At 38.5% G+C, this 288,358-nt stretch overlaps 3 protein-coding genes and 4 long non-coding RNA genes across 8 annotated transcripts in view; 4 read left to right on the top strand and 3 right to left on the bottom strand.

Annotated features, from left to right (window-relative positions):
* Positions 1 to 206: 206 nt before the first annotated feature.
* STOML3 (stomatin like 3) lies at positions 207 to 9,409 on the top strand. Its single transcript, XM_031615720.2, has 7 exons — positions 207 to 473; positions 3,423 to 3,526; positions 4,352 to 4,424; positions 5,640 to 5,722; positions 7,125 to 7,328; positions 8,104 to 8,238; positions 8,371 to 9,409. The coding sequence occupies exons 1-7, from the start codon at positions 422 to 424 to the stop codon at positions 8,569 to 8,571; spliced, it is 852 nt and encodes a 283-aa protein (XP_031471580.2). The 5' UTR covers positions 207 to 421; the 3' UTR covers positions 8,572 to 9,409.
* Positions 9,410 to 10,214: 805 nt separating this feature from the next.
* Positions 10,215 to 62,719, bottom strand: LOC116244169 (complement C4-like). Its single transcript, XM_090132714.1, has 42 exons — positions 62,391 to 62,719; positions 52,412 to 52,492; positions 51,623 to 51,815; positions 48,971 to 49,154; positions 47,907 to 47,977; positions 47,538 to 47,623; positions 46,432 to 46,514; positions 45,606 to 45,693; positions 42,579 to 42,684; positions 42,256 to 42,379; positions 40,148 to 40,263; positions 39,257 to 39,424; positions 38,337 to 38,534; positions 35,978 to 36,169; positions 34,765 to 34,914; positions 34,244 to 34,370; positions 33,824 to 33,895; positions 33,219 to 33,425; positions 32,545 to 32,656; positions 32,251 to 32,321; positions 31,517 to 31,656; positions 30,474 to 30,686; positions 29,368 to 29,419; positions 28,807 to 28,887; positions 27,579 to 27,782; positions 26,656 to 26,731; positions 26,079 to 26,235; positions 25,008 to 25,106; positions 24,515 to 24,683; positions 23,393 to 23,559; positions 22,795 to 22,953; positions 22,162 to 22,221; positions 21,609 to 21,702; positions 20,717 to 20,885; positions 18,413 to 18,500; positions 17,728 to 17,802; positions 16,999 to 17,107; positions 16,214 to 16,303; positions 15,741 to 15,833; positions 14,916 to 14,999; positions 12,119 to 12,251; positions 10,215 to 11,128 (listed from the first exon to the last, which is right to left on the bottom strand). Exons 2-42 carry the CDS (start codon positions 52,474 to 52,476, stop codon positions 10,990 to 10,992), a joined length of 5,064 nt encoding a protein of 1,687 aa, XP_089988840.1. The 5' UTR covers positions 52,477 to 52,492; positions 62,391 to 62,719; the 3' UTR covers positions 10,215 to 10,989.
* A 5,025-nt stretch (positions 62,720 to 67,744) lies between these two features.
* Positions 67,745 to 192,702, bottom strand: FREM2 (FRAS1 related extracellular matrix 2). The gene is made up of 24 exons (XM_031615675.2): positions 187,469 to 192,702; positions 181,767 to 181,856; positions 122,932 to 123,078; positions 118,885 to 119,115; positions 117,657 to 117,782; positions 116,411 to 116,662; positions 102,285 to 102,434; positions 100,352 to 100,561; positions 99,891 to 100,088; positions 99,065 to 99,229; positions 98,805 to 98,987; positions 95,829 to 95,959; positions 94,944 to 95,102; positions 93,840 to 94,143; positions 91,978 to 92,109; positions 91,052 to 91,383; positions 81,952 to 82,144; positions 79,610 to 79,714; positions 78,358 to 78,485; positions 78,129 to 78,263; positions 74,584 to 74,710; positions 73,802 to 73,989; positions 73,516 to 73,662; positions 67,745 to 71,495 (listed from the first exon to the last, which is right to left on the bottom strand). The coding sequence occupies exons 1-24, from the start codon at positions 192,627 to 192,629 to the stop codon at positions 70,983 to 70,985; spliced, it is 9,507 nt and encodes a 3,168-aa protein (XP_031471535.2). The 5' UTR covers positions 192,630 to 192,702; the 3' UTR covers positions 67,745 to 70,982.
* Positions 95,035 to 102,260, top strand: LOC149920242 (uncharacterized). The gene is made up of 3 exons (XR_016462373.1): positions 95,035 to 95,116; positions 99,116 to 99,246; positions 101,868 to 102,260. It is a non-coding gene; the product is annotated as an uncharacterized LOC149920242 (long non-coding RNA).
* LOC149920243 (uncharacterized) lies at positions 119,555 to 123,591 on the top strand. The gene is made up of 3 exons (XR_016462377.1): positions 119,555 to 119,681; positions 120,708 to 120,809; positions 123,345 to 123,591. It is a non-coding gene; the product is annotated as an uncharacterized LOC149920243 (long non-coding RNA).
* An 18,164-nt stretch (positions 192,703 to 210,866) lies between the features above and the next one.
* On the top strand, positions 210,867 to 221,803 carry LOC116244086 (uncharacterized). Its single transcript, XR_004170109.2, has 5 exons — positions 210,867 to 211,803; positions 212,126 to 212,231; positions 216,949 to 217,063; positions 218,516 to 218,663; positions 221,001 to 221,803. It is a non-coding gene; the product is annotated as an uncharacterized LOC116244086 (long non-coding RNA).
* Positions 221,804 to 282,709: 60,906 nt separating this feature from the next.
* The window catches only part of LOC149920244 (uncharacterized), an 8,110-nt gene continuing 2,461 nt past the window's right edge, over positions 282,710 to 288,358 (bottom strand). The window contains exons 3-5 of one of the 2 annotated variants that reach the window (XR_016470721.1): positions 287,589 to 287,652; positions 285,891 to 285,991; positions 282,710 to 282,881 (exon numbers count right to left, since the gene is read on the bottom strand). This is a non-coding gene — a long non-coding RNA (uncharacterized LOC149920244). The remainder of the gene's footprint in view (positions 282,882 to 285,890; positions 285,992 to 287,588; positions 287,653 to 288,358) is intronic. The other variant, XR_016470716.1, reaches the window with a different exon arrangement.

Below are 288,358 nucleotides of genomic sequence, written 5' to 3' on the forward strand. Positions count from 1 at the left end.
CAGATGAACAGTACTCAATCCATACACATTAGATTTCTTTCAGTTTTGTCTTTTTATTTGTTTGGTTTGTTGTTTTTTGTTTTTTGTTTTTAAATCTGCGCTGATAAATATTTCTGTGATTCACTAATTTCTAGTTTGGATACTGCATGGTTTAAAATCAGCTGAGCCATTTATTTCCCCAGCCAAAAGGCTGCCACAGAAGAGCATGGAATTACATCAGAGGCAACGGTGATCCACAAGTCTTTGTTTTTGTAAACATGCCCTCCTCACCAGGGTAACTAACTCCCAGAGGACTCCGATACAGGTGGGGATTTCTCCTTCTCTCCCTGTGCTTCCCTCTTTGGTGCATCATGGGCGCTGTGCTGTGTTGAGGTATGTTGCTGCCCTCTCTGTGAGAGGATCAGAACTTCCCTGGAATGAGATGGATCCCACAGAAGAGACACCCAAGAAAAACAACATAGAACATCTAATTGGTAAGCATCATCCTTTTGTGCATGGTTATGTTTTTCTCAATGAAAATCAAACAAGAAGAATACATTTGTAATCAAGCATTCGTTGTAAATCTCCCATATGGGCTAGAGATGAAAATCCATTATCTGCCACCGTAAGTGGTGGGGCAAAATACCTCCTACTGCACTGCCACCATGCTTCAGCATTTACCTTCCAGGAAAATGACCCCAGGGACTGAAACATCCAGCTTTTGGTAAATGCAGGGATGAGGTGGAAAAGGAAAGATGTGAATAAATGAAGAATGGTAGGGATTTTCAGCCCCAAAAGGGAACTTAATGTGGTTGGGCTTGTGTGAGGAGCACCTAGTGCTCTCGTCAAGCAAAGGAACTGTTACCAAACCAAAGTTGTTTGGGGCAATGTTTGCTGTTTCCATCACTGTGGGCATAAGAATGGGTGGTGCAGTGGGACAAGTGTGGGGACAGCAGGGTTGGTTTGGGTGCTTGTGGAAAGAAAAAGCGTTCGTAATGGTTACAGAAGTCAGAGGCACCTTTTAGTTTGCTGTGGACTGCAGATACAAGGAACGTTTCTGCTGGTCATGGCTATTGTAATCAATTCACAGGTGCAGCAAAACTAAGTCACTGGCATGTTGGGTTACTGGGTTTATTCTTCACTATTGTGTTTTAGTAGAAACTCCCATTAGTCGTGTGGGTAAATGGTTGGAAATTTTGGAATTATCAGAGTACATCTGCGATGGTCTTTGGAGACTAGATCGCTATTGTATAGTGAACAGGTGTATCTTTATATCCTGCTTTTCTCATTGGAATCAATGCTTTTAGCTGGCATCAGGATCCCCAGGACAGGTCTCATGGACGAGTCAGTCATACTTTGTCAAGTTTTGGATGGGTGGGTGCTTTTTAGCTGTAGTTATGATGAGTGATATTATGACCTCTCTGTTTGAATACTGACCTGCAAAGGCATTTGTTCCCAGATAGTCCCACCTCTCTGGATTGTGTCAGTCCTATCAGATGTGTATCATTCCTATCCATCCTCACAGTGGTCTCATGTGGGTGATGGCAGATGATGCTACCATCCAAAATCAGCTTTTGAGGGGGCTTCATGGCAAAGGCTGGCACTGGAGAAAAAGATTTTCAGGCACCTTTCGCCATGCTAGTCATTTAAGTGAAATAGGGACAGGGCAGAATGTTGTCTGCTGGTGAACAGAATGCTCCTTCGTGATAAATTTCTCCAAGCTTTTGATTAAGAATTATGAATGATGCCCAATCCACAATTTTCATAGATCAGTTTCCACTGATCAGAAGACAGTCAACTGCTGGCACTTCATGTACCTGCTATAGCCTGACACACTCTTGGTGTAATGTGAGGAACAGCGGCAGTGAAAGGGTTAAAGGTTTTCATGTGAAATCTCAACAGTCCTGTTTTCAAGCACATGACCTTAGAGTCTGCATGGTAATTTACACAGGGGAGCTCCTCAAATCATTCCTACCAGTGACTATGGAATGACTGATGATATCTCATTAAGCAACCAGGGAATATACATTATTAACAGTTGGGAAGGGTCAAGAGGGATGCCAGGATCCCAGGGCAGCAGGTCCGTATCCCAAAGCTTGGCCCTATTGGACACATACTTCAGTGTGAGTGGTTAAATCTCCAGCGAGGATCTCAGAAGGGAAAACAGCAAGGAGCAAAGTTGTAACACCCAGGTGTGTAGTTAAGGTGGGTTCCTCGCTGCAGCCTCCGAGGAGCTCTGCAAAGAGTTTCCTCCAAGAGGAAAGCACTGTGGGAGGACTTCGTGTTTCCTGCAGGATCGTGGGGGTTTTCCAACAAACCTGTCCTCCCAGTGTGCTGGTCTGTTGCCTCGTGCCTCACTGATCAGGTAACCTCACACTGTCCAATGTGGTGGCAAGTTTTTTTCACAAAGTATATATATGTTTTTCTTCCTATTTATCAGTTTCTGTCTGTACATTAAGTTTATTTAATGTGAGAAATTTCCAGCATTGCCTTACACCCCTGAGGTAACATCAAAAAACACATTGCATATTTGCATCAGCATGGGAGTGGATTTGTTTTTAAGAACAGCACAAGTCAGAAAGGAAACAGACTCATGTGGACCTCAAACCTGGCAACCCTTCGGACAAGCCCCACTGGTATCCTTGCATCTTTTGCTTTCTTTGCAGCTCTCCTGGTCCAAGACATTTTTGCATTCAGCAGGATTTGGTTGACACTGCAGTGCTCTGCCCTCATGGCAGGTTTCATGACATCCATTTCTCACGCTCTGCCTCTGCTGTGAGGGTTTCTGCAGCTCCAGTTTCTGATCTCATCGAAGAGCAGCAGCTTCTTGGTCCACTTTCCCCTACAAAGATCCTCCCAGACTTCTAGTACATGAACAGCAACTCACTACCACCTTCCCTTCAGGCACTAAAATAATTAAATTTTGATGAGAAGAGCTAAGTGCAATGAGAAACCTACCCACAGTTCCTGGGTGTGCACTTAGACAACCACTGGCAGCTTGTCTTCCAGTGGATGGACTGGTCTGTCAGTATCCTTCAAAACCTCTATCTAAAGATGGAGGAGTTCCCCTTATTTTTCTTATCTGTTTTGTACAAACTAGATCTCCTACCCAGGTGTAACACACTTTCTCAGTGATTCATATCCATGCGGATATTCTACCTGATCTTTTATTTCTCCAAGTCCCCAGCTTTGGCAATGCCTTTCACTCTTCCTGTTTCTCCTCTGCTACAAAATCTTTTAACCTTTCATGCAGGAGAAATATATATATGGCTGGATCTTTGGTTATGTATTTGGCTTTCAGTGAGTGCTGAGAGGGAGGAGAGAGGGACTGACTCTGTGGACTTTGCATTCCATAGTGATTGCAGTTGGCTAGGTCTGCATTCCTCTGACAACTCTTTTCAGGATTTACATTCATTTTGCTCCTCTTTCATATTGTTTTATAGCCGACAGGCGGGAAGGAATTGGTGTCTGTGGATGGATCCTGGTTTCCATATCTTTCCTGTTGGTGCTCATAACCTTTCCTATTTCCATCTGGGCGTGTATCAAGGTAAGCTAGTGGGATCTGGGGCACCAAAAGGATCTCCATTGTTATTGTTGCCGCTCTTTTCTATTTGTTCAAACATTCCCCATTCACTTTCTGGAAATAAGAAGGCTTTGCAGTGCAGATGTGTTCAGAAACCGAGATATTCCTGTATTTCCACTGACTTTCTGTATCAACAAAACCTCATTTGACTTCTTAGCATATCAACTTCCATAGTCAATGAAGCTTCCCTGCTCTAAAACAACCCTGAGAGAATAAATCTACAAACTTTTTTGAAGAACTCACATTCGATGCTGCCAGCAACAGCAAATAACAGGTACTAATGGAAAAACGAGTAAGCCCCCACACAGAGGGACTATACAACCTAAGCCCACCGTCCCTTCAAGACATGGGCATGATATGACTAATTTAAAGAAGTTTTTAGGGCTGAATTACCAGAGTGATTGCCCTTAGCACCATACCATGGGTAGTCTTACTATCTGAAATAGTTCTGTAGACGTTCTGTTGGTATACTCTGCCTACAACTCCTCTGCTTGTAGCACTGGTGTTGAAAAAGCCGTGGTCAGCCTTATTAAATCAGCAGCATTTCTTGAATATTTGATCTGTTTTATGACTTATTCACGGGGCCAAAGTCTCAGTTTTTCCAGCAATGATGTGAGAAAACATAAAATGCTTGGTAACTTGCAGCTTTGTTGACCCTATGTTGACTGTATTTTTTCACATTTAATATGGATGTTATAGATTAAAAAAAAAAAAAAAAAAAAAAAAAGTCATGCCAGAGAGCATGAATAGGATTAGTTGTAAAATTCTAACTTTGAAATGTTTTCCTAGGTTGTCAGAGAATATGAACGTGCTGTTGTATTTCGGCTGGGACGTATACTGTCTAAGAAAGCCAAGGGACCAGGTGAATGCATGCAGTTTTACTCTATTAGGATGCACTGTAATCCCAAGGAGAAATGCAGAAGTCCATGAAATCCTTCTTCAAAGCATACAGGGAATGAGGAGGTTCTCTGCTGCAGGTTTTTGCCTGCAGAACTTTTGCTTTTCTAAATAGAAGGTAATGTCATTCCACAGAGAACAGCACAGAAGGTCAAAAAGGCTTCTAGTTGAAGGCCTTCTGATTGAAGAGCTGTTGTGGCTTTGCTGTTCAGTAGATTGGATGACTGAAGGTTGAACGTAAGCTGCAGATTCTAGAGAGAGTTCTGGGAGGTTTAAATGCAATCTTCAGCTCAGCGACTGTGATGATTCTCTTTGTACTTCACTTCCAACACTACATGTTCTTGCCAGCACTTTATCTGTGTTCAATTCTGTAAAACTATAAACATACAGTACAGGGGCCTTCCCAGACTTCATCTACCCAGAGTTCATTACGTTTGCATGGGATCAGGCTGCAAATTGCAAATAAAGAAACCCAGCAATGCCAGCAATTTGCATTGGTGCAGCAACCACATCTGTGCAATAAACTGGTCAGATTGGAAGTCGAAATAATAAGAAAAAAAACTTTTCAGATGGTGTCTTTCATCTTGAATAACAGCCAGCCATTGGGCAAGCACAGAGCTTCTCTGCATGGCTCTGGGCAGCCAAATATGGTGCAGAAATAGGAAGAACTTTGTCAAGGCTCCTGCTTTCATGATGGGAGAGTGGGGACTGCTTCACACGACTGTTCAGATCTAAGGACAGTGTTTCTCCTAACCTGAGGGCCTAAAGGTGGTGGAAGACTCTGGATGAAGGTGCCTTTCCTGGATGGGCACACATGCTGCAAATGTGTTATGGCTGAGAGAATGGAGTTAGCAAAAGCAAGGATGGAATTTTCGCCACAAGTCTCACGGCAGATTTGAAACCAGAATGATGTCTATCCATTCCCAGACCACAGCTCTAACCCATTAAGGTCTAATAAGTTCACATCATTTGCAGATGTCTGCATTTCCCTATATTATTTGAAAATGCAAAACTTCACTGCTGTCACCTTTTGCAGTAGAAGGACAGCTGTAGTAATAAAGTGCTGCACAGCTTGTTGGTTCTTTCCCCACCCTATTTCCATCTGCTTGCTTTGTACAGGCACCAGGCTCAAGACAGCTCTCAGATGCAAGTGTTTCATCTAATTATTTCTTTATTTCAGGTTTGATTCTCATACTTCCATGTACAGATACGTTTATCAAGGTTGACCTTAGAACTGTTACGTGTAACATTCCTCCACAAGAGGTAACTATTTTCCAGCAGCCATCTAGATAAGAAACAAAACAAAGCTGATTCATGGCAAGATCAAAAATGATGTGGGTGCTTTCTAGTCTTGCAGCTGTGAGCTACCCTATAGATTTTGGCTTATTTGCTTTGCCTCCGCACTTCCAGAGACCTTACAAAACACCTACTTATGAAGACCTGCAGATGCATCATTATAGACCAAGCAAACTCCCCTTACTGATGTGCTAGTTAAAGAATAAAGATGGGATTTGGGCTCTGAATAGAAGACAGCTGAGACAAGAGAAGCAAGGTTGCAGGGGTGCGTGTGGTGGCTCCCCAAAAACAGAAAGCAGGAAGGATGATGGTTACATACTTGTACTGTATGAGATTTAGCAGCTTTTGGCAAGGCTTCTGCAAATGTTGGCAGAGCTTCCATGAAGCACTTAATTGCAGGCAAGAGACTCTGAGAAGGGGAGCAGTCATGGAGAGTCATTAGTGCTCTGCTGTAACTAGCTGCTTGCTGAGGTACAGAATCATAGAATCATATAATGGCCTGGGTTGGAAGGGACCTTAAGGATCATCAAGATTCAAGCCCCTGCTGCAGGTAGGGCCACCAACCTCCCCATTTGATAATAGACCAGGCTGCCCAGGGCCCCATCCAACCTGGCCTTGAACGCCTCCAGGGATGGGGCATCCACAATCTCTCTGGGCAGCCTGTTCCAGCGCCTCACCACTCTCATAATAAAGAACTTCCCCTCCCTCAACTTAAAACCATTTTACCTTGTCCTGCTGTTATCTACCCTTTCAAAGGGTTGACTCCCCTCCAGTTTATAGAAACTGAAAGGCTGCAATGAGGTCACCCCACAGCCTTCTCTTCTCCAAGCTGAAGTGCAGGCACTTACATCTCCTTTCACTGGAAGAATATGAGACAATTCCTTTAGGAATACTGAAATATCTTTCAGAATTTCTTTTCACTATTTTTGCGCTTTGCTTTTCTCTTTTGCTTTAATTTTTGGTGATTCTCACAAATACATTGTTTAGAGAAAGTAGCACTGCTTTAACAAACTCCATGCAATGTATGAAATCAGTTCTGGCCCTTTCTACAGGGAAGGAACAGGATAACTATAATTTATCATTGCAGATGAAATTCGTGCAGGTGATGAGATTTACTTACTAATGAAACAGTTGTTTAAAAGCTATGTAGAACATTTTGCCCTAATTTAAATTGTTGGTGATGCAGGATGACTTCTTTGAAGTCACCTCTTGCGGGGGGGTAATGCCAAAGAAACCAGAAGGTATTAGTTTCCATGAATTATCAGGGTCTGTTCTTCACTAAAGGAAAAAGAATGATTATGACTCCCCTTCCTCGTCCAATTGTGCCCTACTGGATACTGTTCTAATCCTGTATGTTTCTCCAACACAGATTCTCACAAAAGATGCTGTTACTACTCAGGTGGACGGGGTGGTGTACTACAGGATCCACAGTGCAGTCTGTGCTGTTGCCAATGTCAACAACGTACATTCAGCCACCTTCCTATTGGCACAGACAACCCTGAGAAATGTGCTGGGTACACAGACCTTGGCTCAGCTCCTGGCTGGTCGAGAAGAGATTGCACACAGTATCCAGGTAGATCTTGGGTTTACTGTCAAGCGTGGAAGTTAGTTCTGGGCAGCAGAGAATCAGAAATAATCTCATTCATTTTCTTTAACAATAGAAAAAAAATCCTATATGGTTCTTTCAGTTATACTTCTCATTACTCGAAGTAAGAAAGAATTACTGGAAAGGTATTTCCCTAGATTGTTGTAGAAGAGTTATTTCCTACCAAATAGCAATGAAGATGCTGAAATTATCTGATGAGTTGAATAAATCAGCGTATGCAGTCTTTGCCCAAAGTTGGCTGCAAGCAATAGGAAGGAAGACTGCTTTTTGTGAGAAACTCCACCCTAAGCAGACCCTCAACGGAGTTCTTGTACCTTCTATCATGATGGCCAGCGCAGATCCTGAGTGCTGTGGGACTGTGATATATTATTTGCCAATAACGTGCTTGTGCATTGACAACATAATAACATTCTGAAAGACCCTTAAAGTATTAGTTTGTAAATAAGAAAAGTGCCTACCTAAAAAGAGGGTAGCTTTGGGAAGGGTAGGGATGATCCCCTACAAAAGTCTTACATAGGGAAAACCTTCAAGTATCAACCAGTATCTCACATCAGAGATTAGCAAGAATTTCATAAGGCTGGGGTACCTGCTGTGCTCACACCACTATGTGTGCCAACACCTTGGTAGGGTTCCATCTTCCCATAGTCTGCCTTTCCTTCTGTTGATGTTGGCACAGTAAACCCCACAGAGTTCTTCCTGCTCCCCCTGTGCTCTTTTGCTGGGTATTGTGTTTGTCTCCAAGGCCATACTTGACAGTGCCACGGAGCAGTGGGGAATCAAAGTGGCTCGTGTGGAGATCAAAGATGTCAGGATTCCTGTGGCCATGCAGAGGGTGATGGCAGCCGAAGCAGAGGCCACACGAGAAGCAAGAGCTAAGGTGAGACCCACGGCTATGCCTCCAATCTACAATGTCCTGTATCTTTCTTCTGGGCACACAAGTGCTTCTGTCTCCTCCTCATTGTAATGTTGCCAGTGTTGCAATGCCATTTCTATTTCTTTTACATCACAGGTTGTGGCAGCAGAGGGAGAGATGAATGCCTCTAAAGCCCTCAAGCAGGCCTCCATGGTGCTGGCTGAGTCTCCAGCAGGTCTTCAGCTGCGCTACCTGCAAACGTTGACAACTGTCGCAGCAGAGAATAATTCCACTATTGTCTTCCCTCTGCCTATTAATTTGCTTGATGGTTTGGGGCAGAAAAATAGAGGGGGATAGAGATTGATCTACACTAGCTGCTTGGGTTGAAAGATCAAAAGGGTTTCTCAGGAAGCAAAGAGTTCCAGATTACCAAAGTAGAGGAAAATAAAAATAAAAAAATAGTTTAATAACCACACATAGCTCTCCCAAGGGGAGACTGCATTTGAGAAAAGAGAGTTGCAAGTTCAGGCACTGAGCTGTTTTATCTTAGACTCATCTTGAGATGAAAAGGAGGAAATTATGTAAAATACGTGTTAGACCTAATAGGAAAATTTATTGATGCTTTCACTGCATACTGCACGTGCTTGAGTGTAGCAATTATTTGGCGATTTGTCTGCTAAGCAAGAACCTTGAGCTCCTGATGAGCTTACAAATCTACTCCACGCAGCAGAAGGGTCAGATGCTGGTGCATAATTCAAGTCCCAGGGAGCAGAAGAAAGGATTTGGCCATAACCTTAGTATGCTTAGTATTACTTCTTAACTATCAACAGAATTACTGGATAATTGATATGTCAGTGGAACAGTTTACTCTTTATCACAGAATCGCAGAATGGCTTGGATTGGAAGAGACCTCAAAGATCATCTAGTTCCAATCCCTCTGCCATGTGCAGGATTGCCAACCACTAGATTAAGTACTAGACCAGGTTGCTCAGGGCCTGATCTCCAACCTTAGATAAGTAAAAATCAGCAGTAGCTTTACTGACCTCATCTGAATTTTGCCATATCACTGATATTTCTATAAGCTCTGTAACAAAGGAATGAGAATATATGTCCATGTATTACAATCACATTTCTTATATTTGAAAGCTGATGCAAGCCTCTGCAAAACAAATTGTTCTATGTTAATTTAAGTGTCTCATTTTCATCCACAAGAGGTTTACTAACCCACCTTACAGATGTCATGAAGTGGTGGTGCAGGTTTTTGTAGAAAGAGCCTTCCCCACCTTCCATCCATGCAATGCCCTGCAGCTGACTGGGGGGCACTCCTGAATTTATCCAGCATTAATGCTGAGTTTATGGCCTTCAAAAACAGCTGAGCAGTTCATGTGGCTGGCACACAACAGGCTAGCTGTATATGAATCTGAAGGCTCTTGCAGTGTAGGTGCTCTGGAGGGTGCTTCTGCTGTGAATCTGAAAACACACAAGGCTCATTGCTGCCCCTTCTATACAGTAGTGTCATTTAGCTCCAAATTCATGAGATCAGCATGGGCCTACTAATTGTATTGTTGATACAGGCTCATCTTGTTTTGGCTGCAGAATAGCGCAAGCAGTCCAGGTGGCAAATTTTTGTACTCAATAACTTCTGGCACAAAGGCAGTGATATGAGCATCTGAGGATGGTGACCTGCACAGCAAACATAGCTTTTCATTGCACCTCTGCTTCAGAAATGACTTCCAAATGGCATTTTGTTGGCAAATCAAAGGTGTAAAAACCTACATTCAAAAGTCATCCTTCTTAACATTTGCTGCAGATGCTCCTATTTTAAGAAAAGGGATGTTTTGAATTTGGAGGTTATTTTTCACTGTCAAATTAGTTTGACATTTGCAGAAGCATTTATAACTACAACAAGAGAAACCTCCTGCCTTTGCCTGACAAATGTTGCAACTCCACTACAGAGCTGTTTTCCTCGCTGCAGAAGCAGCAATGCTTTAGAGAAATACAGCCACAGACTGCATCCCTTCTTTAGAGTAGTGCAAATTAATTAAACTATGGGAAGGAAAAGCTTGAAAGATATGTGACTACAGAATAGAGTTGGAAAACAACTCAGTGAGCTACCAGCACTGACAGCCCAGGCAGAACTCTGGCGTCAGGTACATCCAGACCAGTTGTCCATCCCTGATGCTGAGGCAGTTCCAGTTTAAAAACTGTATGTGGGAATCCTATTGTGAGTACAAGTGGGTTCATTTGTTTCCCCATATGAGCTCTCACAGAAACAATGTGCTGAAGCATGAGTGCTAATATCTTTTATTTCGGCAGCAAGCTGTATTTCGTAAGCCCATAAATATCAAGCCTTCTTTCTGACCCATGCAAATTTCTTGGTCTCTTTAATGTCCACTGACAACAATGGAGGGAATCAATCAGCTCTGCAAGACAAATGTTCTATTAAAAAAACCCTTTTTCATTTGATCCCCTCCAGTATAATTACACCACTGAGTAATGGGTCAGGTAGCAGAAGTTTCTGCTCCCTCTTCACCAGCATAGGGTGCAGTAAACTCAATAAACAGTAGAATAGCTGCAATTTTTATCATATTGCCCCCATATGTAGATCTACAAGAAGATATCCCATTCAGCAATACACCACTAAACGAAAAACAGCAACAGAAACAGCTCTGTGGTGTCTCTGGTGCATCTCTGATGTACAGGATTTACAAGAAAAAATCAGGAAGGAGCTGAGTTGCAGTCACACAGGTGGGATGCGAGGAGCAAAGCAACCTTTCAGAAGAGACAGATGTTGTCAGACTTGTTCAGGAAGCTCTGCAGGTGAGCACAGGCTTGCCGGTTACGGGTGGTGTGGCACTCCCTTTCTTCTGGAATTTTCTCCACCCAGGCTTGTGAGTCAAGGAAGTACTGCATCCTGAGTAAAGGAAGTGAGTCATCAGTGTTTACAGAGAGAAACAGGACGGCACAAACCGTGTGAGGCTGCCCTCCTCCATCAAGGCACCTCTGAGATCGGGAGGAGTCACACTAGTCATAAAGCTTGTCTGAAAGCTCATTCCACCAGGAGGCTAACTGAGCTTTGACTTGAGTTTAGCAAGATAATCACTGTCAAGCTGGGACAAATGTGGGTATACTTGTGTTTTGAGAGATACCAGTAAGCTTGGACTGAGTTTCTATTGTATTTTCGTGGAATAGCACCAAAAATATGGTCTTTATCAGTCTCTCTAAGTTTAGCACTCACACTGATGTCATTAGATACGGTGGGGGGTTGTTTTAGGATTGCAGGAAGTGGTGCTTACAATTTCACTGAGATAGTCTCCATCCTGGAAGCTTTCAAAGGCACTACCTTTTCTCCAGTTCTGTCCTGAGGAATTAAATATTTAAGATGCCTTCCTCACTGAATACTTATTAAGGATAGACTAAATTTCTCCTCAAATAAATTCTCCTTTTTATATTCGAGTGTGACAATGAGAAGTGAGAATGATGAGCTATGTGCACGCATGATGTAACAGAAACTTTGAGTGCTGCTCTTTGATATAGTTCTACCCATTTCTTTTGCAAATGCATAAACTGTGTAGGGACATTTGCAGTATAAGGAATGATGCAGCATTTCCCATTCTTCCTTTCAGCTGTGAGTTTTTAACCCAGTGGAAGAAGGGCCAGATTTTGATTCTTAGAAATGTGAGAATCTGGCTGTACATTTATAGATTTAAGCGGCTCAACTGTTTCCCACATCTGCCCTTTTGACTTTAGGCTGATACTCTGCATTTTACAGAAGCAAGCAGAATCAGTCCTGTAGAAATCTGGCCCTCCCTTTGCTTTCTGGAAGCATTCCAGCAGTTTGAGTATCAGCTGGATCCATGATCTGTGCTAGCAGCCTCTGTGGCTCAGAAACTATTGCACTTACTTGTTGTTGCAATCGACAGTTTGCCCATCTTTCCCCATGAGAAGGTACCATTTGCCAACTACCATGTTCAGTGTGCAAGAGGAGCGCTTCAGGAAATGTCGATGGGCTCCTACTTGGATGCTTTCATCAGCAGCTGTGGAATGAGAAGAAAAAAAACCATGAACTTTCCTGATGAAGAGCAAAACAATAGCCTATGGGATGCAAATCTTTTTTCCAACCTTTTATAATACTGCAAAGTCGAGCTAATATTTCATTTGGGAGTAAACGCTGTGGTAGGGCATATTTTCCTTAACATTTATTGACTAAATGTAAGTCAGTTTTTCCTTTTATGGTGGTTTTAGCTTTAATAGTTGTGGAAGGAGCTTCTTTTGCTCTAGATATCTTTTAGGCTTTATGGGGTTTCTTTCAATCTTAGAGACTGAAAGAAAAGCCAAAGGAGAAAGAAAACATTATCCTACATTTCAGATTGTTCAGAATCATAGTTCTTAATCATAGATCTTAAAAACTGGCAAACAAAATTCAAATATATTGAGGCTCAACGGTGCTGCAGGCAGTATTAAAAAGTCCTGAGTATGATTGTCTTGAATGTCACTGATTTACCCGCTATACTATTGCTTCTGAAGTTGCTTTGTAGGAAATGTGCTTTGTAATCTCCACATCACAGTAACTTAGAAGATTATGGTTTAAATTCTGGCTCAGAAGCTTATTCATTTAAAAGCTGCAGTGCCCATTACTGAAATGGCATGAGATCTGGAAAGATACTTATTTAGCAAGTTAACACAGGATATGAGTATACTGAGTTTTTTGTCTAGAAGACCAGTTCACAAAGTCCACTTGGAAAAAAATAATGCAGATTACATCAGTGTGTTATTTTCTTACATTCTTTCTAACAATAATGCAAACTGTCGTGCACAACTGGGATGACCAAATCATCATCAAACCAGATTAGATTGCAGATAAGACACCACAGACTTCCTAACAGCTAAGAAACTTGTGCAGCCTCTGCTGTCTGAAGTATTGTATTACAATTATGAAAAGTTTAATATTCACAATGAAATCCTAAGAGCAGAATAAAAACCTGATTTAGGATATTTTAACACTAATAAGATTTCAGAGCATTTGAGACAGAGTGCTAAACTGTGAAACGTAGCACTAAGAACCATATCAATTTCCTAGCTGAAGTCTGAATTAATTTTACGTATGGTATATACAGACCAGATAAAAGTTGGTCTTCAGTTCTGTATACTGTTTCACATTTGTGTATTTCCAAAGAAACATGCAGCAGATTTTCTCATGAAATCCAAGACTTTCTGCTGTTCATATGCTACATGGTACATCGAATTTTCACTTTGTTATAAGAACGCAAAGGAGTGTTAAGATGAATCAGAATTACTTGAGAAAATTACAAAATTTTGCCTCAGGTTTATTATGTTTAAATTACCATGGTGCTTCTCACTTCAGATACTTCACGAATGTCCTGGCAGATTTCATACTCTAGGGATCATCAGCCATAAATGTAACAGTTGCTCTATAATTATGCAATTTCAATCTCGAAATACATATATATATAAATGATGATATAGATGATTTTAATATATATAAATGTATCTCTCTATATATAGATGATTTGGGATGGTATTGCAGCTTGCTTTTTCTTCATCATCACGGCTTAGTTCATCTTTCCAGACTTTACCAACCCCACTGAAACAATCTGATGCTTGTAACCTACTTCATACAGTACAAACAAAGGAGTATTTTAAAGAAGGAGGTGGGAATGAGAGAAGTCACCTCTTCTGTTCAACTTTAGATTCAAAAGATACCTATCTCTTTCAAAAACCAAGAAGCAAAATCTTTCCAGGGCTTGCCTATGAGCTACAAGAACAAATGCAGTGAGGCTCATAGCTCTAAGTTCTTCAGATCCTGTTTTCTGGAGGCATTAAAGAAACTTTCCATTGTGGTATTGTAATCTTCCAGGGGCAGTGTTTTGATCATGAAGTGTAATATGATTTCCCTGCATATGGAAAATCCTGATTATCACTGGCACATCTCTGGATGCATCAAGGAGGGACCTGATCTTCTGACTAAGTGGACATTTGGCACAGATCACAGGCTGAGTGCCCTAAAGTACTGGCTGACATCACTTGCCCTCTAGGCAAAGATCAAGAGAATGAGATAATTATTCTGCTTAAGAAGGGAAGTTTTGAAACCTTTACAGTTTTTCTTTAAAGTTAATCTCTGGCTGCCAGACTCAAAACTGAAATTCACATGATAGCTTGGTTGCTGAAGTCTGAGATGTCATCTGACAGCCTTTCCAGAAATTACTTTGAATAATTTCAGTGTTCACTGGTGCTGCTGATAGAGTAACATCCATGTGGGAACAGCTGGAATGGCAGGCCTGCAAAAGGACACTGTCTGAGAGCTGTGCAAATCTTTGCATTGCAACAAAAGGAACAAAAAGGCTTCTTGTTATCACAATTATTAAAATGATATACAGAGGACCTAATATATACACAGTACATGTTTTGGAGAATTTGCTTTAGACTAGCCCCAGTTTGGAGCCATGGACTAAATGCAGCTGTAATGTGTCTTCTGTATTAGTTTCATCTGAAAGGATTGGAGGTATGTGCTAAGAGTGATGTAGCTGCACCAAGTCCATAAATAAGTCTTCTTTCAGGCCTAGCATATCTGACTATACTGACAGCAAGACAAGGCACCTGAATGGCTCATGCTGGCTAGTGTTTAATCAAAAATTTTTCCTTCAGGTGGAAAAAAAGGAACTAAACATTTTGATACTTACTGAATTTAAGGATTCTCTGAATTTTGACCTCGTAATAATCAAAAACATTCTTCTGTGTACTGTTGAGGATCTCCACTTCATAGACTACAACAGACAACAGTTGTGTGAGGGTACATGGAAACATGGGGTTACTTCCAGAAACTGAAAAACAGCTACGCTTTTATCCCATGACAGTGCAGAGGCCAGTGTGCTATCTTTTCACAATTAATGGTAATATAAAAGACAACAGGACAGTTATCCTACATACATGATATATTTTTAGCAAGCTGGTACTAATCAATAACCTCTAAAATTGTATTTTCTTTGGCTATATATGTTTTGGAATAAACTACTATATATGATTGAGTTTTTGCTTTTTCTTCACCAAAGATACTAAATCAGTTTTCCTTCAGTAGCTCTTCCAATTTTCCATCCACTGTAGAGGTTAGACAGGCAAATTAACCAAAGAGAAACTATTCTCCTAGCACTGCAGAAGGGAAATGCTAAGCTTTGTCATGCTGCCTGTGAAAACTGCACCTTATCTCATAAATCCTCTAAAATTACAGATCATGGGGTCAGTTGCACTCACACCACTGGTCTTTTCTAAACCCTGCAATACAGTGTCATGCATTCTTCCTTCCTCAATATCCAACTACAGCTTTCAGAGGTCTTTATTTTTCCCCTTCAACCTCAGAAGACAGCTTTAGCATTTCATCTCCTCCTGGCCACATAAAAGAACTCTTCTAATTTCAGAAACGGTCTAGGCATATAAGACTCCAAATTTATCCTTATATTTTGAAAAGAACTGCTTTTAAAATACACTGACAATTGTATTTCATGCCTCACCATAATCTGCAATAGGATGGTAGCACACAAAGTTAAAACGTGCATTTTCTTTCAAGTTTTTACTGAAAGTTGATTTTTGTCTTGGGCAAGGACCTAGAATGAAGAAAAGAAACGATGCATCTGTCTCTGTAATTATGGATACTTAGATAGATACAGTGTAAAATTACTCATCTACTCAAAATTATAAAAGAAAAATTATAAAAGAAAACAAAACAGCTGAACAACTTTATTGGAAGCGTGGTCTTTTTTTTTTTTTACACACATATGCATATGTTTATGAATATCACATGCAACTATCAAGATAATCCTGGATATCTTCAAAACAAAAGTTTTTAGTAATACACGAGTAGATATTTTGTGTTCTAATTTATGCATTAGGGTAAATGCATAAAATAAATGCATATGTCTTTTCTGGGTATAAGAATTCTCCCATGAATGGTTCTTTTCATCTGGTATATTTAGATGTTCCTTACCTTCTGCACACTGGCAAACTTCGGCGTGGCACACCTTGGCAAGCATGGCGCTGTGCTGGGGAGCACTGTAGAAAACACTGCACTTTCTGTCTGTGGAAATGAAGCAAAGTGATCTGGTTTACAGCACTCAGATGGAAGAGCCTAAACGCTTGAACTTGTTTCCCAGTTTTTCTCTGGTCCAGACAAATCAGCATAGGAGGGGGTGAGATAGAACTCAGAAATCCATAAAGACCTGCGGCCTCAGCACCTACATGCAGTACAGGTATTTGACTCTTAGCTGGACTACAGCCTGGGTTGTTGCTTATGTGGTTTTGCTTTTTTTGTTGCTGTGGCTGCCGTTGAGGCTTTAAGTTGTATTCTTCCCCTCTTTTTTTTTTTTTTGTTCTGTCTGAAAAACACCCATCTTAATTTCATATTTTAGCAATAGAGCAACAGTTACCACAACTTGTTTCAGAGGGAAGAGACAGGATCACCAGTGGTTAATGTATCCTTAATAAATAGAAAAGTCAGCATGGATGAAGTTCTAGGTACTGTATACTGTCAGGGATACCTCAGCTTCAAGCAAAATAGAGGTCTGACCTAATTTTCAAATATTGTTATCATAATTCTGTTAAATGGAGATCTTAAATTGGGATACCAATACAAATAATTGCAGACAGGTTATTTTAATACTCAACAAACTCATGTGATTTCAGACACATTAAAAACACCTTTTAATAAACTAGAGTTTACTATTAAGGGTCTCTCTTTCTGATCAGTTACATATCATTTTTATATGCCCTTACCTGGGCTGTAAAAATCATACAGGATGGCATTTGCTGGCTGAACCAAGCCCATTGGATTAATTTGCTTTGCCCCAAACACTATACAGTCTGGCTCTGGTCCACTTGTGAGCTGCACAGGAAAGGAACACAGAATCACAGAATCACAGAATGGCCTGGGCTGGAAGAGACCTCAAGGATCACGAACGAACAACAGCTGTGATGTGAACTTTCCCCAGTCAATTCCTTATGCTTTTGTGCCTGTATCAGCCTGGCTAGTGTGCATGGATGGCATGGATGAGTTAATTCTGATAGTTCTATATTCAATCAGAAGAAACCTTTTATTCAACTGCTCCTCATCCAACTTGCCCTCCAGACTCTTCACCATCCTCATAGTCCTGCACTGGACACTCTCTAGCAGCTTTATATCCTTCATCTTCTATAGTTCCCAACACAGAAACTAGAGGATTTGATGATTACACCCATTTATTACTGTATTGATCTTGATCTAGAAATACTGAACTTTACATGTTGGGTGAAGCACAGACTACAACCACAACACAGAAGAGCTGAGGGTGAACGTGCATGTCTCCCACCTTTACCTCCCTTGCCCTCTTTGAACTAAACTTTCAGTACTAATAAATGACAAAAATTACAGAAGGTAATGGAGTGTGAAAAACAATTGTAGGTTTAAAAGGAAGACTCTGTATATTAACTGAAACAGTAGATCATAAAACCACTGGGCTTGCTTACCTCCCCAAAGTAGAGCAAAACCTTTCCTTCCTTGTACTCATAGTGCTGAATGTATTGATCTGAAGATGTTACCAACTACAGAAAGACAACAATAAAATCAAAACAACAATGTAGGACAGTAACATCATTGCTATCATCCTCTGTATCCTGGTTTGCTTTGTTCAGACGTTTGTATTTTCCTGCTTTCTTTCTTCCTCCCTAAAGCAAACAGTGCCTGTGAGCACAAACCTGGGCAAATCACTGGACCAGGAGGCTCTAGAACGGAAATTCTGTAGCTATCTTCACAGAGTGCTGTGTTGCATGTCTCTGCCGCTGTGCCCTGTGGGCAACACCCACAAATGTTTTTGCCTTTTCCCCTGTAATCAAAGGACACACCATTCTGCTTTGTTACAGGAAAGCAGTGCCAGCAGGGACCTGACAATGTGTAAAGACAGGAGAATGTATGAGTGCTCTAAAAAGTGCTAATTTCTATTACAAGGAATTAAAGGGTGCACTCAGTTCACCAGCAGTTTTTCATTTCTTGCATTTATTCAATGAATAATTTTTTCAAAGCAAGATAATGAAAATGTGCCTATCCAAAATCTGTTTTACTTTCATTATTCTATATACCTAGGAAAGATTTACAAAGATAAAATTTGCATAGAAAAGTTCACCAAAGAAAGCCATAAAAAAGTCTATTTCTCACCTGTTCGAGATCATTGGTATCAGGCTCCAAGCCACTCAGCAGAGAGAGATCAACCAGGGACATCTTTGGTGAATTGGAACCTGTGGACCTTTATAAGGGAGTCTGTCAGCAGTGAACATCTGCACTGAACTTTGTTCAGCTTGTTCTCCAAGCTTTGTTTGGAAAGGTTAGCTCTTCTGGCTCAAAAAAAAAAAAAAAAAAAAACAAAACCCAACATTCTGCTCCATTTAGCTTTCTTATGTGGATTTTAATTTGCCAGTTAGCTGCCTACCACATCAAACGTCACAAAGTAAAATTATATAATAGTCAAATGGTCATCCAAAACACAGGTGCTTCATCTGACCTTGTCATCTAGGCTTTCATTCTTTCTACCATAAAATCATAGCAGAAGATAGGAAAGACAGGGAAGGATAAGAAGCACTTGTAACACATACTTTGGTATCTACAAGGAGAAGCTAAGAAACTAGATTGTCCAAAGTCCTCGTGAACAAAGTAAAATTTATACTACCTTTACTTTTCAAGATCAACATTCTCATTTCCCTAAGTGCCTGCTAGGAATATACATACTGAGCTTCTAATCCTTTTACCCCTTCTCAAAAATCAGGTAGTTGTGTGATTGCTGGATGAAGTTGTTCTGCACTCACACAGGATGCTTTGTTGAAAAGTTTCAACATACCCCTCAGAAACTCTTATTTCAGCACCTTCCATTACCGTGTAGCACAGTCCAGAAAGGCTCTATGGTGATGTAAAGGTGCCTTCACTTTTTCTTCTGTGTCTTACCTAAAACAAATGAAACTAGGCATTTTCTTTTAAACCTCACCCTAACAATCTGCAACATTCTGCTCAACAGTGGATCTGATCGCTGATAGATGTATCATAGCAATTAATGGGGAAAACAATATTTTAGTCAGCTGAAAATTAACTGAATTCATGGTTAACTAGGGAGAGAAAAACTTGGGAATTAGAGTAACTCCAGACTTCCTGACTGAGGAAGTTCCTGTCCCCATCTGGGAAGAAGGATAAAAAGTACTGCTTCTAAGGGTCTGCCAAAAGTCAGTGGAGAACTGGGAAGCAAAGCCCGCTTATGTCACTTGCTGATCTCTAGAAGGGGAACTCAGGACACACAGAAACACAGAATCACAGAATGGCCTGGGTTAGAAGGGACCCCAAGGATCGTGAAGCTCCAACCCCCTGCTGCAGGCAGGGCCACCAAACCTCCACATTTAATGCTAGACCAGGCTGCCCAGGGCCTCATCCAACCTGACCTTGAACACCTCCAGGGATGGGGCATCCACAACCTCTCTGGGCAGCCTGTTCCAGCACCTCATCACTCATAATAAAGAACTGCCCCCTTACATCCAACCTAAATCTTTCCTCCTTTAGTTTAAAACCATTTCCCCTTGTCACCTACCATTTCATGTTTCTGCAATGTTTCTCACACTTGCCAAGCTGTGAGAGGGAGCAAAAGCAGTTTTGCTCTGCACTGAGGGATTTCTTTCTCCCTTTTCTACTTCTTGAAGATGGCCACATTAGGATATCATTTCTCCCTCTTTTCCTCCCCTAAATAGTAGAAGACACATTTTCTTTTCCACGAGACCAGAGTTGCATCCATGAAGGAAGTAATAACATCTCTCCAAAAAACAATGAAACACTGTAAATGTGTTATTATATTTACTTTATTAACCACAGAATCACAGAATGGTTGATGTTGGAAGAGGTAACCTAGTCCAACCTCCTTGCTCAAGCAAGGGACACCTATTGCTGGTTGCCCAGGATCATAACAATATGACTTAGGAAGATCCCCAAGAAAGGAGACTACACAACATCTCTGGGAAGCCTACTGGAGTGCTACATCACCCACACAGTGAAGAAATGCTTCCTGATGTTTAGATCTTATGCTCCCACTGCCTCTTGTCCCGTCCCTGGACACCACTGAAAAATGCTTAGCTCACATGTAAAAAGACATCTTCCAAACAATTAGACAGCCAGGATACTCTGAATATCCCCAGAGAGCCAAACATTGCCAGTGAGTTTTGTTGTATTAGGCACCCACGGGGCAACAGAGTTTGTTGGGGCAGATCCTGAAATGGGTGTTTGAAGTCTGTGTAAACTATCTAAATGTACACTGCTTGGAAACTGAATTTCCTGCTGTGGAAATAAGGATGCAGATTCTCTCCATTTTTGTGTAACTACAGAAGGTTACCAGCTTTGATGCTGAGTTCATGGATATGAAAAAGGTGACCAAGAAGAATTGGAAACAAAAATGAAGGTATGTCCAAATGAGAGGCTGATCTCCAGACCTACCTTACACAGATTTTGTACTGCAGAGATTCTGTTTTACTGGGTGAGATCACATCCCTTTTCCTTCTGCTGCGGATATCAAACCAGTCCATTCTAGATAGGGTCTCAGAATCACTGGAGACTGGAGTAAGATAATCTTCATCATCATAATTTTCCTCGGAGTATGCAGTGTCTGGAGGTGATAGACACAATCAGCCATGCAGAAATTTGACCGAAGTTCTTATAATTTCATTTATTTATTTATTTTTATAATGATAGATAAAATGGACGGTCACACTACCTCTATGGGACTTTATTAAAGTTTGTGTTACACCATCTCAGTGTTTCTAATCAATTTAAATTTGAGCAGTAATTTTAGTAAGAGTAAGCAGATCTAGATAAGAATGGGGTTTTTGCCATCTGTTAACGTATAAAGTACAATCCCTGCCTCAAAAAGTTACCTATTCAAACAGAAAAAAAAATGCAGACAAATGCAGACATAGGCAGAGAATCCATGCTTCAGAGAAATGAAAACATAGTCTTGACTATATGAAAATACCTAAAGCAAATCAGCCCTAAAGTGTACTCTAAGGCTGCTAGATAGGTCCCTTAGTGGAATAATTGATCTCCCTGCACGGGAGCCAAGAACACAATGACAGGAGTTAATCTCCCTCTCCTCCAGGTGACATAGAAGAGTTAACAGTAGTAGCAATGTACATGTTAGGTATTCTCTGCACCCACAGTCACTGTGAGTTATTAAATTATTTAAAATATTAATAAACTGAATGCAACAATAGTTACGCAGGTTTCAGAGACCTCTCTCTTTCCTTGCTTCACTCACTTATTAAGCTGGAAAGTCATTGACTAATTGTTATCCAAACATGTTACCTTTGCATTTCAACCACTTTTCACTTACCAGAATACTTAATTCTCCCTTCCACTTCCACTGTCAAAATCAGGTCTTTACATGGATTGTTTTTCAGCTCAGGTGACCAGTACATTTTCAATATCTAAGACAAAAGCACAGACATCAAACTCACAAAAATATCATTTAAATGACATGTGATTTGCTCTTCCAGGGATTTAGCAAATGTTGATGAGACTTGGAGTGTGGAGGGAAACACAAGTCTCTCAGAGGCACTGATTAGTCATAGAGAACTGCCCTGGGTAGAGGAGGAGAGGTCTGTGTGCTAACTTCGAATTTTGTGAGACCTCTGACACAATTCTGCATCCTCATCACAAAAGGATCTTTCAAACTCCCAACACTTCTTTGGATCTTTCTAATTAACACTTTATGGATTTCATGATGTTAAAAATAGGCAATATTTCCTATCAGGGCCTGCCATGAATTTTAGAAACTTGGTGGTAGGAACGGAAAGAATGAAGACATGGGAAATAGTGTTCCTTGGTGTTCAAAAAGGGAATGAAAGAAGTCCATCTGGAATCTGAATTTCCAATTTATGGCTTACACTCATTGTCCCATTTCCTCTGCCTTGTACAGACACTTCAAGTGTTCTCCCGAGTTCGAACTGCAAACAAAAGCAAAATAGTAAAAATTTAGTGTGTGCTCAGCATTTGATCTATTCCTTTCCTGTGATCAAAACAGTCTTCTTTGTCTTTCTCCTCAGAAGATAGGGGAAATCTATAGTCATGGAAGGGGTTACGAGACCTCACATCTAATGGGATTTTCAGTGTGCTGGGATGGAACATCTTGTTCTGCCTTTCTGTGGCCCAGGAGACAAATTTTTCCTGAGTTCATTATTCCCTCTATAGCCAGGACATGACAATTCCTCAGATCCCAATGCAGTGAATATCAGAATATTCCCCTGCTCTCTTCTTCCTCATTCCTTAGCAAGACTTTGAATGTTCTCCTGGCTTCTCTCCACTGATGGAGGATGTTCACATGTTCTTCAAGAGAAGTGGAAGAACCTATAAACTATATTTCTCGGCGCATGTTGATTTATTTTTTTCTTTAAAAAGATTATTTGGTTGTTTTTTACAGATTAAATTATTGAAAAATAAATGATTGCTTAACGTGAGAAAAGCTACCCAATGCTTCTCCTGTTTGAGCAAAAAATACTGAACATGGAATAATTGTGTACCTCCAGCTTCTTCTGAATCCCTTCGTTAGTATCAGTCAAAGTAATAGTGTAGTCCTCTCTCCTTCCAGGTGTTCCTATTCTTACAGTCAGGTTGGTGGGAACATTACTCAGTGTCTTTATGCTGTACACTGACATTGCTTCCAGGGCCACCACTGTGTCCTAGTGGAGACAAAAATGAAAAAACAAAACAGAACAACAGCAACAACAACTAACAAAAAAAAAAAAGCCCCAAAATTATGCTGGATTATTTCAAGAGTACATATGGTTGACCAGTTATCTAAAGCTGTTCTTCAGTTCTAGCTATTATGCTATCTGAAGTTCTATATCTGTTCCCACCTGCGTGTACTGTTCATTTTATTTCTCACCTTCTTCCTTTGTCATTAAAATCCCCAAAACACTGCAGGCCTCACCTCTCACTATCATAAATCTTCATAAAGGCTCATAAGGTTATTAGGGACAGATTTTTGGGCGCTTCATGAACTGAAGAGATTTGAGATGAATTGTTACGATGCTTCCACACTTGAATGATAAAGCCCTTATGGAACTACCATTTTTTTTTCTACTCATTGAAATGCCATGCTGGTTGGTGGTCTGGTACCTGTGTAGAGCAGAATCCTCCACCGTAATTCTTTCTTTCTGTCAGCCACGTAGCAATAGGCATTGCATACTCCATATCTTCCAAGAGCAATGTTTGAAGCAAAGCATAGGCAGTGGTTTCCACTGTGATTGCATTGTTGCCATTTCCCCAGTAGCGCTGCTGCTTTTCTGCAAGAATAACTCAGTCTAGAATGTCATTGGTAAAGATATTAGCCCCAAATGGCTGCTGTTTTACACAATAGATATTGTATGTCATAATACCAAGGAACTACAAAACACTGGTGCTGTCATGAAAGCAACAAATCAATGTGGAAGTAGATGATGAGAAAGGAAAAACATGCCATTTTTAGTTTTGATTTATGCAATCATCATAATCTTGTGATCCTGTTGTACTGTGATGTCCATGTGATGGAATGGTAGCATTGTGTCTGGTGGTACCCCAGAGATAATAGTATTAATTATCCCTGTATGTCCCTACAGTTAAACTATAGCTAAACCATGATTTGTTTGTCAAATTATGAGAAACCTTATAGATGGTCATTGTCATACACCAGCTCAACACTGACCCCAGCCATGCTCCAAAAGGGAAGAGTTAATGTCCATGTGGAGCTGGGACAAAGTGCTAGTGAGAAGCTCTGAAGGTGAGCAGGCTGGGAAAGACATCTTCCCTTTTACTCACCAATCCATTCTGTACTGCTCCCACATGGAGCTGCTTGTTCCCACTGTCCATTAATAATTTTCAACAACTTGTACTTTTCTTTTTTTTTTTTCCTTTTGCTTTTTGGATGCAATTTAGGGGTGTGGAAACTTTGGAAGCAGCAAGAGAAGAAAATGTAGATTTCTACATTCCATGACTTTGTTCCATCTTCAGTAACAGATAGGACCACAGTGCAACATTCTCAATGCTAAACTGTTCATTTATATTGATACCAATTACACAAATTACATATAATTTTAGCATTTATATATAATTATGTAATTTAATTAATTACATTGCACATATACATTCACACTTTTATAAAAATTAAATGCTCTTCATTTATTTGAATTTGCTTTATTAGCATATCAGAGTGCTCAAAGCACTTTAATTGCAAGTTGAATTTTTAAGAATAGTTACTAGTACCTGCATCAAAAACAGAACAGCTCCTTAATTGTTCTGTTGCACTCAGGGACTGAGAACTATCAGGCTGAACAAGTGTCAAAGCATAAGCAGCAACAACTATAGAATAGCAGTCAGTGTTTCTAGGAAGTTCATTATTCATGTAATCTACTGATCTTCCAACAGCTTGTGCCTGTGAAAACAGAATGGATTCATCTGAAAATATCATCCACACCTATTGTTCCTGCTGGTGTAAGTACTCAGAAATTAGAATACTCCCATGTAGTTATTTTTTACACGTTTTTAATAACTGCTGTTTTGTGATTAAAGACATCAATGATGGAGCATGTAGTTCAAAATACTTTGCTGTACATTAGCTCACTGCAACTTCTCTTATCCATCACAGACCTGGTAAACAGAATATTACCTTCCCATCCATAGTACTTTAAGACAGTGGGGTGAACATGCCACCGTGCAGTAGCCTTCAAGCTTAAAGATAAAAAATCAGGCATCCTACCACATCAGGTGATTCTTTGTAAGCCTGTAGAGTCTGCTGCAATGCTACAGTTACAAAGGCTGTCAGTGCCAAATCTTCTCCTGCTGACCCAATGCCACCCTAGAAGATGAAACATGAAAATGTAAAACCACATGTACTTATGATTAAACTTAGAAAATAACTTTCCATGATGACAAAGACCCTCCTGTCAAATCATTGAACAACAAAACATGTAATTTCACCCTTTAACTTGGCAACATTAAGAGACTGGGAACCCCACATCCTTTATCTGGTAAAAAAAATATCTAATTAACTCACTTTTTAAAAATTTCCAGTTTTTGATTGGAGCAGTCCTGTCTTCAGTTCCCTAAAACTGTTTCGCTTTCTCACCTACTGCTTATAAACTCAAGAGTTCTTTAAAACCCTGAGCTTTTTGCTTATAAGGGATATATACACCATTACCAGTTCACTTATCATTTTTCTTCCTGATAAGTTAAACACAGTGCCTTCTCTAGCTTTCTTGCTCCCTGAAGATGTGTGTGTTCATTCCTGTTCTTCTTCCTCATTCTTTTGCTCATGCTCTTCTTTGGATCATTATGACCCTTTTCTTTCACTTAGCCTCAGATGCTTAGAGAAGCAGAGATTGTTTGCATAGAGAAATTGTAAGTCTCTGAACAACTGCAAGCAGTTTCTGAAGTTAATGTCACATAGAAGTAAAGTACTGGCTCTGAGGGTAAAAGCTACACAACTATTTTAAAAAATATTAACAAAAAGGTTGTTCTCTCTTTTAAGGCCCATGCAAAGGTAACTGCATTTTCAAAGGACTCTCTAATTCCTCTTGAAATATAGGTAAACTGCAATATCACTCAAGATGGGATCAACAGATAAAGGTGGTGACATACTAGCCATGTTCCTCTGATGGATCTAATAGCAGATTCATTTTACATTACAGATTTTGTACTTCTTACATTACAGGTTTCTTAAAAATAATAATAATAATAATAAATTCTTGGTATTCAGCAATTCAGTTTATTCCTTTTCCTTACCAGCCTTAAAGGTGCAACTGATTCTTCTTATTACTGCATGACCCACCTGCATTTTTCTGTCCATTACCGGATGATGGTCATGGAATGAACCATCTGCCTGCTGTTGGTTAAGCAAGTACAAAATCGAGTTGCGTATGTGACTGTCTTCCACACTAATGTACTCTTTGCACCTTGTGAGTACTTTAACAATGAATGCAGTTAACCTGCACAAAAGAAAATATTTAAAACTTGTGTTGACATATACTTACTGAAGAATATATTAATTGGAAGTTAAGCATAGTCCATCTCTGCATAGAATCATATTGATCACAGTGTGCACACTGGAAACTGGAGATTTCTTGTGTAACATTAGAATTGCAGTGACAATATGAATACTCTGTGGCAAATGCAAAATAATCAGGGGCTTTGTATAACTCTCTGTCATAAAGGGATAAAGATTAATAGTCTTAGAAGATTGACTATCAGTGACAAAAGTACACAGGCAATACCATACTCACTAAACTTTGAAAATCATTCCCACCTCCCCATTGTCTTCCCCCCCAAAAAATTCTTGCATCAAATGGTAATAGTGGCATTTAAGGAGGAAAAGAAGAACCAAAGCTGGTAATGAAAAATACATTTACCAAACACTACTGGGTGTTGATTTAAAGGCTCCGTAGGAACCGTCATCCTTCTGAAATTCAAGCAGTCTTGTATAACCTGTATGAACAAGACAGCACAGAACTGCTTAAAAGATATACATATTTCTTGACAATTTTCATAAATCACTTTTATTAACATGGATGTGTTCAGTATTGTTAGTGGATTGGGTGCGTGGAGGTTTTCATCAAGTATGAAATGTCTGGGTCAGTAGACCTTCAATAAACAAAAAAAAGGCATGGCTTTCAAGGTACTTTGTCTTGTTTGATTTAGTAGAGCCATGAGAACAACCTGAAAACTGTAAGTATGTATAGATACACACATAGTTAACAAGGCATTTTCTCCATGGTGAATATTGGGAAACTTATTCCCCATTACTGAAAACTTCTCAAGCTGTTGACTTCATGGTGCCCAAAATTAAAAAATATACAAAATATCATCTACCCATGTCAGAATAAGTTTTAAAACTCATGAGTTTTGGTTTCTGATCTTGGCTGCTATTATCTTAACATCTGTGTCATATCTGTATCACATTTGCATTAGTCTGAAATGATTCACACTCTACAACTGCCCTCTGCTGTCTATTTGATCTGAGTTGACACTGATCAACTTAAATTTTACTTTCAGCTTCTAAATGAGGCAAGGGAGAGGATGGACTGTGAATGTCAATACTCTGCAGTGTCAGACGCAAGCAGTTAGCTCCCTAAATCCTCCCCACCAGTTTCGTTTCTCATATCTGTCTGCAGGCTGCCAGTGGCATTACTGCTTGACTGTGTCACGACCATGCTCACTCCTTCAGCAAGTAGCAATAGTTAGTGTACGGTGTGAGGAGATAACAAAGCCAGTGTTTGTTGGTCTCTGTGTTTTGTTTTGTATTTTTTCTTTTCTTTTTTTTTTTTCTGTGTACCTTTTTCAATCATCTTAATGGCTTCATCCTTTCGTTCAGGATCAAAGTTCTTCCACTGCTCACTGGCATCCAAATACTCAATAGCATAGACTGTGGGAGCCATTTTCACCATTGTTTGCTCTGCACAGCCCGTGGGCACTTGAATAAGTTTCTCAGTTCCATTGAGACTAAGACAGTTTTCAACAGAATCACCCATAGGATTTCCTGTTGTAAAAGACATAATCTGTAAGACATATAGCATTTCAAACTGACTAGTGTAACATTAATAAATGTGACATTAACAATACGTTGACACTCCAGCATGCCCTGATCGTACAGTTGCTCCCTATTAAGCTATTTTCACTCATCTGTGACTTCATAAGGCTGAAGAAGAGCAAGGGTGAGCTACCAGGTCCTGGGGGAGCTGAAGGGAGAATGGTGGGACAGTAAGGTAACATGGAAAGAGTTCTGAGGCTGTTGAAAGTGAGGATGCAAAGAGAGGGGCAAAGACTGGTGCCTCAGGTTCTCACTGGAAAGATCTTGTCAAATCAGAACTGATCCTCTCACAGAGGGGAAAAATAATCATGCTTTAATAATGTCAAACATGTTTGGCATTTTTTACCTTTACATTTACCATTTTCTCATTTGATTATTTTAGGCATCTCAGCACTTTAGAACAGGGATTTGAAATGCAAGCAAATAGCTTTTGCAACAAGGATGCATTATTGTACAATTCCTGGGATAACTTGCTTTTAACTTTGATGAGTATTTGCTTTGCTATTGCATGTTTTTAAATTATGTATGCATGAGTATAAGTATGTAAAGATTATTTGATTAAATTAATGAATGGTTAAACATATCTTCTCTTTAGAAAAACAGATATTTCTAGAACTTATGAATTACAGTATAGTATACTCATTCCCAAACAAAAAAGCTAATTTCTACAGGGCTGCATGCAGTGTGGAGTTACTACTGATGGGCAACTCTTCCCTTCTCTGACCTTAGTGTCCTTGGTCTGGACACAGAAAGACAGAATTATTTTATGCAGTACAAATGAGAAGGGGCAATGAAAATTAAGCTGCTGGATGAATCTTGGGGCTGCTTTTTTTTTTCAACCTGGGCATGCAAGAAAGACCATTTGGATCATGGCAGAAAACCTAGGAATGAAGAGACTTGGTGTTCAGAAACTAACAGCAAAAGTGGCATGTCTATTCTCACTTCCAGAAAAGTATTGACAGAAAATGTTTACCTTTCAGGCTAACAAACATGTGACTCTCAGACCCTGGTACCATATCAGATGGTCTGCTGAGGTCCAGTGTATGGGATCTTACTGTAAATAAATAGGGTTCAACATCCAAACTCTTTAAGCATAAAAATATACTGCAATTTTAGAACATTCTTTTCATTAAATGTCTCACAGTTGATGACAATTACAGCAGAAATGTTATTAGAAATGTTAAACAGAAATGTATGAAGAAAGGTACTTACAATTCTTCAATTTAATTTTAAGTTAGTAATTTTTTTCTTTTAATTTCAATTTTTTGTTATTCTTTTTTTTACCCCCTTTTATACACATTAATTCATAAAATAGAAGCCTACTTTAAAAAGAATGCTACTGTTAAACACAAACATAATACAGATCAGTTATAAAAATCTATACAAAAATTATTTTTTCCTGAATATTTTTGCTAATATTTTGGATGAAGAATGTTTTTAACTTAAGAAGTATTTCACCATATTCAAAGCAGGCTTCACAATCCGTATTCCTACTCAAGATCTCATCTATGTCTAACTTTTTAGTGTAACTTACAGTTGCTATTAATGCAAATTGTCTGTTCTTCTCTTTGTAAAATACCTTCAGCCTGTGCAAATGAAGAAGGAAAAGTAAAAACTTTTGCAATTTCACACCTGAAATTAAGTTGCATGAATTCCATTATCTTCACATTTGCCTCAGACCAGCAGGTGGCAGAAATAGGTTATTTTGGAGTAAACTTTCTTTCCAGGTAAAAAAAGAAGCTTGAAACCAGAATTAAAGTGCCCCAGTTGAAAAACTAATCATTTCTTACTGAGTTTTTATTATAACTGATACATTTCCTTAGAAGAAACTCTTTTAACTGAAACCCAGAAAAAATGAAACTTCAACGTTTGTTCTCAGCTTTGTGAGCTGTGCACGTAAATTCACAGGTGGACTCACTTTCTTAAGCCTGTTTTCTATGAAATCCACCAATTTCTGTGTTCCTCCTGTTGGTAAAACTCAAAGGTTTTTCCCTTCTGATTTCCACACGTCCCTCTTTCAAAAGCCTGTCTTTTATAGAGCTGTTTCTACAGACAATTTTCACGCTTTGGTGTAACACTGAACTCTGAGACAGTGTCGATCTCTAAAAAAGTTATGCTCTGTAGCAACAGTAGGTTTGCAGCATCCCAATCATCATCTTTACCTACAAGTCTGCAATGTTGACAGTAATGGTGCAAAGTTTCATATCCCTCAGTGGGCTACTTGGATGTTGGAATGAATCTGTGCAGGTGTGTTGACATTTCAAAAGCCATTTTTGTCTAAAAGGCTACTCCTCTTCATCATTTTGAAAAGGAAACAGTAATTAGATAATCAATACCATATCTTAGTTTGCATGTGTTTGTTTTACCTTTGTAATTGTTACACTTAGAGATCCATTAATTAGATACAAAATAACAGAGCTAAACTTCATGTTTAGGAGAGGCTACTTCCTTCTCAAAACATCATTGCATGAATGTATTCAATCTTGACTTCATAAGAGAAAAGGACAAAAGGACTTTTTGTACATATTAATGAAGCAGGTGGAATTTAAAGATTAAGAGATGTGTATTGAAGGATGTTGTTGGTACGTCATGGAGAAAAACATATTAATGAAATGCCCACCATCAACTAGCCATACTTACCACGACCTTGAGGTTCTTTCTGACACTATCACTATGCCCAGTATTTGAGTCCAAAGCAGAAATAGTAATTGGAATCTCTCCCACAATAAGAGGAACAACTGAGAAATAGGCTGGTGTTGCTGAATTCCCCTTAGCCTCCAGTTTCAGCTGCACTGCCTTCCCTGTTGCTTCTGCAGTGCACAGCCCTTTCACTGCATCCATTTTCACTGTGACCTATGGGAACAAGGCAATGTCCACCATCAGTACTAAAGCATCGCTGCAAAGGAAAATGCTCCAGCTCCACCAATTCTGAAATAAGAACGGGAAGTAAGAAACAGATCTAAAAGGAAATTGTTTAAAAAGAAAAGAGCAATACATATACTCTACAAGACAAAAAGGAATTTTCATTTAGCTTCCCTGAATTTCCTATGCATATATTGGCTTATATAGCAGGATTAACGTAGCAGGGTAGCTGTGGGGTGGCCTCAGTGAGCAAAGCCCATCACTGCCTCATGTCAGATCAGAGCCAGATCCAAAAGGGACTGCCACTGCCAGAGCTGACCCATGAGCCATGATGGGTGTGTTCTGGGAGAACATATTTAAGGAAAGGATCAGTTTAGGGAGGATGGTATCCTATGGGAGGGACCCCACCCTGGCACAGCAGCAGAGTGACCATGAAAGAGCAGCAGAGATAAAGTCTTTTGGAATGACTGCAGTCCCCATTCCCCTGTGTCACTTGGGGAAAGAAGGCAGAATAGGGTGGATGGTGGAGAAGGTATAATTTGTTTTTATTTCTCACTGCTCTAGTCTGTTAGCAATAGACAATAAATTATATTAATTTCCCTACATGGCGTCAGTTCTGTACAAGATGGCAAATAATCTTCTTGTCCTTATCTTAATCCTAGAGCCCCTTTCTATCGTATTTTCTTACTCTTTTCCTTTGAGGAGGAGGAGTGAGATAGTGATGTGATAAAGTTTACTTGGCCTATAAAATAGGAAAACCATTTCACCAAGAAGTGTCAAACACTGGCACTGGTCGCCCAGAGAGCCTGTGGTAATATTACCTGGAGATCATTGGGCAGATAGTTGTAAATCACTGCTTTAATTTCCAGCTGTTCGTGTCGTTTAACTGAGTATGGTAATCTCAAGGACACAAAAAAGTCTTTGAAAACATCAAAGGTGTGAGGGTCAGCTACGCAAAATCCTGGGATAAGTGAAAACAGAGTTGAGAATTACACACAGTTATCAGTTGATAAAAATTAGGTGTCTGTAATAACAGCCATGGTTTTTGATAGGTAAAATTTGGCAGAAGTATTTGTAGATATTGTAAGTTAAATGTAGCCCGGCTTTCCTGCAGAGGCCATGTTTAAAATGTAATGACCTTTCCTAGACTTTTGTAAATAAGCTCCATGACCACTATCTGGGTGCAGGCAGTCAGTACTCACTCCTAGAAATATTAAAATATAAAGCAGTATTATTGTCACTACATTTCTTATAGCCATGGGGAATTCAGATGAGACTGTTTTGATATTTGAAAGACAAGAAGGCTGTTTTGATTGTTCAGTCCACTCTTCATAGCCCACTTCACCTTGTTTTCAAAAATATGTATTTACCCTTAGCTTCCAGTTAAGCTTAATATGGTGTAAAAGAGAATAAACATCATGGTACAAACACTTGGTTGTTTTTCAGTAGAGATTACCTCAATCTGTCAAGTTGATATTGCATCTCTGACATAAGAAATACACATTCTCTGTTCATTCTCACAAAAGAAACCCAATAGACTAACAGTACTTTTTACCTTTTTGGGGAGATATGCTTATTGCCTGAACTTCCCAGGTAGTTATAGAGTCAGGAGCAATGCTGGTTACACTAAGAAACACAAAACAAAATGTGTTAGGATGGATGTATGATGGACGTGTAAATGTTGTTATGCGCCCAAGTTTGAGTATTATAAGGTAAAAAATATTCACTCAGTTCTGAAGACAAAATACTTGGAATTATTCTGAATTCCTCAACATATAAAGTTGATATTTATGTATATATATTATTGTTCAAACTTTGATGCATTCATCTAGTTAGGTAATTACAGTACCTATGGTTTCCAGGATTTTTCACTTCTTTTAATTGCCACCACCAGCTTTCAGGAAAGTAACTGCGCAAATTGAGAGTCATTTCCTCAAACATTTCTTCTTCCTTATCATAGTCTATAAAACAAAAGTGAGATTTCTCTTCTGAAGACTTCTGCTGACCATACAATGCCTTGCAAAGCTTTTGCCAAAAAGAAGGCAGCAATGAAAAGCAGTCTAAATGAATTCATGTGGGTTTCATCTTATGCATTAAAAAAAAAAAAAAAAAAAAAAAAAAAAAGGAGAGAGAGAAAGAAGCAATGACCAAAGATTTTTGTCACTGATGAAAGATATTTTTTCTTTCTATGTTCAACAATAGTATGGTGCCAAACAAGAAAAAATTCCCCTTAAGCAACGAGTGGCAGATACTCTGAATATGATTTTCAATGTGAAGAGTTTTGGGGTTTTTTTGGTGACATGGGCTGTTGGATCAGAGAGAGAGACTCTGGGGAGAAGAAAGGGAGAAAGAGAAATAAAATTGTCCCTGACTGAAGACAGCTTTTTAGAGATTTTTTTTAGAGAGGTGCTATAGTGATAGCACCACTAATGAAAAAGCCATGAATGGTTAAACAACCCTTAGCTTTCCTTTGCCCCTCCGTGAAGGGTAATTTTCTTTAGACAGTGGTATATCATTTTTTACTTCGTGCCAAGCTCACTGCAGTTCTCCTCTTCGCTGCCTCCTCCTTCCTGAGGGCTGTTGCACTTTCACAACAGGTCTTGAAAGCTTCTCTGCATTTGGGAGGGCCAGTCACTCTCGTTAACCTTTTTGAACAAGAATACTTCATGGCATTTAATTTCATTCCATCTTCACAGCATTTGCGTAGATCAGCATCTTGATATTTACTAGCTGCAACATAATTGAAGGGCAGAATTAGAGGTGTGGCAACAGCAGGAAGCAGAAAGGTGTTCATTCCTGTTGTTATTTGCAGTTAAGATTAATTAACATTGCAATAGTCTACCTATCATCAGAGACCTGTGCTTCATCTTAAAATCAGTCCACAGAGGAGCAAAGCATAGAACCTATCACATCTTAAATATTGCAGTATAAGCTTTCTCTTTGGATTGAGAATGTGGCACGTTGGAATTAGATATTATGGTATGAACCTTCATGGCTGTATTCTTGCTTTTGAAGAAAGTCACTGAAATCAAAAGTTCTGGTGACTTCTGGCAAGGAAATATCAAATATCACCTTGATATCACCTATCCCCACTAGTCCTTTTGTGCCACCCAGGTGAGTGAACATACCAATTCCTAACATTTTTTTCCGGAAATCCAAAGATCTCTTCTCCCTTCTTGTAGCCTGGAGGCAGGTATACCCTGGGAAGGCAGAATAGAAGAGTTTGGTTTTGACATGACAAAAACAGTCAGATAACTCACGTCAATCATGGAAGACCTTTACTAGGACACATCTCATTTACAGAAGACTCATTGCTTTCAGTCCCAGCCTGTTGCCCTACTCTAAGTGAGTTGGGTACCAATGGACCAGCAGCCAACATCTGGGCTGTCTGAGCTGCCAGCATGCAGCAGAACAGGAAAATAAAAATCCACAGGGACAGCAGCTCTTACAACTGCATGATAAAATGTTTCTAATTTTTAAGCAATCAACTTCCCCAAGTGTAGATTGATTTGTACAAACATCTAAGGTAAAGGACAGGTTTCACTTACCTTCCCGAACATTGGATTGAATTGTGTCTGATAAAAAGGCAAGACCAACATCAGTAAAAACTTGAGCACTATCTGCACCACCGCCTGCAGAACATCCAAGATCATATGAATTCATTGCCTTAAATACCTGCCAAATAAAATACCATAGATGGATTGTACATACTTGCAAGTTTATTATTACTATTATAATAAAATTCTCATTGCCTTTAACTTGCAGAAACTTGGTATGAACTATACTTGGAAGCAGAGATTAAAGTTGAGGGATGTTTTGGTTGTGGAATAATTTCAATTAATGCTTTTTTTTTTTTTTTTTAATTTACAAAATTATCTGCTGTAACATGGGAATTCCCAAACTTCTCATTTAAATGCATCATAAATTGCAAGAGCAGAAACACTTTCAAGTTTAGCAAAGTTTGGATTAAACATTTAATAACTATTAATTTCATTTTGATCCTCTCATTAGTCATGGAAAAATTTTCCTGGCTAGAAAGTATGATATTTTCCTCCTAAAGTTATCTTACTTTTTTGGATGTGAGTTTATTTTTCTTGTTCAGAATAAACACTGCTTTATCAACCACAGCTAAGGCAACAGTTCCCGCATGGTCCGTTTCAATCTGTAATTTGATGCTGTTGGTTGGTTCGTATATCTCATGTTCTGTTCTCACTTTAATCTAAATAGAAAATATTGAAACAAAAATATCATATTTGTTAATGAAATGCAGGCACTCTCTGGGCAGACAGTACTGTCAATTGTGTCAGCAGCATGAGGCAGTGTTTCTGCTTGGGATCCTACCTTTTGGCAGATAACCCTTACTGGGGCAATATGAGGAAGGTTAAAAGATGTATCTGGATGTTATCTTACAATAGGACATAAGCACCAATGTGAATTAAAAGTATGCATAGAGAATTTGCCCTTTTCTGTTATTTTCCAGTGGAAACAAAAGTTATTTTGAGTGGCTGACACTTTAGTAATTGTGTTTCATGCTATTGTAAAAAATGTTTGTAGAATCATAGAATGGCCTGGTTTGAAAAGAACTTCAAAGATCATCTAGTTTCAATCCTCCTGCCATGGGCAGGGTTGCCAACCACCAGACCAGGCTGCCAGAGCCACATCCAGCCTGGCCTTGAATGCCTTCAGGGATGGGGCAGACACACAGCCTTTCTGGGTTCTTTTGTTTTTTCCTTTATAGTATCAAAAAGGGGAAGATAAAAGGTGAAAAAAGTCTTAGAGAAACTCCAATTCTATCCACATTTCATTTTCTAATGGAAGAAAGTAAAAAAAATGTATTTTTGAAATGTTAAAAAGCTTCAAAAGGAATAAAAACATGAAAATTTATATTAAGTTTCTTTTTTTTCCCCCAGTAAATTCACTTCACTTTCATTCAATGAACATCACTGCAGAAAGAGTTCTCAAGAGATCCTGCCACTCAGGAGTCCTACTGGTGTTCTGCTGTGGATTTCTATTATCTAGGCCAGGGATTTACCTTTATGAAATTATGCTTTTCATCTCTCAAAGGCATAACCCGTCCTATAGAAAAGGACTATCTGTCACATCATTCCTGGGAGTGTTTACCAGTTGCACCTTTTATCAAGAATCATGATGATTCCCTTCTTTAAATAAAAAAATGTCCACCATGTCTTTCACATTTCAACCCCAGGTCTGCACTCTCTGCTGATAATGTTTTTATTATTATTTTGGAATACAAAATCAGAAGCTACTTGCTCTGAATTTACCTTTCCTTCACAGACATCTGTAACATCTACCCATACAGAATCAGCAACAATCTCTTGACGGCCCTGGTTTGCAATGAAGTAGTAAGCTAAGAAGCGAAAAGCAGGCACCATCTTCTGAGTGATTTTGAGGTTTATTACTTTGTTTGAGGAGGACACCCTTCCCAACAGCTCAGCTTGTCCCTTTGCTATAACCTATAGAAACAAACGTAAGAGAGATCAAACATAATGAATATGCAGCACACATTACATTGTGTAGTTTTATAACCTATATGCATTATCTGTTATATATATTACACATATTGTGTATATTATGTATATTATACTATACATCTGCATATATATAATTTTATGAGGCCATTTCTGTTTGAACTTTATTCTGTAATGGCACCTAACAGTTTTAATTTCCCAACAGTATCCTGGAGGAGACCAGAGACTCTAGGAGAAAAGTCTCTGCTGCATGGGTCCTGTGGCCCAGGTCTGAATATTAGTCTACCTCTCTCCACTTGGCCTTACTGCTTGAAAAGAGGCTCAGAGATGGCATTCTTCTGTGTTCTGCAATAATAGGTCATCACCCTCAGGAAGATATCAGCTGTGTTTATCTACCATCTTGATATTTTGAAATATTGAATATTTCAGATAACGTGGAGGAATTGGAAAGAGAGCTTTTAACTATCCAAATATTATTCAGTGTAAAGTGTCATAGCCTGGCCCTTAAATGATTTCTGCCCATCTTGTGCTATTTTATCATTTTCTTCCTATTTTCATGAGTAGTCAGCAGGCAGCTTTCCTAAATGCACAAGGAGTGGGCTTGAGGAAGAAGCAAAACTATATTGTAACCTTGTCCGAAATCCTCACAGTCTTCATTTAAGGACCAAAATTTGAGAAAAAGCCTCATTGCTCTGGCAGTGCCCTCATCACCCAGCCTGCCCAGCTCTACTCCTTCCCAGAGATCATCAGCAGCAATGTCAATGCTGTGCTTGGCCCTGTGATTAAAACAACCTCTCCAAACCCAAATTTAACTTCCTGGGATACAATTATTCCAATATATAAGGATCCAATTAAAAGTAAATGCAAACTGTTGCTGTGGTGCTTATCAGCCTGGGTAATTTAAGCTGCCAATGGAAATTATGAGGAGAAGAGAGAGAAAGAAACTTAAACGCATTCACATGCAACAGATTTGCTCCTGGAATGTATCTGTGAATGCATTTGTCTTCTTAAGCAGAATAAATACTTTGCGTGCCTGGTCCTGGCTGAGCAGGATTGTTTCCTGGCTTTTTCATCTGCAGAACTGATCTTTTGTTCCAGTTTCAAGATGTTATTTAGCACCATAATAGCTAATGCCTTCAACAGCCCTTCATCTTCTTTTGGAGAGAACTGTGAGCTGCCTGTTAACTGACATCAGCTGCAAGTAATATGGCAATTTAAGAATCATCTATTATTCATGTAATAAGCACTAGATATCCTCAAAAGGCATTGTCAGAAATATTCAAGGTCCCCTAGAATGTGACTGTGTTTTCGTTTCTAGAGGGTAAAATCTTAATTTATATAAATGATCTGCTCACAGCAGGGTACATATTTTTGTAATGGCTGAAGAAAAGGTACCTATAAGAATTATACCAATAAAAATAGTAGGCTTATTACAAGAAAAGAGTTCAGATTGAGTGGGAGGCTCTCAATTTAGTATTTTTAATATATATATCCACGTAATTATGTAAATGTTATACACATGCACCTATTTGCTTTAGACTATTAGTAACTACAGACCAAAATTTATAATCATGCCTCCTTACTCAAAAAAAAAAAAAAAAAAAAAAAGAGAGAGAGAGATTACAAAGTTGTGTATATTATGTCCAAAGATAAATAAAAATGTATGTAAATAACAAAGTCACAGAAATATTTTTGGAAGGCACTTGTGGAAATCTCTAGTTTAACTGTCTGCTCAAAGATAGGTTATCACTGGCAAAAGCAGGTCGGATATGGTGTTCCCTAGATGAGTATTGAGTGCTTCTGAGAGTAGCAATTCCCTGAACTCTCCCTGAAATTCTTCCAGTCTTGTATTCATCATTAGTGAAAAGATTTTTCCAAAATGAATCTTTCAAGCTACAATGCGTAGACTTTGTCCCTGGTTATATTACGTGGTACCACCTAAGAAAGTTTGTCTCTGTTATGCCTGTAATCTTTCTTCAAGCAACTTGAAGTAGTTAGTAACTCACTCAGCCTCTTCCTCAAACTGCACAAGCCCACTTCCCTCAACCTCTCTTGGTAGGTTTGGTGTGCTAGGACACTGATCACCTTGTCTGTCCCAGATGGACAGTATAGTTTCTAGAAGATATTACTGATATGCCACTATTCTGTTTACCATATAATAGAAGTAGTCAATCTTTCCACTGCCAGACTGATGAATGGCATTTAAGGTGACTCGTAAAGTATCTCCAGGTGCCACAACAGTATGTGGGATGCTGATGCTAAGGTAGTTGCGGGTAGCAGACTGGTATCTTTCAGCTCTGATACTGGTTTCAGGTGATTCTAACCTTTCTTTTCCCTCTTCAGCCTTTACCTGGAGGAGAGGAAAGAACAGAGTGAGTTAAATGTTCCTCAAGAGACAATATGTAGTGTCACTGAATTCACGTCTTGCCAGGTTATTTTGAAAATGCTGAGAAATGAGATGAGGTCCATGGAGACCAATGCAGAACATGGCATCAAAAGACCAAGGTTTTTCATTACTTTTTCTCTGACCTTATTTTGTCTTTTGCTGTAGTAGTGATTGATATTTTTCAGGTATGGCTTTTTCTGAATCAGAATAAATAGCTTAAAATCACACAGTGGTTAATTCAATACCTTTTTTTCTGTTTTTATATTGTGAATATAATCAAACCATCTGAGCATCCAGATGTAGTTTGTATTGTACCTGATATTTTTCTATGCCCTCTCTTCATTGTTTGCTATCACTTCTCATGGCGATATTCCTTACAGACCCATTCATATTTCCCATATCATGAAAAATGCAAGTTGGAACCATACAAAAAAGGGTCACGACCCATGTACACTCTCAAAGCTCTAATGTACAAGAGTATGTCATTCATTTCAGCTAGATACCCCTCACAACCCTGGTCTGTTTGATATCTCATACAACCTTGACAAAGTTGTGAATATGGTATAAGAATTCATCTCCCATTCTCTGTGATAACAAAAACAGAACAGCTTCACAGACACCGCAATTGTCTTAAGAGCTCTTCTTAACAGTGTGCTTTTAAACATGAATGTCTGGGTTTTCCTTACCACTACTTGAAGAGTCTGGGCGTCTGCAGGGATGTCAAATGTGAGGGGGATAAGGCCCTCATTATTAGAAAGAGCAGTCTTCTTCATGGAGGACTTTCCAGGTATGGTGACAGTAGCAGTGACAGGCAGGGAGGCAGCAGGAGAGCCATCAACCAAAGTAACGGAGGCCTATTGGAAAAAAAAATCTTTGTCTGTTACTTCAAAGAAACTTTTGGTTTAAAGAATGTCCCCACAGAAGAAGCAAGTATTTTTATAAATTAAAAAGAAATATAAAACTGTACACATAGGCATTTATAGATATACAGGGAAAAGGATAGCAATTGACTCAGTCTGGACTCAGCTAAGATTAAAATCAATGAGCAAAAATTAACAGCTGCCCCAGATCTTTATTTAGCACCAGATCCCAGAGATATTTGTCTTCAACTGTTTTTAGGTGAATTTTTAACCTTGACAGCTTGTAGAAAAATTTGAAGGAAAACTTTCCAGGTTTTAAAACTCACCAACTTAAATGAAATTTAAAAAAAAAAAAAAAAAAAAAAAAAAGTCAATATTATGTATTTCAGTTTTCATAATTTTAATTTGATACAGGATTAAACTGATACAACATGATTGTTTTAACCTTTCTGTATGGAAGTGAAGAAGAATTTGCTATAGGTTTTATAAAACCTTGTAATGCAACAGTGCACAGATGAGTTCCAAAACAGTAGCAGCATTTCCTGGTTTTAATTTCTCTGCTCAAGATCAAGATGAACCAGAAACACCAACAGTAGCTCCATGTTGGGCCTGTTTCTGAAGGTCTCTTCTACAAAATTCCAATTGGATCAGAAAAAAGTTTTACAAACAAATATAAACCTATTTCCATGGAGGCAGAGATAGCTAAATACTGCATACCACAACAGAGAAGGGGGCTCCAGGCACAAAGTACTTTTTGGTGTTAGACAGATCAACAACATAAGGAGATTTCACAAACTTCACATTGCTGAGTTCCTCTTCCCTCATCTCTCCACCTGTTGACACCAAACAGTACACGTTGCCATGAGAGTAATATCTTTTTACTTTTACCTATTACCATAGCATCTGTGGTTTTCCATTTTCACTGCATTTTAATTGTTGTATATAAAGATAACTGTAACATGATTCCTCCCTGAAGTGCTTCAGTCCAGAGAAGAGGGGTTGGGTACAGGAGGACTGGGAACATAATTACAGATGGGCCAGCCCAATCTCAGTTCTTCGTGTCCAGTGCTCCAACCATTTGGCATCAGTAAGTGTGTGCTCTTGAGAGCTTGGAAACTGGGAGCTGTGAAGTGCTCCATTACACTTCCTCCAGCTGCTTCTAAAAGCATGCCTTGATTAATACAAAGTGTGCTTAGAGACAGAATTTCCTTAGTCCTTATTTTCTGCTTTAAACGCTGAATGGTAGAAATGTGCCAGTAAAGTTCTCCAGCCTTGCTCTGCCACACATGTGTGTAACACTAAGCCCAGCAAGTAAGCAAGTGTGGATGGAACCTGTGTGTGGATGGCAGATAAAGTATGCAAAGAGGAGAAGAGACCACATCACACACATGAGATTCATCATGCTACTGTGGGAATGAGAACAACCCCTTTTTCCGCCTGAAATAAATGCTGTAGTACATGAAAGTAACTATAGCAAATTATACAATAAATAAATAAGGCACTGCTGGAGTGTAATTGACTTAATTTTAGGATTCGAAGAAATTCTAATTGATATTTAGGATTTTTAGGAATATTTAATTCTGAGCTAAGTAACTAGACTCCTATAACCAGTGCATAGAAACATCCCTGGAGTTCAATTTACCCCATCTATCTTCTCTGCTTTCTATATACAAAATGTCAGAGAATCTAGCTCTGGCCAGGTGCCTTACTTTCAGACACTTAAAGTAAATGGGACCAATCTCCCTTAAACAACAACAGGACAAATATTGACCATGATTGCAGAGTCAGCTCCATTGCAGATTCAGCTTCAGTAACAAGCAATGAAGTTCATGCCTCTTATGACTGACAACAGTACTCACTGCAACACAATTAAGCCATTCATCTCTGCACCCAGTCAACCCAGTGATCTCCTGTGACTGTAAGACATCTGGAGGTCTTATTGTGTTTAGCATTGCTGTGAGCAAATGTCTATACAAATCCTTTTTAGTAAACTCTGAAAATATTTATCTATTTCCTACGAATATTTTTTGGAAGGTGCACTCCAGCCTCATTTCCTCAGCCACCATCCTAAATGAATAGTAAAATCATACTATTTGGACTATATTGTACATATAAGCTAAACTGTTCAGCCCTGCAGGAGATGTCTAAGATGCTTAATGCTCTCCCTCATCTCCAGAGCAGCCTTGCTGTTTTGCTCACCCTGTAAGACTTCAACATATCAATATATGAATTTAAACTAGCCCTTCCACCATTTTGGGTCTGCCTTATGTGGGCCATAGTAGAGAATTGCCAGGATTTGATGTCAATTTCTAGCCAGCTGGCATGTGGGAAAGATGATCCCCTAGGAACTGCATTTTCAATAGCAATTTTATAGTGAAACAGCTGAAATGGTCAACAATCAATGTAAAAACAAGATCATTCTTAAGATAACTTACTGTAGCACTGGGTGTAGAAAGTGTTACAAGGCATAAGAGAACTAGCAGGAGTCACAAGGACTCTGCATCACAGCATGGTTGTGGTACATGTCTCATCTTTCCACTGACAGCTCAACTAGCTGGGGAACAAAGTAAGATAGAGCACCACGCTCAGCTCATAACTCTGCATGTAAGGAGGAGACCTGGCTGAGGCAAATACTCAGACAAGGTCACAAGGGGGACAGCAATTCAGTTGCCTCTATGCAGGCATCTGATGCCTCTTAATATGGTCTAGGGCATTTTAGCTATCCTCACAGGGCTACTTAGTATGGTACAAGGTTGCTCACATGAAAGATCATCCTAGAGAATGTTCAGTGTAAATATTACAGACTTAAGGCATAATCTACTCACTTGCAGTTTCTACAGTGGTAACGGCAACATATAAATGAAACCCTTCCAGAGTGGAAATACTCTTTTTTAATTTCTCTTCCAGAAGTGGTGTAGTTAGAGTAACTCTTCCTTTTCCGTTTTGAATCTATAAGAGAAGCCAAAAACAGTGACTACCTTTGCTGATTTGTTGCCATTAGAATTTAAAAAAAGTTCACTGCATGACTATTGTACTACAGGGATGTATATTTCAATAATAATTTCAATATATTTCAATAAAATTCTGACAATATTCAGCTCACTTGGGATAAATCTGACTAATTCCACTGAACTTCAGTAGTACTTACTGACAGCTGTTGTTCCAGGCCTGGAAGAAAGACTTTATTCTCAGTTTCATCAATTATGCCAAACCGTACATATGCAATACCTTCAATCCCTTTTCCATAAGAGTGCCTTTGGACGGAAGAAAAGTGAGGAGACGAATCATTACACTGACAAAAAGCAAGCATAAATCAAATTAATAATTTTATGCTAAAATAAAATAGGCGTACTTGTAAGCATACTGACTGTAACTGATACCTTGAAAATGAAAAATAGTTCCACTCACTGATAATGCAAACATGAAGATTGCTACAGGCCCATGTAAGAATCAGTGATTTCACTAGATGGATGTATGTAGTAAATCACCTTGTCAGAATCCCATGCGGAGGAGTCATCACCTGACAAAATTTATACTTGAGTAAATTTCTGTATTGTTTATAAACCAAGGAGAACATTATTGGCACAGGTATGCGAGATCTCACACAATCAACCGCAGGTAGAAAGGGAGGCATCCAATCTGTTTAATTTGGATGAACAGCTGATTCCTTTGTATTGGGTAACCAATGAACGGAGCAGCATCAGGGAACTATATGAAGCATGAGTACCTCTAAGGATCTAGAGACTCATCTGCTGAAGTTTCCATATCTGCATTAGGCAGAGTAAACACCCTCCACCTCATATCTCTCATATGCATTCAGGCAACGTAGCATGGATGCTTTTTGTACATGAAATGCTTCCAGCTATGTGGCCAGAACATCCCTTAGCTCTCATACAGATGATGAGGAGAGATAACAGGGTATGTTGCTGCACCTAGCAGGCTCCTTACTCAAGGACATATTGGCATCCTCCTGCAGAGCAGCATGCAGTGTGCCTCATGAGACCTATCAACACTCGCATCATAGAATCATGGAATGGCTTGTGTTGGAAAAACCCTTAAAGATCACCTACTCTAACCTCCCATGGTATTGTTTCTTGCTGTAGAAACTCTTCTTTTTAGTTCTACAATGACTTATTTTTGTTTAAACAGAGACATTTTCAAATTGACCTGATCAACAGTATTCGTCCGTATCAGTAAATCTAAAATTTTCAGAAGACTGAGAAGGAATTCTTATGAAAACTGCTTAAAATGACAGAACTAGCAACTACAGGAAAAAAGAGTCAATATATCAAATAATTGTTTGTTAATTGCATGCACGGCCAGTTCAGAGTAGCGAGCTCAATTAAATGAATTTGATATGTTGATTTTGATGACAGTCAAGCAGGCCTTTTTAACATCACTAGGACCTTTTCAATAAACAAAAGAACAGTATTGAGTTATTTTGCCTCTTAAATAGTTACAACATTAATGAATAGTGAAATGTATACATGGAACTACACAGTTCATAAGCTCAAAATTGAATGCTGCAGTAACACAGAGAAAATTCTAGCTATCTGCTATCACTGATGTTATCAACTAATCATGAATAAAACTAACAAAAAGATTAACAAGTAAAAGAAATAAAGGTGAACAAGTGAATAGCAGTGAAGCTGGTGAGAGGACTAGAAAAGGAGTTATGAGGAGTGGCTGAGGGAATAGTTGTTGTTCAGGCTGGAGAAGAAGATGCTGAGCTAAATGAAAGGAGCTTGCAGCGAGGTGGGTGCTGGATTTTTTTCAGGTGACAAGTGATGGGACACGAGGAACCTGAGGCCTTGCCAGATAAATCAGACAAGGCTTAGATTGAATATTAGGATTAATTTCTTCATGGGCAGTGTGGTCTTGCATTGGAACAGGCTACCCTGGGAAGTAGAGGAGTTTCCATCCCTGGAGATATTTAAGAGATATGGATGTGGCACTAACTGATCTGGTGCAGTGATGGGACTTAGTAGGTTGCTGGGCTTGGTGAAACTAAAAGTCTTTTCCAACCTTTTCCAACCAAGATGATTCCATGTTCCTGAGACCACAAGTGCTGAGTTTGCTCAGCCAAGCAAAAGGAGACTGATGCTGAAACCTCTCTGCTCTCACAGGGTACTCTGGGGAAAGGAGGGATCAGCATGAAATGTGAAGAGCTCAATGACAGTGGGCAGAAGAGCAACTGTATATAAACTGTCCAGGGATTCGTTTACACTGAAAATAAAATTCACTAGAAATTGGGGGTGCATGGTGAGTATTCTGCTTGGATACAGTGCCAGGGACCACACAACACAGCTATACCCTGCACCCTGCAGGAAATAAGGTGATTATATAAAATTAAACAGACATCCAGACTGCTGACCTGGAATGGGCCTTGCTCTGTGCTGACATCTAAACAGCTTCTGGGAGTTATCTGGGGAGTGCTCAATGGCTGACTCTGAGCCTGTGCCAGGCAGTGGCCAAAGAGCCAGCAGCCAATCTTAAGTGCTCAGGAATCTTCCCTGGGATCGTTCTTTTGACTGCTCAGGTGGTTCAAATAACTTTTCTGGTGTCATGTTGAACTCAAACTGAGATGAAGTAATGCACACATCCATAGCAATGCTTATATAAACTCCTCTGATTAACTGTATTTACTCACCTCAATTCAAAGCAATTTCTGCATAACATCACTATTCTCAAGTAAGAATGAATTTGTTACTTCCAAACTTCACTGGACATTGAGGATTAGAAGATTTTGTACTAGAAAATTTCATTTTAAAACCTCAATCCATTTATATTTGAATTGCATTAAATAGCGACATCTGAGGCTTTAGATTGATTCCAAATGTTTAAACCAGAAACTATAAAGAAAATCTGGTTATTATTTTGACTGGAATCTTTCTTAGCAACACAGAGAATTCTAAACTGTTATCCATCTACTAAAATTCTAAAGCATTCAGAAAATTTTGTTTCATTTTGATCACCACCACTTGGTCCTATGTAGCACTTTACACCGACACCAAAATTTAGCAATAAAGCAGAAATAGAGAGTACAAGAGAATAAAGTTAAATTCAAGAAAATTCAGAACCTGGTTAACTGTTAATGATGAGGAGAAGCAGCAACAGCAAAGTTCATTATCAACCTATCTGCCTTCTAAAATGACCTCAATTTGAATACACTCACTTTGCCTCGATATCAAATACGAAGTTTTCATTCCAGATGGAGTAGTATGGCTGAAGTGGGATCAGTTTGACTTCAAAAGATGGAAGTTCTGCATGAAGAAAAAAAAAACAAAAACTGTAAGGTCATGATGGCATGTGGGAACTCATCTTAAATTCCTGGTATGTTGCAACACTCTCTGAAAAGGATGGAGCTGTGTTAGTCTTTTATTTTGGATCATAACGCTGAAGCAAATCTCCTGATTATCTTCTCTTACTCTGCTTTGCTTCACCTAGTGAAGCAGTCTTGGAACACACAAAATGGATTCATCCTATGGCAATAAGTCAGAAGATAATCTCCAACCACCATTGAATTGGGCATTCAATGGCCTGGACTAGAAGTAGTCTGAACAAAACCCACATTGAAATGCATTTACTGTGGACAGGAGATCCTCAGCATCAACTGTGTCCCTCTATAATGTGTCCCTATAAGGCTGTATTAGTATTAATTGTGGATGCAATCATTTATCTGTTCTTGGCTGCAGATATTTGCAGGGGATGCAGTAATATCCACTTGTCTATTACAAGTTATCTACTACATACCCACTAGCTAAAGAAAAAGACATGGATTTGTGAAACTGAGATTTTTATATAAACCTAAGGGCTTTTCTTTCTTTTTTTTTTCTTTTCTTTTCTTTTTTTTTTTTTTTAAGAAGAAATATCATACAAAAATTCTGAAGATACCATAATCTTAGCACACATAAATCAAGTAATTCATTTCTTCAAATTGTGGAATTTCTACACTTTTACATGGTGCCCTTATATATATTCCAAATTAAATATTCTCATACCGTATCTTTTAACTTCAAATTCAGCTGAAGCATTAGACATTTCATACTGCTGAAACCAGGCTCTGATTTTCCAAGTTCCGGGCCTAAAGTTTAGATTCAGTAGAAAATAATTAATTAAAATTCCTCCGATATGTTGTGATGCTAAGGTATTTAAGTTATTGCTAAATACTAGCTTTGTCCTTTTTACATTTCAATCTAAAATCTATTTATTAATGGATTTCTCATTTCTTCTAGGAGCTAGAAAAGTACTTACCAGTTTTCTAGATAACACTCCAACAGACTTCTATGAGGAACTGCAAGATAGTAGATTTGCAAACTGCATGTAACATGCACTGCCTCTGATAAACCCACAGAAACAGCATTTCATGGTATATTACCTATACCTCATCTTCATTGTGATGTTAAAATCAGGATAGCACACAAAAAACCACACACTGAACAGTAAGCAAAAGCTCAAATCCATTTCAAATCACTTTATAAATTAAAACCTTACAGAAGTGCTCTCCTGGATATAGTCATGTCATATCATATCATAGAATCAGAGAATGGCCTGGGTTGAAAAGGACCACAATGATCATCTAGTTTCAACCCCCCTGCTAAGCGCAGGGTCGCCAACCACCAGACCAGGCTGCCCAGAGCCACATCCAGCCTGGCCTTGAATGCCTTCAGGGTTGGGGCATCCACAACCTCCTTGGGCAACCTGTTCCAGTGCGTCACCACCCTCTGCGTGAAAAACTTCCTCCTAATATCTAACCTCAACCTCCCCTGTCTCAGTTTAAAACCATTCCCCCTTGTCCTATCACTACCCACCCTTGTAAACAGCCATTCCCCCTCCTGTTTATATTCTCCCTTCAAATATCGGCAGGCCACGATAAGATCTCCCTGAACCATTCTCTTCTCCAAGCTAAACAAGCCCAGTTCCTTCAACCTTTCTTCATATGATTGAGGCAGATGGTTAAGCATTTGCTCAATTGTTTCTTAACAATAAAGGTTTCTAAACAGGCTGTATTAATACCAAAAATGAAGATGAAGAGCCTAAATGAAAGCTAAAGAAAGAGACATTCGGACATCTGAACAGTTTTAATCCACAGGGCATTGTAACGTACTCGGCAATGTCAGGTATTTCAAAATTTTCACTGAACACAGTTTTTATTTTCCGTTCTGACTTCATAACCACCATTCCTTTTGAATTCTGTTGAGAGAGTGAAAACAAGCAAACATAAACCAGATATTAAAAATGAAACTCATACTCATGCACTGATCCTAAGGAAGACACATGCTATTTTCTGACCTTAATTTTCACGCTTTTCCCCTCCCTCCTTGCAGCAACAATGAATTCTATCTCACATAATGTAAATAGTGATGAGGAAAAAAGAGAGGAGCTATAGCCACAGCTTTACTCTTGGACTATTTGTGGAAGACTTTCATAATGCCTGTGCTGAAGAAGCACCCCTTAAAAGTATTTGTATACTCACAAGCACAGCAACTGTAACTGTATCTTCTGATGGCCTCATAGCATTGTCCAGAATGAAGATCCTGTATCTTACTGGTTAACGGAAGAAGAAAATGTGTTCACATACTTATTTTATGGCTTTTCTATATAGTAATTGCTATAGTCATAGAAATTTAGGTTGTTAAAAACCTATAGATCACCAGCTCAAACCGTTAACCTATCACTGGCAAGTCTACTACTGACTGTGTCCCCAAACATCACACCCGTGTATCTTTTAAATACCTCCAGGGATGGTGACTCAACTACTTCCCTGGGCTGCTTGTTCCAATGCTTCACAACCCTTTCAGTGAATAAATAATTCCTAACATCCAATCTAAACCTTCTCTGGTGCAACTTGAGGCTATTTCCTCCTAATCTATTCATTGTTGGTTGGCTACAAGTGTGTATCTGAGTTTAGAATAAAAATACTTCTTTTCAAAAAATAAAGTGTAAGGAAAAAAAAAAAAAAAAAAGAAGAAGAAGAATTACATTCTTCCATATTTTGAATTTTACATTACTTCATAACACTTTGAAGCCACTTCCAAAACTATATAGGGAGCTTCATCCGTCTATGATTCCTTCTGCTACCAAGGTCTACAGCAACACTTAAGAATTTGTTTTTACCTCCCTCTCTTGCTACTTATCTAAACTATTAACAAACAAAACTGTTGTGGTCTTAAAGTGCAAAGATGTTTTGTGCTGACATTGCAAACAGAAGGAATATTTCTAACATTTCTTTTTTCTTCCCAGAAAGAGAAGTTTTCTGAGCAAGAAAGATTTTTGGGAGGGCTCCCATTGTAAGAAGAGAAAGACTTTCTGGCTCCTCTGTCATTTCCATGTGTTTGCTCTAATATACAGTGCAGACCCTGCAAAAGCCCTGGCAGCAGAACACAAATGTAAAATCTGGACTGCCTTGTATATACAGAGATAGCTGTGGTTAAAAAACAAGGAATTACACTATATAGGATCAAGTCATTATTACTTTTTAAAATCATGCCTATGTAACATCTATATTCAACATCTGAAATGCAGCATTTGTATGTTAACCTTTAGAATTTGGTGTATATATAGGCTTGTCCGTCTGAATGAAAATGTAGCCCTTCTTGGATGACAGGAGGATGTGGATTTTTTTAACAGCCTCCTTATGAAGCTCCCTGCTTTCAGTGACAAGCACAACATGTGGATTTTTACTCTTCTTGAATGTATCCTGCTGCAGATTTCCTGGCTTGACCTGAAGATAAAGAAAGAAACAGACACAAATCTGGTAATCTTGGAGTTACACGGCTGATGGCCAAAGCCAGCTGAAGCATCATTCAACAGAAGTTACTCAATTGTCTTTCTTATTGAGTGACTATTTCTTTGTAAGTAGAATTAATATCTCTTCCTCCCTTTTCTGTCCAATGTCAATAACATAAGCCCAATGACTTTTTTTCCATCTACATGCATGTCTAATTCCTGCTACCATATCATTTTCATGTCATAGAATCATAGAATGGCCTCGGTTGAAAAGGACCACAGTGATCACTGAGTTTCAATCCCCTGCTATGTGCAGAGTCGCCAACCACCAGACCAGGCTGCCCAGAGCCACATCCAGCCTGGCCTTGAATGCCTCCAGGGATGGGGCATCCACAGCCTCCTTGGGCAACCTGTTCCAGTGCGTCACCACCCTCTGGGTGAAAAACTTCCTCCTAATATCTAACCTAAAACTCCCCTGTTTGGAGAGGTGCTCCAGGCCTCTGATCATCTTTGTGGCCCTCCTCTGGACCCTCTGCAAAAGCTCCACGTCCTTCCTGTTCTGGAGGCCCCAGATTTTGGATATGTTTCTTTGCTTAAATCTTGTACATGAGGTCCGAACTTTAGCAAATGCAGTTTGATACATTTCTAAACATCCTGCTCAAGAAGAACTTGATTTGACACCTCAGCTTTTAGCTTTGGGCAGCCGCGTCCTGTCCGTGGCCCATAGCCCACATGCAGCCCTGGACAACTAGTACTGCAGTCCCACAAGATTGTATTATTATGTGATTTTAATGATAATTTTCAAGAGTTAATTGCACATAACTTGAGCACAGACTATGTAGGTGACATGGGAACGCTGTGGATGGGAGGGCTCAGTGCAGTCTCTGCCTCTCACCCCCACCACACACAGTTGGTCGAATTGCAACCCGCATTTATTACATGGTACGCACACTTGTGCCACTTGGCGAGTAACAAGCAGTGACTGCTGATAAGAATATTTCAACCTACCTAAACGTGTGTGCCTGCATTATTAAGCAGACATGTAAGTTTTCTTATTCAATTATTAAACTTGGGCTTATGTTACATTATAAAATAATTTAATAAGTTAATGTGTTCACTGCCGAAGAAATATCAAGAATACTCCCATTTGGTGGTGCTACCAAATTTTGTAATTTTCAATATCTCAGAAAGCTCACAAGAAGTATAAAATAATTTAGGATATGTTTTTCATCAGTTTTGCAGTATGTATTTGACCAGTGTTTCTGCTATTATGAGCATTTGAGGGAATATACAGTAACCAAAACCATGACAATCACCTAAATAAACGTGTCAGTCTGCTAATCCAAACATATTAAAGACAGATTTGTAGAAGACACACATTAACCACATTTATTCATTTTTTTCTCAGAATCAGTAAATTCACTGAATTATGTATTTAATGGACACTTTTTTTCCGCATGAAAGTAACATAAGTTAAATTTTTGAAGATAAAATCTAAAGTACAGATGTACCTATATACATGAACTGTATTATACATGGATCAAGACAATTTCTCTTCACTCAGTGTGGCCAAGGCAAGCCAAAAGATTGGACACCCATGGCTTTGCAAGTAAACAGAACTAAACTGAGTATTGCTGTGTATTGTTTCCAACCAGATAGTGCCAATCAGTACTACTGAACTAAATGTTAAGAATTGTGTCAAATAATTGTGTCTGAAGCAAATGATGTAAGGCAGAATTAATCAACAGTCTGCAGAACCATTACATTCTTTGGACTGAGAGACTGAACATTTTTCGAGGATTCCCCTGTTTTATATGATGGCCAAGGAAATGATAAGGCCATGAAAACAGTTGAAGGATTACACTGCTACACTTCCAGGAGGAAAAGCAAATCCCTCAGATGAAAAAAATAATAAGAAAAACTCAACACTTCAAATACCATAGATTTCTAGAATGACAAAAAGAAAGGAGAGGAGAGGAGAGGAGAGGAGAGGAGAGGAGAGGAGAGGAGAGGAGAGGAGAGGAGAGGAGAGGAGAGGAGAGGAGAGGAGAGGAGAGGAGAGGAGAGGAGAGGAGAGGAGAGGAGAGGAGAGGAGAGGAGAGGAGAGGAGAGGAGAGGAAAGGAGAGGAAAGGAGAGGAAAGGAGAGGAAAGGAGAGGAAAGGAGAGGAAAGGAGAGGAAAGGAGAGGAAAGAGAAAAGGAAGTTTAAAAATTTAATTTCATCACTCTGAGCAAAAGATCTTTCATCACCATGTGACAAAACTTCGGGCTTGATGATTAGGCACAGAAGAGCAAAAGCCATCACTTTATTAGCTTTTTGGATTAACAGTGTTACCACTACTGATATTGATGCTTTCTCATTTCACTCTAGAAATCAATGTTATCTCTGCTCCAATGCATTTTTAGCACAGAATATGACTTATACCCAGGATAAGCATTTACATCACTATGACGGCAGACTTACCATTATTTTTTTTATCTCTTGGTAGTTGTTGCCTTGGTTAAGGTTAAAGTTGATCCTATCTGATAAAAGCCGATTTTTCACCTCATCTTTGAAATATGCAGTAACATGAACTGGGCTCTTTGCTCCATGAACTTGAACGGTTACTGTTTCCTGTGCACCCAAATGAACCACATTTGGGGCAGTGATGAGAAATCTAAAATAACACAGGTATAGTTTGACCAATATGTAGGCTTTTTTTGCATAACACAATATGCAAAAAAAGCAATACGACTGTTAAAGAAAACAGGCTTGTCAGTTCCACTATCACAAAATAGTTGAGGTTAGAAGAGCCTTGCGGAAGTCACCTAGTTTAGTTTATGTTAAAAGAAGGCAGATACTCTGATTGATCCCCGAATTCTGTATCATACAAATTAGGTCCTACAAAAGATCAACACCTACAGACAGGAGGGAAAAAACACTTGCAATATGTGATAATGTATCTGATATTATGAATTCACATATCTTCATGTAGAAACATAGAATATCATTGAGTCCAACTCCTGGCTCCACACAGCACCACTAAAAAATCAGACCATATGTCTGAGAGCATTGTTCAAATATTTCTTGAACTCCTTCCTGTGGAGCCTGTTCCATGCCTCTGGTGCAGACCCTTTCCCTCACCCTCAGCCTCCCCTCCCCTGACACAGCTCCATGCTGTTCCCTCAGGCCCTGTTGCTGTCACAAAGAGCAGAGCTCAGCGCTGCCCTTCTCTTTTAAGACCATATGCATTTAATAATAATATATACTTACGAAGGTTCTTGCTGTGTACTGGCTAGCAGCAAGCAAAAGCTTGTCAAAAATACCAGTCTTTCCATGGTAAAACTACAGCATCTGCAAAACAGAAATATCAAAAGCTCACTGTCAATCTACCCTTGGCTTGCAAATTGAAAGTATTGGCCAATGGCATATTGCAACTAAGTACGTTATTCATCTTGGTTATTTATTAATAAGTTTCAAAACTGTACAACCAATAATGATGGGCGTGTTAGTAGTGCACAAATTAATAGCCTGGGGAGAAACATTCTGGACTAGGCCACAGTTTTACATTTGATTATTCATTCGTTCTCTTCCCACCTTAAGTATGTACACCTTACAGTAACTAAACATTATGTAAAGAGAGAAGTTTTCAGAAATGCTACAAACTCAAACCCAAAATCAAACAAGGCTGAAGGAATGGTTGTAAGGCAATAATAAATGAAGACAAATGTAACAGACAGATTCCTTCTCTACATTATTACTTAACTCCAGGCATCTCTGTAGTCCAGCAAAGAATAGAGGGGGCTCCTTCTGGTTAGATAGCACAAAAGGAACTATAGTGAAATCTGTACATCTTAGTTCCATCTGCAGTGCTTGATGGCAGTTCAACTCCTTTAACTTAAATGGGATTAAAATGGGTGTCACTAAGCTAGTCAGTCCAATTTTCCTTTGTGTGTCAGGACTGAGGGTTTTTTCAAAGTGTAAAATTAGTCTCTTCTTAGCATAAGCATGTAAAATGGCACATCAGCTGAAGGCATTCCAGACAGCGCAAAAGATGTCTTAGGGTGTGAAATGCTCAAAAACAGAAGAAAAACATGCCTGAAACATAACTGCTTGTGCAGGAACATGTTTTGATACAAGACAAAAGATGAAACTGAAACTTTCCCCATGTCTCATTCTTGCAAGCCTGGAGATCGTTGTTTCCCAAACACAATTTTGTTGACTCAGAAACATGGAAAAATGCCCATCTGATCTGCAGGCAGCTGAAATCCCAGAAATGATCACATGGCTCCCCACAAGGTCTGGAGTTAAACTGCCCTTTAGCATTCCACATTTAAGCTGGAATCTTTAATTTTTAGCAATAGATGCCTTAAGGCAGCACACCTTTATTTTTAAGGGAAATTCACACTCACTGGAGGCTCACAGTCATGTTGTGCTGTGAGGGTGAAGGGACCCTCACTTGACCCATCTTTTGCCTAGGAGAACATGCCTTGCTCTTCAAACATAAGAAGCTCCTCAACTCTACATTTTCCATCATGAACAAGACAGGGAGGTAGGGGAAGAGAACAAGATGTATGGTGTCAACAAATCACTATTTCACACCAAGTGTTTCAGAAGCATGGTAGTTCCATCTGAATGAAACACAAATGGATAACAATTACCTTCTGTCCAGTGATGGTCACAGAAAGTACCAGTGGTTGTAGCAACAAGTGTATTTCTGGCTTACATTTAACATCAGCAGATGGTATGACAACAGACTGAAATTCAGCCCATGCAGGCATTGCTTTGGAAAAAAAAACAACTATTGCATTTAGACAATTCAAGCTGATAGGTATTTACTTATGGTTTGGACAGGTAAATTATTCCATTTCAGATTAATGCTTTAAGCTTTGGTTCTTGAAACAAGTTATGAGATCAGTGCAAGAGCACAGTGACAGAGGTAAAAGTACGTTAGTGGGGGGTAGGAATTGTCCCACAGTTCAGAGAGATAGCAATTGTTATGCTCATCAAAAATAAGCAAATGTATAAATAACATAAAAGAGCAAAATTTAGCTTGTGATAATGCTAATGACTATGCTACTAGTATGTTCTGTTTGTTATTTCCACAGGTTTAGCATAGTTGTACAGCTGCTGATTCAGGGAGGTCTTTTGGCCAAGCACATCAAGGCTTCCCTTGTTGTCAACAGTGTCCCAAAGTGCTGAAGAAAAAAAGGAGGCATATCATCCCCATAGGATTTACTCTTGAGGAACAGAACAAAGGTAATTCAACAGGGAATAAATATGGCCAGGTAAATACATGACTCTGTCACCACTGAGAGCTAAGGCTTGGGTTGGAGCTTTTATAAGAAGTAAAGAAAATTCTTTAATTTAGCTGACTACTCCAAAGGGACTCAGTCCTTCTCATCATGCCAATTGAACTATATATAAAATAATGCTATGTTAGAAATGCTATGAGTTATCAGATTTTCTGACCCCTTTCTAGGAGCTTTATGCCTGACTCGTGTTTGCAGGGAGACACAATGCACATGTTGTTCATAGGGTATTGGTTGGAACAGCCAAATTTTGGCACTGTGGGAGTGATAACTAAGAAGCCCCAGAAAAGGGCCTACCAGCCTTGCATGGTTCTCAGAATAAAGTTAGGAAATGTGCAAATACAGCATTTATAAGGCTGAGGTAACGCTGTTGTCTTGTGATGCTGAAAAGACAATTGGACAGAAACCTGTGTAAGGTTTTGCTCCACATTTCCTTCACTTTCTTTATTTCTACCAAAATGTTGCCTTGTTAGCAACATTGTGATGACATTTACTTGGGTCAACTGAATAGCATCCCAGAAAATAGGAAAAAAAATCAGCCAGGCCAGTAAGTGTTGCAGTGTCTTTTTCTTATCTCATTCAGTAGTTGGTTTAATTGAGCTATCTTACAGTGGAAAAACAGGATTTATGTCCTAAATTAAAAAGAAGAAAAAGAAAATGTCAGAAAATGTGGATTAAGGTGAGGAAGATTTGCTTACAGCCATCTGAGTCAGCAATCCTGAAGAAATTAGAGGAAAAAGAGAAATTTTATTTCTGCAGCCCAGAAGTCCACTGTGAGTTCTCCAGATGCTCTTCTGGCTTCCACTCTGCTCTTAGCTGTCAGGCAACAGTGAGAAGATATGGAAAAGTACCCAAGCGTCCTCAGGGCCCAAACTTATGCCCTCTGAGAGATGTTTACAGGATATCATAAGTGGGAACTGCTCAAAGTTATCTTCACTTTGCTTTCCTTTCCCACCCTCTCATTCCCACTGCACTTATGCATTGCTAAATCTGATTCAGTTCCATGCCAAAATCACACAATTTCCTCTGAGGGCTCTGGCATACCAGATTCAAGCAAACTCGTGAAGAAGAGCAGAGATTTCCACCACAAAGAACATCTGTGCTGAGGAAAAAGACAAGTTTTGTGGAAAAATTCTCTTGGGAACAGAGCTCTTGGTCTTCTTATGGAATAGATGAGGTTTGCTAAGAAGTGGTTGGCAAAATAAACACTTCTCACTATTATATAATGAAAGAAGATAATGGGAGAAGTTAACTAAAAGCTGCAGAAGTTGAGTAGGAGCATGATATGGCTCCTTCCATTTCTAGAGACACTTAACATTGCTGCCATATGTGGTCAGGACTAACATAAGCACTGAACAACCTCAGTCACAAAACAGAACACAAAATGAATATGAGTGAATCGTTATTTTTGTTCAAGACAAATAACAAAACGAGACAATGAAAAAATTAACATCTTCAAGCTGGGCGGCTTTTCCTTGGGAAAAACACAAGGATATCTCCTAGGTGAAACAACATCACGTGCAGAAGTCAGTAACATGGCCAGCAGAGATGTGTCACCTCTGAAGTCAAAGGAACTGTAAATTCACACCAAAATCTCACTGAAGTTCTTGTCTCTGTCAGAAATTTCATTGTCTGGACTGGTTTGTTTGTCAGCAGAGCGAGATCTGTTTATACAGCTATTCAAACAGCTCTTTGCTTTGGTGGCTGCAGTTATGCTCTGCTGCATATGAACTCACACAGACACATTTTCATGGATCACCATTAAAGGGGACTTTGCAAGATCTATTCATTTTGATTTCACTTTTTAAATTGGATTGGCACACTTTTTTTCTCCCTTGTGAGGTATGACTCATCAAAGTCATTTTTTTTGGTCCAAAATATGAACTGCTATAAGCTGCTGCAATTTAATAGGGATTTTATCACTCTCTAACACTTGAGAGCAAGAACAGTCTCACAATTATTTATATAACTAGACTTAAAGTTATTTTTGCTTTATTTATACTTTTTGGAGTTTGTATAATTGATCATTTTACTGCTTCTCTTGTGCCATAGATTCTTCAGATTGCCTGTGATTGTAGTTACCACATGCATATATATAACAGAGTCTGATAAAATTAAAATCTCTTTGAAAGCCTCCTACACATGCTTGTAAGAGAGAACACATGAAAGCCATCCTAAAATAGCTTTCATGCCTGCCCTTTCTCTTAAGGCAAAGTCCTTTTATATTTACTCATTCGGAGCATTATTGATCCTCCAGCTGACCCAGAGTTCAGTACAACAGTCTGGGATTGAGATATATGCAAGAAGAGACTAGCCAGCCTTAACCTGGGGAGATGGACTTGCTCTCCTTCCCATGACTTTGTCTGAACTTTGTAGTTTTTCACAGCATTGTGAGTGCTAGCAGTAGGTTTGTTCTTTGGCTCAAAGTTCTTCCAAAAAGTCTTTTCCTCCTTAATCTGCCAAAATACTAACAAGACCAAGCTCTTTTTCTCAGTTTCCTCCTGCCCTCTTTCACCTCTGCAGGGCAAAAAGGTACAAAGGATAATTTCACATTTCACAAATCAGCACGGCAGAGATATCCTCTTTGCTGCGTTACAGGGAATTGTGACAAACACAAAAGGCAATATTTCACTTCTGACAATACAGAAAATTAGATTTGGAAATCCTTTTTCAACAGCAGACCATGAAGTGCGCATCTAATTTGTGGAGTTCCTCTTAACAGCAGGGTAACTTTTTAACTGCAACATAAATTGAAATTATTCTATTTTCCTTTACCAGAATATAAGTCATGAATTAAAATGTTAATGGAGGCTCTAGTTGCTTTTGCCATGAAAAAATGACCTTTTTGTTTCTGTATTTTCTTAAATGTTCTTCAATTAAACTCTCCTATATATATATATATATACACACTCTCTTTGGAAGAGGAAAGTCAGCATGCAAAACATTTTTTATTAAGGAGTAAGGATTTGGGGGAAGGTTAAACAAAAGGCTTTAGTTATTTTCTTAAGGGTTCTTCCTTCATTTTCCCAGTGGATACACTCAGTTATCTAATTTTGTAAAGGATATATCAAAACAAGACAAAACAAACAAAAAAACCCTACTTCTTCGTGTTTAATACGTTGCAAAGGTAGCCTATGTAAGACCTAATGGTTTTTTGGGGCTTCTTTGGTCAAATTATAGTTGCATTATACTACTGATATTATAATACTCTCTATCATAATAATGTGCTGGTTTCTGATCAGCTACTATTGTCAGGATCTTAGAGATTTTCACACACACCTTAACCTCAACCACTTTTTTCATTCTTCAGGACAATAATTAATACAGTTAATAACCTGAAATGTCTCCTGAAGATCTTTTTTTTTCTCTTTTCCTTGTGAGCAATATGTAAGAATAGTGAAAAACAAAAATAACAACAACAAAATCAACGAACAATCAGACAAAACCAGTCTTGAATGTCTCAGAGTAAAAAACTAAAATTTTAACTAGCCAAGAAATATAAGAATAAAGCTTCCACATCCAGTTTTGAAGGTTTGGAGCAAAGCATGGAACCAAAGAAAGCCAACCTTTTAAGAAGGCAGAATTTAGAGATCTGATTTAAAAATATTACTATCCTCATTCCTTGCAGCTCCCAGCTTACTGTTAAATGGAGATACTCTAATATTAGTTTCGGAAAATTTATTATTATGTTTAAACTGTTTCAAAACAAAAGGAGAAAAAAAACTTAGAACATCCTCAACTACAGCTAGACGTGTGCCTGTCTTTCCCAAGCAGTTTTCCTTCATTTGCTCTGATCTGTTAGTTAAATCTAAGGCACCCAGTTCATGTGGTGACCCTGAGAAACACGATGAACAAGAGGTTCTGTCTCAGGTCTGGGAGAAGACTCTGCCCACTTCCATCACACATCAATCAGCTCAGGTCAACTCCAGTGATCAGAAGATGTCCGGCTTATTTTGATCCCTTGGTTTTGATGTTCAGAGATGAAATTCAAAGAGAAAGGGGGTGTGAGTGTCAGGAAAGCTTAGCCATTGTTGTAAATGAGAAACCTGCTCAGCTATAACACATTTCAGTGTCAAGAGTTGTGGAATCTCTCTGGGGTGTGGGCAAACCATCTGCTGTCTTGTTATAGCGGAATAAAACCAGAATGATTTCTGCAGCTGCTAGATGGGATAGTAACAGGCAATGTATGCTGATCTCTTCTTTTTGCAGAGATTTTCATGGAGCTCTGACCCCATACAGCCATCATCTTTTTAGGCAGCCACATGGATGAACCATGTGCCTCTTGATATTTTCAGATGTAGGTACCATACGAGCTTTATCACAAGCATCATGGCAGAAATCTTCCCTTTTGCTAACCCAATTTTGAGAAAACTCCTTCCAGCAAAATGATACAGAAGAGACAACTCAGCTGCCCATTCAGTGGCATAGGTGCAGAGGGGAATGTTGATGTCTTTAGAAGTTGGATTATCACCAAGGCACTCCTGATGGCAGTTAGGATAGACATACCCTACCCAGATCATGTAGGTTATACATCGTACTTATAGGAAAATCATAAAATGGCTCGGGTTGGAAGGGACCTTAAAGATCATCTAGTGCAAACTCGCCTGTCTTTCTTAAAAGAACTTCACAGACTTTTTACATTACAACACAAAATTCAGAATTCCCCCCTCTTTCTCTGGAGTCTTCAGTAAAGTTTCTTGGCTTCTGTTCTTGCAGTACACTGCAGATGTACACTTAGGCAGGAAGCCCAGCTTCATTTTCCATGGATAAAAGCATTAACAGCATTTACTCATACATTATTAATATCTGCCTCAGTGTTTTCCACTGTGATAACAAAAACTGTTGACTCACTGTGGCAGCATCAGTGCCTCTGACCTGGTCACAAACAGGATGTTAACATGCTCTAAGGCAGATAATCCTGCAAGAAGAATCCAGTAAACTTCCCAGTATCCATGTACTGCTGCTGCTGCTGCGTTAAGAGGGATTTGGAACAGTGTTTTAAAAAAATAGAGCCCTGGTGCCATCCAGCGGCCAGAACATAGAATCATAGAAAGGCCTGGGTTGAAAAGAACCACAATGGTTATCCAGTTTCAAAGCCCCTGTTATGTGCAGGGTCACCAACCAGCAGACCAGGCTGCCCAGAGCCACATCCAGCCTGGCCTTGAATGCCTCCAGGGATGGGGCATCCACAACCTCCTTGGGCAACCTGTTCCAGTGTGTCACCACCCTCTGGGTGGAAAACTTCCTCCTAGTATCTAACCTAAACCTCCCCTGTCTCAGTTTAAGATCATTCCTCCTTGTCCTATCACTATCCATCCTCATAAACAGCCGTTTCCCCTCCTGTTTATACACTCTCTTCAAGTACTGGAAGGCTACAAGGAGGTCTCCCCAGAGCCTTCTTTTCTCCAAGCTAAGCAAGCCCAGGAAAGGAAAAGACTGAAAGGTATAATGAAAAGTTTTTTGCTGACTGCTACAGCTTACTGCCAGGATCAGGGCTTGTCTCACCTGTGTTCCTTCTGAAGTGGTGGCTGAAGTCAGAAGCCTGACACAACTCAACATCTTATGGATGTTCTGATTTACTATAACTCCCTCCTCTCTTTCCACTCCCTGTGGGTCAGAAGCTTATCTGGGAACACAGACGCCTCAAAAATGTGGTGCATCTATTCCCTGTTCCAGCTGAATTCCAATTATGATGAGAAAGGAGGGGGTAAACCTTGCTTTAAATCATCCTAAAGCTCTCCATATTTCATAGAAGGCAGAAGATTCGCTGCACTTCTAACAGACCTAAAAGTGTCTTAACGTACTGTGATATAAAGCCAGAATTCCAGCACTTTTCTGGCACACAGGAAAAAGCAGAGAAAGTCTTTGGCTCCTCTGTCATAACACATATCACTGGGGTTAAAAGAACACAGAGGAAAAATACACCCACTAAGGATATTTATCTTACTCTTATTCATCTTTGCACTCTTCTGCTAGCCTTCCTGCCTTCTTGCCAGGGTTATGGTAGAAATAAAGGCTGGTTTAGTTGTATTTAAGGTTCTTTTAAATAATAAATAATCCAATCTGCAACTGAAAGCAGCCTCTCTAAAGAGTCAGACAGGCAGGATGCTCTACACAGGGCAGTGCAGGACCACATGGAAGTAAGATCATGTGCATAAGCTGTACAGGAATATAGTTATCACCTCAGCAAAACACTCCTCAAACAAATGCAGGTAAAGTTTGTGGTGTCCCCCACTTCACTGTGGCTGATGGTGCCACTGGGAGAGGCCCCTGACCTCTGCAAGGGAAGCCCACAAGCACCATTCCAATGGCCATGTACTTTCTCTTGCCCTTCCATACACCACTTAATGTAGAAGTATCCCTAATGAAAAGTCTTGAGACACGAAGACAAGGTCTTGGGACCACAGCTGCATTTAGATATCCGATCACACTGCTCTAGCAGGTATGCTGAGTGTCCCAGTAGTACTGTGTCAGAGAGAGGAGTGGAAGGAGTCCGACCCAGAGCAGCTCCAAGGGGAAGTGCACAAGCATGGGTGTGTGGGCAAAAGTGAGGATTAGAAGGCAAAATAGAGATGCAGCTCTCCATCCAGTGCAGCCATGGAAGGGAGATCTGACAAAGCACAATCTCCTTCCACCCCTCCTGCCCCCAGCAGCAGTGGCCGAGCTGCCCTACTTACTGGTTCCCTTGGGAACCCCATGGTGAGCATATTTGCTGTGCTGTCAGGTAACTAAAGCTGTGAACAAAGAGAAGCTGGTAGCTCAGAGGGTTTTAGGAGATGCACATATGTAGGTTTACATTCACATGCATGTGTCTGCATGCACCTGTGCACACATGTGGGCTCATTTGAGGATGATCCCCGAAGGATGGTTTTTCTGGGACTGTGTAATTGCTAAAAAGAACAGAAGATGGCACATTTTCTGCATTTTCAGGCAGCAAAAAAATGCAGTGAAAGAAATACAAGAAGGAACTAACGGAAAGAAGAAAGAGGACAAATTTAAAGCAAAGAAAAACAGAAGGAACGATCTAAGCACAGTCTATATCCAATTTCTTACGTCTCCAGTGTTAACAATTATGTTAGTACAGAAGGTTTTTGGTTTTTTTTTTTTTTTTTTTTTTTTGCTCAGTGTAATGCACTGATGCCATGAGGGCTGATTTTACTTGACTGAATAAAAATCTTCTCAGTCAAGATGCATTTCATTTCCAGTTCACAACATTTTCCGGAGGCTGTAAAATGCAGCTGTTTGGAGTTGGTGGTGGGTTTTTTTTTCCCCTTTTTTTCCTTTTTTCCCCTTTTTTCTTTTTTCTTCCGTACTCTGGTTTGGTCTGGTTTGGTTGGTAAGTCAGTTTACCAAGATCTGATTCAGAAAGACAAACATGGCCCTTGAGGGATCTTTCCTTTGGAGCACAGGCATTTGAGAAGTGATACCAGAAAATAGAAAAAAACAAACTACACTTCGCTAGAAAATTAAGAAGTAAATAAACAAATAAATTAGAGATGATAACAGAACTGTTTGTTCTCGAATGCAGATCTTTCTGAAAAGCCAGCCCACCTTTGCGAAGCTGCTCCCACAAGCAGGTGCCTTTGAACCCACAGGCATTCTTTTGGAATCACAGAATCATAGATTCATAGCTTGGGTTGAAAAGGACACAATGATCATCTAGTTTCAATCCCCCTGCTACGTGCAGGGTCACCAACCACCAGACCAGGCTGCCCAGAGCCACATCCAGCCTGGCCTTGAATGCCTCCAGGGATGGGGCATCCACAACCTCCTTGGGCAACCTGTTCCAGTGCATCACCACTCTCTGTGTGAAAAACTTCCTCCTAAAAGCACACATGTATCTCTTTTCTTCCCCTTCAATCTGCATTCCCAACAGTTTCACCCACCACTGTGTGACAGCAGCAAGAAAAACCCATCTGCAGCAGAAATTGGTGACTCACCAGGCAGAATGCTCCTCACACCTTGATCCGGCCTGGTCACTTTGGGAACAGGCTGAAGTTAGGTCTAATGCTGAGAGTTCAGGTGGACCAAAGGGACCTCTCCCTGTCCAGCCAGGGTGCCAGGAGCACAGAGGAATGACAGCTGACAGGCTCTTGGGAATAAAGCTGCCCCTCTATTGTCTCTCTGGGGAGCCCTGGACTGCAGCCTACTGCAGGAGCCTCTTCGTTTAGCAGCCAGATTCCCTCATTCCCCGTGTAGATGTTTACTTCATGCCTTCACTAAATGAGAGAGACTCTTAACATGTCTGGGGACCTGGAGAAAGGCTCACGTGGCCCCGATGCTGGCAGCATCCCCTGGCCCTGGTGGACACATGCTCACTGAGACAGCATTTCTCCTGGCCCGCATTCCAGGCCAACCAGCAACCATAGAGCTCACAGCAGTGGCAGGAAGGGAGCCAGGAGAGCAGCAGCTCAGCAGAACAGCTCTAGGGGAACTTTGCCCTTGGGAGCGTTGTTCAGCCTGACACTGCTATTAGCATAAAACAGGTAGAAGAAACACTGAGATGTGGGCTTTTTGAGCACTTCAGTTATTTAACTTCTATTTGCCCTGCTTCATTTACTTGCCATTTACTGCATGTTCTCAAGCCTAAGGCAGTCTGGCAGAAGGGCATCCTGCACCAGACCATGACTGAGGGGCTCAAGCTGGAGGCAGAGATGGCAGCTGGTGCTCCCCAGAGCTGTGACCACCAAAGCCACCACCTGGAGGACAGCCCTGAAGGCCACCAGTTTGCCTATTTTTACTTGCAGCAGAGCAAATCAAATCAGCCTTTCTGACCATAAGCATTCTCAGGTTTCGGCCTTGGCTCTAACTGCTGGGACTCCTTCCAAACAAATAGCACCTGGAATTCTGCTTCCCAGCTTGTAGCACTTCACCCTTGTGATATTGTCTTGAAAAGTCATATATAAATTAAAAAAAAAAAAAAAGTATTACGTAATGTAAAAATACAACCACATAAATAAAATCTATGCTGTATACCTATGTGAATATGTATTATACACTATATAAAATACACGATTACACCCATACATAAATTTGCATAGATATATAACATAATAAAATCCACATCAAATTTATATAGTAGTAAAAAACATTCTTGATGCGTATGTTATTGCAGTCATGTTTTGAAAGCAATCATTTTGTTGGAGAATAGAAGTTCTCAGCCACTTTGTGAGGAGATGAGGATAATGCACAGCTGACAGCTCCAGATGGGAACTATGGGCAGTGCCTAAAAGCTGCAAGTTGCTGGTTTGAATTATTGGCATCACCCTTAGCATTCATGAAGTCAAAAATGCCTTCCCTGAGGAAGCTGAAATATCCTGGAGGAAAATACCTCTCCCTAAACCTCATTCTGAGAGGCAAATGGGGCAGGAAAAAGCTAAGCTGCCATGCACTGAGCGCTCAGACAGAAGCTGTGGTTGATGGCCCCATTCTCAATACGGCAGTGCAGGGCAGGAATCCACTGCAGCAGAGGAGATGGTTATAAATGGGTGCAGTTGCAGTACAGAAAAAAAAATGCATTAAAAGAAAATGGCTATTGAATTGCCCATGTTTAGCATGGCCACAGAAAAACAAGAGGTTTCTCCTTCTGAAATACATGTTTTTGGAGAAACCAGTCTGGTAAAAACCAGTCATGTTAGCACAAAAAATGTAATTGTAAGACAATGTTGGTGCTTCCTCTGGGCACACCTTCTATTACGTCACTTTTGTTGTTTGTGCCTCATGATGCACAGCTTAAATGGGGTTTTTTTTGGACCTGGTTATTGAAGTTTACCTATGCTGGCATCTGAGGAGCATTTATGTGATGTGAACATGGTCTGATACCCTTTAAGTCATGACATGAATGAGCACATCTCCATGCACTATAGTGAATCAGTGGTTGGTGTTGCATGTTTCTCTTCAGCAGATGCTCTTTGAGGGTGGATACAAATCTTTCCTGTCCTAATAGAAGGGACCATTCCTGCTGATCAGGGCAAATGTGACCTAAGCCAAATTTAGAAAGTGTTTCAGGATCCTGGCAAGACTGAAAGGTGTGACACTGAGAAGGTGTTCTGTGGCACTGCTATGTCATGCTATGAGGTGACAGGAAGACGTCTCTTACAAATCATAGTATCATCATTGAATGCTAGAATGGCCTGGGTTGAAAAGGACCACAATGATCATTGAGTTTCAACCCCCCTGCTATGTGCAGGGTCACCAACCACCAGACCAGGCTGCCAGAGCCACATCCAGCCTGGCCTTGAATGCCTCCAGGGATGGGGCATCCACAGCCTCCTTGGGCAACCTGTTCCAGTGTGTCACCACCCACGGTGTGAAAAACCTCTTCCTAATATCTAACTTAAACATGTTCCAGTGCATCACCACCCTCTGCTTGAAAAGCTTTCTCCTAATATCTAACTTAAACCTGCCCTGTCTCAGTCTAAAACCATTCCCCCTTATCCTATGTACTATCCACCCTTCTATAACGCCTCCTGACATTTCACCACTATTTTGTCCCCAGACACAGAGGCATGTGGTGTTGTGAACAATTAGCCAGATGCTGCTCCAGCGTTCTTTTCCTGGACTTGACCAAAGGGAAACAGTCCCTGTGGGCCACAGCACAAGCTTTCCATGTTGAAATTCAAGTCTTTTCCAAGAAGTGGAAGAAAAGCTCAGCTGCATCCCCAGGAGATCCCATTTTTACAGAATTTGTAATTTATGTTTCTGTCTTGCCAGGAACATTTTGGTTCCTTAAGAAACATAAGAAAAAAAAAGAGAAAAAACATCAGTGAAAGAGACACTTGACAGTACAAGAAATATTCTTTTAATCTTCTCTAAAAATAGCAGAGAATATAAGATAAATAAAATTGCCAGCAGTACCTTTTAGCTCTGCCCTGACCTTCCTCTTCCTAGATGCTTTACATCTTTCTGTCCAGATCATATGCCTTCATAGGATATGCACCAGGAAGAGCTACTGACTCAGAAAACCATTTCAAGCAGTCCTCAGCAGGAGATGTAGGCAGATGTGAGGTGCAGGTTAACTCACCTGATAGAACCCTCGTGTTGACGCTAGGTCAGACGAAAGCTTTCATGTCCTCTTATCCCAAGAAGAAATACTTTTTTAATTTTTTTTTGTTTGGTACTTCATATTGTCAATTGCAAGGCTCTTTGTAGGACTATTAGGGCATGAGAGTGGCCTTTCTGGGTGAGGAGTCTGCTCCTAACAGCACCAGGAGTGGAGTTGTGGGGAAGAGAAGTGAAAGAGATGAACAGTCTGTTCCTTTTCCTGAACCTTACCATCTTTTCCAGTCTGGCCTTTCTTAGTTAGTTGCTGTAACAGAGAGCCAGTTTTAATGACCTGTCTTCACTTCTTTTTCAGTTTGGCACACACATCATTTTGCTGTAGTGAGTCTTGCAATTACAATTTTATGTCAAATGATAAGGAATTTCCTTTCATCTGTGTAGCCAGCAAATTTTGTTGGGTGGAATCGCTGTAAAACAGTGAGAAACAGTGAATCATTGTTCCCTAACCATAGTCACTGTAACATTCAGGATTTAAGGCACCTCTGCAATATTCTTCCTTGAATGTTTATTTCCTAAGATGAAGAGTAAAAGGGAATCTTATTTATTTAATTTCTCTTTGTGGGGAATACATTCCTACATTCCTTACTTTTTATCAATATTTTTGTAATTTACTGCCATATTTACTTCCTTTATATTCATTACATGCTTTTTTATTTTTCTTTTTTTTTTCTTTTTTCTTTTTTTTTCCCCCTTTTAAGGGAATGCAAGAGGGAGAAAAGCAGAAATTAATACAGTATCTAAAGTGATGAACTCACTCATGCAGAACATGTCCTTTTGTCAGCTATGATAACTGAGTTAGAGCTTTTGCTAGAAATAATGCTCAAAACACACTAGAGACAATCAGTTCCACTAGATTAAATGGAGAACTTCAACTGGATCAACTGCAGATTCCACACTTCATGTGGAAATTTACACTCAGGAATACTTGTATCATGAAAATGAAAGGTAACAGGAGATTGCAGGAATTCAGTGCATGCTTGAGCATTGGCCATTAAGTGAAGCAAGATGCACTGTTTCAGAACCTTCCAGCTGTTCCGTTCATTTTTACTGGAAGTCAGCAGATAGTTTCCAAAGCAACAGTAGTAGCAGGTAAATTCTGAATGGATCATTCCTTGAGATAAATAATAAGAAAATCAAAAATCAAAGAGCCAACCACTTGACACTAAGTTACTGAAGAGCTTTCAAAATTTAAGGCATTCAGAGGTATGAGCTGAATTTGAAGACTTATTTCAAAATACAGTGAGGATGCAGCAAAAGAATTCTGATCCCTACTGGTACTGGAATGTAACTGCAATATACACATGCTTGGACTGTGAAGGAAAAGCCATTCTGGACCTTTTGGAACATGCTTGGACATCTTAGTAGAAATAGAACTGCACTTAAAGACAAAATGAATGTGGACATGGCTTTACTGCTGCTGACAATCTCAAATTGGGAAATTAATGTCCTTTGATCAACTGACAGTGCATCATTTGTAGTGATTTCATAGAACCACAGACTGGTTTGAGTTGGAAGGAACCTTTAAGGTCACCTAGTTCCAATCCCCTGCTATAGGCAGGGACACCTCCCTCTAGACCAGGTTGCTCAAAGCCCCTCCAGCCTGGCTTTGAATGCTTCCAGGGAGGGGGCACCCACAGCCTGTCTGGGCAACCTGTTCCAGTGTCTCACCACCCTCACAGTAAAGAATTTCTTCCTGATTCCTAGTCTAAAAATTTATATTGTAGTAGGACAGAAATATTTCCAATGTGATTTGCAGCAGTAGAAATCACTACAAAGATCTCATAGATGTTACAGGCTGGAGGATTCAGCTCAGTCTAAGGAGTAAGTGTAAGAGTACAATCCACCTGAGCAAGTTTAGGTAGAACAGAGGACAGACATGGAGAAGCACAACCAAGCCTGTAAAGGACTTGCAGACCCACTGCTGCAATGTACAGATCTGGACATTTCTGATGTTCTGCAGCTGAAAGAAGTAATCCCTCTGTGAGTCATAAGCACAACTCCGATGATTACAAAGCAGTCCTTTTGCTGAACACTTTGTGACCAAAAGGCAATCACTTCAGGAAGGAACCAGGAAGACTTATTGCAAATGCAGCAGTAAGCTTATGGCCTTCAGTTGATGTAACAAATTCATTTTTCATAACAATGCATTACTGACCACTCTCTACTGTGTGATAGTTATACACAGATTGTAGATTAATAACAAACAGAAGAAGTTTTATTTTTATTTTTCCTGATAAAAATGCCAAATATCACAGCCACAGACATACATAAGAAATTGCTCCAAATAAATATGCATGGAAAGATTTCTGACAGCTTGATAACAAATTTAAACACAGCAGTTACTGTATAAAGGGCTTAACAAATGGCATTACTGCCAGCGGAATACGTATCTTCAGGGAAAAGACTGAATACATAATCTGGAAATAGATTAAATATATATATAAAATATTCAGTTTATTGCATGGATAGATAAATATTAATATACTTGTGCATATAACTGGGGATGAGGCACTTATTCAGGTTAGTATAAACAAGGTCACTTGTTAAGTAGAAGGAGAAATGTTAATAAGCCTCCAAAACGTCTTGCTGAAATTCAAACTTGAAGCCATAATAACAAAGCATGCTGCTACAGTCGTATTTATATTTCACTGAATTGTAAGAAATTCAATTTCTTAGGAATGGGACACACCTGGCAGGTCTTACTGGGAACACTGGGATTTTTTTCCCAGGCAGAGGACTTTGATACCTGATTCACGAATCTTGCTAATTCTTGTCCAGCTTCTTAGTGTGTGCTTTGTGTTTTATTTTGTTATCAGCAGGTTTTCTTTGAATGTATTTTTTAGAAAAATGTTTGTCTGATAATCCTCATTATGGTACCTTTTACAGAGCTGTAATCAGACATTATTCAAAGCAGTGATCAAATCTATCAGACTCAATATTTGGCTTGTAGAACACACAGTTTTTGATGTGATTTCATAAAAAGAAATAATAATTATTTAAAAAAAGATTTTGCCTGCAAACAACTTCAACGATATTTCAGTCTGTTAAAATTCAAAAGCAGAAAAACTGCTCTACTGATAAACACCTACATTCTGTATTTATTATATATATATTTTAAAAGATCCTCTCTGCTTACACAAAACAGGCATTTTATAAATATTAAAATGTTCTATTATTTACATGTGTCCCATTTTACTGTAGAATCACTGTCTGAATATGCAGGTTCTAGGAGACAAATTCTGCCTTTCTCATAATCAGTTATTTCACATACGGGCACAAGGGCAAATCTGATCCTAGATTACAATTGTAACTTAGTTCTGAACTTTAAACATAAAACACATCTGTGGCTTAAGTCTTTGATCAATCTTGCACACATAATACATGGATCACAAAACTGGGAACTTCATTACAAGAGTAAATTAATGTCAGGTGACCAGGGAAAAGGTCTAATGCACTGGGCACGTCTTGTGGATAATTATTTCAGGCTAGAACTCAGATTAATTAAAATAAAAGATGACTGCATGACTTTAATAAGGGAGCTTGACCCTCAGGTTGCTGAAAACATCTTTCAATTAAGCAGACTGAACAACAGTCTTCAGAAAACCCAGGAAAAGACAGCACAGATTCTGACCTGATTCGTTGGGTGAAAAACTGATGAAGCCTTACGAAATGAGTGAAGTCACAACAATATAAATCCGGAGATATCAGTGCGAGTCCCTCTGTGGGCACGTTCATAAATCATAGCACAGACGTTCCCAGGAGAGTAGACCTCAACATTTCTCAGCCTTATGGATGATTGTGCAGAATCACTAAATTGGGTCACCCTGTGTTTACAGCCCACCACACATAGGATACAAAGCCTTGTGGGCATCTTTTAGTTCAGTGGCAGCACTCTGTGCTAGAAGCCAGGCTGCTTTCAGGCTGGATCCTGGTAACTCAGATCTTTGCAGCATGGTCTCCAGAATGTCAAATGCCAGATGGTTTGCAGCTTGAGCACAGTTTGGGGGCTGCCAGTACTCACCACCAGAGGCTGTGGAAGGGAACAGGTTTTTCAGCACCAATCTCAACAGCCTACTTCAGATTTTTAGTTTATATAGCTGAACTCCACTGACTTGAAAAGATTAATTCATATCAAATGCTGGTGTGACAAATGGGATAATCTTCAGGATTATATGGCATTCATGGCCAAGCATTTGGCAGGATATCTAGGGCAGAACAGGTCCTGTCTGCATAAAAAAAATGGCATGGGACCTGCTGATCCAAACTTCAGTGAGACATCAATGCTGCCAGATTGTCTACATTGGGAAGACTGAGAGAAAATCAGAATCTCTTTCAGAAGTAGTCATTTGTTAAAAATAAAAAGTAGCCCAGCAATGATCTAGCATGTTTGTCAAGATACGCTATAATGATAAGCTAACAAATACTACTTGATTCAATCATGTTATATTTTTTTCTTCACTTAGTTGCCATTTGACATGGCAGCTGACAATCACATGCTGTATTCAGTATCATGATTCCTAGGCTCAGTTCAGGCAGAACTTTGTCCTCTGCATTTTGAATCTAATACTAGGCACTGAAATATTAATGCTTGCATTTCCCAGCAGTGGATATGCTCTAAAAAATACAATTTGCCTTACAAAACATCCATGATTTGTTATAAACTTAAGAAGATATGCGTCCAGTTCCTGTCAAAAACAAAATTCCTTCTAGATTTGTTGTATTCTTTGGCTTTATATCAACATAAATAAGGAAAAAATGAGGGAAAAAAAAAATCTGATTAAATAGCTGAGTAAGAATTTGCAGAAAAGAGTACGTATTGCCTTTTGTGACATGCAACTGATTATAATGTTACGCCATCTAATCTAGCTGTCTTTTGAAAAAGTTCAGTTAAACATAAGGAAAAAAAAAAACAACTAATCACTGGTATAGCTTAAATGAAGTCAAAGTCTTACAGGAGGGAGGATTCATGCCTAAGGCATTTTATTACCTTTCAGCCTAACTGCAGACACTGAGTTCTTTGTGAGAAACAGTACAAAATGTAACTGAAGAGTGTAAGTATTCCACCTCTCAAGTATCCAGTATTCCTAAAGAAACAGATTTCCTCCCTTATTACAGAAAGGATCTATAGCACCTTTGGATAGTCTCTACTACTTTTTTGAAATGTCAGCAAATACAAAAAAATAAAACAAAATGTTCTCCCTTACAATGCAGTTCCTTGAACTCCTGCTAAAGATTAGTGCATGATACAGGGACGTCACGATAACCTTTAGTGCAAAGTGGGAGATTCAGAATGGATTTTTCTATTGTTGATAAAGGCAGCAAAAGTTCAGGATAAAAAATTTCAAGTAAATCTAGACGCACGTGAACTTTTTACTCTTCACGATTCACCATGATCTGCTGCTACATAAGTGCAGTTCAATTTTGTTTTGAGACACCCTGGAGACTCTGGGTTGAATCCTGTGGTCTTTGAATCAAACCTCAGAGCTATCGCTGGTGCAGTTATTGGGCAGCATCATTGGTTCATTGCTGCCTGACTTCTTTGCAGCTTCCTTCTTCTCAGAATTGTGTCTCCGCTTTAGCAGCAAAATGATGATTGCAATTAAGCAGATGGCAAGGAAAATGGCAGCAGCTCCGCCAATGATTGTGACTACACTGACCCCTGAGCCCTGGCTGTTCTGTTCTCTGGGGAGAACACCATTGACCACAACCTCTCTTTGAGGGACCTGTTTCTTGCTGGTGCGATCCAGTGCTATGTGCTGTATGTTTGTCCCTCGGTTGTTTTCTACTCCAATGTCTTTTGCAAGTTCTGGGGCTCCCACAACTCCTCTCTTATGACGTCTCTGTGTTGATGCTACTGGGCTGCCTCCACTAAAAAGTGAGTGGTACTGCTGCTCCACGCTTCTTTTGCCAATCCCGCGGTTAGCGTTCTCCTTTGATCGTACAGTGTAGATTGTATGGACATACCACTCCCTGCCCAAAGACACCTAGAAAGACACAATTTTTTTGCTTTTAAACATACATGCACAATCTGGACAGAGCTATGAACAGACAAAATCAGTTACCACTTTGTAATGACTGTCTGGACAGTACTTTCAAATTTCAACATCGAGAACAGATAAAACACTATGTGTCAATCAGTCCCAGGTAAGTCACATTTTCTGTCAAAATTTTAAGAACAGTGTTAACTGCTTTTCATATCCATACTCTATTACTACCAGGTGCAGATGAAGAAAGACAGCCTTGTCATTTAACTTTGTACCATTAATACCAATGGCTGCACAGGTCTTGTGCAAAGAACCTCAGCTGTAGAGGCTATAGAAAAGGGGCTTTCCAGACCTAACCTCCCACCTTCTAGGTCTTAGCTGTGGCTCCTGTTTCCATCTGAACATAAGAAAGCAATCTGCCATTTTATGGTGGTTGAACAGAGAGCCTGTAGAATCTCCATTTTTGGAGTCATTCAAAATCCAGCTGAACAAGACCTGGGCAACCTGCTCTGGGTGACTCTGCTTTGAGCAGAGGGGTTGGAATGGAAAATTTCCAGAAGTCCCTGACAACCTCATCCCCATTCTGTGATTCTGCGATTCCTTGCAGTCTGCATAAGATAACACCATCTTCCATGAGTCTGTCCTGTATTTTCTGGATACATAACAAATTTGGCAAGATCCAGTAGGATGATCTGAAACTCTCCTATTGTTTTTTTTTTAAAGGCTATTCGTTTCTACTTTGAGTAGTTGCCCCCAGAGTCTGTTATTGAGCAAAATGCTGAACACATTTTCTATTTTATACTTGTTTTTCCCATCTTTGTCAGGACAGAATGTTTCTTCACATTCCCATTCTTTTGACAGAATGAGGGCAAAAAAATACTGTATTATTGGGAGTGGATTCTTTAAATCAAAACAAAGATATCAGTTCAATGGGGTCAGATTATGAAACCATTTTTGTATTAAATAGGCTGTTCTCTTAAATACTCCATTGTTTACAGTGGGACATATCACTGAATGGACAGGAGTAGGATTAATGACTCCTTTGTATTTTTTCTAATTTGTACTTTTGAGTTTGTTTACGGGAACTACTAAGTCATGGCCTGAACCACTGACTGATCTCCTGGGAAAGGACCAGGTCAGACCTGGGAGCACAGCTGAAGGCAATTCACCTGTGCAACCAGAAGGAATAAAGTCTGGCTGCACCTCTCTTAGACCCCATTTAAGAGCTGACTGCCACTAGGGAAGGATCTCTTTCTGGAGATCCCTCCCTGGTGGAGCTTTCCTCTGCAAACCTGGAATCTTCTGATATGGGTAAGCAATTTTCTTCCCTTTCCTTATAGCACCTTTCTATTGTGCCGATTCTTCTGTCATTATACCTCTGGTGAAACACATTTTCCCATCATTTTGATCTCTCCAATTGCTACAGTTTGGCATGTAGTTTTGGAAATACTAAAGGAGGCAAATTCTAACAGCTGGCTGGGTCATACAGATCTAAAGAATGAAAGTAAACAGCTGATGGGTTATACAGAATTAAAAAGCAGGTGTATCCTTTAGATTTCAATTAGAAGGCCTTCCTGTGCTTAAATGTTTTGCAGTATGCAAGCTTGTAAAGATGACTTGCAGAGAAAATGTTGTATCAATCAGCTTCTGATGAAGTTCTCTATAAATGTTTACAATTCTTTCTCTCTGTGGCTTAGACAAGAGAGATTAGAAGGAATAAAACAATGCTGTATAAAAATAAACAAGTTCTTAGAAGAAATGCATAACAATTATTGATATAATTTCTCCTTAGATATGGAATTAAACAGAAGAAAAACAATACTGTCCCTATATGAATCATCCTAGAAGTGTTCCAGATTTTACATCTTGAAATCTGTAAGCATTTGTAACTCTGTTTAACTGAACTGAAATCACAATACATCTTTTAGTTGGTTTCAATGTGACTTACACTTAAAAGCATTTCTTGTACAAGTGTTTCTGCTTGGTTCAGTGTCTTGATACTAAGCTATAGAAATCATACCTGAAACAGAGGAGTTGAGTCTACTTTAAATCCATCGGAGCCTGGTTGTTTAACTAAAGAAATTGCTTCAGGATCATCTATTGCAAGTTTTGCATTAAAAAGCACATCTCCAAAGCTTGTGGCTTGTGTCTCTGGTTGAGCTTTATCCTACAAAGTCACAGAGGTAAAAAAAAAAATGTTTGTAAAATATAGATTTGTTATTCCCAGGTTGGTTTTAGATTAAAAAAAAAGAAGTACAAAAAACTATCTCAAAAAATGTGTATTCTTCCAGATCTAGAAATCTTACCACAATCTTGAATCTGTACAGAAGGGATGGAGAATCAGCAAGACATCCATATTCAGTGTTGGATGGATTATACTTGGGTACATATCCATCAGCTCCTGTACACAGGAAAACCTTCTCAATGCTACAGTAGAAGGAATCACCCAGATTTTGCACTGGATCCACCATCACTCGACCATAAATGACATCACCTGTAAGAGAATGCACACAGTTAATATCCTGTTACACTGGAACAGTTAACACAACACTGAAGCTAAACAAATAAGCCTAGTTAAGAAGCTTGGTGCAGTGTAACGTGACTGCAGTTTCTGCTCACCTCAAATGTCCAAGCTGGAGACTCTCAGTCTGCCTACAGCTACATCAAGAATTTACTTGAGACACTTTGCCACTCAGCTTTCACCAGAGGGTGTTGCAAAAGGCTGTGATCAAACAGCACGCTCTGGGCTACATAATAGCAGTAGGAAGTCATTTGCAGTTACTATAATTAGAATCAGTTCAGAAGCTCCTTTAAATTATGGCCTATATTCAGGTCTTCAATCAAAAAACATTTATGAAGTGCACAGCATTTGAGAAATGGCACCAGTAATGTCAACTTCAGATATAATAGTTTCAATGTAGATGGACCAACAGCTCTGATATAAAGTGCCAGTAAGAAAGGCACTTTAGAACATAGCTGAACACAGCTAGACGCAGCTATATCCTTATTCCTGGTTTGTTTTGACTGAAACAGAATCCTGGAAGTGTGACTCACGTTTTAAAGGTCTGTTATCAGTACACAATTTTACCTTCTGAGAAAGCAACATCACTTTCTTGTCCAAAGCCCATTGATCCATCCGACAGCCAGAGTGTCTTTTTGGAGAGAAGGAACATCTGGGTGTTCAAGCTGAACTCAGCAGCCACTGGGTCGCTGACCTAAAACACAACAGTGCTTCAAAAAGCATTCTTTAATCATTTTCAAAACATTGATCTTCTCCCCTATACGTTATTCATCAGCTCTGGATATCTACGTGCAATAATACAGCTTAACTACAAATATTTATTTGCACTAGAAATATATTGCTGCATGTTTTACACACATATAGCCTTTGGTTTATCTACTTCTATGATTGATGAGATTCTGGGCTAGTTTCTTCCCACCACATTTTTCAAATTCCAGACAAGAAGGTGCCCAGGGCAACTTATATATGTGGTAAGGGGAGAAAAATATTTTCCTCAATATCTTGTCTCTTTTTGACTCAGCCTGTTTTCTCTATCCAATTTTTACCCTTACACTGAAGTCTCAACTCTGTTTCTGATCCTCTAATATCCATTTGCAAGATTTAGTGGTGCAGGATATCTGCGTATGTAACTCAAATCATATATCTGAAAAGGCACAAAAGCATCTGAGCATCTTTTATGCTGATATTTATCTTCATATATTCAATATACTTATCTATGATTTTTCCTTGATTACATAATAAAAGTACAATAAAACAATATTATTAGAAGCAGGTTCTCACTGGGCCATGTACTTTATAAACATAAGTTAGAAGGCAACCCCTATATTGGCCATAAGAAAAAAAATGAAAGGATGTAGCAAACAGAAGGACTGGGGAGAACCCAGACCTCAAAAAGATGCATTTCACGCATTCAAAAAAAAAAAAGAAAGAAAATTTTTAAAAAAGTACAAGAGGCCACTAAACAAACAAGAAAAATGCTGATGGAATGAGATATAACAGAAACTGCTGCCACAATATATGCATGCTTATTCTTCTTCTAATCCCTTTTTTCACAGTAGGCTCCCAAAACTGTCAGAGCAACAGGATTTAGCAAGAAGAATGAATAGCCAAAACATTTTTACAAACTTCATACGGAAGAACCCTATCCCCATAACCTCTTCACAGAAATTATAATAATTAAAAAAATCATTTGCAATCTCTTTGGAATGCTTCCTTCCAAATGCCTGGATTCAAGCTACTGGGTTGTGATCCCACAGCTTCAAATACCTATCTGAGTCAACTGGTTTTCAGCTGCAGATCTGAAAGAGAATCAAGTACGGCCTTATGGCCTCATCAGGCTCTTCCTTGGCAGAGTAAATCTCTACTGAACTGGACAGTCAGTTTACTCTGCCTATTTGTCATACTCATGAACTTTGCATATGGATGGTTTGGCACTATATGTATACATATCCACCTCCATGGGACAAAAACCCATGAGATACATGGTACCTCAAGAAGCAGATGGCTCCTGAGAGAGGTTCATCTCAGGGCAGCAAGTATTATGGGAGTAGTTTTGTCAAGAAGTAGTCATGTGCATTTAAAGAAAGGAGATGTTGAAGTGATTGTAATACAACAGATTGCCGTTTGGATGCTGTCATGTACAGGGCATCCCAGAATGAAGCAGTGGTAATATAATGCTCAGTATTGTTACAGGCTACCTGCTTCCCTCTTCTAGGGCCATAAAAAAGAAGAAAAGCGAAATGGGTAGAAACATGCTAATGATGGAAATACTGAAGTGAAATCTTCAAAGAGAGAACACAAAAATATATTTTTTACTTGATTTTTGCATCTTAAAATGGCCCCTTGCTCCTAAACAATGAAAACATTGGTGAAGGAAATCCAAACAAAATGATGATTACAAGAAAATAAAAAGTCTCATACTAAAAATACCAAGAAGATAATTCAGTAGAGCAGCTGGGACACTAGAGCGAGAACTGAGAGAAACAATTTTTGTTGTTCAGATTTCATAATTTGATTTGCAGTCAAAACCATTTTGATCCAGTTTTGAGACTGGCACTCACTGACTTCAGTGGGTCTGTGCAAGGTATCAGGATGTTCTTAGTCTAAGAACTAGCATTGCAGCGTGAGTTTTCATGCTCACTTCTCTGTTCCCTGTTTCTTACTGCTAAAACATGGATACTAATGTTCATTCATTTTTGCAGAATACCTAAAAGTCTTATTGGAACCCACTTTAAGACCACATATTCTTTCCATCTATGATCAAAGGAAACAAAAATGGACCACAACATTTCCTGAATTCTTTTCACTGTGAGTATCTCAAAACAATGAGTTGGACTTGATTTGAAAATTGCTGGTGACGGGGACTAACCAGCAACAGTACCTAGCAATTACGACACTATTACAGTTGTGTACCTTATCTCTAATTTTAATCTGTGTACCTGAAACTTGAATATACTACACTATTAAAGCTGATACAAGGAACCTTGCAGCCATTTTATTTTCACAAAACCATTCTCACAACTTGAGAAATTTACTCCTTAGGCTTCTTCCAGGTGAGATAAAAAGAATATCCCTAGGCTACTTTGCCAATTTTGCAACGTTTTTGTTGCTCTTTTGAATTTTTGTCAAATCATCAACATCTTTCTTGTTTGAGTGAAGACTGGACACGAGCTATGGTTCAGCACTGTTGTGAATAGCTTTAGAGTTCCTAGAAGCAGATAAGAAATGCCAGATGAAAGCCGGAGTGCTGCACCTCTCAACTCCAGCCATTCATTTTTTCCAGAAGTTTTGCTGGGTTAATTCTGAGAAGGCAGATTTTGTGTCAGATCATGTATCATCACTCTGTTTCACCAGAACTTAATGCCGTATCGTCTGTTCTCCCATAGCTGGCATAACACCAAATGAAAGCATAAAGGCTGCATACATTCTTTTGCATACCCTGGCTAATTCAACAGGAAACTGATTGTGCATTTCTGGCTGATCCACACTGTATTTACACTGTAAGATGATCTAACAGCATACATCTATACTACTAATGAGCATGAAACCAAGCCACATTGTTCTTGGTTGTATTGGCTCCAAATAACAGAAGTGATAAAACTTCATCCTTACTATTCTCAAGATCATGCTAGCCCTTACAACTAGTGATCCATATTGCTGTGGCTGGGATTCTTATCACTTAATATCGCAAATAAGTCTTAAAGCTGAGTATTTTAACAGTGTTGGTTATTTACACTTCCTCCACAGTTAATGGAGGAAGTCCTACCTTAGGACTGGATCAATCTTCCTCTGAAGGTCTCACATTCAATACCAGAGATAGTAACCATCACACAATCAATGTGAATGACATCCTTCTGACTATCACAGAAAAAATGAATAAATACTGTTCATGAGTCAAGGACAAAAAAAATCACTTGTGCTCCTACATTAACCTTTCCATGTTGCGTAAAGCTAAATAGCAGAAGAGAGCATGTTCTGTCACTGCAACTTTGGAACTGGTTTGTTGTAAGCAACTAAATTAAATTTCTAGTACTATAATTACAAGATTACCAAAGGCGATTTGAGAATTAAAATGAAAAGCAAATATGAAGAAAACATCATTGGGGTGCTACCTGCTGGAATCGAATGTCCAGATCAAATGTGATCGGCTCTCTAGGATTGCAGATCACCGGTAGGCTGAACTCCTGATGAGGAGCAGTGGTACAAGCTATCAGCTTTACCGTATAGGTCCCAGAATAGTCTCGAACCTTTGTGGGGAGACATTGAGAGAGAAGAGTGTTAACACCAACATCCTAACTTACAAGTTGAGGTAAGAGAAAACAGCAAAGGCTGAGGTTTTACCGCAAAATCTGAAACAAAGCTCCACTGCTGTACTGGCTGGTTGTACGTGGGCTCGCTTCGGATGAGGCTGAGGCTGAATGTCAGGCTCGGGTGATCAGCTGACATAACCATGGAAGTTAGAGATGAAGCTAGAAATATGCCAGTAGACAGATTTGTCACCATTAGTGTTTCAGTGCAGACTCTCAGAGCCTGACAAACATTCCCAATAATTTAAAAACCATAATGCCGTGGTGATGTTAATGCTTTTAAAGGGCAATGGGCTTTGTTAGCTGAAACTTACAAAATGAATTACAGTCAACATAACTGGGCCCCCTTGACTCGCGTTCAAATGTCGCTTAAGTAGTTGTTTTTGGGCTATACAACCAGAATTGTATAAAGATTAAATCTAACTGAAAGGCAAAACAGTGAGAGTGGAATGGCAAAGATCTATAATCCCTCCTGTTTTTAACTTGGAATGTCAGCCCAGGGAACAAAAAATAATTTATCTTAGCAGAGTAACTCTTTCAGTTCTATCCAATACACAGAACCTTAAACTCTGGAAGACAGCTGACAAAAAGCAGAATCACTATGAAGGAGTTTTATAGGTTAAAAAAACGAACTAAAACTAAAACAGATTTCTTAAAATGCTTTTTTTCCCCTCTTCCCATTATTGTTCAGCAGATTTAATTTACTTGGATAATCTTTTCCATTGCCAACATTCATGCTCAGACTTATGTCTGTAGAAAGAGACTTATACCTGTGATTATTCTGAATAAAGGGAGAAGGGTTTAAACAGATTAAATTGCAGGATCAGGTCCTCAGTAATGACTTAATTGAATGGCAGTGAGAATGTTTTATTAACAGAGTGATACAAAATTCCTACTACTAAAGCTTTTTTTACTCTTTGAAAAAAGACTAAATAACATCAAAAGGCTGCAAATTAGAAAAGAAATTTTAATTATTGGTCTCTAAATAGAAAGCTTTCGGATCAAAAATGTGTTTTTATGGATCTCTAGTGTACAGATAGGCCTAGATCTTCACCTATCATAAATCAGCTTTTTCATCAAGTGGAACTATTTCATTAAGTTTGAAATTCTGAATATAGTCATCAGTGACAAGCAAAAAAACCCAAACAGAATAAATCATTAGCTGGAGAGGCAGAGTACATAAAAACATCAGGTGGCAGCAGCAAGACTGAGAAGAATGAAAAATATGCAATTCGGGAGGTGTGTCTGTATTTTTACACATCTGCTAAACTGTAGATTAAGCTTACCAGGGTGGGACATGACAAACAGACCGTGAAACCGTGCTTCAGTCTTGAAGTTGACAACCAGGCGTCCCTCTTCACTAATGCGCATGCTGGTTGGGTACAGAGAACCTGTCAGCAGAAGCCAATCCATAAATACCATTCCAATTGCAGATGACAAATAAATCACACTTCTACACAACAGCAGCTCCATTCTTTTTATTCTCTCCTGTCTCATCAGCTGTTTGGGAGGAGGCCTGCTAGTATCTTTTAGGCTCATTTAAGAGTCTTTTTAAACATGAATTTACATAGTGGGACTAGAGCTAGAGTTTAACAATGTTTTCCAAAATACATAGAGAAATACATAGTTCCCTGCAAATTCATAGTCTTACATATGTTATTATGCCCCCACATTGATTTTCTAGTAGACTGAGAAAAATCCACAGCATAGGCAGCATCTGTATTCAGGAACAACATAGTCAGGGCCAGTGGGTTCTGGAGAAGGAAGAATACTTTCGGTTTCACCAGGTATTCAAGCTGACTTCTGCCAATAAAAGCTGTGTCCTCTTTATCAGGGCCTCTCTGCCCATTGTGCCAAGGCAGCACGCACTGCCACTGTGGCAGCAGCAGTTGTGTCTTCCATGGTACTGGTGAACAGATGAACCTGTGAAACTTGTTCTGACAGGGTTTGCATTGCTGGAGATTTCTGGAACGAATTCATCCCAAAACATGAGCATAATTGTCCCTAATCTCAGGTTACAAGGTCTTGTTTATATGTCTGAAGTGGTTTATTTCTGTTGCTTGAATTCAAGTGCCCTTTACATCAGTATTCTGCAAAGCTTCAGAGTTCGGGCATTCCTACAGTGAACTCCCTTACAGCAGAGCCAGGCGTGTTACACCCTCCTGTTTGCTAGTGGCAAGAAGAAAACAGCCCAGAAACCTAAGATAACATGCCAGAAACCTAACATGTTCACCAGTGTGAACACATATCACCTGCACAAAATCACTTGTGCACAAAAACCAAATACATTAATTTATACATTAGAAATATATATAAATGTATACATGTATGTATACATGACTTGTGGCTTTACATAGAATTTATGTAGAGGAAATTAATGCATCCAGAGGTATAGAAATAAAGTGAGAAGTATTTAACTCCTTCCTGCCCAGAAAAACACATAGTGAGAAGCAATAACTCTCAGTAGCTGCCCAAATCAGACTGGAATCCATTGGGTGTCTGCCCTCCACCACTCCTGTGTTCATTGTGTTTTATGCTTCTGTGTTCAAAGGGAGCTGCCAACGTTCATTACCGCCAGAGCCCTGAACATCAGCTTTTTAGACATACAAATAAAAATTTAAAGCACCAAAGGCATGAAAGTGGTGGCACAGACACATCACATTGTTGCTGAAACCAAGGATTAGATCTGGCTTTTAAGTGGTGACAAATACATCACATGATTTGTGGCATGTGGCTTGTTCTTTAGGCAGGGCCTGGCATGTGCTTCATTCTTCATGCACTGCAGATTGCCCTTGCCATTCCTCACTGCCTGCTATTACTATGAGGATGGAAATTTGCATAGTAATGACATCTGCAGTTTAGACATAGAATTTGCCTTCAGCTTCACACTGGATTGCTGACATTGTGTGAGTGTACGTATGTAATTATAGCTGGTGCCTGTATCCTACCTTAGGTTGGGACAGATAATGAACACCTGAAGATTAATTCTGGGTGCTGCTAAGTAAATCTGCACATGAAGAACAAAGCAGTATATATGCACAGCTGTGCATTTTAATCTTTTGCATGTTTTCAAAATAAATTCACTTTTTGCAGAGATAAAGTATCTAATGATAAAGTTTGACCTGCTGACTAATTGCAGTCACAAATATTTATCAGCAGGATATATCACATTTAAATAATGTTTTATTTTCACAATTCAGTAGTCTAATGGATAAGAAGTTTGTTATATCCATTATGTATTTCTCTTCTTTTTCAATGTTTCATAAATAATGTTTTTAAAGTATCAAAATATTCTGTAACTGTATGTTCAGAGCCAGAAAAATATTGATAACAAAGTTTCAATTTTTCTCATTAATACTCAAATATAGTGTGTGGTAACAGAATACAAAGACATGGTAAATGTTGAGGCTCTGAGTAGAAATAAATGTGTTTATTTTGTGTACTTGAAAGAGGCAGCTGTCTTTACTTGCAGGAAAAGAATTGATATCAACTTAACATGGTTTTCATAAATAACCCAGCAGAGAATTTCAAGCTCTGGGCAAAAACAAACAGCTTGCAACCAATAATAAAGTGCAAATTACACTCTTGGTAGCAGAATGATTTTGATGAAAAGAAATCAGAGTCCCACCTTGGAGCTCTGCCTCTGGTGGGCTCCCGATGCCGTCCTTCCACAGGATGGCAGTGTCATACACAAAAGTCAGCCGGAGCTCAGACTGCAGGTCAAAGTGCTGCCAACCTCCTACTCCCACCGGAGAGTGAAAAACATAGGAGACATACAAGGGGACCCTCAGTGTGACATAGGATTGTACTAGGTTGAGAACCTGGCAAAAAGAAAAATGATTTCCTGAGGTTAGAGGTGAGGAAAAACAGCACTGCACAGGCAATTCTAATTCAAAAAAAAAAAAAAAAAAAAAAGAGAAGACAGAACTTGAATTAAAAATTGTGTCTGAATTATTTTTCAGTGCAGCTCAAGTTATCTTTGTATCTTAAACAGAGTATGAAGTCTGATATACAAACATCTACATTTTGACTAATCATTTTTGTTTGGGCTTTTAAAGTACACGAATATCACGAAGACTTTAGAAAATTTTAAAGTATTCTTCTGCATTTGCTCTGTTCTTTCCCATAACTTACTCTTTTGCTTACATTCTTATGTTACTTCCCTGCAAGAAGGTCTACTGGAAGACCCTGAACTTGCTCAGAGGTTATTCAAGACTGAGTTGTTAGACTGCACTCACTCAGCTCTGGAATAATTTCCTCCTTTGTGCAGAGATACTGGGTAGCATACTGCATGCAAAAGCACAAGTCATACTGTCACTCACACAAAGAACTGAAAATGATGTGCAGTTTGACACAGATTTAACAGTAGATCCTCTATGCATATATTGTACAAAACAGTAGCATTGTTATCAACCAGAGAATTAAAAATTCTCTCTATACATTTTGATAAAAAAGGCAAAACCAGCGTCAGTAAGCTGTTACCTCTTAACACAGCTCTTATGTGATTTAAGATTTCATTTCTGAAGTGTCTTACTTCACATCTCTCTAATTAAAAATGTGCAATACAGATCCTTTTAGAAAATGATGGATTGTCTTACAAAGACAAAGAAGGAAAGGCATTGAGATTATCTCCCAAGGGGAAAAATTTCAAAAGCATAAGTGGTGTTGAACTCCCATTTACTTCCAGCAGAAACTGTGCGTAGCTGACATTTGTGCATCTGAACGTTTCCCCTGAGTGGTTACCTTATAGGCCTTTGAAGAGTGTTTTTCTCTATTAAAGAAAGCATTCAAAGAACATTATAAACCGTGTAAAAACCGAAATGTTTCTCAGTTCCCCCAGAGGCATGTCAAGAGATCGAACATCCACTACCTTACAGCTGCTTTACTTTTCCAAATGCCAGACAAAAGTTTTAGTGATATTATGAAATGACAAATTTACTGCCTGAGCTGACCAAATACTCTGAAATAGTTAAGGTGTTCATTATGGCAAATATTCATAGTCACAACAGCTTAATTTTATGCATGACACTCCTTGATCTACATACTATGTTACTTAAACACCTTGCACTTATAATGTTGGCATCATTCCATAAGATGTGCTTAAGCATGTAGGCACTAGAGAGTCTGGAAACACACACGGTACCATGCAGTAAAGCAGTCTGGCAGTACACATATAGATGATTTTATATTAATTATTCTTTCTTATACGTAAACACAATCAAGATGTTCTACTTGAAACAAAAAAGTAGAATAGTATTATTCTGTGTATGTATGGATGACAAATTGAAGCTGGACAGCAGTATTACCCTTCAGTCCTATTTATTTTACACAAACAGAAGCAATATTACCTTTGGGATACTGTCACGGACATTCAAGAAACTATTTCAGGCATGGATTTGTTAAATTATTCCAAATAGCAACACTGAATGCTCATTTTTATCAAGAAAAATACAGCTATAATGCAAATCTACAACATATCTTAGTATACCTTTAATTCAGGAGGAACACTGAATATTTGCCATTTTCTGGAAGGATATCAAGAGCTAACTAAACACATTTGCTCACATAGAAAATGTATCACTACTGAAAAGTCCTCCCAGCAAAACCAGGTTACCTTTACTCTGTGTTTTTGCCCCACATCTACATGTTGTACAATAGAAATTGGACATCAAAGCAAAATATCTAAAATTCAGTTTGCTTATGGGAAGTGAGAAGAGTTAATATATTGTTGTCTTCTTGAAAAGATGCATCCATAATGCTTAGTGAGGAGGACTGGAGTATCACACAGAGAGTGTTTAATGACCTTGAGGACTAAATAGAACTGAGATGAAATTTTATACTATAAAGCATAAGGTAATAGAAACCAGTGACAGGGATTTCTGGCTGAAATAAAAGACACTGGTTAGAAAGAATAGCAGAGAAAAAAATTCAGTATGTGAGTTGATCACATCATAACTATGACCTTCCTACCCTCTCCATGTGATGTGTGCCTAAGATAAACTGAGGAATGGAGTGGAAATTAGAAGCATGCATGCCATTATTCAGAGCGCTAGTGAGAGCTTATCTGGAACAGCTTTGATCATCCATGCTTGCAAAAGCCTAATTTGCATTGTAGACTGTAGAAAAGAAATCAAAATAATCAAGGAATGGAAAAGCTATTTTATGAGAAGCAACTAGAATAGCTGGGTTGTTTAGTGTAGTTCAACATAAGCTGTGAGGAAATAGTTCCACCTATACACATCAGGAGATGAACGGTTGAGAAGAACTACTGAGGATGATGAAAGATGGTGCTGACATGAGAACAAATGGGCATAAGATGGCCATGACAAATACAGCCTAGAAATCAGAAGGATCCTAACCCTCACACGAATAGGGAGGTCATGAAATCCTATTAGTTTTTAGATTAAGTTTACCAGGTTGGAAATACATTATATAGAGTTAAGGCTGCTGACAGCAGTGACCTGGACAAAGTGATCCATAAAGCTCTTCTAGTTCAGTCTTATGCCACAAGTGAAAAAAGACTTCTCTCAAAGTTATTCTTGGTTATCCAGTATTAGGTACCATTCACTGTTCATGTACACTGTACACAGAGAAATCTATTAATGGGGTTTGTAAGCCACATTTTAGGCTAGTCTTGCCTCCATTCAGTGTAAGCATGGCATTAGTGAGCTCAGCTCACTAGTACTGGTAGGAAATCCAGCAGTAGGATCCACCCTGGGGAAAGTCTGTCTGAAATGCTGCTCTTTTGCCATATCTTGCTACTTTTCTGCAGAAAAATCCGAAACTAAAGTGCCAAAGAATTCACCCCAGAATTTAGCAGACTCTTCTCTTCTAGTAAAACCCACATATGATGTTTGGACAGTAGGGTTGCTTGCTCCAACATGGGAATTTATTCATCTGCCTATGAAACTGTGCTTCCATCAGCATGATTGCCTTCAGGTGTGATTTGCTAGACACAGGGAGAGGAAGAAGTTCCTTCTAAACCATCTCATCAAATTTTTATGCACACAAATCTCTCCTGAGGCACTCACTGGATAGTAGGTATGGAGGAAAACCTATAATACTGGTAGCCAAAGTTATTGAATAAATAGCTTTCTAATGCTAACAGCAACTTGTAGCTTACAAAGCCATCTCATTTCTTACTAAAAAGTAAACAGCTGAAGGGGGAAAATTACTCTTCAGTGGACAGCACAGAAAAAACTCAAGACCCTCAAACAAAAACACAGGGGACCTTTTTGATAAAATAAAATAGAAATAAATAAATAAAAAAATAAAATAAAATAAAATAAAATAAAATAAAATAAAATAAAATAAAATAAAATAGAGGAAATTAACTGCAGAGGAAAATTGTCAGAGTAATAGGAGCCCCACAACAAATGAAATGATGGAATGTGTCATGCAGATGGAGAAGCCCCACTTCTCCAACTCTCTTAACATGAGAAAACATTCTTTCCATTGGGTTATCTTTATTTTCCAGCAAAGCCTATTGAGAGTAGCCAGCTGTTCATATTTTATCTCAGTGTGACACTGATGAAACTGAAATGGTAACTTAGAGCTCTGTAAGTGTAGTATCAGCTGAACTGCTGTGGAGAGACAGAACAGGTGCACTGTGTGTCTACACAGTCTGTGAACAGAAGATTGTAGAAGCTGTATTGGCTAACTAACATTTCACTAAATTTCACTAACATTAGTTTTATACAATAATAAGTGGATTTGACTTTCAGCCAGCTTGTGATACTAGCACAGAAATCCAAATTACAGCCACATCTGACCTGAATTGGGAAAACTGTGTCTCTCATCCTGTGACAATGCCTGAGAAGACAGAGGACAAAAAATGTTCCAAGAAGGGAACAATCTTATGATCACTATCTGAAAAAAAGTCATCCAGATAGCTCAAAAATCATTGAAGTAGCTCATCTAAAAATGTCTTTGTCGAGAGAAGAACATCATTTATTCTGAATATCAATATAAGATGTATAGATTCATACATGTTCTTTGCAAGATAAATTGTCACAGACAATTCCCATTTAGGAATTTCTATAGGTGTTCTTCTTTTGTTCCCTCTTCTGATGCAAACTGTCAAACTTCATTAAGAAAAAAAAAACATAATTAATTTGAGCACCTGTCATGTAACAAGTGAGAACATTCACAGCAAAAACATTTTCAGTTAAGGTTATGGGCATGGACTATGTCCTGCATTATACTGAATTTATTTGGCTTTCATTCCATAGAACAGAACTTTGTCCAGGAAAATGATGTTATAGCTCTGGGATGTGATCAGTAGCAGTAAGAGAGTGTGTGTGTATCTGTGAGCATGGGCATGTGCTGTCAGTACAGGCAAGATCAAAATTAGAAATTAGAAATACTGATTTCATATATTATATTGATTGTCCTAATGAACCAAACTTTTCATCAGAACTGTATTTTTGTCCTCCAATCGATCCTAATCCTGACTTCCTATTGCATTTACTTGCTATGTCAGCAAATTTGAGTCACACAACAATGTTGTCAACTCCATGTTTACACAATAAATATATGGCAAAGCTCAGATTTGGCCCCAAGAAGGCAAACAGCCATGTAGGTCACAGGTGAAATGCAAAGCAGCTTTGTTTAAAAAAGCCTGAATGGAAAGGAGAATGCAATACAGCATCGAAATGTCAGATCCTTGAAATGTTTAACCTCTGGCTTTGTTACACAGCTGGTGCGTTAACTTAGGAATGATTTTTTTTTTTTTTCTTTTTGCAATAGATAGAGTTTACAGCTGGAGGAAAAAAAAACAAAGAACTTGATGGCTTCTTAGCTTCTGTGTCAAGGAAATACTAACTGCAGGTTTTCTTAAATTAATTGTGGTGGCTGACATGAATATAAAGTCTGAAAATAGACACATCTGTGCATCAGCATCTTACAGCTTATATTGAGAATTTCAGAAATGCTAGCTTTCCCCTTCACAAATGATTTTCGTAAAGCTAAAACTATTAAAGTTGGAAATACACTGTTTCCATGCAATACTAAAAATCTCTGCCAGCTGCCTCATGTAAGCTGAGGCAGTATATTAGTGATTTTAAGATTCGTTTTCATATGGGATTTCCAAGCATTTCAGTGCCATATGCAACATAAACGTGAACTGACCAAGAGAAACATTTTCAATTTAAGTCAGAACGAACTGTTTTTTGTCAGAAAGCAAAACAGAGTCTTCAGCTGTACTTAATTACAGTAGCTTCAAGGCATTAATCTGCACGTACAAATATTTTAGTGTATGTTTTTCACCTCTTTGTTTCAGTCAAAGAGTTGCTTAACTAGTTGCTAATAAAATCTGAATGGTAATTTCCTTGTGTTCTTATGCCAAGTGGTCGGGAACAAGTGAAAGCAAAATCCACACATAAGTACTTGGCCTGAAACACACAGAAGCCTTTGGATGCCAAACTGCCTGCTTACAGCAAATAATTGTAATGGCAGGAAGTGAGATCAAATGATACTTCACACTCCGTTAAATAAGATTAGGCCAGTCCTTCAACATATGCTTTATTACAGCATAGTTGCTTGTTTTTCACTGTTTCATTTTCTAATTTCCTTTCAAGGAAGTTTGGCATTGCTTTAGCATCTGTGTCTCAAGGACCTGAGATATCTTTTGTGCTTTACTCTCACAGTGCCTGCATGAAGTAAGGTCCAATCTCTGATAATTTTCTGAAGATACACAGAGACAACTTACGTAGAGAAGCTCCAGGTTTTTACACTCTGAGTATATCCAAACACAGACCTTGAATTTCAGATTACGAAGGGAAGGTGTTCAAAAGATAAATGACCTTAATTTGGACCAGAACACAGCTATAATCCAAACGAATAAATTCAATTTAAAGAACAGGCTTTTATTTATAAATATGCATTCCTTAAGCTGCAGATCTAAATCCATAATAGATACACAGATGCTTGATTTTTCAGATATGGTGAATATGGGCAGACCCCAGGAACAAAGCGTCAAGCTATATTCTGAAAGAAGGGCTGCATCTACCTCACACAGGGTTTGCTCATGCACAGAGTAATTGCAAAAGAGAATGGGTCACAAGAAGAAGGCCTCAAGGACAAAAAAGAAAAAGAAAAGAAAAGAAAGAAAACTAAAACCTTCCCTGTATGTATTATGACAGTTCATGAGTTCATGGGAACTGGCAAAGACAGCTGCAGTCTGCGCCAAACACCAGGAGTGCTGCCAGAAGAACGACACCAGCTGCAGGTCTCCCACCTCACACTTTGCTTCCTGAAGTTCATCTTCTTCCCTTCCCATTAGAGGAGCTCACATAAGTGTACGTCCACATCACACAAGATATTGCCAGCAGTTTTTATGGAATAACTCTGTCTGAATCATGAGTGCTACCTTTGATCCATATAGGAGAGCTGGAGAACAAGAACTGAAAAGCACAATTTTGAGCTTAAAGATCTACCAACTGGTAAATTCAATCTAGTAAATTTATAATGGCAGCAGGATATGGTAAGAGAATTTAATATTTCTTTATCGGTTCAGTATATCTGATGGAAATTAAGCTTCCTTTGTGTGCTAAAAAAAACATGGTGAAAACCATAGCTGCCAGCTTCCCTCTCACAGAGAAGGATTATTAATTGCTCACCGAAGGAGAAAAAGACAACAATGGTGACAACCACAGAGATAGGGCACTGACTGCCTCCCCTCTCAGCTGGGGGGGGTCATGTGAAGATAAAGACCGAACTTGGAGAAGAATTAAAATGGAGGTGGGGGGAACAGGGAGAGCAGTGAAGCGCGTACCGGCTGCGGCGAAATGCTTTCCTGCTAGAAGTAATTCAGCTTGATATTTCACTTACCACGGTAGCCTTTTAGCCACACCCTACAGAGCGCTAAGGGCTGACTTCAGCTGCAGTTTCATGGCTCTGCAGCTCGTATTCGTCCTTCTCTGCTTCTAAATGAGAGATCTTATCTAAAATACATAACACTTCTGAAGCTTAAAGTATGGCTCTCTTCCTAAGCCCAATTATCATTTATGCGTGTTCTCCACAAAGAAACACACTTCCTAAAATGAAGGAAGGATTGTTATTTTTTGCTGTTTATATCCATACCTGCATCTATAGGACTTATACAGAAATCTGTCTAAACCGACTGTTCAGCCTTTTCACTATAGGATACTGGAATATTAAACATGGAGATGATTCAAATCATATCTTCCTTTTCACTATGGGAGAAACAGATGACAGCACTGTCTGACAGCTGCTTGGCAGCTTTTTGCACCTATGACTGTGCAGTTTGGGAAATAAGAATATATGTTTGCATGTTGTACATGTTCTGGAGTATAAAGAAATAGTAAAAGGAACGATGAGATGAAGCAGTGAGATCATTCTAGGAACAGAGAAGATGGCTGTCATTTTTATCTTGTGAGAATGTGAAAGGCTTACATCCCACACTTTCATGTCTTCCCCTTCTCTCTGACAGGTTCATGGCTATAGTGGAATGTACCTGTAGGAGGATCTGCTCTTTGTGGAGGGGCAACTCCAAGCAGATGCACCAACAGTGAGCTTCCAGTATCAAAGCAGATACCTTGAACTGGTCTCTGCAACAGACAAGGAACCAGGAGAGACAACAGAGCACTCAGATGATGAAGACTTTGTGCATATAAGCCTTCTGAGGGTGGATAAGCTGATGGTTCCTAGATGAACACCTGTTAAAAAGCAGAACAGCTCTGGCCATTTCACAGAGGCCTCATCCTTTTCACGGTGTTTCAAAGGTAATGCTAGTGAGCCAGGAAAGTGAGCTGGCTTACCATACAGCTCTGTGCTGAGCATGGACTTCTGTGAAACAAGGCACTGCATTTCCAGTCCTACTGGATTATCCCTAAAGGGATATATCTGTGTCATAAGGGATTGATCTTCCTGGCTATAGCTTTTGTTCTCCAGAATCTGAGTGGGAGCAGACAGGCTTATGTAGTAATTGCACAAGGAAGATCAAATGATTAACTTCACTGTTGTTGCAGCAGAAGAAATGTTGAACTCTTTTTGCTCCCACACTATTATGGATTTCTAGAAACCGTTTTCCAAAGGACATTTGAAGATCTCTCCAATTTCCTTGTTTATAATCTCCAAACCACTTTCACAGCTCTGTTCTTCAGCCACATTGACAGCTTCTCTTTGCTTCACAACCAAGGAATTTTGTGCTGGGCAATGTGAGATCACTATGCTGTCTGTCTGCACTGGTGGGTCTTCTTACACTGTGAGCAAAAGATCAGTACTGCCAAGCAGCTGGTAGTATAGTGCAGTCCATCATGCAGGAAGAATTCTTTTTAACTTTAAGATACTCAATGACTAACAGTCCAGCACTACCTATGTGCTAACAGTAATAGGTTGTAATCCTCTAAAAGGCTCCCATTCTAAGAAAAGACTAAAGTGGCTTGCTAAAAATTGGATAGGTTGGTCCTCAAGTATTTCACTGAGTGAAAGTTATAGCAAATTCAATTCAAATTAAGTCACTCACTTCATTTCAGTTGGACAAGGATTTCATATACAGCCTGTTAGTGTTTAACTGACACACTGATAGCTTTAAGAAATATACTGCCCTTAGCGGAAGTCTGTATTTTGTTAAATAATAATAAAAAAAGGAATACTTTTTAAACTATTAATGGATAAATAGATATATTATTGTACTTAGAAATACATTTCATGGGAAGTTTTCAATTTAAAGAATACAGTAAAAATATCAAGTTGTAGTTTGGTACCTGTCCATCTGTCCCAATGGTGCCTCCACAATCTGTGAGCAGTTCGGACATGTCATAATAGCTAACAAACTCCCATAAACAGGCTTCCAGATTCAGATTTCGGTAGAATCGTAAGGTACTGAAGCCTCTGATTGCTGGACTGTATTGGTAGGGAATGGTCTCTCCAATCACATTTGAATTTTTGGTAGCATCAGTCAAGAAACCATGGTGGGTCTTCACTTCTGTGTAATCCAGCAGGTTGGAGCACTTATGGTTTCCAACTCTAGTTCCATCAGGGCTAAGTGTCAGCTCAAAATTGGAGAGCTCTCTTGTAGAAATAACAGGCAGCATACCTAAAAAAAAAAGTAAAATAATTATATCACTATCACTAAATTTCAGTGCTCTGAGTTGCTTAGCAAAAAACTCTCGAAAACTAAGCATATTATGAAGTGCTTCTGTACTTGGAACTTACAGTAATAAATGTACTTGAGAGTTCAAAGAAAGATGATATGCTGTCTGTCTTTTTACTATGAAATACCAGATATTTCTAAATCTGTAATGTATTTTTCAATTCTAATTCTTGTTAAGTTTTCAGAAGCATGTAGCAATTAGTCTGCTTCATATTTTTTAAAATAAATGTTAAATATTCCTTGTTATAACTGTGCACTCAGAGGAATTTTATTACGTGTAGGTCTAGCCCAATTTATGTAAACTATGCAATTAATCTGGGAACAGTCTTCACATTCAAAGACTGTGAAGCTATACAGCATCTTATGCATCTTACTGCAAAGTGCATTTGTACTACAGTCATGGCATTTTTCTCTGGTTCCATGTGTTAAAAGATAACACAATGATTTTGACTATTTAAAATAACATGACTGATAAAATAGCTCAAATGACAGCAAGTTGTACAACTTTTCTCAACTCCACAGCTGCTTTTGTCATACCATCAATATGTGGCATTGTGACTGTCAGTTTGATGAGATTGGCATAAGCTGGATCTTCCGGGCCTGTGTAGCGCAGTTTGGCAGAGAATGGTTCTGCTCCAACTACTCCAGACACACGAGGCTGACAAAGACCTAACGGAAAAAAAATACAGTAACTTTATGTCCAGAAGAAATAATCTATACTTTCCCTTGCATTAATTTTAGACACACTTCTTTTCCCACTAGATATGTTGCCAAAACCAGGAGAATTTTCCGAAATGACAGGTAAATGCTATGGAAAACATTTATCAGAGGTTTGAACAGGAATTTATGCAAAAGAATAGTCAAGTAGAAATTATTCTTTAGTGATTGGATCACATTTTCAGAAGCTGGTGATGACTGCACCTGTATATTTTCAGTTGAATATTGCAACCATACTTGCAAAATAAGTGTCAGGCACCCTACTTCCTTACAGATGACTTCAGAGGCCTTAATTCCCTTTCCCTTAAACACATATAGAGCTTTACGGAGTACATTGATCAGTATTCAGGTGCTTCTGGCACTGGTCTGAGGTGTGGACCCATATATGTCTTCATGGGACTCTATAAGCCACTTGTCCCATGAGAGAATAGTGTCATAAACTACTTTTAGTTGGAAATGTTCTCTAGGAACTCCATGCTCAAAATGAAGCCAGCTTCTCAGTCTGATCAGGGCCTTATTCTATTGATTCTAAGTTTCTCCAAGGCTGGAGAATCTGTAAGTTCTTTTTTTGTCAGCCCGTTTCGGGCTTAGTTCAACCTGTTCTAGGATTAGTCCTGGTTTGCAAGGACTAGCAGGCTAGGTTTGTAATTGTATGATATGAGATACACGCAACTTCCAGTAACATTGTTCAGTGTAGAAATGCTTGCATCCTTGTTGCAGGGTGGGTCTTCTGAGAAAGAAACCATCAGAAGCAGATAATCTGAACATTCCCTTTAGCACATGTTTTGTTATTTGCCCATTTCTGAGGGGTTACAAACAAAGTAAAGGAGGCAGGGCTCACCTCCTGGATCATTTATTGGTTCTGGTGGACTTCATTTTGCTCAACAGCTCTAAGCTGGAAGCAGCAGGCTTGAGGGCACAAGATTTCTCTTCTGCAAAACAATGATTTATTTATTCTCCAATGCAAGAAAAATGTGCTAAAGAGACTAAATGCAATTTTTTTTTTTGCACAGTCTGACTTACTTTTGAGAATTTGGTCTATTCACTGGAGGTCAAATGCTGTTGAAGTTGCAAACAGGATTTTGGCATGTTGCTTAGATCAGTGTACATCTTTGAAAATAGCATATAACAACTACTTGATTTCCACCATCTGTGTTGTATATGATCATCAGAACCGATGTTTTCCTCATCACAAGACCATTAAGGTACTGGAAGTAATATATTTGTGACAATTCAATGCTGGTCCTGGGCTAATTAGCTAATTTGTCATGTGTAATCCACGTAATGCATTACAACTCTAACATAGTCAGACTGTAAATATAGTAAAAAAAAAGTATCTGAGATTGCTATGAAAAAATAGCATATGCTATCAGACTGTACTCATGCCCATATTGGTTCCAAACCTCTGCTTCGTAAGTTCATAACAGTATAAGTTCCATGAAAAAGATGTGTCTGGGCAAAGGAGGCAGACTACAGTACCTATGCTGGTTGAGAGGATGCAGCATCAATTCATTATACACGCTTTTCTGATGCTAAGATACCTTTCACACTATCTATATTAAAAGTAGAAGGAAAGCTGAAGCTGTAAGTGTGAAAATGCCTTATAATGCCATTTGATTTTGTTACTATGGAAACCGGGTTCCAAGTGTAGCCTAGGAATTTTGTAATAGTTGATACCTTACCTTCTGATGTGCTTATAGTTACAATAGGACTCATAAGTTCAAGACCCTCATTCCCATCTGAATTCACAGCACGAGCTGCACATTGGACACGAGAGCCAGCTTGAAAGTAAATGGAGTCCAGTGTGATCATCTTGGATGAAGTGAAGAAGGTATCGAAGTCAACCTCCTTCATGGGGCTAGTAACACCATCAGGGCCAGTGGGTGCACTCACAAGCCATCGATATTTTGTCAGAGTATTATTGATGTTTTCACTAGCACATATCGAACCAGTCTTATCAAAGTCTTCATATTTAGGATTGCAAGCCTGCAGAATAAGGCAGATGCATAACTATTTATTTTCTTTAAGGCAAATGAATTTTAATTTTTCAGTAGTCACAAACTCAGCAATGTGGAACAGGTAACTCTAGTGAGGAATAATTAACTTGTTTTGGCTGTGATACTTTTACCACCATTAAGGTAGATTAAAAGACATGTCTAACTATGCTTACCTGAAATAAAAACATGCATTTTAAATTATAGTTTCTGGATGAAAACACGATTATGGAGGCTCAAACTATACTTCTACCTGCTACTTTAACAAGGATATCACACTCTGATCTAATTCTGCAAATACACTTTGCATTTAAAGATTTCTTTTGGTTTTGTACTTAGGAAAACCATTCAACACATGACCCATTCCTGTGTGTAATGAATGGTGTGAGAAACTGAAGATGTAGAAGGACCAAAAACTTCCTCAATGCAAAAGAATACTCCAAAAAAAAAGCAGTCATTTTTCAGTCTGTGACACTCATTAAAAACAACGGCTCATTGGTTATCTCCAGTGATTTTAACTTAACAGAAGGAAATGTAGAAAATAGTAAGGTGATACAATCACAGACATTGTACAAGTATCATACTTGTTGTTAGTGATGACCAAGTGGTTTTTGTCCTCCTGAAAATTCATTTGCTATCCAGACAAATTGTATTAGCACTTAGGACTGTCCTAGCTTAAATTCATGTGTGACTCACAACAATATGATTAATAATGATTGTCTACAATTCAGCAAGTCCTTTGAACAAAATCCATATACTGGTGTTGTTTCATCTTTCCACAGAAATACTCACTGTAATACAGATGACAGGATAACCAGCTACAGGACTGGTTCTGTCTTTGGCTCTAGAAGTGTCATCATATATCAAAAGGGATGCAACTTGAGGGACAGAAGGAAAGGTGACATCTGCCATGCTGTTCATTTCTTCAATGTAAACAATGGCCTTGGCTGTCTGATAATGAAAAGGTAAACAAGTTTTCCGTGAAGATTTAAACAAATGAAGGAATTCAACCTAGACCTTGATCAGAATATATATAGGTTTTGAAACAGTGTCCCAAGGTAAGCTCAAAAACCTCAGCTGTATGAGCTATTGAGAAAAGTTTGAGGCACTGGAAAGTATATTGCAGACTATCAAACTAAAAGTTGTTTTTTTTTGTTTTGTTTTGTTTTTGAACATTGAAGGTAGCAGATCCTGAACACTATTTTCATGCAGAAACAGAAAAATTTACCATTTATATTTAAAGTATGTATGATATAATGCAAAATAAAGACGAATATGTGGCTACTTCAAATCACATAACACCATAGCTTTGACAGTAGAATATCTATTTCACCTGATTGTTCTTTTTACAGCATAGAGTATATATTTTATTGCCAAGCAGTATTTCCGAGATTTTTAGTGTTGATTTGAAAAAGAGAATATATCTGGAAAGGTATCTTGAAAATTTCTGTTTTACATGGACTCTCCTCATCTCTAGAACCCCATGAACCTTACCACCATAGCAACAAACTGTTTGGGGTAGGTGCTACAGTGTCAGATGGAACTGCATTTGTCCTTTAAAACTACAAGCAAAGATGGCTTGCATAAACATTAAGAGAAGAATAAAGCTATGAAGACAAAAAGCAAGAATATATTTTTACAGGCTTTGCTGTTGAAGTCTCGGGATTATTTTGTTACCTGTATTTCAGCAACCATGTTCTCATCAGGTTTCAGGTGAACAGTGAAGGCTTCTCTCATCTCCCTAACTCCATCAAAGAGAACTTCAATCTCCACAAAGTGCTGTGTTTCACCCTCCTTAAATTCAATTTCTAAAAACATAATGAGACACCTAGAAGTAAATCTGATGTTCATAACAAGCTGTAACTTTAAGCCTTGCTATAGGAGACAGCAGCTAATACCCACCTTTCAAATTACACAAGTTAATATGAGTGTATTTAGTTTAATCTATTTGATGCTAAAAATAATACTGAATACACAGAGAATTCACTGACAACGAGGAACTGTCATCACAAAAAGAGATCTGCAAAACCAGGATTTAGTCTAATTGAACTTAATATTCTGGAAGTGATTTAGGAGTAATTACTCCATAAATGCTGGCAACATATGTGAATGACCTAAAGACAAAAGAATTCTAAATGATAAGTGTTGTCAGGGTTTACTCAAACAAAATGTATTTCAGTACAATGCTATAACCAAAAATAAGGCACAAAGTCAGAGTTATAAAAAAAAGTATTTTATATTAAAAAGCATTGTCTCTAAAAAAACTTTTTAGTTCATGGTGGATGAAAAGTTCAATCTTAGCTGACAGAAGTAGAAGTGAAGTGAACTGTGTATCAGCAAGAGGATGCAAAACTACAGAAACTATTCAACATTTTATATGGACTGTGTGAGACATACTAAAGAAGTACATGCATTTCAATAGAAGTGATCTTTTCATAGGCTTGAGAGGAGCTTAGCAGTGTAGAACAGAACAGAACTGAACTGAACAGAATAGAATAGAATAGAATGGAGTAGAATAGCTCAATTCAAAGACCATCATGTCCAACTGCCTGACCACTTCAGGTTTAAGCAAAAGTTAAAGCATATTAATGAGGGCATTATCCAAATTCCTCTTGTATACTGACAGGTGTGGGTCACCAACCACCTTAGCAGGAAGCCTCCCCCAGTGTTTGATCACATTCATAGTAAAGAAATGTTTCCTAATGCTCAGTCTGATGCTCCCATGGCACAGCTTTGTACCCTTCCCACAAGCCTTGCCTTTGTTTACCAGGGAGCAGAGTCCAGCACCTCCTTCTGCTTCCCTTTCTTAGAGAGATGCAGAGAGAAATGAGGTCACCTCTTGGCTTCCTCTTCTCCCAAATATCCTCAGCCTCATCTCATAGGATATACTTAGGGATCTGGTATTTTAACATCCTTTTCATATTGTAGAACCCAGAATTGCACACAGTATTCAAGATGAAGACACACTCAGAATTGCACACAGTATTCAAGATGAAGACACACTAATTCAAAATATAGTGGAAGACTCAATTCTTTTTAATAGATGGCTGTGGTGTGCTTAATGCATCACAAAATGTGGTTTGCCCTCTTGGTTGCAAGGGCACACTGCTAGCTCATGTTGAGCCTGTGTTTATAAATACCTGAAGGGAGGATGCAATGAGAGTCAGGCTCATTTCAGCATTGTTTGGTGCCAGGACCAGAGGCCTGAGCACAGGAGGTTCCCTCTGAACACCAGGAGCCCTTCTGTGCTGTGCAGTGACGGAGCACTGGCACAGGCTGCCCAGAGGCTGTGGGGTCTCCTCCTTGGGGATCTCCCAGAGTTGCCTGGATGTGGCCCTGGGCACCCTGCTCTGGGTGTCCCTGCTGGGGCAGGGACTGGGCCAGATGGCTGCAGATATCCTTTCCAACCTAAAACATTCTGTGATTATGTTATTTCTACAGCCTTTATTATTTAAAGTATGTAAGTATTGACGGCACAGAAATTACCAACAGAAATTGAAGACCAGAAGAAAATAAAAGCCTCACAGAAAGTGACATTCTAATTAGTATACTGAAACACAACCCTACTCTAAAGGGACAAGCACAATAAGCAGCAGTGGATGAAAGCTGGAGTATATATGGGAAATAAGGTATAGATGATAAGGAGTGAAAGGGAGTGACCAGTGAAGCAAAACTGAAAGGCATAAGATAACACCTATGGTGTCATTGTCAGCTGACATTAAACATTCCTGTGGCTTTCAGGAGGAAAGAAGAAGATTGAAATGCAGGAGACAAAGTAGCTGGTGTTAGCAACATCCAGTTTGATCATTTTTTAATTGCTAACATTTTTTCTCTTCAAATATCACTAGTGAGAAATGCCTCTCCTGTGGAATTTGAAGATGTCCCCGTGTTGTTGTTGATGTTCAGAAATACGTCCCATCCTGCAGCTGGCCTGGATATCAAATTAGTTTATCCCAAACTGTGAAAACACTCCAGCAAGGAAAGCTGAGTGTTAAGACACAGATTAATATCATGTATTCTCATTAACTGCAGAAGACAGAAAATACATGGTGCTATTATTCAACAAACTATGTGGGTGAGCTACTAACAGAAAGAAGCTTATCAGCTATGAAATTTCTCATTCTGTTTCACAACTTCTCTCCTCATTCATCACTAGAAAGGAGGGGTGGGCAGTGAATTGCAGAGATATAGAAAGTAAGTTTAAATATTATGAAAGTAGAACAAAAAAAAAGAAATAGATATTCATTCTTAGATAGAGTAATAAACCATTGACTTACTGAGTTCCTTGAAAAACAACTTCACAATGATTAAATGCTTCTGCAGAGTAATGGTAATACAAAAATGATGGCACTCAAACATTTTTCCCACAGTTATTCAACCTACAGATGTCTTCAAAAGAGTCACAATTATTTTGTAAATGTCTTCACATGGCATTTCAAGAGAATTTGATTTTTTTTGTGTACCACACTGGATTATGCCCATATTGAATCCAAACAGCAAAAGCTATGAATGGATGTGGTTGTGCAGACCATTCTATTAATGAAATTATGTAATTGTTCAAATATTATACTATAACGTTAATAATAATTAATTATAATGCATAACAATAATCCCACAAATCATAGGATGTGATAAACATCTGATTGACATTACCTTCTGATATAGGGTGATAGTCCTCTCCAGAAATAGCAGATCCATCCTTTGTATGAACTCTCACAACAGAAACCTTGGATGTGTCTCCCAGACGAATCACTGGGATTTTTACAACTGCTACTTGTCTTGTGTCCTTTGGTTCACTCACACTAAATTTGGTCTCACCAAATTTAATAATAGCCTCTGTAATTATAGGAAAAATACAATTAAGGCACACTAATTGGCTTGCAAAAGCTAATAATAATCAAATAATTTCTTACTGTCTGCATCATCTCGAATCTTTATGAGGGTCTCATTTTGTTCACCAATAGAGGCACCGAAGGATGAATCACTTCTTGGAGTGCCAAGAACCAGACGTAGTTCTTCATCTTCTTCATGAAAAGTGTCATCCATAAGCACCAGTGTGCAAGGCTTCTCTGTCTCACCTGCAATCATTCTGAAGGTAATATCATGCAGATCTTAGGTGTTCTTTGCTTTTTGACAGCACTTTTCTTCCAGCTGAAGGAACAGGATACTTCTGGCCAAGGCACCCACCTCACTATCTTGGTACCATGCAATTTAATGAGCAATAGCAGTGAAAGCAGAATGAGTACTTGTTATAACTGTTCTAAGGGAATCTTCTGTTTTGGGATTTCTCTAAGACAAGTTTATGTTTAGTATATTCACTTTACATGTACTGTTCCTTTTGTTTTATCTTTATACTTCTTTTCAGTGAACTCACCCAGTGTGTATTTCAGAATCAAATACTTGCACAAGGAAACAGTACAATAGAAACTTTCAGGAATAGTAAAGGTAATTTTATCATGGAGTTTTTGGATTTCAAGAATTGGAAGCTTATTTTAAGATACTCCCTGATTGTGTGCACCTTCACTTACATTGTTCCATTTTAATGTCTTCAAAATTCCCATTGGTTTCAAATTCCTTAAAAATTTTCTGGAGCTACAAAATGCTCAATTTGGTTTTCCACAGCAGAGCAGTCTTTTTGGCATTAGTTTATAAGAAGAAATTTTAAACAAAAAGTAAACAAACCAAACCAAAACAAAAGATAGTAGACTAAAGACTTCTAAAATAGGATCAAGAGCTTACCAGGAAGGAATGTGATGATGGAACTATCAGTATTAGGACGTTCTTCAAAGTCGATCATTACCTGAGCTGAACCTTGCCTTGTATAACATCTCACAGTTGATGTGTATTGGATATCTCCACTCCTGTATATCATGGCAGAAATCTGTCCATCATTTTCATTGACTACATATACAGGTTCTTTAAACTGCATCTTAGGCACTGTGCAGAGAAATATAAAGAGCATGTGTAAAATATTATTGCAGAAACTCAGATCTTTGCTCCCCTAGTTCAAATTTTGTTATGCTATATTGCACCAGGTGTATAACATATGCAGCTACCCAGCAACTGACATAACAAATTGTCTGCAGCTGAAAGATGTAGATTCACTGGCTTTGGTATGATCCAAAAGGACATGTTCTGTCTTTGTATTGCAGTCATCCACCTCTTGTAAAAATGTGAAAGGATACAAGAAATTAACTCACAATCAGAGACTGAGTCATTGATGAAGATGGTAGCCTTGCTGGGTTCTCCAAGGGCAGCATTCATAGGCATTCTTAGCACAAGCTCAAACTTCTCAGTTCCTTCTAACACAGGTTGTCCAAGATCATCCAGAATTACCACACGAAATGTCTGCATAGTGACTCCAGGGGCAAAATCCAAATTACGACTGATACCTACATAATCTACTCCAGCTACCAGTGAAAAAGGATTAAAATAAATAAATAGACAGTGTTACATGTAATTAAAAATAAAAGTACTCAACATGTATAACACAAAACAGTTAATTTTAGTTAAATCTATCTTTTCTTTAAAAGTAATTTCAATTTTTTGTCAAATGTTGGCAGTCATGTCAACTTCGATGGTGAAGAGATATTTCTGCTATACATTGTCACTTTCTGTTTAGTGGTACAAGTCATGAGCCTGGCCTGATTCTTTTCTCTCGGAAACAAAAATTTTCTACATTACAATCAATATAGTCTGTAGAAAATAAAAACTGAAAGTAAGCACAGAAATTTGAGAGATTCTGGAGATGAAGTAGAGTCTTATGGAAAGTCAATTCATATTAATCTGTAATCATTTTTGAAGTTTGGAGGCTAATGAAAACAGGGAAGGAAAAAAAAGTCAGTGAACTGAGTGTAAGGAAGAAGTACTGTTCAAAGGAGAATCACAAAACAGAAGGAAGGGAAACTGAAAGAATCAAATTCTGCCCAAACCATGTCAGGTGGGGTTTGCCACCTTCTACAGTTACAGACAGACTGATCTGATTTGGATTACTTTTATGCTTTGGTCTGTTCTTATGGAATCATGGTGTAATTTAGATTGGAAAAGACCCCTAAAATCATCAAGCTCAATCACTGTTTTAAGTAAAGCATGCCTACAGACAACAAACCAAAGAGAAGGAATGAAACAGAACAATGACTAAATGAATGACTAAAATGTAACACTGTATATGGGAACCAAAGTATTAAGGGTATCTAGAACTTCAGAAAAAGACTAAGTTTTAGTATTCCTTTTTAGGGTGATTAAGCAATGGCAGAGCTGTTGACACAAAGCTTTGGGGAAAGCAGTTTCATTTAAATTAAAATGGGGTTTGGTATTACATGAAAGTGACAAATACGGTGATCTCAAAGGCCATCATCAGATGGACATAGAGTCCTTGTTGCTATACCCAGACCTAGGCCTCTCAGCTGAGGCGCCAGGCTATGAAGCAATCATATATTCTTTTTAGACTACATAATTTCCTTTTTCATGAGAAATAATATTGAAAGACTTGCTAGAGGTGAATGCTCAGATTCCCACTCAATTACTCAATTAACAGTAAAGTTTTACACAACTTTACATCACTAGAAATTAGTTGAAAAGATGAACTCCACTGTCCAGTTATGCTAAGGATAATCAACTAAGGAAGATAACTGCTCTTTTTATGAAGTCTGTATTTGGCTGTCTCAAATATCAGTTTGTAAAAATACTAATGTACCCTCAAATTTGATTTTGCAGGCAAAGATTCTACCAAACCACTACTGAGCCACGCAGCTGTAGCAATCCTCCTACTAAATGGGATTCTAGCTAATTTCTCATTGTCTACAGAAAGATAAGGGGAGAAATGGTGCATGTTGACAGGGTTTATAAGCCTATGTCTGGAATATGCTGTTGAGACAATAATCAACTGCCTTAGTGGAGCAGTGTTTTATACAAATATTTGAGGGAGTTTCTCTCAGTTGTGGACCTTAAAGTTGCTCCTATTCCAGTTTGCTTGAGAGCAAATTCTCTAAGTACTTAATTTGTTCTAGAAGAAAGATTTGCTGAGACATGTAAATTTCATCTTATGTATCTGAATCTAAATCAAGTAAGACCAAATATAGCAGCATTTGTTGTTGAGATGTATTATGAAACAAGACTAAAACAGTAACTTACCTTCTGCAGTTCTTGATTCAGATTTGCGAGACCTCACTGTAACGGAGGCAGCTTTAGACAGATCAGTTCCTGTCCTCCAAACACGTACGTCAACATAGCCAGCACTCTCATCAACATAGTATTCATCATTCCCAAAGTAGAATGCTGGTTCTGGTGAAAGAGTAATCATATCTGTCAGTATTTCTTACCTTATGCTAACGGTAATGAGAAAGCATAAAATCCATGTTAGACAATGGAGAGACCTTCACTCTATTCAATAATTGAAATAAAGTGTTTGTTTTAAGCTTAAGTCTTTTTCTTGGGTATTTTTAGCTTAATTTCAAGTATTTGGCCATTTTGGGACAGCAATTGTTACATCAACACTGTCCTCTTTTCCTTGCCTCCCAAGTTTCCAACTTTGTGTGTTAGTAGGTGCAAAAACAAATGTTATCTCATTCAGCTTACTTGAGCTGGGTCCTGTGCACAAGCCAGAAAATTCCTTGCATTTTTCACTTCGGTGCAAAGAGACAAAGGTGAATACAGATAATGAAAGATTAATAAGAATGTTCTCACAGATTTCTGTAGCCGAAACTCGACTGGAACAAGATATATAACTGGAGCTGCTTTGAAAATGCTTTCTATCTAACCAAAGGGGCAGATACTTAATTTTTAGTTCGCTCATATCTAACATTTAAAACAAAATCAATCTTACTTCATGTAGACTGGAATGTGAATAGTCTTTCATCTTAATATTTAAGTCCCAGAGTTTATAAGAAAGAAGAGCAAAAAGCAAAGGAGATTAAGCTTTATCCCACTTAACAGTATTTTTTATCTTCATTTTTTCCTCCCTTCTTCAACTTTTCCACCCACAACAATTTTACAAAGTAAACAGGAATGAAAACATAGCCCATCCTGGATGTAGCTCCCCTTTGCTGTCCTTTCATTCCCATTTCAAACATATAAAAGTAAGCACACACAACCAGTGCCTAAATTTTCCCATTGCGCAGCAGAAATCACAACTACTTTCCCAAGTGATTGAAAATCTATACAAATACACCCTCTATGTCATCACAATTTTCTTATGTTGTTTAGTGGCAATTTGTTATAAGGTTATGATACCACAAACATTCTGGAAAATACTGTATTACATATGGCCAACTAAATTTGAGTTGTCAAGTATCATAGCAATTCAATCAGTGGCATTATGAATTCTTCTCTTTCATGAGCATACAGGACAAATTCAAAGGAAGTGACTGGAAAATTTATGGTTCTACAGAGCAAAGGTACAGGTTACCCAAAGGAATAGACATAAAGCCTTTTTAATGATAAAAGGAAGTTAGGCCTATCATTTCTGTGACCCAGTCAATTTTCACTATTATATTATATTGAAGTATCTGATTTCTCTTATTATTGAATGAGCATCTTCTAATTGAGAAACCTGCTTCTGACTACAGCTAAGCTCAATAAAACAAAATATTGTGAATATATTTTCTCAGGAAGGTTTTGGAGAGGGCTGTAGGATAATCAGAGAAAAAAATAAATCAAAGTTCTTACACAATACTTGAGGACAATCTGACTGACTGTATAGCATATAGTAATGATTTCCTCTGTTACAGATTGCTTATTTCTTTTTATAGAAAACCAAATAATGTAGGATAAGATTTTAATTGAGACTAACAATAAATAATATAAAGCAGTTACTCAGTTATAAGTAAGCTAAATCTTCATCTGAGAAGGAGTAGTTCCTAAGTCTTCTGGAATTGTGCACAACAGTTAAATTAGAAGTTTTGGAGAAAAGAACCTTCTGGTTTCAAGATTGTTTTCTGTATTTCACAATTAACAAAATGATTAAAAACCAAGCAAATAAACCCCTTAATATTCCACCAGTGAAAACAAATGCAGCAGCCTCTCTTCTGGGAAAACGAGACTCATGGGTTGCAACAAATTGATGGAACTGAATGTATTTACTGAATGACAGTACAGACTCACAGACTAGCTTCAACATTATCAAGCTCATCAACCTTTGCAGGATGAAAGACAAACGAGCAAATGTCTGGCTTTGGCAGAAAAATCTTTCAGGTCCACTTCAAAACTTTTATTCACCGCGATGTGTATTTAACTGTATGTATACAAAGACAGACACATACATCAATATTAAGTTATTTGCCCACAGAGATTGGGTTGTCAGTGGTTGCATTTATATTTGGGACTGAGAAGCTTTTATCTGAAATATTTTCAATACTCAGTTGAACACAATATGCTCATTGGAAATTCTTCTATGTAGGTTGCTCTGAAAGTAATGCCTCCTATTTATTTCTGTGGAAATTACAACAGATACATGAAGCACAATAACTATTTGATAGAGAAAATTCTCTGCTACAAAACACTATTTTCCAACATAGTGACCATCATTAGCTGATTCACACAGATGAGCTGATTGAGACGCTCTTAATTTTGTGGTGTGACAGCCATGAATGGCCATCCAGAACATGGCTTGTTTTTCACGTTTCTGTTGTCACTGCTGAACCCCGCCACGCTCTGCCTTACTGTGTTCACATCCACTGTTTGGTCTCCATAAATCTTCAGCAAGCATCAGTGAATGTCAGTGGGTGCCATTTTTTTTTCCACACAGAGGAATTCAGTGACACACTTTTGCTTCATGTCCATAAAAGACATCATTTTGTCAGACTGACCCTCTTCTCTCTGTCATACAGAACAAAATGTAATGGAATATTGGTGGTAAGGTTCAACCTCTACAGCCATACCACCAACATCCACTCCTGATGCTGTGGGCCAATGTAATAAAATAGGAGGTACCACTTTACTCCCTATACAAGGGAGCAAACCTTGTATAATTATTAATTTTGATTATAGTTTTCTACTTATGGGGCTATTTCAGACCTACATGGATCTTCTAAAATTCTCAAGATGGACAAATTCTCGTTCAACTTCTAGAGGTTTAAAAATACAGAACAGCTACTAAATCAAATAGTTATGAATGTACTAACAGAAAAAAAAAAAAAAAAGAAAAAAAAAAGATTAAAAAATCTAATATATACATTTTCTTAAACAAGTATTTTTAAAGATTAGCATGGCTTTCCAAGTTTAATCTCATTCCTATAATCCTCTTGATTGTATACTGATGTCCTGGTAGTTCCGGAATTGATCTAACCTCAAATCCACCTCATTTTAAGCACTTAAGTGAGAGGTACTCATTCACAGTCTGCTTGCTTTCAGTTTTCAAGGACAAAGACAGGCAATTCCAGAAGGTTTGCCAGCATAACAAGGAGAAGTAGAATGGATCAACCACCACAGTGATTAAATCTGAGATCTGGAAGCATTCCCTTCTATTCATTGACCATTTATGGAGCTTAGATGATCTACTTCAAGTTTTCAAAGACGAAAAGTTTTTGTTTATTTTAATGTTAACCTAATGTTTGTTTTTGCTGAAAAAGATTCCTCAAGCACTATTTGTTCATGCCTAATGCATGCCTAAATGAAAAATTAGCTAGCCTTGTAGTCCTGAGCGTGTTTTTCACACTTTTAGAGGCATGTATCTTCAATGAATGACACATTCTGTATGGTTACTCATCCTAGGAAACAGATCCTTACAAGTGCTTTGTAAGCTCATTTCCTGTTAACTGTGTTAGTAGCTCCCAGGGGAATAGCAAAGCCAAGCTACTAACAGGGGAAGCATTGTATTGCTCAGGTCATGGCTGGAAAACACTCTGCTCAATGACTGTGGGCTCGCTTACAGCAGACCTTTAATCCAGTAATCGCTCTGGAGAGACTACTGCAAATTTAATGGTTCCTCTTTCAGAAATAAGAAGACTTTTTAAAAGAGCTTTTTGTTCAAACCCACAGATTTCAGTAGCATGAAGTTACAATAATCAGAAAGAAAGGCTAGGTGCTTTACTCCCTGTTTTCTTGGCAAAGGAGTGAAATCTTTGTCTTGCCTTTGTATTTATACGGTCAGGGTTGTATATCAACTACAGCAGAAAGCAGTAACAGGAAAACAAACATGCTTCTCATGTGTTAGAAATTCAACATTTACCTGAAACGTGTATAGAACATATATCAAAACATACTGAATATATCAGAAATGTATATCATTGAACATATACCAGAAAATCAATGCAATGGAATTAAAATATTTGTTTCTAAGGAAGTTTTTGTTCTTAAAATAATATCCTTACAAACTACTTTATAGAATAATGGCAGAAGAAGAGACTGTATGCAAAGTGCTACCGTCACTTTGAGTTGCCAGCACAAAATAATATGGAAAATAGGATAATTAGACCAACACAAAAGAAGAGACTCTTCTATGCCAGGATAGGCCTTAATAATAATGTGATTTTCAGTGATTAATATTTTCAGTGATATATATATAGAGAGAGAGAGAGAGAGAGAGATGCATACATATAATATATAAATACATATATATTCTCAGGAGGAGATAAATAATTGGAACAAAACCAGGACTGTTTGTGCTGATGTACGTAGATATTGGAATAGTCATTAAAATGAACATATGCTTCATCTTTTCTAGTGGTGTTAAAAATTTTCTTTCTAAAAGCTTTTCCCTCCTTGGTTTCCATGCACTGTACAAACAATGCTACGATATTAACACTACTCATGCAGTCCAGACGTGTTACATTAGACATGCAGGGCTGAGTTCAAAGCAATGAGCACTGTTTGTTGACAGATAATTAGCTTAGACCTAACAACAGACAAGCATGGCCACATTTCCTCTGGACTTGGTTCAGCTCAGATTATACATATACTGCGACACAATGCTTACTTGCAATCCAGTTTCATGGTTAGCATTAAATGGTGGAGCTGGAGCTAGTCTGTATTTAACACAGGTGTCTCCACCCTTCAGAATGTGAATTAGATGAGCTGCACATAGACTAGTTAAGAACAAGAGTTCCATGAGATTATAGAAGATATTTAACAGAAGTGAACACCAGCCTTTGTAGCCTCTCTTACTCACGTTAATGAGAGTAAAAGAAAAGCTTAGAAGGACTATTCCTTCTAAACAGTGTATATTACTGTATTATCAGAGGACTCTAACACTGGAAACTAGGTAGTACTCTACAGCTATTCACACATACTTGAAGCTATCCAACTGAGCATGCATATAGCACAATGAAATTAATTTACCACATCATTTATTTTGGTTGAATGGTGTAGAAGCAAGGGTAAAGATTACAGGCAAAGCTTAATTCTAGATCAGATACCTACTGTGCAAATGCCAATAACTTTTTATTTGATGTTGTCAGGACAGGTTATTAATCAAATTCATATGTTGCAATCCTAACAGCTTCCATCCTCTTAGCACTGTAGTCATAACTTTTGCAATCAAAAAGCAAATTCACCTCAGAATCAAAATTACTGGTTGCATCCAAATTGCCACAAACATTATCTCAAGCAAATAATGTCCAGATTTCCATTTGTCTCAACAGCTAATTACTTCCCCATACCTCATAAAGATTCTTTAAAGTAAGACGCAAACATTATAATATCTAAAAGGGCAAACTTTAATGAAGGGTACCTTTACCAAATCCAGTTCTTTTTTTCCAAGAAAACACACTAAATTTTTGAATCCACAAAAGCAATGTCATATTTTGACATTTCATCCCCAGATTACCCTTGTTTTGTGCAACTTAATCATTTATGTAACTTAATTTCAGCAAAGAGTGAATCAAGATCAAGAACTGCTATGAACAACATTACATATGATTCACTTTTAATTAACTTATGGTGCATAGTACTTCATTGTGTACCTTTACATTTTAACTTGCCCTTCACATTCAGTTTCTCTGTACACAGTACCATCACAGGACTGCCTGCCCTACAGTCTCAGAGGGCTTGGAATCCACATCTAACCGCACTGCCACATTTATGATTTAACATTAAGCATGAATACAGTAGAGGAAGCAGACCAAGTGTGCAGTCTTAGCTGCAAGACTGAGGGCTCCAGCAAAGTGGTTGTAGAAATACCTGATCTATGGTCACCCAGTTTTTACTTGGGAGTCCCACGTCTACTGCAAGGACATCCAGCATACTTTGTAGCCTGAAGAACTGAGATGATTCAGATTTTCCTTAATGTCAGGTGCAATTCATAATGGTTTGGCAATAATTGATTTAGATTACAAAGTATGTCTGTATCAGGGTCAGTAAGGATATCTGAAAGCAGTAGGCTATACCATAGCTCAGCTTTTTCAAGACTCTTAAGTAGTCTCTCAGCCATAACTGGCATTTCAAGATAAAAACAAACGTCTGAGGTTGGCTATTTTTAGTGACTTTCTCTTGGAAGCAATTCATTTACCTCTGCTGCTTTGCTGAGAAACATTGTTACCTCTCCAAGATATCAAATTCATCTAAATGTGAAAATCTGTAATAGGAGAAGCAGTATTGTTATAATCATTGCCCATACTATCAGGATGTCATCTACAAACACTGATATCTGGGATGTGATGGTATTGACTGCAGAAGCCATCTGGCTTTTACAAGGAGTTTTTCTACTGTCTAGACCTCTCACAGAGCATGAAAGCAATTCAGATTCTTCTACACGTTCCATTTTTAAAATGAACCAGATTATTTTTTTAAGAGGCATAGGAAATGATATTACTAACAAATTCTGAAGAAAATCTTGCAACAGAGACAAGCAGATAAATGGGGAAGCTTGGCAACAGTACTGAAATATACCACACACAAGGTACCTCACAAGTTGGCCAAGCATGAAGGAGCTCATTTGTGATTTGTATGTGAGATATCAAATGAAGATTCCTACAATCAGAAATGGAAGGAGAAGCTGAGCAGCATCTTTGGACTTAAATTACATAGAGCTATAATATGTGGTCATTTCTAAATATGCTTTTCATATTTTAATTATTTAGTTCACTTTTGGATCTTGTAGAAAAAAATGAAGTGCAGAAAGGGTCTGAGTTTAATAAGTATATTTGCAAAAACAGAAGTTTTATGATAAGAATATTTTGAATTTTGTTCTCTCAAAGCATGTTCACACACCTACCTCGGACCAGGAAACCTAACCACAAAATTGCATTAACTTATTCTGTGAATACCTTATAATATCTTCTAATATAATCTATCTAAATAACATTATGATTTATCTTGGAAAGAAATACCATTATTCACATAAATTGTAATAATACATATTTAAGCTAATTGTTAAAGAACCCTCAGTGGCAAAGGCTTAAAGATACGCTGCTCCAGCAGCTGAGTCCTCTGTCCTAAAGGAGCCACATGAAATATATGCGACAAGTACTGCCTGGAGATCCTATGGTATTATCCCTACCTATCAAAGGAGCCTAGATCCTGAAGTTAGACAATATATGAACTTGTTAAGGAGCTAAATGAAGATTAAACTAATTCAGTATCTGTAGTTCGTATACATATAATAAATGCATGAATGCATACGCACACATCTAATAAACTGCCAGCAACAGATGATGCTTGAAAAGTATCATAAATGTGGCTAGTTCCCTCTTTAAGATGTCCTGCTGCAAGATATGAGATTTATTTATTTCTGTGATAGACAACAAAGACTTCCCAAAATTTTTAAGGCTGTCATTATAAATTGAGCATTTTTTAGTCTGTTGAACTGATAATAAGAAACTATACGTAAAGAAAACAGGGAGTATAACGTGTCATAAATTGGCTGACTTCCACTATTCCTCCTGGTTAGCTGCCAATTTGGCCATTTGCCACAGACTAAGGAAGGAGGAGGCTTCACACAGATTTTATTTAATGAGAGGACAAAGTAAATTAAAAGCTGCATAGAAGTGCCAGAAGCATCAAACCCATGGGTGCTGTAAAAATAGAAAAGAGAGAAAGTATAAAAAATAGCTGCACAGAGCAAGAGAATAACTCATTTGTAATTCTAGCCATCTCCATAGGAAGGTAAAGGATACTTGCTCAAATCATGACTCCAGTCCATAAAACAACACTAAGCATGGTCTGCCAATTTTTTTTAGACTGTACTTAAAACTGGACAAATGAACAGGCGGATATTAACTATGAAGTTCTACCAAGAACTCCTGCAATTTAAGATTAGAATCATAGAATCACAAGGTTGGAAAGGACCTACAAGATCATCTAGTCCAACCTTCCTCCCATTACCACTGCTACCACAAGCACTAAACCATACATATCTCATAGCTCCACATCCAGACGCCTCTCGAACACTGCCAGCGACTCCACCACCTCCCTGGGCAGCCATTCCAGTGCCTGACCACTCTCTGAGAGACAAAGTTCTTCCTTATGTCTAATCTAAACCTCCTCTGGTACAACTTGTGGCCATTTCCTCGGGTCCTGTCTGTTGCCTGGAAGAAGAGGCCAAACCCCTCCTCATCACAACCTCCCTTCAGGAAGTTGTAGAGCACAATGAGGTCTTCCCTGAGCCTCCTCTTCTCCAGACTAAACAATCCCAGCTCCGTCAGCTGTTCCGCATAAGACTTGTGCTCCAGACCCCTCACCAGTTTCATTGCCCTTCTCTGGACACGCTCCAGGGCCTCAATGTGTTTTTTGTAGTGAGGGGCCCAAAACTGAACATAGTACTCAAGGTGCAGCCTCATCAGTGCTGAGTAAAGGGGGATGATCACTTCCCTGCTCCTGCTGGCCACACTATTTCTAATGCAGGCCAGGATGCCATTGGCCCTCTTGGCCACCTGGGCACACTGTTGGCTCATGTTCAGCCGAGCATCAACCAACAACCCCTAGGTCCCTTTCCTCTTCACAGTCATCCAGCCACTCAGCTCCAAGGCTATAGCACTGCATGGGGCTATTGTGGCCAAAGCACAGGGCCCAGCACTTGTTAAGATTATGGCACTCCAAAAAAATTTGGGTTTGAATGCCTGCCTCTGAGGACAGTGGAAATAAGGAGATAGCACATAGCCTAGTTAGATATGGATGTCCCTCTAGCAAACGATAATAGAATATTTAATTATTATCAGCTGGAAATCCAGCTCAGTGCTAACACTGAAAATTAGCTTATTCTGCTTGCCTACCGGAAACTTACTGAAAAGCAGAGATTTATAATGTAAGATTGCAGTGCTGAGTTTCTGTCTTTTTTCACACTACTGATAGCAAATACCAACGTGGACTGTTTGGCAAGTTGGACAGATACTAGTGGATATCAACTTCCAAAGTTCATTTATCTGTAGGGGGAAAAATGGCAAGAAAGAAATTTCCAGAAGACCGTATAATTCATGTGTCCTGTTTGACCTTTTACACTGGCCTTCTGCTTCTGATCAGGTCATACCATCATCCATTTTACTCAGCAAAAAAATGCTTCCACATAGTGCCATCTTCTATCACATTGCTGATACAATGATAATTCTGCTGGGTAGGTATAAACAAATTAATAGGCAAACCTCTGGCATAAAACTGAGTCCTTTTCCTACCCAGCCTTGATGTAGAAATGTCAAGAAGAACACATATGAAGGGCTGCTTGCCCATCTAACGTGAATGAAGTGGAAAAAAAATGTATTTAATGTACTTCCTGCTGTGAACAGCATGAGGCTTCAACAATTCCACTAAGGTTGTAAGTGTGTGTGCTCTCTAAGTGCAGTAGCATGGAATTAGAATCACGTGGGAAGACAGTCATTGACCAAAACCTGAAGCAAACAAGATAACTGTAACTATTCTACTGACAGCTGCAAATTTTGAGCTATGTATTTATCACATCTCTTCCCTTCTGGTCTCAAAATGTGATTACAAACTGAAAGCTTAAAATTTTCATACAATACAGAAAAAAGTACAAGAGAGAACAAATCAGAGAGCCAGCAATCAAAACATTTGAATAGGAAAGAGTTTTTGGCTACAAGTCTTGCTGCAGGGATTGAGGAATCTTTGTGGCCCTGTGCTTGACTCTGTCCAGGAGATCTCTACAATTCTGTGATGCTGTAATGGATCCCCTTGGGAATTCTTCAAGAATTCCCTACGGAATCCACTAAACAAACTGAATATATTTTTATATACCACACACAGAAAGCTGCCTTACTGACACTATTTTGCCACTCAGATTTAAAAATATTTCTGGAAATGTTTGTTTTTTGTTTCCTATCTGATTTAGCTTAATGATGAGTATTTTATTGGAATGTAAAAGATATTACATTTTCTGAGACATTGCTTGATTTCTATGTCTGTGTTCAAGAAATTTAATTTTAGTAAGTAATTCAATATTAAAAAAAAAAATCATAATTATCTTAAAAATCAGGAATAGCTACGTATGTCTTTGTTATTCACGGTATTTCACAGTAGATGCTTTAAGACAAAGACAGAATGCCCAACAGACTTTATGACATTGGGATGAATAGGAAATTAAATTTCGAAGGGTAGGGTACATACCTACTGTCAGATATTCAGTTGTATCAGGTACCCAAGATGATTGATCTTAAAAGGTGATATACTTCTCCTAGGACAGATTGGTTCCTGGGAGCACAGCTCTCTTTTCACTAATAGAAGAATCCTGTCATAACTTGCTTGAAGGAGATGTCTAACTAACTGTATAAATGGCTAACATCAAATGTTGTTTCTGTCCACCCAGAAGTGGATGATTTACACAGGACTTTCTCTTCAGTGTGTTTTTTATTCTTAGTATTTCATGGTTATTACAATCCCTGACTCCAACAGATCAGCTTTTTATTTTTCAGTTCTTTAAATTGTATCAACACAAGATTTCATTGGACAACTGACTATGTTGCATATTCCATTAACTTAATCTTTTAACATAATTTTTCTTTGTCTCCAGCTTAAAAGCCTATGAGGAAAAGCCTCTTCCAACAAAAAAATATCTCAACAGCAGCAATGTCACCTTTCTTAATATATAATTATACTTGCACATGTTCTATATACTATGATTTTTTTTTTCCAGATTTTGCTTTGTCAGAACAGCACAATTGGGTAATCACTAATTCAGGTATTCAGTTGCCAGAAATTTCTCAAATATACTCTGGTTCAGTACAAAGTTGAGCACACCTTTTATCTTTTATTGTCATTATGGTATTAGAAGTCAGCTACTTTAGTTAGATCCTATGGGCTTACTCTAATTTCAACTAATTTCTGTTTTTCTTAGTCTCTTGTAGAAACATCTTCCCCACCTCAAATTGTCTGTATATATTTTTAGTGGTCAGAACATTTTCAAGCCTGAATAATTAGCTTATTAACGGACTATTAGAGATATTAGCTACACTTCCACTATTTTAGGCTCTGCTATCTACAAATTGTGATCCTAATAAAATCACTAAAATTATTAACAAAAAAAAACAAAAACAAAAACAAATTGCCATATAAAAACCTACAAAAGAAAACTATTTGTTACAACAGCAAAGTAAGATAAACATGAAATTTCCATTTCAGCTTGTATTTGATAATGTGATCTGTTACTTTACATGAAGTATTAATTCAAGCTTGTGTTCATTCATATTATTTAATTACTTACATGGACCACAGAGAAAACAAAGTCTCCTTTGTTACAGAATTACACATGAGAAGGTTCAGATAGGCTGAGTATTTATGATGCAATTAGAAGGGTATTAACTTCCTGCCTTTAAGAGCTACCCTTTATATCCTTAACTGGGAAGAAACCACTGATATTAACAGTCTCATTCTCATGGAGAAGCTGGCTGCCCATGGTTTGGATGGGTGTATGCTCTGCTGGGTGAAACAGTGGCTGGATGGCTGGGCCCAAAGAGTTGTGGTCAATGGGGTTAAATCCAGTTGGCAGCCAGTCATAAGCGGTGTCCTCCAGGGGTACTGGGGGCCACATCTATTTAACATCTTTATTAATGATCTTGATGAGGGAATTGAGTGCACTCTCAGTAAGCTTGCAGACAACACCAAGTTCGGAGGGAGTGTCAATCTGCCAGAGGTAGAAAGGCACTGGATAGACTAGATCTTTATCATTGATAAAGATGTTAAAGAGCACCAGTCCCAAGACGGACCCCTGGGGGATGCTGCTCGTTACCGGCCTCCACCTGGACATAGAACCATTGATAACCACCTTCTGTCTGCAGCCTTTTAACCAATTTCTTATCCATCGAGTGGTCCACCCATCAAACCCATACCTCTCTAATTTGGAGATAAGAATGTGGTGGGGGACCATGTCAAAGGCCTTGCACAAGTCCAGGTAAATGACATCGGTCGCCTTTCCCATGTCCACCAGTGCCATCACGCTATCATAGAAGGCCACCAGATTGGTTAAGCATGACCTTCCCCTGGTGAAGCCATGCTGGCTGTCTCAGATCACATGCTCATTCCTCATATGATCAAGCATGTCATCCAGGAGGATCTACTTCTGGATCTTCCCAGGCACAGAGGTGAGACTCACCAGCCTTTAGCTCCCTGGGTCCTCCTTGCTCCCTTTCTTGTAAATGGAAGTGACGTGACCCTTCCTCCAGTCATCTGGGACCTCACCTGACAGCCACAACTTTTCAAATATAATGGAGAGTGGCTCGGCAACCACCTCAGCCAGCTCCTTCAGAACCCTAGGATGCATGCCATCCGGCCCCATAGACTTGTACACATTCAGACTCATGAGGCGGTCTCGGACTTGCTCTGCCCTTAAAGTGGGGGGGGATTTACCAACCCAGTCCCCACCCAGAGGTTTAGGGATGCAGGGCTCAGAGATGTGAGAAATACTGGAATCCTGGCCACCAGTGAAGACCGAGGCAAAGAACTCATTCAGTACCTCAGCCTTCTCTTCGTCTGTTGAAGCCAGTTCTCTTTTTACATTTACCAAAGGAGATTCACTCTCTTTGGCCTGTCTCTTCTGGCCAATGTACCTGTAGAATGTCTTCCTTATTGCTCTCTTCCAATATCTGAAAGGTGCTTACAGAGAGAGCGGGGTTGGTCTCTTCTCACTGGTGACAGGTGACATGACGAGGGGAAATGGCCTCAAGTTGCACCAGAATAAATTTAGGTTGGATATCAGGAAACATTTCTTTACAGAAAGGATTGTTAAGCACTGGAATAGGGTCCCCAGGGGACCCTATTGAGTCACCATCCCTGTATGTGTTTAAAAACCATTTGGATGTGGTGCTCAGGGACATGATTTAGCGGAGGGTTGTTAGAGTTGGGTAGTGTGGTTAGGTCATGGTTGGATTCAATGATCTTTAAGTCTTTTCCAACCTGAGCAATTCCATGATTCTATGATGATTCTATGATTTGGCATCATGCTTTCAGAAAGTACAACATATACTTGGTAATCCCTCACATCAGACTTCGACTTAAGAAATACAACATCTTCACATTTGATGATACATGGTTAAAACAGCTCCCTGGTATTCCTTTCACAGAATTTACAGTTGAGATTGCACTCTCCAACTGCATGCATAAATGAGGGCAATTGTTGCAGGGAACTTTTTTGCTACTCATAGAGAGCTGCCACACCAAAGCCAGGAACATGCAAGGAGAGACTTAACGCTGTAACAGTATTTATACAGATTTTCCAGAGCAGTTGATGAATCAGTAAAGTTCTGTTTCTGTTCTTCCTCAGTCACAGACCTCTAATTCACAAGAAATGTCTCTTCCAAAGAAACACATTAAGACTATTGACCACTCAAACAACAAAGGACATTGTTCAGTTTGCACATCCTTCCCAAGGGGATTTCAAAAGCAACACAACTGTCTTTCGATTATTTACTTTTTTAGAAAGGCATACAAAGCATACATGGAAACTTCGGCAGAATATAAATTTGGGGACATAACAGAAAGAATACTGCATCTGGTATGTGGCTTCTAGTTCACTACTAATCTGGCCCTTTAGGACATAATCATCAATGAGTCTGATGGGTTTGTGGATGCAGCCTCAGAGTCACACATATAAAGGTGCTCATGCAGTGTGATATTTTGGGTCACACCTATTACTATGATGAAGAGAAAAGGACATCTTGTTCTCAGTTTGCACATGTGATTTTCTCAAACCATAAAACACCAATACAAAATACTTCAAAAAAAGCCACCCTAAGTCTATAACACTATTGTCTAATCTTCTGATTGAAGCATATTTTTAACTATGGAAAAAGTGCAAAAATCCAACCTCTGCATGCTGATTTGACTGGGAAACTACTTGTAGTTTCTGTCCTGCACTGGGAATTTGACTTTATCACGTTATATCTTACCATCATCCTTGTCAGGTACAATGGTAATTCGAGTGCTTGCAAATTCTGTACCAATTCTTCCACCCATTGGCATGCTCAGCAAAACATCGAAGGTTTCAGCCTCTTCATACAAGGAATCATCTATGATCACTACTCGACATGTTTTTTCTCGTTCATCTTTGTCAAAACGGAGAACGCTGTTGTGATCCTCAGGCCTGGATATGTAGTCAGAGTAAGAAAGCACAGAGGTTGGGGCAGTGCCGGTTGCTGTTCCTGTGGCAAAAGAAGGAAAAGAGTCAGTACACATACCCTGGCTACTAATTATGATCCCCTCACAGTGGCTGAACTTTATTTTCATTATATTTTAATTTCTGTTTAATTTTAGATGATCAGATAGGCAGAAATCGCTAAGCAGGCTATATTTCTGAGGTCCCTGGACAAACTACTTCTATCATGTGATGCACTGAAGGCATATGAACCCTCACATTCATTTTCAGCTTTTCACACAGAAGGAATACTACGGTCTATCATAAGACAAAGACTTAAAAAGGAGAATGTGTAAGAGCTAGAAATTAACTCCTTTACTCCTTTAGTATATTCAGTGTACTTAGTATGTTATAAAGATGATGTCAGTGTACCAGAAATTAATTATAACCAGTTCCTATTTGATGTAAACAAATGAAGTCCTATACTCTGTGTTGGTTTAATTAATAAAAGGTTGGTAGGCAGAGGAAAGAGAAGGTCATCAGCCAAATAATATTTTAAATATTTTATACTCTTTTTTTCAGGACACAAGCAAGTAAGGGCTATTCTGGACCACTGCAGTGCTTTCAGTTCTCACCACTTTCAAATATTAGGGGCCTCACTTAAAGATCTTCTTGTGAAAAGGTAAAAAAAATAGATCCTCTTACTCTCCTAACAAAGGGCAGAAGATTGGAACATAATTACTTTTCAGCTAAATTCATTAAGACCCTAAGACAAATTGTCAAGATGAATAGAATACATTTCCAGTAGAATCTGAAGATGAAAAACTCACCAACAATTTTGGTGATCATACTGAATATGATTATTCAATAGATGGACAATTTTTTTTCAGTTTCTGCCTCTTTTCCATTTTTGTTTGTTTGTTTGTTTGTTTTTGGTCTAGTATTAAATGTGGAGGTTGGTGGCCCTGTCTCTGGCAGGAGGATTGGATGATCCTTGAGGTCCCTTCCAACCCGGGCCATTCTGTGATTCTGTGATTGTTTTATATTGTAGATTCTGTTACCTTGTTGTGTGTAACAGATAACCATCAGTTCCTGGCTCACGTCTCCACTTCTTCTGACTGGAATAAACAACTCACCAACATCTTCTTCAATAGTATAGGTAGACTGAGGAATAAAGACAGTTGATTCTGCGAAGGATAGAAATATTTATTTATTTAGATTTATGGCCTCAGAAAGTAATCTGTGAAATAGCTAGAATCATTTTGGCATATTCGAAAGTCCACAAAATATCTTGAATTTATTAGTGATGGACCTAGATCTAAAAAAAAAAGCCCACAAAACCTCAAAACCATAGAGGGTAAAAGAATTAGTTAGCCTTTTTAAATATCAGAAATGGAAAATTATATTACATGTAAAATCACAAGTTTTACCAAGTAGTCTCTAATGGAATTAATTTACTTAATTGGATTTAAAAGTACAAAACTGAGTTTGGAGAATTTCGTCCACAAGGTCTATCTTTTTATTATTTCCATGGTATTTCATTATTAACCATTAATCACAGTAATAGCAAGACTTGTAGCTCACACACTGGCAGTGATTCTGTAAAGCTATTCTTTAACTTAGTGCACCATCAAGACAACTTATTTGGCGCTGAGGATGCTTATAAAGTAAAGTCAAGCTGTTGCTCTTTTACTCTGACTTGTACATCAGATATGACCTGGCCAAATGTCTGCACAAGTTGCTTGCTTAATGAATCTCCTTTAGAAGGGTAATTTCCAAAACAAATGATTATTTATCACCAAATTAACAATGTTAATGATAAGATCTTTCATTGTAATAAAAAGAGAAGAGCTAAAGATTTAAGAAAATCTTGAAAATGGAGTAGAAAATCTATTATAACTAAAAAGTAAACAAAATGAAACAAAAAGCTCAGTATAATATATTACAGGAGCAGAGATAACATATAATATATGCACAGGAACGGAGATAGCAGGGGTTAAGAGACAGTCAAGTCTTTGTAAAGAGCTGAAGATAAGGGTTTGGGGAAAGGTGGGTCACAAGGGGGCTTCAGGAATAACTGAAGCTGCTTATGACACTCCTTTGGTTACATCTACATCGTAGACTTAAAGTGATACAGGACAAACCCCTGCTGGATGCCCAAATTTCTCTCCAGAAATATTACGAGGGAAGGTAAGCTTTGCAATCCACTGTTACTCATAGCATTTGCCCTCCATTTTTCAAACTGGCAATATGAACATACTGTCAATACTGTTCTGAAACAGTTCTTACCATCTCCTGGATCAATAATTTCCACTGTGGATACAGAGGGAAATTCCAGAACTGCCATGACAGGCTCAGAAAGAACAATTTGAAAGGACTCAGACCGCTCATGTTCTCCATCAGTCAAAATCCGTACTCGCCACGTAGCTAAGGTTTGGCCAGGATTAAACTGCACCTGCTTCTGGGCTTTCCCTCTGAAGTCTTTATCTTTCTTGGCAGTACCATCTCTGGTGCTAATACCTGCCAAAAACAAAAATTCAAGTCATTAAAAACATCCCTTGTATTTTTCTTTCATTAGATCATCTTTAAAAATAAGAAAATGGATTTGTTTTCACAACTAGAGTAGCAGAGCTGCTCAAGGCAATTCATGTTGTTGCTCAGTAAATCTTATACTTATGTCACACATAGAAGTGGAAGCACATCAGTTAATATTGTGAAGGAAAGTTTGTACAGAATTAGCCAAGCCAACACTAAGTACTAGAAAATCTAGAAAACCTAAATTATCTGAGCACACTATCAAGTCATTACATGCATAGTAATTCACCTATGGATGTCCAAAAAGACCAATACGTTTTCCTTTCAGACTTTAACCTTCTGGGTTCTCTTCTATTACAGAATATCTAAATAACACTTGCCTAACACCCTCCCCCCTTGATAATTATTTCTCTAAGGAAAAAATAAGAACACACCTGGAAAGTCCAACCTTCATGTGGAATGCTAAAGAAAACAGACACAAAGAGGTAAAACGGGGGGACAACGTTGACAGAAGATGTAAAACATGAGCCACTGTGGTCATTTTCCCTACAGTAAGTACTTTTTAAAATAATTATCCTCTTGTTTCAGTGTTTATGTTACAAGAGTAATTAAACTCAAACTTTTCAATTCAGGTCAAGTTGAAATAGTAAAGTCACAAGATAAAATTCAGGACAACTATCTGCACCAAGACAGTCTCAGGATCCACACCGCTTAAAAATGGCTTTTTATTGATTTCCCTCCCAGTTTAAGGCTGTCTGCAGACCCTCACTTTAGAGAAGTCTTTAGAACTATCTCCAATGAATGCATTTGGCCACTGTTCCAACTCTACAGTACCATTCAGATCTTAAAGGTTTTCCTCAGGTTCTTAGAAAACATTTAAAACTTCTCCCTTCTCTGTCTATTTCTTCAAACTGTATTATTTTATGTATATCCAAACATATCCCTTTTCCTTATAAAACTTCTCCACTTGTGCCAATATTTGATGTAACCTTTATATCCCTTAAGACCCTTTGGCCCACAGGCCAAGGCCAGCAAGGCCAGCAAGGCTAGTAAGCATCTTCCCTGTTATCTTTTACATCCTTTAAGCTCTGTAATTCCATTCTGCAGGATGAAGGGAGCCAACCAGAGTCTTACTGTTCTTGTGCTTGTCAGATCTTTTGCTTGATTTTGAGTCATCTCAATTCAGAAACTGAACTTGAATCCACAGGTAGAAAACTTCGTACAACTTCTTTATTTAAAAGGCCAGAAGTCAAACTGTTAGCCAGTAACAGTAGTTAATTTAAGCAACATATACTTAACTTCCCATTTCACTCATCTCTTATTCTTTCTACTTTCTTTTCTTTTCTTTATACTTTCTCTAAAAGAAATGTGGAAATGTGATAATGCATTCCTTTTTTCCCCACCTTTTCTCTCCCCTGACACTGCGAACAGCTTTTAACAACTCCTGTATTAGCCTCAGTTGACTGCCAATATTGGCTGAAGATAATGAGCCTACTGCTTGGATCCCACAATGGTCTGGAAAATGAGACATTTATTGTTGTCTTCCTTGTTGATACAACTGTATTTTCTCACTATAGGGAAAATGAAATCTGGACAAGAACTGTATTCTGTGGAACAAATACAACAGTGGTATCAACCTTAGGTGCCTATAAAATAATCCCTCCTTGCACAGGTGATATGTAAGTATTGTCATTTATTAAAACTTACCATTTCACTCATAGACTTGTTAAAAGTCTTACAGTTAACCTATATGGTACAGCTAGAGTTGCTGTTTATGTATCATAGAATCACAGAATGGCCAGGGTTGGAAGGGACCTCAAGGATCATGAATCTCCAACTCCCCTGCCACATGCAGGGCCACCAACCTCCCCATTTATATATGGCATACTTATTGCTATATATGTTAACACATCCATTGGTGCATGAAAGGTGGCACAAAAGGACGGTCAGTACTTTTAGAATACTTCTTGACAAGAAGCAGACCTCAACATCTCAACTTTTTTGTAAGTTTGTGGGAAAATACTGGCCTTGATATCTATTTGTGGGAGACTCTTCAGGCCATGAAACTACTGAGATTTCTGAAAAAACAAAAGTACTTTGGAAATTAAGATTACATATGTATTTGCATCTTTAGAAATAGACTTCTGAATGTTGCCTTTTATTGTTACAGTATTTTTAGTATTTTGCTTGGACAGTAAAAATGGCAATATTCTGTAGAGTCCAATAAATTTCTTTAAAAGAAGATTATTTCATTAACAATTTCTTTAAAATGAAATCTTTTCATTAACAATTTCTGAATTTTTCCGACACACACACACACAAAGATTATTCACTGAAAAATCTGTTCAAGTTCTGAGATATTTCTTATGTCTTTCTTTTACAAACTATTTTTAACAGTAAGTATATATACATATATATTTAAATTAAAATTCTCACCCTCTACGTATTTGCCTGTTCTGGAGTCTGCCCAGGTGCTTTAATGTAATGTATCCAAGATATCTTTTTTAAAATTGGACATATGCTATCTGTTCTTCCAGTAAAAATATCTGGTAACAGAAGAGGTAAATACTCTTCTTTCCTCAATTTTTTCTGAAATCTCGTGAGCTAAGAGCAGATGAGACTGACTCTCAGAAAAACCTAGTCTGTATCAGTAATTTCAACCCCAAAAGGAAGTGGCTGCCATCAGTGCCAGCTGTTTTCCACTAGCTGGAGGTAAGTCAGGAGAAACTCTCCCTTAGACTTCTGTATAAGGCAGTCACTTCTGTGCTCTGTGCAATGGTGCAGGCTGCCCAAAGAGGTTGTGGAGTTGCCCTCCATGGAGATATTCAAAAGCCACCTGGACACTGCTGTGGGTAATGTGCTCTAGGGGAAACTGCTTGAGCAGGGAGGTTGGATAGAATGATGTTCAGAGGTCTTTTCTAACCTTGATAATTTTGCAATTCTGTGATATGCATCATAGCCAGAATTTCAAAATACTACAGAATTATAGCAAGACTGCATTTCACTCTTTTCTGTTTCAATGTCTTCCCAAGTAATAGAACTTCATATAACCTCCAAATTGGATTCAGATACAAATATTCTGTTTCCTGAAGGCAAAAACCTGTTCTGCTAGTGACTAAATAGTCTGCCACAAACACAAATTTCCTATGACTGCATCATAAAAAACATTTACATATCTAAACAGTTAAAAATGCACATATTAATAAAAGAATAACTTGTTGTACTATTTTAACATTATACACTTTATGATTTTAATGTTAAAATTTTATTTTTATATTCAATGAAATACTTATAATCTAAACTATTAAAATATTCAAAAAATGCAACTCAAACTGCAAAGTTATTTCTGGAGAAGAAGTATTCCAGAGAACTAGTCAGAATGACATGCTGTGATGAATTTCAGTTTAATGTTGATTAACCAGTTCTGCTTGTATGGTCCTTTTCTGATATTGAAGCCAACAGAAGTTTCAATGTTTCAAATCAAAAGAAGGACTGAGCTGTTCAATTGAAAATGAATTGCAGAAGGCTGCAAAAACAACCCCTGCCATGAAACCTAGCTAAAACAAACAACCCCGTGAAATTGCCATTATATAACTAAAGAAATCCTACAACTAGCTCAACAAAAGACAGTTGTTTTATAAATCAATATATTACTTCTACTATATTCTTATATTCTATTATATTCTTCTATTATATTCTGTATCAAACAATTCTAAAAGGACATAAATGTATTGACAACTTTTATGAATTATGTGGCCAGTGGTTTATAGAAGCAACTGTTCAGACTAAAATTGATCTTACTTATAAAAGAAGTTTCTCCAAGGTAACCTCTCCGTTTAAGGATGACATCAAGATATTTGGAATCTTCATTTACTAAATAATATTCCTGTTCTAAGGAAATCCATGCCCAGTTTAGACGAAAATGTTGATTCTTCAGCTTATTGCCTCCTGCAAAATAAAATACACACATATACATATATATATATAGTCATTTTCTTTGTTAAATAATACTTTTTAGGCTAATGAAACCTGTAACCTGAGAAAGAAACTATATTAGCTGTATATTAAAATTCCAGTGTAGCAAAAGCTTAACACCAAAAAATAACAGGGAAATAATCGTGATAGATTTGATGCATGTACACTACAGTTGATTTTAGATGCATACAAACTAGTCCCATTCATTCTGAGGTATGCTGATTTTCTTCTTTTTGAAGGGAAAAGAACAAGAATTCATCGAATTCTATTTGGGATCCCTTTTTCAGAAATTAAAAAAATTGAGGATGATACAAGCACTTCCAAATGACTCGCTACAAAGGATGTCATGTGGAACTTCCTTGATAAGAGTACCAGAAGTGCTGGAAGGTCCTTTTAATCTTGAGAGACTGGAGATGATAGCTACTGTCTGATTGTCTTTACTCATACAGCCTGTTTCAAAATTTAATACTTAGTTCAATAAATCTAACAATTCTGGGCTTTCCTGTATGATTTTAGGAAGTGCTTTCATATCTTGCAAGGAAATGGTTTCAGTAATATTAAGTATCCCTGATAAATGCCACAATTTATAGCTGTGCTAATGCCCTCCAGCTTACAAGCTTCTAATTATTGGGTTAACCATACAAGCACAATTCCCTGTGTCACCTAAGGAAATTTAGAGACCCAAGTGCTTACTGGCATCCTTTTTAACTCTTTTGTAATGACCTATCTCATGGTATTGTGAGCGCCCCAAACTCATTAAGCTGCTGAAATGTGTTTTGAGAATTAAGCTTTCAACAGACCAAAAGACATTCTCACAAGTTGTTACAGTTACAGAAGCACTGGTGTAGTACCACACACTGGAAAAGAAAATTGATCCTAAAGAGCTCTTTCAAGGTCTGTACTGCTGTAGTTGTACAGCAGCTTCCCTGAGGTCTCAGTACATGTTGATGGTTTCTATGCACTCGTGAAATGAAAGCTGAGTGCAGCAAAGCAGTGCGGAGGGATCTGAATCTCTAATATGGACCAAGTCAGTATCTCCAGGTGACACCTGTTAATGCAGATTGTCCTTAAGGTAAAGACAATATTTCTTCTTACAGTAACATAAAGAATATTCATAGCTCTAAAAAAATAAATTGCTCATATATTCATCAGCAAAAACAGGCTCTAATTATGAAGCCAAATTAATGCAATAATACAAGAAACATCACTTGTAGTTTTGCAGGGGACGATATGGAGCCATTTAACACCAGATGCAAAACACTGAACACCAGCCTGCAGCATGAGCATGTCTCAGCCTAATTTCTTGTTTCCAGCAGAAATTAAGCTGATGTGCCTACAGTTAATAGGATTTGTACAACTGTGACACAGTAGGAGTGGTTATTGAAATGGCAAACTATAAGAAGTTTATTGTAGTGTAAAGAAGCAATCCAGAAGCAAATGTAAACAGATGGTACTTTAAGGCCCAGCTAAAAGTGCAACACTTCTTTTCAGTTGGAAATATAAGAGCTACAAAGAACCAGAAATCGTTTCACTGTCTATAAAACAAGTATTTGTGCAACAGATGGAATATAGCAAATTACACATTTCTGATAAAATATAACATAGCTTTACTTGGTCATGTATGGTTTATCTCCACCTGTTCACAGATTGCTCACAGTAAAAAGGCATTTCTTGTCAGCGTAAGGATTCTGGGTGTCACAGTTAAGAAGCAGAACAAATGAAGTTCCATATGTCATTCTATTGGAGTTGTTTGTTACTACTCAGGGGAATCCTGTAATTTCCTCTGCAGGAATAAAACAGTCTGGTTTGCTCACTGAAGATAAATGCCCACTCAGCAACTGTCTTCTGGGAATGCTGGCTGGTGTGAGGCTGTAGTCTGATCACCTTCCCACAAGGTGCTGCTACAGAACAAGATTAGCTCAGGTAATGACAGTTAGAAACATGCCAAGAAATCCCTTTAAATACTTCTGTGCAAAAGTTAGGCCATAAAACAACTTCCTCTGGATAGCAGAGAAATATATCTAAGTATTTCAGTTCACTCATAGTTTAACTATTGGAGGTAGTGCCAGGGACTGATTGTCCCCTTTTAGTTTCTTCCAATATGTTCCGTCGAACAAGAAACCTTCCATTTTCTTCCACTCTACTTCAGATAAGCCTCTGTTTTGCTATCTACCTGTCTACTAGGAAAATAACAAACACAAAACCCACAAAAAACCCACTACCAAACTTGTGTAATCTCTCTAACATAAAGGCATCAGTACACTGTAAACAAAAGTAGGTAAACGGTCACCAAAGTATCATGCTTCCTTGCCCCACTTCTTTCTGAAGGAAAAGCTTCTTCCAGGGTTTGAAGCATCGCAACGTAAAACCTGGCATCACTGTTCTGCTGCCCAGAGAATTAATAGTTCAAAAGTTTGTGGGCACAGGCATACAAACTACAGTGTACTTATGGACAGGTCTCTTTGCTTCATCCTTAATGTGTTAAATAGGTCAAAAAATCTAATCTATATTTGCAGATACTTACTGAACAAATAAAAAATACTATACAAGAGGCAAAGTCCCTGCTGTTAAGAAGGAGCAGCCATGTGGATAAGTTCCAGTAGTCAACTACAAAACCAGTTTGCTGTCACTGATGCTATGGAAAATGAAGAAATATGCTGATTTAAAAACCTAATGAGAGTATTAAACTTAGGAATCAGAAAACAAGAAAGGCAACAAGAAGGACTTACTGTTGCATTAATTTCATCTGTCTTACTTTCAGCATTTTTTTTTCTATTTTTCCTTAGACTAAAAAACAAAAACAAAAAGCAAAAACACATTATTTCTAGGGCTTCCATTTTGACTGGCCTACTTCTGCCCCAGAAATATTTATTTTTCACAGTTTAGAATGTACAGTACTGAGTTTCAGGTTTAGATATTTACTTCTAAATCTATTTATATGTAGGTATTTTACATCTTGCCTTCTCCTCTTTGTACTTTTGTGCATTTCTAAGTTTATTTTCTAAGTTGTGCAACACATCCCAAGGTCCAATGTTATTCAAAGAATAAAAACTTTTTTTAAAAAAATATTTATTATTACTATCTCAGACTGTTACAATAGAGTAGGAAGCAGAGGATTCATATTACCTAACTTCAGGCACCTACTTTTTGGCTAGTAATTCTAAACTTTCAAAATCAGGAAAGAGGCATCTTTTAAGGCCTCTATTATTTTAGGCATCTATTCTAGAATAACAGTGCCTCAAAATATGTAGAAATGCCTACATTTTTTGTCAGCAGCTGTAAAAATGCCTGTGGTGATCAGGTGGGTTATAGACATCTTTATTACAGTCATCTAATGCTGGGTAAGAAGAATTGAATCATGTCTAAACTAGATGAAAATTGGGCCTTTTCTACAATATGGTAGAGCCAAGCACCAGCCAAAGAGATGATCTATAAAGATCATCTAAGACTATACAGCTTTCAAGAATTATAAGATATACATGCTATCCTTATTTGGTTCCCTATTAAATTATCCATCCTACTTATAACAATAATATTTCTATAGGCAAATGAATTTTGCATTCTTTCTAGGCTTTTTTTTTTTCTTTTTTTTCTTTTTTTTTCTTTTTTTTTTTTTTGGCACTTTTCTTGGGCTTAGTCAAACATTTAACTGCGAGGCACATAATTAAGGTACTACGCATCGGTGACAGTTTGGGTTTTATTCCCCTTCCAGACAAGTGCCTGTAATACAAACACACCAGAAACTTGGAGAGAGAAGCCATTAAGAGAGCACTTTTAAAACTAAACAAAAGGGAGGAGTGCCAAATTACAGTGAGGTACATCCAAAATAACTTTGCTTGACATCAATGAGATGTGGTTGTGGGATATTGCTAGAGATATGCATGAAAACTTGTTTCTCAAATTTTGCCAGAGTGCAACATGATAAATCAAGAAATAGTAATTGACAGATAGATAGGACATGGTGCAGGCAGACATGCACAGGAATGGAGATAGGAAGAGTTGAGACACAGTCAAAGCTTTGCAAAGAGCTAAAGGTAGGCCACAAGGTGACTTCGGGAATAATTGAAGGACACCTCCCTCTGAAAAGTGACATCTCAAAGAAGGATGTAGCCTAGAATGCGTCTTTACAAGAGCCCTGTTGGCAAATTGGTAAGTTGTCAGAAAGCAGCAATAAATTATTTTTGCAAGGGTCATCAAGATAGATACTTCTAGAAAGATCAAGTCACCTGGAAACTTCAGTTTCAATTACACAACATAAATAAAAGAAAATGGGGAGAGATAGGTTTGGTTAGCACAATAGTTTCACGGGAAAATGATTAAAATGAATATTCACACTTAAGCATTTATCTTTCTACCTGTGCTGCTCAGACATCTTTTCAAAGAAATAAAACCTCTATGAGAAATACAGATTCAATTGTCAGAACTTTCTATCATGATGCAAAGAGCTCAGAGAAGGAAAGACTCAGCTCCAGTTCTGTCCACTGACCACTGGACTCTGTCAAAATGGTACAAGAAATCTTTCTGCCATTAAATCTCATCTCTTCAGCACTGGTGACCTAAAGGGGCATTATATGTTGAACACCTGACTATGGCTTTGCACTCCCTAGGAGTTACCCCAGAACCATAACTTGTCAAAAAAAGCATACAGCTACACCACAGGTTTCATGTACTGACTTAACTAGAGATGGAGGGATTTTGATATAGATATTGGCTTCCCTGCATTGTATCCACAGTGTAACCAGGCATAGGTGAATCAGTTGAAGAATGCCTGACCTGTATAAGGGTAGCCACACAGACTCATTGTGCCCACAAGAAATGAGTTTGAACAAACACAGCTGACTTGTACACGGGTACAACAGCTACACCTTTTAGTCATTAGCAGAGATCGTTTAATGGAAAAACAAAACCAAACCTTCTATAAATTCTTCCAAGACACAGAACATGCATCAATCACAAAGAACAAAAGAAACAGGAAAAAAAAATGAAGAAAATCAGAATACATAGAAATTAAATTATAAAATAGTAGTTCATTATCTTGATCTGAATGGTAAAGAAAGCACTAAGAAAGGAGAATACCTTTAAAAATTTTATATCCTAGTCTTTCCTCCTTTTTCTTCTTATCTATTTTCCTGTCCAGACTAGGAGGTTAATAAAAGAGAACCAGGCAGTAGTGAAATATTAACAGCCTTCTTATAGTTCAGGAATCATTATATGACATAACCAGAGCAACAACAAAACATTTTAAGAAACTGTTTCCTTTTTCTCCTTCCAGCTCCTTCCAACTTCTGCTAGTGTTTGCATACTTGTTTGCAATATATATCTATACTGTCCTTTTCCTTCCTATGGATTTCCTCATTGCAGCAAGTATATGAAACATCTGAAAAAGGAAACCCACTCCTGTACTTGAGTTCAACCTACAGGGAAAAAAAATGACACACAGGCAGAGGAAAGAAAATGGAATATTTAGAAATATTTAGAAATATTTAGAAACTGATACATTTATGCTCTGATTAGCCACCTCTGTGCCAAGCCAACTTATTTAATATATAGCAGGATAAAGTTACTTTAGATTACTATACTATAACAATTTTATTATAAGTAAGACTGGACATGAAATCTTTGTCCTCAGCATCACGACTCCCCATTTGTCCCTGAAGCTCTCTGTCTCCAACATTAGCAAATCCCAAGTTTTTTAATCCTCACACTATTTGCTATACATGATTCATGGTTTGTATAAACATGCTTTTTGCCAGACTACAAAAAGAACATCTAATCTTAGGTGATTCTTCCCCTGATTAAGATGTAACTTAAGAAAAAAAATACAGAGAAGACATTACATGCTCAGATCAAGACACATTGTTTCAACAACTCTGATTTGCCACAGTGTTGTAGTTTTAATACATCACAGCTCCCTGTTACAACCGTAAAGGTCTCAAATAAACCTTTTGTCTGATAAATTTCAAAAAGGACCCTTACAAATAGCTAATAAATTTTCTTCATTTAATCCATTGGGGCAACACAAAATATACTTTTCCTTCTCCTATGAAGGATCACCAGAAATTGCTTATCCAGTAGAATTGCTGTATTTTCATACAGAAAAGACATTTGCAGAAGCAAAATAATAAGTAAACTCAGCACACAAACTATGCCATTAGAATGTTTTGAATTGACTGCAACAATATATAAATTAACCTTATAATTACTAACTAACTTGTTTAAATGCTCCACCTTCATAAGTCTTTCTCACATGTAGCACAGCAGACTCCAATCACTAACAAAATCTGCTGAACTCTGCACCCTTCTGCCACAGTAACTGAATATATTTGCAGAACAACCTAAGCCAACCCCTCAAACTAGCCCTGAGTGATTAGGGACTAAAACAATGCTTTCTCTGACTTCTCATGAGAAAACACACACTTCCCAGCCTTACGGACTTGGCCTGCCTGGAGTGTAATTGCTGGTATCCAATGAACTGCAGACAGTTTCCATCTTTCAGTAGCCTCTGTAACTCTTTTTTCCTTCTGTTTTATCTCTGCCACCAAGAAACAAATTGAAATGGTTGTTTGCCATGGCCTAGACTAAGCAAATGCTTGAAGTTAAATAGCAGAAAAAATATTTGAAGAATACTATACAATGCCTTTGTTAGAAAAAGAGAAGGGGAAGTGAGAGAAAAGACTGAAGTCTGTAGACTAGCTACTGCACACTAAATTTTGTACCCAGCAAAATCCACCTAAACATAACTAAGGACTACTCCAAGCATGGAGATTCATGATGGGTCAATTTGAAGAATTCTCAGTTCAAGGCTATCCTAGTTCTTCTGCAGGAGATTAATGAGATTTTCATTTAGGAAATACAGAGGGGGGGGGGAGGGAGGGGGAAAAGGACCAGGTCTTCAGCCACCTCATTGCTTTAAATTATTTCAATTTAAATCAGCTCTATATACATTAGTTCACCAAGAGCCAGGATATCTTCACTCTGCTGGCTGTATTGAGAGGCTTTGAGATTCTGAAGATGGAAAAAACAAAACAGATAAAGATTCAGATAAATAGTCTGAATCACCAAGGAGAGATGCTGGAACACAACCTGTGGTTAAAAGCCTTCAGAGATGTTAAGTGGTTAGCTTTGTAACTGACTTCAAAGGAATCCAAAGGGTCCCCCTGCTGGTTTGGGATTCTGTGCCATAAACATCTCTGCAAGATGCTCATTGCTTCCCATTTGTACAGTTATATTTGTGAATATGTAAATTTATGAACTCAGGGTACAAAGGAAATGTTACTATTTGAAATGTTTAAGCACATACCTATATGCACTGCAGAATCATTGTCCTTAATGGAAGTGGAAGACCCTAAAAAGTTCAAAGCCACCACAAAAGATCTTTTCAAGACTGAACAAAGCACATACCCACATACAATTCCAGTGAAGAACCGCTACTGACAAAACACAGAATGTTTTGCTCAGGTGTCGACACAGAAACATAACTGGCTTCTGCTTTAGAAAGGGTAAAGACAAGAGACGTGCCACTTATGGGTAGGATTCATATTTTTATAATTTAAAAGACATGTTTAATTAAGCTAGCTATGTAGGCAGAAGGAATGGATAAAAAACTGCACTGTAAGGAACTGCAGGAAAATTTTATGCAATCAGCTGGATCATGCTTTGGAAAGAGATGGACTGCTCCACTGAGAGAGTATTCAAACCACCAATATAGACGGGTAAATTTAAGATACCTACATTTGTTGATATGCTTTTCTTGGGTGCACAAACAAGAGTTCTGAGAAAGCTCAAACATACAATGATTCCCAAACTGTGATGTGGTAAACCTGCAAACTCAAACACTTTGTAAGTCACCTTTGGAATATTTAAAAATACCCCAACAAAATCAATTCGGTTGAGAAGAATTATTCCCTTATTAAACAATCACTCCTGTGTCACCATAAAGCTAGTCAGCATTCTGTATAGTCAGAAACAAGCTTCACAATTAAACTTCCTTGTGAGTAGAAACAGAGAAAGCCCAAACACACCACTCAAGCTGTCATGCCTCTCATTAAACAATGCCTACATTACCTAAAGCAGAATACCTTTTATTCCTCAGGATCCCCACCCTGCACCTCTCTCTGAAGGGAAAAAAAAAAAAAAAACAACCACACCACCTGGATTACTAAGATTTCATGCGTGCATGGCCTGCAGCAATAAGTAAATTTATTAGATCTCTGGCAATGCATTCTTAAAATAAACTTAATAGTCTTCACATCTCTGCTCACTAATTCCTTCTGTGGCGCCAGACAACTTCTCCCTAAAAGCAAGCTCCAGATGAACTAAAGCAAGGCTTATTTCACTGTGTCACAGAATAACAGCCTGAGCTTCCTTACATAATGTCCAGTGTAGGACTTCTGGTTTGTACCTTTAAAGCAGTATCACACACATATTGGTTCATTGGAAAACTACTGCCAATAAAGATCAAGTGTTAAATTGGAGTCATGGGGTAACTTCAGCCTCAGACTTCAAATTTATCAGTAGTAACAATGATACTGTACAGCAAGGAGTGCTGCAGCCTCACAAATGAAAGACATTTCTTAGAAGAGAAGCCAAGAAAAATATACCTAAAATCGAAATATTATATAATAATGTATTATTTTAAGAAATTTCCATATCTAAGAGAAAAGATTCAGCTTCCCTTCTTTTAAACAACATTTTTCTTTAGACCCCACTGTTGCAAACTACTTCAAATGTGCTTAACACTTCAGTGCTTGCACTGTCATTACTCTGCTGAAAATAGGGCGGGTGTTGTGGTGCTATCCGAAACTGAGGCCCTTTGTTTGTCATGATGAATTTGAAATTGGCATTTGTGTCAAATTAATTAGCAAATTTCTCTTTGAGTAGTTGAGATTTTTAACTCCACTGAATGCTGCTTTTGCAGAGAATTCCTCTCCATTTCAGGTGACATTCTAGTCTCATAAATCTCAAATCTTACAGCCTTAAGAAGAAAATATGAGAGGAATTAATGTGGTGGTTGTCATTTGCAAAAAAAAAAAAAAAAAAAATGGAACAGCTTTCCCATTTCTCCAGTTGACTTTTCTTCTGTAACTGACCGAGCACCTACAGGAAAAGTATTCCTTTAATTCCATGTCAAGGTGATTGAATAGACTTGAATTTTCGTTCCTCTTCTGTTCTGGCAGGGCAACAAATAAAATGCCCGACTGACTGGAGGAGAACCAATGTCAGGTGTGTTCATTTAACATTTACTTTTAATTCATTTCAGAGTCATTGCACCTGGTAATCATGAATACTTAACTTTTAATATTATTTGACCAGAGAAACTCCTCTGTGGTATGTTTGATCCTTTTAAAGCTGTGCCAACCCTGTAACTTTTGGCAGATGATTCAGTCCTCCTCGGAAGGACAGAGTGAAAAACTGAAAACACGCAAAATAAAAATCAACCACTGATAGAGACAAATGCAGAAAAAGCACTGTAACTCTTCCTTAAGACATGTCTTGCAAATAAATGTTCTAAGATATTAGTTCTGCTGTGGAAGGAAATATGTTTGCATTAGTAATTTTTGTTTATATCATGATGAGTTTTTCAATATTTCCTAAGGAGTATCATACAAAACAGACTGCAAATTCTGATGGCAACAATTAGATTATATTTCAATATTATGAGGTCTGCTCCAAAAGTAATGTCTCTTATTTTGTTGTGTTGGCCCACAACATCAGAGGTAGATACTGATGGTATGGCAGTAGAGGTTGAACCTTCCCACCAATATTTCATTACATTTTGTTGCCATGTGACAAATGACAGCAGAGGGGTGGTCTGACAAAATGGTGTCTGACATGGACATGTGTATGAAGGAAAGGTATGCAGTTGAATTCCTCCATGCAGAAAAAATGGCACCCACTGACATTCATCAACACTTGCTGAAGGTTTATGGAGTCCTAACAGTGGATGTGAGCTCAGTGAGGCAGTGGGTGGTGCGTTTCAGCAGTGGTGACAGTGGATTGCCTCCACTGGTGCAGGTTTTTGCAAGTATGGCATGAAAGCCCTTTTTCAACACCGGTGAAAATGCATAGCTAATTGTGGTCACTGTGTTGAAAAACACTGTTTTGTAGCCGATAATTTTCTCTATCAAACAGTGTTATTGTGTTCATTGTATGTGTTGTAATTTCCATGGAAATAAATAGGAGGCACTACTTTCAGAGCGACCTACATATTTTAGATGAAATTTCTATGGTCCTAATGCAGCAATCAGTGTGTACCATAAGGTGGGAAAATAAAAATATATATATATGAGAAAAAGAATTCTTTAAAAGATTCAAGTCAAGATGTAAGAAATATGTTTAAACATCAATTACAGAAAAGGAAGTACTTCAGAACTGAAGGACAGAATCGAAACTCCAGAACAGTATGACCACTGTGAGTCCTGCAAAGGAGCAGGCAGGGCTCAACTGAAACACAGCAGAGGGACTGGGACAGAAGTGACTGTCAAATTATAAGAAGTCAATCTCAATAGCATATTCATTCCAATACATTCTTCCTCTCTCTCTCTCTCCTTCTCTCTGCAAATGCATGCAATCTTTAGTCATGCCGCAAGATAGTTAAATTAAATGAAAATGATCAGTAGAGAAGTACAGCCTTAGCATTTCATTTATGCTGGTACTAAAATAATTTTATGGTTTTACTATAATTTTATTGTTTTATTTTAACAAACAAACAACTGTTCCACTTTTATTCAACCTGAAAGGAGATGACAGATTTAGATGTTATTCCCTTTCTTAACACAGTAGTAGAATACATCAGTCTTGATAAGTAAAAAGGCATATTCACTTAAAAAATTCTTTAAAAAGCTTATTTGAGAAAATATGTATTGACCTTCAAATACCAAGGTATGTTTTTTTGATGTGCCAATTTGAAGTTTATTTGGCATCACTCAGCCTTTTGGAAATCCTTGATCAAGACTTCCATGACCATTCTCCCATGTGTATTCAGAAATTAAAATCCTTGAGCTTTTTCCCAATGGCAAGGGAGGAGATGTTTTTGTCAACTCCCACTGAGGCTGCTGACTACTGCACACAGGCAGCAAAAGGCATAGGTATCTGTGGGCTCAAGTTTACATTTTTTGACTTAGATTTTGTACAGAAGTAAGGGGAGGTATGACCACAATGGTTTTAATGTGCCAAATATCACAAATATTTCTTAGATTTAAAGATGATGTTTTCCATCCATCTTTGAAGGGGAGCTGCACCATGCTTTCCTGTCAGCACATGATCTCAGCCTCCCACATGTCATTGCTGTGGTGATGATATTGATGACACATAAAAAAGAGCAGATCCTTGGGTTCAGTGCTGCTGGGCACTCTTGCCATGTCACTGGAAACTCTTCATGCCTTGGCCACCAAAACTGAGGAAGCAGCACTTAATAATATGCTGATAGATCAGAGCTGAGCTGTCAATACCTAACTCCTCCTTTTGGCTGGAGATATTAAACTTGTTTTTGCTAAATGATCCCATGGAAGTTCAGAAAATTAATCTTCTTTCCCCCAAGAAATATGACAGTGACCTTGAGACCTAGTAGGACCTCTACCACATGTAATACACAGCAGCTTGGAGAGGACTAAGACCCACAGGTATGTGGAGGCCCACTGTGCCCAATAAGGGTAGGGCTGTGAAGAAACGTGGATGAAGCGGAGAACAGACAGAGGTGGCAAGATGACAAAGATTACAGGACATACTAGATTGATTAATTCTGGGCAACCCTCCTGACAGATGATTACAGAGGGCTACTGAAATCCTTCTAATTGTAATTGCCCTGGAGCTACCTATGAAAGCCTCATCATTGAGGCAGATGGGCCCTTCCTTGGATAGCCTGCAAGGGTACTTCTCTCCCTTCTTTCCTTGACTACACAAGAAAATAAAAGACTTAAGAGGATTGATTCATGAGAGTGCATAAGAGATGCATAAATTATTTTGAGTGAATTTCTTGTTCTGTGCTATAGGACTGAACAGGCACGATTGTCAATCGATTTAATATGTAAAGATGGCAGAAGCATTCATTTTCACATAGAAAATTATGCAGTGTATAACTAACTGATTGTTGGCCCTCTCTTTGACACTTCCAAAAACACATACGTCTGAGCTTGTCTATGAAAGCTGACTGACCTGTTGGTCAGGCTGAAAGAAAATTACTGTTGATCCCCTGTGCAAAACAATCTAGTTCACATAGATGGAAAGCACGGTAGTGTTTAGAGATAAATCTGAAAAGTTATGTGATAAGTAATAATGTTTCAATCATTATAATATTTGCACACGTAACTTGGGTCATACAAATGCCTACACCCTTTCTAAATCAGATCCTCAACTTGCTGCCTGCTAGGAAAATTACATTAACCTTTTCAAAGAAGGAAAATGGCCTACCAGTCAGCCTCATCCTGCTGCATAGAAGATTAGATGCTTTCTCTAATCTTTCCAAAGAAGTACCTACCAGGTTATCATTTCTTGGCCTCAGCCTCCTGCCCTTTCAAAGACAGGAAAGTAATATTAACTTTGTTTATAAAGTCCAGCTAATTAAACATACAAAATCTCATTGCATAAAACCTGGCCATTATTTTTAAACTACTATTTCATCCTTCTCCCTGCCCTGAGCTAGTAAGAGAAGTTATATCAGCGAATTACTACTTCAGGGTACTCACAGGAGTAGCTGCACCTATTTTTGTTAAACCATTTAACCTTTAATAATTACAGTTATTCTTTAGGTCTCTTACATACCTGAAGATAAAGGGATACAGTAGTAAAATAACCTCAGTATATCTCAGTTTGTTTTCAAGGTTCTCTAGTCCAGACTCACCCTGCATTCTCTAATAAGTTTCACCCCCAGCAATGAACTGCAAGTTTATTGCACTGTTCGTATCTGTGGGAAATATAATTGAAAAGGATCTCCAAGATCCCTCCTCCTGTTCCATATTGTGACAGATAGTCTTGTTGCTGTTCTTGGTCACCAGCTTAATTTCCACTAAAAAGCAGAGACTTCTTGCTTGCTTTCTATGGTAGAGCCCTTCAAACACCCTTCAAAAAGCAGTGACTAAAAGCAGCCGCTGAAGTCCAGTGTCACAATAACTCTCTTTTAAACATCTTGACTGAAAAATTTCCAGAGAACACACTCTGATCACACTCTTTGATAAACCATATTTCTAATCCTTTGGACATAAATCTGGTCTTCTGCTATTAAATTCACATACGTTACAGATTCCTTTGCTTGCTCTCTTCACTTATTGAGCAGCTTCTTGGAAGCAAAGTGATCACAATTCAACAAATTTAAAATAACAAAGTGATCACAGTCTAACATGAGCATGCAAAAGCACTTTCTTTCTACTTGCTAGTTAATGAGCAACTTTCAAGGTAAGTTTGATAAAAGTCCTTATATTAAAGAACACAGAAGGTAAAGGTGAAGTACTGTCTCAAAAGCTACTTGTTCTATGCAGACACATTTTCTATATTCTAAATTTCACTGTATGCTTACATTAAACAGTCCTTTATTTGTAGTCTCCTTGTTCTTTTACTGGCTGATATTTCAAGCTACAACAAGCAAGATATCTTAAAGGTGCCTAGACACATGAATATGGGGGCACAGCACGGTACGCGGACAGACTGGAGAGCTGGGAGAAGAAAAACCTTATGAGGTTCAACAAGGGCAAGTGTAGAGTCCTACACACGAGGAGGAATAACTGCATGCACCAGTACATGTTAGGGGTGGATCTGCTGGAAAGGAGCTCTACGGAGAAAGGCCTGGAGTCCTGGTAGACAGCAGGTTGTCCATGAGCCAGCAGCATGCCCCTGTGGCCCAGAAGGCCAATGGTACCCTGGGGTGCATTAAAAAGAATGTGGTAAGCTAAAGAGAGTTCAGAGATGAGCCACAGAGGTCCTTCCCAATCTCTACTATTCTGTGATACGTGCATCCTGTTAGAGCCACATAAATTAAATCCAACAGTGCTCCTACGTCTATATTGCACAAACCCCAATTTCAAAGAGTTCAGCCCTCTAAAAATCAAGGCTTTCTCAGTTTGATGCTCTGCTTGGCCTAAGCAGTCCTGCAGATTGCTGTTTTCTGAATCAGTCCATTAAGCTCTGTCACAAGTATCTGTGTTGCTCTTTACACAGAAAAGCTTTATTTTTGTCGAGGAATAAATGAGGAGAACAGATTTTATCTCAGTTCTATCAGTGTTTTTCCACAGTGTGGTGAGCAAGTCTTTCCTTCCCATTTGTGGGAAATGGGAAAATGGCTATAGAAACCATTTTCTCACTGGTCTGTCATCACATATCCTCACTTTTTGTGGTAAATACTGCAACAGCTTAGGTGGAGATACAATACAGGGCAATCCTGTTAATTTTGATGGTTTCTATTCAAAACCTACAGACAAGAATGAAGAATGGGTGCCATAAATTAGTGTGAGACAAATTCTACCAACAGTTTTCACACTCAGAGTGTCCATACAGAATCAGATTGTCTGGGACACTTATTGTTAAGAACAGCAACTATTTAAAATCATTGGAGAGCAGGGCAGAAACCCACCCTGCAGGATTGTAGACTGGGAGCTCCATTTGGATTGCGGTTGATCTTTTTCTTAAGTAAATTCAGAAAACAACCACTCAAAAATTGCAGGACAACGAGATTCGTACAGCATACTGCATTAAAAGAATCAAGGATAAAATGATTAAGAAATTTCATTGATTACACTGATTTGGCATATCAAGAATTTTTCAGGAGTTCTGGATTATTTTCCAATTAGGCAGCTATTTAATATTCAGAATCTCAAAAGCAGGAAGGTCTATTTTATTTCATCAAGGAAAAATCATTATACGTTTAACAGCTAACCAAATCCTTAAATCTGTTTCCTCTACATTTTCCAAGATGACACAATTTGAAGTCACACTCAAGATAATTTCATTTCACTGATGGTCCTACTTGTCAGGTTTCAAAATAAAACCATAACTCTATCAGGCTGTATTTAGTGGAATGGAACTGTTTGGGTCATTCACCTATTTTGCGCATGTATTGTACCATACTCCCAACTTTAATATTTGCAGTCTGTAGAAGTGTTTTATCCTACGCATATTTCATTGTCCTTCAAACTGACTCTAAATTTTACTTTGCTCCATAATGAATATCTTAGCGTCAATCTGATTGAGTTGATTTAGACTTGATATAAAACACAGCCTCCTTAGTAGCTTTCAACATGCCAGAAGGCTATTTCTTTAGAGAAATAAATCATGATAGAAACACAAGATGTGCTGGGGGTGAAAAGTAAATCATTAATAAAATAAATAAATAAATAAATAATGAAATATGAACTAGAATAAGTTTGAATGGAAATTAACCTAGAGATTTCCTATCAAACTATCATGTTTGAATAAAAAGAAATTAAGTACCTAACATACCATATTTGTTTATACCAGATCAAGCTTGATGCTAGGATGTGCCTCATCACTTAGTGTGCTAGCAAACTCACAGCTTACAAAACAAATAAGAACTGATATTATAAAAATATTGAAAAATTTATTGTGATCTTCTATTCCAGTCAAGTCTGCAATGTTCTCTGCCATTTAATACTGAATATATTGAGCAAGATTTTTTTGTCTATGGTTGGAATACAAGTAAATCTTTATAACCAATTATTAAGAGATCAGTTATCAAGTATCCAGTGGAAATGCAATAAAGAAAAGAGAAAGAATCATAATTTAGTATGATAGAGAACTAAGTTTATATGCTGAGTAGGTAAGAGGAAAAATGGTCTGAAGACTGCATCATTAACATCATTTAGTGAAATTTTACAAGATGTGTACATAGACCTAAAGTATTTCTTAAATCAAAATGTATAGAAAAATTATGAATATTTTATAATCAGTTTTCCCCAAAAAGTACAAGATCACCCAAACAAAAATCAAATAAATGTGGATATTTAAGTAAGCATCATAAAGCAGTGAAAATATTATGTGAGCATATTTAAAAGATAATATAACTCAGTTTTATAGCATCAAGTGCCCATAACATTTTTCAGTGAAACACTATGTATGAAACTTGAAGTTCAGGTAGAAGATATTAAAATGTTAATTCTCATTTTCAGAATGGGAAAAGTATTGCACATCCTATTACATCTCCTAAGAGCTGCACCCAGATATTCAAATTTTCTCTTCATTTAACACCATAAGAATACAACAATAGTGAGAGGCAGCAGGAGACATACCATCAGGGAATTATTTTGACTGTTCTTCCCCTTGCTACAATTTTTGATCTCAGAAATGCTTAGGAAAATTTTATGGAAGTCAATACAAACCATTTTGATCCTTTAGACTCAGAAAGAGTACTCAGGTCAAAAAGTATGTGAAAACATTATATCCCAAAGAAATCTAAATGATCTGTTCAAGCAAACAGCTTACAGTACTTAGAAGACTTCCAAAGATATTTTCAACAAGTTATAAATATTCTTACCGTAGTAAGCATAATATTTATATTCTTTTGCCAGAATATTATTATTAACAGGAGATGAAAAATCACAGAATTGCAGGGATTGGAAGGGACCTCTGGAGATCATTGAGTCTAATCCCCTGCCAAAGCAGGCTCTCTACAGCAGGTCACATAAGTAGGTGTCCAGACAGCTTTTGAGTATCTCCAGAGAAGGAGACTCCACAACTGTTCACTCTGTGCTTTCCAGACCCTGTTCCAGGGTCATCTTCCAAATAAAGAAGTTCTTCCTCATGTTTGTACGGAACTTCTTGTGTTCTAGTTTGTGCCAATTGCCACTTATTGTGCTTCTGGGCACCTCCAAAAAAACCTGGCCTCAACCACTTGACTCCCACCAATTGAATATTTAGGAGCACTGAGAAGATCCCCTCTCAGTCTTCTCTTCTCCAAGCTAAGCTGCCTCAGATCTCACAGCCTTTCCTCATAACAGAAATGCTCCACACCCTGAATAATCTTTGTGACTCTCCTCTGCACTTCCTGTCAAATTCCTTGTCTTTCTTGAACTGGGGAGCCAGCACACTGTATCCATTGCTGGGCTCCAGATGCATCCTAACCAGGGCAGAGCAGATGGGGAGGATCAACTCCCTTGATCTGCAGACCACACTCTTTTCAATGCACTCCAGGATCCTGTTGACCTTCTGAGCCACAAGGGCACACTGCTGGCTCACAGCCAACCTGTTGTCCACCAGGACACCCAGGTCCTTGACTGCAGAGTTCCTTTCCAGTGTATGATTTTACTGAACATAATTTCTACAATTCCTTCTCTGCATAGGGTTTCAGCAAAATATTTCAAACACCAATCATAAACTCAAGCTCAGCTTTCATTTCTATGCTTTGAATCTGCCCAACAAGCAGTGTAAAGTGCAATTATCAGTAAACAGTGCAGTGTAACTACTGAAGTCAACACTGGATCTTTAAGGATGATCTATGTGGAACACAAAGAATAATATTCATCCTAAAGAACATTCTAATTACACCTCATAGATACAAATGATTTATGTGTCATTTTTTGAGCATCCACATCAGTTTGGGGAAAAATCTCCTAGATTTCTTCCCAACAGCAATTTATCCTATATTTTTAACATGCCAGATGCATTTCACCTGATGAACTTAGGCCAGCTTTCTTTGTATATTGTCAGATTTATACAGAAAATTGAAATGCTTTACATATCAAATTGTTGAATGATTATCTATATATAGATATATGTAATATGTTTGTTACATATGTATATATATATATATCTTCAAAAAGAGAATTATATATGTATATGTAAGTCCTTACAGTCTTGGGTAGGAGGGCATATGTCTGGATGCTTAGTTGCTTAGTTAAACAGTTAACAGAGCACACTGCATTCACTCCATATTTAAAATCAATCCAAATCTGTGTAAATCATCACAGCTCAGCTGAAGCAAATGGAACAATGACTGTTCATAAAGATGAAGACCAAGCCAATATTTTTGTGCTTTTCTGCCATATGCTTCATACCATATGCTCACCAATAAGATGCCCTTCACATCTGCAACACAAATGTGAATAAATTTGAGCACAGTACCACACCCACAGAAACATCATTATTTTTGTTTTCACGTTATGCATCAATTTTCATCTTAATAAAAATTCAGGTCTTTAATTCAGAGCTAATGGAGTTTATATAACAGGTTGAGGATTACATCTCTTTAGCTCTTTGAAATAAATCAATAATGTGTATATTAATAATAATGCTATGGATAACAATGTAGATCATAATAACATTTCACTTTGTGAAGGATAGTAAAATTCATTGCACATCTCTGGCATCACAATCTCTGTACTAATAGTTTCCACTCTATCTGCCTCCCCTATGAGGAGTGATTCCATGATCTCCCTTGACCTTGGCCTGAACTGCAGCTGACCCCCACAGCCCACACAGGAGAAATCACTTCGTGCAGCTTCCCAAAAAAACACAAATAAAAATTCCCATTCTAACAGTAAACCAAGACTGAGCCCCCTGTGCTTGTGTGAAACATCACTACTGCTCCCTTCCCAACACAGAAATGTCAGAAAACCTCTTCTACCTTCTGTAGAGCACTTTAGGCTGATACAACACATGTAGCTGTTATCAGAATAGTGACACCTGCCATTATTCATATTTTCACCCCGAAAATGTTAAGGCTAGGGGCTGGGCAGTATTAAGCTCTTGCTGGTTTCATGCACTTGCTAGAAACGGTAAGGAGATTGTGGAGAACAACATTCTAGTAAAAATGTAATAATATTTATTTACCACAAGAAGAAAACTCTTCTGGGTATCTCTGGAATTGATTTATCCTTTCTCTCCCCTGACTTCATACTCATGCAACTCTACTGGGATGACAAGACTCACTGCAGAAGGCTTTGCTGGATGATTATGTGTAGCTTATAGCTGTAACAAATTGTTGCCCTGTTACGAATGATCCAGACTGTGGACCTGCTAGTTCCAGTAACTGCCACTCCTTTTCTGTTCTTGCCAGTGGCAGCTGGAAACTTTCTTCCACTATCTCTGCAGGACTCTTTATGCTGGGAGACATTACTGCATTGAATTACAGTCACATTTTTGAAAAGCATTTGCCAGGATTCATTTCACCTAACTTTGGACATTGTGGACATCTGTATTCTAAGATAGTTATTCTAAGCATCCACTGCAGTCAGCAATGGTCTAGTCACTAGATCAGAATTCTGTTGCCTAAAGATAAGTATTCAGGGCCATTTGAGATCCAGGACATCTGCACAGGGCTGGAAATATAACAGAGCATTACTTGGAGATCCGTTTCTTCTGCAGGGTTGGATAGAGGTCAGGCAGGTTGCCTGGAGCACCCCAAACTGTGCTTATGTGTAGACACATTCATAAACCTGCATTTAGATATCTATATTTGGTTGTCCTCATTTTAGCACAAAATCCCACACGCTACATTTAAACCTTCTCTTCCTTTTTTCTAGGAAGAGGGTAGTGCAGATTGAGAAACAAATCTCATTTTTAAATGGCAGATGACTTCACCTCTACAGAGACTTGCAAGCCCTACCTCTTGGTGCTCTACCTTTAAGATGACTGTGTAGATGTTTGCCTTCATCATACAGGCAGCCTGAGAACAGGGAAGTGAAGGAGGCAGCACACATTTTGGTGCTATAATGAGTTTGGCTTAAGCTGACTGATGATACATCCATGATCAACAAGCTCACATACGCATTCAGCATCTACAGACAAAGCACTGCCAAAGGAATTAGGAACTCCATGTTCCTCCGTGTGTTCTCAGTCCCAGCCTTTCATGTTCCCTCCCTACAGCTGAAACAATTGTGTGGCCATATAAGTATAAGGAATGCTGTAAGGAACTTGTAGTAGAACTAAATGAAGAAATAGTTCTGATTTAATTTCAGTGATTTCTCTGACCCAGGGTTCACAGCACAGGGGTAACCACACTCATGCCAGCACGAGGGAGGCAGCAGCACAGTGGCACGTAGCAGAGGTAGAAAGAGAGCAGAACTGATGTGTTTGGCAGCAAAGATGGCTTTAGATGCTGAAAGTAATTCCCTAGGCACTCATCTCTTGCTGGTCAGAGTGTTAGAGTTTAATCTAAACCAAAGAGTGTTTTTTCCACATTATTTCCATTAACAACTTTACGGTTTGAATGCATGATCTTAGTGGTCTTTTCCAACCTTCCAACTCATCCCCTAGAATTATACCTAAAGTAAGGTGTCACCAAGGCACACATGCTGACACTGACCATATGTAACTTTTAAAAACATGAAAATGCTCTTAATACAAGCCAGGAGTTGTGACAACCATTTGAAGTGGTCCTAAAGGTTCCAGCCTCACAATGCTTCCCAAGTAAAACAAAGGTTTGCATCTACTCAAGCTTTTTATTAAGGAACATTTCTGTCTGGTCCACTTGCCAAGATGCCAATGTGACTGAAGGACGGAGCTTCCTGAAATGCTGCAGTTGGATACCTTTGCTAATCTATTAGGCATTATCTTGCATTTAACTGTCATGCCCACCAGCCAGCCACTTAGATAAGAATGCACTATATGTTGTTTTAAGAGGGAAAAAAAAGCCTAATCTTTTAAAAATTAATTCCCTTAAACTCATTCTTTACATTCATAACCCACACGTGCAACACACAAACATGTATTGTGTATAGCACCCATCAGAATACATCTAAAGTGAGTGTATGATTTAAACACAGAACGAAACAAAATAAGCATGGTTGGTTTGTTCTGCAGAAGACCAAAACAAAAGGACTTTCTCTTTGATTAATAGTGTATCACTTAAAACAGTATGCTAAGTACCAAAATCTAGAAAAGTATTAGCAAATGAAAAATATAATTTGTTTTTGCAGACTTCAGTAACTTGCTAAATGTGTTAAGGGAGTTACTTCTTGAACGGTTCTCTAATTGCTTACTATTCACTAAACAATTCAGCACCTTCAAGTGCCAAAAGAAGGTAAGATAAAGAATATGAAGCTAATCCAAAAATCAAGACCTGTGTATTAGCTGCTGCCTTCTGCAGTGTTTCAGGTGAATATCCCTTACATACAGACTTATCCTGCAAATAATAGCACAAATGATTTTTTCAGCCAAGAATACTTACTAACGGTATTCATTTAGCTAAGCTGTGAATGATACAGCCAGCAACAGATGCTTGGTGAAAAATCCTTTCACTGTTTACTTATGCATTAGAGAATAAATAGATCTGTATGACTGTGTGGCAGACATCAGTGCAAAAGCAGTGAAGAAAATGCTTTCTCTGCATAAGATGAATCTGATCAAGGTGTTCTTTAGTTTTCTTTGTTTCTCTTGGTCATGTTACAGTAAATGGAAATAACCCACACACACCACAAAATAAAGTTCACATTAATCTCTGGCACCATTAAACTATCTCAGCATTTCATGTTTGTTCAAGTTCATTTTGAATGGAGTGATGTTTTAATAGTACATGACAGTGCAAGCAAAGAATCGCCATGCTCTCCTGCAGGAAGTAAGGAAGAAAACTCAGACCTGAATCAATTTCACTGTTTTCACATTCATCAGAGTCTACAATAATGTAAGGCTATCTGCTTACAAAGCAACATTACAAGCACATAAAAATCCATCTTTAAAACCTGCACAGCCTGCATGAGAAAGGTGACAGTAATCATCCCAGACACGTAGGTCTGTGAATGAAAAAAAGAGCAATAAAACTGAAGCAGATTTATACATGCACTACATATTGTATGACATTTCAATGCCCTCACTATTAAAAAAAAAAAAAATCAACACTAAGATCAGAGAATATAATATTTTATCATCTGAATAGGTGCTTTAGTTGCAAGAATTTTATCAGATATTTATACTTTTGTCTATTCACTAATTACAGATTGATTTTATGAAACTGGACAGAATGCTTTTGGGTTTCTTCCATACATACTGAAATTAACTAGTTTGTATTTTTAAGTATCAGAAATTCTCTGAAACCTGCCCACATATTTAACACAATATAGAGTTAGCTAGTAAGGCCAATCACTCAGAAAAGCTTTGTTTTTTTCCTACTTTGCTTAAATGGAATATTTTCTGGTAATGGTACATGTAGTGGGCCACTTTGTAGTCTTTAAAGTGATACAGGAACATCCAGAGAAAAATCATCTTGTTTGTCTTTCCTTAGACGCTTACTTTAGTGAATATTTAGTTTTTAGATATCCAGAGTTCAAGAAGATCAATCAACCTTGGATGATGCAACCCTTAATAACTACAGAACAATACATGAGGATCAGCTCTCTCCACATAACCACAGCCAAACCACTGAGTGAATGAGAAGAAAACTAATTCCTCACATTCAAATGCTTTCTATCTTCTTATTCATTAGATGCACTATAGGTAGCTAATTTAAGGTTTCCATACCACAGTCCCATTACAAGTTGTTGTAACTGAGATATCACTGTAAACAACATAGCTAAAGTTCATAAAAAGAAATCTGATCTTCATAGCACAGATATCAACAGTATTTAATGTAGTATTATGTTAAAATATTCTAATATTTCACAGTTGATAAAGCAATTTTGAAACATTTTAGCTTTTTATACTGCACTTTGTGTCAAAACAGCAGAGCACCACTAATAGCAGAGCTATTTTAAAGGAGTCTAGTAGATAGTATGAATCTTGCGCTCTTTAATCATTTTTTCTTGAAATTAATCTTATACACATCACGTCCAAATTTGAAAAGATACTAATCATTATCCCAATGCAAAGGAATGTATTATAAAATACAGAAGCATTTAACTTTCAAGAAGTAGCTGGGATGAAAACACTCTGCAAGGCAGAATTTCATTCTGTGATTCTTTTGGGCTTCCTATTGATGCTTAGTAAGTAACAATCATGCTCAACTAACATCAGCTGAGCAGGAAGCTTCTTTTTTCTAAAATTTACACTGTGTCATAGTTGTGTATGTGCACTAGTTTAAAGAATTAAGCAAGGCAACATCTAACATAACTAATTAAATATAATTGAAACAAGCAACACATAGGCATACAAAACAGCAGATCTGAGTGAAGGCCTTTCATACCCTGAAAAAGTATATGTATTTTCTCGTGGTTAAACAAGTTATAATATTCATAGCTTCTAGGCTAATAAGAATTACTTTCAAATTTTACAGAAGACGAAGAATAACTTACAATAAATTCTAAGAAAATTATAGATTGTTTGGAAGTACTTGTAATTGCACATGCACATCAGACTCTTTTGTCATTTATCTCATCACAAGCCTTTAGTACTCCTGCATTAAAAAGAAAAAAGATCACTTTTTTTAACTCTATTTGTGATCAAGCATCACACAAGATGCTCTAAGATCCTAAATTACACTATAGAGAATAATGGTATCAGGAATAATTGTTTACAGTCCCTTTATCTTCACTGAAATTAAGGAAAAAGTCCCTTTCCAGAAACATACTGCTTTTCACATTCCCTCAGAAAGAAATATTCAAACTGTTCTCCAGTTCAGCACTATATTAATCTAAAACTCATGTGACAAGCCCATGTCAAGGAGGGCCTGCTGACATAGTTGCTGTCAGGCCTGTGCATTTCTGACCATGAAATAATGACCACAAGGTCAGGAGAAGTTCAGGACTCTTATCATAGATAATAGAATTGGTTGTTCAGGTAAATGTGTTGATATGCAGGCCCCAGAATCTTTTCAAACCCCAGGAGAAAGAAGTAGCACTCACCAAAATCACAGAAAAGATGAGTTTCTCACAAATTTTCCTAAACTTTTTTTAGGATTATTTTTGAAAATATAGTCAAAATTAATTCACTTAGTGATCTTCTTTGCATTGTTGCAAATCAGTGTATTGTCATAACTTTTGGCATAAGTACTACATAAGTAGTTGTGGAGCTGGGTACTCCAGGATATTTACAAACTTAAATCAGTTGAAAATTCAGATTGCTTAAAATGGGATGTGTGCTGACCTGGGAATCAAGGAATGTAACAAACTAGCTGGACTTGAAATCAAGGACTCCTCAGAAAGCCTTGATGTGATTAAATCACAAAGGAGTAATGCCTTAAAGCTGTACATTTTGTGAGTGGGCCCATCACAGAGATCTGAGGCTGGTATATGTCCTTGCAAGTTTCACAGATGCTTGTTTTGGGATAGAAATAAAAATTTTGCCACTGCTGTTCAGGAAATTGTAGGCCACTAAGAAGAGAGGAAACATATTAGTTTCACTCAGCAGATGCAAAACCTAGAAAGCATTCCATTCATCAGAAAGGCTGTATAATAATGTTTCCAACATGAATGAAAAATATTTTTTCTCCATTTTAAGGATTAAAACAAACTTGCAATATATAAGTATAGTTTTTTTCCTCCTGAAGGTAAAGCCTGCCTGTGCAGGAAACAGTTTGCTTGGGAGCTGCTCTGAGTTTGTGAAATGAACTTCCTCAGGAATGAAGAGCCATCACAAATCTTCCAGTTTCAGTCCGAGCGTATACCTCTGATTTGTCTTCAACAAATACAAAACATATATTTAAAAACAACAAAAAACCACAACACCACCACCAAAAACACACTAGGCTACACTGCACACACAATTCTGCCCCAAGGAAAGGATGAAAAAAAGAACATTTTGTGACAAAAGCTAATCATGTTTGTTCATGTACTACTGAGAGGTGATTGGATACGATAGGGACAGGGTGGGGGAAGTGTAGTATGAACCAACATAGAGAAGAATAGCCTCACTATCGCTCAAGTTCCAACATGCTTCCTTGTCCCACTGCACTGCTCTGTGCTTTATCAGAAACACATTTTCTTTGCCACCTCCATAAGCTCATATCTTAAGTAAGTAAAGTTGACAGTTTATTCATCAACCAGCCTCCTAAACTGAACAACAATAAACTTTGTAAATGTTATCTTTGATACTCAACAATAAGAAGTCTGATTGTAAAACAATACTGACATTACGGTGAGCTATTGACAACTTAACTTTAAACCTGAAGTCCTGCAAATTTCTGCATGTGCTTGCTATCAGGCATCAGTGGTTGTCAAGATCTGTTTCCCAGTCCAGAATGTATATATCTGGAGACTTATCAATTCTTCCGTTCTCATTTCAAGTCAGCTGAGTACCATACTGAACATTTGCTCAGATGTAAATCCTTTTAATGCTCTTGATGGATTTTCAAATTCATGTAATATGTAAAGCTTCAAAATACCCAGCCCTATTACATAGTAGATTACAGCATAAATCCTTGGCCAGGAAGCTGATCCTAAAATGCATTCTCCATTCTCCATCCTAACTCGTCTTGTGCTGACGGTTGCATTTTTTATCAGAAGCACCATCTGTGTAATCCTTATCCAACTGCAGGCATAAAATAAGGGAGACGTGATTTGGTTGATGAGTGAAGTCTAAATACAGTGTGCAAATACTGTGTGCCTTGCAAAATAGACATGAAGCAGTTCTACACACTGAACAAACGACAATAAAACTTTATGCTGGATGCCTTATTGTATCACATGTGTTTTCATTTAGCAAAGCATTTGTCACAATTGACCTTGTAATCTTATCACATTTCTCAAACTGACAGTTTCAACAGCAATAACCTATACTATAAAGAGATTTGCTGGTGATATTTGTACAGGTAGGACCAAATTCTAAAGTGTTCAACAAATAGCTTATTCTGGCACTCCAATCAGCTTTGCAAAACTTCAGTTATGATGTCAGAATTGGTCACTAGTAATAAAAATAAAAATTAAATCCCCCCAAAAAAACAAAAAAAAAGAGGGATTATGACACAAAATATTTATTTTTTTATACATGAGAAAAATTATCAGCTGCAGCTCAATATAAAGCAGCCTAAAAGGTTTGGAAGAAAGAGCACCATGAAAAAATATTACTTCAAGTAACGTAGAAGTCTGTGTGCTATGGCAGCATTTATACAGGCAGTGTTCTTTGTTTCTATCATTTCCCCTTCACAGGTCATACTTCCCTGTTGTCAGGATGCTTTCCTTCCTCTTGCTAGGTTGCTCTTAGTGCAACATTGGTCACAGCCCATTTTCAGGTTCCCTCTGACCACAGCCATAGTACACAAGCAGTCATCTTATTGCTGTGGAGTGGATATCTTTTCAGTCCTTGCCCTCTTACAAAGAAAATAATTCGTACTACAGAGCGGAGGAGTACAAATTGAACACAGAGAAAAGATCCACAGTCATTCTGCAGGTCTTGCCTGCCGTCCCTGTGCTGGCAAAGCTGGCCAGACACACAGTCATGCCAGGAAACTACAGGAAAGGTTTTCTCTCTTGAGCCAGAATATGTCTGGCAGCTTTCCACACGCCCTGCTGCTTTGCATGGGACTTATCACAGACTATGTCAGTAAGGAAAAGGCTGCACACTCTAAAGGAAACTAATTTAGATGCTATTGGCAGTTCCCAAATTACTACAGACAGGTGGAACTTCCATAGCAGGTGCAGACACATGTAAAAAATCGGAATATGTTTCTGAGTTCTCTGGTGGGAATCAATACAATTCCTGTTTTGTAAGGCTATGATGTAAATTGCAGAATATGTAATGTTGCCTCTGTGTTTTTAGCTTCTGGGCACTAAAGTAATACTCCAGTATACTTGTACTTATCATACAGGGGCAGCTGGGAATGTCGAGATGAGCAAATGGCAAGCCAGAGATTTTGATGTCCACTTAGTCTTAGATTGGGGCAGTGCTGTAAAATATTGGAGTGAGCGTAACAAAGGAGATTAGCTGTATCACTGCAGCTATTGAAACTGTTAGTTTTAGTTTTAGGCTGCAGCCAGACAAGAGAAATGAGTGAGATGGCACTGGAAGCTAATATATCTTAGCTGCTTATTTCTGCTCCTCTGCTGGATGCTGTCATCAATCTAGCAATTTGAATGAATAGATCTTGTGAGTACCTCTCATCCACACCAGCACAAATGAACCAGGTTAGTTTTAACCCCTTTCATCTGCAAGTTAAGGTAACTCATATGGCCTTATGCTGAAGTAGAGAAAGACAAAGTTCTGCTGTTTCTCCTATGAGGTTTCAGCCTTCAGCAGAGGTTTAGTAATGAACAGCTGAAGGACAATAATATCTTAAACCAGCACAGCTGTTTCTGCAGTGATTGTCTGAGAGGGCCTCAGTGTTAACTGAGATGCACTACATGGAACAGGTCATATATATGCTAGTTGTTTCAGCATGCTTGCAGAATCTGAAAGAAGAAAGAATCACATTGGTGGGATTTGGATGCTTAAACACTGGCAGCTAGTGCAATTTAAGATGGCTATGGAAACCAGACCTCCATGGAGAATGGCAAGCAGGATCTATGGAAAAGCTGAATTGCTCTGATGCAAAAGGGCAGCTAGATGTGAGAAGTCCACCTTACAGTTCTACCCTACTTGAGCCATTATGAGTTGTGTTCATATACGTAGCTCATTTTAAAAACTGGGTGTTTTTTTTTTCCTTGCTTTATAAGGATTGAGAATATGTCTTTAAAATTAAAAATACATGAAAGTATTTATTTTTTTGTCACTGGTAAGATCTGCAATAAACTTCTTCTTGCCATACAGCAAGGACAGAATTAAGTTGATGCTGGATGCTTTTTCAGATCGTACCCTTCCATTCTGGAGCACAGTATATAGCTGGATTCCACAGCTGTAGATGTTTGGTATATCTGGAGCATCGCCAATAAGACACTGGTGAGCCCTTACATTACTAAGTACGTTGTCTTTACTGTTTCCTAATTTGCCCAGGCATCATTATTACCCTCCTCTGTTGAAAACAGTCCTGTGTGCTTCTGGCAGCAGATCCCAAGGAGCAGTTCTTCATTATAAAAGTGCCTCAGAGCAAGTGGCACTTCCCATGACTTACACTTTGAACTACTTTGTTAGCCTACTTGTGCTGCCAGGCAGAAAAAACTAGCTCAAGTGCCTCAGTACAGTTCCTGCCAGTCATGAGTTGGCAAGGATGTGAGGGACTGAGTAAGGGTGCTCCTGGATGAAGAGGCTCAGGCTTGTGATGACATCTGCTGGCTAACTAGAAAGGCAGTAAACCATTTCTAGTGAAACTCAGTCCAACATCTTACATTCCTGAACATTTTATGTACAGGATGCATCCAAACTCAGAAATAGGAGGTCTTGACAGCAAAGAAAATAAGAGCCCAGTGAGATGACTCCTTTCTTCCTTCTGCTCTTGATAGATTGTGATGATTTATCTTGTCTTCTCCCACAGAATAGAAATAGATGCAATAGCAAAATAGATGCATTTGCTGAGCAGTATTTAGAAGGTATTGTACGTAAACATTTCCCTACTGCAGCAGTTTTCCAGCTTTGCATTTTTTCAGTCCTGTGTTCTTCTGTAAGCATGAACCCCTCCTAGGAGAGTCTGTTGTTGCTCCTCTCCATGAATGCTTATACATTAACTTCCTTTTCTAACCTGCCAATTATATATGAGACAAGCTCTCTTTTCTCTGAGTGTAGAGAAGCACGGAAAGAGCATAGCTTGCCCTTGTCTTGGTATAGACACAGCACAAGCCCTGGTTCAGTTCTGTCTCTTCTGTACAAGTATGTAGAAGGACAGGACTTTCCTGGCCAGCTGGCTGCCCCAATGAATGCACTGGGGCATACGGTTTCAGCTGGTCTTCATTCCTGTCCTGTCAATTCAGCAAGCGCAATGCATGGCAGAAGAGGTGGAATAAAAAGTCTCAGTACTTTTTGTCTGAAGTTCACTCTCTGAGGTATTAACCAAAGGTGCTTATCCTTGCATTTTCACTACAGCAGAAGGCATTTAGAAATAACAGCATCAAGGAGAGTGAGGAAGTGAAAAAGGCTTTATAAATGGGAGGTGAAAAAAATCCAAATCTAATTGTGCTGATCAAGACAAATGATGAGTAAAATACAAACAATTTACATAAAGGAAAAGAAAAAACAGTTACAGTTTATGAAATACTCTTAATTTCTACTTATCGTGGAGTTTATAAATTTCAGAGAAGCAACATAGTAACGCCATTCAAAGGATCTCTCAAATACCTCTTTTAAAACGCACTTGTTAAGCCTTCCGAAAACATCACTCCTTACAGTTGTAAGGTTATTTTCTCCCTTCACATGCCATTCACATTATAATTGAGTTCACTCCATTCAAATCAGTTTAGTCTAAGTGCAAATGGACAAAAACAAAGGAGCTGTAGAAGGACAAAGGCATTATGTTAGTAGCTGATGAGCTGCACTAAATGCAGCTGGAATGCACTCCCCTGCCAAGACAGCCAGCTCAAGGTAAAAGCAATAACCTGCTGGATTTTACTGATTTTGTACATAGGCAAGACTCGAAATAAAGACAACCCAAGAGTCTTAACTTGCAGGAAAAGTATTTAAGTATTTTTTCTTTAACTAAAGGGCAAAGTTTGCTGTTTGCAGTCTGCTGGTGTACCTACAGATAAAAAAGTTCAGAAAATTGACCGCTCCCACACATACATTTTCATTCTCAGATAGTCTTTTAACGTTTTTAGACAACAACATAAGCACTGAGATTTAAGATTCAGCAATATTGCTGCTTTTCAACAATGACCTTTTAAAGGCTGAAGGTAGGAGACGTTCCTGAGTAACATGAAAGCTATTTCAAACTGTCACATGAACAGGAGCATTGCCAGAAGCCAACCATTGCTCTGGAAGCACCCTTCAGTGGTCGTTCAGTTGGTTTCATTGTTTTTCCCCCTAGGTAGAACCAATTATTGGACACAGATCTGAAAGCACACAGGCAGCCCTCTCTGAGGCCAGGAAATAACTACTTAATGCATCCTGCCTTCAGCTTTGCTAATGAATGGGTAACTCCTAGGTTAAAAATTATCTTTCAAGGTTTATGTATTTCATGCCAGAAAGGGCAGACAAAAAAAAGAAAAGAGTGAATTAAAATTATTTCTGTAATGTATGTTTAACTTACGTTCATCACAATGAATGTGTTAATCACAAAATAGCTGTCAGATTGCTAACAATTTGATGATTATATTATTGTCAGCATCTAGGAAAAAGAAGTGTTAATCTAGCTCCTATGAGAATTTTTAAGTATAATGTTTATTGCAAAGTACAAAAGCTTTCATGTAATTTCTGTGCTTTAGGAGATTTGCTATAAATTTCTTATGCTGGGAAATAAGGGTGGCAATGGTCAGGTTTTTAAAAGAGAGGCGATTATCTACTTTAATTTTACCAGTTTACCTAAAATCTGTTCCAAAAACAGCAAACATCCCATACTAGACTGAACACAGATCAGACCAGTGCTGTGGGTTTTGCATTCCCTTTTCCAGTGGCCACAGACATACACACTAAATAAAACAAGGTATGGGGAGGGGAAGAGATAATATTACAGTGTTAATCAGTGTGCAAAAATAATACAATCTCATGTAGAGCAGCCTCACTTTATGAGCCCTTGGGAGCTTCCTAGGTGTTTGGGAAGGCATCAACTTCTTGTGAGCCTTGCCAAGCAAGCAAAAAGCAAATACACATAAATTCTGTGATTCCCATGGCTGTGCTTGTACCTCAAACACCTGTGGTGCTGTGCCCTAGCTCTTTCTGCTTCACAGCACCATGTCCCAGAGGTGAGCTGCAATCGTGGACTGAATTTGTCTTGTTCTCTAAGAGCAAGAGGTTGTTATGCTGTGTAGTCATGAGGATACAACCTGTGAATGAGCCATAACAACAGAGCCCTTCTAAAACGTATGTTCACCAGTAAGATCTCAGAATCATTGCCCACCGTTTACCATGGGATACAGCATGTCCCACTGGGATGTGGCTCACTGGGAAGCAGTGTATCAGGCTGTGATCATGTACCATGGGTGCCTGGAGTACCTCGGAGCTCTGCCAGGTATTAACCCTATGCCAGTTCCCCAAACCACTCCTCAATACCAAACAGAATGAGAATTCCTTTGAAAGGCCTGCCAGTAATAAACAGCACAGATGTGTTAATCATGGCCCTTAAGAGTTTCACTGAGCAAATCAAGCACGTATTCCCAACACAGCTCCTCAAGGCAGTCCTGTGTGGGAGTACAAAGGTGAGACTTCCCTGGCCCAGTGCCACATGTACTCCCCTCTGCATTCAGTGAATCCCTGATGTACAGGCCTGCTGCCCTGTTATCTCTGAGCCCTTCTGTACAGTTCATCTGTTTGGCACAGCCTCCTCTGTTTCCCTTACTGGCTAAACAGGGGCTACTTTCCAACTTGTAGCCCCTCAGATCAATTCTCATTCATTTTTCTTTCTACAGCCTGCACCAGTACTAGCAACTTTCAATTTAATTAAGAAGAAATAAATCTTAAAATTACTGTAATTTTCCCATAAACTCAGAAGATATGGTACAGCAGTCTAGTCAGAATGTAAAGCATGTCTGCCTGAGTGCTGAAGAATATTGTCTCAGACTTTACATTCAGTCATTACATTGGGTCTTTTTTCCCCCCCATTTGATTACTTTACTGTCATACACCCAAGAATTGCAAGAAAAGCAAAGCTCAACTTTTATTCATGTGAATACAGTTTATGTATATGCTATCAGTGCCTATTTCTGATGTACTTATTCTATATTTTATTCTAAAAGTCTAGTCATTTTACTCTTAGATGCACCAGAATGTTCCAGGAAATACTAAGGGTGAGAACAAAGGCAGAAACCTGCAGTATAAACACTATGCTTCATTTCCTTAAAGTTCCATCTTTAGTCAACAGAGTGAAAGTTAGGATACATCTCATCTCAAAATAGGTACCTAAAACAAATCTGATTTTTAAGTTCAGTGAAATAAGTCTCCTACTTGAAAGATGATTTAAAGATGTAGTAGCATAAAAAAGGACAATGATAAGGAGATAGAGACTTTTTCTATCACTGTGAATGGAGACAGCAAGTCTATAGAGTACACCCAAGATTAACAGCCAGCTGAGCTGTGACTGAAAGACTGAAAAGAGATTTCAATCTCATCCTGGTCTAGTGCCTTACTCCAACCCTTATTTTCTCCTCAAACACAGCAGATTAAGATCTTGTGAAGACAGAGGGAGACAAGAAAAGAGGGTTACGACAAAATATTTTTATATGTGTGTTGGTGACTACATTTCAGGGACATGAAAAGAAATTCTCAGGATAAAATTATTTTGATTCCAATTTTTTAAAGTGAGATCAGTTTTCTATTAAAATAAAAAAAAATAATAAATTAAGTACCTCATTAATCAGACACTGAAAAAATCCTATCCTACAAAGGACATGTTAAGCATCTAAGTAACTGTATACATTCCTGTGAAAGAAGACCAATCTGCTGATATTTCTCTCCACCAGGGGAAAAATCCGATGGTGTAAAGTTTGAAGACATAGAACTGGACGTAGCTAGGATTACATCTGTATTCTCTCTTGTATATTTTAAAGTGCAGCTCTAGCAACACAGAATTACACTTAACTCTGTATTACTTAGAGTTAAGGTTAAGGGGCCTGGGAAAAAAACAGAAAATGGAAATATAACAACAAGGGAATTATGAGACATGCTGGGGAGGATGATGTGTAGATAGGCAAGCAACTCTATAGGGCATCAGGTCAAGTTTCAGCAAAGGGTGGAAGCAATTAGTTGAGCCCACAAATAACTGTGAGTTTGCTTATATAATTAATCTTGAATTCCTCTCTGAAATTCTCTCTTACCAGATAATATTTTCAAAAGCATCTGAATGCCTCAGGAGCCAGTGTTTCTGGGGAAACTTCACATGCACCTGCAGTAGAGAGATCAGGAGAATGGTAGCAAGAGTTCCAGTTCCGCAGTTAGGAGGTTATGCAGCAAGGTGTCAGTTCCACTTCATGAGGCACAAAGGTGACAAACCCAGCAGAGACAATTGATTCAGTGACAGAACAAAAGCAGCATGAAAATGAAAGTCTACTGTATCTTATATGGACAATGAAGAGCTCTACCTGCTTTGCAAGGGGATGAACTATTCCCAGGTTTTACTTCTACTTTTACATTTTCTTTCCCAAATCTTGATAGTGTAATTTCTGAATAGTACTTTCAATTTCAACATTTCCTTTGCTAGCAAAACTTTTTGGGATTTTTTTTTTTTTTCCTTGAGCTTCTTTGTTGTTGTTTTGTTTTTAATATAGATGTGATGTAAGAAAAGGAACAAGAAGATTTTACTCTAAGTTTCCATAAATTATCACTGTTTCTTCTAATCCTATAAAACTACTAACACCTAAATGGTTAGATGTTTAACAGCATCAGCCATCTCCATCACAGCAGCTTCTGTTCCTCCTGCCATGAAGAGATGCAGAAGCACAAATTTATTTTTTATTTTTCTTGCTTGCTTGGAAGCAGCAAGTGATGAGGTGATTTTCTTAACCTTCTCTAATAGCCACAGAAATCAACAGTACCCTTGTAAGTGCACAAGCAAAGCTGTAGGCCTTACATTCAGTGACTGCAGCATATGCCAAAGAACACAGCATTAAAAAGTGCAAACACCTCCCAAACACCCAACTCTACAAAACACCTACATTTTACTTAGAGATAACAATATGCTCAGCCATAGCTTTTACAAACTAATGCAAACTTCCATTTGTGGCAGTTAAATCTACTTCCTCATGCACTACCAGTTTTTGCTCCAGGGATGTCTAATACTGTAATCACTCGGTTGTGCACAAACAGGACAGTCTAGGGAACCAACGTGGTTAAGCAGCCATCCATCTATATATATACAATCTTTAAATCTCTTCAGGATAGGTATGTGGCTGAGCAGGAACAGTCAATAATGGAGGCAATATGAGACTGGACAGAATATCAGTACTGTAATCTACATTAGAAGCTCAGCTCTACATCTAGAGCTCCTGCAGTCACTGTTTCATGCAACACATTTCCATTTTGCTGCATGTGTACCCAAATCTTGCTAAAACTTACTATGTCTTCATAGGATCTTGTATCACTAAGATTTGCAGAAATGTTTGTGGTGTACCATAGTATTGGAGGAGAGCAGCTCAGTTCAGCAAGGCTGCTAGTTTCATGATATGAAGGACTACTTAGCATCATAGAATCACCAAGGTTGGAAAAGACCCACCGGATCACCCAATCCAACCATCACCAATAGCTCTCACTAAACCACGTCCCTCAACACAACGTCCAAATATTCCTTGAACACCTCCAGGGTCGGTGACTCCACCACCTCCCTGGGCAGCCCAATCCAGTGCCTACTTGATACACCAAGCAACCACATAATGGATAGGATTTAGGGCCTCCTAGATTCTTAATGTGTGATGTATTTCATCATTATGAAAGTAGGAGGCAAAGAATATTCTTAGATACAAAGACAGCTCTGATTCCAAGACAACACAGAAAGACAATTTTCCTTTTAACACGAAACTGTCAGGAACATATTTCTGCCTGAGCTCAGAAATATCTCAAATTGTTTAAGTATAAACAGAAGAAATATATAAAAAGAAATCATAAAGAATGACATTTCACCCCAGTATTTCAAACAAAGCCTCCACTTCTCAGGTAAAGTGAATGCCTGTTGCAGCATACAATTTAAGTTACGGCGGAGATGTGTGCATATGATATCTTAAGGCTCCAGCTGGAAAAGAAAGAACAGCAGAAAAAAGCGAATTATTTAGAAATCCTCACATTGGATTCACTTCCCATTTTGATTACTGTAATTTTGTAGACTTCCTAAATCATTACCTGTTTTCCTGCAGGGCCACAGAAAGCACTGCAATTTCACATTGCTCCAGGGGTAATTCTTTCAATTACTTAAATTAATTTCATAACAGTCTTAAAACCCATTTTTTCCAAGTGGCCTCTGGATGTATGGTGCATTCCTCTCAATCTTTCTTTATTTTATTTCTCTATTAATATCCTGATTTTATTAATTCTACCCATTCTTAGGTCTTCCCTTTTTTTCCAAATCTGTCTCACAACTTTCTTACTTTACGCTGCCTGATACCTGGTATTGGATTTCCACTTCATAATTTTACCTGCAATCATGGTTGTCAAAATTTAATTCTCTCTCAACTAAGCATACCATGATTTCTTACATTAGTATGTAAAATATAAATGTACTTCAATATTTTTTAAATTTAATACCAGAGATCTAATACAAATATTTCTGTAATAGGAAGAATTTCAAGCACTGTAATGTTCACATTATTAGCCTTTAAAGCAATATTTATTTAAAGTAAGAAAGTCTGTCTGCATCTACATTAAGACAAGAATCCACAGAAGACAGACTTGATAAAAATCCCTTTGTAAGTGAATATGAACTCATTGTAGTATTTCACAATTATGTACTTTTTAAATCAGGTTAAAAAAAAAAAAAAAGAGTTTCTCCGTGAACTTCTATTAAATTACAGGATTGCTTTTCATAACATGTTATTCATGATGTGTACTGTACCAACATGCAAACTCCTATAATTGCAATGAAAAATGCAGAAATAGGGCAATTAAAAGCATGGTGGATTCAATGACAATTAGGCTGTCAATCTGGTGTTTTAAATATGTGCAATCAGGATTACTTTCTAGGCAGCAGGTACTAACTTGGACATGCTAGACACACTAACGTATGCTTGAAATGAGCAGTAAATAAAGGTTATTAATGCATTGCACCATACTCTCTGATACAAATCTTAAAGGCACAACTGTGTCTGACGAGCAAGCTCCAGCAGATCTTGTGGTAGCAGCTTTAAGGCTATGTCCTCCTCACAGCTGACCAACTCCTCCCTACATTACTGGCAGCCCTCAAGCAGAGTTAGTGAAGTGGAGGACATTTCCTTGCCTTTACAACCCCATTCACATTGTACACGTTAAGTATCTTAGCATAAAGTGTTCCAGAACTAACATATGCATTCCACTCTGCTGACTCTGTAAAAAGGCAGCTACCTCTGGCAGAGAGAGAATTAATAACGTATTAAGCCACCACACCTGTTTCTTCAGTAAATGACAGTCAAAATGTGTTTTTCTTTTTTAAACGTGGTCATTACTTCAGGAATCCTCTAACTGTCTACAAGAAGGACTTGGGGGCAAACTTGTGAGAAGGAGCGTCAGCAAGCTTATATAATTTGATTAAAGGCAAAAGCATCAGCTTTTAACCAGAGAAAAGACTAATCTAACCAAATAGTGTTCAGATCCTTGCCTTTGCAAGGGTTCCTCGGCATTACTGATGCCTCAGTCAGTCTCCTGGAGCTCTCAGAAGAATGGCATTTTTTCTACCTCTTCCCTCAACAGAGAAAAAGAGAGAGTGGCCTTACAACAGTTTGCAAGTATTGGTACGATGCATTGGCACAGTGCACTGCAATCCAAATAAGCAATTGCAACACATACAGGGATGTGGAACCTAGCTTTAGACTACTTAAAAATGTGGCAGTGGCAATGAAGAACTCAGCATGAACAGACATTCCTACAACTCCAAACTACATTTGCAAACCAAGCTGAATTGCAAATTGCTATGGCTACAGTGCCACACATCCTTAGTCCAGAATGACTTTACAGTCATTACTCTGCCTTACAGTTAGCCTGCTGAGTTTTACATACAGAGTCCGTAAAGACTCAAAGTCATCATGAATGTTTAAAATAGCTTTAGAAGTCATCTTACCATATCCCCTTATCTAGAGGTAGAGAAAGCTTACATTTTCCATGCAAAAATAATTTGGCTGACTGCAGCAGTGATGTAACGTATCCTAATATACTCCATTCATCAAAATCATCAAGCTATAAGGTAGTTAATTGCTATGCTATTTGGGAAATTAGATAGACCTCATCACTGCTGCATATGAAAATGTAAAGTTCAGGAATTTACTGTGCAGTATGAGATTACGTTAGATTTAAAAAATTGCACCACTAGGCACAAACATAAACAGGAAATCAGGCATGCACCTGCATGCACTGTCTCTAAACAGTGATGTCTTCAGAAAGAAATATCCAGAGGCAACATCTTGTTTCTTACGCAAAAGGGATAGTAAAATGTCAGAGTAAGTTGGCATCTTTACAGATACTGCATGTCTGAACAAACATGCTGCAGTTTCTTATTTTATTACAGCAACATCCTTAGATTTTTTATAGTAGTGCCAGACAGTAACATACAGTCACTAATAGAAAAGGAGGTCACATGAAAACAACTGTTCTCCTTTCTCATTGAATTCACATACATCAAAAACATATTTTCATAAATCTAGGTAACACTGCGTCCTTTTGATTCATCTAACCTCTATCTCTGGACTGCAGTGACCCTCAGCTCTGTTGGGCTACTTTCAAAGCCTAATGCTGGCAGTTAAGCTAAGTTGCCTTGCTTAGGAGACCTATCTTCCCAGCTTTGCTTAAAACTCTTTCCTGGGCCCAGGCCAAAGAGTGTGGACTTCTGTCTGCATCCTCAGCATTCGAATGTCACTGACTCTGCACGGCAGATGAGGATCCTTGTTCTGGACACATATAACACCAATAGTTACTTACACACTATTATTAAACCATGTTTCAATCACAGAATCATAGAATGGCCTGGGTTGAAAAGGACCTCAAAGATCACCTAGTTTCAACCTCCTGCCATGCGCAGGGTTGCCAACCACTAGACCAGGCTGCTCAGAGCCACATCCAGCCTGGCCTTGAATGCCACCGTGAGACAATGTAGGCATTCAGGAATTCACAAGACTTTTCTCTTAAAACAGAGAATATGCACTATTCCTTCCTTTTAAAGGAAGCAGCAAACACAAAAGAATCAAGTTCTGAACAATCCCACTCCTAGTTTTTCACTAGCCTTTACTTAATCAAACACTGAATCAATACCTGATGAACTTGCTTCAGCATTTTTAGTATATTTTCAGGTCTCAAAGGCAAAATCCTCTTTCAGTGATCTATTCAAAGCACGGGCGCCACATTCAACCTACTAAGCAAATATCTAATGCAAGGGATGACATTTAGTCATTATGCTATGAATCTGTAGCTTGCACATGGTCACATAAAAAAGTGTGAAGTATTAGGAATAACATTCATTTTAAGAACTTCACCTCAGAGCCATCCTTTCTCTACTTAGAGTTAGAAAAGGGCTGGGAAAGGACTGGATTCTTTTCTAATTGTACTATTTATTTGTACCAAAAACCTGGAAATACTGAATTTAAAAGTCTTTGCTTACTTGACTTCAGAGCTATTCGTTTCATTGCACTTCTTATACGCACATGTGCATAAGCATACATTATTAGGGCACTCTGTATAAACACCACTATACTTAGAAAAATGTAGCTAAATATTTTAAAAGATGTGTTTTCAGCATTTTGGTTTCATTTTCATAATCCTCAGTGCTCAACTCCCTATTTCCCCTAATCGCTTGGTGTCTTAAAGGATTGTACAGAGTAAATAAAAATTGTACTTGGGTCTCTAAGCATTTTATTTTATCTGAATCATCACTTCTTGGTATTTCACTCCACCAACTCACAACTGTTTAGATAAAAGGAATAGCTACTGAAAACAAAAGTAGCTTGCCAGACTTACAGTGAAGAAAAAGATAACAGTCTCAATTTTTTTTTTAATTCCACCAGCTTTTTTAAAAGCTATTCTCAGTATCTACTGCATATGCTGCAGTAATTAACTTTATAGAGAAATAAAGTGGAACCATATCCATACCTACAACAAAATCTGACTTTTTGTTTTATGAATAACACGTTTTTAAGCTGTAAATAAATGCACTGAAATGACTGTAAGCAGATTAGCTAGTAGACACACTGGATTGCCTGTACAGTCCTCAGTCTTTGATAAACTTAAATAGACAGTTCTAATGTACTCTGAGATTCAGAGAATACCATGATAAAATAAAATGAAGGTGAAAAGAGTTGTGTAGCTAGGGAAAGACTAAAGAATTTTACAGAAGTCCTAGCATGTTCATCTCTAATATACTCAGTGTACAAAACAGACAACACTGCATTTCTAATTTCAGCTCCTTTTTTTTTTTTTTTTTTTCCTCTTTTTAAATAGAGGAATAAATTTAATATAAATTTCAACTATTGGTCCCAATCCTTAAACTTTTTTGATGTGATACATACTTAAATTTCTCCAAAACATGACTTTCATCAAATGAAGCTCTATGTGGGAGTTAGAAAATTGTGTGCATAGAAGCATTTTTTTTTTCTTTCTAAATTTCATCAGAGACTGAGACATACCACAGCAACATGGAGGGAAAGGTTTCTCACCATACACTGTTTTTATTAAGAAGAAAAAAGTATTCTAGAACATTACTATTAGATTAACTTCTTCATAAATTTTAGCCTTTTAAAAATATTTAATGACTTCAACTATAAATGATGTAAAACAGTGCTGCTTTAATCATTTTTAAATATTTTAAATATTTGTAATTGCCTAACAAAAACTGGTATATGAGGATCCCTAGTATACCTTCTCAACAGCAATGAAGATTCTTTTCACCTGCTACATTCTTCCTTTGTCTCCTTCATAAAACAAATGTCTCAAGACTGCTTTAAAAACACAGATATTCAGGACCTGTAAATTTTGCAGAACCCTTCATCTCAAGTGAATAACTCCTAGCATTTCCAAGCACTCTGTAGACTTGCCCCATGAAGGATGCTGTGGTGTTGCAGTCCCCCTCCATCCTTAACGCATTCAGAATAACTGCACCTTCCTTCCACCACAGCACCTGCAGGTTTCTCCTTATGATGCTGAACAAAGTCTGCCACTCATGTTGTAAGAACATGTGAATCAGATGCCTGGCAAATTGTAAATAAACAATGCCAGCTACCAGGGATATTTATTCTGAGGGCTTTTGGACACTTTGCAGTTCCTTGGTTTTCTCTAGGCCAAACAGCTCTGTGAGCTTTCACCTGTAAAGATGCATCTTCACTGCTCACTCATGCTTACAGATTATCAACAAAATCCTCATGAAAGCAATTAAAATCCTGTTAACAACAGTTAATTAAAAATTAATCTCTATTAATTTTTACAGTTTCCTAACCTACTTGAGCTACCACTTCAACTACTTGGAAAGGGGTCTGGGGATATTCCTGATTTGGACTACTAACAAATTCATTCTATTCTGCTATTCTGCTATATTAAGTATCTTAGTGGATTAAGAAATTTCTGCTACTTTATATTAACAAAATATAAATGATTCAGTGTTTTAAATATTCTATATTTACTAATGATTTGACCATATTACCTGCTACAGGAAGCTTTAATTGATCTTGCTCTCCAGAGAACACGAAGACCAGTAATGCATTTTCCTCCAGCTACAGATAAGTTTGAACACTGAACAGCTTTTAGGTTGTTTTCTGTTAATTTAACTGTCTAAACTGGAGAGCTCAGCTACTTGTTCTTTTTTAATTTCCACTTTTCAAAGAATCTTAGAATGGTTTGAGTTGGAAGGTACCTTTAGATCATCTAGTTCCAACCCCCTGCCATAGGCAGGGACACCTCCCACTAGACCAGGTTTTATAATAGTTTTAAATTAACAGTACAATTCACATAACTTGTTTCTCCCGTGTTGTCTTTGCTTCAGTATTTTTCTTGTAATGGGTTTATTTTTGATAGTGTGACAGTTCCTTTATTTCATCTGAGTAAAAATCACCTAAATCATGACCTAAATCACCTAAATTCCATCTTTACCTTCTACAAATGTTCTTTTGACACTCCAGAGTTTCTCACTGTGTGAGAATTTAACTGAAGGGTAGCATCTACATGGCCAAAAATGTAAAGCTGCATTAGCCTGGCAGTGTAGTTGATTTGGAGAAAAGCCCATCTGAATGAACTGTTTATTTACAAATGTTTATATTTTTAAGAACTAAATGTTGCAGCACAGAAAGTAGATACTTGGGAATGGGAAAAGACCTTGGTCACTTAGTCATACCTTTGAAAAAGAAAAATGTGTCAGAAAATAGATTCTGAATTGATGCAAGTTAAAGATCTGATAAGTTAATTCCTGAGAGGTGCAATGAAACAGCATAAAACAGAAATCATTAAGGACACGCATTTATAGACTGAGGCTACAGAACTGTGACGTTAGTTTTTCACTATGCCCATAGCCAAGAGCACTGACTGATTCTAAAACCAGATTAGAAATTACCATTAATCTATTAGAAGGCAAGATAACAAATACTGTTATGCTAGACAGGATATTCTTGAAAAGAATAAGGTCACATTGATATGAATGTAATCAGATACTTATTTTAAATAAAGTGCATATATAAATATTTTGTGAAGGAAAAGTACTGAGGAGAATACAATTTATACCAGGTTGAGCAAGTGCTTCCACTATTTAAAAAAAGATGGCTCCAACCATATATACTCCATAGCTAAACACAACTAAGTAGCTTCTCTTTTTAGTTCTCTTTCTATGACATTTTTAACCAAATTCAGATGACGCTTTAAAAATTGTTTCAAAATAATATTTTAACAATATGCACTTACTAATAAAATTGACATTTTGTCCTTTACATCTTTAGATGTCTAAGTTTTATTCTAGTAAATTACTGTAAATGACGACATGAACACCACAGGACAGAAATTCAACAAATCTATTAGATCTTCTCTTAGACTGATATGAATCACCCTTGCTTAATCAGATTAAATAAAAAAAAGATCACAAAATTACAATTAGAAGCATATGTTTATTTATTATTATATACAATTTAGAAGCATATATTTTGGACATTTGTGTTAAAACAAATGAATTCCTTTTTTTTAATATACTCTGAATTTGAAAGCAAGATTTGATGGTGCATTGAGGAGAATCATTTTTATTTATAACGTAATAAATGGTTAACTTACTAAAATATACTGTATCTTTAAATATAAAGACCTTTCATAAAGAAAACTAAACAGAACAAAACAATACCTACAAAGTTGATTAGGGAAGCACACTACAAATCCCTTCCAAACTTGGCAAAATCCTATTAAATAGAAGACAAGTCTACAGAGCAAAATAAAGATATGTGTATAAGTACATGCTAGTTCTAACTTGATCTATTTGACATCCAAACATTAGCAATGAAGTGACAGTAATATGGGTTTTAGTAATGCTTGTTATTTAGTACATATATCAAGAACATCTTGAGAGATTTTCCTTGGAGTAACATATGCCAGAATTCATACTGTGGTGTCTGGTATTCTTGTAACATATTCAGCTAGTTTGAAGTAAAACGAATGTGTTAGCATATACAATTAGTCACGGCTTCGTTCTTTCTATGTATCCTATTCAATGCCATTTAGGATGCAGCCCTGTATTTCAGAATGGAGTTGAACAACAATGCTGGAAAGGGAATTCTCAGAAAGACTGTATTTATGGAGGGGAAAAGAACTGATTTTTTATCTTAATGAGAATAATACAAGGAATACTAAGTTACACAATAAGTACTTAAAGGATATCAAAAGCCCACAGAGTTACTTTAAACAAACAAACAAAAAAGCCTGAATTTACCCATGCACATCACTTTGCATTAACCACTCTCTCCAAGTATTTCATTTTATTCTTAACTCCAAGCTTGCATTTATCAGCTTCTTGATGATCTCTTATTGGTACTACAGTTTAGAAGTAGGTTGGTCCTGAGAGCTATAGTTTTGTGAGCAATGAGAGCTGGAAGTTAATTTAAAAAGTATTCTGCAGAAAATATCCCCTGATCATCTTTCTCCTCTCCAAATATTTTTTTTGTCTTTTTTTTTTTCACTAAAACTAGTTTTCCTATGCAGGAGAAAAGGTACATCTTACATATATCTTAAAAATGACTGCAGCCTTGAAACAGTACACTCTGTTTTCAAGTGTAGTAAGATGGCTGGATAACAATATCTGTAAGCAAAGGTCAGGGTAAAGATCTGTTTATACAAAGCTAAGCCCAGAAAGTGGAGCGCTTGCTTTTCTTCAGGTAGAAAGCCAGTTCAGGCATGTCAAGAATTCAAAGTTCAAGACATAACAGTGAACCATGCTACTTACCAAAGCAACTCAGCCTAATATGGGGGGGGGGGGGGGAAGATAAAACAACCAAACAGGAGTGAAGCAGGAAAATACACCATCAGAATGTACATTTGCTATAGTAACGTGACTAGCTGGCTCAAAGGAGTGTTGGTTGACTATGAAACATTTAGGTTACAGGCCATCAATTCAAGTCAGCACAGTTAAGGAAATGTGAAGTAATTGTGCATGGGGTATTTTAGCAATTGAATACCAGCAGAAAGTCATCATTCTTGGTGCTACGTGTCTGTATGTCCATATAGAAGCCAGCAGTGTGATTAAGAGGAAATCTTATTCTATTCAACTTCAGCTATTCAAGTTTAGCAATGCTCTCATCAGGCAGGTCACTCACTGGACAAACTCCATCACTTAGTAGATGGGGAATACTTTTGTAAATGAAGTCAAAAAAGAAAGCTGGGTAGACTTGTTCTACTTTCATTTATGTAAGTATGGCAATATTTCCCCTGATTATACAGAATAACCCTGATCTTGCTAAGCAGAACAGAATAAACAGTGCTATTCTAAAAAATATTACATCTACATTTATCTATAATATTATTTTGAAAAAGTTGACACTGTGTGGTTTCAAACATTATAAATAAAATCCAGCAAACAAAAGTTTTTAACTGTTAAATGCAAAATGTTTTAAAATTAACAAGACAGCTAAAAAAACAACCTTAAAAACTGAACTAAAAATCTGTAAGTGCTGATTACTTTTAGATTTTTTTTTTTTTTTTTTTTGTAAAAACTTCCTTGGGGTAAAAAATGTTAGGATAACATTGAGATTAACAAGATACACTTCGCAAGAATGTGTGTGGGTGGGAGAGGGAGAAGACTGTACGTTGAAATACTAAGTAAATAATGTTAATAGAGACTACATGAAAAAACATAACAGCCCACAGATTTTAAGAGCTACACAATTCAGCTTTCACTTAATCTCCTTCATATTCAAAACTCATCAATTACGTGCTTTTAAGGGTCTCCTATGGTGTCATGACAGCACTTCTTAATTATCTGAAGGATGTTGAAGAGGAACAGAGGAGGAATAAGGATCATTTCTTAAATACGTGATTTGCAAGAATGGCACCTATATAGGAATGTCATATAAGTGATATATTCTCATTCTGATTTATCCTCACTGAGCTCCAGGTGAGCTTTGCTGCTGACTCTAGTTGCATACAAAATCAGTAATAGTTGACAGTTTCTATAAATTCTTGATTCATAGATTTCAAAGCCAAAAGCATCTATCATCATTTAGACTGTATTTTGTATTAAAAAACTGTATTCTGTATTAAAAAAATAAAATCACATCCAGCAATTTAGCGTTGCATGTAACTTCACATATTTTTGCCTGACTGCTTTTCACTAAAGTACTTTTCCTTAAAAACATCAGAACAGTTCACCTCTTGGATTAAGATTCTGCTAAATTGATTCACTTTTAAAAACTATATTCCCATCTCTAATCTGAGTTGCTAGGCATTCAACTTCCAAACTCTGACCCTTTTTATGCCATTTCCTACCACAGGTAAAACATAGAAATCAAGCATTCAAAAACTGCCAGATCAAAAAAACCTCAGACTCCTTGTTTAGCAAACTGACCATTATTTTCAAGTATCACGAAACAAGGAAATTATGCTCCCCAGCTTTGGTGAAAGTTCATGAGATCTATGTCTAAACAAAACATTTAAGCTGTCCATATTGTCATTTTATGACACTCATGGTTAGTTAAATGTTGAATATGAGTTCTGTCATGTCTTGCTGTCAAGTGACTTGAGAAAGTCTCTATTACCTCTCTGCAATTACCTTTAGAATGAAATATTTGATCCTGCCATATCTTCACTCTGAAGCCATAAAACAGGAGGACAAAAGAAAAACAAAACTGGACTTAACTGGAAATACTTGCAACTCAGCTCACTGTATGAAGAACTAATCAACATGGACAGCATCCTATAAAAACTTCACAGGTCAACGTGAATGCTATGAAGAAAACCTACAAAAGTAATTCAAGAGTACTCAAAGGGTAAAAGAACATGGGATTTAACAAAAGTATTTATAGATGTCTTACCTCATAGTTTTGCATCACTATGTATCTATTCCATGTAATAAAACAACATAGAATTGTTGGAGGAAATAATACCACAGAAGCTATTATTGACCAAAATAATACATTGTCAATCAACAAGACAATAAAGAAGCAAATATTTGTGTGGTCAAATGAAGATACAGACCTATTTCCAAAAGTATATCCTAGCTTGAAATGAAGATTTGTCCCAAAGAGCTAACATCTTGCACACATTCACATTAAAAATGTGAGTGAAATTCACAGAAAACCTAGTTTTATTCTCTTTTAGTTGTGGAAACCAAAGGAAGACTACAATGAAATTATAACAGATCTACAATGAATAGATTAATCACACATAAAAGCAAACTCTGAATTAGTTGGGTTTTCCCTACAGGCAGCTTCAAAATCTGAAATCCACGCATTATTCCTCATATGACTTAGGACAGATTCATGAACATTGTGCTATTTGAATGTAGCTCAGTTATGATCTTTCCATGTATCTGAAGCAGCATATCGAAAATAAGCACAAGACTGGGCATCTTAAAATGACACACAGTGCTTAGCTGTGCTACGGCTACAACGCCTGTACAACATGCTATTAGATGATCTTATACATGTTTTTAAGTGTGGGAAAAAATGAGAACTGTATGAAAACATATCAGCTCATGAGTTAGCTGATATACTCCAAGAATTACCACGTCTCACTTTTAGGTCCCGTCAGCCACTGCAGAGAAAAGCTCTATTTTGATACCTACTGCTAATTCCAGATACTCTGAAGGGTAAGGGATGCAGATGCAGATCCTTTAGAATATATTCAGGATGGTCAAGAGCAACTCTTTATTTTTTGTTATTTTTTTCCCCCTGGGCATTTTCATTGTTGGTGAAATAATGCTGAAAACATTGTTTAGCTTTGCCTCATTCCCACCTGCCACTGAGTGCAAATAACAGAACCCTCTGAGTACATGCTCTATCTGAATAGCTCTCAATGATTCTTGGTACAAACAGTCTGTGGCAGCAAGCAGAATACAGAAGAAGGTCAGGGGGAAGAAAAAAACTAAAAAAAAATGTCAGACTGGATCAAGACGGAGGGCAGAGAGGTGAAAACTTAACTAGACAATTCTCCACACACAGGCATAAGTGGAAATTAAACGAGACAAAGAAAACAGCGAGCTTGGCTTTACACGAGGGAAGATTACCAGCAAAAAGAAAAGATGTTTCCAAAGTGCTGGATGGAGCAAACAACTGAGAGAAGTTGAGCATCAGCCCAAAGGAACCTGGCTTAATTGAGCTTGGAAAAGAAACCCGAGCTGCACTGAATGGTGAATGCTTAACCATTTCACACAAAATGACACAGCTTCAATTAGAGAGATTCACCTTGCATTTCCTATTGCCTAAAGGCTAGAGCAGTTCTGTATGAAATTCCTGTTTAAGCTCCCTCAGGCAACAGAGGGAACTGAGTGGAGGCCTCCAGTACCAGCAATAAATACAGTAAGCAGTGATTTATTAAATGAAAGCAGGACACTAGCAGTGACGTGTCCTTTTGTATGTTTAGTGTAGGGCCCAGAACAGTCAGCTTGGTTGAAAAACATCCCCTTCACCAACAAACCTACAAATCTTGTAAGTGCTGAAAGCTATTTCATACTCACGTGATTTATGTAATTTTGAGGTTACATGAAAAGAGAAACATGAAGAAAAACTGGATTCGGAACAATTGCTCTTGTGCCACATCTAAATCTAATCACACTCTGAAGCCATCCAGACAGTTTTAAACAAGCTTCAACAGTGGGCCCAGGAGAACTTCATGAGGTTCAACAAAGCCAAGTGCAGGGTCTTGCACCTGGGTCACAGAAACTCCCAGTATTGATATAAGCTAGGGGATGTAAGGATAGAGCCCAGCCCTGCCAAAAAGTAGTGGATGGCAAGCTGCATGTGAGCCAGCAGTGTCCCCATAGAGCCCAGAAAGCCAATCATATCCTGGGCTGCATCAAAAGAAGCGTGGTCAGCAGGGAGACAGAAGTGATTCTGCCCTTCTACTTTGCACAGGGTAAGACCTCACCTGCAGTACCATGTCCAGATGCAAAGTCTGCAGGAGAGACATGAACATGCTGGAGTGCATCCAGAGGAAGGCCACAAAAATGATCCAAGGAATGGAATATGTTTCCTATGAGGACAGGCTGAGAGAGCTGAGGCTGTTCAGCCTGGGGAAGAGAAAGCTCTGGGGAGACCTCAGAGCCTCCTTTTACTATCTTAAGGAGAGACGGGCGGGGAGCTGTAAGAAAGAAGGAGACAGACTCTTCAGCAGGGTCTGTTGTGATAGGACAATAGAAAATGAATTCAAACTAAAAGAGAGAAGATTCAGATTGGATATAAGAAAATAGTTTTCTACAATAAAGTTGGTGAGACCCTTGCACATGTTGCCCAGAGAGGTGATGGATGCCCTATCCCTGGAGATGCCGAAGGTCAGGCTGCATGGAGCTCTGAGAACCTGATCGAGCTGTAGGTGTCCCTGTTCATTGCAGGGGAATTGGATTAAACGACCTTTAAAGGTCCGTTCCAAATCAAAGGATTCTATGATTCTAATAAGATGTTCCATGTTGTCACTGGGTTTGGAGGGAACCTAAATTATTATGGCTATAAATTCAGCACTTTACGAATATACACAGCATGAGCATGAATCCAGAATACAATCCACTCAATGTGCTCACTGGAAAAGCTCTGTCATTTTGATATTAAGTGTAAGATATTGTATCATCTATCCCTGAAGAAGTCTGAGACCATTTCACTCTTCAATTTAAGAAGCATCTATCAGAAAAAGAGAATAGCTAATAATTAGTTTTCCCTTCATTGGAATCTTTTACCTCCATCTACAAAATTCTCTATTCTCTGGAGGCATATGTCCTCTTCTGGAAAGAGTCAGCATAAATGCTGAGATTACACAGTGTAGACAGTGAAGGAATTCAGCAGAGCCCAGGCAATTCTTAATACAGAGTATGCCAGTGATTAATTTTTTCTTAGCTAATTACTGAGCTCTCGAGCTCAAAAGCTCTGCCTGAGGATGAGATACTGGAATAAGAAATCCAGTGGATTAAGGTCTGTCTCTGAAATAAAAATTTTTTAGGCACAAAATAGTTCTAGGAGCAGTGAGTAGTAGCCTGCTATTAGTTACGAGAATCTCATCTTCTATAACCTGCTATTAAAGATCACAGTAGTAAGAGGGAAAAAAAAGTTTTACTGACTTTACTAATGCAGGATCAAACCACAAACCCCTAGGCACAAGGATCCTCACAGGAGGCACTAGGTTTTGAATCAGGTTTCAAATGTTTCTTCAAAGTAATCCTTAACAATTCCCTCTCTAATTATTATGTTCCACCCTAACAACAAAGCTTTAAAGAGGCAGCAAGGTGTGTGGTAACAGCATTCCTACAGTCTTGAGGAAAATGCACATTATATAGCAGTGACAGAAGTGCTATGCCAGTACTTCAGGTAAAAGTTACTGAGATTGGAATCCTGGCAAACATTCAGGGAAATGCTGTATCAAGTTGAATGCATTAATGTTTTACTAATGACTTGAACTTAAAACAAGCTGAAGTCCTTCTTCAGAAAATGGGAAAAAAAATTTCTATGTTTTCAAAGACCTTCTTAAGGGCCTACTGCTAAACGAAATTCTTTCTACTCTTAAAGCCAAAAACTAATTAGTTAAATCTCTAAAAGTAAGATTAACTAAAGAAAATCCAAGGGAAAAAAAAAAAAAGCCACAATATACTATGTTAAGAAAATCTTATCTAGGCCAAACCCAAACAAAAACCAACACAAGTGAAATTAACTCATTAATTTACTCTTGCAAGATATTCCCTCTACTTTTATTATTCCTGGAGTTTAACTTCCTCTTCTTAAATTTGTCAGTGGCAATTAGAAAGAACAGGTAATATAATTGCAGGGTAAATCTGAACAACATTCAAACAGTTTGAGTTTATGAAATACAATGAATGTCTTCCTTTTTTTCAGAATGTACATAAAGAGGTTGGGGAGGTAAGAGCATTCCATATATTTTAAGATTCAGCAAGGCAAAAAAGACACACAAATTATTGTAGCTCTGATTCTGATTCCTAGCAGAACTCATAACCTGCACTGTCTTTTAGTGTTCTATTTTGCAAGGTCAGAAGAGGTATCTCTGACCCTACTGTATTTCTAAACAGTAAGAGGATTCTTCTAACTTCCACAGAAAAACATTGAAGAAAGTTCTCTGTCTTAAACTAGCTACACTGTGCCATTGAGGTAATACTAAACAAGCACATCTGAACTCATTGTTCTTCATCCCACCTGTACAGTACCAGAAAAGCTACGTGTACAGATTGGATCGCTCTTGTTGAAGAAGGCTTTTAATCCCTCAGCATTCACTGATTATGAAATCAATGGAAGTTTCAGTTTCAGCAGATTTCCAATGCCTGCAAGTGCATGGCAGAGGTTTGGCAGATGTATGTTAATTACATAATGTGACACAAATAAGCTGTTGATTAAACATTCTGAGCAGGCAATAAAATCCACCATAGTCATATTGCTAAAGAGTGTTTCTTATAATAGCAAGAATGCCTTGAGTTAAGATGCACAAATTGCATTTTAATCTTTAACAATGTGTGTCTTCATTAGATTTTTTCAATTTTTAGTTTGCTCTAATTCTTAGTGCATCTCCTTAGGTTAAGACTCACTAATTTTTCTGGGTGAAAAACTGCTTGAAACCTACACCTGGATTTTCTTTTAGAAATGTTTATCCCCCTCATATAAATAGCAATTAAACTTTAAAAAAAAAAAATTAAGAAACTTCCCAGACACGTTTCATCTACTGATGAAATTAATCTTTAAGGAAACTCTGCTGACCTACAATGTTAACTAGGAAGTGAAGTGACACAGTTTAACTCATCCTGAAGGTTCTTTAGAATCTCCCAGTGGAAAAGGTTATAAAAATCAAATAAGCTTAGCTGTCCTGAGCAAGGCTCAACAACAGCAGCCAGCAATCGTTCCATCATTTCATTCTTGAAAATTGATGAAATCTAAAAGAAAAAAATTGCATCTACTGTCTTTCCCTTACTCATTCAGATGGGTAACCTCATCATTACAGGAAATTAGGTTTGTTCAACAGGACTTTCACTTAATGTACCTGTGTTGGCTGTGATCACTAGAAAAAAAAAAAAAAAAAAAAACAAACAAACAAACAAAAAAAAAACAATAAGCAGGCTACAAATGCTGGCACTTTAAAATATTGAAAGATTTAGATTGGCATCAGTTGAAGAGTTCAGCTCTCCTTGCTACTATTTTAGGATCAGACTTCCAGAGGTTTCTTCCAACTTCAGTCAGTCTGTGTGGAAAATGCTATCCAGTAGTGTGTCACCACACTGTGCCCATGTTCCTCCACAAAGTTCTGACAGATGCTCACAGACAGAGTGTTGAACCAAGCAATTTATCAGTGCACAGATTGGATTTCTCACAGGTAATGCACTCTCTTAAAGATTTTTGGTGGTGACTACTTGGATGTTAACAATTCTCACTATCATAAGCCACCACACAACATCATCTCCAGTTGCATGGGGTCAGGCTCCCTAAAACATAGTCTACATGTAGAGAAAATGTTCAGGAGAAATTCCCACCACACGTTGAGCAGTGTCCTCTATGTGTCCAGTATTGCTCAACCTTGTGGCACCCAGGGGTTGTCAGGGATGGGAAGGTTCTTCACTTCTGAGACTAGTCCTCAGAACCCTGGATCCTGGAGATCAGGAAGGAAGTCCAGAAAAAGGAAGATTTCTTCGTTGGTGGAAGAAGCTTAGATTAGAAATCATTTGGAAAATGACTGGCTGGGTAGATGAAGGGAGAGTAGCAGATACTGCCTACCTGGACTTCAGCAAGGTTTTCAATACTGCCTCCCAGAACACAGGCAAGCCAGAAAATGTGAGTTAGATGAGTAGACAGTGAGGTAGAAATAAGAACTGGCTGAATGGCAGGGCTCAGTGTGTTTTGATCAGGGACACTGAGCCTAGTTGGAAGCCTGTAGCTAGCGGTATCCCTAGGGATCTGTACTAGGTCCAGTGCCATGGCACTACATCTTCTGTAGCCTCTCTGACACGCCACACCAAACTGCTTGTCATCATGGTATTGTCACCATAACCACATCACAGCACTCCTCCACTCTCATCTCTCTACTCCATGATAAGCTAATGTCAAAACTTAATGCAAAATACAGGATTAAGTTACTTTTTAATTAGGATCCCAACAATGTGTACTAAATTTTTAATGAAGAACATCTTTTTATGAATTTGTATGCATTATTAACTTTTAAATAAAAACAAAAAATAAAGAAAAATAAAATAAAAATGATTTTCCAGACCTCTTCAATCTGTCCCAATCAAAAATATTTGCAGCCAACAACCAGTATTATTTCACAGGCTCATTATAGCTAACTTTAGGAATTAGTGTCTTTCAGCAGGTTCTCATGTCACTAGCAATCACTGTTATTCATGAGAGTTCTCATTTCTTTCACCAAAGCCTAATGTGTCTCCTTAATCCATATTAATTCTCACATTTTGACCTGATTTTACTGCTCATTGCTGTGCTGCTTTTATAGCTAGCAGAGCCTTATTATATATCATAATAATATAAAAGTTAAATTATGGGTTGTTCTTGGGTAAAAAGCCTGGTAAGTACTTATAATGCTAATCTCAAGCTTCACCTTCCCCTTCACCTGAGCAGGCCAAATGAAATCAATGGCATTATTCAGGAAGCAGGATTTGGTTCCAAGAGCAAAGCTCATCAATTTTCTCAAGAATATCTTGTTCATTAAAAGTACGATTATTCAGAAAGAGATCTCAGCTGAAAATTATTAAAAATGTCTATTGACAGGTGATGGTGTGGAGAGATTTCCCTTCTACCCAAACAATCCAGCAGCTGGGATACTCATTCTACATGGAAGACAAAGAGAACTGGAACCAAAAAAACTGCCTGCTCAAAACTCCAATCTAAACCAATAGCAACCTACATATTATTCCAGAATGCACTGCTCCTAATCAGCACATTCTAGGAATTTATTTTGTGGAGAATAGCAGTTGTAGGAAAAAAAAAAAAAAAAAAAAAAAAAAAAAAAGATAAGGAGGGCAAAAAGAGGATAGAAACACACAAAAATGAGACAGAACACATTTGCCCTGTGCTGGAAGCTTTCTTTAAGCAGTACTTAGAAGAAAACAGGAACATCTGAGTCTAAGCTACATTCCAAAAACTATTTAAGAATTCATATACACAAGGGAGAAAGAGATCAGAATACAAGTAAGGGGCATGGTGTTAGGTCTCACTATGGGAGAATGGGTTCAAAACTCCTGAAATGAAGTAAATGCATCTGAGCCTTCCACATATTTGGACAAAGTGCCCTAACTTCTGTACAATTCAGATCATAAATGCCTCTCTTTTCTTAACGTAGAGCAGCACCACAGCTCACCATTTGGACTTTGTTCACTTTGTTCAGCTTTTGTTAAAACTGATCAATAATGCAGAATGGGGAGCAGAGGAAAATATAGCTTTTGGCAAAAACCACCATCCATTTGAACCCAAATAATTAAAAACAGACAAAAATCTGCAAAAAACAAAAACAAACAAACAAACAAAAACCAACCACATTGTTTTAGCTGTACTTCTACATTTTCAATGTAATTATCTCTACACAAAGGACAAATACTTCTATTTATTTTAACGGACCCACTTAAATACTGTTTTTGCTCTGCAGCCACATTTATAATCACCTCAGTGAATTAATCTTTAATTTACAGATAGGTGAGGACTTTTTTCTATGTTTGCTGTTGCTGCTTTTTTAAAAATGTATCATCAAGCTGTTATTTAAACCCCCAGCTAACACTTACAGTAAGAAGCATGACATGAAAAACTGTTTGGGCACCAACCTCAAGTATATAAAAACAGCAGCAGTAGTAAATCTGGCAACAGATCAGAACCCAATACAGAACTTGGCAAATGATTGAACATACCGCCAACATAACATGTCCCCATTTTTAAGCCAAAGATAAATGTAGTTGATATTTCCTGCCAAGATGTATGTGACCAAATGTCACATGTGAGGTCAAGCAAGGATGCAGCAAGTAATTCACAGTGATATTTTACCAGCCTGCTTCTTTCAGAACTGTCAGATATTAAGTCTGAAATGTCTGTTTGAACGCTGTTATTACAGATAATCCTGGAAAGTATATCAGTGTGATGGCTTTGAAAAAAAACCACTGACAACTGTTTAATTTCTATAATCATACTCAGGAGCATCATATTGTTTTTTCACACATGAATAACACATACAGGAATGGTGAAATTCCTTAAAATATATCCTTTTTACTTAGTAAAGCACAAGACAACAGATGAATTTATTTCTTTTTTTTTTTTTTTTTTTTCTTAAACAAAAAATGGAAGTTTTCTCTAAGCAGTAGAGCAATACCTCTTTAATTAATACTGTTTTTTCATGGGAAAAGTCTGTGAAGTTTTCCCGGAAAGTGATTTAAGGACTAACTTAAGGGAATTGTTTTTAAAAGATTCTTGATTAAACAAAGGTTTAACCAAATGTTAGTATAAGAAAATGCAGTTCTGTGTTAAGGCATTTGGGGATCTACCATGAAAAGTTTAAATGAGATTTAGTTAATGATGTAAGCCACCAATTTCAGGGAGCCTTTGCTTTGCAATGTTTTGGCTCAAAGACAGAAAAGCCGCCCCACAGAACCTGAAAAAAAAAAAAAAAATCCTGTTTTTTTTTCCTTCCCAAGTGATCCTCACATTCCTAAACCAGGCAAGAGGCTCTTTCATTACCTCCCCTTTGAAACCAGTCTACCCTTGAGGCACTGTACTTCAAGATGCCACTTAGCAGTCCTGAAGAAACAGCTTGGAGGACTCTGCTGATCATTGAGAAAAGGGAGTTAGGTAAAGAAGGGTCAGATTACACTTCAAATTAAGACTGAATTGAAAATGAGTTTTCCACTTGTACAGTTGTGTTGTTTTTAAATGCTGTGGTCCCGAATCAGAGTCATCTCAATTCTTTCCTCAAAGCAGGAAAATTTAATGTAACAGACTCTGTAATGCAAAGTATTGTTAGTATGGCACCAACCTCTCGCAACAAAAAATACTGAGGCTCATAACAAGAGTTCCTCCCTTGGGTGCTGCAGTCTTATTTCACAGTGCCTCAACCTTCAGAAAACAGGCAGGGTAGGAAGTGGAACAATCAGGTCAGGCTACCGTGATGAGAGCACTAGTTCAGCAAGAGCAGGTCATATATTTAAAGAATCACAGAATTGTAGGGAATTTAAAAAGTAGAATTAAAATAATATTCTATATATTATATATAATTATATCTATTACATATTATAATTATATATTCTCTCTATATAACATTCTATATTAGAATTTATGAGCACTTATTCTGAAGAATGGACCACACATAGTCTGAACTAGAACAATTCAGAGTTATCTACAACACCTACACCTTACACACCACACCTTTCACTTGTTTTGGGAAGAAGAAAATGGGGACTACAATGCTGTGATAGTCCTTTACAGAGAAGCACTGCTCTGTAGCTAGCATTCATGCTGCTCTAGTATTGCTACCCCAATCTCAATATTCACTGCTAGCTAGCTGCCTTTGGGCAAGAGAATATATCTGCCTCTGGTAATACCATATCTGGAATGTCAAAGTCTGGATTCTTGGGTCTGAATTACGACTTGAGTTTAGTGCAAGCTCGGGGATACATTTGTTTTACTGCACAGCATCAGCAGAATCTGGCCAAAAATTGCCTTAAACCCTTTCAACTAATTTCACGTTGTTTGAAACATAGCACATATAGTGCACAACTTCACATTCAACAAATACATCCAAGAGTTTGACTGTCATTCTGGATTTTCATTTCTTACTTCCCCACCAGAAAATATTCTATTTCTCCTACTGACTGGTAGCATTGATTCCTTTGTTAGTCACTGAATTAAGAATTTTGTAATTTAAACATCAGGATGCACCATTGCCATATGCTTGCATTTGCTAAGAGTTTTTTTTTTCCATCTCATAAATGGACTGTGGAAATCATTTCTCAGTAAAGCAGTTCAACAAAGATTATTTCGCAACTCTTGTGAAAAATACAAAAATCCACACTTTTTTCTAAGTTTTGCTAAGTAAACTCAATATTTTAGTATCAGCAGGTCTCCATATGATCATTTTAAGATCAGATTTGACACAGAGCAGAAAGTAAATTGTTGATACAATGTGATATGTTGATAGAGTCAATTCTTTCAAAACCTGGCACAGCTAACTCTGCAGCAGCCAACGCACTACACTATCTTCTTGTCCTAAGTAGAACAGAAATGGAAGAGGTCATCCACCTTATAGATCATTTTGAGGATGATTCCCCAAACATGAATAATTAGAACTTCTATCTTAAAAAATATCAGTGCTGATACATGCTGGACTACATTCAATTTATTTCACTTTTTAATTACCCTTATGAAACAAGTCACGTAAGGCCAGAAGGCACTACATCCATACATATGTAGGTAATTGATGCTGATGATAAGAATCTCACAGAGCTTAAAACCTCAACAAGTACTTTTTGGCAAAACCTCTGACTTCAGTTTGAATAACACAGGCTCTCGCTTGTAAACAACAGTCCTAAGGGCCTTCTCTGCTTTATTCTTTAATAGCCTTCCTCTCTCTTCATTTTGAGCATGTTTTTGCTGTCTTCAGTTAGACTTGAATAGTTGCCATTTGACAGTCATAATTTCTGAGCTATTCTCCATTTGTCTGAAATGCAGTTTTGTCCCTTGTCCAATAGGTAGACAAGTTCCCTCTAGCACCCCATTTCATGTTTTCAGATCCTAAGCAGTGATTTGTTCCACAGCTTGACACTCACTTCAGAGCTGGCAGAGCAAAGACTTGGTTCTTTTCTCCTCTCCTACTCACCTATTCTGCTGTTGCTTGTCACAATAGCTGATCACATTTAAAAAGATGAACAAAATTCCAGATTCATAACACAATTCAAAGTGGAGAAGTCTGATGATTCCTTCAACTTGCCACGCCTCCACGCAATTACCTGAAGTAACAGTCTAGAGTCTCAGTCAGACTGTGATTTAAAGGCAATTGATAAGTTTTTGCATTTGTTCTCTTTTGTTACTGTGCACTGAATGGGGTGGATCAACTATCAAATGGTGGAGCTAGAGAAAGACACACTTTTTGTCTTATTTGCAGTTCAGAGACCATGAATAAAAACTCCAAGACACATAAAACAATATTTTACAGGTGCTAGAGGACTGTAGGAAAATCAACTTCATAACTCAAACTATTTGAAGAAAGCTGGGATTGGTATTCTAGCTTCCTGCTGCTAAGGCACAAAGGGATTGGAAGACATAAAATAGCTGGGACACAAGATCACTTATAGAACATGGCACAGTTCACTTATTTTGTTTACAGTGTCAGGTGCTGTGTGGTAGCCATCACAAACTTGTTACTATTGCAAAATTCCCAATACAGAAGATAGAAATCTGAAGCATGCCTTTAAATTGCAGATGTTGGTAGTCTGTGAGTCTCACTCAGATCTTATGCATAGTCTCTTTGATCAAGCTTAAAATCAAATACTCTGTAACAATAATCTTGGTACACCGAAAATTTGCCACAATATATCTGAGCTGCAAACACACCTCCTTTGGTGTCTCTCTGAACATAGTAGAAATACAGCTAGGTAAATTATTGGATCTTTCACCTCTGTTACAGATTCTCAAGACATCATTACTAAATTAGAGTTATTTCAATTATACAAAAATGTTTTGATCACAACTTCATCAACTTTTAAATACATTTTTACCATCTTCAGTCAAGCAAACATTCAAAAGTACTCTGAAATACAACACAGTTCATCTTGCACTGAGTCAACAAATAGGAAAGTAAGGACCATCTTACCATCTTGCTAAGTAGTCTGCAAAAACAATAATGTCACAAATCCCAAAGGCTCAAAAAATCAGCAAATACCTTGCTACCATGATGATGCTTCACATTACGAAAGAAAATACAATTATTACAATTGACAATCTGTTATAACTTGCAAGTGGTAGATGTGTCCAATAAGAGAAAAATTGTTGTCTAGGGAAAAAATATACTAAGTGCAATTTGCTTTAAACACATATTTGCCAAGAGAAAATGTTAAAATACCATGAAAAGAATGTTGGATTCCCAAAGATCAACTCAAATTTAAGAATGGATGTTAGACAGTCCACTGAGAGAGCAGATTTTCCTCAGTTCTATTTACTTCTTTCACATGAAATCTTGAAACATTTCAAGATTGAGTTTTTAACTACTAATGGAACTTGAAGATAACAAACAGTATCACCATATAGTGACACCTGCCATAAGAAAATGATGTTATTACAAAGCAAATGCATCACACTATATCAAATTATCATTACTTAGCTTTCAAGTTTTCTAACTATTCAGTAAAAATAAAATATTTAAGTAAAATGAGCCAAATGTTACAAACTCTTATCTCACTACTTAATCTCTGAGGTAGCAAAGATTTGAAATCACATTTTCAAAAGTCTTTGGAGGTACTGTCTTTTTCTGTAGTTGTCCAGCACAACGAACAGGAGAACATGATTTAATAAACCTACTCCCAGCAATGGCGGATGGTGATAAACTCTTCAACCTGTGACATACTAGACAAATCCCTGTTCTCTGATGTTAACACTAGCTCTGCTTTGTAAAGAAAGCGCATGCTGAGTACGTGAGCTTAATCTGGTCTGAAGTATGTTTTCTAAGAAGTACATTATGAAATCAACTAATAATATTCTTTGCTAATTATTCATAGAACAATGTATCACATAGTTAAAAAAGGTATTAAAGTAACATAACCTAGCCAACTGTTACTATGCACAGGAATTTCTTCATATAGATATATCTACCGGACCAACACTGGATGGAAAAAAAAAGCAGGTTAATGTATTTAGTTTACTCCTCAAACCATTATTTTCTTTCGTCTTTAAAACAAACAAACAAAAAACCTGATACATTTGTTTCCTAAAATTAACGTGTGTCAGTACTCTCCAAGTGTTTTCATTCTTTCCTTTTCCATCTTCCACAACCCTATGAGATATTATCAGTGATTAGAATTTGTCACTTGATGAAGATCTTTCATAAAGCCACCAAGGATTCTGTTATGTTAAGGACGTAGAAGCAGAACTTGAACACAAAGCAACATGTACATCAGAGACAATCCCCCATTATGAATAGATGAAAGGTGGTCCTACAGGAATCTTTAAAGAAGTAGGCAACCATAGTAGTGAATCAAAATCTGCAAGGTCTCTCAAGATAAAAGGTTTATGATAATTTATGTGTGAAGATAATGGACAGGGAATACATAGGAAAAACTACAGAAAACCCAAATATCTGAGTAGACTTAGATAACGTCACTCCCTTTAGTAAGTGGACTTTTTTCATTAGATGCAATTATGATTTCTTCCAAATCTCTCTTTGTAATCACCATCAATAGTTCACAACATGAGAAAATAAAAACAAAAATCATAATCCAAGAGAAAACATGAACTTCCCTCAATTACATTCCATGTTCTTAAACTCCCCGAATATAGTTACGTTCTATCTCTTTCCAGAACAACAAAATCACAGATTTTACAAGTACTCACCACTGTCTTCAACTGTGAAGTGAAAAATGTCACTGGTGGCATTGTCACCCGCTCGTAAAACATAGCATATCTTCATATCATCAATATCAGCTGGAAAGAATCAGGAAAAAATGCACTTTACTTTAAATGCTACAGACAGGAAACTGTTGTGTTTTGTTTGGTTGATTTTTTTAACAGAAAAAACTTGACTTGTATTGAGTAGCTTAGTTTCAGCAGAAAGAAGTCAAGGTTCTCCAGTAGAGCTAAGAAACTTCAGCATTTAACAGAATTGAAGCTTTACAGATATGATTCATTTCCTTTCGCTATATTTCCTTATCCCCAGTCCTCTCTTTTATTTAAGATGTATTAGAAAAAGAATCAAAAGGAAATTTAAGCATTTAAGGTCAACATTCAGAAAGTTTATTTGTGGTACATTTTCGCAGAAGTCCAGATATGCGTTCAGGCACCATCCTGAGAAGTACTGTAGCCTGCTTCAAGGAAGAAAATACTCTAGGTTTTGTTTCCATTTCAGTCATACCTGATAATTAGGAAATTGCTTCAAATGCAGATATTGACCATAGAGATGCTTGAACAGAGATAAAAAGCACTCTACTCTAAATAACTCATCAGAGGCGATGGGAAACCTGTGACTGAAAAAGGAACAAAACCCAGGGTATTTTCTATGTTAAATTCTAGTCCACACAACCCACCTCTGCTTCTATACTGGAATACTTTTTGACATGTGGCCTAACTCTAGAGAAGGATATCTCTGGTCATTCTGCAGTACAGAGATCTTAACCTCTTTAGTTCCCTAAAAATGCCCTCTGAAACCAACTTAAACATCCTTCATACCAGCCCATTTTCAAGCGATATGGCATATAACCTATATAAATGTCCTGTCACAAATAGTGCTCAAACACAGTGATTAACTAGAACCCAACATTACTTAAGTAGACAGACAGGACTTCAGCAACAAAAAATATCAACACAGAATTTTTAATAATTATTTTCGGTTTTAAAAGTATACAAGAAGTAACCAAATATTTATTAATATAATGTGCTCTGGTTTCCTTGAGAAGTAACAAGAAACATGTCACTCTATTTGAAAGATAAGACTTCTGTTAGTCAAATTCCCAGTCTGATACTACACCAAACAGTGTAGGGTAATTCCTATTTTATTCAATTTTAAGAGCCGCAAGAAATTAGCGGCATTAAAAGAAGAGTCAAGTAGCACCCAAGTTCCATTCCAATGCTATGGCATGTGAATTGGTCAGAACAAGCCAAAAGCACTTTCATTAGAGCTCCTCAACATCCTCAGTTCCAAAAGTAGCCAGACATCTTCTAAGGCAAACAAGTTAAGAAGTCTATCAGCAGGTATATGTCACTAAAGAATCTCTTCTATAAATGTTTGAGAGAAAGTTAAAGATCAAAAATTCACAGGGCTGTAAAGAGGATGCAAACAAATACCTTTTTATGTCAGTGCAGCAAATAAATCTTTCATCCTGCAAACACTTACACAGGTACTTAGCCCCGCACACGTGAGTAACCTTATCAAAATCAATGCTTCCAACATACATAAAGATAAGCACTTGAGCCAATGTTTGCAGGACTACCTCATCAAAAAAGCCACTTGTCATCCAAAAATCTCATTTTTGTGAAAAGAATTGCAAAGGAATGGCCTGCTTTCTTTTCATTAAGTACACGTTTAGAGTCAGTTGAGCGATTTTACACTTTTTTCCATAGTTGATCAGGTTATGTTAGCTATGTTAAAGCTGACCTATTTGTAAGCATTATTTATTATTATGCAACCACAGTACCTACTAAACATTCATATGAAATTGGAATTTTTCCTTCACTAGAAATCCAGTAGCTTTCTCTTAGGGGAAAAAAAAAAAAAAAAGAAATTATCTACACTAGGTCAGGACATGAACTTTCTATTTAAAATTCTGCAGTTAATAAAGGTTACATATATTAATGTCTATTATTTTAAGAAACAAATGTACTTTACAATATAATTCACGTAGCCTGACCCTTAAAAGCCTACCCATGTGGGACTGGGACTCTCAAAACAGCACTGAGGATTCCATCGTATGGTGTGCATTTGAAACATTATTCAAACATCAGCTAACAACTTGTTATATACCTCTAAACTTCTTTAAATGTGAAAGACTTGGCGGTTCATTAACACATTTTTCCCCATTTTTAAATAAATTATCTAATCTTAATGAATATCTGCTATGAACAGATTCCAGCCCTAACTTGCAGAGATGAATTCTGTGCAATTATGCACACAGGTTATTCTTTGCATACATTTTATCCTAGGGCAGCATTAGAAACAATAAATTATCATGTAACAAGTATTCTTCTGTAAGTTTGCTCTTCATCATCAAATTGTAAATATAAAGCAATAAAGAAGTAATAATGAATTGAAACCATTGCTTTCAGATATAACTTGAAGTAATAGATAATACTTGAATAAATTTTGGAACTGCTTAATTTGTTTTAGGAGTATTTTAATTTATTACTGTCACTTGACTCTCTCATTCAGATTATTTTAATAATAAAATATGAAAGAATAAAAAGCACCAACTATTTGCAGAAGTTGGAGGCCTTTTATCCAGAAGTTAGTTCTTCAGTACTCTAATAACTGCTCTTAGCAATCCCATTTTACTCTATGACATTCGTGAGCTGAAGACTACTTACTGCAGTGGTAGCAGAAGTATTTGATATATTACAAAGATCCACACTGCTTGTTCCTGAACAAAATACACAGGGAACAAGTTTCCTGAACCTACTAAATTCTGCACAACTTCATTTTGAATGGGGCTTTTAGCTCAATTTGCGTGCTAGGCTAATTTTCTTTCTAGATCTTGAGAAAGTACTGTGAGCCATCACTGCAATGCAATCTCAAGCATAAAGCAGAAAGCCATTTACCAGAGAATCCCTCTGGTCTCTCTTCTGATTACAGTTAGTTTTAAAAACTGGACTGCTCAAACTGCTTGCACAAAAAATCTTGTTTCATCGGTGTTATCACATTCAAACTGGACAGTTTGCGTATTCACCCAAAGACACACTGCATCCTTGGAAGTGTTCAAGGCCAGGCTGTACTGGGCTTTGAGCAACTTGGGCTTATGGGAGGTGACCCTACTCGCAGCAGGGGGTTTGGAAATAGATGATTTTTAAGGTCCCTTCCAACCCAAACTATTCTCTGAGCCCATGATTCCATGAAATCCAAGGAATGGGATTATGAGATGGTAGAAGATTAGGATAGACTTCACAAACCACTGAACATCTCTCAAAACTCAACTGTATAGGACTCTGAAGACCTCAGTCTGATTTCCGATTTGGTCCAATTTTTAATAAGGGTTGGACCAAATGACCTCTAGAGATCCCTGGAGCATGTATTGGAAGATCGTAAAGATGTTCTGCAAGCTCTATCAGGATCCACACATGTTAATGAATTGGGACTTATTTAGCAATTTGTAAAAGGTCACTCCCCATGGCAGAATTGAGACCCCTAAAAAGGGAAAAGACCTAAACACGAAGTAATATCAAATTTAATGGTCAGTAGCATCCCAAAGCCAATGCCAGTATGCATGTCTGGTGACAGAATCTGCTTTTATGGAAGTGTCATTAAGAATGTCATAAAAGAGGGTCTTATTTACTCCTGCTCTGATAATTAGATAATAGAGTCTCAGGATAACATAAGTATGAAATATGCATAAGTTCGCTGCCTGTGTGCCTTGTGCCTCAATTACAGTGGGCTAAAGATAACTGTGAACAGTTTTGAGCATGCAGCTTGGTCTACATAAGATCTCAGCACCTCACATTACTTCTGAAAACTACAGCCTTCTAGGTCCAGCCAAGAATTTCTGTTTCCCTGTCATTCATGACCCATCCCATACCCAAAACAGCTACAGGCATGAGGGCATGTGAGGAAAAAGGAAAGCAAAAGACAGTGCTCTGTTACCCATGACTTACATTCCCAGGTTATTTTGTGACTTCCATTAACTCCTCTTTCCTTGCCCACAACAGATGTATTACCCCTCTGCGAGTTTGATGCTTTCTCCCCCTCACACAGCCTTTCCAGACCTATTCTCCCTTAAGTGCTCAGCCCTGCATTCATAAGGCATTTTAATGTGTTTGCTTCATAAAATATAAACCATCATAGAAAGCATTTAGAAAGTAGAGAAGAGAGATAACACAGAAATGCTATGCAGATGCTATGGCATTACTTGATTAAAGAGCTCAAAGAAGAAAATTGTATTTACTTCTCAAAAAGACTTCAAATCAGCAGAAATAAAGAGTGCTTATGCCAGCACGGTCAGGGAGCTCATGAAGTTTTAACATCTGGACATCCTCATAAGCTCTAAAATCAATTTTCCCTGAGGCTGTAAGCTTCTCCTTCAGCTCAGCATTCTGTGCCCATGAAAAGAGGTAACGCTGTTATGCAGCAGACTGTTTTTGGGAGCACTTGCTCAGCAATTCTATTCTCCATTGTAAGAGAAAGCCCATTAAAAAAAAAAAAGTGACAATCTGTTTATCTCCTCACTCTTACCGTCTTCTGTTTCTCACCTACTCTGACAATGACACTTTTAATACTGCTTATACTGCATTACCACAGCCTAACTTGTATGAGCTGAAGCTATTCCCAAAGCTCCTTTCCTTCTACTCTGCACTAATACTGTAAAACCTAAGGCACATCAGCCATTCAAAAGCTCATCAGGCCTGTTTGCAGTATATTTGGTACATCTGACAAGAGTACCACTTAGAGCTAAGCCTGTAACCAGGGATACTCATCAGTATGAGCTGTGTGAAATGAAATATTGTCAGCTACAAGGACTCATCTCTGGCCTTACTACCTACACAGCTCAGCCAGTCTGGGCCCCTTTAGCTCTGAGTCTGCGAGCAGATATACAGTCTAAACACACAACAGCATCAGGAGGCTCCAAGAAACCTCATTTCATTAATTCATCACAAAGTAACATGGAAAATTCTCCAGAAAATAGTTAGTGCTCCCTTTCAATTGAAGAAAGTTATTTCATAGCCTTGTAGTAAGGCTTTATTACAGTATATTTGGCATATACAGTCTGCATCCTATTTATACCAACCAGATTTTTAGGTCTGTGTAAAAAGTAAGTACCACTGACATAATTTTAAAACATTTATGTTACCTTTTAACTTACCACAAGCACTTTGTGGCTAAGGTTTGTGTAATTAAGACAACAAATGCACTCATTATCTCCCCATGTGTGGGAAATGATTTTTTTTTTTTTTTTTTTTTTTTTTTTTTTTACAGTTAAGTACACTCAAACTGTATTGCAACTGACACCCTAGTCATTAGTTAATAATAGCTTGGCCACTCCTTTAGCACTTTCTAAATAAAATTCTCAAAGAAGGCACTTCGCCTCTAGGTATCTGGAGCCACATGCAACCAATTCTGTTACCCAGACAAATAAGTCAACTCAGTATAATTAGACTTATTCCAAGCTATTTGGAATTGTTCTCCAAAGCAAAGATGCTCCTTTGTTTAATCTTTATCCAGTAAACACCCTGTTTAAAGCTATCACAGACACAATAAACAATAAGTAGGACTAAAAAAAGAATAAAGCCACTATAAATAAATTGCTGTCAAAAAGATTATCTCATCAATTATTACACAGTTTAACATGAAAAAAAGAATGCTTCCAGTGAACTAAAAAACACGGAGAGTACTGTAATACCTTGGGTGAACTGGCTGATGCTATGGTTGCCCTTCCCCAGGTGGATCAGGAATCCATGACGAGGACCCTCTGTGATTCTGATCTTCAGAGCAATATGTAAACTGTCCCTGTCTTCCACTTTGAGCACTTTATTGGTAATCAGAAACCCTATGTGACCTGTGGCCAGAATACGGAGAGTCTGAGCACCTTTGTTGGTTACAATTTGAGGCACGCTGTTGTCCACAGCCATTATCTGAATCTTCATAGTTTGAGGCCGCCTCGTTTCAAACACAGTATTAGGGAAGACATAGAAATCAGCGTGAGTGCCATCTGTAACAGTGAAAGAGAAGCTGTCCTCAACTGATTCTGTGCCATCGTGTCTGTAGCTGATCAGATTCTCATTGAGATCTTGTTTAGTGAAGGTGGTGACTGGTTTGGAGTTATTGAACATGATCTGACCGTGAACTGGTATTTGAGTGATGACAAATTTTAGCAATGGATCAGGTGTATCTCTGTCTTCTACAGTCAGTTCAAATGGGGTTATTAGTTTGTATTCATTTTCAGTCACCACCAGGTTATGGATTGTGACAATAGGTTTCTTATTGTCCACATCACTGATAGAAATTCTGAAAGTACGAAACACAGGGTTATAACCATCAGTCACCTCAAACTCAAAGCTGTCCATTTTCACCTCATCTTCTGAAGTATGAATGTAATAGATTTTATTGCCTGCTAATAGGAGCTGAGTAAAAGTGGAGATGGGCACCCCAGGTTGATCTGTGCATTCAAGATGACCACGAACAGGTGCTCTGGTAATAGTGAAAACTAGGTTCTCATCTGGACTATTCAAGTCACTGGTGCTAAGCAGATCAGTTGTAAGGGTTACCTTCCCTCCTTCCTTCAAAGAAACTCCTTTGCTGATTACATCTGGGAAGACTATATCAATGCTACCTACTGTGACATAAAAGTAGCGGTCAATGAGAGGATTTATTCCATCTGTCACATCAAATTTGATAAGATCACGAACACCTTCTCGGCCAAAGTGCATGTATTGAATTAAATTCCTATCCACTTCATCTTGAGTGAAGTTCATCCCCAGAGTGATATTCTCAACTCCACCTGAAGGTTTTAATCTCTGTAAGAGACCTTGTCCTGGTCCATATCTTATAATATATGTCAAGGTTTTGTCTTCAGAATCTAGGTCAGTAGCTTTCAATATTCTGTTATGAATAGTCCTAGTTTCCCCTACTTCAATCTCCAAACCATCATTGATGGCCATTCTGGGTGTCTCATCATCTACAGGAATAACCATAATGAATATCGTTTTCACTGTGGTATGTTTACCATCTGAGAGTTTCACCTCAAAATTGTCCTCTCTTGTTTCAGAGTCATCATGTTCATAGAGTATGTTGGAGCTCTCTGTTATCTGATCCAAGGTGAAGCTCTCCGCTAGGACAGTTCCATTAACCAGCTGGTTCACAATGTGGCCATGTCTGGGAAGCCTGGTGATTGTAAATATTAACTCATCGGCAGGGATGTCTCCATCAATTGCATTGAGGATAGGGGTATCAATAACCAGGCTCATGCCTTCCATCACAACAAACTCTCGTAGAAAGATTTCAGGCTCTTCATCATTCATTGGCTTAATGACAATAGGGAAAACGTGCCTTTGGGAAAAGTTAATGCCATCCGAACAGCGGAAAGCAAATCTGTCTTCAACAGGTTCTACACCTTTATGTATACTCTGGACATAAAAAATATGCCCTTGACGGAGGTCTTTCAAAGTAAAAGCACTAATAGCTATACCTGCTCTGGATTTTTCAGATCCTGGGGCTGGAGAGATGTTCTCTACATACCCAGATGTGGATTGGGCAACAATGGTGCAGAGGATATCATCACTAGGAGTATCCACATCTTCAGCCCTTAGATGAGCAGGAGTAATAACACGTTTGTCACCTTCCATTACTCTGAACTGCTCCCCTACAAAAATCTCTGGGGCCTTATTGTCTACAGGGAGAATAGTCACCAAGACTGACACTCCTTGAACAACATTGCCCCTGATGTTCCATTCCTCAGACAGGTCAGACAAGGTAAGGTTGAAGGTATCTTCTTTGGGCAGAAGGCCTATTTCACCACCAGTGTGAGCATACACCACAGCACCATCCAACACATCTCTCTGGGAAAATCTCTCGGCAGGCACCCCCTGGACCAGGATGTTCCCATGCTGAGGAGGATCCTCTACAATGAAAGTCAACATCAAGTCATCTGTATCCTCATCTGTACCTTGAATTACATTAGCAGTGATTTCAACAGCACCGTTCTCCAGTACGTCCAGGTAAGAACCAACTGTGCCTGGAGCCAACCGTAGGGTAGGAACCTCATCATCAACTGGGTGCACATTCACTTTTAACGTGATGGGCACAACATGAACCCCATCACTCACATCAAACCTGCAAGTATCGCTGTTGGTCTCAGCTCCACTATGTACATATACCACCCTTCCCTGTCTGATATCCTCCAAGCCAAAGGCACCTCCCAAGATCAAACTGTATCCAGAAAGCTGCAGCTGGCCATAACGAGGAGCCTGGGTCAGGATAAATCGGAGATGAGCAAGCTCTGTGTCTGTGTCACTGGCATCCAGCTCAGTTGGGCTAAGGACATGGCTGCCTCCCTCAGGCAAAGCAAAGCCAGTGTTAGTGATTTCAGGAGGCTGGTTATCCACAGGTTGGAGGTAGATGGTGAAAGTCCCCTCGGCTGCATTGCCAGCTGCATCTTCCACTTGGTAGTGAAACTGAATTAAATGAGGAGCCACTCCCAGCTCTTCCTGGGGGGGGCGGTAGGAGATCTTGTGATGATTGATCTGGGCTTGTGTAAAGTGGGTAACCTCCACAGAGTGATCTTCAGTCAGCACAAGGGACCCAAGGCGGGCTCCATGCTCATCTGGAGGATGGTTAGAGTCAGTGTCAGTGGGGGGCTGGGTTACTGTGTAGCGGAGCTCACGGTCCCCTGAATCCTGGTCTGTGTAACACAAGTGCTTCCTCCGCAGGGGAGTCACCTGCTGTTCTGCAACTATTAAGTGTAGGCTACTGCTGCTGTGCAGCTCTGGGGCTAATCTGTCTACAGGATGCACCCGGATCACAAAGGTCTGTGGTCCAGAGCGGTTGGGCGGGTCATTGTCATCTTGGACCCTAAAGACAAATTGGTCCAACACAACCCCAGGGCCAGGGCTGTGTGGCCCAAAGTGGTGGTAATAGAGACGCCCTTCCACAATGTCCTGCTGCAGCCACTCTCTCACTGGCTTCTCATAGATTAGCGAGCTCCCCACTACACCTGGCACCTTCCTCCAGGAAAAGCCCTCATCTTCTTCCTCCTCTTCCCAACCAGGAGGTGGCTGTGCTTGCCGGAGGAGGAGTTGGCCAGCTCTGGGGCCAGACTCCACTGTGAAAAGCAGGATGGCATCCTGTGAGTCAATGTCAGTAGCACTAAGAGCACGAGTGGTGATGGGCACTGTTTCACCCTCAGCTATAGCCAGCCCTGTATTAGCATTGAGTAGGGGCGGCTGGTCGTCAGTGGGCACCAGGGTGATTGGGAAAAGGAACTCAACATGGTGTCGGGAGCCACCATCCTCCAGCCGCAGCACCAAGTTGTCACTGAGTGGAGACTCACTGCCATCATGCTGGTAAATGACCCGGCCTGCTGCCAGCTCAGCCACCGTGAAGTGTTTACGAGGAGCGGCAGATGCTGGAGTGTCCTCCAGCAGAGTGAGGTGGCCATGTCTCAGTCCTGCCACAACACTCACCTGCACCTGCTCAAGGTCATCCTCATCACTGATCACCAGGTTGGGACTGGGACCGGGGCCTGAGAGAGGCCGTGACTGCCCCTCATAGAGCACAAGGCCCGTGTTGCGGGTCACCACAGGTGCCAGGGTATTCATAGGCTTCACCACAATCACAAAGGCGAAGGGCTCTGATGCAGCGCCCTCAGGGTCCAGCACCTCCAGCTCCAGCTCAAACAGACGCTCCTGATCCGAGTCATCCACAGGGGGTTGGTAGGCAATGCGCAGCTCCCTCACATCACGCTGGCTGAAGGAAGAGATGGGCAAACTCCGGTCGTCTGTGCTGACCATGTGCCCCTGGCCCGGGCCGAAGGGCGAGGTGATGTTGAACAGCAACAGGTCTGGGGGTGATTCAGCATCCTCAGCTGCCAGCATGTCAGGTGTGAGGGCGGTGAGGACAAACTGGTCCACCTCCATCATCAGCATGGCCATGAAGCTGGGTTTGGGCGCCACGTTCTCCATCCCGCCTCGAATCCGCACCAGCACCTGGAAGTACTCGCGCTTGAGCGGCGCCCCGGCGCCCGTCGCCTCCCACAACTCGGCCACCAGCGGCACCAGGTCGCGGTTGGGGGAGCTGCCGGCCGCCGTGTGCCGGTAGCGCAGCCCGAGGCGCAGGAACTCCTCGCAGTCCCACATGGAGGAGGGCACCGGGCCGCCTCCCGCCGCCTCCACGCTCCCTCCCGCCGGCATCGCCACGGCCGCGGGGTAGTTGAGGATCTCTCCGTAGCGGGGCAGCCCGGTCAGCGAAGGCAGCAGGCCCACCCGGCAGCGCTGCCGGCCCGGCTCGAAGGCGAACTCCAGGCTGCGGGCATCCAGCGGGCTGCTGGTGCCTCGCAGGCGCTCCACGACGAGGGGCAGGTTGCGGGTGACGATCTCCAGCTGAGTAAAGAGCACCTCCACCTCCAGCACCAGCGGCAGCACCAGGGCGCGGCTGGGCGAGTCGTAGCGCAGCTGCAGGCGGACGCGGTCCCTCGCGGGGCTGCGGCCGCCCAGGTGCGAGTAGCGCACCTCGCGGGGACCGAAGTCGCAGGGGAAGCGCCTGGGGCTCAGGCGGCCCGGCCGCTGCCACAGCGGGTCCTCGTCCAGCACGGTGAGGTGGCACCGGTCGCCCGGCTGCACCTGCAGCACCAGGTCCCGCGTAGGGTCCAGCCAGGCGGAGCGGCCCAAGGGCACCCGCAGCCCGCGGTTGGCCACCACGACGGGAGCCGCCGCCTCCGGTGCCCACGGCGAGGAGACGGCGGCTCTGCCCGGCGGCGGCGGCGGCTCCGGCAGCCCCAGGCACACGCAGCCGGCCAACAGCAGCAAGCCAGCCGGCAGCCGCCGCGGCACGGCGAGAACAGCCTGCATGGTCCCTGCTGGAGGAGGACGGCGCCGTACGCGCTCACCCCGCGCACACGCTGCGCTCTGCGGACAGCCCGCCGCGCTCCGGAGGGAGCTCCGCCAGCTGCCGGAGACCTGCCTCCGCGCGGCCAATAGGCACCCGTGGGGGAAGAGACCCTCTGTTGCGATTGGACAGAGGCAGTTGTCAATCTCACAGGCCACGGCGGGTTCGGTCCCTTCCTCCGCCCGCCCCCCCGCTAAACAGGTTGGTGCTGAGGGAAGGGGCAGTGCGGGAGCGGGGCGGTTGGGGGGGGGCGGGCGTGCGGGAACGGAGCAGAAAGAGGTGGCCGGCGCGGTCCTGCTGTGGGGCTGCCCGTCCGCACCGCCCCTCTGCGCGCCAGAAAGAAAGCGGATAAATAGCTCCGGGCAAAACACATCAGTTCGTATCCGATTTCATTGCCCGCAGTGGCCAGTCGCGGCTGTGGTTGAATGAAAGCTGCGCAGCGTTTCTGACCTCTGGTGTCTGCAGTTAAAAGCACATCAATAAGAGTTTGGTCTTGAGGGAGTGTTTGATTTTCAGAATTCCTAACGGCAGGCTCTGACTTCCTAATGCATCTTCTCCCACTGCAGCTTAACTTCTTTGGTAATGAAATGTGATCCATGGTATTGTAATAGATGTTTTCCAACAGTGGAAAGGCAAATTCAAAACAGGCCAAGCAACAAAGTGCCACAGGTCTGTCCAGGAGGTTTGTGGGAGGACTCCACTATGGGGGTAATGCATCCGAAAGCCCAGCTGCAGTGCCTCTGCACCAGTGCACACAGCGTGGGAAAAAAGCAGCAGGAGTTGGAAACTGGTGCACTTGATCTTATTGCTGTCACATAAACGTGGTGGGATGATTTGTGTAACTGGAATATTAACATAGGGGGCTGTAAGGTTTTTGGAAGGGACAGGCAAGATGGAAGGGATGGGGGAGTTGCTTTCTATGTTAAAAAGTGGATAGAATGAAAGGAGCTCCCTCTGAGAAACTCAGGAACAGGCTGAGAGACCGTGTGTTAAGATTAAGACCAATAAAGGGCACCCGATGGTTGGGATCTACTGCATCTACCTGATCAAGGGCAGCCTGTCGATGAGGCCTTCTTGCTTCAGCTGCGAGAAGTGTCCTACTCATAGGCTCTCATCCATGTGGGAGATTTCAACCATACGGATATTTGCTGGGAAAACTGTGAGGTGTTGTACGCAATCCAAGAGACTCTTGGAGTCCATTGATGAAAACTTTCTTGTTCAGGTATTGGACGGACTGAACAGAGGGGAAGTGTTGCTGGACCTTTTGCTCACCAATGTAATGGGGGTTGTTAAAGTTATTAAGATTGGAAGCAGCCTGGGTCATAGCAACCATACCCTGGTTGAATTCGTGATCTCGAGGAATGTGGGCCTGGCAAAGAGCAGAGTCAGGATACTGAATTTCAGAAGAGCAAACTTCAGGCTGTTTAAGAAATTGTTAGATGCAATCTCCTGGGAAGCTCACAAGAAAGTGAGAGACAAAGGAGTGGAACAAAGTTGGCTACTCTTTAAAGATGCCTTTTTGAGAGCACAAGAGCTCTTCATCCCTCAGAATAAGAAAGTGGGCAGGGGAGACAGGAAACCGGCATGGACCTGCTGGTCAGACTGAGGGAAAAGAAGGGATTGTACCAGCTGTGGAAACAAGGGCATGTCACCTGGGAAGAATACAGGGATGCTGTCTGGACATGCAGAGATGGGATTAGGAAAGTCAAGACACAGATGGAACTGAACTTGGTAAGTGATGTTGAAAATCAGAAAGGATTCTGATATTGGTCAGAAGAGATGGGCCACAGAGAATGTGCCTCCTCTGATAAACCTGAAAGGTGGGTCCTTGTGAACCTAATGACAGGTGAACCTAATGACCAACAAAGCAAAGTGCAAGGTTTTGCGCTTGGGTCAGGGCAATCCCAGATATGCATTCAGGTTGGGAGAACTCCTTGAGAGTAACCCTGCTGGGAAGGACTTAAGGGTCCTAGTAGGTGAAAATCTTAACATGAGCCAGCAGTGTGTGCTTGCAGCCTGGAAGGCCAATGGTATTCTGGGTTCCATCAGAAGAGGAGTGGCCAGCAGGGTAAGGGACTTGACTGTACCTTGTAAGGCCCCATCTGGAGTACTGCATCCAGATCTGGGGCAATCAACACAGGAAAGATGTGGAGCTCTCGTAGATGGTCCAGGGGTAGACCATGAATGTGATCAGAGGGCTGGAGAACTTCTCCTATGAAGAACAGGCTAAAGGAGCTGGGCTTTTTCAGTCTGGAGAAGAGAAGGCTGCAGGGAGACCTTGTTACAGCTTTCCAGTATTTAAAGGGAGACCATAAACATGAGGGAAATCAACGTTTTTACATGGATAAGTAGTGATAGGACAAGGGGGACTGGTTTTAAACTAAAAGAGGGAAGATTTAGGTTAGATATCAGGGGGAAGTTTTTCACTGAGAGGGTGGTGAGGTGCTGGAAGAGGTTGCCCAGGGGGACTGTGGATGCCCCATCGCTGGAGGTGTTCAAGACCAGGTTGGATGGGGCCGTGGGCAACCTGGTCTAGTACTAGATCTGGAGTTAGGTGGCCCTGCCTGGGGTAGGGGGGTTGGAACTTGATGATCCTTGAAGTCCTTTCCAATCCAAACTATGCTATGCTTCTTTGATGTGGTTAGAAAGTGGCTCTGAGGAAATTGGAAGCAGTGAAAAACATTATGGCACATGATCTTGGTTTTTTGTACATAAAACAAGAATTTGGGAATTCAGGTGTAGGCGGGGTCAGTCACATCTGCATCTCAGTATAAATTCCAACACATAATTCAGCTTCACTCAGGGCAAGGATTTATCTATGGACATCTGCCCTACAACTCAGGAATTATTGTAATTTGTGAGATACTTTTGTGTTCTGTTATTGACATACCTTTGAAAGCTGCAGAGAGCTGATTTTTATTAAACAAGTCTACACTAAACTGTAGCTGTGGGTGCTGCTACAGAAAGCATTAACGTAAGCAGTTAGACCACTAGTAGCTTAAGAAGCAGTAGTACAATTTCTCTGCCCTAATGAAGCATTCACCCTGGATTGTAGCAGTTAATGTCTTCTTTCTAAGCTTGAAAGAAAGCTAATTTGAATCCCAGGATCAAGGTTGTCCTGTAGTTTCACAAACATGCTCTTCTTGTTAGGGATGACTGTGTTTGGGGTGGAGTGACTGGAACTGCATACATATAATGGGAAAGTTTGGTGTTATTTTTTAAAACAAGAAAACACACATTTATACAACCAGTACAGAGACTTGAGATAACACTGGTGAGAATTACAGTAACGTCTGTCTTCATCAACATTAATATATTAAATAATAATTCAAAAATAAGTGTACACCATCTTTATTCCATTCCAAATTTAAATACTGTGATTTCTTGCCCTTTTCCATTTCCTAAATCAATATACACACATAGGAATACACATGCACGGTTTGAGTTGCAAACAAGTGCCAACACTTGTTTTCAAATCATACTTAAAGGAAATGGATCTTGACTAAATTCTGATCTAGTTACGTGGGTGCAACTCCAAAGCAGTTTCCCACCAGTTGTCACTGAATCAGTGTTACAAACCAAGATTGGGTTCAAAAACAAGTCCGCTGATCTCTTAAAATACTTTTGTGCTGAATTTTCATGAAAAAAATAAAAATAAAAAAGAGAGCTGGCACCCTTTCAGAATATGTGCAGATCTACTTTATTGCTACACTGTATTTGTGAGAATTAGCAGGTGCAGAAATCTGTAATACAAAGAAGGCCTGCTCATTTAATGTAGTATTCATAAAAAAAAAAAAAAAAAAAAAAAAAAAAAGTGTGCTCACTGAAATATTGATGGGCATTTCTAAGTAATTTACCTGTTGAGATTCAGGAGGATGTATCAACAAGTCCTTTATGTTTCAAGAACCTGCTTGTTATAAAATGAATGCAAATCTATTATTAATTTAAATTGAATCATTTCTGGTTTTGGTGGTGGATCATAGATTTATACTCCTTAATTGAAACTGACAACTCAATAGTTTCAAAGTTTACTGTTCACCAGTCTACATAAGTTTTAGTTATGGAAGTCCGCCCTCTGTTGATACAGTGTACTCTTAACATCTTCACTGTAGCCAAGTCTGATTTTTGTTATCACTGCATTTTGCACCAGAGTTTTGTGCTTAGTTATAAAATCAATCCTAGAGATGTTTTTAAAATAAATAAAACCATTTTGATGAGTACATTCTAGGAAATGGGACTAAATTTGGCATCCAAATGTCCATTTTTAAATGCTTTCCAAGTAAATAGAATCAGTGTTTCATAACCTGTAAGTATAAAAAGATTTACTATCTCTCACCAGTGTATGTTAACTCTCTTGCCAAGGAAATTAGAAGAGTGAGGAGAAAGAATAGAAACAGAAAATGAGATTGATGGGAGCATTTGGATGTTTGCAATATGAGATAAGTAATTTTGCTGCAATTCAACTCTGAAAGCCCACCCCTCATCCTAGGGTCTTATTCTTAGCGTCAGGGAAATCCCATGAACTTATATTTGCTTGCTTTGTATATAAAAGCTTGGTATATTGAGCTTACTCTGCGTACTGTGGTACAAATAACATTTTCATCATCTACAATTTGAAAGGTAATGTGGTATACAAAGACAAAAAATAATCAGTTGGCTTTTTTTGTTTTGTTTTGTTTTATTTTGTTATAGCAAAGTAAAAATTTGAAAATATTACATCAGCCAGATGAGGAAATATCTGAGTGTCCTGTTATAGCTGTACTTAACCGCCCACATTTCAGTTGCTTCCATGCTCACTTTTCTTCTCTTATTTCGATAATAAATTATGGTGCAAATGGCTAGTTTTTTTGGATCTAGTCTTCTTCCTGGATATATGCAGCCATAACATTCAGTCTTGGTTTTTTTTTCTGCAACATATTTCAAGGGGCAGATGGTTGTCTTCAGAATTCTTCCTGACATTTCTTCCTTGCCATCACTCTCTGTAAACATGGCACTGCTGGTCATTACATCTTCAGGTATGTAGCAGCCTATAAACACTTCAAAACCCACTTAAAAATCTCCTTCCGTGTTTCTGACATTCTTTGTGGACATTTGACTTGGTACCTGATGATATTTCTTCACTGCCTCAGTAATTGTTTTCACCTGCCTAGCATTGGCATTCTGCACACCTTCCGTGTCTTCAGCAGTATTTTTCTTTAGCCTGGGCTCTTTGAAAATCTACTTTTCAAGCCAACCTTTTTCAGTCTCCTTCCCATGATAGATCTCCTCAGAAGTAGCATGTTTTCCTTTAAACTCTTTCCTCTCTACCTTTTGATCACTCTTACTCTTTTTGTTTCAAAGCCAAATGCAACTTCTTGATCTCCTGTTAAAAATACTAAAAAACTTGTAATTTGCTAGAGTAAGTAAGTAGTTCCATCAAGCTCCCTACCTATGGTTTATGTCTTACGTTTGGACTCTTTCAAGTTTTTGGTTTTTTTTCACTATGTTACTTTTAAATGTGCATCCATATGCATACCTATGATGTGTAATGAAGGCAACAGCAAAGATACAATGAGCAACATTGCTGTTTTCTTAGTGGATATGAAATCATATCCAGGCTAAGTAATTTAACACCTCTTGTCCTGCAAACACATATTGTCTTGTAAGGATGCGTGCAGCAATGTGATTTAGATGTAACAGTGAAAATGAAAAGTCTTAATGAAAGAAAATGCTGCTATTACAGAAACCTTCTGATGCCTTATTGCCTTTCTACAATTTTTAATCAGCAAAGCCTCACTGCTACAGAGACTTCTTTTGTGCAAGGAGTTTCTGTTTGTTTGTTTCATCTATAAACATGTCTATTATAAATCATTGCAACAGATATAAATTATTGTAAGAGATGTATTTACCTTTCTCCTTATATTTTCAGAAAGGATGACTATTGGCTTCACAGTAAAGCTGCTCTGTGTCTTTTGTGTGTTTTGTCATGTGCAATATGGGCATTTGGTTGTTGTAGCCTACAGAAAATATCATAATTGAAGGAGATGTAATTACTCCATTGGTGCCAGAGTTAAGGTTATTTATCAGATGTAACAATGCTCTCAACTGAGTAGAAAGTGTGAGAGAATTAAGTGCTAACTTTCATGGCAGAACAAATTATGAGTCTGCATTTGATGGACAGTGTGTTTAAAAAGTAGGAACTGAACTTCATTTCATTATAGTGCAGACCTGAAATGTGGTTGAGGTGAAATTTTCTGGAGTAGTCCATTGACTACAGTTTAGTATCTTTAACTGACAGTGGAGGTGTTTTGACTGTTATGTTTTGACTTAAGATTTACTGTCTTAAATAATCAAAAGATGTCTAGTATACAATATTAATATCTTCTAATAATCTTAATAGAAAATTACTGGAAAAATAGAAAAGACTTTGACCACATAAACCTGTCTTATCTCTTGACCTCTCATAGAAATAGTAAACTGAGAATACTTGCCCAGACTTAACTTTCTTATGATAGGTCTCTGAATCAACTTGAGAGGTAAGTTGACCTGTCCCTCCAGAATGAAGCGATGTATCCTGAGAAGTCATTCAGGGTGGTCTTCTTCCAGCATGAGTTATAGCAGTTAATGATTTTCTGCAAATGTTTCATGTTTGGCTGAATGATCAGTGATGGGCAGAGATTGTACCACAGTAAAGACGCACGTAGTCTTAAAGTAGCTTGTTGAGAGAGCCCATCTATTTTTCTCTAGAGGAGTGATCTCAGTTGTTGAGAAACTTTAACATCATGGGCATGTTCTTCTCAGTACAATTGCTACAATGCCCAGATGTATGTTATTATCTTTTTCATGTGTTTTGGATAGCTGCTGGTGTCATGGAAGGAAGTAGTTTGTCTGTAAGTTGAATTGTTGGTAATAGAGCTGTTATTCTGCAGTGACAGTTATTTTTAGTAAAAATATTTATAATTATTTGAATTTATCTGATACGAGATTTTGATTTTTGTGTATAAACACAACTATTTTATGTCAACTTTTTTTAAATTTTTTTACACAAACTAGTAATATAAACATGACATACTATGTATCTTATACTGTATACAGCCATGTTCCTTGACAAAGATTGTTAAACTAAGTTCAGAACTTCAGTCAAACAAGCTGTCAGGTATCCCCAGATTGAATGCCTTTAATGATTCCCAGCTCTGTGGTATGTGTCATAAAATGAAACAAATTCTTTTGAAGGATGATCCTACTGTCTCTGTGTTGACCTTGGATAACTATTAAAATTGCATATCAAAGACTGAAGAAACTGTTGTGTAAGCACTTACAATGCCCTTCAGTGTAATCTTCTCTCTCCTGCTTTATGAGAGAAATTTTACCTAATCTTTGTAGCTCAGTTGTCATAACAAAACCATCCCACACAGGCAGTTTCTTCGTATTGTAATTCAAACAGCATGGCTGCCAAGTACACACACGTTTTTCTGTGACTATAAACTACTGGCCTTTGTGTTTGACAGCCATAGGCTGGAAAGTGAACGAGAGCTAAGTATTAAGGCTGTAAAAAGAACAAGAACTAGCTTCATAGAATCATAGAATTATAGAATCACAAGGTTGGAAACGACCTATAAGATCATCTAGTCCAACTGTCTTCACACTACCACTGCTACCACAAGCACTAAACCATATCTCGCAGCTCCTCGTCCAGACATCTCTTGAACACTGCCAGAGATGGTGACTCCACCACCTCCCTGGGCAGCCATTCCAGTGCCTGACCACCCTCTGAGAGAAAAAGTTCTTCCTTAAGCTTATCCACCCCCTCCCCCGATTTCATACCCAGGTAGTGATGTCAACTACTTACTAAGTTTCCTGTATTCATAGAGGCTTCCCTAAATGAGTCAATGTTAATTTTATTCAGATTACTAGGGTTTAAATTATTGATAGCCTGGAGTGACATTTGTCACACTTAATTTTGTAAGTCTAGGAGTTAAGCACCGAGTCCAAGTTACCTGGACAAGGTCCTGAGAAACCTGCCCTGTTTGTCCCTGCTTGAAAAGGGTGTTGGACGAGATGGCTTCCAGAGGTCTCTTCCAGCCTCAACTATTCTGCAATTTTGGGATGAATTCAGAGAGGTCTTAACCTTTTGGATCTAATTGTAAGACTTCCATTCAAACAAAGTCCATATTGTGTTCAAGGAGTTTTGCCAAGATACGAGCACAGGCAGCTTAAAATATTACAGATGAGATTTTGTTGATGTGTAGGTGTCTGTTTCACTTGTGTAGTTATTACAATTAGGCATTTGTAATGTTCCAAGTTGAGCTTCAGTCACTTCTGTAAATTTGTTTCAAACCATTTATCTAGGCCTGTAGTCACAATCAAATGAGTCAGTTAATATCAGCACACACTGACAAATAGAAACTATTCTAGAGCATCAACTGTAATTGGATCAAACTGGTCTTACCTTATCAATAATGCAGGAGGTATTTATCACTGAAAAACCCAACAATTAACAAGTAATAATTCATATTTCTTGTTATAGCTCATTTTAGAGGGAAGATTTTCAGAGATACAAGTGTCTCTGAGAGTGGGCACACCATGCGTTCACCACACAGTTTGGACATAGCAATTGGCCAGCCTTAAACTGAACTCCAGAACTTAAGCAAATCAATTTCAGATTTCCCATTAAAACATCTATGAGTAAAGGGCAAGAGGCAGAATATGACTACCAAAGCCCCCTTGATCCATCCTTTTTTTTAATCTAAGTTTTGGAGTAAACTGACTTTATGGCATTTCAATAAGAAGAGGTTTTGGTTTTTTTCAAATACATATTCAATAACTATGCATGCAGTGTTATGCATCATTAAATAGCTAACTATCAGCTTCAAAACATTGCCCACCACTGTGATGTCCCTTGTATTGTGTCTTGGAAAGTCAAATTCATGCCTGACACAAGTCCACCCAAATCAAAGTTGGCCAAAAGGAAATCAGAGAGAGCAAGCAAATAGTACTTTGTGGTGAATGTCTATTTCTGGGTCTACATAATGACAGAATGTGCAACGTATGCAGCTACCTTCCCCACTTATAAAAGAAGGGAGCTATAAAACTTCTTTTCTTTAAGGAGCAAGTAAGCTGTTTGCTATTAACAGCTCAATTAGCAAACATGCACTTACCAAATATTGAGGGAGGGGGCAGAGGCCACCAGTATCTGACCACCATAAAGATTACTCTTGCTATAGCATGTAAATCTGTGGTTAAGCAGGTAAATCAAGCCCAGGGACCACACAGCAGCCTCTAGAGATATCTTGCCAATTCCCTTTGATAGCTAAATAAGTATTTTCAGTCAGATAACATTAGTATTTGCATTGTTTATGGTATTTCCAATAGTATGTTTAGAGAAGTTAAACTGGCAGCATTATTTGAAAGACTCAGCTCAAAGGTGAGGTATGCATGGTTGATACAAATGAACAAATCATCGTGCCCAGAGAGTTTAGCCACCAAGCTTTTTGTGCTTACTTCACACAACACTTGGACCCTTAGAAAGAGTGGCTGCTTGAAATACCTTGTGATTAGCCTGTATCCAAAGAATCAACTCAGTATCTCTGATCTCTGTATCATTTCTAGACATGGCATTTTTTCCTGTTACTGTTTAAAACCTTTTTTTTTTTTTTTTGTCTGTTTAGATTCCATTAAGGGTTAAATGGCAAACAAGTCATACATATGCACAGGAGAGTTCTCCTCTCTCACATTAGCTCTGTTGAAATGCAGTCTAACAAACTGTAAAAAAAACCCAAAGTTTTTCATGAATGCAGTAAGGCACACTACATCTTAGATTAACTTGCAAACACCTTCAATGGGGGAAGATGCAATAAAACCAATGATCCAGACATCATTTCACTATTACTGAACAAAGCCTTAGGAGGAGCCTGGATATATAAAGATGTCAATTCAGAAAAGAAAATTTTTGATTTAATTTAACATCATGGTTGCAATACAATCAAAATGAAGACACAATAACTCAATTACTGCAAAGTTGTACAGCTAGATCATGACCAATTGACTCCATAGATTAGTAACAGGTGAATTTGAAGAACCTTTCTAAGTGCATGCAAAATCTCATGATTTCACTCCGAATAAATACGCACTTTAATATCAGTGCTGTAGAAAAGTAAAAACTGAATATTCCGTAACAACATTCTGTAAAGCTTAGCAATTCTTTATTAAAATGCTTCGATTCATGTGTAATGTTGACATAACAAAATATGACAGTTTTGGAAAGGACAGTTTTTGAAAGTTTTACTGGCAGCAATTCATTCCTGGTAGCTTATTCACTCAACCGAGTCAGCATTCTCTAATTCTGGGTAACTTTCAGCCAGATATGATTCTTCAAAACAAAAAAGAGTATGTGATTTTAACCTGTTTACATGAGCACAAAGGTGACACAGCTTCCATTTGAAAAAGGGGAAAGAGTTCAATGTATATGTACACATGTATATAATGGTCAAATTAACCTACTGTGACATTGGTGGTATATGAACTTGTTATGCATGTTAAAGCAATCTTTGTTCCTGTTTGATCAGTTCTGAATCCACGCTTAGGAACTGTGCCTTACACACACATTCTCTAACCATAATGTTCCAGCATGCTCCAGCCCCTCTGTTACTGAGATCAGGAGTGCCCTCTTCTGCTGTTTCAGATTTTTCTTTTTTCAATCTCCTTTATTTAGGTAGCTCAACACGTGAGTTAAGGAACAAAATTCATCCAAATGAACGTATTTGTCTGCATGTGAGAGTCACTTCTGGTTCTCTTTAGAGTCAGGGCAGTATATGTTCCTAGAATTCACTTAATTTAACCTTGAAGTTAAATTTAAAACTGTTCAAATGACTCTAGAAAGTTCTTCATAATTACAGTGAGAACTTAGGAAGATAGTTACCTTCACTGTAGTCACCTGCAGGCAAGTCAGCTTAACCCCACCCAAAGCATACATTTCTTATCTCACTGTAAATTATGTCAAAATTATTATAAGATCCACTCTGATACCAGTGATTGTGAAGGAAATGTCTGCTTTGCACTCCTATAGATAAGATCAAATCTGAATCCTAAGGATATACTTTGAAAAAGAAGATAAATCCTAAGTATACGTGAATTTCACATTAATATTTAACAGGATAAATTGCTCACCAATTATGTCTCAAAGATCTCAGCACAGCTTTAGACACTCTTAAGTTACTTAAGAGTATTTGTAAATGTACAATAAAATTGCATTATAACTTCTCTGAATACTTGGCATATGATGTCTGACTTAGTGAATTACAGTAGTTTAAATACTGTGCAGAGCATTGACATGAATGCCTGCAGTGGTCAGATCTTCCTATTAGAGTAATTTCATTTTTTATATTGTAGGATTTTATTTATAGAGCACTGAAGCTTAAATCCTTTGCTGTGGGTCTCTTCACATGCCAGGCAACAGAGGATGTGAAGTAAGTTTAGGAAAGACCATTTCAAGGACATACAGAAGACTGAAGTGTGCTAATTTATTTATATAATGATGTCAAATCTGATATCAGTCCTTCAGAGAACTTTTCCTATTTTTTTATCAACAGCAAAGGAAACACAGCAGGTTGTACCTCCTTTAGTAGTATTCTACAGAAATATGATCATTCATGTAGCTTGCTGCCAAACATAACTCAGCTTTGTAGATCATAACATATACCTTAAACTGCATTTTTACTATTCAGAGATCTGAGCCTATTCAGGAAAGGCTGTCTATCTGCACAGTTTATGGTCTGGCCTTACTGCAGATATTTTAACATAGTTTCCATAGAAATTGAAGCTTCTAAATATATTTACAGGTTCAGACTTTCATTCTCATCTTTTTCCAGTGCCTAACCATTTGACCTCCAGCCTTCTTATCGGGAAATAATCACAAAACTAGGAAAAAAATAAGACTAAAAAGGATGTCAGATGGTCAGGCACTACATCTCTCTGCCCTAGGGTGGAATTAACTCAACCTAGACTAAATACATATTTGTCTAATTCAAAAAAGAAGATTACTGGGGAGGGGGGATCTTGCCATCTCTGCTAGTCAATCATAAATAGAGACAATGCAGATCAAAACCTCTTATTCTCCCTCTAAGCAACCAGCACTCATAGTGCACATGAGGAAGGACAAGCTAAATCCCAGAAGATCCTTCATGATATGGTCTAAAGACTAAAATGTCAGCTAAACTCTTTGATGGGAACAGATGCATTTGAAATGGCACAGGAGAGACGGTAGTGATAAAGCAGTCTGTCTATGTTAAAACATGCGTTTATATCGTAAACTTTTAAAGGATATTTCTTCCCATAAAAAAATAAAAACAAGGCCAAGGCAAAAAGAATGTTTTTTCTCTATTGCTTAAATTTAAAATGGTGGATACATCCTGAAACAAGAGAGTGGAGCATGTGCTTCCCTAGGATTGGCTCCTGTAATATTCTTGTTTTGTGTATGTGCATGAAGGAACAATACTGCACTTTGCAAAAATCAGAATATATCTGTGTTACCAGAGGCTAAATTGTTTTGCTAGGCTTTTGGTTACCTCACCTTCTAGTAATTGATTTTCCCACTTGCTACATTTCATACCACTCTCATTAATTTCCAAGCAGACTGTCTAACAGAATAATTAGCAATACAGATTTCTGTTTCCATGGTAAGTATCAGAAGTATGATCCCTGAGTGTTTTTCATGAGGTCCCTTGTATTAACAAAGGACTTTTGAACAGAAAAAAAAAAAAAGAACAATGATGCAAAATGTATGATTGGAAGATTCACAGAATAAAAGCACATAATGAATGAAGTCTGTTCTACATGAAATTTGACTTTATAAGCAGTAAATATAGAGGACCCCCTATTCACATGAAATTAGATTCATTTTCAGGTAGGTTTTCATTTTTTCCCCTTCAAATTCTAAATACATTTTACTATTTGTGTTTCTCACTGAAAAAACACTAGAGACAGAAGAGTAAACAAAGGTTTCCTAATCTTGCTGAGCTTCAGTGCAAATATGTGGTTTGAGCTGTATTCCAGAAGTGCTGTTTAAAGCTCTTAGATGCATATCTTAGCAATCCTTGCTAAACTCTTGCATTATGTGCCAGCTAAGCAATGACATCCTGCTTTTTCGCTGGAAGGGTCGTATAGACTGTCCTGGAGTAATTCCAGGGCTGTTCTGTCCGAATTTCCTGAAAAGCATCCAAAACATGTTCAATATAAGGCTAAAAGGCTTTATTTAATTACTTATTTATTCCTTTTCTGCCTGGTTGCATATTGGTCCCAATGTGTGCTCACTCTTGTCACAAGACTTACTATTTCGGTGCTCTCTGAAAACAGGATTGCTAAAGCTGATCCTCTTGTCTCCACAGCTGAAAGAAAGAGTATTCCCAGAGAAATGGTGGTGGCCAAAATAGAATATTTGTTTGTGAAGTCCAATTTGCTGGTCAGCTCCTCCTTTTGCATTTATTTTTGAGCAAAAGAACATACTCTTGCTAGAATAAATTCATAAGCCAGAGCTAGCATGATTAGTAAACTGTAGAGCTCAGGAGATAAATGTTTAAACTCATTTATTCATTTTCCTTTCACCCAAGGGCACACACATATAAACATCCTTCAGTCTCTCAGTTTGATCTACTTTTAGTTAGAGCAATAAATTTCTGCCCTAACAAGCAGTCAGACAGAGTGAATGATGATCTCTGAGGCCGATCAGACCACCCTCAGTCATCTCTCAGGGGTTGATCTGTCCATTTGTTAGACACTGGCTGCACTTGTGTAACATGTCATGGTGGTAGTATATGAGCTCTCAAGAAATATCAATATAAAGTCTTGTCTACTTTAAAGATAAATAAAGTAAAAATGGTGGAAAATCCATTATTTAGCACTTAATATCCCCTCTCCCCAAGGCTTATTGATTAGAGACCATGAGAGCAAATCAAGCACCTAAGCATAAGCATGTATTGTAGTACAGTACTATTGTAGGTGCCATATAGTATCAGAGACATCCCACTGGGCTAGTAAACATGAATCAGACCAATTGAAAGGCACCTGCAGCCTTCTGAAGTAGCAGTGGCAAGACAGAATACACAAAAACTTAAAATACACTACTGGGAATGTTTACGCACTCTTACGCTACTCTTCATATTGCAAAAAGCACCTCTTCTTCTCATGGTCTTAACCTTGTTTCTATCCTTCACTCACACTACAGTTGGCTTCAGCTGCTCTGCCATGCGCCTAGTCCAGTCAGGTAGGAGCTGCAAGCATTACCAACTGAATGAAGTGTGGAAGTGAGCAAGAGAAGCATTTCTGGGCTGAGTCCACCTCAAGCCTGATCCCTAGAATCAAACACCTCTGAAGGGAAGAGCACAAAAGAACTCTTCTTGCACAGGCAACTGTCTCAGGGATGTAACAGGGAGGTACAGGTAACTCCCTCTGTACATTTTAGATAAGTCTGCTTGCGCCTGATGAGAATGAGAAAAATAAAGAAGTAGTCAAGACAATTTCGGTAGAATATAGGATTTGGTAGTGGCATAAATGAGTAAGGATGTCTGAGTCTTTATCTGGGAACAGATGGAAAGAGTTGAAATAACTCATTCAGATTTGTCTGGGTCATGGTCCTTTGATAAATCCACAGATGTGTGCTCTGTGGAGAAGTATGGCAGCTCTGAAGGCTGCAAAACAAGGACTGCTAAACAAAGATCTGAAGGGTCTTTGTCAAAGCAGTTGGATGGCTAGGATGGAAGGCAGGGCTAGGCACCTCAGATGCTAACAGTTGATCATATCTTTAAAATGGTTGGGATTGGGAGTGGAAAAAAATGAGCAAGTGGCTAAGGAAATTAATAGAAAATTATCTAGAATAGGAGGAGATCTTTTCCTGGAAAAGGATTTCCGGCACAGTGTGAGATTTTTTAATGAATCTTAAGTGATTGTTTATACTCTTTGTTTCTTCCACACTTCCTCATGTTCAGTTGAAAATATCTATTTTAGAAAGACTCTTGCCAGCAGAGGGCTCAAAAATAGCAGTTACAATGAAAAGTTCCTGTGTTTGTATTTGTTGTTGTTATTAGTTTTTGATCCAAGGGTGACTTCAGCTATTGCAGCTGATCACTAAGACTGAGGGCTTGCATTTTCTTTTGTATTCAGAAGCCAAACAAAGACAGCAGACTTCTTTTAATGTGTTATATGACAGAATGAATAATTCTAGAGATTGTGTTCTAGTGCTTCGAACTAATTTGACAAAATGGTTTGGCTGTTCCTGCCCACACTATTACTTCTGGATTTCTCCTTCAAATATTGTGTAGTAGCTGGGATTATACAGTAACAAAAAGTTACAGTCTATTTATAGGCTCAAGAGCAAGTAGAAGGGCTGATAACCTTGTGGTGCCTTTACAGTTCTGTTCTTTCTCATGTACACACACACGCTGGCTTGCAGCCAGCCCTAAATATGTTGAAGTTTTCATACGCACACATTCAAACATTCACTGACAAGGACAGCAGTGAGACAGCTTTCAGAGTTTTTAATTTAACCTGGGAGGGAGCAGAGCCTTCAAAAGGCCAACTGATTCTGGTCAACAGCCATGGCAGGCCTTTTTATCACATTTAAAATACTGTATTGAATATTTTCAGGAAATGTGGCTAAGCACTTAAGAAGCTTGTTTTTTGGACAAATATATTTATCATTTGTAGTTTACCAAGTCTTTCATGTTGGAGTGTTTTTCTATCAAATGACTTGTAATAAGATAATTATTTTTTTTAAATTCAGAAATGTTAACTCTGAAGCAGTCCAATTTACCCACATTTTGCTTAATGTGTAGGAAATTTTGTCTGTGCATTGATCTGGTCTTTGGAAATGCCTGTCTCTCTTAATTGCTCATGGAGATATACAAATTAAGTCTATTCTCTTGATTTAAGTGCCTAGATTAAGTCCCTCAAATTGAGAAGGCTCAGTGCAAATCAGAACCACAGAGGAACACAGAGAGCCAACTCATCATATTCTCAGCTAGCAGGTCCAGGAGGACCCTGACCAGCATGATCTGGTCCAGATTTATTCCACTGAAACTTTGCAATAGGGCTGCATTGAAAGAGAGTTGGCCAGCAGGGAGAGGGAAGTGATTGTCCCCCTCTACTCTGACCTTGTGAGGCCCCATCTAGAGTACCAGATCTGGGGCTCCCAGTACAGGAGGTATGTGGAGCTTTTGGAGAGGGTGCAGAGGAGGCCACAAAGATGATCAAAGAGCTGGAGCGCCTCTCCTATGAAAAAAAGTTGAACTTTTTCAGCTTTGAGAAAAGAAGGCTCCAGGGAGACATCATTGTGGCCTTCTGGTACTTGAAGGGAGCTTACAATCAGGAGGAGGACTGGCTTTTCACATGGTCTGAGAGTGGCAGAACAAAGGAGAATGGTCTTAAACTTAAATAGGGGAGATTTAGGTTAGATGTTAGGAAGAAATTATTTACTCAGAGGGAAGTGAGGCACTGGCATAGGCTCTGTAGAGAAGCTGTGGGTGCTCCATCCCTAGAGGTGGTCAAGGCCAGGTTGGATGGAATACTGAGCAGCCTCATCTGGTGGGTGGCAAACTTGTCCACAGAGGACCAGATGAGTTTTAAGGTCCTTTCTAATCTAATTCTTTCTATGATTATATGATCCTCAACTCTTTCTGCTTAATGAGAGGGAATTGATACTTCTGTAGGGCAGTTCATACTGTCTGTTTAAAAGAATCATCTTAGGGATTAATTGCTTTCAGACGTGTCCTTTCTTCCTTATTAGCTGTACAGGAGCCTGTGAATCTAGCCTAGACTGAAAATCTAAGATTTCAGATTGTTTAAGTTTGACAAAAATGAATTCAGGTTATTTTCAGACAAATTTCTACAAGTAAGCTAAGACAGGTGCCTGTCATCACCATTGCTGTTTTTTCTCTGTGTCTGTTCAGGAAGCCAGAGTCTTTTGGGCTGGAGTGGAATAACTGTGTTACACAAAACAGTTTAGATCTTAACTGCATTGATTTCGACTTTGGAAATACCTTCTTTTGTTATTTTTGTATGGAGAGACACAAATTAAGTTTATCCCCTTAATTTAGGTGCCTGTGTTAAATTCCTCAAATTAAGAAGGATTAATGCATACCATGGTGCCAAGTCGAGGACCTGTGTTTCTGTTGTGTTGGATTCTACCTCAGATTAATCCTTTTTTTCTTGGGTCTACCAGCAACAACACTTTGGGTATGTTGTTAAACCTTCTACTCTAGCATGATGCTTCCACTCCTCATTTGTTACAAAATATATGGCATATTCTACTAGAGAAAACAGAAACTACTGCACCTGAGCTCATTTCTAATTATATGATTAAAATGTTTCATTAATTGGATCCAACATTATGATAATTAATCAATGTCATAATAGTATGTAATATTCTTGGCAAAATGAGATGAAAGAAATAACTGTAGTTAGCTCCTTGAGGAATTACTTGCCCTAAATGTGGCATCTCACTTATGAAGTTATAAATCTAGAACAAGTCCTGACTTCAGTACTCTTCCAGATTAATTCTGATACGGCTCAAGTAAGAAACTAGTCCAAATTTCTTAAAAGAAATCAGATGTGCTATACACACATCAAGCATCAGGAATGTCACTCTTTTTGACTTGAGTGAATGGTGACTCATTCATTTTTTCTTAATAAAATAACACATTCTGGGAATCGTATTTTTTAAAAATGATATGTGATAGAGGAAGCCATAAGTTACTACTTATGTTAGATAATGTTTCATGTGGGCAATAAAGACTTTCTTGGCTTCCAACCCGTTTTGTTTTAATGGAAATAAAAGAGATGGCTAACATTTGGAAAGCCATTTACTCTATAACTTCACTAACAGGGTAACTGTGGATATTGTTCACTGAGAAATAGTGTCTTTCTCGAATTTATGAGCATATAAAGCAAATTATGATGTCATATAGGAAATGTGCTTTGTGACATTCTATGTATAGCTAAAAAAAAATGTGTATTTTAATGATAACTATAAATTGAGCTTAATGTCAATAAAATAAAACTATCTGTTTTGTTCCAGTCCACTGTAGTATTAGCACCTGATTTAAAGTCCCTCCCATTAGAAGAAAATACAAATATTTTCAATTGTGTTATTTGCTCCAAGCTGCATATTTTGGAGGGAGGGAAGGAAGTCTCTTGCAGACAGGTTTTAAGGGGAGATGGGAAGCTGTCATTAAGTAATTCCATCCTATTCATGGTCTGAAGGATGGATGCTGTCATTATTCAGGGGACTCAAAAGGAAAGATGGAACGGCCGAAAACTGCAGCATAGGAAGTTCCGCACAAATGTGCGCGAGAACTTCTTTACAGTGAGCGTGACGGAGCACTGGAACAGGCTGCCCAGGGAGGTTGTGGAGTCTCCTTCTCTGGAGATATTCAAGACCCGCCTGGATGCCTACTTGTGTGACCTGGTGTAGGGAACCTGCTTTGGCAGGGGGGTTGGACTCGATCTCTGGAGGTCCCTTCCAACCCCTACAATTCTGTGATTCTGTGATTCTGTGAACCATACCTTTATCTTTAAGGAGGCCCGCATAGGTTTTGACACTAAAACGCTTTATCTGCATACTTGACATAGGGCTTGTGTTGCTCTCATGGTACAGACCTGTGGGACTGAGTGCAGCAGACAGAGCTGGAGGCCCTTCAACAGCTCCCTACACAGCATGTGATGAACCAGGGCCAAATTCTATTGAGGAAGACCAGCCAGAAGCCAGAGTGGGGCCAGAGACAGGGCTGGAGACAAACTACAACATATGCACAAAGTCTCCATCCAGGAGACAACCTATCTGCAATATAGGTGCAAGATAAGGCAGGACCAGGAATAGGCCTCTACGGTCACAATATGGCTCAGGCAAGATGGAGGTCCAGGCCTAAGCCTTGGAGGAGCTCCTAGGGCAGTGGGCAGGGGGTGCAGCGATGGAGGTCCTAGTCGAGGCTGGACTGGAAAATGCCCTCAGGCCTCCAAGGGAAGATGATATATAATTTTTCTGAAGATTGCCTGAAGAAGCACTGAAACCCCATTGTTCTGTTTGTGACAGGGTAGCAAGGGGCAACGGAACTTATCTTCTTAAAGACCAAAAAGTGAGCCAGGCTTACTCTGAAAATTGTCCTCTGGCTGGTAAGGACCCTTGTGGCATTGTCTCTTTTAGCTTTTAGCTGAAATGACTTAGCAAGGTGATTAATACAGATAGTGTTGAAGATTGAGATGAGAACAACTGTGGTCACCTGAAAGTGACCAGAATAAAAGAATAATGTAGAAACAGCAATGATTTCCACCCTGTCTGGGCAAAAATGGAAAGAGGAATAAAATGTGAATGTGGTTAGAAGGATCTGCAGCAAATGGAGTGTGAAATGGATTCAGGATTCCTAGGGCTCCTCTATTGTTAGCTTTAGATACTGATGGAAAATGTATCTCTGCTTTTTCCTCTTGATTTATGCAGAAGTTGACAGAAGTGCTACTAATTCAAAAGGATGCGAAGAACTAGAAACTCTAGTGATGAGCTGTCTGGGTCACAATGATGCTACATAATGGATTTCCTTGAGAAGGTCAGTTTTCTTTTTAAAAATGCCACAAGATTTTCCATTAACATTCCCTCCCTTCTCTCTCTACTCCTTCTCTTGCTAGATTAATAGGCAAATAAATCTGCAAAGTCAAATATTCACAAGTAAGAAAATGCCAAGATGAAGTTTGCTTTTGTAGGTGAGAAGAAGAAACCTCTGCTGATTTTGCCACCTGCCCTTGTACTCAAAGGCAGACAGCTTAATTGATCCCCTAACAACTGGGAAACAGCTGAGACAAACCCATAAGTGGTCTATAAGTAACTCTGCTCTTACTCCATCGTAACATCCTTGCATACAGGCTGACCACAGTTCATCCAGTATAATGAGGAAATAAATACACAAAATTTATACAGCCTACATCTTGATCACTTTCTTAATGTCTGGTTTACTAGTAGCTCATGTTAAACATGCATCAAATTATACAATTCTGAAAAGAGCAGAATGAAAACATTGTAAGATGGATGGTACGCATATCTGTGTGCCAGGGGTAACTTTTTTGTACCTCTGTGAATATACTGTCTTTATAAATATGTGGTACAAATCCCATCAAACAGAACTGCAGACCCTAGTAAACTTTCTGGTTTCTGATCTCAAAGGGAGTATATAGTATAGTATTATATGTTGTTAATTCCTGATTAAATATTTAACAAACTTGTAAATTGGGAGGACAAATTTCCTGGGCAGAAGAATGTTACTGCTATTAAAATTTTCCAAATTATTGAAGCAAATTTGATTTAGTAGTTCAGCATTCAAGCTCTATAACTGGTTTGTAGGCAGCTTGACACTTTTAGTCTGACTACAAGGTCCTTGAAACAATTAGATTAAATCTCTTCTGGGAAAGATTCAGCACGTACAGTCCTCAGTGAAAAGACAGTAGGAAGTGCTGAGCCTCAAGGCTGATAATTAACACTTTGAGGGATTGATTCTTTACCTTCGAATAAAGGTACAAATTATTTTCAGTGGCTACTTTTGTGCCTCATTTCAATCTCAAAATGAAATTATCATCCCAAAAGCTTTTCCCTATCATCATCAACAAATTATTAAATTACTTTAGAATCTACAAACAGTTGATTGATTATCAGTAATAAAGGTGTTGTTTTTTTTTAATGGTATAGCAAATTTTCCTTCTTATTGTTAGCAGCAAAAGTAAATGCTTTAACACATTAAAGGAGGTATCTGTCATGTTCAGATGTGGATCTTTGCAGTACAAATAGCCACATCCAAACCAGTTTTTTAGGTGGTCAAAGGAAATGAAGCCAGTAAATGAAAATGAGGGTGAGACTTATATCTTCTTAAAGGAGATGCCTACATATGTGTAGATGAACATCAGTAGTTAGATCTCCACTGACTACTTCAGTAACTTAAATGTCTTAGATACAGATGACCGTGGCACTTGGTTGGATCCCATACATGCTTTCTTTAAGACACTGTCTTACATAAGGCATTGTGTCCTAGGGCTTTATCTTTTTCACAAGACATTGTTAAATCAGGGAGGGCTTTATGGATATGCAAACATATTAGTGGCAGAAAAAGATAGGTGTTCCTGTCTTTGCATAGGTTACATCTACTTTTATGCAAAAAATCCAACCCAGTTTTAACCATTTATAAATTAGCACTTAGGCAACATTAAACACCTTACCTCCCTCTGTGGAAATAGACACTCATAGTGGGTATTTTTCCTTTCTCTTTTAAAAACTTGGTGAGCAGTGCCTGATCAGTAGGAGATGAGAAAGAATGATAGGTTCAATCATCTGAGCTCTCTATGGCAAAGGCAATTCTGCATTTGTAGTCATACCCAGCCAAAGTGGAGGCATACTACTGATACTGGTGTCCACATTATCTGAACAGGAATGTCTCTCAGGCCAGACCAATGCCTCAGGCAAATTTTTCTTCAAACAGTGCAGTGGGGCCACTGGTCCTTTTATCGATCTTCTGTTAGCATTCCTAAAAACAGGTAAAAGTAATAAGCCCAAACTTACCAAGTAAAACATTGCTGTGGTTTTGCCACTTTTTCAGAAGAGTGCTGCCTGATTCTGCAAGATCCTTTACTAAAATAATACACTAAATATCAAATTTAGCAATTTTATCTTAATAACTGCTGTCACTGACAATGTCAGATTAAATGCAATTTTCAGTTCTTCCTATTTTAATGTGGCATTTGCAGCTTACAAATCTTTAAGTGGACTGAATGCAGCTACCTCACCATAGTATTTTCCAAATGTGCTACTGAGTCTATTTGGCATCATATTGAAATGTCTACTCTTTCTCTAGTTAACATCTAAGACAAGTCTGAACTGTGGGAGGAATGTCAATAACAGATGAATGCTGTAGCTCAGCAGTCCTACAAAAAGTGTTTACAGAAGAAAGTTTTTCCTTTTTATATGGAGTGAACTTTAGCATTGTATTTTCACCTTTATCTCTTACCTGTCTAATACTCAGTCATTAGCCATCAAAGCTGGTAAGGTCCAATCACTTGACTGCAAAATTAAAAACCAAACAAATAAAAAAAAACAAAAAACCCACAGAATACTCATGCAAGCCCTTGAGTGAAACAGAAGATTCTAATTACAGTAAAGAAATTTAAAACACCTTCCTTCTCTGCAGCCTCTATTTTGCTTGAACTATTTGTGTTAACTGTAGATTCCATCTTCTTCAGGAATATCCTGTTTTTCTCCAGTTCTGGCTTTAAGAACTGTGTTATAAAAGTAGGTGGCAAACATTTGAAATGGTAAACCATTGCATTTTGGAGAAATGTAAAGTCTGACTATCTGAACTGTTTGCTGGACAGAGTAAGCACCTACATGGAGGAAAAAACAGACAAATATTTTGAAAATATTATAAAAAATATAAAGCTCACATTAAAGTTTTGATCTGTGTGTGTAATCATTTTGAGCTGTTTCTTTTTTCATTTTTCACATTTTTTACAAAAGAATCTCATTAATCTCAGTGCTGTCATTAAACACTTTGATCTTACAAATGTAGATAAGGTGATTAATCATGTAGAGTAATTCATATAGCTGAAACATCACTTTTCATATGTTAAAATTCATAAAGTAATGCAATTCATAATAGGTAGATGAATAGAATCTATCGGTTTTAATACTTTGTTGTCTAGGGACCAAGGAAAGCTCTACGTAGCTTGTCTGGCATTGCTTTACTCAGATGACATAAACCTACATATCTGTCTTAGTGATAATTTCACCCTTTCCACTTCAGAAAGAAAACCAAAAAGTACAAAAACGTAAACAGTGCTGTTAGAGTTCCTTTTGTTCTACAAATATGCTCATATGTACATGGATAACCTCTTTACACTCACCTCACTTTACTTCTCTTAGCAGGTTCCCACAGTTACTAAATTCACATCTCTTTTTCTTCACTGTTTTTGTGTGTTTTGACTTCTCTTTCTTAACTGAGTTCCATTTTCTCCATTTTGTTTGCTTGCTTGGAGAAAACAAATACATAAATGAATAACTGCCCTTTGTTTGCTTTCCCAAATCTTATTTTTAGAATATCAACTAGAAAGTTAATATTTTCCAAGCATTTCAAATAGGTTCCCTAGTAAGAAGGAAAAAATAAGCCAGGTCTTGTTTTTATTAGGATATTGTTTGTAGTAGCTTTTTCAGTATTAAAATTTCACATTATATCTTCTGGGGAGAAAAGTGGTAAAAGAAGTTAGCTCCTGAACATTGACTAGACTCTATACTCTCAGCTATCAGAGTAGCATTATGACAGCTGCCCATTGCACTCCTTCCTCAGTAGAGACCTGCAAGCACGTACAAACACAATCACATTTTTCTGCTTCTACACGTTTGATAAAGCAATGAGATTTTCTAAATACAGCACTTTGAAGTATCTGAATATAGTTCATTCCAAGGCATTTACTTGCGTAGGGCAATAATAGCTAGATCTATATTTAAAATCTTCATCTGCGTGCCAACTCATACCATGGGTATGTTTTCACATTGCACACACACTGAACTCTACAGAAGAGTCAAGGATGTTATCTGGGAAAGAAAAAGTGAGGCAGCTGCCCAGATGCTCTCAGCTAAACAGAGAAGCTGATGAGTGCTTTTTGCAATGTGCTATTTTGAGAATTACAGTTCAGAGTAAATGAAAAGATAAATAGAAGAGACACTGACAGTAGTGTCAGGGATGTTGGTCCCAAATGTAATTACCGTTATCATTCCTTATGAAATTCTGTAACAGTAAATTCTTATTCATCATTTTCAAAAGAAATTCTTATTGCTGAGAAATGAGAAATTCAGATTTTTTCAATATATTAGCACAGCCTCCATTTGAATGACGTGAAATGTGAAGTGTCTTCAACTAAAGCTAGTGAGAAATTTAATCCAGAAGTATGCGTGCTACTTGAATGACCAGGTGAAAATTATCTGATTACTTCTGATGAAGAACAGCATGGCTGCCTGCTAACTATGCCAGATCTCATAATCACATTATAGAAGGAAAGGAAAATGCATGTGCCTCCCACAGTTTTGATGCTAACAGCACAGGTACACAATGTGCAAGCTATCTAGGTTCTCAGAAGTCAGATCTTCATTTAAACAAGTGTACTGGACAGGTGACATGGAAAATGAGTCTTGCAGTGAGACAGTGTCTTTCTCATTGACCACTATGGAGTTCAGTGTGATTTAACATCTTCATAACACTGATTTTACGTGCAATATGGTGTTTTTACTCATAGGCTGTCCACAGTGCCAGCAGGGAAGGGGCACAGCATAGATGCCAATGGTTGTTTCCTGCAAAGAAGAGCAACACAGAGCCAAGACAGAAGGCAATCTCTGCTGCATGCTGATCAGGTATAAGATATACTATCAGAAGAAGCCCTAACTGCAGTTTAGTGGTGCCACTGTTTCTCTCGGTAGCCTGGATCAAGTTACGCTCTCTTTCAACTCAAAGTATTAGTTTCTTTATCCATTAAAAAGAAGGATTTCTCTGGTTCCTGAAGATAGTTGAAGCATTAATGACTCACTTCAGTGAACTGTGCTTTGGAAGTGCAAAATAGCTACTTAAATTATTTTTTCCCCAGGAGAAGTAAAGGCACCTAGTTTTCATCAACTCATGGCTAGCACAGGAAAGCACTGCCTGGATCAGTAATTTCATTGGGTGCCTGTGACCCACTAAGCCACAGTAAGACATCTGTAGCTGTTCCATGAGCCATGGCGTACTTTAATTAAGTTTGCTGATAAGCACAGACTACGTTCTCTGAAATGTGAGGGTTGGCAATGTCTGATAGGCCAAATTCCCCAGGACAGGAAGGCTTCTGCAGACAGGAAAATGCAGAGGCTATGCCTACATGTGCACTGTATGGCTTTATGCTGCCGTTTTGGAATTTGCCTGGTATTTGACTGTCTGCTGGTAACACATGGGTGATGACATGTACTCCATTCCTGATGTGAAAATTACAAAAAAAAATGAACAAGACAAAAAGGAATGTCTTATAAGCTGTGGGGTCAGTCAGTGAAAAGAGATGTGCATTTTAGAAGTTGCTACTGGAAGTGAATCATTCCCTGAATTCCATGTCTTAACATGTCTGTCAGACACACAGTGAATTTTTACACATAATTTTGTTATCCAGCAAATGTTACACACTTTGGAAAACTCACAAAAGAAGGTGTCATTTTCTAAAGAAATAGCTAGCACATGCTGTGACAAAACAGGATTCCCTAAAATAAGAATAAACTGAATAACACATTTGAAATAATCTCTGTACCTTAATCACAGGAAAAAGAATCACTACAAATTCTGACTGAGGCCAAATATGAACTTTTCCATGCTTCCATTTTGAGATACTGTACACCCAATAAACCAGAGGAGTACTTTGAGCATGTTCAAACACTCAATTTTTAACCCTCAGCCTTTGATATATCTCAAGCTTGGAGAAAAGTTCCTCTCTAGAATAAATTCACATACAGAACTGTAAGCAGATTAAATACACTTTGTTTTCCCAGCCCCAAGAAAGCCTGATAACAAAAACATAATGTAATCTTTAATGAAGGGAGATGTTCTATAACACGTATCCAGTGCCTTATCCTCAAAGGAGATGTTCACTTTCAGTGTGTCTAAGCAGATCTAGGACATAACCAGGAAAAAAATAACAATTAAAAAAAAAAGATATCTGACATTCTGCTTTTCCTCCTCTCCTCTTCCACTCCCTATCTTCTGATCCTCCCTCCCACTCAGTAAAATGTAGGTTTAGCCATAATAGTTAAGATTAGCTAATTAGCTAAGTCTCAGATTTTCACTTCCAGAATGTAATTGGAGAAGGATTTCTCGCAGTCCACCTCTGAAATGAAACACGATACAACCCTTCCAGTTTCTGATCGCAGGACTGACCAGCATACATGCCTTCATCATGGAGACAGATGAATTCTACCTCCCTCTGGTCCTTCAGTGTTGGTGAGCATTAAAAAGTCACTCCTTGTGTACTCCTCCCCATTACTGTGCCTTGTTTAAGAGTGCAAACTGATACAGCCTTTCCACAAGGCATCCTGCCTTCCTACACCCCTGGAGATTGTCCAGGGACCTGAAGAAGATTAGAAGGACAAAGCAGTGTGACTCCTCCATGAGCCACAGCAAAATGAGTCTGTAGCCAGGACAGATCATCTATAGGTTTTAGCAGGCAGATTCAACACTGAAGAACAGCTCTTTCTGTTTCCCATTGATGACAAAGCCTCCACATTCACCTAAATGATTTGTTCTGTCCCAACCTCACCGAGGTCCTACAAATTCATCCTCCACACGGTCAGGATAGAAACAAAGATGAGTTTGAGAAGTTTGTTTAGTCTAGGGAGAGAAGAACATAAGAAGACATGATAACCATTGTCAAACATATTACAAGATATTAAAAAAAAAAAAAAAAAAGGAATAAATCATTTTTCATATCCAGTGGGAAGATAACGGCTAATGGGTTTACTTTGCAGCTATGGAGACAAAAACATTAGCGAGGAAAAAAGCTAACTGGTAACAGAAGAAAGCACAGAAATATATTGCTAAAGATGAAGGGGGTTTCCATCATGGTTTTTAAAGGTAGGGTAGAAAAATGTCAGAGTACATTTTTCTATGTATGTCAGAAATTGTACAGAAAAAGCTGTGCTTTCCTTGAGGCTGGGAGAGAGACTGTAACAGCTTTCAGTGTCCCTTCCTAATCAGCTGTCTACAAGTCAACAAATTAAAAGTAGCCATAAATATTCTGAAAAATCATTTTGCTAGCAAAGTTTCACATATGTATCTTGCAAAGAACCGCCATCAAAGATGATGAAGCATTTTCTTTCTTAGTACATCGCAGATGTGCTGCTGGTGCAGGAACTGATTCTGTCTTTCTTACTTTCATTACACAAATGATGCTAGAATGAAAATTAGAAAGTAAACTTTTGGGCCAAATTTCCGGCAGGTACAAATTGGCCTGGCTCCAGTCACACTCCATGGACTTATACTGGGTTTTGTTTACATGCTGGGGCCTGGTCATTTGACTTATATTCTCCTCTTCACTTCACTAGCCTTTGAATTTTGTCCTTGAGTGAGTCTGACTCTTCGCTCAGAGGGTGAAGGATCTGCACAAACAAGCCAAAGTGCTTCAGGATGGCTTGAACTGTGCAAAGCATTCATAGTTGTGTCTAATTAAGCAAATACAGGGAGCCAGAAGAAAAAGGACAAGAACAGTTAAATCCAGGAAGAGGTCAAACCCATTGGTAATTAGCGGGATAATGGATCAAAGAACTCCACTTTGCACAGGAAATATTGAGCACCTCGTCTTTATAGCTGAATCTGATAAAACTTGGGTTATACATTTTCTACTAAATGAACCGGAGGCAGCTACAAACAGGAGGCTATTGTTTAACCTCTGTGGGAATTTCAGTCAGGTTACTGCATGCTTGATGTGCTACAGAAGAGCAGCCCTTATGCCACATGTTGATGTAGGTCTAATGATCTCTTATCTTGACATTCACAGTGGTTACACCAAAAGCAAAGAAAAATGAAAGCCTTTTAACTGGATTTGCCTCTAAAAACACTACCTCTAGTTTTCTCTCTCTCTCTCTTCTTTTCATTTTCTTTATAATTTGTCTATGGTTTAACCTATAAATATAGCCAGTGCTTTATTTTAACAGATTTATTTTTTGAAAGATGTAATGTGCTGGTTTTGTATTACACCCTTTAAAAACTTAATCAGAAAACTCTGTTCAGACAGAAAACATCAGAAATAAAAGTGAAAAGAGGAAAGATCTTCAGTGCTCTTGTGACATTAATCCCTAAAAATTACCTCTCTGCAAGTAATGCGTTATTCCAGGCCTGTCCCTACTGAGGCTGTAGTTTCAGTTCTTTGTAGTAGCATAGTTAAGTGAACAACACACACTTTGTATTTGCTGGAAGTATTTAAAAGTATGAACCCTTTAAGATTTTGTAGTGAAGAAATCAGTAACCAAATATTAGGTATTAAAAAAATATATCAGTTTGTTTACAGTTACTATTCAACAGATAGAACATTATATATTTTTCTGCTGATTGTAGAAGAAAAGATGCTTTTATGTTTCTCTCTGAAACACTGCTGGATGTATCCTAACAGATGACTTCATTGTAAATTCTCTGCACTTCTTTAATTGTCAGTGGTGCGCAGGTTCTTCCCCAGGTAAGTAAGCAGACCTGAAATTTGGCTCTTCCTCAGGCCTTTTCTGGGAGCATTCTGCCTCTATGCATAGATTATACAGAATAATGTTTTGTTTTTCCTTTTAAACACAGGCAGACTTTCATTTTTGGCTCCAGCATGAGACATATGACTGGGATCAGGAGCCGTCCGAACATTCAGAACAGAAGTCATCTCCATCAGGAACAAATTAATTGTGGAAGACACATTCCCCTCTTGCTGCTCCCTCCTTGTAGGATGCATACCACCACTGCAACTTTTTTTTGAGTTCATAATGTGCTGCTTTCTGGATACTGAAAAAGTGTACAGGGCTCCAGTCTTGATTTCCTTTGCCTGCACAATCTGGACCTGCCTTAACAGAATCAGAATTGGAATGAAGGCAGTGCTGCAAGCAGCCCTCTGACCGTACTCAGCATCTTCACAAGCTCCTCTGCTTCTTCACTATGGAATAAAAGCTTCCTATGTTTTGTGGCCATTAAACTGAAGTGGAGCACAGTTTCTAATCAACGGTGACAAAAAAGAGAAAAGGAATGGAAGGGATCACAAAAGTCAATTACCACAAAAGCCTCCATAGCAACAAAACTGGCTAGTTCTTTTCTTTTAAGCCTCCTTATAAATGCCATAAGCACAAAGCATCCAGGCCTCCCTACAGCTCATCGGTGCCAAGTGGATTAGGCTGGCAGAGACTGTGCTGGTTTAATCCCCTTTAATGCCTTGCACCTTCAGTCTGATGAGCAGCCAGGTCCTTTAGCACCAGTTCCACACTGAGCTCATCAGCCATAATGGTTTATCGTTATCATCATCAATAGGGAGCTGCTTTGCCTTGTGTTCCAGTCCTTCACCCCATTTAAAAGAATTTAAGAAAAACGTAAGTTTTAACTGAAGTTTTCCTGTAACTACTGGCTTGGCAGCAAGTTGCCTAGTGAAAGGCAATAGCATTTATGCATATTGCCCCTGAAAAATGTAAATGAAAACCTGGAAACAGAAAGCTGTTTCCTGGCAAGAGTACTTTTCACATTCATTGGCATTCATTCATCTCTGAAGTAGATCTCACTGAAATTCAACACCAGACAGTGTTTCCCAGGCTTTTTTATACCCAGGGTAGGACAGGTTGGGTCATAACTTACGATTTTGAAGAAGCAGGAGAGAATGGTGGGGGTAAGGGTCCCTGTCTCACACACACAACAAAGGCCATTTCCATAGAACTTTTTATTCCTACTATTAGGCCCGAAGTGAAAATGGCAAATTACAGGAAGGGCAGAAGGAATTCTGGTAAATCTGAAGATCTATCCCCTTCCCTGCAGTGCTAGAATTTAGCGTGGCACTAAGCCTGTTATGGGAAAAGGGATAAACTGTTTACCACTCAGCTGGACTCCTGCAAACCATAATTGCAAAAGCACAGGCAGTTCAGTCCACAATTGATTTCCACTGTTTTTTTTTTTGTTTTTTTTTTTGTAGGAACTATGTGTTCCATAGTACGTATTGGCATGTTGGAATACAACATTTATTGTAACGCGGTAATTGACCATCACTCCTGCTAGTCTCAAAATCTTCCATGCTTAGCTAACTCTGTATTTTGCTGTAAGAAATTATGCCCCAAGAGGACATTTCAGGCTTCATGGGTGGCAGTAATAGGAAAAGAGTTTCCACAGACAAGGCATTAGGAGTCACTTTTTCCCAGTTGCTTCAAAGGACTTCTTTGAGGAAGCCCAGCCTACAATTGTCCTACTACTGTCAGTATCACCCACAGGGGCAAAAACGTGATAACAAGAGTGGGAAACAGGCAGATGCATTCTGGCAGACAAATGCCAGTTGCACAGAGTGTAAACGTGGTGAATTTGTCTGATCATTTTAAATTGTCCTATTACCAACATCTGATGACAATGACATTTGTAACACTATTCACACAAAAAGATATGGATAACTTCTGCAAAATATATGAATCATAATCATAGAATGGTTTGGTTTGGAAGGGACATTTAAGATCATCTAGTTCCAACCCCCTGCTATCGGCAGGGACATCTCCCATTAGACCAGTTTGCTCAAAGCCCCATACAGCCTGGCCTTGAATGCTTCCAGGGAGGGGGCATCCACATCCTGTCAGGGCAACCTGTTCCAGTGTCTCACCACCCTCACAGTAAAGAATTTCTTTCTGATATCTAGTTTAAATCTCCCCTCTTCCACTTTAAAGCCATTTCTCCTCGTTCTGTTACTACATGCCCTTATAAAAAGTCCCTCCCCAGTTTTCCTGTAGCTTCAGGTAGTGGAAGGCCACTGTAACGTCCTGTAACTTCCCTTCTCCAGGCTCAAGAGCCCCAGCTTTCTCAACCTGTCCTTGTACAGGAGGTGCTCCAGCCTTCTGATCACCTTCATGGTCATCCTCTGGACCCGCTGCAAAAGCTCAATGTCCTTCTTGTGTTGAAGGCCTCAGAATGGGGTGGGGTCTCACAAGAGCAGAGTAGAGGGGCAGAATCACCTCCCTTGACCCGCTGGTCACATTTCTCTTCATCCAACCCAGGATACTGTTGGCCTTCTGGAATGCAAGATCACACTGCTGGCTCATGTTGAGTCTTTCATCAACCAACACCTCCAAATCCTTCTCCTCAGGGTTGCTCTCAAGCCATACTCCACCCAGCCTGTATTTGTGTTTGTGATTGCCCCAGTCCAGATGCAACTTTTGGTACTAGTTGTCAGAGGAAACAAGTAAACAGTTGTTATCATAAAAGAATGAGAACCACCCTAGGATATGTAAAATTTAACAAGCTTAAACCCAGTTCTCTCTTGCAGCAATAATAGATATTTATAATGACTCTCAAAGTCAGTTACTTTTTTTTTTAACAATCCTTATACTGATTTTGAGAGCAAGCTCATTAACACTCATTCCTACCATTCACCTGCTAGATAGTTCTGCGTGGCTGTCAGTACTTAAAATCCCAGACAGTATCTGGCAAATTATTTTACGGAAGACATCAGAAGAAAGGAAAGTTTCACCACTATAATACATGGAAATATTTTTGTTCACTATTGCATGCCTTACTCAGGCCTGGGGTTGGGCAGTGCTGCAGCTGTCCTGCATACCAGCCCAACCCATGCCAGAGGCATTTCTGTTGGACTGTGGCTTTGCTGATTGTAGGGGACAGAGACATAAGAAGCTGGGCTTCAGTGGGCAGAGGGGTTGACAGCTGACAGTGAAAATCATGCTGGAGATACTAGGCTGTTGTTATTGGAACATTGTTGTCTTAGTTCTATCTATTCTCAATGCCAATTTTCCACTAGTTTAGGGGTTAGGATTCCATTCAACTAACTGTAGTTTTTCAAAGACCAGTTACCTAGGCTAAGTCATGCCTATGGTTCCTAATAATCAGTAGACATAATTAATCTCTCTGCTACTAAGAAACACTAAACCAGAGGAATTTCTATTTATTTAATAGAGAAACAACAACTAACACTATGAGTGGGACCAACACATGCACCAAAACACCTGTATTCTTGTGTCTATATATCATTTCTATACACAGTGGGAGTCTAAGCCCCCAGCGTAATTGAGGACAATCAAATCAATGCAGTCACTGAGGCCTCAGGAACATGCAAATTCATCCTGAAATAGTGACCGCACAGCTGAATGACTCAAGGTTGCACTGACATTAGCAGCTATATCCCCCCTTTCTGGAAAGGGAGTTTGGAAATATTAACTTGGAAATTAATTTGGAAATATTCACTTGCAGGAACTATCTACCCTATTCTTTGAGCTTGTTATCATCACAAAGGCTTTAACTTGAAAGTGTCTGAAGTCATATTACATGAATCTGATTCATTCTAGTGCAACAAAAAAATTATTAAGTTGTACTGTCACTACATGTTTGAGAGTGAGAGACGCATTTTGCATGATTACAAGTTGGTGTCCTTGCTTTTGAGAATGAGAAAAAGCAAGGCCAGCCAAATTCCCTTAGTCTCAAATAAATTTTCCTCATGGACACTCAGTGTCATCTATGACATGGCCTGAGTGAATATCCAGTGGGGGGGAAAAAAAAAATTAACTTCACACAGCTGTGGATGAGATTCTCAATTTATAAGCGTGACATATAGCAAATCAAAGTATTTGTTGCCTCAGAAACTCAGATAAGTTTCTAAGAAGGGACTGGATGGGAATGTTAGTTTGAAGGACAAGTTATCTTGCATCAGCTTTATTTTTCTGCCCCACAGGACTCTCAGCCATAAAACAAGAAGGACATAAAACATAGAATGGATCTCTTCTGTGTTTATTGAAATCTGATGGCTTTGTTAATAAATCTCTCTTTAGAATGGAAATGAAGACAGTCAGCATGGTCTGTAATTAGCATGATCTCAATCTTCCCCAAAGCTATGGGTTTGTTTGTGGTTTATTTTAAGTGATATTTCTATGGACTGTTTGAAGACAAATTTAACAGTGTAAGGGTATGTGTACTACTACATTAGCTTCAGCTTTTACTTTGGGCATATGACTCTGAGCTCTTATAGAATATCTCTTACACTTTCCTCAGTTCACAGTAGAAATAGAGATTCTCTGCAAACAACACACTTCTTCTGTGCTCCAGGATTTGCTACTGAAGAAAAGCTTTACTGTTATACAGAAATGAAAATGTGTTTAGATGGAAAGAAATTCATGATTCGGAGCTAATGGAAACTACTTCAAATAGCTAAGAGATAAAATAAATATTAACTTCATGTTCTAAACTGATTTAAATATTTGCCATAATTGCTTTAATGCTGCATGGTTTTCACCGATGAGTTTCAATATGTTTGTGAGCTTCCACATAAGATCTGAATAGTCAGAGCAGGTGAACCAGATGCTGAGTTCCATCTTTCTGACATGTAGCCCAACACTGTTATGGGTCAGATAAAACTGGACGTTTTGGGCATGGAAACTCATTTTACAAAGTGGCAACAGTTTACAGCAAGTAAAGAGAAAATAACTTATTTTCTTATTCTGCAATGAAAGTCTAGATATGGCTCTGAGGGACATGCTTAGTGGGCATTGTGGTGATGGGTTGATGCTTGGACTAGATGATCTTGGATGTCTTTTCCATCCCTAAAGATTCTACGATTCTATGATTCTGTGACTTTGAGGTGACATGAAAGAAGGTTTGACCAGAATGAGGCACAGCTCACTCATTAAGGCTCTTTCAATCAGCTCCACTCTGCGTTTGTGGTCCTCCTTTGGGCCTGCAGTTGGGCTGCCATTTTTGAAGAGCAGGAGGCTGTCAGTTGATGGTGGTCTTTGAGCATGGGGCTGAGCAATATCTCAGATTTGGTGGCTCCAGCACTGAGCTCCTCTCCTCTCCATCCCCAAAGTTTTTGGCAGGGCTTCAGGGGAAGCCAAGCAATTGGCAGAGCAGCTGTAGCTGCAGCCCAGGGCACTGAGCATATAGAAGTACTGATGTCGAGCTGCCCAAACAGCAGTCAGCCCAGGCTGTGGGGGAGGTGGAAATGGGAATTAATTGTGGATCTGGAGCTCAGTGTGCACGCATGAATGCTCAGACCTGAACGACTTCTACAACTGCATTTCAGAGCATGTCAAGTGAGAAAGGCTTTTCCTCCACGCTTCCAATAGACTTGCATGTTTTTATTATCATCTGACAACTCAGTTACAGTTTGCAACTGAAAAATCTTTGCATTACATTGCAGAGAGATGGCACCTGAATGAAACAATTAGCCCCGTTCTATAAAATAGTCACATTCCACTGAATGGTTTTAATCACAAAATTCATGAAACTAGGTTGTTTCTGATAAGTCTCTCCTGAAAAAATACTCTTCTCCAAGAAAGGAGCGCGTTTAAAGTGGAAGAAATAGATGAGAGGACATGTATAAAATCAGACTGTGATTAATTTATTTGCTGTCAGTTTTTTGCATACTTTTTCCTCAAAGAAATTTTCAAGGGGGAAAAAAAGGGTTGGGGTTGTGTCAAGAAATGTTCCTGTTCAAGCATCCACAGAGAGTGTGCAACAACAAAAAAAAAAAAAAGAAAAGAAAAAAACCACTCACAGTTTTCCTTTGTTCACCCATGTTAAGATTACATCTTAGAAAACTGGCTTTTCTGCTTTCCAAACAACCACTCTCAGAGTACGTGTTTTAAACAGAGCTCCCTGAACTGCTTTAAGTAATGTCCAAGTTGACATTTGTGTGACTGCAGATTTTCATTAATTTTGTATATGGGCTGAAAGAAAGCAATCCAAAGAATGTCTGGGCGTGCTTCAAGCTCGCCTCTGTTTCTCATGTTTTCCATGTTGCATTCTCCTAAATCAAACATAACATAGTTCACATGCCAGTTCATTAGACTTCTGAAAAGCCTTAAAAGCAGAATTTCAATATATGAGGCCTGCCCTCACCATCTCCCACCTCCTCCCATGCAGGCCCAGTAGAATACAGAAATAGAGGCAGAAACAATGAAAAATACAGCTTCCTGGGAATTCATGAAAAACTTCTTTATTTGACTGTAGGACTATGGACTATGGAGGTTTATGAACTCATTCATTAAGATATATGAAGAGAGTTAGAACAATCATTTTGTATAGCAAACTTCCATGGGCAGGGTTTGAAGGAAAGATGAACTCTTTTTGGTCAAAGAACCTGACAATTAGAGAACTTGTGTGGCTGTATTCTTTACCTACACAAACTCTGCTCTCCCTTCCATTTTCCCTCTTTTCATGTAGATCTGCCCGACAGACTCATATGTTTAGTTCCTTTCATGATAGCCTTTTTCTCACATGTTCCAGCCTGTGAAAAGAATGGGAAAGCCACATAAACAGTGAAAAATGCCAATTGTTTCTTTATCCAAAAGGGAGCTCTTTTACCAGAATGTAAGACCCATGACCAAGCCATGCAAATGACTTACTACAAGAATGGACAACTTTCCCTACAATGTACTCAGGTCCCATGCAATAAAGAAACTTTCTTTCTTGAACCAATCAAGAATATATGTATTCAAAAGACAAAAACAAACAAACAAACAAACAAAAAAACCAACAGTTTCCCCAAAATTTCCCCCTGCCAACTTTTTTTTTTTTTTTTTAGCACAGAATAACACCCAAGGCCCAGCCTCCAGGATTTATCAGTTTTCTAGAAACCAACATAAAACAATGCCTTAAGATGCCTAAATCACAAATGTATGGTAGATAGAAAGACAGATTTATACTTCTTGGTGATAATGAAGCTGATACCTATCCAGGTGCTTCTATCACACCAAATTAGATTCTGGCCTCAACCATTTTATACTAGTTGTACAACCAGTTACCATCATAAGAGCAATTGATTCCAGTACTGGCAGCACTAAGCACAGGAGCAATCAACTGGGAGATATATTTAATACTCAACAGCTTTGTATTAAAACACTCTGAATTGGTATCATCTGCTTACTTGTTACTACAGCTTTAGGGTGTTCTTCTCTCACACTGTCAAGGTTTTCTTTCCACATACAAAATTAAGTAATCACTGTATTTTAAATTGGATTTTGAATTGTAGAAACAAAGGCTCTGAAACAGTACAGTCATCAACTAGCATTACGTAGTTGTATAAAAAAGTTGCAGAAATGGGAAACTATTCATATAAATACAAATATAATATTTCTAATTAAGAAAATGAAGAAAAAAAGCCCAGTGATGATTAATTAACTGTTTAATCTTTCCTTATTGTGGTCTATTCTGCTCTAGCTAACTGAAGCCTGTCACAAACATTAGTCACAGACAGCAAGGAATATATGTCAGAACTGGCGTCCATGGCAGACCATGGCATCTCCCACGATATGAAATGCTTTTTTGCCACTGACTTAAAAGCTCATCCACACTTACTGATGTGACTGGCTGCTTGCAATGGTGGAAGCTAACACAGAAATAGAAATTAATAGAATGGTCACATAATGTGGAAGTAGACTCTGCAACTGAGATCATGTCTGAGCTACTTACTGTTATTACACTCTGGGAAGGAGAAAAACAGTTTGACCCCAAACATGGGCAAAATGAAACACATGCTACCCATAAAGTTGGTACCATTTTTACTGACAAGTTTCTGCATGTAGAACCATTATCTCTGCTTCACTGTACTGTGCTTTGTGTATGAGTCTCAGTTTTTTTGAGAATGCACTGGGTAATCAAAATAGATGCCAATCATATCACCTGGAATCAAAGTAGAATTTATTTAGCAGTGATGCAAAAATATGCTGAACACATTAAATTAACTTACTCTGAACAATGATGCTTTTTAAATACTGAATATGATACTTCATTGAAATAAGGAAATTCTTTAACAGCTCTACTATTTCTCTTCTTTATTTCAGAGTTTCTGACTACTTCTTTCTTAGATTCCTGCTGTCTTCTTTCTAAAGACAGATTTTAAAACAATATTTCATATTAGATGTTTCTTAAGGAGAATGAAAAACTTAAATTCTTGTTGTCATGATTTCTTAGGATTTCCCACAGAGTGAAAACGTGAATTAACTTTTGGCTACTTAAATCTGCAGTTTTTAATTCTGGTGGAACAACAGATTAAAGTAACAGGTTCAATTTCAGATGCTCAGTCCTCTAAGAAACCACACACCCAATCTGGCTGGATTGCACTGTGCTTGTGCCATGCACAGAGGGAGGAAGAAGCATAGTGTTGTTTGTCCCAGTTTCTCAGATATTTAAGCAATAGAGAGGCCTACTGTGCTGTGGAAAATCCCATGGCCATGAAAAAGATTCATGTTTCTTAAGGGTAACAAGTGGGCTTCTTAGCCCAAGATTTTTATGCTAAAACAGAACAAGTAATGCCTGCAAAGCCCAGCAGCAGCTGACATTTGCTGGGATGCCTGCAGAAGGAAGGTGCTGAAAAGAAATTCAAATCATTCTTGTGCAATTTTATATACACTAAGTACATCAGTGTGTCAGTTCAGAACTTCACATAATTGAATTGTAATAGTATCATAATATTATAATTTTTTTATTCCTCATGTTAATACACAAATGTATAGCTTATTATAGTAAGCGTAATTCCTGGTATTTTAAGATTTGCCTAGATTATTTATGATTTATCTCAGCTTTCTAAAAAGCAAATGCCAAGAAGTTAGAGAAGCAATTATTTTTATATACTAATCTTAACTGTAAAAAAAAAAAAAGTACAGCTTTTGTTTATCTATTTGACCATGTAAGTGTGCTGCAACTGAATGTAATCCAGGTACAAGACTGCGTATAAACTCAAAACCCCAGAGAAACGCTAAGCAAAAAGTCTCACTGGGCAGATGACAACATGTTTTGCTCAGGTCTCTAGTCTGGGTAATCAAGGGACCATGACTGAGATCATATAAAGCTGCACACTGCCCACAGGTAAAGAACCAACCAACATTTCCCATGCTTTTTCCAACTCTCCAAAACACCCTTGCCATATGATCAGGTGGAAGAATGTCCTTATTTCCAAAGCAACAGCTTCAGTGAATTTGTATGTAATGAACAACAAATAGAATACTCATGTGAGCTCTGGTATGGCTATGAAATCTTTCTCAAACTCTTAAAAACATGTGATGGATTTTGTTACTCAGCTTGAAAACACAATGCTGTTCCAATCACAAAACCCATCTTTGAAGCCCATGTGAAATGAAGTTCCTCACTTCTTCCTTCAGGCCAGGGAAAAATATCCCATGGAAAATGTGTATGGTTTGACCTTACTTTAACTCCAGATAAGCAATCTCAGAGTATGCAAATATCTGCAGTTTCCTCTTCTGTGTACTTACAGTACTTATTGAACATTAGATAGCTAAGGAATGCTATCACTGAGGTGAAACATGAATGACATTCTTTAACCAAAGGAATGTTTGTTATAGTAAAATACCAAGAAAAAAAAAAAAAGACACCAACTTACATTTTTCTAACAATTATAATGGTCTGCTTAAATGTGTCTTTTCTAAGACTGCCAGTGTTACAAATGGAAAGGTACCTTTGCTACAGTTCTTTAGAAGTGCCTCATCACACAGTAATTATATTTTACATGTTTACTCCAAGGAAGCAGGCACACAGGTAACAAGCAGATAAATGACCCTTCTTAAATGCGCTTTCATGGGCATGATCAGACCTAATCCAAGCAACTTGTCTATGCAATGAAAAATTTAAATTGATATTATTCTATTTGTTTGTTCATTTTCTTTAAAGGGTTGTCCAAAGATAAGAGATTTGATTTTTACAACTCTACCGACCTTGTTGTTGCCCTGCATCTACCTTGCAGCTACTTTTCATTGCTCAGTTGAACAGAATTAGACTCTATTAATATAGAAAACAGAAAAATGCCAGAATGCTTCACAGATGCCAAGAAGCTTCATCTCAGCATCTTTGAGGGTAAGGAGTTTCAAGGAAACAAGTGGATGTATGTCAACAGCTTTGTTGTAAACTACAGTTCATACCTTAAACCTCACCTCATTTGTTCCCCCCTAACAAATAGCGCCCTGTGTGAGCCATGTTTCAAACTTTATCCTCCATCCACAGCTCTTGATGACCCAAATCATTTTGTTAGTGGGTGTCATCACTTCACTTTGAAGATAAAATGATCACAATTGCAAATATTGGACTAAAGTGAACCATCTAACAAAAGGTTCCTGTACTGCCAAAAGTAGTTTTTTCAAAGCATAACCACTGAAAAAAAAATGTAGGCCTATTTCCGTATCTGATATGAACTCATATATAACATTCAGGCTGAGAAGGAAATATGAATTTCTTACTCATTTTTTTTTTTTTCATATGTTATCCTTTTACTTTTTCCCCTTGAACTGTTGATTCACCGTTCTATTCCCTTATTTCCAACAGCTCTTGGTTTGCTTTCAACAATGTCAAATTTTATTTTTATTTTTGCACAGTTCCCACGATACAAAGTTGTAGCACATAACTGTAGTTTCTGCTTATTTCAATTATGCCGTTAAAGTCATCTATTTAATTTGTTTAATAAATCTCAAAGAGAGTAATTCTGTCTTTCTGGGAAATTGTTTAAGTGATGAGATTGCTTCCTAGAGTGTCAGAAAGTTGGAAGCCCCAAAATTGTTATGCTTTTGTTCTTTATGTTAGAAATAAAGAGATTTTATATATAAATTTCTTATAAAAACAAAACAAAACAACAACTGCCACCCTCAAATATTTACAGGTGTTATTCAGGTTTAAATTTGTCTAGAGGTGAAGTTCTTCATTTAAACTAATGATCCAAAAGTCAACACGGAGATAGAGCAGCTCCAAAGTCTTATCTTACTAATCTTAGATGTATATCTTAAGTTAGGATAAATGGTTCTATAGGATATGAGTCTTTGTTAACTGCAGAGGATGACTCAATGTGCAGTATAGGTTAAATGGCTAATTTCAGTTGATGAAGTTCAGGGAAATGAATAGACTCCGAGTTTCACCTTGTGCATTCCCCTGTTCCCCTCTCACTCCTCACAGCTGACTGCATCCTTAAAAGCCTTTATTTTCAGATGAAAACTTTCAGAATCTCAGCTGAATTTTTTTTCCCCTTGAAAAAACATTTGCTGGCCAACATTTATTTTTGTTAGCCACACACTAATATCTAATCTCAGAGAGACAATCTCATGTATGCAAAGGAAAAATACTCTTTTAGATACTCTACCATAACTCTGTAAGTGAGGAAATTACTGGTTCTTAACACTGTTTGTGAAATCTAAGGAAAATTCAAAAACTATCCAGTGAGGTATTGGGTTGCCTTTTTCTGACAAGAGACTTCAGGAAACTATGGTACAGTTGGAAAAAGCTGATAATCCAAGAGACCTCTTTTTAAAAAGCTGAACTGGGTATTTCTCTTAGACCGTATCACAAAAGTCAAACATTTAACACTAAAATTGACAAAAGCACTCCTTCATTTTATCTTGAAAGGTTTCCAAAGAATGACTTCATCGCCAATATTATATTTCACTACCTCATCATTTCATGCTTGCTCTGAAAGCAAAAAGCATGCTTCACTATATATTATTATCTGATGATGTACTTAATAACTTACATGCAAGCTTGGTTCCTAATGCGAGATAAACACATACTTGCCTGGACGAGCTCTACCCCTATGCCTGCTGGTGAATGGAATGCAGATGGCTCCTTTGGCTTCCCCCTGAAATGCTGCAGCTCTCTAATCCATGCATTTCAGCTCTTTATGAGGACTCACGAGAGGCAGAGCAGATAAAATACACTGCCCTAAGAAAGTGTGTACTTAAGATCACAAAATCCTGGAATGTTGAGGCTTGCTTCCTGAATACCACATTGCTAGGAGTATACAGAGTAGATGAAGATTGATAGGAAGAGCATTAGTTGTAAGAGAAATCTGTTTTATGATAGGACACTGGAAGAAATCTGAATAGGAATGACAAAGGAATGAGTGAAAAAGCAGGACATGATAAACAATTCAAAGTATCTAAATATCACTAGTATCAAAAAAGGCAGAAGTACATGGAGGTATATTGGATAACAGAAAGTGATGGAAACATAGGCAGACAACTCTTGTATTCCTGTCAATAAGTTCTGCTCACTTCTGGCTCGCTCTTTCTGTGCCACAAAAATGGAATGAAAAGCACACCCTGAAAATTGTATTAAATAAGTAAATTATTTTTTTGATAAGTTCCTATAACACTATAATTCATGCAGATTTAATATTCGTGTGATTGAAGATGACCTTTTGGAGACCTTTAGTGAAAGAATGAAGGGACTAACCATAACCATTACTATAAAAGAATATGAGCCATGTAAAGCACAAGAAGAGAAAGCCTATAGGATTTCTTGAGCACAATAGCTGCAATGTACTCTATTTTTCTGTGCTAGGAAGATGAACAGGCTGCTTTATCCTGAAGAAAAAATAACAGGAGGAACTTAAATAGTAGTTTAACTAGTTTTGTTGAACATATTTGAGTATTTCTATTGGATAGCAGGAAAACTTCTTGTCTTCCAGAGCAGGGAAGTGCAAATCTGGCCATATAAATGCATTGCTCAAAGCATCTTCAGCCAGGGAAATACTGACTAGAGAACACATTTAACAATGCTGCAGTAAAGTTGTCCAGTCAAGAATATTATTTCAGAATGAGATGGCATGAATATTTGAAGTGCTGCAGAAAAGCAAAGAATCAGAACACCCAGGTGTAAGAAAACGGGTTAAAATTAAAAATGCAAACTTCTGTATTCTTTGTATTCTTAAAGAAAATAATATTTTTTCTTCTACTTTGCAGAACATTACTTTCAGAAAAAAATTAAACCCTAAATGTTGTATGAATTCTAATAGATTTGTTTTACACAACTGTTTTCTCCACACTTTATGCCAACTTTTAAACACCAGCACCCTTTTTAAACAAAATCAACAAATCTTCACATGGCTCCCATCATCTCGCTACTCACTCTGTGGCATGTGAAAGCAAGTCATCCCACCAGCGCTCCTTGGTCCGTGTTTCTACCCCTTCACATATCTCCAGATTTCAACAATCTTATCAATTTCCCGAAATTCCATCAATTCATTTTGCTTCTACTATAGCTTGTAATAACTTCATGTTAGTTTGACCAGATGCAGCTATAGAGAGTGCTATTTGCCCTTCAGTGTTGTCCAGGACTGTGGCAGAGAAGAAGAGTAATAAAGGAAATATTAGCCAGGATAGGCATCATTAATTAATCACAATACGCATTGATAAATTATGTAATATCACATTTGCCAAAATGAGAAACTAAACTCTTATGGATAATAAATGTGGTGTTAGATTATGTTAAACTGATGTTAGGAGAGAATTATGCATTTACTAATCCTGAACAAATTGATTCATTTATAATGATTCACAAAAAATAATTGATCTGGGTTGAGTGAGACATGATACTTTAGATTCCAACTCTAGACACATTCCCAGAAATCTGCTTAAGATTGGATCCTAATTAATAAAGGAGCGGTGATTCTCCACATTTACGCTGTTTAATCTGTTAACTAAAATAAAAGTTTTCTACCCTGCACTCCTACACTGAGGCTTTTCAGGCCTTCCTACTTCAGCTTTTTGACAGCCTTTGATGCCACCTTCTGGCTTTAGTAAATATAAAGTGTAGACACCCACCAGCCACATAGAGAAGCTCTCAAACTGACATACACAAATCCTTACAAAATTCCTATGTTTGTTGCACATAAAAGGCAGTAGTAGGTTTCTAACTATTGCTTGTTTTTTTGTCATATATTTTCCCCAGGATAGAAAGTAGTGTCCTTTTCACGTAGGAAACACAGACAACTCTCAAGACTTCAAATCTGAGCAGCTCACATAATAGAGTTTATTATTATTTCAGCTTGACTTACTTAAATATGGAAATGTATTTGCATGAAAAAATCTGTGGTTGTTCTTGAAGACAAGAGCATGCATGTACAAGAGACAACTGTGCTCTAATGACAAATGAGGATTTCTCTTCATGGACTTTCTTCTGAAGATAACATTTAAGCAAATAAGAAGCTAAAAACCAACCAAACTAATTTATTATAATAATGATAAAAACAAAGTATATTTTTGCATTAACAAGTTATATGTAGTACTAACTTAAATCATCAATGATCTCCTGATCCTGATGCTCTGCCTCATGCTGTGCTTCTGGGGGGAGGGTGCGAAGTAGAGGGCTGCTCCCTGTGCTGCACCATTGTGAATGTGACATTATGATAAAGAAGAGAATATGAAATCCATTCTGAAATTTATTGTATATTTTGTTTAAGGGCTGATCTTGCTTCTTTATACATAATAATTGATCTACCATGTGCTCTTAAACAACGGGAAACTAATATACAATGTAGAGTACATTTCTTACATATTATTGTTACATGTTTGCAAATTTATCTGTATTTTAAATTTCCTTACACGTGGGAAGAAGATAAAGTCATTGTCCTACACCCACTGGGTGTCTGTTGTCCATTGTTTCTGCCTTGATGTTTTCGCAGGGCTGTATATTAGTCTTGTGTTCTTGATAGGGAACTTTATTCCTAATACCATGTGGATTAGATCAGAGGTATTTAACTATAATTTAGAAATGTAAAATATTGCAATTCATTTCCTCTTTTACTTGCCTTTTAGAAGCAAGTACACTTCCTCAGCCACAATAACATAGCTGCAGACTTGGTCCTGAGAATTAGCACTATAAAGCTGTAACAGGCTTTAACTTTTCCACTCCTGTCCCATAAGAGATGTTTTTGCCTTCTTTCACTACTACTATCTCCATATGTCTGCTCACCATCCCCCATCTCCCCATCTTTTCTCAAATACAAGCAGCACTTCTGAAGTTGTTGCTGGGTTGCGTTACTGTGACTTGGGATTTGGGATGCAGTGTGTTTTTAACACCATTAGTTTTATCATTCATGAACCAACCAGCATGGGCAGAGCATTCCCATGTTGCCTCCAGAATGTGTAATTCTTGTTGTATGAGTCCCATGGAGCGAACGGGATCGTGTCCAGAACAAGCTGATTAGTCTGAACACAAGGTGTGACTGGGTTGCTTTAAGCAGGAAAACTGAGGAAATGTCCTGGTCCTCAAACAGTATCTAGATGTGGGAGGGGAAAGTGTCAGTGGAAAACCCATGTGCTGGCTCTAAATCCACCCAGACTTGGTTTGTGGTGTTCAGTAGAAAATGGCGTTAGAAGGAATAACAAGAAAGTTATAAAATACTATTTCTGCAAACTGTGGAGTTCTGTAAAAGTACTTCTGTACCTGAAAGATTCTTCCTTAAATGTTGGACATGCTTTGTAATTAAATAATTATGCCAATTTAACTTAATTGCTTATCCAGTCCTCCACATTATCCCTCGATGAGTTGGTTTCTAACTTGTTTGAGAGGAAGAAAGCAGTGCCAATGACTTTTGGAAAATTTACATCCTTTAGGGTATAATTCCAGTGTATTTTTCAACTCATCAAGCATCTCCTAACTGTGCAGAGTGGGTATAAAAGTTGCTCAAATATAGACAGTTTTCTATAAAGAAAATGGAAAAACCAGGTGGGCAAAGAGAAGGGCTCTGGAAATGTTGTCCTGAAGAGCAAACACACAGGGCTGTACTGCTGGCATCTACAAAATGAAATGTGAAAAGCACTCAGTGCTATGCATTACTGAGAGGCATGCTGACACTAATATGGGATGTATTTTCTAGTGGGGCATATTTTCCTTTGGAATCCTGTGAATTCCTCAAAGATTTTTTCTTGAAAATATATTTTCTGACATTCCTAAGCACTAAATATAGAAGTAGTAGAAAATACATGATATAAAAAGGATAGGAAAAAAAATACACGATATAAAAGGATAGGAAAAAAAAATGTATTTCACAGGGGGCCTAAGTCCTTCAAAAACACCTGCTCATAACAAAATTTCAAAGCAAACATGGTGTTATGGGAGTCGTCAGCTGCAAGTCTAGTTGCCAAATGTTTCAATTACTGTCTCTCAGCCCCTCTGATTCCACCTGGTGCTGTGGGGGAGCCAGAGGAGCTTCCCACAGGGCTGAGCTCTTGGCTGAATATGGCTGAGATGGGATAATGATGAAGTGAATGTCAACTAGTTAGTAGTCACTTCTTCATTGCTTTTCACCAATAAAATTTGGGGGCTTTAAAGTCTAAAGATAGAACTAACATACCTGTATTCTGACAAATAAAACAGAGATCAAGAAATCTAATAGTTAACAGAGGAAGTTAACATATTACTTCAAAAAAGGCACGATGAATATCATAACAAATTGTCACATTTGTTCTCACAGCAATGTCTCTATTAGAATTACTATTTTTTTTCTACTCAGTTTTTGACTCAAGACTACCATGAAATATTCACCTTTCTGTGATGAAACTGTTACAAAATTATATGTATTTAACACCATATTTTTTATGTTTCTGCTTTAATAATACCTGCAATCGTACACCAGATTCCATAAGTTGTTAGTGAGAGTGAGGATACTCTGATAAAAAACTATGAGACAAAATTTGATATACATTTCATATATCCAATCTGCCCCTCAACAACTCTGCTCTTGTGAAACTCCACCTGGAGTACTGCGTCCAGCTCTGGGGACCCCAACACAAGGAGGACATGAAGCTGTTCAAGCATGTTCAGAGGAGGGCCATGAAAATGATCAGAGGGCTGGAGCTGGAGGATAGGCTGCGAGAGCTGGGGCTCTTCATCCTGGAGAAGGCTCTGGTGAGACATTATAGTGGCCTTCCAGGGCCTGAAGGGGACCTGCAGGAAAGCCAGGGAGGGACTTTTTATAAAGGGCAGTTAGTGACACTGGAACAGGTTGCCCAGAGAGGTTACAGATGCTCCCACCCTGGACTTGTACAAGGTAAGGCTGGATGGGGCTTTGAGCAGCCTGGTCTAAAGGGAGGTATCCCTGCCTATAGCAGGAGGTTGGAACTAGATGATCTTCCAACCCAAACCATTCTTTGATTCAGTGTTCTCAGTGTAGTGTTGAAGGGACTGAAATATCCTTGAAACCAAAATATCCTTGGAACCAATTGGGTTGTTCCAGAAGCAGTTGAGTGCCATTCATGTGGTCAGTGAGATACTTTAAGTTTAAGAGGGAATATGATGCTGTCAACATTTGTTTTCCTATAGCTTCTCTTCTATAGATACGACGTCTCCAGTTGCAGAATCATGTCTCAATAGACAAGGTGTGTATAGGACATAGCTTGATATTGGTTAACTGCTCTCTCTCCACTCTGCAGCATACAAAACTGCAGTTTGCCTTGTATTTTTCAGGTATCTTTTTAAGGTAAAAGCACAACACATTAATCCTTTTTCTGCTGCATTACAACTCTCAGATTTGACTGTCATATTTGAATGCTGAAATAGAACTTCCAGCTGAACAGTGTTTGCAATCAAGCTAGAACAGCCTCATGCCTGCTTTCCTTCAGCAATTCCTCATTTCCTGACGAGCCATTGCCTTTTTACATTCTAATTTTTTTCAGCACTTTCAGATGGGACCACAAATTGTACTTGCTTCTGGCTGAGAACGTTTAAAAGCAAATGCACAAGGGCAAAGGAAATATCAGCACAGACTTCAATGGTTGCATGAGAGTGACATCTTTTCCATGGGTGGCGAGCAGACATGAACTCCACTGATTGTCCTCCACATTGGACAGATGACAGTTCTGATTCTGATGTCCATGGTAGCGAGTTCTGGTACTCCTGAACAGCACACCCAGGAGCCTTTAGGACAGTTGATTATTTTGGTAACATATTGTCCATATACACCTGAACTCCCATGATATCAGTGTGGATTAGGTACCTAAATATCTCTGCATCATATCTCTCATGCCTATTAGGAAGGATAAATTACAATTTTACAACAAAGCAGGGATTGTGATATGATTTGGTATGTCTCTAAAAATTATTGCTTCGCAAATGGCTGAGAAAGTTCAAGCAATGTCCCAGTATTATGGTGCCTTGAAACTTATGAAAGAAATGCTACTTGTGGTGAAAGTCTAGTGAGGAAGTAACACCCTGAAAGTGGTTATTGGTAACATAGGGAGGAAACCATCTGAAGAAAAATTATTAGTTATACACTAATATAGTCAGATGAGCAAGTCACATTAACACCCTAAACCCATTCTTATATTCCAGTCTGGAGTGCTCCCAAACACCACATGAAAAGTAAGAACAAAAGAAATATTTATTGATTATAGAGGAATGATCTTTTATTGCTGGCTTTATTCAGAGATTAAACAGGCTTTACATTACATCTGGATCTGGCATTACAAAAGATATAACCAGTCATGCCAAGGCCTAATTTAGTCTACAAATCTTTCATTCACAATGGAAACATTCCACCTCTTGTTTCTCTGCAACCTGAGACACGTGTGATGGTGTCTCAGAAGTTACATTCTTCTTGAAGGAGGCATAACTTTTAAAATGCAGTGAAATGCTTTGACAAAAGAAGAAATATATGAAAAATGGATTCCACAGAATTGGAAAACCTTGCAACTGTTGTCTTTGTCTTGTAACAGTCTTTGCCCAAAAATAGGGTGGGTTACAGTAAGAGGTTACGGTAGTGCATGACAGCTGCAGGAGTGATAAAAGATCTCACTAACTATCTGTCAAATAATGAATATTTTTGTCAATATAATGTGGTAACTGAATAATTCCACTGGAAACATCAGTAATCAAAGTGTAATTCATTTTGACAATACCTCCAAAACAGTAAATGGCTTGGACAATGCTGTATATGCAAAGTATGATTAATTGCAACGAAGTCACACATCTATGGTAATGCAATGTATATCTTGAAATAAATGTAGGCTGAAACCAAAGAACAATCTTAGCACCTTGGCAAGAAATTAATTTACTTTAAGTGACACTTCACTAAAGTTCTGTAAAGCAATTATTTTACAGTTCTATTCCTTTTATAATGAAATCTTCAACACGTCCATCTTTGTGTAATTCTATCTTAAAAAAAAAAAAAAAAAGAAGAACATTTTTGTGAATTTAGATGAAAAGAAAAGCATTAAAAGCTGTTAAGAGGCTTTTAGTAGCAATTCAATACATACTATTATGCTATTCTGATTTGAAGACTAAATACTCCTTGCAGCGGTATGAACTGACCTCACCTTGACACTTTCAGAGAAGCCTGTACTGCTGTACTAAGTTAAACAAGCTGCTTTTGAAAAAGGCCATGCTTTTCTTCAAGTTTTGAAAAAGGCTGAATATAGAGGACCTACACATGATTAAGAGGAATTGTCCTAGGAGCTGTTCAGCATTATGGTAATCTGGGCAACAAAATTGCAATCTTACTTTTAATTCTCATGCTACATTTGGACTTAGAATTGAGAATGAAACTGTGATGTGGTCATTTATGGAAATAACTGCATTGTCTTGCAGAATTTTCTTGTTGCTGCAATTAACATTGAGACATCATTTGCAAGGATTTGCCTCACGCTGGTATCAAAGAATTATCAAAACTTCACAGCATCTTCTTTCCAAGTAGATAAAAAATGTTGAATAACAAGCAGGCCTTCATTGTGATGGTTAAAAGTATCTTATTTTTCCAGTATTTAAGCAGAGAAAATAGTAACTGTGTTTAGAGCTGGATATTAGACACACGTGTTGACTCATGACCAGTGCAAGCGAGTCACAGACTAAAAGGCCAGTGAAAGGATTCTTTCCTCCCCTCTTCTACCTTGTGAATGTGCCCCTTTTCAGCCCATCTGCAGCAGTGCATGGCTGCACAGCCAGGAGGTCAATTTGCTTTCCTCTCCTAGTGACTTTTCTCCAGGATTAACACTTCAGTCCAGCTCCCTACATCCAGCAGCACCGTCATGAGTGTTAACACAAAGGAGTCATCAGTGTTATACAACTTAGGGCAGGGCAGCTTCTTGCAGCAACACTGTGTTTTCCACCATCAGACATATGATGGACTAATGTAGTCCAACAGTTCCAAAAGTTGGAGGGCTTCATTCTTAAGATCTAGGTTTAGAAAGGCACTGAAGACTGGTAGCAATGACTGCATATATAAAATGCCAGGGAGAGGAGTGCTACATGCTGTAGTAATAGCATGAAATGTAATTTAGGATGAACTTCCTCCACACTGCTACCTGGAAATGCCTGTCACCAACTCAAGCATCCTAGCATGACTGAGATAGAAAGTCACAATATTCACTTCCAGTAGCTTAGTCAACACCTATGATCTCATCTCCAGTGCACTGTTTGCAAAGGTAGAACTAAATCCAGGTCTGCAAATCCCCACATCACCTTCTGATACAAGTGTAGGTGAAAGAAGGCTACATGGAAAGTGCTTATCACAGACTCAGAAGAGGCTTGTACCAAAAACAAAGCACAAAAATAATATCAGAGATGAGCAGCTATGTATAACACAGGTGCACATCTTGGAAAAATTCTGGATTAACAAACTAAAATTTATCATGAGAGAATTTTTTATTCCTTGTTATGTACTGTGAAAGTGCAGATTTCAAAGCTCGCGTCACTGGACTGATTCCCAGAATGCAGAACAGATCTGAATTATGACTTGAAATCTTCCATTCAACATTTTCTGCCCAGATTGTGTAGAATGCAGAAAACATGATGTTGTCCCACTTGTGTCGGTCTCCAGCTGCTGTAGTAGGGGAGGTGGTGTTGAAACCAAACACTTTCCACTGATGATACCGGATTAGGTTAGGTTTGTTTCCCATCATGATGGAAATCCATGTCCTGAACAACACAGGGCTGAGGTACAGACCAACTCAGCCTCCTCCTTCACATGCACATGACTTCCCCACCCTCAAAAGAGCAACCTCACTACTTTCAATTCCAAACAAAATTGACATGCCTCTTTAGCATAAACATGATTCTCCAAAGTACATCTTTCCAATGTGCAATGAAGGATGGACTCTGAATCTCAGGGACAGATGTAGCTCTTAAAATTGAGAAGAACATGGGGATGTATTTAATGATAATACTCTTGAGCTGTCTTGCTATTACCCAGTAAGCCTCACGGCATAGAGATTGTAGTGTCTTCAATACCAATTGTCATCTTCCTAGCATGAGATTTGCTTCATATGAAAGTACTTTCTCTGCTTTCTGATAAAGTGATTTGTGTGAAGTTACGCCTTCTGGTGACCACACAAACCCAACTCTGTCTGGGATCTTCTCATGAAGAAAATTTCTGATGTTCATCTCTGTGGCAGCCAGCTGGGATATGACCTACGACTTCGTGTTTAGCATGGGCTAAAAGAATAAAAGCTGTTGTCCACACTCTGCACATCACTTTACTGAAAGTATTCTTCCTAGAAACTAGAAGATATATTGCACATAGTTTCAAACACGAATGGAAGGTTTACATTTGATGTAAGGCCTTTAAGGAAGATTTAAAATAATTTTTTTCAGTTGCAAATTATTTTCTGTTACAGATATTGGATAAATCTTGCTATATTAATTTACATGACTGAATTTTATGGGGAAAAAATAATCAAACTACTCAGAGATGACAGCTTTTTCTTCCTGGGAAAGAGAATTCTTAAGTTCAGGAGTGCCCCAGGCTGTTCAGTCTCTGTTACAATCAGAAAAATCATTGTCCGTGACAAAGGCAGTCCTGTACAGGCACACAGCAGGGACAGATCATTTGGTATACAGCTTTTATTTGTTCTTGTAGTAGAGTTTTGTGCTAGAGAACAAGTGCCGGAGGCTCAGAAATTTTTGCTACTTATTATATTCTTAAATGATCAATATATGTTTTTCTTACATCTTGAATTATATTTGTTCAGTGCAGCTCTCTTTGTGCAGATAGAGGCATTAATTTTGCTGTGGGCCTGGTTTGGCTACTCCACCTTAGGTATATTTTTCTGAAGAGACTTCTTTTATCAAAACCACAAACAGAAGAGGTAACACTCCCAGGAAGATACCGTCTCTTCACTCTGAGACAGATAGGACCACTTTAAAAGCTTTTATCTATTTATCTCCAATCTTTGGATCTCATTGTCTCTGATGGTCCTTTTCCCTGAGACATAACCTCCCTTATGACCTAGTAAAAGTCTCCATAAATCAGAAATGTCACAAAGCATTTGAAACTGCTGCAAACCAATTCAGAAGATTCAAGAGTACATATTTGATCAAAAGAAACAGAACAGTTAGATCTAACAGTGATAAACCATCACATCCCAGTTTTCAGATACAGTCTGTGTAAATACTCCTCATCTACAGAACAAAGACTGTGTCAGTGATAGTAATAGGTGGCTGAAATCCAACACCCAGTCAAAGTTTTTTTCTTCTCATTCTCCCAGCACTGATTAGTTGGTGTGCATTCCTGTACAATCAGCTTGGAAGATTTAAATTACACAGTGTTTGCTAAACCCGACACTTGGCCAAAGTAGTACTTAATAGAACTAATACAAGGACTAGGAATCAAATGACAGTCTTCCTGAAGTGTCATTATCTATTTGATGAGTGACAATTTAAGCCTCACTTTGCTGCTGGTTTCTTTTGAAGAACTCGGGCTCCAGAAACATAGTTCATAACTTGACCATATCCTAAGAACTATTAGTTAATTGTTCATGTAAGCATGAGATTGCTAAGTATCACTCCCCTCCAAGTTAAATGCAAAGTAAAGCTCCATTTCTTTGAAGCAAGGAAGTGTGTGTCTCACAGAGAAAGATAATGCTGCAATTACATGGTGATAAGGAAAGGTCACCAGTTCAGACTCCATGTAATGTATAGGAATTTCTTTTATTTAGCAAGAATTCTTTTGTGTAAATAAACATTTTAATTCTGAAGAAAAGATTGCCAATGGGAGGCAAATGTGTCAAATGAAAGTTTATAATACTGCCTTTGTTATGTCTTCAAGAATAGAGAAAAAAATTAGCTTATGATCAGTCAAGGTGTAGGAATGTTCTGTAATTCTCTACCACTTACTTTTGTTGATTGGTGCCTGTCTTTGGCAGACGACTTCCAGGCATAGGTTATTGCTGTGGAGTGGAGGCAAAGAGTATTCCTCTGTAATCTTCAGACATTCAAATGTTTTCCAGCCTAAAATCACATGCAGTGCTTGAACTAAGTCAGAGTAGGTATGTATTGTTGACAGCAGGATTTGCTAAGTTGGAGCAGGAATAAAGTTTGGCCATTCAGTAAATGATACACTTACAAATAAAGGTGGAGTTGTGGTTAATAGTATTTTAGTTGACTGATTGGTTGTTTGGTGGCTCTTGGTTAGTGTTTTGCTTTTTTTGCTTTTTTTTATTTTTGTTGTTGTTGTTGCTGGTAGCCTGACTGTGGTTTCAAAAGAGCCAACAGGATGGAAAAACATTTGTCCAGTCAGAGATAATACTCTGGCCAAATCCCAGCTACCTCCCCTTCTGTTTGGAGGTGCAAGAGTAGTGAGTTAGAGGTAGAGAAAAACTGTAAATGAAATCAACAAGCTTTTTTTTTTTTTTTTTTTTTTTAAGTCCCTACAAATGACAGCATGGCAAATTTACAGCGTGAGGAGTTCCTCATATCTGCAGTACAACTTCAACACCCTCTTTTATCTCAGTTGCTGAAATTTGCCAATGCTCTGATCTTCCTGGAAAGCTGAGAACAGGCTGTCATTTGCATCCACCACCTCCTGTCATCAGCACAGTTTTGTAGACTCCTACTGGCCTGTCAAGGAGCTGTCTGCATCTTATGTTCGAAACTGAAAATCTATCATGGAGAACTGATATCTTTACAACCCTGCATAACTGGATGGCCAACTTAACTGGATCACTGTCTTTAAGCTGTTCCTCATAGCAGTGCTGGTAGAGAGAGAAAAAGAGGCACTGCTTTGCCCTTCCAAACTCAAGCCACAAAGACAATTCTATGACATTTTAAAGAGTGCCTATGCAAACCTAAAATAGTATACAAACTGCTCTGTCTCCTGCTCCATTGCAGAGCATAGGAAAACAATATGAAAGCTCTTTCAGTTTGTTTCCCTAACTTAATTTAATTTCAGTGGTGCAACACCTTTAAAGTGTGAACTCAGACCATCTTTACTTGTTCAAAAGACACTTCAACAACATAGAGAGACACTTCCCTCTGCTGGTTATATTTATAAATCAGTGCCCTCTTCAGGCAAAATAGATGTTAAAAAATAAACAGGTAGTCTTCTTTTGTGCTTGGCCTCTTGGAGTTCAGGTAGATAGTCACAGTATCTAGTTTTGTGTATCTAAGTTTAGGTGTTACTAAGTACCTCTGGAAGCATCTGCCTTTCTTTATGGTATAAGGACAGGCTCCCTGACACTAATTATTGCAATTGGATCTCTATTTTAGGTAGATTAAGCACCATACTATAGCTCCAGAATACTTTTGTTGGTAGTCAACACAATAAGACCAAACCTATGTCAATATGAATGAACAATTTTATTGGTTCACATAGAATCACAGAATAAAAGAATGTCTTGTGTTGGAATGGTCCCCAAGGATCATCAAGTTCCAGTGCCCCTACCACAGGCAGGGCCACCAACCTCCAGATTTGGCACTAGATCAGGTTGCCCATGGCCCCCATCCAACCTGGCCTTGAACACCTCCAGGGACGGGGCATCCACAACCTCTCTGGGCAGCCTGTCCCAGCACCTCACCACTCTCTCTGTAAAGAACTTCCCCCTGACATCCAACCTAAACCTTCCCTCCCTGTGCTTAAAACCATTCTCCCTTGTCCTATCACTGTCTAACATTGTAAAAAGCTGTTTCCCTTTTTGTTTGTAATCCTCTTTTAAATACTGAAAGGCTACAATGAGGACTCCTCTCAGCCTTCTCTTCTCCAGGCTGAACAAACCCATCTCCCTCAGCCTGTCCTCATAGGAGAGGTGCTCCAGTCCTCTGATCATCTTTGTGGCCCTCCTCTGGATGCTCTACAAAAGCTCCACACCTTTCCTGTGTCGAGAGCCCCAGATCTGGAAGCAATACTCCAGATGGGGCCTCATGAAGGTAGAGTAGAATGGGACAATCACCTCCCTTACCCTATTGGCCACCCCTCTTCTGATGGAGCCCAGAAAAAGGGGGCATTAGTAGCAAACATAAGGTGAACCTTGGATTTACTTCAGAAACATAACCCTCTGTGCTCAAGATTACTATGATGAGGGAAATATCATGAATCTGAACCATATCTCCAGGTTATGTGTTATTAGACTATGTTTTGGACTATTTGCAACTGATTGTTGGAAAATTATGCCTCTGTATTCCCGATGAACCTTCAGTTTATTTAATAAGCATTCACTGCACAGGTATACTATGAAGGGCCAGATTAGCAACTTTAGTCAGTTGTTAAAAATGTATTTTTACTTGAATAGCAATTATTTGCATTTTGAGGGAAAGTGGTAAAAAAAGGTATATTATTTGCAAGCAAGGAGCTAATTAAGAACAAAAATGATCTGAATGAGTTTTCAGATCAATGTCTAATTTTGGCATATTTTATTGGTAATCAGTTTTATTATATTAAACTTGGCATTCAGGTTTTGTTTAATTATGCTACACTCAGAAATGTAATTTTCCCCACTGATATTAAAAGATTATTTCTCATCTCAATATCATCTAATCTCCTAGGTTCCTTAAAAAATTGAACTGCAGTTCTGCTAGATCGTCACTGATTCTCTTCCCCATGGGTTGCTTCTGTCCATAAAATCCAGTTCTTTAACATAATCACATCAGAAATCCAATTCCTTCTTTGTCTTGGACAGTAGCAGATTGGCCTTGTTCCTTAGTGTCTCTTTTTTTGACAATTGTATTCAGTGTTTAATTAAAATGTATTTTAACTCAAATTTATTAATTGTCATTCACTCCTATACCCTTATTATAAGATAACATGAAATAGAAACAAGATGGCTAGAAGTCTTATTCACTGAAATTTTACTTCATTTTAGTGAATAATCAAATAGTCTTGTAGACACACCATGTAAATCTCATATATTCTCAAAACATCTCCCTGAAGATCAAAAGATATATGATTCCTCACCTAGTTAGGAAAATTTTGTTCCCTGAGCACATTACTGAATCCAAGTAGAAGAGGAGATACTCAAAGCATCTTCACAACAGGTGAAAGAAAGTTGTGGGGTTATGTTTAGAGAGAGCTTTAGAGGCATGTAATTCCATCCAGACTGCTAAACACATTAGCAAAAATGAAGCCAGGAAAACAACCTCTTCTAAGTTCTTCCTTTTTTCACCATATTCTTACGTATTAACAGATCCTTGTCATAAACTTTTTATAGATGTTCACAGTTCATGTGCTGAGATCTAACAGTCTGTAAATGACGTGAAAAAAAAAACTGAAGCTTGACTGTGAAGTATCCAAACATATTGTAATTTTCATCTCAGTAACAGCTACAAACCACAGCAAAGAAGACAGATTACAAATTACCTGCCATCATACATTGTAAAGAAAGGTGTATTCTCTCTCTTGCAGAACAGTAATAATCTCTCTCTGCTCTCACAAAATTTATCAAATTAGATTCAATTAAATTCCTTACCTTCACTTTCTGAGCTATTCAGAAATCTAAATACCTCAGCTAAGGTACAACTTGAGTCTTCAGGAGAAAATACAAAGAAAAAATTGATTTTTTTCTCAGAGTTCAGATATACTATATCAAATTATACAGAAGACCTTACAGAAAACCTTCCAAGACCTTCGTAGAAATTAGAGATGTTCAAAGCATTTTAGACAAAAATAAATTTGTACTTTAAAACTGTACAAAAATTGCAAGATCTGTAGAAAGTTAATTTCTGTGAAGTTTTTTCAAATTAATTTCTTGGTGACATCACAAAAAAAAGTCCTCTACTTATTCCACTACTTTTGGAGAGACTTTGGCTTATGCTTTACCAGGTACTCTGAATATTTTGGTTAAAGGTCCAAGTCTGTGATTTGACAGAATGTAGCAAATACAGGAATTCTTATATCCATCTATACAATAACATAACTTCACTTCCAGATAATTTTTGTTTAGTGAAAACAAAAAAGCTTTACAGAACAAGGCATGGCAGCGTTCAAAACAAATAAGCGAAGATTAAAAGTGACAAGAACTACTCAGGAAACTAAATTTGCAAATTATCTGACATGTACTATTACACTTCATTAACGCGTATAAAGAGCACTGTGCCTTTGTTCTTTTTATGCCTTAGGAAGGATATAAAAAGAAAGCAGAGATCAGATTTAATTATCACCTTTTCATGTTCGAGCTCATTAGCATTTGTACATGCCCACATAGTTCCTGTTTTGTAACAGAAACACTTGAGATGTGATAACATCCTGGAGGTCAAAGTGCCTCTAAACAAGTCTAAATGAAATCTAGATGGTAATTACTTTTATTCTGGTTTAAGCTGTTGGCAGTAATAGGCCTGGAAATTGGTATTGAATATTCACATGATTAATGCATGTGTATGCTGCTATTAGTTTGGAACTTAACAGTTTAAAATTACCACTGAGTAGTAATTTGTGTGAATTTTGAGTTTTTTTTAAGTATTTTATATAGTGAGGAGGTAGACCTGAATTTCCCTTAGAGCCTGTCAGGAAATTGAAGGAATGTGTCTGCTCTGCAAGGAAAGGTGAGGGGCCTGAAGCAATGAGGCAGGCAGGGCAGGGGTCCTCTAAAGGGCATGTCCCTTGGAACTCAAACAAGAGGAACACAGTGTTCAAAGTTTCCCCCAGCTTTTTCCCAGTGGTTGGACCCAAGGTCACAACCACACTTTCAGAGATGGTCATGAGCACTTGGAAGAGGGAAGACTGCACAGCCTGCAGCTGTGGCTCTGACACGGCCCTCCTCAGCCCCACAGGACCATTTGCATGCTTGGACCCTGGGCTTGGGTCATCAGTGAGAAAGTTTAGACCATTCAGACCAGGAGTAGTTACAAAAGTAAGTGACTTCAAAGAATATGAAAATCCTTTGCATTTGCCTTTTTTCCCATGAGGATAAAGAAGACATATCCACACTTGGATTACATATTCAGAACTTCCTCTTTAAGTATGAGTGTACAATTCTACTTTCTTTCAGAATTGAAGCAGAACTCATTAATTATCTTTAGTTATGTGGACAATTTAGTTCCTTTTGAGACTGAGGCAATTGTAGGCATGCCCAGACACATAACACTGATACCTTCAGAACTGCAGAATTGGAGGCATTTCTGAGCTTCAGAGAAGCTAGGAAATAATTCTAAATATCATAGATTTATCATAGACTTTGCAACTATAAATGCCATCTCACTTCCATAAAAGTCATGTGATAAATCCAAAAAAAGCAAGATACAAACCATAGGATGATGGGTCCTTACAGAAAGAATTTTTTTAAAGCTAACTTGCATCTCTATCTATAGCAAACAAAGGGAGGGTCATGAGATAGCTGATGTTCATAGATCAGAATAAAGTCCTATCACTGTAGGACACTACTTATTCTTACTTTTTTCAACAGAAGGAAAACAAATGACCCTGGATCCAGGCACTGAATGAAAGTGCAGTAAATTGGCCTATGGTGGCTGAACTGTATGTGTCTACATACATCAGTGTATTTAGAGGATGTTCAGTATCAAAAGCTGAGAGACATATTTGATTTAAGGCAATACTCTTGTGTTGTGCATCAACATAATTTTTCAGGCATTACTGAAAAGAAGCATAAATTCCTAAACTCCAAATATCTGTGCATGCATTATTAGATTTAAATTCAGTCCCCTGATGCTTCATTTTGTCTGCAGATGTACATCCTGCTAATTGTATGTGGTATACAGGCTCCCCATTTAGTGGCAATTTCACAGACATACTGATTAGAAAGTCATTTATTTACTCATTCATTTGCTCCATGGCCTGTGAATGTGCATTAATGCTTTGGGCAATGTTAATAGTCTTGTTTTCATCCCAGAAACAGCTCCTCTCTCGCTAAAATGTGTGCCTGGGGTTCAATTCTGCTTTGATTCCAGATGCAGAATCCTAATCTATGGGCATAGCAATGACATCTCACCTTAGTAAAATACAGGAATGGCTTCATTAAGGAGTTAGTTATTTAGGCCATGTTTTCTGTCATGAAACACAATTTTATGATCTACTTTGTAGGTGTTCTATACAAGGCTTTTTCAAAGGGGCTGTATTTTTGAAGAAGACAGAAGAAAACTGTTCAAGGCCTCTTGAAAGAAGCATTTGAAAACTCTGTGAGTATAAGAAGCAAAAGGGAAGGCATTAAATCTGCATCCATAAATGCATTAGCAGTCTCTCAGTGCCTTCCTTTTTCCCTATAACAACTTCTACTAAAGCTGTATACTTAAACCAGAATCTCACAGAATCATGTCTAAAAATAAACTGAATAAAATCTTTACTATTGGATGAGTATTGCCACAGACATCAGTTTCAAAAAACTTTTTTCTAAAAAAAAAATTATGTGGGACCACTTTCAAGGCACTACACCAGTAAATACAAAGTTTAGGTATCTGTACACTGGTAACAAAATGACATAAAGTGCCTTAAATGGAGATAAAAATGCAGGAGCTTCTGGCTAAGGAAAAGTGCATTTTTTGTTTCCAGAACTTGAGCACAAAGGTTTGATGTTCTAAAAAGAAAACACGCTTCTATTATTATCCCACCAAATGAGTTGAAATCAAAATTAAATTTGAGCTTTTGAAAGTCTTATTCCTGCTGATAATTTATAATTTATCAAGGTCAGGAATAGGCAAATATCTTTACTTTTATTATTTTTAAAATTTGTATTCTTTTTTTTTTATTATTATTATTTTTTTCTGAAGATTTCCCGTCTCCAGGAAAAGAAATGAGGTTACTGATGTTTCTTTTTCCAAGACAGATTAGATTTAGCTTTGATCCTTCTTCTTAGGTATGTATGAGCATTTTATTTTATTTTATTTTATTTTTTGCATGTCTATGAAAATCATACTTCTCACCAGTTTTGTCAACAGTAAAAATTTATCAACTTTTGTTAGAAATATCGATGAGTCAAATTTCCTCCTTGGTGTGTATATAGCACACATGATTTGAAGATCAACTTGAGGTGGTGGATCTGAAGCAAGCAATGTTCATAATTACAACTCCTTTGTAATTATTAGAGGAAGAGAATCTGCTCATAATGAAGTAGGTATCATTTTAAAATGACTGAATATAATAGAAACTTTAATTTCTCTAATGTCAATTGAAATTGAAATTTCTGCTGTCTGTCAGTACTGGCTGATATATTCACCATCATTGCAGAAAGGAAGACAAATGACACACTGTGGGGTGACTGCAGGCAAGTGCATAATCAGGGAAGATAAAACTGTCTCAAACTTTTAAAATGGATTTATATCTTATGAATATTAATACATTTTAAAATATATTTTTCAGACTGGAAGGAGCAGTCCATGAAAGTAGCCCTGCAGAGAAGGACCTGGGGGTCCTGGTGCATGAAAAACATGAACCAGCAGTGTGCTCTTGCAGCTCAGAAAGCAAATGGTATCCTGGGCTCCATCAGAAGGAGGTAGCCAGCAAAGATAGGGAGGTGATTGCTCCTCTCTTTCTTTGTTAGGCCCCATCTGGAGTACTGCATTCAGGTCTGAGGCCCTCAATACAAGAAAGTCGAGGATTTGTTGGAGAGGGTCCAGAGGAGGGCCACAAAGAAGATCAGGGGACTGGAGCATCTCCCCTATGAAGACAGGCTGAGGGAGCTGGGCTTGTTCAGCCTGGAGAAAAGAAGGCTGCGGGGTGACCTCATTGCCTAAAGGGAGTCTACAGACTGGAGGGAAATCAACTCTTTGAAAGGATAAATAACAGCAGGACAAGGGGAAATAGTTTTAAGTTGGAGGAGGGAAGATTTATGTTGGCTATCAGGGGGAACTTCTTTACAGAGAAAGTGGTGAGGTGCTGGAACAGGCTGCCCAGAGAGGTTGTGGATGCCCTGGAGGTGGATGTCCCTGGTGGTGTTCAAGGCAAGTTGGTCTAGTATTAAACATAGAGGCTGGTGGCCCTGCCTGTGGCAGGGGTGTTGGAGCCTCATGATCCTTGAGGCCCCTTCTAACCCAGCATTCTGTGATTCTATGGTTCTGTGATAAAAAGTGGTTGATTACTTGCTGTTTAAAGCAAACATAAACAATGTCAGTTCAGATTTCTGTGTTGTCTGCTTAGAAATGGATCCAGTTCCTTCTGATATAAGGAATAAGACCATTCCTTCTGATGTAAGGAGCGAGACCATTTACTGGGTTAATAGAGATGGAGTTATGCCTTTCAAGGAACATTTGAAATGTTACACATCTCTCCTAGGACAGCAGACTTATCACGGGCAGTCACTGCCATAGCAATTTCTCTGTCAGAAGAAAAACGCAAATCTTCCTTTTCCTTTTTTAATTAGCAGAAAATGGCTAGCTGTATGAATGCACATATATAATCTGCATTAAAAATGAATTAAAAGAATTAAAATGTTCTTTTTTTTTTTTTTTCAGTGACAAAGGTAATCAACATTCTTAAGCAGTATATTATGGTTTTTTAATACAGTAATACATATGCAGTGAAAATCTAGGAAGATTAATTCCTGTAGTAGTAAATTGAAAGATATTTTTCTTGATTTTTTCTTAATGAAAGCCAAAATAGTTGGAGATCTCAACAGCAGTATATTCCTTTGCTTTGATTCTGACACAGCAGACTGAAAACATTTTAAAAGAGAGTAACCCTATAACAAGACTTTAAAAGCCCTTCTGTGTAACAACAGACTCAGCCTCAAAAAGCAGGAAGGCCTGAACACAGCTCATTTCCCACCTTGTTAAAATCCCTGTTTGTAGAATTGGGGCTGTCAGTCTCTATCAGGACACAGTTCACAGAGGCTTTAGTTTGACTCTCTCAAGAGTGCTGTAAAAGAGTTGGGAGTTTTTATGGGGTGGTGGAAAACTACATTCAGTACTGATTTATAATGTATAAATAAAATTACTGCAATAACTCTTTCATGTGCAGTGGTGGCCACAGTAATGGATCTCACTAACTATCTTCGGGCATACGAGTAACCTTCTGTGGACTAATCCAAAATAAGTTCCAGACCACTGGTTTCTCTTCTCTGTCTTCCATATTACAAGTGCATCTCAGTACAGACATTTGTTACAATACTATATTGCACTGTGTTCTTCTTTATACCACTCATACTGTTTTCAGCTTTTTAATCTGAGAGCAGTTTTCTGCCAAGGCAGCTATGCCTGTGCCTTGGGAGTGAGGAGGGTTGTCTCTTTGCTGTGTGCCATCTCTGCTAAGAAGCATGTTGACATCCATACCTATGGCATTACAATATGAAAATGCACTTTTCAGTTTGATTTCTGTGCTCCTCCTAGGGAATCTGAATTGAGTTTTTACCTTTCATGGGAAACAAAGGAGTTTGGAGATGCTTGATGGGAGATGGTTCTTCCTCGATGTCCTCACTGGAGTGTGAGCGTACACCTACATGAGATGCCTGGGTATCACTATCTCCTATTATGGGTGTGTATATATATAAATATATATATGCCCTACAGCTCACTTGTCTTTGCTAGAGAGCAATGTGCTCTGTTTATCTCAGCTGTATATCATCTGAACTTCCTTGATGATAGAGTGGACCAGGCAACCTTGTGAAAGAAAGTACTTTTTTTAAGAGCTTAAATAAAACATTAGAGAATAAATGAACTTTGAACCAAACCACCAGTATGCATTTATTCTTACTCACTGTGTTAGGATCAGGTTGCAGCTGGAGAATAATATTTTTGCCTACGCCAACAGGAGTTGATTCTCTCTCCAGGTCCACAAAAATGTATGAACTAATCACTAATACAGAAAATGTTAATAAGTTATCTCAGAAGAGATGCAAATGAACATCTTGCAGCAGAGCTGTGCTGGATCACATTTGTTACAGTCCTTGCTGGCGAGGTCATATGCAATATGGTATTCAGATTTAATGAGATACATTGGGTTTCACCTTAAACAAATTAAATAATCCTAATTTAAATATATTTTAAAAACAAAAACATGTCCAGAAATTTATTAATGGTTACTATTGTAATTACTGAGCCTAAAGTGCATAAGAAAAGTGCATGCTGGAAATCTTTCCCAACTGGATTACTCTTAATTCAAGTAAAATTGTGACTATCAAAAGCTCTGCAAGTATAGTACGTGAGGCACTGCACTGCAATACCATGCCTAATTAAAGTTTATTCTGGATATTGCTGGGCCTCTTTTGTTCTATCAATGCAATCTATTAAGTGTTCAAGCATGAAGAAATTAAAACCTACCTTTATTCAGCAAAACATTTGCTTTTGCAATGATATAAATTCAGAGAAAGTTGAGTGATCTCAAGGAACCAGTCTTTAAACACATTCAGAGTAATCACATGAAACCTGTAGGGTTGTAGTTGACCTCACTTTGACTACTTGTTTGTAGATTACTCAGTAATGCCTCATATTTTTATAGAATCATAGAATCATTGAGGTTGGAAAAGACCATCTAGTAAGATTATCTAGTACAGCTGTCAACCTTATTACCATGGAAACTACAAAAGATACCAAAAAAAAAAAAAATACAATAACACTGCTTGATAGAGTAGATTCTCAGCTACAGAATACTATTTTTCAACATAGTTATCACTGCGAGGTATGCATTTTTGCCAGCAAAGAGCAAGAGCCTGCATGCTGCTCTCATAACAATCCGTATGGTTGCTCAGAATGTGGCTTGTCTTTCATGTCACTGTCACCACTGCTGAAACACACCACCCACCACCTCACTGTGCCTACATTCACTATTTGGTCTCCATAAATATTCAACAAGTGCAGATGAATGTCAGTGGGTGCAATGTTTTCTGCATGGAGGAATTCAGTGGCACACCTTTGTTTCATATGCACTTCCATGCCAGATGCCATTCTGCCAGACTGTCCCTTTTCTGCCATCTGCCACACAGCAATGAAATGTAAGAATGCAGTATTGGTAGGAAGGTTCAACCTCTACTGTCATATCACCAACATCTTCCTTTGATGTCATGGGACAATATAATTAAAAGTTAGGCATTACCTTTGGAGCAGCACTCATCTAAATTCACCACGTGACCAACTGGGATTTCGTTTTCTGGCCTTCTGTATCTGAATATCCCCTGTTCCAATTTCCATATGTTGGAGAGGATCAAGCCGACTGTAGGAGGAATTAGATTAATTGTCTGCCTCCGTTATGTACACATTTTTACAGTTCTTGGTCCTCAGGGCAAAGGAAATGTTTGTTATAGCAAACTATTTTATTCACCAGCTTGGGTGCCCGTTGTGAAAACCATTTGTCATTATGTGGAAACCAACAGAGGCTTCAAAATGGAACAATGCAGTACTTCTCTTGTAATTCTCTGACATTCACAGCAATATGATTTTTGGCTACTACCAAGATTGTTGGCTGGCTTTTTTTGATGTCTTTATTGTAAATAATAATAATAATGTGTCATTTCTGAATTTTCTGCTTTTTTCAGAACCTTGTATCCTGCAATATATTTCATTCCAGACTAGTTTACACCTGTCTGAAGGATGCTGCTTGCGTTTTCTCGTGAACAGATATTTCAAGTCTTTTAAACAATGCAGCCATCTCTTGTACACAGTCATTATCAGAACTATCCAACAGAGTGTGCTCACGTACTGTCATAGCTGAAGCTGTGCAAAGTTAAAGGATTTTTGGTGTGTGTTTCTAGTACTTCCTCCCTTAAAGTAATTAACTGTGGAAGCTACATTCTCTGTCAAGTTTTACAGTGACATGTGAAATTTCTAGAAGAAACAAGCATCTTACATAATTAAATGGAGAAAGAGAGGGATCTCTAGATGAGAACAGTGCAAGGAAAACGTTTGTACAGAAAGTCAGGATTTAGCAGCCACATCTCAGGGATCCACCAAGCTCTTTCTGCATTACTGAGTCTTGAAGCATGCCCTGAGGATTAACCCCATGGCCAGCTCATGCTCATGACAAAGCCACCTGGCGTGAATCTGGAGACTGCAGGAGTACTGGGAGAAGGCTGAGCTGAAATGGATTCTTCTGTTGGGGCATTCTTGCCGAAAGTTCTGCTGGGTAAATGTGATGAAATTGTTGTAGTCTTGATCTTTTTTTTTTTTTTTTCTTTTTCTTTTTCATTCACCATTGGAGTCAGCACAACTGGATACAAATGTACAGCTGCAAGATTTTGGCATTATCTCTTCAGTTTTGAAAGGCCATGAGCCCTAAGCGTGCACTCTCCCTGTGCTCCTATACAGATACACAGGGCATGGACAGAGGGGGCTGAAACACCCATACCTGCCTGGATCCTCCTTTGCTGAGCTGCTTCTGTCACTGATCATCCTTTAGCTTCAGAGAATCATTAAAGTTGGAGAAGACATCTAAGATCATCCAGTGCAACCATCAAGCCCATCCTCATCATGCCCAATGACCATGTCCTTCAGTGCCACATCTGTGTATTTCTTGAACACCTCCAGGGATGGAACACCACACCCCTGGGCAGCCTGTTGCAGTGCCTCACTGCTCCTTGTGAGAAGAAATTTTTCCACTCTTCTGCTTGTAAGGGACTATTTCCAAACTCTTGTTTAAACACTCATCATTCTTAATGATGGAGACGAAGAAAAATAAAAGACTGCTCAGTTGCAATTGTCTTTTATTAGGCAAGATAAAGGCACAGCTGAGGCTACGATTTCAATGCCAAGTTTTAACATGTGCACCTGCACATATCTCCAACTTCCAGAGCAGGACCTTCACCATCCCTAAGCCAGCTAAGCCTGTGTTTTGAAAAACACCTGAATTGAACAAAATGCTTAGATGTATTTTAAAATTTTAAATCCTCAGATCTCATTTATTCCTCAGCAACAAAATTTTAATTTTCTTTCTCTGTTCAAAAATTGTTAAAAGCATATTGTATAGCCCATTCTCCTGTGGACTCCCAGCTGAACAAAACACAGAGAATTCCCAGCTGCACGAAGTAATTCTTGCTCATGTCCAGTGCTGCAATCTTTGCAATTATAGTACTGTAAGTCATGTAATGGTAAGCTATCATTTTCCAACAAAGGATTGCTTTGTATTATTCACATTCCCCTATTCCAGGCAAAAAGGAAAAAGGAAATATCATGTTAAGTGCACATTAATGTCCATTTTTAGCATCTATCACAGCAAAAAATTGTGAGCGTTGTTTGTCTGTGAAAAAGATCACTTGACAACAAATTTGATCTCCAACTGTTCGAGAAATAGAAGTGCTGACGAACTAAAGTGGCTGCCTATTGGTGCTACATGCCCAATCCTATGATTACAATATAGTTTCTTAGCACATTCTAAGATAGGAATAGGGTGAATCAGAGAAGTTCTGGTGAGGTCTCATCTCCTTTCAGAGCCCGGGTGTAATTGATGAATGCTAACAGGAAGCTTTTAGTACTTCATGGGCAGCTGGTCCATAGCTGTGCTCTGCTTCAGTACAGCGGGGCTGAGCACAGCTTCAAAATGAATGAGATGCACTCTGCTGTTATGTCATCCAGTAGTGAAGAGCTGTCATTATGGATTAGTACAGATAGGAAGTGAAAAAAAAGGTTGTTAATGTCCCCTTATTCCTCTTAATGAATCTTCTTCTGATAAAGCTGGGGCTGTTTCACACGAATAGAAAATCCCATTCTGTTTATAGAAAGCCTTCATAATTTTGACACTGAAACCTGTTATTTGTATGAAAAATAATAATGTATACTGCTCAGTATAGGTGGCAACATGGCATATTTTGATGCGATGCTTCACACATCTAGATCCACTAGGTCTGAATATTTCATACAGGAAAATGCAGACACAGCTATTTGAAAACCAGCTTTACACAGCAGGTCTGAGGAATGCATAGTGCTAAGGTCAGAGAGCTAGGACTTTCTTCACTATTTCTCTTGCAGGCAAATAATGTGAAATTATAGCTCAGGAAAACAGATTGCTGTTACACATTTCCAAAGTTTGGTGCCTTAGTCTACAGCAAATGATGGGAACTTAGATAATTTATCCTGTGCCTCAAAGCCTCAACATGGAAATTAAATTTCTATTGTAGCTCTGAAGGTTGTCAGCAGATAAAGATAATTACTGATTCAAATTACCTATGATATCATCACTGTCATTACTATTACAATGATGACTTAGTTACCTAAATGAATGCTATCTACTTCATAGCACCACAACAGTGCTGTTTAATAAAACCACATTTGAGAGGAACTGGATCCCAAGATCTGAAAAGTAATCTCCAAATCTCCCCAGCTAGTGGCTGTCCAGTTTTGCCTGAAGCAGAGATATGTTCTGTCTGAACTCAAAAATTCCCAAAGACCTAAATTTGTGCAACAGCAGCATCAAGCTCCTGTCAATGCTCGCCTGCAATGTGATTACATTGATTACATGAGAATTATGGAATCACTGAGGTTGGAAGATGATATTTGCCTTCAATGATCTGACAAAAGAGCTCATATTTAGAAAACTTGGACAATTGTTCCCAAAATTAAGACACTGAAAATAGCATTTGTTTGTCTAAAATCAGCTCTTTCTTCATTATTCCATTCAATATGGGCAGTATTTCTGATGGTTTTAGTTAAAATGCAAAAAATATTCAGTTCTTGCTAAAATGTTCATAAGTTATTAGTGCCAGGATTCATTTTCAGGGAAGTTTGAAGCAAAATTCAGTATGAAGATGGCAATGAAAACAAAACATTGTAGCTACAGGGACAAGTTCTTTAAAGAGCCAACAGTATCTTGGGCTGCATTAAAAGAGGAGTAACTATCAGGGAGAAGGAAGGGATTGTTTCTCCTTTGCTCTGCACTTGTGATGCCCCATCTGGAGAACTGCATCCAGGCCTGGGGTTTCCAGCACGAGAAGGATGTGTAGCTCTTGGAGCGGGTCCAGAAGAGGACCACGAAGATGTTCAAAGATCTGGAGCACCTCTGCTACGAAGAAAGGCTGAGGGAGCTGGGTTTGTTCAGCTTGGAGAAGGCTCTGGGAGAGACCACATTTTGGCCTTCAAGAACTTGAAGGGAGCTTACAAGCAGGAGGGGGACTGACTTTTATTTGGTTTAATATTGATAGGCAATGGCTTTAAAATAAAAAGGGGAAAATTAGGTTAGTTGTTAGGGAAATATTCTGCTCTCAGAGGGGAGTGAAGCATTGCCACAGCTGCCCAGAGAAGCTGTGAGTGCCCCATCCCTGGGGGCACTCAAGGCCAGGCTGGATGGGTTCCTGGGCAGCCTGAGCTGCTGGATGGCACTGCCCATGGTGTGGTGTTAGAATTGGATGGGCCTTAAGTTCTCCACCAACCAGAGCCATTCTGCATTTTTAGGATTCTATGGTAATGACATAGGATACAGGAAAATACAAGAGAGGGATTGATTTTCCTTCTGAAGTCCAAATAACACTCAGTTGAAATAAGCAAAAAGAAGTCTGCAGAGAGCTAGGCAAACACACAAGAAGGCTCTCTGTGCTTGCAAGACCATGCAAAATATATCGAGTGGCAAAGATTACTCTCCAAAAGAAACAGCCAGTCTAAACTGGTAGTAATTATCAACTAAGAATCTTAGTCTGATTAATCAGTATCAGTAAGACTTCAGAAATCATAAAATGTACAGTTTTCTTTTGTCTGATTGTACTAAAAATGATTAGATTCCTTTCTGTGAGCGCTGCAGACACTTTTGCCTCTGTACGAGTTGAACAGGGAAGTTCTACTTCAAATGAGAGAGACCAAAAAGCTTCTTAATTTCAATTTCCTTCTGCAAAGGCTTGTTGCCAAAAAGCTCTTCTCACTAGTGCTCAGTCGCTGGTGGGCAATTTGTTCCTGGCTCTTCTATCTTTCATGGAGGGAATCTTCATGCCAGCTGCTTCCTTACCCAGTTTTAATTTTTCCATATTCCTGTGAAGAGAAAGAAATTTTAAAAAAAGTGAGAAATGCTTCCTTCCTGGTTCAAAGCCTCTGCAAGGCATAGAGAAAGCCACATGTTCGGGATGGCCCACCACATTAGGAGGAACAGACAGCGTCTCTCCCAGCGACTGAATTATGCACGTGTGGGGATGAAGAAATAGAATAGAGTCAACGTAGAGAAATAACACCTTATTTCACACTTTTCCAAAATGTAGGACTCAGAATGCATTTAATACCAGAAGCTATTGCTACTGCTTTCATTCACATCTCTGCCTGCTAAGTTATGTGTTTGAACAGGTGGCTGGTAGCCAGTCCTGACAGAACATGGCCCAGACATACTGTTTGTGTTGGGGATCTAGCAGGGCTGCTGAAGCACATCTTTATCTGTGATGATGAACACAGAAATAGCATCTCACCACTTTCATGGTATCCTGGAAAATCACTCTCATCAGATATAGACAACTTCATCACCACCCTGTGAAAAAAGGCAACATCAGGATTTCAAGTAGAACACTACCTTGTCCTCCCAGTCTCAGCTACATGGCAGTTTTACATCAGCAAATGGGATAGATGTTGTCTCCCAGGCTGGTGTATGCCTCTGAACATTCACAAAAAGTACAAAGATTTATGAGCAGTTTGGCCTGCCAGTCTCCCAAAGGACAGGGAGCAACGGCAGCCCTTCCAACAGCATTGTCATTCCATGGCAATCATAACTACATCAAAATGTTTTAGAGGAAATTCATAAAAAATACAGAGAGAGAATGTATTCCAGATTACTCAGGAAATCTGAAGGAGTAGATAGTGAAACAGTGAGGTAGCATGGCCAGCAGCTTCCTTTGGAACCAGACTGAGAAATGCTCATTTGCTCTGCAGCCCTTCAGGCAACAGCGCAGCTGCTTGAGTGCAGGGTTTAAATGCTGAGCATGGTTCCCAGCACAGCTTGACTCACCTTTCCAAAAGCAATGTGGATAAAACTGCAGAGGACTCAGGGCACCAAACCCTAATGGCTGGGTCTGGGGCTGCCCTGGTTCCACTTCGTTGGGAATCCACCAGCCCTTACCATGCCGTGCAAGCAGGCCAGGATCTCCTTGCTCTGCACAGCCTTTCCAAGCTGCTTCACTTTGGTGAGCTGAGGTACATGTGTGATATTATGTTAGATGTTCTGAACAAAACACGTAAGTAGAAAAAGCTTTATCTTTGGGATGAAAGAGCATCAGATGGGACCCAGAGGAGATGCAAAGCCAAATCCTTTGCAGAATGGATATGGTCAGTCTAATCTAGAAGGGACAGCCATCCATAGCCCTTAATCTTATGCTCAATAACCACTAATTAAAGTGTACAAATTAATTTAGCATCATGGATGTTGCCATAAAGTCTTGGTGCCTGCTCCTTCACTTAGCTTTGGATGTTGCATTCAGCAGGCCACAGTCCTTCTTTCCTGTGTGAGCAATCAACTTGGACACACTGTGATCTTTGTCACTGGATAGTGTGAGCATCGGGCAGGAGGAGATTAATGCCAGATGCTCCTCTCCAGGACATGCAGAAACCTACCTGCTTGCAGAAGGAAAGAACACTACAGATAGGATGCATGGTCCAAGGAGCACAAGACAAGGTCAGAAAGTATAACTTAGATTTAAATGCTTTAAGGACTCTGTGCTTAACATGAGTCAAGAGGCAAAATTCTTCAACTCGTGAGTAAAAACTATGTCTAAGCAATGCATAAGCAGTGGTTCTAAATAGCTGAGTAGTTTTGCTCTGTTATCCAGTTCTGCAGCTCTGGCCTGATATCTATTTTTTACCTCCCCCAGTGCAGATGTTTTCTGAACTCTGTACCTCTATGTACTCTAGCAGAGTGAATGCCTGTGGTTTTGAGTTCATGCTCAAAGCCAGGCACAAATCTCTGATCACATTAAATCCTGCTACTCTCTGCAGAGAAACTCAGCAACACATTCAGAAGCCCTCCTTTACTGTAGCTGCATTGCTCTCCCCCCAGTCTCATCAATAACAAAATTAAAGCTCATTTATATGCACAGCTGGACACTCTAAAAGCCTGATTGTATCTAATAGCCAACAGACGAGCACTTCAGTCATTTCATACTATCAGCTATTAGAGCCCATCAAAAATTTTAAGCCATAAAACTACCTTTCCCGGGCTCAAATCTCATCTGGTTTTAGAATAAATATTCTACGCTAATAGTGTTCTGAGGGAGCCTTTTTCTTTTATTTAATGTAGGCAGAATATGATTTTCTGAGACTGTCGACCATTACTGACAGAGGATGCAGGTGAAGTATAGATGGTCAAGACCATTTTTGGTCTAGAGAGCAGAACAGTTCAGTCGGAAGGGACCTACAAAGATCATGGAGTCCAACTTATTGACCTTGTGAGGGCTAACCATAAGTTAACCAAAAGTTAAAACACATTGTCCAGTTACCTTTTGAACACTGCCAGGCATGGGGCATCAACCATCTCAATGGGAAACAAAGTGTTGTAGACATGAAGAAACTAATTAAGTCATCAGAAGAACATGCTTAGGCGCACAGTATAGCAGCTGCACATTTTAGTTGGGGAAAAAAAAAAAAAAAGGGTGATATGTCTAATTTAAGAGTAGCTATTTCAGAGAAATGGAAAAAAATGAAATCATGGAAAAAAGTCAGTGAGGAGCCAACCAACCAACCAAATACCCAGGCATGTTAAGAAACAATAAAAGTGTTCATTGTGCTACTTTATTTTACTGTCAGGTTGGTACTCAAAGGTCCCCACCAGAACCAGGCTCTTGTCTTTGGCAGAAGGACTGACCTTTTGTGCAAGTCCTAAATTCAATGTGTTTTCAAGAACCAGAATATTCCATCCTGCTGAAAACCATGCTTATGTAGCAGTACTCTAGGACTCTGTTGTCTGCAGATCAAAATCTCTGACAATGTGTGTGCTACTAGCAGTAATCAAAAGGGAGGACCAGGATAGGCTGTGCCCAAGCATTTTCAGACAGTCAAATGATGTGGAAAGAAATTTCTGACATATTTTGAAAACCTACAAATTTTCACTGTAATTAGTGCATTCAGTAGTGGGAATATAAAAATATTTTATGTAATGAGCTGACTGTTACATTTCTCCGACCAAAAACAAACTCTTAATAAATGGATAGACCGATAGATACAGAGACAGATAATGCTGAACAATGCAAGCATGAAATGCAGTCAGCAACTAGTCTTCACATGTACTCTGTGAGTATCCAGTGCATGAACACTGTAAAGGCATTTCTTCACACAATTTCTAAATGCTTCCATCAGCTGTTGTATAAAATATACAGTATAGAAAAAGGTATCTTAAAAGAGTTAGCAAATGTAATACCTAACCAATCTGCTTAAAAGTATTTGGTGGTATTAGGAAACAATACGTGTTGGAAGGCAACAGTTTGTAGTTATACTAGCTTCACCTGTACCAAGTATCACATACATGTGCATAAAGGAGCCAGCCCAGTGTGCTGAACTGGAAATAATTACCTCAATTTGTTAACATTTGACAGCCATTTCAAATGCATGTAAATGGCTAAGTCACAAGACAGAAGAGAAACAGGCCCAGATTCTGTGTTAAAAATAAAATATCTAATGCTTCAGACTGACTTTTACACTCCAGCAACTTTACTACAACCATGAACCATTTTTTTTTCCTGTTAAAGTAGAAATTGCCTCCATATGTGTAACAAATGGTACATTTATAAGAAAGAATTTGGCAGAAAAATGTATTTACTTTAAATATAGTCTCTTCATAACAGCTTGGAATATTATCATTTGTTGTTTATATTAATTTAACAAAATATACTCAATATATAAATACTAGATTGTATTTCATAGTTTTAGATGTTACAAATTTTCATCGTCTTGTCAGAAAAGGACAACTAACAAGTTAAACGGTATAATAAAATGTAATTCATGTAATTCATCTGTGAAACTTCTATACAATGAAATCCAATAACTCTTATACAGCGAAAGTACTTTGCTATGCTTCAGTTAGATTTCTTTCCCTTAAAAGTCTTCCTCCTACATTTATTCTTTTTCATGCAGTTCCAGAGTGTTATAATTAAGATGAAATTTATCATTTATTTTAAACTCAGATTTGACCTTTATATTCTAACATAATAAAAGAGAATTTTACAGTGCTTAAAATTTTGTAATACTCAGGCACGCTTTGAGGGCTAAGCCACCTCCCCCAACTTGCCACAGACACAAATAATGAGAGGTTCCCATGGTGATTTTCACTGGAATCATATGTAATCTCTAATTTCAGTGAGAAGATAGTGAGCATTTGCTAAGATAGACCGTGAAGCTGGTTTTCTAGTTGTGCATCCTTTTATAAAGGAAGGAGTATATTTCCACCATACTTCCTATTTAAGAGTACAATTCTACTTTGATAGAAGAATCTGGAAGCGATGGTGGTCAGCAGATCAGACAAGACTTAATGTGTGATAAAATTGGAAACCATACACACTGGCAGATATTTTATCATGCAGCATATCGAATTTCCCTATGAGGTTTCACTTTCAGTGTAGTTTCAATTTTCAGTGAAATCAGCAATTTTTTTTTCCCCAGGTTCTATCAGGATGTGATTTTGACCACCAGTGAAAAACGAGGCCTTCAGATTAATCAGTGTAAGAAATCATAGTTGCTGTGAAATCAAGATTAGTTTATGTCAGCTGGCATCCTAAGCAGTTGTGCTCATACTGGGATTTCAGAAGGGGAAAATAAAGTGCCAAGTACAGGTGCACTAAGGGACAAATATTTAAAGTGCAATTGTGAAAAGGAAAGGAAGTATCTTCCTCTCACAGTGACACAACCAAGAGCAATAAGAAACACTGATTTAAAAAGTTATGAATATAACCTGAGAGGTCTTGAAGGATATAGAAAACAGTCGATATTTATTCACTTCACTGTTAAAAATTTGATGAATAATGAACTGATTCAGACAATATGGGCCATAAATAAGACTCATATATTAAAACATGTGTCAACTAAAACTTTACTGATTTTATCAAATAAAAATGGATCCCCGTTCCCTATTGACTGCCATGGTTCTGCAATTGTTTGGAGAAATAACTTCTACAAACAGGCTAGGCTGTAGTAACTGAAGTAACATTTGGTGTGACAAGGCCCTGACTGTCTCACAAATTTCAGACATATTTGGGATTTGTTTCAGCAGTGCTGATGTCAGAAAGTCCAGACTCAAATAACAAATGGGAACAGAATCACAGAATGGCCAGGGTTGGAAGGAACCTCAAGGATCATGAAACTCCAGCCCCCCTGCCACATTCAGGGCCACCAACCTCCTCATTTAATGCTAGACCAGGCTGCCTAGGGCCCCATCCAACCTGACCTTGAACACCTCCAGGGACGGGAAGGTGAGGGAACGTCCTCAGGTGAGGGAACTGTCCTGTGTTGCAGCTTGTGTTGGGATGTCAGCCTCAGTGCTGCATGTCACAGTGATTATGTAAACAGTGCCACCTCCATGGTGTGGTGACAGAAGATGGGTTGACAGTAATTCCATTGCTTTAATCTGGCACACTGGGGAAAATTCTGAGGTGGTCTGATTTTTGCAGTGTAGTCCCAGCATCTGTGCACTCACTCTCACCTTCTACCTAAAAGGACAAAGTTCCAATATTTAGTTTCCTTTTTCATGGGCCTTGCAGCCAGTAAACTCTTCTGGTTTTCCTCAGAATATGAAACACACTGAGATATCTTTTTCACTTTGGTCCTCCTACCCAAACTGAACAGAACATACATGAGAAGGAGGACATGCTGAATATTTATGTAGCCTATGGATACTATTGGTCACTGAAGCACATGTGTACTCACTGCTCTGCTTGATTTGCCCTGATTATGACAGCCTGTGGAAAGAAAGTGACAGGATACAGACAGTTTTGCCTATGCAGCACAGAATTTGTTTATTGTTTGATACCGAGATGAATAAATGTGCCTCAGGCCTGATGGCTTCTTTGTACCATGAGAGTGACAGGTCATAGAATCAAAGAATCTTTAAGGCTGGAAAAGACCTCTAAGATCATCTAGTCCAGTTGTCAACCCATTACCATGATACCCACAAGATCTCTCCCTCAGTGCAGCATCTACAAGGTTCTTGAACACCTCCAAGGTACAGTGACTCCACTGCCACCCTGGGCAGCCCATTCCAATGCATTTCCACTCTTTCAGACAGTATTTTTTTTCTAATATCCAACCTGAATCTCCCTGACACAATTTTGGGCCATTACCTCTCCTCCTATCACTGTTACCTGGGAGAAGGAGCTGACTTCTGCCTTGCTATGACAGCATTCATGCAGTTGTAGAGACCAATAAAGTCTCCCCTGAGCTCACTCTTCTCCAGACTGAATAATCCCAGTTCCCTCAGCTGTTTCTCATAAGACTTGTGTTCCAGACCCTTTTCAGACCCTTTTCATTGCCCTTCTCTGGACACGCTCCAGGGTCTCAATGTCTTTCAAGGTCAGGCTTTGGCTTTGTCTTATTTATCTGGCCATGGTCCTTCAGCTGACAAAGCACCGACCTGACTGCTGCCCAGCCAGCTTCCAATCTGGCACTGAGGAATGCAGCTGCAAATGCTGGGAAGAGCTCATTCCCTGCAAATACTGCCCAGACAGGCCAAAGCCAATTGTGGTTGATGGGTATTAATGAATCTTAGCATGAAAGAAGCTTCACTGGTGTAAGATTATATAATGTATAATATATGCCCAAACATGTCCACAGAACTGTTGTGATGTATTTCAGTTTGGGCATAAGGCTATGTCTGTTTGAATTAAGTAATGATGGGGTTTGAAATCCTTTACAGAAAGACCACAGAGAATGCCAAGCAGATGAATCTGACAAAATCTTTCTTTTTTACAGTACATTCAGGATAAGTTCTATCAGTTTTGCAGAATTTACCCAATTTCTTACTTTTACCTAACACGACACAGCTGACCCAAGCATCTGGGAGTTTGCTTTCCTTTGGCACTAGAAATATGAGTAACTTACTTCCCATGAGCACTTGTTCAAGGATGCAGATTTCTTGACCTTTATACAAGGTATCAACCTATTATTTAGAAAAAATGTACTACCACTAAAATGTAAAAAAAATTGAGGATATTGAAATAAAGACAATTCCAATCTAATAGTAGGAAATCCTTTCCAGTAAATTTTCCTGAATTTAGCAAGATCAGTAGAAAACTTATGATTGCTAGCAGTTTACCAAACATTAGAAGAAAAAAGGGTTGGTTTTTTTTTGTTCATTTAATTAGGACACTAGATGCTGCAATGTAAAAATGCATATTCTACAGCAATGTGACTCTTACTAAGACAGGTAAGATTGAAAAATGTTATATTCTGCTATTGAAAGATTCTCAGCTTTCATTAAGTCCCATATTACATGAGTTTCTGCTGTACTGTACTGCAGAACACTAATGGCAACTGTCATTGACCAATTGCTGGGTTCAGTGCTAAGGATGTTCAGCAGATTAAAATTTAAGCCTAACAGACTATTGAATTGATCATGGAGTGGTCCTGAACATTAAGTTAAGTGGAAGTCCCTATCATTCTTGTTTCATTTTATCTTTCAGTCTGAATAAAATACCTAGTGGATGAATTGCCAGGTAAGAAATCAACTCTTGGTGATGAAATAGATTTTTTAAAGAAATGTATTATTATCATTCAGCGTCTTCCAATCCAGTCCTAAATGGAAGGATGGCTGTATGTTGTTACGGTTGATACACTGTGGTATTCTGTTGGTCAAAACCAGATTTGGTTTGCTTATATTTTATTTTGAATCTTGCTAAAAGTGAAAATATAACAACTCCTGTACTTTTGCGGAGAGAGGATTTATTCTTATGAACATGTGTGCTGTGCCACTATTCTCCAAGTTCAAAAAACAGAAAGTACAGGCAAAGCTAAAAATATTACCTTGAGTTCAACTCAATAGAGTAGTGAGTATGTGAACTCCTTTCTCCAGTGTGCTTGAATCCACTCTATTCCTCTGGGACTGAGCTGATCTCCTACAGTTTCTATGTACCTTTAATGGGAAGAGGCTGGACAGGCTTTCAAAGACTTTTCCCCTATTAATGATATGCCCCCTAAATGACAGCAAATGAGAACCTTGGTCCCGCAGTGCCTCTATACAAAGCTGCACAGATCTCTTGTAACTCTTTATGCCATGGAAAGGCTTATTATTGTCACTAGAAAGGCTTTTGTGTTTGCAGCAATACTGAATTCAATTGGGAAATTGGTTTTTCCATCTCATATATAACTTGGGAAGTGCTAGTGCAGTTGCTGAAACCCTGATGTGTAATAGAGGGGTGATCTCAAGTGTCACCTTTTCCAGAAGGTTCAAAAGCGCTTTTCAGCCCACTCATAATGAGCATTTGCTGCCAGTTCTAGACTGTACTTTACATTTGTACAGTAATTTTTGACAGTATGAAGGTACAAAGCAGCAGAAACTCAGCTGATCTCATGAACAACATTGCTGTGATCTGACAGATTTTTCGATCTATTGATTTCATGAGCCACGAGGACTGTTTGAGTTAGAGTGCATGTTTCCTTTTTATTTCCTATCTAAAGTCTCTGCAGACCTTACCAAGTATAAATGTGACACCCTAAGTGATCTGGACCTGACATATTTTGTAAAATATATTTTTCCCTTTAAAAACTATATGCTTGTGCTAATTAAAAGATACTATATAAGTACAAGGATGTCTTTCCTTAAAGACAAGATTTTAAATTGGGGAGAGAAGGTAACAACGCTGCTCTTGAGGTATAGCACAAGAATCATCTTTAGATTTTAAGCCAGATCCTGTATTAATATAAATCAGAATGATCCCAGTCAGGACAGTGGAGCTGTGCACATTTTTGCCTGCTAAGGATCTGCCTCACAGAAGTGAGTGACCGAAGAGATGACCACCTCTCAGAAAAAAAAAATAATAATAAAAAAAAGGAAGCATCAGGATAAAAACACATCTATTATGTATTCATGAGGGGATTGTTGAAAAGTAAAAGGGCAAAAAGAAATCTCCTGTCCTGGAAGCAGAGAGGAGCGATGCAAGCAAAAGAGAGAGAGAGGAAAATAAAAAAGATTACAGTCAATCAGAAGCTGCAGCGAAAAGATGATAAGGGCAGTAAGAAGTCAAGCTGGGCTGAGGCCAGCTGTGTGATGCACCAAGAATAAAAATGTAACTTGCTTATATAACAGGGAAAAGATGCTTGTCATTGAAACAATTTTTTCTTCTTTTTGAACCATTTTACTTCCATTTAAAAACATTAAAAAAAAAATCCCTGCTTAGAAGAAAACTAGAAAAATAAGAGTTTTCAAATGAACAAATAAATAACAAAACAAACAAACAAACAAACAAAAAACCCACAGAAAACCAAAAACTATGGCATATCAAACTCAAGACAAAGATATATTACTACCATTGTGTGCTTTACTATAATTATTCTCCTTTCTCACTAGATTTGCTTAATTCACTGAGAATAACTACAGTGGCAAAAAACATGAGTGACTTCAGCGAGCTCACAGACCAGCCTATAGGTTGTGAATCAGAAACATATGAACCTGAAATGTTCCATGACGACAGAGTCCGTTCCAGTATAGAAGCCCTGGGCCAAAGTGACATAATTTCTCTCATGTTTGGAGAATGAGCCTTTACATTTCTTTTTGTCAGACCTTTACAGATATCACAGTGAATGCAAGACTTACTGAAGCTAATACTTGTGTCTGTGGCCATTTTCCCAACGGTAAGAGGGATTGCAGTGCAAGCTATGTGTTACAGATCAGATGCTGCTTGGGGGGCTTAGATTCAGTGACCTCTGTTGCAGTCCTCTACTCTCCCCCAGGGCTATGGAGGCTGGTATTCAACCTCACTGTTTTTGTCTTTATCACATTCACGCTTTCATATGCTTCATACTCTGAAAAGCAGAGTGAAAATCTCCCTTGACTCCTGCACTTCCCTCTTTGAAACGTTGATTACAGACTCAGTCCTCCAAGGCTTCTCCTTGTCATCACTCCTGTAGCTTCTGTCTGCCCTCTCATCTCTGATTCTTTGACATACTCATATGACAGCCTGTTATTTTTGTGTTGCTCTATACCAGACTGAAAACTCTGTGCCACGATCTTTATCAGTCCCTATCGCTGTTTATGCTATTTTATCTTGTAGACTATTGCTCTTCTTTGGGGTTTTGCTTATTGTCACAAACAGGACAGGAGCATGTATAACGGGCAAGGGCAGAAGGACACTTAGAGGAAGGGCAGCCTGCATAACCTATAGGCTCCTAGCCTCAGATATTTCATGTATATGTTTTCAATTAGTCCTAGAAACTGAGAAATCTGACTGAGGGTTTGTTCTAGTCCTGATCTTCAGAGGGAACAGACACAATTTATGTTCCTAAGGAACTAGCCTGAATGACAAGACTTTTATGTAATCTTTTGTCTTTTAAATGAATTTTAGTATCAGAACCTAACTTCTAATTCTGTGTTAGGATGACGAACTGAATTACAATTGATTGAAGGCTATTATTTGTGCTGTTTTTGAGTGAGGTTTGAAAATTCCAGGTTGTATTGTTTTCCTTTTTGAATATGATAAAAAATGTTTGGTGTTTTTTTTCAAGATTTTTTTCTATAGTTTTTCTAAAAGAGCTGTCTAGAAGATGTTTTTGTCTTCAGGTTAGATGTCAGGGGGAAGTTTTTCAACGTGAGAGTGGTGAGGCACTGGCACAGCTGCCCAGAAAAGCTGTGGATGCCCCATGCTTGGAGGCACTCAAGGCCAGGTTGGATGGGACCCTGGGCAGGCTGAGCTGCTGGCTGGCACTGCCCATGGCAGGGGGTTGGGACTGGGTGGGCTTTAAGGTCCCTTCCAACCCAAGCCATTCTGTGATTCCATGATTCAGTTGGTACAATGAAAAATGTAATTGTATCTATGTAACTCGAGCTGGTGCATAGCATGCACATGGAATGTATCACTTAACTGGGGGGTTTCTTTGCGATATTATGACTATTGTTTATCCTAACACAGCATATTTTATCAGTTTATTAAATTAACTTATTTTTACCATGTCTGAATTCTTTGCACTGCATGTGCATTATGTTATGAGACATGGGAAACCCTGTATCTTTCAGATATAATTTTTTGGGGGAAGCTAGTCTTGCAATCTATGGAAAACTAGACATTTTCATAGGAGTTATGAGATGCAAACCTGTAGGTTCATAAACAGTGCTCTCACCAGCAACACATGAAAGTTTCTCTCTCTTTCTGAAATGAAAACAAATGTCAGAGCTGTTTGAGATGTTACTAGGAGGAAGATAAGAGAAATAAAATCCATAGGATTTTTGGGTTCGATTTGGCAGTGAAATGTAGAACTGACACACCTGAAAGCCAGCAATCAGTAGTATGAACCTCTGCAAAATCAAAGCCTTCACATTTTCAGAAGCTTTTCCCATAAACTGTCTGCTGTGTAATATTTAAGGCTTCTGGACAAGTCTCCACTTTTCCAAAACCAAAGCAGAATGCTGCCCTTACACACAAAAAAAGGGAAGCTATTGAAGTTATTATGAGTCTGCAGGACTAGAAAATTCAGGTGGTTTTTTTTTTTTCCTGTTCCTAGTTTGAAAATAGGGTGGATCCTGATTCTAATTGCTCTATTCCAACAAGAATTCATGAAATTAAGTAAACTAAATCATTTAAATAAATTTAAAAAAAATCTCACATGATGGAAGAAGAAATTATGGTTGCACCATACTCTTCTGAAGGGGTATCTGGTGATATCCGCAGTGCTATAAGAGTTTACATTTGGTATCTGCATACCTTTCCCTGGGACAGAAAAACACACCAAAAATTAAATGATGGGGCAGTAGTTACATGCACAAGGCTTGAGGAGGGGAGGAAAAACAATATGAGCATCATTTCCTTGTTTCTTGTCTGGCTCTAAACTGGTAGTTCTCTGAACTCATAGATCTTACATATATGTGCTTTCATCAAAAAGGAAAATAGAACAGCTGGAAATCATCATGAGGTATAAATGCCTCCCTGCCCTTGTCATTTCAAAGATTTTGATTATGTGAGTCAGAACTCTTTTAGTAGCATAAGAGTAATATACTATAATATTTATAACTAGCTAGTAGAATAACAATCTCACCATCAAATTTGTTTTTGCTCAGTATTTGATAGTCCAGGTAGCTGGAGATCAGCCTCCTAATCCATAGGTAACACAGTATGTTAAAAAAAAACCACACACACACCATTTTATAACACAAAATGCTAAGTGGAAAAAAACATTTACATTGTAATTGGGAATATAAAGGTGTTTTCTTTTCAAGTCAGAAATTTTCATTTAGCAGGAAGAAATAAATTTCACAAAAGAGTCCATAAAGAAAAAGAGAAGGAAAATGTTAAAAATAAGTGATATTATGGGAAAGATAGGATTTTAGAGTTTGTTAAGAGTCCCTCCCATTGTCCCTTAAAATCTGTACTGGAGACACATTCCTGCACAGCTTAATTATATGCATCATGAAATTCCTGCAGGGGAGGTGTCTGAAGGCATTACAGGAACTCACCTCTTCTTACTCCAGTTATCCTACTGGCTGATCACTCTTCCTTTGCAATGCTCTGCTGGCCTTAGGAAGAAATTAAATGCTTCTGGCGTTGTGAAGATTTAGAAGAAAGTTCAGTAATCATTGTGGATAATCACACTGCTCATGCTGCCTTGAGCATTTGAAGTTGCTCTCTTATCAATACTTTATTTTCTCACTCAGTACCACTCACCATTATTTTCTACTCTTCAGGCTTATTTTCTTACTCTTTAGCACAGCAAGTTGTTTTCTGAGGATTTTATGCTCTTGTCCCTGTCACTACATTATTTTGTTTCACTTTAAAAATGCAGCTCCTCCATTACTGCATTTAGTAGTCATATGGGGCAACTGTGACTATTATGTATTTGTTATTTTCCACGTCATGTGTTTTTAATAATCATAACAGCAATGATATCTTTTAATTACTTTTAGGAGATACACAGCACACTTGTTGTAAACTAGACAATTTTTAATAAATCATTATGGAAACAGTGCACTGAGAAGCATGCTTCTCATTGCACTTCTATTTCTTCTATTCTCATTTTAGAGTATAAGAATTTTTATAAGTTAATCCTTAAATTGAGGATATTTTAAAGTTGGGCCGTGTTTGTCCTTCCTCACAGATGTGAATTTCACTGCTATGAAAGAAAGTCAGCGATAGATCTGAGCCCACCAGTGCTTTTGGAACTGGTCCAAAGCAAAATGTGGACCATGCATGGGGCTGTGCATTTCTCTCTCCACCAGAAAACCCAAGCGTGCCTCTTAGAAACAACTGATCCAAAGAAATTCTGATCCAAAGAAAACACTGAAAAAATGAATGGAGCTGAAGGGTCTCTCTGATCATTTCACTCAGTCACAATAAGGTTTTAATTTATTACTTTCTCTGCCCGTGAAAATGAAGCGGCTTTGTTTGCCTCTACTATCATGGGCTACCATATACACATCTAACAAGGAGGGAATCTGCACTAATGAGGCACTGGTGAGTAAGAATAAGATCTAAATGAATGTTGCAGACCTGCATTTGGCAGGTCTTCAAAACTCTTTCCAGCATGTCCATGCTCCTCCATAAAATTGTCTGTGCTCACGTAAAGCAACGTTCACTTCTGAGATTTTCAACTCTTCCTCTTCATCTATTATCAAATAAATCATGTTAAGCAGTAGTTATTGGTGGTTTCCTCACAGTACTGGAGCAGACCTGGCATTGCTTCTACCAGCAGAGATAAACAGAATCACAGAATCACAGAATTGCCAGGGTTGGAAGGGACCTCAAGGATCATGAATCTCCAACCCCCTGCCACACACAGGGCCACCAATCTTCCTGTCTAATACTAGACCAGGCTGCCCAGGGCCCCATCCAGTCTGGCCTTGAACACCTCCAGGGACGGGGCATCCACAGCCTCTCTGGGCAGCCTGTTCCAGCGCCTCACCACTCTCTCTGTGAAGAATTTCCCCCTGACGTCCAACCTAAATCTCCCTTCCCTCAGCTTAAAACCATTTCCCCTTGTCCTGCTGTCACTCACCCTTTCAAAGAGTTGATTCCCCTCCTGTTTGTAGGCTCCCTTTAGGTACCGAAAGGCTGCAATGAGGTCACCCCGCAGCCTTCTTTTCTCCAGGCTGAACAAGCCCAGCTCTTTCAGCCTGTCCTCATAGGGGAGGTGCTCTAGTCCCCTGATCATCTTCGTGGCCGCCCTCTGGACCCTCTCCAACAGCTCCCTGTCTTTCTTGTACTGGAGACTCCACACTTGGACACAGTACTCCAGATGGGGCCTCACAAGAGCAGAGTAGAGGGGAACAATCACCTCCCTGTCCCTGCTGGCCACCCCTCTTCTGATGGAGCCCAGGATCCCATTTGCCTTCTGAGCCACAAGGGCACACTGCTGGCTCATGTTAAGTTTTTCATCTATCAAGACCCCCAGGTCCTTCTCCACAGGGCTGCTCTCAAGGACCGCTCCTTCCAGTCTGTTGGGATGCCTGGGATTCCTCCGGCCCAAGTGCAAAACTCTGCACTTTGCTGTGTTGAACCTCATCAGGTTCACCCGGGCCCACCTTTCTAGCCTCTCGAGGTCCCTCTGAATGGCATCCCTTCCTTCAACCGTGTCGACCGCCAGCAAATTCATCCTACATGGTGATAGTCCTACATCAGGGCCACTCCGTAACAGCATCATAAGTGCAATTGGTGAATCCAGTTTTGCTACCAGTGGAGAAGCAGCTGCCCAAAATAAGCATCTCACAACCTGGCCCTCTCTTGCTGTGCACCTGCACACATTGTCTATTGGTAATGAGACAAAATTACTCTCACAATTATAAGCTGTTGCCGTTCAAACTCATCTCTAACCACTGCAAATCCACATAAAGTCTTGTTTAAAAGAACAATCATCGAGTTATAGCTACAGGCCACTGGTCTTACCTTCTTTAAAAAGTTATTGTAATAGAGATTTCAGAGAAAAGCTTAAAAAAAATTAGCCTCAGAGTGAGTTGTTAATCATGAAACAGGAGGCTGTTGTAGAAAGAAGAGGTTTGCTAATGCAAACAGCATGAAAGCCCAGCATGAATGCCATGTGAACAGCAGCAAACTCTCAGTAATTGAATGCAATATTCAGGATTGATGCAGTTATTTATAGATTTGGGATACATTTGAATTCAATGAGAAATGCAGATTTAGGGAGACAGAGAATTCCAAAGTTGTCATTTACAACTGAGATTAAATGACAGAGAAATGGTATGTGCATGACAAAGCTGCATGTGGGTCTAATTTGTGTCAATATGGATGCACATCAGTAATTGCATGCAGCCAGATAAGCATAAGCCGTTACAGCAGTGCTAAGTATTGCTGTTGTAAAAATGTATGAGGAGCTGAAAAATAGAAATGTGAGAAGCAGAGTGCAAAATACACTACTTACAAATGCATTAAACGCATATACACTAAGATTTTTTTTTTTTCTATTAATTTTATTAATTTAGATGTTTGGCAGAGAGGTCCTAAAGTTTATTATATAGAAGAACCATCACTCCAATTCGGTGTCATGAGCTAGTAATGATCAGATCTTACCTTTTATTTTGCTTTGATACACATCTCTTTAGGTTAATTAGAGAGCAAAGTATTATGTAAAACTGCTTAATATGCTCTGGAAGGCTTGGAAAAGATACACTCATCTTTTAGGGACTGAAATTAGCCAGACCATATTTATCTTATTTTAACACCCCAAAGAATATCATCGCCTCATAAATATATATATTACTGCTAAGACTATATCCAAAATGAGACTACGTATCTTATGACTTAGGAAGTAATCTGTTTTTTTTTTTTTTTTTTTTTTTTTTTGTCACTAAATACAGAATCTGCAATTGAAGCTGAGATTCTATTCTGCAGAATATTTAAGTAACTCATTAGCACTGAAATGTCATTAAACTGCACTGAAGTCAGGACAAGAGGACTTGGGAGAAGCCATAACTGAAGCTGATGTGAATACTCACTGGTGTATCTTCAGATTTCATAGAGTTATAACATATCCTGACTCAGAAGGGAACCACAAGGGTTATGGAGTCCAACTCCTGGCTCCACACAACAGCACCCAACATTTGAAAACTACGTCTGAGAGCTCTGCCCAAATGCTCCTTGAACATGGGCAGCTCAGGGCCATGCCTACTGCCCTGAGGAGTCTGTTTCATGCCCACTGTCCTCTGGTGAAGAACCTTTTCCTGATACCCAACCCGACCTTTGATTTTTTCAGTTAAATCTATGATGATATAGAGAAGTAGCTTTTTTTTCAGTGCCTGAGCAGAGAGCTAGGGCTGAGGGCTAATTTTAAAAATTAGCTCTCACAATTTCTTAGTTAAATTCTACTCTTTTTGCCCTGGAGCAGAAAGCAATATTTTATTTAAGCATGCTCTAGTTTTACACTGCATAAGATAAATGAGAAGGAGCAGGAAAAAATACAGTCTGGGACTGTAACCTTAGGACACCACGCGGGGGCACACAGCAGGCTGTTGCTAATGGAAAGTCTTTTCTGGGAAATCTTAACCTAAGTAACTTTACTTTAAAAAGAAGTGAAAATGGGGGGTTTAGGTTTATAGAAGTTCACACACATCAGGAGAAAGACCCAGCCATAAATTTTGTGATCCTCTTAGCCTTTCAAAGGTCACGGACCTTTGATTTGTTCGTTCTCCTCTATGCTGAGGAGCCATGGACTGTACCCAAAGCCCAGCTGAATTCTTCAGCAATAGCATCCCAAAATACATCATCAGAGTGAATGCTCTAGGGTGCCAGTTATTTGTTAGTCATTGGCTTGGTATAAATCCCTGTCCACTGAAACTAGACATATTTTAGTAAATCTGTAAGTTTGCATGAACAACAAAAACATACATAAATGAAGCCTAAAGCAGGTTATAAAAATCTCTGTTCCTACTAATGATCCACTTTTTTTTTTTTTTTTCTCCCTGTATCAAGGTTGGGAAAACTGTCTTTTAACAAAACCTTCCAGTTTGTACAAGGATACATAGGTTTTTGGGCACATAGTCAAGGAAGGGAGGGCATACCTGAGAGCTTATCTTTTCTTCCTGTTTTGTTAAGTCTTTAAAAAGATATTGCAGCTCCTGCTAAACTTGCCTTAGGCAAATATCAGTAGCGTCTCACTGGAAAGAAAAGTAAGAGTGAGGGAAGGGAAGGAAAATAATGGAGTGACAGTGATTTACAAGGGTGGCTTATTACAGATGTTCACTTCTTACACATGTACCACATGCCCTTGCTTTTGCACATTTTCTTCTGAACATTAATCTCTCAGTCAAAATGGGACACGCCAAAACCTTGAAGTAGAAACTATATTTAATCTGTGCTTTTTTTCTTTCTCTCTGGTCTGTTGCATAGCCTAAACACATGGCACAGAATGTGTGTCCTGGAGAACCTTGATACTCAAAAATAACTCCCATTTTCTTCTAACAGATGATTTATTTTTGTTTTTGTACAGCACTAGAAAATCACTGGTTTCAGTATTTAGAACAGTAATGGAGTTCTAATTTCTTAAATACAATCAGGAGTGCAATTTGGGGAACTTTCAAGTGATGTTTTCAAGCATGCTGTTTCTCTGCCTTCTAGTAACCTGTAGTCTCAAAACAAAAACAAAAACAAAAAAGGAGGGCGATGAGGTTTTGAGAAACTGAGTGTCTTTTCTAAAACTGATATTGCTGGATTAAATGCAAGTATCTGAAATTCCGGGATGAGGATTAAATCGGCCTCTTTGAAAAGTGGCAGAGGAGGCTTCAGCCCTCATTATCCATCTTCCTGAAGCCAGCAAGGTTGTATATGTGTGTGAATTCAGGGGAAGAGTTGACTGAGAATTGTAAGAACATTGCATATTTTGAAGGCAGCTGACATAGTGCATACAAATAATGCCTGAGCTCTTTTGTGGTGTACAGCAGCACTGAATACACTTCCAAAAATAATGACAGACATCTGTTTGTTCGAGAAACCTATCGCCTGCAGCTGAAAGCACTTGTAAACTTCTTCAAGGAGTCTACCTCCAAAGTACTTCTTAAAAGACTATCTCTATAACATTCTCTTTATAGAACAATAAATTCTGGTGAGACTTAAGATGAAATGCTTTTTCCTACCTACCGATAGACTGTGCTGCATTAGTCTCTTGAAATTCAGCTGGAGATTGACTGCTTGTTAAAGAACATTTGAGGCAACCTACTGTTGACAGTAATTCACAAATATCAATGTATTCTTCAGGCACTGCTTCTATGTATGTACGTATGTATGTATGTATTTATTTATTTAGAGATAGTGAAGACTATTACTCCACTTGAAAAGGGAATGGAGAAATTACCCATATGATGCACAAAGATCCATACTCTTCTTGACTGCTCATAGAAGTATAGCCACTAAAGAACTGACTATTCCAAGATTCTTTCTTTGAAGTTTGTCTGAACAGTTACACGTAAGTAATACTGAGCTACTAATCAGCCTCCACAGTGTAGAGTCAAAAGACTTTGCAATAATTAATCATAGAATCAAAGAATATCTTGGGTTGGAAGGGAATCACAAGGATCCTCAAATCCAAATCTAACATGTTTAGTAACACATTAATGAGTTAAACAAATAAAGCAGGAACTTTACTAAGAACACAGTACTGAACTTGGTACCCCAGCATCTCAAACTAATAATTTAACTACCTGACCATATCTTCTTCAAAGAGGACTGTTGAGTGAAAATCAAAAGTTTCTGCAGCACCTTATAGTGAGCACCCAAAATGAAGATTTCCAGTTGTTTTGGAACACGGTTCCAAATACAGTTCTTTTTGATTATTGTAGAGTAGTAATTGAATAGAACAGGATCTGATCCAAATAATTTTGGTGGATTTCAAATCTTGCCCTAAAATTGTTTGAAAATAACTAAATTTAAATGAGACTAAATGGCAGAGCTCTGACACTACATTAAGCAGTGGTGTTTGCGCTTGGTAGTATTTGTGTTCTTTGATCTTTCTCCTCTTTAGTACCACAGTGTTCTGGGAGGTTTCAGAGTTTGCTACTTTTTCTCTAATAGTTCAATTACAATTCTGTTGCTTCTCTGAGCCAAAATAGGCATCCAAGCTTGCTCTCATTACTTTTATTGGAACAATAACACAAAAGTCAAGGAATTTTTCAAACCAAAGCCCATTATAAATAATCTATTTTTACAAGCTGGAAAATACAGGAGCAAGACAGGGCTGGCTGCCACCACACAGTAAATTCTCACTCCTTAGAAAGCTCCCACAGGAAATACATCATCTGTCCACCAGCTACTTGTTTAGAAGCCCCGTCATCTTCTTTTAGGGTATGGCCAATAAACAGAGTGAACTGATTAAAAACCTCTAAACCAACAATCAGAACCCCTGCTATCTCCTTCAGCAAGCAGATCAGTATGACCAAAAATCTCGTTGTTGATGTCTTTTCTTGCACTGAAGACAGTGCTCTGTTCTGTAAAACATATTTCCTCCTGAATCAGAACAAAATTTTGTGAAAACTTCCAACCTAGAAGGTAAACATGGACATTTGCATCAGTCAGTTTTTTCAAAACCATCTAGATACTTGCAAATCCTGAACTTGCCCCGTGTTTTTGTGATTATTCTTTTCAACAGGAAAGTCTGTAGTTGCTGAAAGAGTCTGTAATAAGACAGACAAGAAACATTTAGCTCAGTGCCTCTTTGTACCTTACTGTTTTTTCTTTTTTATCATTATGCTATTTATCAGAACTTTAAGCAGAGAAAGACATGGGGAAAAGATTTTGTAAGTGCATTCATACAACTTAATATCAGCCTCTGGAAACTAATCTACCTATATTTATTTCTTCTAAAGAGAGGTAAACGGAGAGAAGGAGGAGAGAGGCTTTCAGAACACAGGTTGGAGTTGAAATTCAGAAGTTTTGACTTACCAGCTGGAATATCTTAATATGGTTCTCATTAGAGGAATTTAGCGAGATTAACTTAGGTCTCTGAATCCCAAGTTACACATTAATTTAAATCCCAAATAAAGCAAAGAAGGCAGACAGAACTTTACTTTCTGCATCTTTGCAAGTTTTGCTTAAGTTGGGCAATTCAGACCCAATATTACTTATGAGCAAAAGAATCATACAAGCACTTATGAGTGCTGTTACATTCCAGATACTGAGACATTACTCAGCATTGATGAGAAAACTGTGCATATCCTGCATAGGATTAATTGCAGGAAGAATTAGTCATGCTGGCTGACAGGGTTAACAGAAATTTGTGCCTTTCAATGAGCTACTGAATGACTTTGCTTTTACAAGTCTAAATTATTCATGGAAGATCTTAATGAAAATGAATTTCAGCCTCTTGGTTATCTATGAAATGTCCATTGTGGCAGTGCCACAAATCACAATTTGTGATTAATTGCTAGAATATCTTTTGTTTCTTCTCATCTCAAAATGCCCACTGCAGACACTTCCAGCAGGAGAATGATGCCAAATACAAAGTATTTTCAGTCACCACTGGAATTGGGAAGAAATCTTGATTTTCACTGGGAGGATACAGTACAAATATGAGTACACCAAACTGTGGCTGGAATTCGGGTGGAAGTGCAGCAGCGCTGCTTTGAGCTATTAAGCAGACCTTAGCTGAGATATGTTGAAAACATGAATCACAGTGGACTGAGAAGTGATAAGTATTTATAAATAAATGCAAAAAGAATGAAGCCTGAGTTTTCTTAACACAGCAGATAGCATGAAAGTACTCAGCTATATTTAAGAACCATTCTGAAACTCAGTCCAACTGATGATTTCTAATAAATGAATAAATAAATAATCTTTGATTTCAGACCAGTGGGCTGCTGTCACTGCTAACTCATTCTCCAAATTCAGGCTGCTACAAAGGCTTACTTTAATTCATGCAATCTGACTTGTTCGTTTTAGATGATTATTCATATGCTTGAGAAGTATTTCTACATTTGTGAATTGAAGTGAATTTAAAAGTATATTAGGCAATATATTTCAGCCTATGTATTATTTGATATAGTAGAATTTAATAAATTCAGGCTGACATTTTCTTATCAGAGGCAAACTGACAGAAGGTAAAAATCTTGATCTTGATACCAAAACCTTGAGTGCATATGCTTAACCCAGCTGAAACCTTAAGCATCTCTAGCTTCCTCTTAGGATACTTTGATAAATCAGTGAAACCAGTGACACTTACTGATACAGATAAATATTGTGTTTATAGCTCCTCCTTTTCTGGGGCTTCAGATTTTTTGTAGTGACACTGAAGGGCATAAAAACTGAAAGGTACCCAGGAGAGACAAAGAATTTAGAGATCTTTTAGCAAGAATGAATTGTTAAATGCTTTTTAGGTTCTTTTGAGTCTTAGTTTCCTTTCAGCAGATGGCACTGTGAGAGCATTTGAACTGAATCCTCCAATATATTTCACTTTATATTATAGACATAAAGTAGTCATTAATATTGGCATTTATCATTTCAAGATAAATATCTATCTTTTAAAGTGATTTTTGAAATTACTGGGATGGAAGTTATCAACTGAAAGATCAAGTCATACATACATCACTGATTTGGGATACCTCATTTTTGATAACTTCAAATAAGTCTAGTAACGTCAGAGTTATTTTAAATTAAACTAAAATGAAATGCAGCCTTTTTTTTTTTTTTTTTTTTAAACATGTGTCTGTAACATTTTTTATTCTAAATTTATGTCATGCATTTAAAGAGAAGAGAGAATACCAGACTGGGGATTACATTTTCTCTCTGCTCTTATGCAAAAGTGAGAACAGACTTGAGCCAGTCTATCTATCATTCTCTATTAAGTATTTCTTGGAAGCTTGTTGCAGTACTGTTTAAAGCCTTTATGCTTTCACAAAGACGGTACACATGGATGTTTGGCTTTGGATCAATATTTGGCTTTGATCTCAATCTTTCAAGTATTAATTTAAAGCTGAATCCAAGGACACTTCATCCTCCAAATACCAATTTAAAAATACCAACTCAGCCACTTCCTATCTTTTCTGATTCATTCTTCACCCCTCTCATTTCTTTCTCAGCCATCAGTTATCCAGCTGATTTCCCTTACACAAGGGGCTTCATCTGCAGCTCTTCTATTGCTAATTCTCAGAAAGCCCTGAATTTCCAAATCCATCAGCTCTTTCTTTGCTATCTGCTCTTAACAAGTTTCTCATGAAATACAGCAATAGGATTGTTGCCTGTTGTAGGGAACAAGGAGTCTCTCTGAATACTAAATAAAAAGCAGATATGTTAGAATTAAAAGTAAAGTGAAAGAATGGTCTTGTAGAACATTACATGGAACAACTGACTGTTGTTTGAAAGAAACACCCACTCTGACAAAAACGAAGACTATGCATGGTCTTTCTGAATCTTTAGATGTTGTAATTGTTACAACTTATTGGTACAGACTGAGTTAATGATTTGTATGTTCTAGAAGTCAGGTAATTTTTGACAAATCGAAAGTTGAAAAGATTTGTTTTTCCAGCAAAAAAAGTAGATTATTATTTTTTAATGTACAGTAATTATTTTTTTCCTGTCCTCAAGAATACACTTGACCTTCCAAAGTTCTTCCTCTGTCTCTCTCTTTCTCCATAGCCTCACTTCTTTCCTGGAAAAAAAGAAAAAAAAAAAGAATCTTGAAGCACCAGCACCATTATAGTCACAACTTGTACCTCATGTTAGAGACAACAACTAAGATAGAGAGCAGGTTATACGAGTTAGATTTTCTCAATATCCTCACTGATAACAATGACAACACTGGCACTAACAGAGAAAATAAGGTAGGAACACTCAAAATGGAAAACAGGCACATAATGAGGAGAAAGAGCAACTGTCGAAGACCTGCATGTACCTTCAACAGCTCCCTCAAGGAATATGTGCATTAGTACTTTGTTACTAAATGTTTTGCTTTTTGTTTAATAGACCTACTATCAGTGGCTTTGGTTCATACTATGTAAATGCCTGTCGATCTCCAACTAATAATTCCTGCAACTGTTGAGTAATTTCAGCCAGGTTCAGCCACTGTGAAGAGTAGTATGGGGCACAGAGTTCACATTTCATGAGATAAACAGAGGAGTAGAAGCAAAAGACTTCAGCTTGCTGATGGAAGTCTGAGCAGTCACATCAACTATGCTATTAGACATCAAAGATACCAGGAAAGAGACGTTTGAATTCACACAAAAGCAGGAAAGATTTGTTTGGAATTTTCACCGACTTAGGTGAGTAAAGGTCACAAGACCTCAGGAAATCAAGCTTTGAAGTCCCTCTGAACACAGGACTGGCTGCTTTTTAGAAGCCTTTTTTTTTTTTTTTTTTTTTCCTCTGTATTTGCCCTCCTCCTAAAGATATGCACATTCTTACATTAAAAGCTGGAGTTTTTGTAACTAAGGGATTTAAAAACATAAATATTGGCAAATCCATGTTTGCAACTTTCAAAACCAGTCTCACTTTTTTGGGCATTTCCTTTGGTACATAATTATACACCAAAAGATTTTAGACTGAAGACCTGTGCTTGATTTAGTTTAGTTTAGTATATAAAAGAGTGAAATGAGTTGTTAACAGTGGAAATGACTTATTAGTTCCCTGATACAGATGGCTGAGAGGGTATAACTTACCCAGATGTCAGCACACATTTCTTTAAATATTTCCTTACAAAAACGTTAAAGAATTGTTCTGCTGCAGCTCTTATGCAAAGATCTTGGTTACATAGTGGTTACATAGGAGGGCTGCAGTGGGATTATGCAGCAATGGAATCTCTAGAGACATTGTGACTGACTCATACCAGCAGCAGCTGAAAGGACTGTGCATTTCCCTCTAAATACAATAAATAAATTCTGATTAATTAATTAAGGAAAATAGATTAAATTTGTTTGAAAGAAGGAATTTCTAGGCAAGAAGAGGTACCATCTCAGTACATCTGACCAATTTGTCTTCTATGCAGCTTTTTACTGACAACAGAAATTCCACCAAAGCAGTTCTTTTCTTCTTTGTTACCCATTCCTGCCTCCAGAATGTCTTTTGCAGGAGCTGCCTGTTCTTCTTTATTTTCATTGTTGAATCCTTACCTGGGATCATTAACCTTTCCTCAGATATTTTAAATTACTTGTCCTGAGAATAGAAGCAAGCAATTCCCAGCATATTGCCCAAACTAATAGCTGTAACTCTAGTAGCGGTAACTTAAATCACTTTATTTTTTACAGTGCATTGTAGACACATTAAGGTCAGTTTTTACTGATCTCTTGCTTTGCAGACATTTTCACATTCAATAGAGCCTCAAAAAAAGTTAAGTATATTATCAGACTGAAAATGTTATAAGTAACTCTGGCATTTATGCGAGGAAAATTGTCCCTTTTCTGCAATAGTTCTACTAGGATCAATTCAAATATTATCATAAAGGAAAGTAATTTCAGTTCAATGTTCCTCTGATTTTTTTTCAGCGAGTCACCTCATCCTGTACTTGTGAAAGCAAATTGCTCTGAGCTTTACAAGATGGGAACAACTGAGGAAAAAAGGAAGAAAACATGAGAAAAAAATTCTTTACTATGATGGTGACAGACCACTGGAACAAGCTGCCCAGAGAGGTTGTGGAGTCTCCTTCTCTGGAGATATTCAAAACAACCCTGGCACCTTTCCTGTGCAGCTACTGTATGGAATCTGCTTTAGCAGAAGGGTTGATCCCTTCTAGTTCCTATGATTCTGTGATTCGGTGAAAAGCAAACAAAAACAATGGCCAAAAAACCAAACCAAAACAAACAAACAAAAAACAAATCCACCAGCCAACCAACCAAAAAGCATATGGCAGTGTATAAAGGATTCTGGCATTAACAGTTCTTTATCCCTTCTATCTGCGAGCAGATCTCCCATGCAGAAGCAGAGGAGTTAAATATGAACAGATACATATCACACACTGTAGGAAAACCAACGTACAGGAGGGAAAAAAAGTAAAGAGACTGTGATGTTCTAACAGAGCACTGATTCACCAGTGGGAAACTGCGCTATTTGCAGGAATCCTCACCCACTACAAGCAAGATGAAGACCAGCATGGCTGGAAGCTTGTGGAAAGGAAGTGTGACCAGCAGGCACTCACTGCTTGGCCATGTCCCAAGCTGTGCTCTAACAAAGGTGAGAGAAAAAAAGGAGAAAAACATCTCCTCTCCTGACTGTCCCAGGTGTGATCAGCCAGGGCACCAACCATGCCACAGTATAGCTGTGATTGCTGCCTTGTATTTCCAGGCATTGTGCCTCTGCTGGAGGAAATGGTAGATGTGGTTACTGATAACAATGAAAAGGTACTGAACGCCTTCTTTGACTCAGTCTTTACCAGATTCTTTCCAGGCTTAGGTTTGTCCGAGAAGCTGTTGATGAAAGGACTTGATAATCAGACAAAGTGAATTCAAAAGCTGGGTGAACTGCCAGGCCAAGAGAGTGATGCTCCGAGGTTCAAAGTTAAGCTGAAGGTCAGTAATGAGTGCTGTTCCCCAAGGGTCAACAATGGATCCAATCCTGTATTATACAGGATCATTACCATTGTTTTCCATCAATGACCTAGACAACAAGGTAGAGTGCACCCTCAGTACATTTTCAGATGACCCAAAACTGGGGAGAGTGGCTGACTCACCAGAGGGCCATATTGCCATCCAGACAGACCTCAACAGGCTGGAGAGATGGGATGACAGAAGCCTCAAGAAGGACAATGAGGAGAAATGCAAAGTCCTGTACCTGGGGAGGAAGAAATCTATGTGAAATCACAGCTGTGCTGGGGCACCCTCGGTTCAAAAACAGCTTTGCAGTAAAAGACCTGGGGTTCTTGGTAGGCACCAAGTTGAGTAAGAGTCAGCAGTGTGCCCCTGTGATAAAGGAAGCCAACAGTAACCTGGGCTGAATTAGGCAAAGCACTGTCAGCAGGTGGAGGTAGGTGATCCTTACCTCTGCTCAGCGCTGGTGAGAACACAATTGGACTAATATGTACACTTCTGGGCCCCCCAGCACAAGGGACCCATGGATATAATGAAGCAGATCCAACAGATCCATTTTTGCCAAATGTTCAAGAAGCTGGAGAATCTCTTCTAGGAGGAGAGGCTGAGAGGGTTGGAACTATTTAGTCTGTTTTTTCCAGGGGCGAAATCTCATTGGTGTATATGAAGGATGGAGCCAGACTCCTGTCAGTGGTGTCCAGTGGCAGGATCAGAGGCAACTGGCGCAAACTGGAGAATGGAACATTCCCTCTGAACACCAGGAGCCCTTCTGTGCCGTGCAGTGATGGAGCACTGGCTGCCCAGCTGCCCCAGAGACTGTGAGGCCTCCTCCTTGGGGATCTCCCAGAGCCACCTGGACATGGCCCTGGGTATTCTGCTGGGGCAGGGGCTGGATGTTTTGCAGTGGTTCCTTCCAACCTAAACCATTCTGTGATACATCTGTTTTAAACCTGTGTACAAAAGAAAAACAAACAAACAACAACAAAAAACCCACAACTCCCTGTTTAAACCTTCCTCTTTCCAAAAAGTGACAGAGTAGTCTAATAAATAAATAAATAAATAAACATGTCTTTGACAGAACGAAGACTTTATACATGCTCTTAACTATACACACAACATTTAATCTCATTAATTTTAGTGGAACGTGCAATATTGTAAAGACATAGATAAGTCAACAGGCTTGAGGTGTGTTTAAATTTCAATTTTGTAAGAAGACTGTAAAGTTGATATTTTCTGTGAGTCACAATTTTTTTAAAATTCTTTTTAAAAGACCATAACAGGTTTCTTGGGGTGTTTACAGGGTAGTAATGATATGATTTTTATTACCAATACACTCATAGGAAGGAGGGTGAATTATCTTTTGGGTATTTAGGTGTTGAAGACAAATTCAATCTGAATCTGAGTTAGAATATTAACTCCAGGTACATTTCAACTTTTGTGAGCTTCTGTATTTGATGTTCTTTGGAGCATTACCATCAGACAAATTTGTCAAAGGTATGGCAGAGATAAGCTTAATAACATCTAAAATTTTGCTTTTTAAATTTAAAAGTAGGCTGTTAAGCTGGTTAGTCTTAAAAATAAATTCAGGCTCCTCTCTTCTTAAGGGCAGCCTCTCTCAGTTCTCTGCAAGCTTCTCACCTCTTAATAAGTAATGAGAATTTGGGCAAACAGAAACCCAGACATTCAGTAATAGCTTGCTTCAGCACTTCTTTTTTAAAATGCTCTCTTCTCTGGCCTGTTACCAAATGCCCGAATCTCTCCCTCTCAGGCTCCACTGTCAAATATCTCCAATTACTGCCAGAAATTTGTGGCTCACTGTTATTTTAATAAAGAAATTTTACTTTGCAGACATTGGTGTTTCTCTTGGTCTTTTCTCGTCTCCTTAGGATGGCTTAACATATCGCTCTACAGGATAAAAAAAAAAAAAAAACAAAGTAGGATCTACCATTCATATAAAGCATAAAACATCATACAATTTATTCAGCATAACGCACATTCAAAATTGATTATACCTACCAAAAAAAAAAAAAAGACTGATGGGGTTCATGTGTGGGACTGAAACCAACAGATTTAAAAACAATGTTTTTTCAATGACCTGGAATTTTAGTACAATGACTTTGAGTGTAAAATCTACCCCCCCCCTCCCCCCTCATCCCCCCTCATCCCCACTCCCAACAAGGAACAATGTAGAATGCATTAATTTGAAGAAATTACACCTCTGGTTGAATTTTCTGAAATGTATTTATCAGACATCCATTATATTACTGTTTTCTCTCTGAAATGGGTCTGGTGAATATAGGATTTTTATTTCCTGTTTGTGTGGGTTTTACATGGAAAGATTCAACATGAACTGTGATTAACATCATTAAACTGCATTTGTATCTAGGATACCAGTAAATCTTGAATATTTGAGATTGAAAGTACTCACTATCTAGAATAAAATTCAGTTAATGATTTATGTGTGCGTACATTAGAATTCCAGTTAGCAACAGTGGACTCTGCTAAATTCGGTCTTTAAGTTGTGCAGCATTTTACATTATGTGTTGAAAGAAGGGACCAAAAACCATGACTACTACATGCAAAATAAAGAAGAGTTCAAGCAGTTCAGAGT

This window comes from Phasianus colchicus, chromosome 1 (assembly GCF_987193195.1).
Source record: "Phasianus colchicus chromosome 1, bPhaCol1.hap1.1, whole genome shotgun sequence".
In the NCBI taxonomy this organism is placed as follows: Eukaryota; Metazoa; Chordata; class Aves; order Galliformes; family Phasianidae; genus Phasianus; species Phasianus colchicus.

Excerpts from the sequence above, each read along its gene's own strand:
- LOC116244169 (XM_090132714.1), bottom strand. The coding sequence starts at position 52,476 with ATGGAAAGACTGGTATTTTTGACAAGCTTTTGCTTGCTGCTAGCCAGT. Across the intron at positions 34,915-35,977 it reads CAGATGTCTGTGAAGGAAAG|ATTAAAGTGAGAACAGAACA; the intron begins GTAAATTCAGAG and ends TTTTCTATTTAG. Across the intron at positions 33,896-34,243 it reads TCAATCCAATGTTCGGGAAG|GGTATACCTGCCTCCAGGCT; the intron begins GTAAGTGAAACC and ends CTGCCTTCCCAG.
- FREM2 (XM_031615675.2), bottom strand. The coding sequence starts at position 192,629 with ATGCAGGCTGTTCTCGCCGTGCCGCGGCGGCTGCCGGCTGGCTTGCTG. Across the intron at positions 95,960-98,804 it reads CTATCACCCTATATCAGAAG|AAATTGAATTTAAGGAGGGT; the intron begins GTAATGTCAATC and ends TTATGTTTTTAG. Across the intron at positions 79,715-81,951 it reads ACCAGAGGCAGAGCTCCAAG|GTTCTCTGTACCCAACCAGC; the intron begins GTGGGACTCTGA and ends TTCTGCTGACAG.
- STOML3 (XM_031615720.2), top strand. The coding sequence starts at position 422 with ATGGATCCCACAGAAGAGACACCCAAGAAAAACAACATAGAACATCTA. Across the intron at positions 5,723-7,124 it reads GTAACATTCCTCCACAAGAG|ATTCTCACAAAAGATGCTGT; the intron begins GTAACTATTTTC and ends TCTCCAACACAG. Across the intron at positions 7,329-8,103 it reads AGATTGCACACAGTATCCAG|GCCATACTTGACAGTGCCAC; the intron begins GTAGATCTTGGG and ends TTTGTCTCCAAG.